We start from the raw sequence: 288,358 nt of genomic DNA, 5'->3' as shown, positions 1-288,358 counted from the left end.
GAATGTGAGCCTAAGGGTCGGCTCGGAGAGACAGGTGGATGGTGACAGATCTTGGAAACGGGGGAGAGCAGAGAAATGGCTCTCCTCGCACAGTTATTCTCCGGGATGGGAAGGAGACCCGGCAACCTAGGCCGGCGTTACGGCCTGTGGAAGTTGAGCTGAGTCCAGCCGGAGGGGGCGATAGGGAAGGGGGGGTGGGGTGAGAGGGAAATCGAGTGGAATCGCTGCGACATGGTTACTCTCAGGGCGTAACGGGGTATGGGTAGCAGAAAAGGGTTCCAAATACTAACACTCAATGTTAGAGGACTAAACACACTGGCTAAGAGACGGAAACTGGAGAACCTCCTCCAAGATACCAAGCCCGACATTATGACACTCCAGCAGATCCATATCCGTAAGCAAGACAAACACAGAATGAAGATGAGAGGGTACCCCCACGTTCTGTAGGCCAACGACCAGAGCAAGGCTTGAGGGCTCCTCATAGTGTTTAGACACCTACCTGACATCCAAATAATAGGCACACAAGCCGACAAGGAATGTAGATTCCTCTTCGTCCAGCTACAATGGAGGGGGGAACCTGACCCGGTCCCAAGGCAGGTGGAAGCAAATTGCTTGAAAAAGCCGAGGCTGGCCGAGCAGTCCAACCCTACACGGACCAAGTGCGCCAAATCGATCCCATGGAGTGCTTGGAAGAGTGCCCCCAGCAGGACAGTCTCTGCTGGAGGTGCAACGGTTTCGCCACGAAGCCCGGGTCGGGCAGCGAGAACGAAGAGGATCACAGACAGGTCCCCCTCACCCAGTCTATAGTAATCCGGAGGAAGGTGACTAACCTTTCTTGTGATCTGTGTAAACAGAGTGGGACCTCTCGGCAAAAGCATCCGGGCTCCTTATAGACCCAACTGGAGAAAAATGTTAAATTGACCCCCATCAGGACTTCCAGAGCAGCCCAGCCATCTTGCCCTTGCAGTCATTCTAATGGCCAACTACCAGATGGCCGGGCTAGGAGAGCGACCATCTGGTAGGGCAATGCATTTCAATGGCCCTGGACGAGAAGAGCCTTTGGCCCCGCCTGACAAAGGACCGGCAGGTCCCCAAGGGCATGGTCCAGCACAAATGGTCATACTCGAGCTCTGGCCAGGCCACCTTAGAGCTCCCTCCCCCCTCCACATAAGAGGTTTCTGGCCCGCCTTGGAGCTTATCCTTCCGTGGAGGGACAGTCGACCCACACATGAGACAGGTGCCCAAGGCTGGGGGGGCCTCTGCCCCGCGGACACAGCAAAACTGCTGTCAGGGGCTGTAGCACTCTGCCGGAGCAGAGAGCCGCCTGCCCCCTGGGGCCTTCCCAGCCCGTCGCGGTGCACCGACACAGAGAAAAGGCACCCTGCGGGGGCTGTGTCTGCCCAGGCCGCAGTCCCGCAAGGGCATCCACCGTTCCAGTTGACCGACCTGTCTACCGTGTTGAATCCTGCGGGTGGACTGCAAGGACCCCACCAGTTTACCCCTCAACGGTTTCACGCCCTCTTGAACTCTCTCTTCAAAGTTTTTTTCAACTTTCCCTTACAGTACTTGTTAGCCATCCGTCTCGCGCCCGTATTTAGCCTCAGATGGAGTTTACCACATGGTTTGGGATGCATTCCCAAGCAACCTGACTCCAAGAAGAGCTGATCCCGGCATGCCAGAGGCAGCTACCGGCCTAACACTGTCTGCTGGGTGAGACTATCAGAAGGACTTGAGCCCCCTGAGCGATGCCGGGGAATCGATCTTCTGTACGCAACATTTCCCACGCCTGCCGCTGAACAGGGATTCAGCGCTGGGCTCTTCCCTTTTCACTGGCCGTTACTGAGGGAATCCTAGTTAGTTTCTTTCCCTCTGCTTAGTAATATGCTTAAATTCAGTGTCTGATCTGAGGCCGTAGGGGGGGTTAGGAGGACACAAAGCTCGGGGCAGCTGGCCTTAGGCCCGTACGGGGGGCAGGGAGTTTCCCCAGCCCTGTGCCTCTGGCGCAGCAGAGGGTGCACTGTCCCGACCTGCGGCCGAATCCCACATAGCTGCAAGCCCCGCGCTCCATGGCCAATCTGCGCCAGCAGCCGTTGGACCCCACAGACAGCCACACACAGCATAGCCAGATGCCCCGGGGTAGGGTGAAGGTGCACCAGGCTTTTTTTAAGGCCCGCTGCCTCCACCACCATCAGGGCACGCCGGCCACCTGGACCTCCTAAAACCTGCATGAGGCGGGGAAACTGGGGAGGCTGAGATGTGCCAGCAATGAGCCTGCGCACCAGATACAGGGATCCTGCGATGGTGCTGATCGGGGTCTGACCTTAGGTGGTCTAAGGGAACCCCGGGGCGATTGATGTACAAGCAACCCTCAGACAGGCGTAGCCTCGGGAGGAACCCGGGGCTGCATGGTGCATTCGAAGTGTTGATCAATGTGTCCTGCAATTCACACTAATTCTCGCAAGCTGAGTGATCTACTGCCAACATTCACAGGAAACTTTTTTTTTGTTCCATACGTCAGCCTGACCCTGATGGTGCAGGAGAGGCATGGGGGAGGCAGCACCGCCTGTGGCGAGACAGCCCAGCACCCTGTCTAGCTCGGCCGAGACAATTGTGGTTCAGCATAGCGCTTCCCAGGGGGATGGAGGAAGGTTGCTCTGCCACCAGCCCACCCAGCCTGATCCACTCATCCTTCCCCGACCCTCCTCCATTCCCCTTTTGGGGGCATGGGAGGTGGGGGATGGATGGCAAGGCGGGCCAGAGACAGCACAGGCTGGGCGGGGGGGTGTCGGGTGGCACCGCTAGGGCCAAGCTCCAGGTACCTGGGCAAGAGGGAAGGTCACCCGCTACGCCAGAGGATCAGGCCATCGCTCGCCCAAAGATGTGGCCGGCTGGAACCTCGACGCCCGTCGATTAAGCCTGCTGCGCCATGGCTCAGGGCTCGCGCCTGGCATGCTGGGCCCCTGTCTGCCTGGGGAAGCACCCTTCGAGAGAAGTCAGGTTTCCCTCAGCTCCCGGCTGCCCCCATTCGGGGCTTCCCTGCTGACCGGGGTGCACCCACCAATGCCCAACCTCTGGCGGGTCAGATAGAGGTGTGCACACCCCCGGTCAGTGCAGCGGTCTGCTCAGTGAGGAGGGGCCCGTGGCTCTCCCTCCGGCTGCTCTGCTGTTCATGATCCTTCATGCCCCCACTCACAAGCAGATACCCCAGCACTACATGTCCCAATTCACACTCAAATGCCCCATTTCTCCTTCCAAACACATGTTTGAGATTCAAATGCCACCTCCCTCCTGACTCACATGCCACCATGCCTCCCTATGAACCCACAAAAAGACACCAACATCTGTCCCTCCATACCTATACCAAAAAGCTCCACCTCTCAGAGCCACACCCATATGCTTCACCTCTACCTCCAGACTCACACTCCGATGGCGCCAGCCACCCTCTCTCTATACCCACACCCGATTACTCCATCCCTTCAACACACAATGCTCCCACCCCTCCCATGACCCAACATCCTTCAATCTAGACATACATACCCCATCTCTCCATTCACACCCAGATGCCCCCTTCCTTCCCAAAAGAATGCTCCAGCCCTCGCTCAGACCCACATGCTCCTTCACTCCCTGACATGCCCCCATCATATGCTCTGTCCCTCCATTCCAGATCAACAATCCTCCTTTCGATCCAGTCTCCACCAAGATGCCCAATCCCTTCAAGACCCATACAATGATGCCCCATCGTCCCGCCACACAGCAAGATGTCCCTATCCCTCCCCTGACCAATGAGCACCCATCCCTCCCTCTAGACCCACACCACTGTGTCCCTATCCCTCCCACTAGACCTGCACCACTGTGCCCCTTCCCTCCCACCAGACCCGCACCACTGTGTCCCTATCCCTCCCTCCAGACCCACACCACTATGCCCCTTCCCTCCCTCCAAACCCACACCACTGTGTCCCTATCCCTCCCTCCAGACCCACACCAATGTGTCCCCCTACCTCCCGACCCACACCACTGTACGGCAACCCTCCCTCCAGACCCACAACACTGTGTCCCTACCCCTCCTTCCAGACCCACACCACTGTGTCCCTATCCCTCCAGACGCACACCACTGTGTCCCTATCGCTCCCTCCAGACGCACACCACTGTGTCCCTATCCCTCCCAACCCACACCACTGCACCCCAATCCTCCCTGTCCCCAGACCTGCACTACCGTGGCCCAAGCCTCTGTCCCCAGACCCCCACCACTGTGTCCTGACCCTCGCTCTCCCCAGACTCGCACCATTGTACCTCAGCCCTCCCTCCAGACCCACACCAATGTGCCCCATCCCTGTCACCAGACCCACACCACTGTGTCCCTATCCCTCCCAACCCAAACACCACTACGCCCCTAGCCTCCCTGTCCTCAGACCCGCACCACCGTGCCCTAAGCCTCCCTGTCCCCAGACCCACACCACTGTGCCCCAACCCTCCCTCTCCCCAGACTTGCACCATTGTAACTCAGCCCTCCCTCCAGACCCACACCAATGTGCCCCATCCCTGCCACCAGACCCACACCAATGTGCCCCAACCCTCCCTCCAGACCCACACCACTGTGTGCATATCCCTCCCTCCAGACCCACACCACTGTGCATAACCCTCCCTCCAGACCCACACCACTGTGCATACCCCTCCCTCCAGACCCGCACCAATGTGCCCCAACCCTCCCTCCAGAGCTGCACCACTGTGTGCCTATTCCTCCTTCCAGAGCCACACCATTGTGTGCCTATTCCTCCCTCCAGACCCACACCACTGTGTCCCTATCCCCCCTCCAGACCCACACCACTGTGTCCCTATTCCTCCCTCCAGACACACACCACTGTACCCCCAACCCTCACTCCAGACCCACACCACTGTACCCTAACCCTCCCTCCAGACCCACACCCAACCCTCCCTCCAGACCCACACCATTGTACCCTAACCCTCCCTCCAGACCCACACCAATGTGCCCCATCCCTGTCTCCATACCTGCACCACTGTGCCCCAACCCTCCCTGTCCCCAGACCCGCTCCACTGTGCCCCAACCCTCCCTGTCCCCAGACCTGCACCACTGTGCCCCAACACACCCTGTCCCCAGACCCACACCACTGTGCCCCAACACTCACTGTCCCCAGACTGTCATGATGCCTACCCCCGGGCATCCGGATCAAGTCCATCAGCCCCGGGAGCAGGCATCCAGATACTCATTAAAACCTCAACAGCCCCGGCTAGGGGCTGTTTGGATTCAGTCCTGGCACCTTAGGCGCCAGGCTCATCATAGAAATCAGTCCTGGCGCCATAGGCGCCAGGCTCATAGACTTTCCTTACCTTATGCAGACCATGCTGCAAATGAGTCCAAGCCAACGTGAGGCCTGGATGGGACTATTTTATTACAGGGACTATTTTTCACTCGGGTGTGATTCTGGGGAACTTCTTACCTGGGACTACTTTGCAGGCTATTTTAACCACGCCCGAACAGCAGCCCATGCTTTGCGTTATTCTGCATCCAGCAGCGTGACGCTCACCGTGTCTGCAAGTCAGCATCCAGTCTTCTGCCATGCCCGCCTCGAATCCGGAGCTCCTAGACAAAGGGCAAAGAAAGGAGAAGAGGTTAGATCACAGACATTATTTGATTCCTTACCCGATTCCGAACCCAGCACATCTCCGAGCCTGGAAAGGACATTATTTCAGCACGAGTCGCTTCGCCAGCAGCAGCGCCGCGTTATACTCATCAGTCCACCGCATCTTTCGACTCGGCGCTGCCTCCAGTATTTTCTTCGTTGAAACACAGCACCTGGGGAGAAAACAAAAGGAATAACAAATGTTAGGCAGAAACCTGTGCAGTTCCCTAAGGGACCACTAAAATAGATTTAAGACTACAGGTTTTTGGCAGTAAACCCACTTGGTAGCAGTCTGTACCACACAGATTCACTTGGTAGCTGTGGCTGAGCAGTCAGACTTCCCTCAAAAAGAGTTAGGCAGTATACAGAGCATACAAAATAGGTACAGTGATACAGTAGCACAAGCAAACACTGACCAGAGCTTGGGTGTAAAAGTATATAATTATTTATTTAACACACACTTATAAAACACACTAGCACTAAATTGGTATGATAAGTTCAAAACACAATCACTATTATCATATGTACATCCCGGATTACTTGTTGGACAAGTCTTAGTTAACACCACTTATTTCCAGACAGAGGTGAGCGCTTAACGTTCGATGGCACTCCAACAAGTTAAATAAAAAGGGAGGGAAAAGCAGAATTATGGAAGCCTACACACTAAACACTTTTTAAAGAATCGCAGCAAGTTAGGAAGGCACAGTCTACTGATGAGCAAGGAAGTTTAGGTGCCAGGCCCACTTTCAAGGGAGCCAGGCGGAAGATGCCCAAGATCAGACAGTTACACAGAGTCTTCGAAGTTTGTGGAGGTAGTTCAAAAAATGTTTAGTTCAGTGCAGAAAAGTTAGCTAAGGTGTGCCAGGCTAACCCAGGTTCGAGGGACGATGATTTAATACACCCCGCTCAATCGGTTGCAAGGGAAGCCAGGCGGAACACAGTACCTTAAATGGAGAGGATCCTCCAGCGGGGGCAGTTGTTCCTGGCAGCGGGTGCACGTCGCAGCGTCGTCCAGAGGAAGAGAAGATCTCGTCGTAGAGGAAAGATGAAGGTCGTTGCACTGCCAGGGAAGAAACCAGCCGCGGAGTTCTCCGGTACAAAGGTACTACCCTTTTGGTTCGCGGTAGTGGTGAAAACATGGTATCCCGGTTGCCGGGGTGCTTGGCACAGGCAAGGCGGCCACGAGATGCTCCAGGAAGGCAAAAAGAAGGTAGACTGGTTATCCCCACCAGTCGAAGGAAGAAGACTCTCCGGGCTGGAGATCTCCTCTGTCGTTGGAAAAAGTGGTGAGACGGTTCAGCAGGGCTCCACCGGTGGTGTCGTCATTGCAGGCCGGCTCAGTTTCTCCCTCCTCTGATTCTTAGGTCCTGTGGTGACTTCTGAAGTTCCAGTCCCCAAAGCCCTGCTTTTATGCAGCACACCCCCATTCACGCAGCCTAGCTGTCAATCAAACATGTTAAGTGGTGGGCCGGCCGGCTCACCACTTGGGCAAATCACACAAGAGTGCGACTTGAGTTACCAAGGTAACTCAGTCCAGGGTGCCTAAACCCCCTCCCACACCCCCTGTGGTACCCAGACAGAGTGGCACCACTTTTGGAGGCTTCTGTGGAGAAGCCCGCCAAAAAGTGGAACAAAGGGCTCGACTTGGGTTGGAGTCACAGAAGAGAACACAAACGCCATTTTAGAATCGAGTTCTGGCAAAAAATACCAACCGGCGAATTAATATTAAATAATTAAACCGGCAGTATGTTCGAGGCTATAAGAATTAAATAATTAAAGTTGGTGGCCTCGAACAATGGGAAAATCCCATAGAGATATATTTGCGGTCGAATATAAAAGTAGTATCCACTGCCACCAGCCAAAACTCGATCAGGGGGGACGGAGACGTGCCCCCTTGAACAACAGACCCCGGGGCAATCGAATTGCCTCGACCAGTACGTCCACATTATGATGGTTATTACTGGTTTCTCTTCATAATTTGGGACTAGCAAAGGCAATGGTGACTTTACATGCCCTGGGAGACAGTAGTCAGTCCCAGGGTATGGAGGCTATGTTGGGGGGTCGCTACGACACCACTGGGTTATGGCACGGAGGGTGCTGTGTAACCCACATCAAAAAAACACGAGACCCTATGGAGTAAAATACCCCATAGCCCATAAAACACATGGAAAGTTAAAGGAACACATCAAATCATGTCTAAGAGTGGGAGCAAAAGAATCTCACTCTTAGCAGGAGAGAAAAAAATAAACCCGCAAAATCCAGCAAAGCTGCTGGGGGACACACTAGGTTTGGGAAATTAGCCTTACAGAGAATTCTCCCTAACACTCGCCCCCCCCCCCAGACTAAGGGACAGGAGGATTTAATCCACTTCTGGATGAACCTCATACCTCTAGTCGATGATATGCATCCTAGAGAGTCCATCAGCATTTTGATGGTGACACCCTGACCTGTGCTCAATGGTGAAATCAAAGGATTTCCTTTGTAAGCTATATGACCTACAAACCCTTTGAGGAACATCAGTCTTTTTGAAATTATAGGGGATCTGGTTGACCAGTCCCTCCGAAGTTGCTACAACTTCTGAACCTGTGATAGGCTTTTTCAAGGGGCCCTTATAAAGGATTCCCTTAGATCTAGAGGGGCCGCCAGAGGTCCTCACCACCCCTCTGTTGGGAGAAGGTTGGGATTTTGGCTTCTGGGTTGGAGGGGATGGAGATAAGCAAGGTACATGCTTCTCCTTCCTCTTAGATCTACCTTTACCTACTTTATGAGTTTCCACCTTAAGACTAGGAATTGGGTTGGAGTCTTCTGTGGAAGGTCCAACAGTCTGAAGGTTTTTGGCCTTAGACTTTTCTTTTCTGGTTTTCCACCAGCACTGAGAATTACCAGTTCTCTTAGGCCTAGTTAGGGTTCCAGTAGGTCTATCCACCTCTTCCTCAGAAGCAGGGGGAGTCACAGACTTTATAACTGGGGGAACAATGATGGAGCTTGGTTGGGGCTCCCATTTCCCTAACATTTTAGCCTGAAATTTGCCTGGGTCGGAGGTCAACTTACCAACACCAGGGCTTGTAGTGGGGTTCTCAGTAGAGGTTCCCACAGGCTTAGAGTGGTTCCTTAAGGTGGCCTCTCTAGCCAATTTGGTTTGGTTCTGGGTCTCCATACTGGGAGGCCTGGGGGTACTGGATACTACTCCTAGAGTTCTTAGATCATTCCCCAACAGAACTCTCCCAGGCACCTCAGTCTGAACACTGACAGGAATCAACACTGTCATGTCATTACACTGAATGAGGGCTTGTAGAATTGGAACCATTTGGACAGGGCCTCCAGACATCTTAGTGGGACCTTTGGGTGCCTTAGCAAAATCCTCAGGCCTGAAAAGGCTTTCATCCACTACTGTTCTGCTGGCCCCAGAGTCTCGCCTGGCAGGAGTATCCTGACCATTGATAAGAACACTGTCCATATAATAAACTTTAGAGTTTTCTGGTATGGAGTTGTACACACTCCTATTCTGATCACTAACCAGACCCATGGACTCTACGGTTACACTTGCTTGAAGATCCAAAGGTTCTTCAGCAAAGACTTCAAAGTGAGCACTAGCCATTTGGACTTCCTCCTCAGGAGTGAAGGCTAAGGTGACTGTGCTGATCCCTGTAGGTTTACCCTTACATCTGGGATCTCCTTTGATGTGGTCAGTTGCCCCACAGAGATAGCATGTTCCAAATGCTCTCTGAAAGGGTGGCTTGGCCTGACCGCCTTCTGGTTTGTGACCAGAAGGTACACTAGCCTGTTGTGGTTTACGCTGGGGCTTACCCTGGTTATTTTGTTTTTTGGGGCCCTCTTTGGTTTGGGAGGTATTAGAAATCTCTGGGTTCCCTTTTGGTGGCTGCTTTCCCTCATCCTTTTTCTGAGTGACCCCTAAGTCCTTGTGAGTAGCCCTGTTGGCAACCCACAAGTCAGCAGCCTTAGCTAGCCTTCTAGCATCTAATTCCTTTGAATCAGCCAAGTGCTGCCTGAGCTCAGGAGAGCAGGCATCATAAATTGACTCCAACATTACAAGATTTCTCATTCCCTCATAAGTGTTCACCTTGTAACCCTTAATCCATCCCTCTAAGTTTTTCAAACACACACTCACCCAGGTAGCCCAAGGGGTACCATCATTCTTTTTGAGGGTCCTAAACCTCTTAAGGTACTGGGAAGGGGTCTTCCCTAATCTAGCTATCAAAGCTAGCTTCACACATTCATAATCCTTCCTATCCTCCTCCCCCAACTCCATTATCACATCAGTTGCAACAGGGGGGAGCCTAGAGAACAACCAGGAAAGTAACAAATTTCCTGTAATGTTCTGGAGCCAATGATTATATTCAAACAAACTCAACCAGTCCAACACATCCAACTTAGGTTCATATATACCCATCAACTCCTTATATATCCGGGGTCTTTTGGGACTGGAACTCCTAGAGGATTCGGAGAGAGAAGCACTTTCCACAGAAAATTATTTTCATTTCTAGCTCATGGTTGAGCTCCATTTCTCTGAGCCTTAGTTCTTGGTGCCGTTGTTCTGTTTGAGCATTAATTCTTTTGAATTCTAATTCAAGCTTCATTTTTCTAGTTCCATATATTGAGGATTAAGTGTGGGACCTGGTAAGGGTTCAGTAGGCACAGCTGGCAGGGCAGGTAGAGGCCCAGGGGAGACAACTCTAACCTCTTCCACCTCCTCTTCTGCTTCTGACTCCAAGTTATCAATACTAACATTCATATCAATATCATTGCTGTTATCTACAGTTGCTGGAGTGGTAGGTTCCTTTGAACCACCGTCCAGACTTTGGTTTTGCTAACAACCTTTCTATTAGCTCCATTTTCTTGCCTTTAGTCAGGAGATTCTTATGCTTACAGAGAACTCTTAAACAATCAGCAGTTTTTGTAGCAAGGGACTCTTGACTATAACTTTCCATAGTTGACAGGTTTTAGAAAATACTTCTTTTAGTGCTAAGCTTTGTGGTTAGTTGTACTAAGGTATCTTTAAGCACACTAAAATGTATACTCAATACAAATCCCACCGCTGTACACCAGTGTTAGGCAGAAACCTTGCAGTTACCTTAGGGACCACTGCAAAAGATTTAAGACTACAGGTGTTTGGCAGTAAACCCACTTGGTAGCAGTCTGTACCACACAGATTCACTTGGTAGCTGTGGCTGAGCAGTCAGACTTCCCTCAAGAAGAGTTAGGCAGTATACAGAGCATACAAAATAGGTACAGTGATACAGTAGCACAAGCAAACACTGACCAGAGCTTGGGTGTAAAAGTATATAATTATTTATTTAACACACACTTATAAAACACACTAGCACTAAATTGGTAAGATAAGTTCAAAACACAATCACTATTATCATATGTACATCCCTGATTACTTGTTGGACAAGTCTTAGTTAACACCACTTATTTCCAGACAGAGGTGAGCGCTTAACGTTCAATGGCACTCCAACAAGTTAAATAAAAAGGGAGGGAAAAGCAGAATTATGAAAGCATACACACTAAACACTTTTTAAAGAACCACAGCAAGTTAGGAAGGCACAGTCTACTGATGAGCAAGGAAGTTTAGGTGCCAGGCCCACTTTCAAGGGAGCCAGACGGAAGATGCCCAAGATCAGACAGTTACACAGTCTTCGAAGTTTGTGGAGGTAGTTCAAAAAAGGTTTAGTTCAGTGCAGAAAAGTTAGCTAAGGTGTCCCAAGCTAACCCAGGTTCGAGGGACGAGGATTTAATACACCCCGTTCAATCGGTTGCAAGGGAAGCCAGGCGGAACACGGTACCTTAAATGGAGAGGATCCTCCAGCGGGGGCAGTTGTTCCTGGCAGTGGGTGCAAGTCGCAGCGTCGTCCAGAGGAAGAGAAGATCTTGTCGTGGAGGAAAGATGAAGGTCGTTGCACTGCCAGGGAAGAAATTCTCCGGTACAAAGGTACTACCCTTTCGGTTCGCGGTAGTGGTGAAAACGTGGTATCCCGGTTGCCGGGGTGCTTGGCACAGGCAAGGCGGCTACGAGATGCTCCAGGAAGGTGAAAAGAAGGTAGACTGGTTATCCCCACCAGTCGAAGGAAGAAGACTCTTCGGGCTGGAGATCTCCTCTGTCGTTGGGAAAAGTGGTGAGACGGTTCAGCAGGGCTCCACCGGGGGTGTTGTCGTTGCAGGCTGGCTCAGCTTCTCCCTCCTTGGATTCTTAGGTCCTGTGGCGACTTCTGAAGTTCCAGTCCCCAAAGCCCTGCTTTTATGCAGCACACCCACATTCACTCAGCCTAGCTGTCAATCAAACATGCTAAGTGGTGAGCCGGCCGGCTCACCACTTGGGCCAATCACACAAGAGTGCGACTTGAGTTACCACGGTAACTCAGTCCAGGGTGCCTAAACCCCCTCCCACACCCCCTGTGGTACCCAGACAGAGTGGCACCACTTTTGGAGGCTTCTGTGGAGAAGCCCGCCAAAAAGTGGAACAAAGGGCTCGAATTGGGTTGGAGTCACAGAAGAGAACACAAATGCCATTTTAGAATCGAGTTCTGGCAAAAAATACCAACCGGCGAATTAATATTAAATAATTAAACCGGCGGTATGTTCGAGGCTATAAGAATTAAATAATTAAAGTTGGTAGCCTCGAACAATGGGAAAATCCCATAGAGATATATTTGCGGTCGAATATAAAAAGTAGTATCCACTGCCACCAGCCAAAACTCGATCAGGGGGGACGGAGACGTGCCCCCTCGAACAACAGACCCCGGGGCAATCGAATTGCCCCGACCAGTACGTCCACAATATGATGGTTTGTACTGGTTTCTGTTCATAATTTGGGACTAGCAAAGCCAATGGTGACTTTACATGCCCTGGGAGACAGTAGTCAGTCCCAGGGTATGGAGTCTATGTTGGGGGGTCGCCACGACACCCCTGGGTTACGGCACGGAGGGTGCTGTGTAACCCACATTAAAAAAACACATGAGACCCTATGGAGTAAAAGACCCCATAGCCCATAAAACACATGGAAAGTTAAAGGAACACCTCAAATCATGTCTAAGAGTGGGAGCAAAAGAATCTCACTCTTAGCAGGAGAGAAAAAAATAAACCCCAAAAATCCAGCAAAGCTGCTGGGGGACTCACTAGGTTTGGGAAATTGGCCTTACAGAGAATTCTCCCTAACAACAAGGTGAGCCGAGAAAACCAACAAGGACAATCTCTTTGCCAACATAGGCTCACCTGCTTTACCATCAGAGGTATTATTCTTTAATTCGCCGCATCTTCCTATTCCGCATCTATAAAGGGAGAGAAAACAGCAAGTTAAACTCATGCAACTTTTACCGGACAGTGTTTGGTAATACAGACTCTTACCTGAACGCCATCAGCTGCCTCCAGACAAAATTCTTTTGGACCCAGCTGCAACCTAACGAGGGAATGGAACAAGAGTGAACATCGGACATATTGAACTCTTTGAACTTTATAGACAATGGAGTCAATATTCCTCCGGAACTCCTCCAGTACCTTCAACCCAGTGAAGTAACTGGTATCTACGCGCCCCTGCATGCCATGCAGGATGGAGAGCTCATCATTTAAAAACATAAGGTGAAGTTACCAAAAGGGAATATCGGATGTGATTAGTGGGGAGAACGAGAACTGTTGGGGGGCCATCACTAAAGTCCACGGGTGGCTAAATCCCTTTCTCCACTTGCAGGAGAATACTTCTACGAGTCCAGCAGACAAGATTAGGCGGGCCAGTCCAGACTGTCATCTCTTCACTACGCATCACGTTGGTGGAGACCGCAGCTGTCCGGGTCCGATCGACGCCCCTGTGGGAACCAGGTGAGCGTAACACAGACTCGCACCACTGCCCCAACCCTCCCTCCAAACCTGCACCACTGTGTCCTTATCCCTATCCCTCCCTCCAGACCAACACCACTGTGTCCCTATCCCTCCCTCCAGACCCACACCGCTCCACCACCTGCCCACACGGCCCGATTCACTCATCCTTCCCCCACCCCTTCCACTTCCCTTTTGGGGGGGCTGGGAGACGGACAGCGAGGTGGGCCAGAGACAGCACGGACAGGGGGTCAGGTGGGACCACTAGCGTCTTCAAACCCCAGCCTGGCCGCATAGGGCCCAGCTCCAGGTACCTGGGCAAGAGGAAGGTCACCCGCTGCGCCAGCGGGCCTGGCCATCACTCACCCACAGATGTGGGCGGCTGGAACCTTGGCGCCCACATGTTGAGTAAGCCTGCTGCACCATGCCTCAGGGCTCATGCCCAGCGTGCTGGGCTCCTGTCTGCCTGGGGAGGTGCCCCTCGCGAGCACACAGCTCCCGACTGCCCCCACTCAGGGCTTCCCTGCTGACCAGGGTGTGCACACCAATGCCCACCTGCTGGCAGGTCAGAGAGGAGTGCGCGCTCCCAGCCAGCGCAGAGGCAGGCTCAGTGAGGAGGCCGCATGGGGCTCTCTTTCTGGTGTGTGGTTGGGGACATCCCCAGCAGGTTAACCCAACCCTGTTAGACATCGCCGCCCATCTGCTGGATCGTGGACCCCCTCTTGCAAGGGAATCCCCGCTCCCTGGTTGACCACACGCACCTGGGATGCAACTGAGGTCGGTCCTACGGCTCTCCCTCCCACTGCTCAGCTGTTAATGATTCTTCATACCCCCACTTACAAGCAGATACACTAGCCCAACATGTCCCAATTCACACTCTAACAGCCCATTTCTCCTTCCAAACACATGTTCCAGATTCAAATGCCACCTCCCTCCTGACCCAAATGCCACCATCCAAACCCACACAAAGACACCAACATCCGTCCCTCCATACCTATACCAAGATGCTGCACCCCTCAGAGCCACACCCATATGCTCACCTCTACCTCCAGACCCACATTCAGATGGCGCCATCTGCCCTCTCTCTATACCCACACCCGATTACCCCATCCCTTCGACACACATGCTCCCACCCCTCCAATAAACAAACATCCTTCTCTCCAGACATACATAGCCCATCCCTCCATGCACACCCAGATGCCCCCTTCTTTACCACCAGAGTGCTCCAGCCCTGACCCACATGCTCCATCATTCCCTGACACGCTCCCATCATATGCCCGGTCCCTCCAGTCCAGATCAATAATGCCCCCTCTGATCCAGACTCCACCAAGATGCCCAATCCCATCCTCAAGACCCATACCATGATGCCCCATCCTCCCTCCACACAGAAAGATGCCCCTATCCGCCCTCCGATCAATGAGCCCCCATCCCTCCCTACGACCCACACCAATGTGCCCCATCCCTCCCTCCAGACCCATACCAATGTGTCCCATGCCTCCCTTCATACACACAGCAATGTCCCCCTCCCTCCTGACCCACACCCATGTGCCCCATCCCTTCCCCTCAGACCCACACCAATATGACCCATCCCTCACTCAGACCCACACCAATATGCCCCATCCCTCCCTCTCAGAACCACACCAAGATGTCCCATCCCTCCCTCTCAGAACCACACCAAGATGTCCTGTACCTCCCTCTCAGATACACACCAAGATGCCACCATGCCTCTAGACCCACACCACAATGCCCCATCCCTCCATTCCAGAGCCCACCAAGATCCCACCAACCCTCCATGCCAGACCCCACCAAGATGCCACCAACCCCACCACCCCCGAGACCCACACCATGATGCCCCATCCTTCCTTCACACAGGAAGAAGCCCCCATCCTGCCCTCCAGACTCAACCAAGATATCCATCTCCACACACAAAAGATACCACCCTTCAGACCCAGACAAATTTGCCCCATCCGTCCCAGACCCACACCAAGATGCCTCCATCCCACTCTCCCAACCAAAACCTAGATGACCCATGCCAACCTCCTGAACAAATGCCCCAAACCTATTCGAAACCGACACTAATGTGCCCTCGTCCATTGGAGACCCTGCCCCAAGATGCCACCATCAGTTCCTCCACACATTAAGATGACCCCTATCCTGCCATCAAGACCCACACCTAGACGATCCATCCCTCCAGACTCACAACACGCCCCTATAGCACCCCCCAAACCCACACCAATGTGCCCTGCCCCACACCAAACCCACACCAATGTTCACCCATTCCCACCCTCCAGATGCACACAGATGTCCCCATCCAACCCACACCAGAATGTCCCATCCAACCCTCCAGACCAACAGATGCCCCCTACCTGTTCAGATCGACACCAATATGCCCCCATCCTGCCCTCCAAACCCACACCAAGATGAATCATCCCTCCTCCCAGACCCACGATGTGCTCCCATCCCTCCCCCAGAGACGGACCAATGTCCCCCATCAGAAAAAAGCAGGCGGCAGAGTAAGTCAATGTTTTCCACAGCGCTTGAACGAGTGATTAAGTTGTGCACTGGAGGCTGCAGGTCCCTGGGGGATGTGGGTATACTGCCTATATACTACCACTGAAATGGACAATTAGCAGCTAAAGGTCCCAGTAACACTGTGCCACATTTGTGCAATAATTGAATGCCAATTTTGTATTTATTCCGAAACGGTGAGCAGCTGGACGCGTGTTTCGAGATTTCCTAGCTCTTCTTCTGAGGCTTGTTTATGGAAAGGCTTAAGTCCAAATGATTGGCGGCAAAAGATTGCCTGTTCTGCAAACAATTTACTCTGATGATTCGCAGTTGCAGAGAAATCTGACAACAATTCAAATTAGAAAATGGATTTTCGGGAACGCTTTTGCAGAACAGGCAATCTTTTGCCTCCAATCATTTGGACTTAAGCCTTTCCATATACAAGCCTCAGAAGAACAGCTAGGAAAGCTCGAAACATGTGTCAGGCTGCTCACCATTTTGGAATAAATACAAAATTGGCATTCAATTATTGCACAAATGTGGCGCAGTGTTACTGGGACCTTTACCTGCTAATTGTCAATGTCCCCCATCCCCTCCCTCAAGACCCACACTGATGGCCCCATCCAACCCAAACCAGGATGCTCCATCCCTCCCTGCAGACCCACAGCAATAGGCTCTGTCCCTCCCCAGACCCACACCAATGTGCCTCCATCCACTCCCTCCAGAACCACACCAAGATGCCCCATCCCACCCTCCAGATGCACAGATGTCCCCATCCCACCGACAGCAGGATTCCCCATACCTGTTCCAGACCAACACCAATGTGCCACCATCCATTGCAGACCCCACTGTTAGGGAGAATTCTCTGTTTAGGCTGAATTTCCTAACCTAGTGAGTCCCCCAGCAGCTTTGCTGGATTTCTGGGGTTTATTTTTTCTCCTGCCAAGGGTGAGACTCTTTTACCCTCACTCTTGGGCATGATTTGAGTGTGTTTCTTTGAATCTAGATGTGTTTAATGGGCTATGGGGTCTTTTACCCCAGAGGGCTTTATGTGTTTTTGTGATGTGTGTTACACAGCACCCTCAGTGCAGTAACACAGGGGTATCATAGTGACCCCCCAGTATAGACTCCATACCCTGGGACTGACTACTGTCTCCCAGGGCATGTAAAGTCACCATTGACTTTACTAGTCTTAAATTCTGAACAGAACCAGTACAAACCATCATATTGTGGACATACTGGCTGGGGCAATTCAATTGCCCCGGGGTCTGTTAGTGGAGGGGGCACGTCTCCATCCCCCCTGATCGAGTTTTGGCTGGTGGCAGTGGATACTACTTTTTATATTCAACCGTGAATATTTTCCTGTGGGATCTCCCATTGTTTTAGGCTACTATCTTTATTTAATTATTTACGGTAGCCTCGAACATACTGCCGGTTTATTTAATTAATATTAATTCTCCGGTTGGTATTTTTTGCCAAAACTTGATTCTAAAATGGCGTTTGTGTTCTCTTCTGTGACTCCAACCCAAGTCGAGCCCTTTGTTCCACTTTTTGGCGGGCTTCTCCACACAAGCCCTCCAAAGTGGTGCCACTCTGTCTGGGGTACTTAGGAGGGGTGGAGGGGGATTTAGGCACCCTGGACTGAGTTGCCTAGGCAACTCAAGTCACACTTGTCCTGATTGGCCCAAGTGGTGAGCCGGCCGGCTCACCACTTAGCATGTTTGAGTGACAGCTAGGCTGAGTGAATGGGGGTTTTCTGCATAAAAGCAGGGCTTTGGGGACTGGAACTTCAGAGGTCGCCACAGGACCTAAGAATCCGACGAGGGAGAAGCTGAGCCGACCTGCCATGACGACACCACCGGTGGAGCCCTGCTGGACCGTCTCACCACTTTTCCCAACGACAGAGGAGATCTCCCGCCGGAGAGTCTTCTTCCTTTGACTGGTGGAGATAACCAGTTTCAGCGTCTTTTCGCCTTCCCGACGTACCTCGTGGCCGCCTTGCCTGTGCCAAGCACCCCGGCAACCGGGATACCACGTTTTACCACGACTGCGAAAAAAAGGTACCACCTTTAACCGGAAAACTCAGCGGCTGGTTTCTTCCCTGGCAGTGCAACGACCTTCATCTTTCCTCCAAGTCAAGATCTTCTCTTCCCCTGGACGACGACGTGACTTGCACCCACTGCCAGGAACAACTGCCACCGCTGGAGGATCCTTCCCACTTAAGGTACCGTGTCCCGCCTGGCTTCCATTGCCACCGACTGTACGGGGTAGATTTAGCCCCCGGCTTTCGAACCTGGGTTGGCCTGGGACACCCTGGCTAAACATTCCTGAGCCTCTCTAAACTCTTTTTGAACTCTCTGCAAGACTTTCTAAGACTAGTGTAACTGTGTGATCTTGGGCGCATTTGTGATCTGCTCTCTCTAAGAGTGGGCCCAGCCTTTGGACTTTGGCTCACCAGTCACTTTTGCTCTTCTGCCTTGCTAACAGTGTTCCTGAATCTTAGAGTGGTGTACCTTTCCATATTCTGTCTTTTTCCCTCCCTTTTTCATAAACTTATTGGAGTGCCATCTAGTTAAGCGCTCACCTCTGTATGAAAATAAGTGGTGTTTTATTAAGACTTATCTGATAAGGAAAAAGGGGTGTATATATTATAATAGTAACTGTGTTTAGAATATTTTACAACAAGAGTGCTGGAGTGTTTCAGCCACAGCTACCAGGTAAATCTGGGTGGTACAGACTGCTACCAAGTGGGTTTACTGCTAACACCTTTAGTCCTAAATCTTTTGCAGTGTTCCCTACGGGAACTGCACAGGTTTCTGCCTAAAACCCACCATCCCTCCATCCACACAGCAAGATGCCCCCATCGCGCCATCCAGACCCACACCTAGATTAACCATCCCTCCCTCACACACAGACCAGTGTCCCCCATCAAACCCACACCAATGTGTGCCATCCCCCCCTCTGGACCCACACTAATGTGCACCGTCCCTCCCCCCAGATCCACACCACTATGTCCCTATCCATCCCTCCAGACCCACACCAATGTGCCCCCTTCCTCGAGACCCACACCAATGTCCCCCATCCCACCAGACCCACACCACCAAGATGGCCAATGCCTCCCCTAGACCAATACCATAATGCCACATCCTCCCTCCACATAGCAAGATGCCCATGTCCCGAATCACAGGCAGATAGCCGCATCCTAATATGCCACCACCCCCCACCAATGTACCGCACCCCCTCCTTCCAGACCCACACCAATATGTCGTCATCCCTGCCCAGACAAATGTCCCTGTCCCTCCCATCAAACCCACACCAATGTGCCCCGCCCCACATCAGACCCACACCAATGTGCCCCTATCCATTGCAGACCCCACCAAGATGCCACCATCCCTGCATCTGTACAGCAAGATGCCCCATCCCGCCCTCCAGGCCCACACCTAGATGAACCATCCCTCCCTCAGACACACACCAATGTGCCCCCATGCCTCCCCCAGACACACCAATGTGCCCCATCCCCTCCCTATAGAGCCACACCAAGATGCGCCGTCCCACCCTCCCAACCCACACCTAGATGTCCCATGCCACCCTCCAGACCCACTGTGCCCCCATCTCTCCCTCTGGAAACACACCCATGTCCCCCCATCACTCCCCCAGACCCACACGAATGTACCCCAACCTTCCCCCAAACCCACACCACTGTTCCTATCCCTCCAGGCCCACACCAATGTGCGGCCATCCCGCCAGACCCACACCAGCGTGCCCCTAACCAACCATTCAGACCCCACCAAAATGCCCCATCCCTCCCTCTAGACCAATACCATAATGCCCCATCGTCCCTCCACATAGCAAGATGCCCCTTCCCCCTTGCAACAGATGCCTGTGTGCCAATCCCGAATCACACGCAGATAGCCCCAGCTGACCGCCTCTAAAACCACCCATCCTAAACACACCCTCATGAAACATTAAATTACTCGATTAGCCCCCTTTGATCAGTTAAACAGTACACCACCATACACTATCTCCCTGTCCCTTAGCCCTCCATACCTTTCATGTTGAATAGCGGAACATGATTTTTAAAGTAAATGTAATTTCCCGCTCCCATGTCTAAATCGGGTGTCTTGCAGGAACGTTCACGGTATCCCGAAGAAAATGCAAATTGTATTTGCAGCCAGCCAAGAGCACACAGATTGCTGCTGTTTCTGCAGCCCGAGCCTTGCCGCTCAGATCGAGGGTCTGTAGAAACGTTCCAGTTATTCCAAAGAAAATGCCCACCACAACCGCTGCAAGCCAAAGGCAGGCAGAGTCCGGTTGCACTTGCACCGGCAGCCACAGCCTTCCCGCTCAGTCGAGATTCCCGCTCAGTCCAGCTCAATGAAATTGCTCCGGAACGCTTGATTGCTCTGGAAATCACACGGATGACATCAGAGGTCACGTGAAGAAGATTGGGCGGGCCGTTGCTATGGTCCATTTCTCGGATGGGAACTAGTCGCTACCATCTTGGAAGTCCTCGTCCCCCCTCTCAATCCCTGCTTCCGGGAACAAACTAAGCTCTTCTTCAACACTATGTGATGCCTCTGTGACCACGAAAATCATAATGATGAAGTTGGAAGTCACGTGAAAAAGAGTAGGCGGGCCGTTGCTATGGTCCGTTTCTCAAATGGGAACTAGACACTACCATTGGTTTAAGCTATTGTTGTTTTGGTCTCGCTGTCAAGGGACACAGACGCGTACCTCTGGCTGGGAAGCATGAAGAGGGCGGATCTTGCATCTGTGATGGGCGGATCTCCTGTTATGGGTTGACTTGCCCCAGCGCCGTTTGTCCTTTCACTATGTGCCGGTGCTTGTTCCTGACCGTTAACGGAAAAGCTGAGAGGGGACCTCATTCCTCTTCACGTTGAACAGGTTTCGGTGCCTCCTCCGCAGGGGCAACTCTCCCAGGCCTCCAGATGCAACGTACCCACCGTGTCCAGAGAAGAGGAGGTGGAGGCCGCTGGCCCTGTGCGGCTCCTCTGGTGAGGCCCTTGTGTTCCATTTCCGCATAGCCCATCTTCTAGTACGTTGAGGCTCTGGAGTGTGGTACCCTCGGGGTAGTAGTTTTACTCTGATGCCGGTTGTGCCCTCATCCTTCTGGTGGTGCATTTTGAGGTGTGTGCTCGCTGTCCATCAGTGTAGTAAGACAGTGGTCTTGTTTGCACCACATGCAATGTGACCTTTGGTTCTACCTACGCGGCATAACCCCGTGTAGTGCGACGTTGGGCTGAGCCTACTGCCTAGATGAGACTTGGTTCTTCCAAATAGTGAAGGTGGCTTCTGGAGGGTTACTCCCTGTACGTTTCACCTAACAAGTGAGGCTTGGAGCCATTTGAGAGTGCTGTTCAAATGGCATTACTAGTCTTCCTTTGGGAGTTTGTGTTTTTTCTGCCTCTTTGATGAGTGGGTTTGTTTTTGTTGGCCCTTTTGGGATTCTAGGGAGAAGGTATAGGTTATAACTTGTTGGTCATCGTGCGGAGTGTAGCATTGTTTGGAGGGGTTCAAGTGGTTTACGTTTGGTAGGGGAGTTGTCATTGTTGGTTTTGGAGTTAAAGACCTTAGATAAGGGCTGCGGATCTATCTATACGTATTGTGACCACCCAAGTCAAAAAGGAAGATCTTCCTGGAATCATTCTTGAGTCATCAGGTGACTCCCTCCTAGAGTCATCCATGGCTAGTTCAGGGAGATCATCTGAAACCATCCTGAAGTATGTGTATAGGCCGAAATATTCAAATGAGATGACTCTAGAGTTATCACAGAAACTACTCCAAGAGGAGTTCTGATTACTTCCAGTGGTGAGCTTGTATTACTCCAGGATGACTTCATGACAACTTCAGGATGGGTTTGAAATTGTGAACGATTATTGCAGACAATTTCAGGAGGATGTTGCTTTCAAACCTTTTAGGAAAAGGGTTTTGATTCCTTGTATGGAAGATGGGTGGTACTACTATAGGGTTAGACTTATGAATAGTGTACTGGAAAACATGGAATTTGCAGCCTTTACTTGCCTTCTTTGCTAGAACACTCAAATGTCATTCACTAAGGTTTCCTGATTTAGTATACAAAACTACAAATCCACCCCACAATGTCACGAACCAACCTCTAAACTCCCTCATTTCATATCTCACCTCTAGCTAACATGGCATCACACCCAATAAACTCCCACAACTACAAATCACTGCACTAAAATAAACACTTTCAGTGACCTAAACAAAATCCGTTAAAGATCTACCTGCATGACAAGATTGCCGATCACTTCACACAATATCACTATGAGCAACTAGCAATTAGTTCGACCATTCACCACACCCAAGAAAACATTAGCCGACCCCCCCAACAGAAATCCAATAGCACAAAAACACGTACCATTTACAAGTTGGCACCAACCTACAAATTCACCAGATCAACTATAACAGTTCTACACACAAGAGCACTTTCATCTTCAGTTTCACAGAGCAGCATGTGCACTACAATTACATTGTAGATTAGCAGTAGGGGCTGACATAGCAACCAAACTCAGTTGTGGGGATGTTACAATTCCATAGTTTTTTTTTAAAAACGTAATCTGAAAGATTGTGCAGGTGTGTGGTAACATGTAGGTGTCACTTCATTGTCCAAACAGGCATGACTGTCCTACTGTAACTAGAACACACTGTTAAGGAGACGTGGTGATAGAGTTCAGCTTGTCAAATTAGATCTGTCCGACAAAACATTTGTAGCAGACAATTGACGGGTTACTTTATAGTCCAATATTTTGCAGTTGTTGCACAGCCACATCGCCAGGAACTGCAACATTACACAGACATTTGCATATTTAATGCTGTGTATATCAATTGTCCAGGTGAAGTAAGAGGCAGGTTCTGAGGAAGGAATGTAGGAGGAATGAAGAACATTAGCCATCCCTGCCAAAAGACTTGGTTTTACAGCTTTTGTGAACAGCCATTCATACATTTTTGAATAGTCCGTTTTCAGCCATCAGCTTTTACAATATAATTCTCTTTTTTTCACTGCATCTTCTTTTTCCAGATTCCACCAGTAGCTGCTTTTTCTCCTCTACCTTTCTTTTTAAAGACTCAATTATAGCTTTTTGTTATTTCATCAAATGTTGCCTTTGTCTTAATACTGTTTCTTGGCTGCAGGTATGAAAAAGGCAAGTTGAAACTTCATAATGTGACTACCAATACAACAAACATTTTGCCTGAGCTGTACACCGGGGTGACTCCCTTTAAGCGCAATCCTAGCCACCCCCTTGGGGTTTTGTTTATTCTTGCTCTCCTTGGCGCTTTCCCTCCCTTCCCATGCAGCTACCCACAACTCAGTGTAGCTGCACACATAAAAGTGTGTATGGGTACATACCCTTGAGAGAGTGCTGTGACCACTATAATTTATAAATAGCGGCGAACTGCGTCACCAATTCCGCATGGTCTACTTATAAAGACCTTGAATGAATAGGACAGAAAACTGATTGGTATTTGCGAATCGCGCTCTACCTCTACCTTACACATCCTTGATTGGTTCCCCAGCCTGTGGACTAAACTTTCAGGATTGCATCTAAGGTAAAAAAAAAAAACGAAATCTAAACATAGTTTAGGAATTTCGATTTGGGGAACCAATCCAGGATGTCCAAGCACCACTAAAGACTTTTAGCACAACGCGCCAGCCATTGACAGGTCTCTCGGGACTCAACCCGTGGAGCGGACTAGAGTGCGTGGAGCGGACTGGAGTGCATAGAATTGCGTGACTTACATGGAATGGTTTGGAATGCATGGAACGTTTGAAGAGCATGTAACCCACCATATCACATTACCACGCTTACTCTCTTCTTGACACCACCATTTAACTAGAACACAGAGATACTATGACACCATTCGGTATAACTGCTCTGATACCAACATCTGCCTCATACTCCCCATCACTCTAACTAAACACTGCTGGTTACACACCAGGCATTCTCCTCAGGCCTAACGCAGCCACAATCGGTCTGGATAAATCCTGCCAGAACGAACACATACTCTTGATCTCTCAACCACCACACCTACTGCTTAGAAGCAGCTATTACACGAATACCACACCAGCTGCACACATATCCGGTGCTCACACGCACCTTTGACTCTCTCTACTCTCTCTACTGACCTGAACTTCGGTTCCCAAGGGCGTTCAACCTACCAGCGCCTTCAGACCATACCAATGGTATACAAGGCGCTATATAAATGCAAAGTAACATAACATCAAGTACCATCAGAAAATTGTTTCAAGATAATTTCACAATCAACTTCCAAACCTGGTCACCATACCAAGTGTTCAATTTCAAGGCCTTGAAGACGGCTAAGGTCGAAACATGTGTCGGCTGACTTTATGGGAATAAATTCACCTACAGATGACCCGATATTGTTTTACTTTCATTCTAAAAGACTGCATACCTAACTTTAAGGAGGTAGAGTGCGATTTGCCAATACCAATCCATTCTCTGTCCTAGCTGCACACATACTCTGACCTGGACTATGGTCCCCGAGGGCATTCAACCCATAACACTCTATACTTTAGAGAGTTACTCTAGAGGAGAGAGATGCTGTAAATGAGGTGGGCATTGTGCAGCATTCATCTGTATGTGTGAAAAAAGGAAACAACTGCGATTAGGGACGTCAGATGTACCCTCCTCCCCCAAACATCAAATAGATGAACCAAAAAAAAAAAAATTGCTTACCAACTACAAAAGCATGACTGCCTTGAAATCCTTTTCTTCACGTATTTCTCTTCTACTTTCATCGATACCCACTATCAGCAAATTACAATTAACTTCACCAGGAATTGCAAAGGCTCAAATTCCCCATCCTTTCAAATGCAGAGAATTGTCAGAATCAAAAAGAGTGCCATGATTTGAGTTATTGTCTAAAAGAAGAAATAAAAAAAGTACATTTAGTATGCGCCAAGTATTTGTGAAACAGGTCTGTACCCAAAACCATTCATTTATAGTGGGCTTGCTATGGATGTTCCTGTCTGATGTGTCCAGATTTATGAGTGATTGGTGCTTGGTTAACTTCCTCCAAGACTTCCACCCATTGTGGCTTTAACTAGTTGCATGTGTTTGCAAAATTAGAGGTGGGTGTTCCGGAGAGGCAATACGTTCTTAACTGCAGAGCTCTTGTACCTAGAATGCTGCAGTCATTTTGTGTGTGTCCTTTAAAAGACAAGCACCTGTTTCAGTTTCTTAAACGTACATATCAACCATAGAGAGCCCCAGCTTGCAGACAGCAACATGTACAGGAAATAGGAGGGTATGCAGGGACGGAACCCATTACCAAAGAGATCTTTACTGGGGGGTAACAAAAAGTCAATATTACACCTTAGCAGGAAGGCCTTTGCTAATATGAGCCAGACACTATCCTCCAGAAGAGTCAGATTTCTCCTCCCATCTAAACCCCCCCATCCCCTGGGGAGGGGAACAGAAATTATTTTACTCAGGGGTCGGGGGGAGGTCAGCATAGAAAGGCTTGAAGACCACTGCCTTAAGGGAATAAAGTGACCTCCCGCTTTCAAATAGCAAAGCAATTAACAGCACTCTTTCGCGCCCAGGTCAGAAAACTCCTGCTACTGCACCAGTCCTCTGATACTCAAGACTGCTTAAAAATCCAGACAAGCATGAAAATAGCTCAACATCATCTAATGAGAATTAACTGGTCCCATCATTAGAGAAGAAGAAAAAACATAAAATGCATTCACCCCAGATCATAATAAACAATGATCAAAAAAGATATTTTCAAAATTAATTACATGGATCACTATCCCTAGCAAGCATTCAATAAAGTTTACAGGCAAACTATCTTCAATTAACTGCTGAGGTCAAGTGGTTGGAAAAAAAACAAACGGCATTGAAGGGGCAATAAAATCCCTCCGGGAACCTCATCAACCTATATAGAGAATGTGACACAAGTATAACTAGAACATGCAGTAATCCGGAGTCCCTGAAACTTACATTTGTATATATTAAATCATGTAGCGATTTCCCCAATCCCCAAAGTGTTGAACAAACTAAAAGTAGATTGAGTAGAGCAGGAGTCATCGAGCGGTGGGAGGTGGAGGGGGCAGGAATTAGAACACCATCCCCTGCACCATCTGTAAAAGTACATTAGTGTTTTGCCAAATAATGTGCAACTTCGAAGGATGCCTATGTTGCAGCATTTGCTTTCTTTGCTGGTTGGGTAAAAAATGATTGTTGCATCTGCAGGGCAGCTTTTAGTTCAGCTACTTTTTGGGATCGCAGACGGCTTCATTTGTATGCATTGTCCCAAAGAGCCTCTCGACATTACTCTTTCCCACTGCAACTTGGCACTGCAGATTAAAAACACACTTGCCTTTTACGCTTGCGAAAAGGAAATCGGTCTCCCACTCTTGATGAAAATTATACGTCTTCTGCCTTTTGTTGGATGATCCGCCTACTTCAGCATCCATGATTTCAACAAATGTTGTTTCGTTTGTATGTTTCTTTTGGGACTGCACGTGCAATGTAATCTGAGGGGGATTTCAATGTATTATGGTTTTAAAAATAATTGAGCACACAAAATTCTGCTTAGTCAAAAAATAAAAACCAATGCCATTTTAGCACATTCGCAATTCCGAAAAATATTAACTCTGTGGCATGCACCTATGCCAAGTCATTTATAAAGATGTTATATGCTTGACAAACTGCTTAATCACATATAAATGCCAGTTATTAGGAAATTAAACTGTGGGTTCATGGGTGTCAACTTTTGATATTCACTACAGGGGCAGAAATACCCCAACCTCTGCTCTGAATATAAGCCAGTGACCAGCCCAAACCATGCCCTGGCCAAACACACTTTATATCGGAATTGCAAAAGTCATACGATTAACAAGCAGTTTTTAACACCTCGGCGACAGTCTCTCAACCTGCTGAGCTACCCTGGTAACGTTCTACTGTAGAGTGTGTCTATGGATCCCTTAATGTACTCAAAATCGCTGTATTACCAACTGTATTTTGGGTGCACCCCGGCCAGGAAAGTGATTTAAAAAGGGACTGATGCAGTGTGGAGTTTGGAAAGAAGCAGCATGAAAGAAGTTGCCCCATTTTAAAGCTTCTATTTTTAACATTTCCTTTGAGTGGAGTTCAAATGCCAACTCCGCCCCCACACTGGCCCTTGTGGGATTCCCCCTTTAAATTTTCCCAATTTCCACTGCTGAGTGGAATAGTGTACCTGCACATCTCATTCACGTTCCAGTGGCCTACTGCACACCAAACGCGAGAGATTCTCTTCAGAGGTTGATCCACCAAAAGAAGATCCTGGGACCAACAAGGCTGCAGCTACTATTAGTAACGGCAGGACTCTGGCACGGAAGTCCCGAGGGGGCTTGCCCGCCAGAGCCCTCCCTTCTAAAAATAGCTTGCATGACTGAAAATGAGCCCAGGGTCGAAACGGAGGCACGCAGCGATCATGCTGAATGTCTCCGCTTCACCCTGGGCTGACTTCCAATCATGAGTTACTATTAGGAACGGCAGGGCTCTGGCAAGGAAGTCCCGAGGGGGCTTGCTCGCCAGAGCCCTGTCACCTAAAAGTAGCTCACATGATTGCAAATGGGCCCAGGGTGAAGCGGAGACATTAAGCATCACAGCTGAATGTCTCCATTTCACCCCGGCTTTGTTCTGCCGAGCTGCCCGACCCTCTGACAGCAACACGCAACAGCTGTGTGCACAGGGGCTGCAGTGGCTCGGCAGAAATTGATTAACTTCCACCGATCCACCCGACACAACTTACCTCAGCAAAACACGTTTTCATGGAATGCCACTGTCAGCTCGCTCCTGCAATCCAAGCCCCAGCCTCAGCCACCTCCAAAACATCCAAAAACGATGCGAGGCGCTATGGTGCTTTTTAAAGAAAAAAGCCCGGGCAAACTGAGTAGCACAAAGAAACCACTGTGGCCAATAGGAGCACAGCTCTCAGCAAGGAACGTGCTCTGGCCAATCACAAGGTGCAATCTATATGCTATAGAGAATTGCAGGCCTGTGATTGGTCAGAGCACTTCCTGGCATCATTCTTTTTTTTCCTGAAACTCGAGCGTGAGCTACTTCAAAGGCTCTGGCGAGCTACTCGTAGCTCGCGATCGACTGTTGGGAGACCACTGCAATAGACGCATTATCACAGGGGCTATGGGACACTGCAATGTTCTTAAGCAGACGACAGAGTCAAATCTTGAATATCGCTGGGTCCGTGCAACTCTTTCCTTCAAAGTAAAGCACTGCAATGATTTTGCTCATACCCACTGAAGGTGCGGGCATGTGTACGAGTTGTATATGCACTGTACCAGACACATAGCAACGTTGCACACAAGGGCACAGCAAGCACGTGGATAATGGACCACTTTAAAGCAACCAGGGATGTTGCAAACGTTTAATACATTAAGCTTCTGCCGTTTAAGCCCACATGTGCACTGTCCCCTAGGGACCAGGGAGGATAAGTGCTCATCCAAACTAGCAATCAAAATGTATGTTAACATATAGCGGTGCCAGCAAGATAGCAATTAGGTTTTTTGGCCTTTTTTAAAAAAAAAAACCCAAAAACCATCCTTGATAACAAGATAGTCGCTCTGCAGGCTCTACAGGCAGTGCTCTAAACCTTTTTGACCCCCGAGCCCTCCATAAGAAAAAGGTACCTGGCTTGGGCACCTCTATAAACATGGACTCCAAAATGTTAATCTGGTGTAGAATGGTGCCAAATGGAGGTGTGAGTGCCAAACATTCTTTCAAAATCATTGCTTGCAATAACTAATTAGAGGGCAAATATTTGTAAACGCAGCATTCAGAATAAAGCTACAGGCGACTTGACTAAAAGTAGTTGGATATTTATTGCATACTGTAACGTAGGACATACTCAAGTACAACAACTTCTTTACTATCAATGCAGTCACTTGCAAGTTGGACAGTGGCATACTGGAGAACTAGTGTGAAGAGTGGGCCTGCCTTTCATCAGCCAGCAATCACTATTGGGTTACATTTTTGCAATAGCCAACCACAGGTTTTCTTCCAGATTTGACCGATATTTAGTCTTTAGGGCTGCAAGTGTTGAAAATCCAATCTTGCAAAGGTACGGGGTGCTGAAAGGTAACAGTACATTAACTGTGCATTTGGATAGAGTATGAAACTGCATTTTGCCAAAATCCACCCAAGGACAATTTTCTGAATTGGCTCTCCAGTAGGCAGCACTTTGAAGTTCCATTAGTTCCTCTTGGAGGTGTATTGGGAGGTGGGTGGGCCCCTACGTTTGCTAGGAAAGGCTGAACCACGCAGTCATTGATGCTACAATTGTCCTCTGGAAAGTACTTTTGAGAGTGGTTCTGAGATGGTTTCCCATTAGTTCAGCAACACATGAAAAGATCATTCTCCGCCTCCTCAAGAGCATCTGCTAATAATGGAAACTCATGCGGAATGCAGACATTAACCCTCCTCCTCCTCAAAAGCTCAAACTTCTTCTTGAATGCTGACATTTTTGCGTTCATAGCCATTGATGTGGTTTCTTTTCTGTGCCTTGCAGGGAGTGGTTTAGAAAATGTAGCTTTTCAAAGAGGTCACCATAGTAAGCTAACAGTACAAGCCAGTGTGAATCACACAGAGGCTCTTCTTTTGTCTGGTCTAAACCCAGGAGAAAGCGTCTCACTTTGTTCCCGAGTTCCTAAACACAATTTAAAACCTTTCCCCCTGGAGAGCAACCTGACCTCTGTGTGAAACAAAGCATCTTCTGCTCCCATTTCTGCACATAATGTGGCAAACAGACAGGCTCTTGTGTGGTGCATCTTAATAAAATGCACAATCTTTACAACAGAAGTCAGCACCTCTGAGGGTCCATTCCCCATATTGCGCACAGGCAAAGCTTCCCGGGGGATCACGCAGTGTGTCCACAATATATGTGGAGCTACTACCAACACTTTTGCTTTTAACGCACTTTGCTATATTTTTTTTACCTGGAGAGTGTGTGAGCCTTTCTTCTCACTCTCATAAATTTTGATGTGTGTTTCATTCTTGTGTTCTTTGATTATGGAGCCTAAACAACTCCATAAGCATCTTCTCATTTTTTTGTCACACAGCACCCTCAGTGCAGTGACACAGGGAAGGAAGCCTTTCTGGATGTCCCAAGGTTTAAATACCTTCTCTGGGATAAACTACTGTTTCCCAGAGAAAGTAAAGTTAAATTGACTTTGCTAGTCTTTAAATTCCTAGCCCCAACACACACTACCTTCCAATAGAGTGCTGGAGGGGTTACCTAGTAATCATGTGTCTAGAAACTCATGTAGCAGTCAAATGCTACCCTTTCCTATCGAAATGGCTGGTGGCAGTGGTTTTACAATGAACTACCATGATTTTTCCCGACCACGAACACCGGCAGCTAAAAATCACAGGAGCCACGTTTTTCAAGATGGCGTCCGAGCCTCCTTTGTTTAAACAGGCCCCGGTCTTCTTTTTTCGCCGTTTCTTTTTGGACAGGTCCTTCTGGAATTTGTCTCTGCGTGCCAAACTAGTTTTGGTCCCTTTGTTCCTACGCCTTTGGCAGGCTTCAGGACTGAAGACCGCCTCTGGCGCCTGAGTGTCTGGGGTGGGCAGGAAGTGAGGGAGGTGCCCGAAACTCCCTGTGCTTAGTCTCCTAGGAGACCCAAATGCACTCCGGCGTGATAGGCTGGCTGACTGTCTGGCAGGGACAGCCAACCTGCTGGGCGAGTGACAGCTAGGCTGGAATGAACAGGAGAGAACTGAATAAAAGGAGAGTTTCTTGGCTTGGAAGGTGGAGTCGACCACTGGAACGAAAGAACCGAAGACGAGCTGGAAGAGGATGGCTGCTGCAACCCCTGGGCCGTTGGTTTGCCCGGTGAAGCCCTGCTGCAGGTCCAAAACACCCAGTTCAGCTCGACAGAGCCTTCAAGGACAACTTCTTCCTTTGAGTTGGTAGGACCAATCAATTCGTAAGCCACCTGGATATCATTCTCGGAGCTGGTTAGGATTAACCAGGGAGAAGGACACCAGCTTGTGTGCTTGAAGGAAAGCTACTGGAACTATTTGGACTACTGGATGATTTGCCAAGTCTGCCAGCTTTGTGACCAGTCGCTGTGCAGTGCACGAGTCCCCCGACATCCTCCCTCTTGTCCCCACGACTGAGGCTCAGAAACAGCAAGATCTGCAGGAAATGCCAGGAACAGAAGTCTTCAGCTGCATCTTTTTCTTCATTGTAAGGTACTGTGAAAACTCGAGAGAACTTAACTCTCACTGCAAAAGTGCGTATAACGTTGGCAACTTTCAGGCCCGATCACCTTGTGACCCAGCATACTTTCTTCCACAAACTACTTCTGAGAACTTTGGCGAAGACTTTACCGTTTAATAACCAGAACCGTTTTATCCTATACAAGACATTAGCCCATTGACTTTGGCCTAACCTATTGCATTGAATTGACTCCTCTGGTGAACTATTTGCCAGATTTTAGAATCACTGTGATATTCGTTGGATTAACCTATGCCTTTTTACTCCTACTTTACTGCTATTTTGCCCTTACTTCAGGGTAGCACAACTGCTTCAGTAATCAGTACTGTAGTATATATGTGTGATATAACTTGCCTCCTTTTAGTGAATGCTTTATAAAGGATTGTGTAATAAATTAATAAGTGTTTTACCAAGAAACGTTGAGAGGAAGTGTCTATTTGAATACTTGTGATTGTAGAGCTCTTAACAGCCCTTACAGTTCACATTCTTTTGAGATAAGCCTGACTGCTCAGTCCTGCTACCAAACACTGTAGTACAGACTTATACAAAGGTTGGTTTTGCTTACACCTGTCGTCCTAATTGTATGTGGTGGTTCCAGAGGGTGCTGCATGCAATTCTGCCTAACACTGGACTAGGCCACAGATTGGCGGCGAAAACCATACCTGGATGCACAGGGCCAATATAAACCTTCAGCACTTCTACTCAACCAATGTTACACAGGGAAAAGAAATCCTTACTTGCCTGCATGACTGGGTCAAGTGCTTCACAGGATTTTTCTTACTGGGACACATGTGGTTAGGTTGACACACCGACACTTGGAGCAATGTTGCTGCAATGAAAACAGTCAAGGATACATGTCTACCTACGACTCCAAAATGAGCAAGGGTTAATGTTAGGGAGAATTCTCCAGAATGGCTAATTTCCTTACCCGATGAGTCCCTCAGCAGCTTTGCTGGATTTCTAGGATTTATTTTTTTCACCTGGTTAAGAGTGTGAGCCTTTTTCCCCCACTCTTACATGTTTTTTTGCTGTGTGTTGTAGATTTTCTGCTCATAGACTATGGAGTCTCACCTACTCCATAGGCATCCTCTTTTTACTGTGTGTCACACAGCACCTTTAGTGCAGTGACAAAGGACTTCCCACTTTAAACTCCATTTTCTGGGACTGACTACTGTCTCCCAGAACATGTAAAGTTGCCATTGACTTTACTTGTCTTTTTAAATTTACAGACCCAGTACAACCTATCTTCCAATAGAGTACTGGAAGGGTTAATAGTTTTTTTTTTTTAAACATTTTATTGATTTTATATTTTGGAAAAACAAACAACACACAACACAATACAACTGTTAATTATTTACAGAAACACAAAAGAAAATACGAAAAAACTCCCCCCACCCCCCATCAAGCCAGAGCCGGCTCCCTTGTATCCTCAGTCGGGGCACAGTCAGGTGGAACATTGTCCGTAGGCCCATCTTCCGAATTCTCAGATTCGTCCAAACCCTGTTGTGGGTTGGTCATAGAGGCCACCAATTGTCGCAGGCCAGCAAGGGCCCTATCTCCTCCTCGCCCCCTCTAGTGACCGCTTCAAACCATACCACGGATTCAGCCTCCGCCCACCTCATAAGGTCCGCCCACCAAAGTTCCACTCTCGGCCTGCAAGCCGATTTCCAGTTCATGGCAATCCTGCGTTTGGCCAGAACATATGCCAGGTCCCTCAGCTTGCTCAGGTGCCTAAAGTGTCTGGGCCTGGGGAAGATCCCAAGCATACACGACCAGGCAGATCCCACGTCCAACACCACTCCCCCACCTGCGAGCTTCATCTTAACCTCCTCCCAAAATCTATACACTTCCGGGCAGGCCCAAAACATATGTAGCAACCCAGCGTCCACCTCCCCACACCTGGGGCATTTTTGAGTGATGGAGCCTCCGAACCGTGCGATCTTCTGGGGAGTCAGGTAGGCCCTGTGAGTAATGTAAAACTGGAGTTGTTGGAGCCGTGCATTTCGGGACACCTTTTTATGATACCCCAGGACCCTCTTCCACTGACCCTCCGTCATGAGTCCACCCATCTCCTCCTCCCATTCATGCCTCAGTTGGGGCAACTCTTTCCCAGCCTTCGTTCTGAGGAGTTCGTATATCCGTGATATTTCATGCCCGCCCTCTGAGACATCATACATAGTTTCAAGGGTGGCATCGGGATCATCTTCCAGTGCCGTCACCGGCCATCTCTCTCTTACTCGTTGCACTAGCCTGGCATAGGTGATGTACTGGCCTCTGTGCACCCCCGTCTCATCCTGCAACTTTTGGAAGTCCAACGCCTCCCCCTCCCGCCATATGTCTCCGAGCGTGGCCAGGCCCACCGGCTCCCAGTGCCTACGGACAGACTGAAACAATTGGGAGTCGTTTTCGCACAGGGCCACCAGCGGGACCTGCCAAGATAGCGGTTCTGGCTCCCCCATCAGTTTCCACGTTCTGTGCCAGACCTCCCATCCCAACCTCAATAGCCGCCCTCTTCCCGTCAGTTTATTCCTTTGTAGCCACACCACCTCTCTCAGGAAGTATGGGGCCGCATCCTCCCGCAGCAACCTAGATTCAGCCGAATCTTCATCAGACAACCACCTGGCCACATACAACAGCTGCCCCGCCAGATAATATAGTTCGAAGTTGGGCAAGCCTATACCCCCCTTCTCGTACGGGTTTTGGAGCTTCCACAGGGCCACCCTATTTCTGGAGTTACCCCACACGAAGCCCCTACACATACTATGAAGTCGTACAAATAGGCTCTTGGGGATCAAATGCGGGACGTTGACGAAGAAATGCAGGAGTCTGGGAAGGGACCACCATTTTCAGCAAAGCCGCCCTCCCCATCATGGACAGGGGCAATCTGGACCAGAATGTCATGCTATTCCTGACCCCCTCTATGGCTTTCTCTGTGTTATGCTTGTGTACCGCTTCAATCCGGTGGTAAATATTTACCCCCATGTACCTAAACGTGTCGGTCCGCCATGGTATTGGCAACACCGGCAGCTTCTCCAGCGGGACGTCCCTGTACAGAGGGAACAGGCTAGATTTCTTGGGGTTCACTGATATGCCCGAGAGGACAGCATAATGATCCAGTACTTCCAGTACGTACTGCAGGTTTTCCTCCGGGTAGCGTAAGTAAAGCAGCATATCGTCCGCATAGAGAGATATTAAGTGGCTGCTGCTGGCGGTATTAATGCCCACCTCTCCGTATTGTTGCCGCAGGCATATCGCCAGCGGCTCCAGCGCGAGTATATATAACATGGGTGACCAAGGGCATCCCTGCCTGGTCCCCCTGCTGAGTTGCCAGGCATCCGAGACTGTGGCCCCAGTCTTGACTCTTGCCACCGGGCTGCTATATAACAACTGGACCCATCTGATATACCCAGGGCCCACGCCGTATCCCTGCAGGGCTGCTTTCAGCCAAGGCCATCTCACTGAATCAAAGGGCTGGACCGCATCCAGCGACACTACCGCCATCTCGCCTGTGTCATCCTTAGTATGGTCGATAACATGGTGCAGCCTCCTATGATTATCGCTGATATTCCTGCCTGGGACATAACCCGTTTGATCCGGGTGGATCAGCTTGCCAATCACCTTCTTCAACCTGTTGGCCAGCACCGCCGTGAGTATTTTGCTGTCCTGGTTTAGCATGGACAGAGGTCTATAAGATCCACACTCCACAGCTGGCTTGCCTGGTTTCAGTAATGGGACAATCATGGCCTCACGGAGGGACAGCGGGAGTTCTCCCTGTTCGTATGCCTCGTTACACAAGGCCAGCAGTGGCTGGAGCAGCTCCTGCACGTACACCTTGTAAAACTCACTAGGCAGTCCATCCGCTCCAGGTGCCTTACACGTGGGGAGGCCCCGGATCACCACCTCCAGCTCATCCGAAGTGATAGGGGCGTCCAGTTCCTCCCGCTCCAGGTCGTCTAGGGTGGGCAAGCCAATGTCTTCCAGTGTGTTCAGGATGTCCTGGCTCCTGTCCTCCCCAGTGTCTTCATATAAACGTTTGTAGAACCTGAGGAATTCCTCGTTCACCCCATCCTGAGTGCTGCGAAGACAACCGTCTTCACCACGGATCTCATGAATAACCACTCGGGGGGACTCGCTCTTGTACAGCCAGGCCAGCAGTCTGCCTGGCTTGTCGCCCCCCGCGTGCAGCCGCTCGGTGTATTTCCCATGGTTCAATCTACATAGTCGATCCCAAAGAGCGCTGCACGCCACCTGGAGGTCCCTCATCCTAGTCTTGTCTTCCTGAGTGGCGTTCTCGAGACGGGCCAGGCTCTCCAGTTCCCTTTCGGTGTCCTGAAGCTCCCTCCCGATACCCCCTTGAAGTCCCTTGGATTTAGAGATGGCCACTCCGCGCACCACTACCTTAAAGGCCTCCCACAGAGTTCCCGCAGAGCGCACGCTACCCGTGTTTATCTCAAAATATTCCCCGATGGCAACCCTCAGGTCTTCCCGGAATCCCTCATCCTGCAGTGCCTCCGACCGGAGCCTCCATGTGGGGACCCGAGGCCTAGGGGGTTGGTGTCGCCACTCTACCACCAGGGGCGAATGGTCCGACAATACTCGGGCCTTGTATTCCGCCCCCACTATTTCGCTCGCTATCTCGGCAGTTCCAAACACATAATCCAATCTCGTGTATGAATCGTATGGCGCCGCATAGTGCGAATACTGCCTATCTGTGGGGTGGAGTTTCCTCCACACATCTACCAGTCCCAGGTCTCCCAGCAATGTCCCGAGCGCCTTGGCCGCCGGCAACATTTTCCCTTTGGTATCAGCGGACCGGTCGATTTTGGGATCTAAGACGCAATTGAAGTCCCCACCCCACACCATCGCACCCCCTGCCAAGGGGCCAAGTTTGCCATAGAGGGATCTAAAGTAGGCTGCAGTATCATGATTGGGGGCATACAGGTTGAGGAGGTGTACTTCCCTGTTCTCCAGGAGTCCTGTTATCGCCACCATTCTACCCTCCGGGTCCACTATCGAGTCATGCACCCGGAACGGCACGTGCGGCGCCACCCAGGTGATGACCCCTCTAGCATACGCCGAGTACGTGGCACCCACCACCTTGCCCTTCCACTTCCTCTTGACCACCTCCAATTTCCTTGTTCCGCTTGAGGTAACTATTGAGGCCTCGGACATTCCAGGTAACTATGCGAAGACTATCCGATGCCATCAGTTTGGTCTGTATTCAGCCCCGCCCTCCCCACAATACCCCCTTGGTCTAACACTCCGCCGGCTCTGTCTCCCCCCCCCCATTTCCCAACTACACACCACAGCAAACAACCCCTCCCATCCCAACAAAAGCCCAGCTCCATCCCTGGATCTCAGGCCCACCCGCGTCTGGTCTTATCCCGTATTCAAGGAGTAGGACGTCGCGGGGGACGTCGCGGGGCGTCGCCGATCTAACAGCGACCTAACTAACTAGATATGTTACTACTGGGGACAAAGGAAGCCTCTTGGAGCTCCCAATCAAGTAACCACGGGTAGGCACGCCCAATGGGCTAGCCAGTCAGCACCACATCATACGCATCATATACCGTATAAATGACTATATTCAAGTCCCAATGTCTCGGCCCCATTGCCCAAGGCGGCCCAGCCGTAAGCTACTTATCTTCCGTAGTCTCTGCCTGGATGCCCGGTTCTTGAGGACTGCCCAGCGCGTCGAGCCAGTCCATCGCTTCAGTCGGTGTTTCAAAAAACAGGGATCTGCTTCTGTAGAAAACTTTCAATTTGGCCGGGTAGAGTAGCATGTAGCGATGGCCAGCTTCACGAAGTCTCCTTTTCACCGCCCCGAAGTGCATCCGGCTCCGCTGTACTTGTAGCGTGTAGTCAGGGTAGGCCGTGATCTTGGCCGATCCTCTGTCAATCGTTCCCCCTTTTCGAAAGAATTCAAGAATCTTGTCGCGATCTCGGTAGTTCAGAATTTTCGCGATCACCGGCCGCGGGGGGGCCCCAGGAGGCGGCCTCCTGGTTAGGGCCCTATGCGCCCTCTCGACTGCAAACCCTTGGGTCAGCACCCCGCCGGTAATCTCCTGCAAAAACATGGATTCCACAAATTCCGTGGGGTCTGGCCCTTCCGTTCCTTCAGGTAGGCCCACGATGCGAATATTGTTGCGCCTGGCACGTCCCTCCGCCTGCTCCGCTCTGTCCTCCAGGTTGCCCACCCGTTGCACAAGGGCGTGTAGTTCCTTTTTATGAGCAGCGCAGTCTGCCGTGTTTGTGGCCGTCTCCTTCTCGATGGTCCCCGTGCGCTCCGAGATCGCCCTCACATCCAGTCTAAGCAGATTCACCTCCTCCTGGACGGCACCGATCTTAAGGTTTAAGCCTTCCTGTAGATCTTTCATGGCGAGGCCCAACTTGGTCTCCCATGACACTTTTAAGTCCGCAATCGCCGCCAGCACCTCCTGTATCGTGCCCGGTGACTCCGCGGCCGTCACGGGGGTCTCTTTGTTCTTGCCTCCTTCCGCCCCTGAGGGGGACTTGGCGTAAGCCTCCATCGTGGGCTGTTTGGCCTTGGGTTTCACACCTCTGGTGGTCATGTTGTTGTATGAGTCGGGCGGGGGCCCGTCCCGCCAGGCACCGAAGGGGAGTCACGCCACTCAATGCTCAAAGCCTGGCCCACCACACCCTGGGGCATCCAACACGCCCGGAGTACCCCAACCACCGGGCCCACAGTCTCGTCGTCACAGCTACATCCGTTCGGCCCTCCAGCGCGCTGGGCCACCGTGCGTCCTAGGCGGCGCTCACGTGTATTAGTCCTCAAGCGAAGGGACCCATGGGTCCTGCACTCGTGATCGCGACACTGACTTCACGATCCTCGGTGTTCGCAGCGTGTCGCCGCCATTTGGTCTTGTCCGTCTGCTCAGGGCTCGTCCCAGTCAAACGCATTTATTTCGGTTCCTGGGTCTCCCAGACATCACAAATTTTCACTGGGTGTAGCGGTGGCATTCCCACACCTGGACATCGATTTCCAGCGTCGGCCGGCCCCCGTGGACGTACCCCTCCATCAGGATCAAAACAGGATCAGCGGAGCTCCTCCAGAGTGCGACCCCTTACATGGCCGTCCAAGCCACGCCCCCCTGGAAGGGTTAATAGTTATGCCTTTATGTCCATTTCTCATGGAACAATATTTAGTTCGCCGTTCTCTAAGATTTGGCTGGTGGCAGTGGTATCTAACATTTTTATTCTACCGCGAGCTATGAAAATAGCCTCGGTACAGTTAGAGGCTATGGTGGTAGCCTCAAACTCTAACCCGCGGGACACCATTTATTTTTATTTGGTTCCGGTCGGGTTTATTCGCCATTTCTCTTTGTAAAGGTCTTTCTCGTGTTTTACTCTGCGTGCCAAACCAGGTTTGGTTCCTTTGTTTGCTGTCCTTCAGCTGGCTTCTACACAGAAGCCCTCCTTAGGCTCCTGAGTGTCTGGGTGGACAGGATGTGAGGGAGGGGTTTGAGGCCCCCTGCACAGGGTCTCCTTGGAGACCCAAGTCGCACTCTTGCTTGATTGGCTAGGTGACTGTCCTGCTAGGACAGCCACCCTGCTGTGTGATTGACAGCCAGGCTGTGTGAATGGGGGAAAACTGCTTAAAAGCAGGTCTATGGGACTTGGAAGGCAGAGTCGCCACTGGAACGAGAGAACCAAGGAGGAGCTGAAGGAAGATGACTGCTGCAACTACTGGACATCCCGGTGAAGCCCTGCTGGAGGTCCAAATCGGCCAAAACTCTGACGACAAAAGATCTGCAAGGAATCTTCTTTCCTTGAGCTTGGTGGGACCAACCAGCTCGCCAAACACCAAACGCTGGCCTCCCTCTCCTGGTCGAATTTGCTGCGCATCGCTGCAGGGAACGGGATAGCCAGGAGGAACGGAACCTGTTTGGGTTTTAAGGAGCGCACCTTTTATTCGACGCTTTGCTCTGCTGCTGGCTTCTTCCCTGGGCAGTGCAGGACCCTCCAGTCTTCCTCCTTGTCACCATGACAGTCGCTTCAGGAACAGTGAACCTGCAGGAAGTGCCAGGAACAACCACCTCAGCTACAGCATTCTTCTTCATTTAAGGTACTGTTCAAATCCGGTCGTTTGTTCCGACCGCAGTCGAGTGTTTGAAATCTTTCGCCTCTCCGAAGGCTTGTCCTTCTCTACTCTTTTGAATAACTTTTCCTCCGACCAACTTCGTTTTGAACTCTTGGCAAAGACTCTTGGCAAAGACTTAACCGCGAACTACTCTGAACTGTGTGATACTCAGCAAAGACTCTGAACCATTAACATTGGCCCAGGCCTATTGACTTGAACCCTAGTTGTAGTAAGCCTTTTCTAAATTGCCCTGCTTATCACGTGTTGGTGTTGTTGATTTTGAAAAACCTTGTCTTTCCTCCCCTTTCAAATTGCTGGGGTGCCATTTTGCTCACACTACATTTTTAAGCTTAACTTGTCCAGAATTGATTGGTGTTGTAGTATATTAAGATTGTGATTTTCTGCTGCTTTATAACAGTGAACTGTTTTATAACTGATGGTGTAAATCAATGTATATTCTTTTACTCAGAAACCTTGAATCAGTGGTGGTTTGAACCATAGTAATTGCTGTCCTCTGTGTAACTTCTGATACTGCTCACTTTACTCTTGAGATAAGTCTGGCTGCTACTGTGTAGTACAGGCTTGTACCAAAGGTGAAATTGTACTTACACGTAGTCTTAATTGTGTGTGGTGTTCCCAAAGGGTACTGCATATGATTCTGCCTAACACTTAAAACCAGCTCTTGGGTCTTAGGCATCAACTAGTAAGCAGGACGTAACGCTGGGAAACCAGGAGAGAGTACACAGTGCACTGTAAATGCAACTCCCACATGAAACGTGAACTTTCAGTACCGCCCCCAAACTGAACATGGGAAAGGAACAGGCTCAAAAATAGGTTTGAAATCCCCGATTGTGACTTCTACTACACCTTTAAAATTACCCCACCGGATTCAAAGATGGATGCCGGACCGTGAGGACGCCCAACTAGGGTCCTCCGTGCAGGCAACAATAAAAGGGGAAAGTTGCGGCTCTTACAAGCTCGCAGCCATGCGAAAAAGAAGCGGTTTGAAAGCACATCAAGATCCGGATCAAGTATACAAGAGGTTTTGAGATGGATGGTGCCATCCTGCGTATAGCGGAACCCTGGCTGCCCGTAGAAACCAAGCGCACATTTGACAGAGGGGGTGGACCTACCCTGCTGGAGGCCGCAGAGTGGAAGCGCGGAGCTCCGGAGCAGAAACAGCCAACAATTAGCAACACACGGTACCATCCCAGCCCCCCAGGACACGGCAACAGCGATCGGCGCGGGACCCAGGCGCCAACGGTAGAACTCGGCCGGTGGGAAAGAGGACAGCCCGTGCTTGAGGATCTCCCGCCCATCGGAGCAGCACGACAGACCAGGGGGAACCTGCGTGGACCAGGCAACAGAGGGCCGGGGCACCTGCGACGGCCGTGAACGAGGTACCTGTGGCTGCAGCAAGCGAGGCAGAGTGTCGGGGGGAGAGGGAGCCCTTAGCGACGGTCAGCTGAAGTAGAGACAACTACATTTGAAAAGACCGCACAGTTGAATAGGAGCGTCTGCACGGAGGTTGGAGGTCACAAATCTTGGAAGCAGAGTCAGGTAATACAATTCCTGACAATTGTGAACTGGGGAGAAATTTAGAGGCCTAAACCCGTCTTGGACTAGCGGGGGGCCCCTTAGGAGCCCAGGCCTCATGTACTCCCAGAATTGGGGAAGGGGAAGAGGGTGGGTGGGAAAGGGAACGAGGGATAGAAAAGTAAAGAACCCAAAAACTGCGAAGAAAATTGAGCCAACTCCACAAATGGGTAAAACAGAAACAAAAACAGAGCAGAGAAAGTCACAGCAAATAGAACATGGGGTCCAACATGCAGATAATCCTCACCTAAGGTGTAATGGAGGAAGCGAACATTGTCTCGATTGATGTCCAGGGGCTAAACTCCCCTGCTAAAAGAAAATCGATATTAGGCAGACTGGAGGCTATGCATGCGCCGATCGCGATCCTACAGGAGACACATCTTCTCCAGAAAGATGAAAAAAGGATGCAAAGCAGAACATACCCCCTTCAGTTCTTTGCCTCAAGCCAGACAAAAACAAAAGGGGTGGCAATCCTATGCAGCAGAGATTTAGACTTCCACAAACAGCAAACAATAAAGGATCAGGAGGGTAGATATTTGTGTCTAAGGGTACTATCAACGGCCAAATCTATACAATCATTGCAGTTTATGTCCCCAACGAAGATCAAGACCAGTATATCCCCAAACTACTCCAGAAGGTGGGAGGGTGGTGTGAGGGCCGGGTGATAATAGGAGGGGACTTCAACTGTGTGATGGACCTACAATTAGATAAGACACTCCCCCCGACTGCAGCAGATCAGCGAAACAGACAGGCCCTTGGAAAACTCTTTAGAGATTTGGAGGTGATCGAAACGTGGCGGTTTTTCCACCCCGAAAACCGGGAATACACACACTATTCAGCAGTGCATAGGGGATATTCTAGAATCGACATGATTTTGGTTTCCTCTACACTAGTCCCCTACGTCAAGCAAGAAAATAGAAATTGGTGTCCAATATCTCTCCGATCACGCCCCAGTTGTGATCTGCATAGAACTACAAGGGACTAAAAATAGACCCCGACCACAATGGAGGCTAAATGAGACGATCTTAAGGGATATCGCACTTAGGGCACAAATGGAAGAAGTCATTAAAAACTATTTCCTGGAAAATGATAATGCTGAGGTGGACTGGAGGGTGGTGTGGGACGCGGGGAAAGCAGTAATCAGAGGGGAATTCATAGCACAAGCAACGCAATATTACAGGGGAAAAGCCCTTTTAACGTGTAAATTAGAGGAAGAAGTAGGAAATGCTGAAAAACTCCATAAGTCCCGTCAGATGCCCAGAACCTGGCGGGATCTTAAGAAGGCCAGAGCCAAACTAGAAAATCACACTGCTGATAGAACAGCACAAGTACTGCTTAACATTAAACAATCATATTACATACACGGGGGAAAGCGAATACATTTTTAGCAGACAAACTGCGCAAACAGAAGGCGCGCAATAATATTACCCGGCTAAGAAACAGCAGTGGGGAATTACAAACATGGGACGGGGAGAAACTAGAAACAATGGTCCACTTTCACAAAAATGTGCTGACTAACGAGAACCTGAACACAGCAGAACAAATATCTTATTTGTCGGCTATAAAATTGCCACAGATCTCGGAACAACACAAACCAAAGTTAGGAGATCTAATTACAATGCAGGAAGTGAGTGATGCGATAGCAGCCCTACCCAGGGGGAAGGCACCAGGCCCAGATGGTCTAGGAAATGGGTTCTACAAAATTTTCCAGACACAGTTGGCTGCCCACCTCACCCGCCTTTTCAATTTAATCAGAGAAAGGAGAGCAGTCTCACAGGACATGGGACACTCGACCACGATATCACCCCTAAAGACAGGGAAAGACCCAGTAGAATGCACTAGCTACCGCCCCACAGCTCTCCTCAATACAGACGCAAAATTGTATGTGAAAATATTGGCGAATCGGTTGGCAACAGTACTGCCTGAGATAATACATGAAGACCAGGCAGGCTTTGTAAGGGGGAGACACACACAGGACAATGTCAGGTGAGTAATTGACATCATCGATTGGGGAGTAAGGGGAGACCAAAAATTCTCGATTGCAGCGCTAGACGCCGCGCGTGCATTTGATAGCATAGACTGGGAGTATCTAAGACTGTTACTGGAGGGCTTCGGTTGTGGGCCGACATTCACCAAGATGGTTTTAGCAAACTATCAGCATCCATCTACGCAACTCATGGTGAATGGCTACACCTCAGAAAGAATCAGCATCAGGAGAGGCACTCGACAGGGGGGCCCTCTCTCCCCGCTCATATTTGCTATGGCAATGGAACCATTTGCATGCAGAATAAGGGAAGACCCAAGTATTAAAGGGGTACGCAGTGGGGAGTTCCAAAATAAGATAGCGCTCTATATAGACAATATCATGCTCTACATGGCAGACTCCATACACACATTACCCAGAATTATTAATGAATTACAGAGGTTTGGAAAGACATCAGGGTTTACAATAAACTAATCAAAATATAAAGCGCTGAATATAACCGAAAGTAGCGGGGACATAGCAAGCCTGAAGGAACATTACCCCCTAAAGTGGGAAAAGCAGTCCCTGGAATATCTAGAGATCCATATCACGAGAACAGTAAAGAATTTGCTTAAGGCAAACATCACACCTCTATGGAAGCGCCTTCAGGAAGAATTGCAAATTCACAGGAGCTATCATGGTTCGCAAGAATAGCGGTGATAGAAATGACCTTGCTGCCCAGATTGCTGTATGTAGTAAGCTCAACCCTGGTGGAGATTCACCCAAAATAAAATTAATTCAGGAACTCCAGAGGGCAGTGTTTAAGTTCATCTGGGGAAATAAGAAACCAAGGATCCAAAGAAGGATCCTGATGCGACCCACGCTTCTTGGAGGGCTGGGCGTTCCAGATATGGGGAGATATGTTTTAGCTGCTCAGCTGACACCAGTGTTGAAATGGGCGGGCCGAGAGCCTCTTCCTGGATGAGGGAAAATAGAACAGACCGCGACAGATACCCCATTAGGTATGCTACCATTCCTAAAGCCAAGTGCTCGAGATAAGAGAGGTATCCTATTAGAGGCCACTAAGACGGCACTACACAGCTGGGATAGGGCTATCCGTGGCAGTGGGGTCAGACAAGGTCTGGGTCCGCTATCCCCAATAGTGCATAACACAGACTTCTCGCCTGGGCTTCATAAAATGTTCTGGGAAGGTTAGAAGGACGCAGATACACTGTCCCTACAAGATATGTACCAAGATGGTGCCCCACTCACCTTCGAAGCCTGTAAACAAAGATTTGGCATTAGCGCAAACCACAGATTCAAATATATACAACTGCGCCACTGGATCTCACATCCAGAGGTTAAAAAGGCCAGGTTGAGACGCCCAGTAGGCCTAGAACTAACAATACGGGGGGGACACACACAAAAGGGATTACTAGACTATACAAGCTCCTAGACAGGGCGCAAATAGAAGACACTCTCCAATACAGGAAGGATTGGGAGCGGGACATAGGGGAGGAGATCACTCAGGAAGAATGGAGTCAAATCTGGAGGAGGGCTCATAAACTATCCAAATCCACAGCAATTAAAGAATCGGCATACAAACTCTGCTATCGTTGGTATATGCCCCCAAGTAGAATACACAAAATGATCCCCACGTACCCTCCAGAATGTTGGCGACAGTGTGGGGAAAGAGGAGATATGTTATGTGGTGGTCGTGCCCAAGGATGAAAGTGTAATGGAAAGAAATACTGAGCCTTATCAGAGACATAACGGGCGCCGACCTACCATGGTCCCCAAAAGTTATTCTGCTGGGTGCAGTAGCAGAGGGGAAATATGAGGCCTCAGGGAACAGGGCGGCCCTCATAACCCATCTACTGACGGCAGCGAGGATGACAGTGGCCCAACGGTGGAAGACACTGGAAGGCCCTACAGCACCATGGTGGTGGGTGAAAGTGTGGGGAGTTATGGCAATGGAGAACATCTGCGCCACAAAATCAGGGACCTATCTGAAATTCCTGGCCATATGGGAACCCCTTCAGGATTACGTGGGAGAGAGGGAGACTCAATACTTTAAACCCTGTATCCTCAGAAATATCCACATCAGATAAAGACAGCAGAGACTATGGCTGAGGGGTTGGCTCATGGAACTGTTCGGGTTACGAACAAAGGTTTCTGCTTGGTACGAACAATAATGGGGCGGCGGGGGGCGGGTAGGGTGGGAGGGGGAAGGAGGGGATAGAAAAGTAAGAAGACAACACTGGATTTAATGCTAGAGTTCAAGTGTAATGAATATGGGGTTCATGAGGGTAACAATGTTCATAATTCATGTGGTAATTAATGACCAGTTATTGGTTTAATAAAAATAAATTTGGTTAAAAAAAATACCCCACCATCACCCACAGCAAAATACAGTCGTTTTTAAAAAAAGACATTCTTACCGTCGGCAAGTCCTAATACAGATGTCAGGATTTTTCAAGGTGCCATTGCTGCTGGGGACTTTGCTGTCCAAGATGGGATGATTGAGCCAATTTGTGTTTCTGCAATTGAAAAAGTACAATAAAAAAAATGATAGATGTACCAGATTGACCATACCAATATTTGCGCACTACACTCTGCCATTTGGCACACATCCTAGAGTGCAGGGTCCAACCGGGAAATCTCCAAAGTTTGCTATAGGCCAGTCCACCCCAGCTGGCAGAGAGAGCAGTCAGAACACATACCTGAAAACGTGACTCGTACTCAGTCACAGAGACAAAAAAATAATAGAGCGAGCAAGAGAAAGAGCATCAGCTTGTTATATTTTACCCTTAACAGTTGAGAAGTCCAGCCTGCTGGCATTCCAATCATTCATCTACATATCTTACATAGAATACGACACGGTAGTTCGGAAACATCGAGTAATAGCCATGTAGTTTATACTGCAGTTAGGTGACAGCGCTGACGTGCAGCAGACTGCCGCAGCTGCCATGCCAGACACGAGGGCCCCTGGCTTCTCCGCAACATATGGTGCCACATGCAGTCGAAGGCCTGGCACCCACAGCCGGATGATATACATGAACTCCACTTTAAATCATTTCTATGGCAGCGGTGCACCCAAAGTACTGTTGGTAATGCAGTGATTTTAGTACATCAAGGGATTCATAGACTTGCTCTATAGTAGATGGCTCCTGGGGTAGCTCAGCAGGTTGACAGACCATTGTGGAGACTGTGTTTAAGGTTGAATTTAACCAAAACAATAAAAACAAAACAAAATATGCAAAACTTGTTAATCAAATGACTTTTCGCAATTACTTATAAAAAAGGAAGTGCTATAAAATGTGTTTGGCCAAGGGATGGGTTGGGGTATTTCTGCCTCCGTTTGGCACTAGGGGTGTCACGGTATTAGTTTTATGACGGTACGATAACCTTCTTGCCAAATGACGGTATATCATGGTTATCGCGGTATAGCAGGTGGAGTTAAATAATCTTAACAAATATTTTCTAAAAGGTCATAAATTGACAGATTTAGCATCACAAACAAAACCAGGCACCCAGGGCCAGAATTGGGCTTTTCAACATACTTTCCACTGAAATGCCTTGCTTCCACCAAACACAAACACACGTGTGGAGAGGAAGGGGGGGGGGCTGCTGCAACTGACAAAGCAAACTGAATAGCTTTCCTTAAGTGGTCATTTAGGCTTTATGCTCCCCCACTGGCTACTGGTGAAGATGAACATGTTGCCATCTTGATAACCTGCATGCCACCGATCAACGGAGGCTGATGGTAGTATATGCTTGTGCGCATATACACACACAGACAGACACACACACACACACACACAGACGCACTCTCTTTACGTTACAGCCTTTAGTTTATTTATTTATTTATTAAATTTATTTATTTATTAAATTTATATAGCGCGCAGGCAGCCCAGAGGCATTGTGGCACTGTTACTTGCAAGGAAGACTTAGTTACAATGTGAGCAGGTTGTGCCTTGGGTTACAGTAAGGCAGTGACCCGTGATCAGATATATCACATAATACATCATACAATACAATTATGAGGGCTAGGCCATGTAATTGTTAGATGAACAGGGTCGTTTTCAGGGTTTTCCGAAAGGCGGTCAGTGAGGGTTCAGAGCGCAGGGAGCTAGGGAGGGTGTTCCAGTGTACGGCAGCGAGGTACGGGAAACTGGAGCCCCCTGCTCTGGTCCTTTTTACCCTGGGTACTGAGAGCATGCTGGCATAGGGTGATCTAGTGGGTCTTGTGGAGGAGACCAGGTGGATCCTCTGCGAAAGGTACATTGGGGCGGCAAGATGGACACATTTGTGGGTGATGCTTAGAGCCTTGAATAGGATCCTCTCCTTTATGGGGAGCCAGTGGGAAGCTTTTCTGGCAGTGGTGATGTGCTCTCTCTTGGCAATGCCTTGTGCAGCGCGTAGGGCACTGTTCTGTATTACTTGGAGCTTCTCAAGATTTTTGTTGGAGGTCCCAAGGAAAAGAATATTGCAGTAATCAAGTCGCGAGCCGGTTATGGCCCTGGCTATGTTAGTGCAGGTGTCTTTTGACAGATAAGGTCTGATTGCGTTAAGGAGTTTTGCATGGTAAGCGGCCGAGGAGGCAATGGCGTTTACTTGTCTGGTCATGGATAGATTGGAGTCTAAGTAGACGCCTAGTGTTTTTACCGTGTCAAGTACTGGGATCGTGATTGAGTCAATGGTGAAATGGCTGAACTGAGCGTCAAGTTTCTTGATGGTGTCAGGGGAGCCTACGAGTAGGAGCTCAGTTTTGTCGGAGTTAAGGCAGAGGCCGTTGATAGCCATCCACATTTGAATTGTGTTGTAGATGTTGTTGAGGGTAGCAGAGTCCGTGTCATAGTCGCCTGTCAGAGTGAGAAGGATCTGTGTGTCGTCGGCGTAGTTGGTGTAAGAGATGCCCATGGCGTCAAGGATGAGGAAGAGGGGGCGGGTGAAGATGTTGTAGAGGGTGGGGGCGAGGCAGGAGCCTTGGGGCACCCCACATAGCATGATAGAGGGTGATGCAGTGGCTAGGTCAGAGAAGACCTGCATGGTCCTGCCTTGGAGGAAGGAGGTGATCCATGTAATGGCTTCTTGAGAGAAGTTGGCTGTGGAGGAGAGGTGGTGGCAGAGGATGTCGTGGTCTACAAGATCAAAAGCTGCCGACAGATCCAGGAGAAGGAGCAAGACAGGTTTGCCTTGGTCCCTTGCGTCGTCCATTTGGTTTTTTAGGTCGAGTAGGGCGGTCTCTGTCCCATGCCTAGGGCGAAAGCCGGATTGTCTCAGTCCAAGGAGGTTCTGTTCTTCGAGGAAATGCTGGACCTGCAGGTAGGCTGCTTTGTCTAGAATCTTGAGGAGGAAAGGGACAGTGGTGATGGGGCGGTAGTTATTAGGGGAGTTGGGGTCAAGTATGGGTTTCTTTATGAGGGGTCGGACCCATGCTTCCTTTAGGCAGGCGGCGACTCTCCCAGTGGTGAAGGAGGCGTTGACGAAGGCTGTTAGAAAAGGGGCCAAGGTGTCTGCGCAGTCTTTGATGATGGAGGCAGGACAGGGGTCGCCTTTGCAATTGGAGGGTTTTATGTTTTTCATAATGTTGATCATGTCGTTTTCTTGGACGGTTTTAAACAAGAAGGTGAGTGGGGCTTCAGTGGGTGATGGGGGCAGTGGTGGTGGGGAGGGTGTAGTGTGGGTGGAGAGTGTTAGTTTGGTGTTCATGATTTTGGCTTGGAGAGAGCTGATCTTATTGCGCATGGCTGTTTGGATGTTGTCACACCATTCTTTGTCCTTAGTGAAGTTTTGGGGGGTGGGTGTGGGGTTCTCAAGTTCCCTGAAAATGGCGAACATTTCCTTGGTGTTCGACTTGGCCTCAGCAATTCTCTCTTCGAAGGATTTAGCTTTGGCTTTAATGATGGCTTTCTTGTAATTAATTGCAAGGGATTTGAAGTTGAGTTTGTCTTTCTCATCCCGTGATGTTTGCCAAAGAGCTAATGCTGCCCGTTTGTCGGAGCGTAGTTTTAGAAGGTCTTGGGTGAACCACGCATTAGCGTGTCTAGTGGGTTTGGTTTTCCGAAGTTTAAGTGGGGCGATGGTATTGATTGCTGCTGTGATGGCCGTATCATAATTTTTTGCCAGAGTTTCCGGGTCGTTGGAGAATGGGGCTGTGAAGGCAGGTCCCTGTAAGAAGGGTAGGAGTCTTTCTTTGGTCAGTTGACGGGCACTCCTTGTAAGGGCAGGAGGCAAGGGAGGAGGGGGGTGGGATGTGGTTGTAGTGGTGGGGATGTTAAAGGTGATGGTGTGGTGGTCGGACCATGGGGTGGGGGTGTTGCCCGTGACTGTGATGGGGCAATTGTGGTGGGCGATCCAGTCTAGTGATCTGCCTAGGGCGTGTGTGGGGTTGTTGATGGTGTTGACGAATCCTAGGGTGGCTAGAGCTGTGTCAAGTGCTTTGGCTGTAGGGTCTTTGGCGTCATTCAGGCCAAGGTTGATGTCTCCAAGGAGAATGGCTTTGGATGACTTTTTGAGGTTGTCCGCCAGGAGGTGGGTGATGGAGGCCTGGAAGTCTCCTAGGGGGCCTGGTGGTCGATAGATGAGGTGTAGGGTGATGGTGCATTGGTGCGAGATGGTGAGTTTTAATTGAAGGTAGTCGCTGTTATTGTTGATAGTTTTGTCAGCCCTTCTGATGGTGATTGAGTCTTTGGCTATGAGTGCGACACCGCCTCCAGTGGTCATGCGATCTTGTCTCGTGATGGCATAGCCAGGTGGGAGAGCGAGGGATAGGGCGGGGCCTGAGGCTTCATGTAGCCAAGTTTCGGTGACCATTAGAAGATCTAGATCTAGGGTGGTAATAAGGTCGTGGATGTCTAGTGCATGCGCATTGATGGAGCGGGCGTTGATGAGGGCACATTTGAGGTGCGGTTCAGGGGTGACATTGATGGTCGGGGGTGGCCTATCCGAACCGGTGGGAGGCATGTTTCCTGGGGTCATAGACACAGATAAAGTGGCATTTGCATCATTAGGTAGCAAGGCAGTGGTAGAAGAATTGCAAATAGCGGTAATTTCATTCAAACCAGTGGGGGGCATGTTTTCTGGGGTCATAGACACAGATAAAGTGGCATTTGCATCATTAGGTAGCAAGGCAGTGGTAGAAGAATTGCAAATAGCGGTAATTTCATTCAAACCAGTGGGGGGCATGTTTTCTGGGGTCATAGACACAGATAAAGTGGCATTTGCATCATTAGGTAGCAAGGCAGTGGTAGAAGAATTGCAAATAGCGGTAATTTCATTCAAACCAGTGGGGGGCATGTTTTCTGGGGTCATAGACACATATAAAGTGGCATTTGCATCATTAGGTAGCAAGGCAGTGGTAGAAGAATTGCAAATAGCGGTAATTTCATTCATACGTGTGAGTGACACATTAACAAGAGTCTTAGACATTGTATCCAATGCAAATGGCTCACGGTGGTGCTTGATAAGTGGGGTCAGCTTCGTTGTGTGGATTAGTTTGTGGTATAGATGCAGTACTGGGGAGGTGGCCTTTTGGTTAGTTGTAGGTAAGGTTCTCGACTGTAGTCGTGCATTGCGTGCACTTGTGGGGATGGGCAGAGTGACCAATACGCTAGGTAGAGTACGTGTGCGTAGACGGTCTCGCCTTTTTGCGAGTGTGTGGGGTAGTTCCGGAGTGCGGGACTCCTTACCTTGTGATTCCAGCAAGAGTCCGTGGTAAACGGCAGACTTCGAGCAGCGAAGAGCTGCAAAGAGGAGTGCAGGCCTTGTCCTCTGGCCTTCTCCTTGCGGCTTCGCCTGGCGGTGAGCCCCGTCTCTCTTTATGGTGGGGGGGTGGAGCCGGCAGGGCGGGAAGCCGTATGAGGCTGCGGGCTGCGGGCGGGAAGCGGCGTCGTTTCGCCGCCAAATTCAAAAGATGCTTTGTCGGTGCCCATGCCTTCCAAGGCGGGGGCCTTCGCGATGTGCGCGAGATCAGCTGGCGCTCCGAAAAGCAGATGGAATTCTGCTGCCAGCTGATCGAGCACAGCTGCTGGAGGCACTCGCAGCGGAGCTGCAAAGAGGAGTGCAGGCCTTGTCCTCTGGCCTTCACCTTGCGGCTTCGCCTGGCGGTGAGCCCCGTCTCTCTTTATGGTGGGGGGGGTGGAGCCGGCAGGGCGGGAAGCCGTATGAGGCTGCGGGCGGGAAGCGGCGTCGTTTCGGCGCCAAATTCAAAAGATGCTTTGTCGGTGCCCATGCCTTCCAAGGCGGGGGCCTTCGCGATGTGCACGAGATCAGCTGGCGCTCCGAAAAGCAGATGGAATTCTGCTGCCAGCTGATCGAGCACAGCTGATGGAGGCACTCACAGCGGAGCTGCAAAGAGGAGTGCAGGCCTTGTCCTCTGGCCTTCTCCTTGCGGCTTCGCCTGGCGGTGAGCCCCGTCTCTCTTTATGGTGGGGGGGGTGGAGCCGGCAGGGCGGGAAGCCGTATGAGGCAGCGGGCTGCGGGCGGGAAGCGGCGTCGTTTCGGCGCCAAATTCAAAAGATGCTTTGTCGGTGCCCATGCCTTCCAAGGCGGGGGCCTTCGCGATGTGCGCGAGATCAGCTGGCGCTCCGAAAAGCAGATGGAATTCTGCTGCCAGCTGATCGAGCACAGCTGATGGAGGCACTCGCAGCGGAGCTGCAAAGAGGAGTGCAGGCCTTGTCCTCTGGCCTTCTCCTTGCGGCTTCGCCTGGCGGTGAGCCCCGTCTCTCTTTTTGGTGGGGGGGGTGGAGCCGGCAGGGCGGGAAGCCGTATGAGGCTGCGGGCGGGAAGCGGCGTTGTTTCGGCGCCAAATTCAAAAGATGCTTTGTCGGTGCCCATGCCTTCCAAGGCGGGGGCCTTCGCGATGTGCGCGAGATCAGCTGGCGCTCCGAAAAGCAGATGGAATTCTGCTGCCAGCTGATCGAGCACAGCTGATGGAGGCACTCGCAGCGGAGCTGCAAAGAGGAGTGCAGGCCTTGTCCTCTGGCCTTCTCCTTGCGGCTTCGCTTGGCGGTGAGCCCCGTCTCTCTTTATGGTGGGGGGGTGGAGCCGGCAGGGCGGGAAGCCGTATGAGGCTGCGGGCGGGAAGCGGCGTCGTTTCGGCGCCAAATTCAAAAGATGCTTTGTCGGTGCCCATGCCTTCCAAGGTGGGGGCCTTCGCGATGTGCGCGAGATCAGCTGGCGCTCCGAAAAGCAGATGGAATTCTGCTGCCAGCTGATCGAGCACAGCTGATGGAGGCACTCGCAGCGGAGCTGCAAAGAGGAGTGCAGGCCTTGTCCTCTGGCCTTCTCCTTGCGGCTTCGCCTGGCGGTGAGCCCCGTCTCTCTTTATGGTGGGGGGGTGGAGCCGGCAGGGCGGGAAGCCGTATGAGGCTGCGGGCGGGAAGCGGCGTCGTTTCGGCGCCAAATTCAAAAGATGCTTTGTCGGTGCCCATGCCTTCCAAGGCAGGGGCCTTCGCGATGTGCGCGAGATCAGCTGGCGCTCCGAAAAGCAGATGGAATTCTGCTGCCAGCTGATCGAGCACAGCTGATGGAGGCACTCGCAGCGGAGCTGCAAAGAGGAGTGCAGGCCTTGTCCTCTGGCCTTCTCCTTGCGGCTTCGCCTGGCGGTGAGCCCCGTCTCTCTTTATGGTGGGGGGGGGGTGGAGCCGGCAGGGCGGGAAGCCGTATGAGGCTGCGGGCTGCGGGCGGGAAGCGGCGTCGTTTCGGCGCCAAATTCAAAAGATGCTTTGTCGGTGCCCATGCCTTCCAAGGCGGGGGCCTTCGCGATGTGCGCGAGATCAGCTGGCGCTCCGAAAAGCAGATGGAATTCTGCTGCCAGCTGATCGAGCACAGCTGATGGAGGCACTTGCAGCGGAGCTGCAAAGAGGAGTGCAGGCCTTGTCCTCTGGCCTTCTCCTACTTGCGGGCCAAAAGGTGTTCAGTAATCACTGACATGTTACCCTTTGGTATGGCAGCAGGGAATACCCACAGAGATGAGTGAATTTCACAGTATGACTTATTATATGTAAATTCAATGATAGAACCAGGTAAATCCCCCATTGCCATATGTTTAGAGAGCATTATCCATTATAAATACATAAACCCCAAAGCCGCCAACCCAAAGTAAACCCTTTTCCTTCTTGGCACTGTATCTATTCTTCCTATTGCTAACATATTGATTTTGTGTCAGGCATGTGTGGTTTATGGAATGGCATTAAAAACTGCTCCAACTGAAACTACTTGGCAGACGGCACATCCAACAGTGCAAGACCAAGACTGGGCAGCACTTGCTTACTGCAGCCTTTCCAAATCAGATTGAAAAGCACACTTTACAGTATGAACGGTATAACGGTACAAAACAATGTGACGGTTATTATTGTTCAATTAAGTGGTTCACGGTATCTTTAACGGTATACCGTTATACCGTTACATCCCTATTTGGCACCCATGAACCCAGTTTAATTTCCTAATAACTGCTGTCAGCACAACGTAAGCATTTATTTGTAAACATAACACCTTTATAAATATAACCTGTGATAAAACACAAAGCAAGGGGCACACAAATGTATTGGTGTGGTGCTCAAAATTAAAAACATTTAAAAAACACACACACACACATCTCAAAGAAAACTAGTGAACGCAAGTTTCAGCAGCGTTTGAGGTTGGAAATTACTTTTTTCCCCTTTGAATGTGTAAAACGCACATTTGAACAATAATGTGTCCAGCATGTAGAATGCCTGCTTTCAACATTGACCGGCCCCCTCCCCGCCACCAGTGATGTTCATGGCCCATCGATTTCCGTGGTGTCCCTTTCAGGACAGAAAAAACAAACGGGATGAGCAAACCGAGGCAGGAAATGCGTGAGTGACGTCTGGGAAAGGAGCACTGTTTAGATTAGGTCACCGTGCCCCCAGCTTCCCTCTGCAAAGCTGGGGGCTTGGCAAAGCCTGGTCATGGCTGAGGTAGGCCGGGTCCCGAGATCTGGCCAGACATCTGATGCCGGATCTCGGACCCGGCCAGCGCCGTCCCATGGACCAGAGGGATGACGAGGCAGAGGGACAGCCAAAGCAGGAGGACCGGTGTTGTATGATATCTGGCTCCCCCACAGCAGATTGCTGGAGAGCCCAGCAATCTGCTGTGGGTGAGCTGGATATCTTACAACACTGGAAATGCATGGGTCCAAAGGAAGAGAGGGAAGCAGAGGGACCGACAAAGGCCTGAAACGCTTGCTTCCCGGCACTCCCTCCAACTGTGGTGCGGCGGTCTGAGCTGAGAAGCGGCATCCCTTACCAGGCAAGAAGACGCTGGCGGCACCAGCAGGAAGCAACAACGCAGCGTGGTCATGCGATCCAAATGCAGGAAAGCGCACATCCAGGCTGCCTTTATTCCCCCGATCCCCCATCACATTGCACTGACTGAGCATGTATTTTCTCTTTTCTCGCTGTCCTGGATCACACGCCCCACAGATAGAAGACCTCTGCCTACAGTATGGCTATTTTTTTAGGGTTAAATACGGATTGTTATATTGCTCGCAAGACTACATAGGCGTTTGCATTTTCACTGTATAGTAGCAAACGGGCAGGCACCTAGTCAGTGAGACAACGCAGGTAAATCAAGGAAGTCGGTACTATACAGAGAGAAAGACATATTTGGGGGGTGGTCAATGCACTGCTTGGCAGCACTGAGCGGTAAAGTCAGGCACATCTCCCTGCAATGTTCAGAACCCCTCAACTCGTAAAGGTAGTAAAGTTACAGAAATCATACCAAGGAAACTGCATGCCGTCGTAGTGTGCCCATTGCTGTTTTAACAGTGAAAGCCATGTTGCGCAGATAACGGCAGCGCTGGTCATTGGGCCGGCTCTTGCCGGATCCGAGATCCCGCACCAGGTGTGTAGCCGGATCCAGCCAGAGTCAGCCGCCGCAAACCCCAAAACCATGCTCTGCACTGGGTTACTTTGAAAAAAAAAAAGAAAGAAAAGAAAGGAGGCGGCACAGAGTAGGGGGCGGAGCAGCTCATTGCCGCCATGAGCACTCTGATGGCTCCGCCCCCTAAGTATACACAGCAGGACTTTGATACAGGTCACAGCTGCAGGAAAAGCAAACTGTAACTTCCTCTGGTGACCCTGTGCAGGATGCACAGGGTCACCAGAGGAAGTTAAAGTCCTCTGCCACGACCCGGTTTATTTATGCAATGTTTCTCGGATAGATGGACCCGGATTGTTCATTTATTCATGCAATGTTTGTCGGATACGTGTATCCGACAAACATTGCATGAATAAATACCCCCATTATCATTTAAACCATCCCACACGATGCAGCCACCCAACTGCTTTCAGAGGTGAGCTGCAGGAGTTGTGCCGGATGTGGTTCAAGTAAACATTGCTTATGGCGTAGTGTGGATGTTGAGTGGGACGCAGTCTGTTGCAGTCAGACGTTCCCTCTAGTTTGCAGTCTTTCTACATGCTTCATACATCCAGAGGAAGCGCATTAAACAGTGTTGTGGACGCTGAGACGGATGCGCCTATCGGGGCGCCAATGGACGAAAACAGAAGTCTGCGCAGCGGGCGACATAGGAGTATGGAGGAAGAATCGTGCCCCGCCAACTTCAAGCAGCAAACGGCAACTCCTATCAGGAAGGGGGGCAGCGAGAAGATTGAAGTTAAGAGCTGCGTCTCCCGGGAGAACCTAGTGTGTCACACACTGAGGGGGGGGCGATAAACAAAAACAGACCGCTGAGGCAACGCAGCCAGCGTGCCCACATGAATACAAAGAAAGCAACTCGAAGACTATCTGAAGCTGGAGATAGGTAAGCCCACGGCCGATGCTCCAAGGTCAGGAGGCAGCTCTCCCCCAGCCCCTCCAACCTGCTGCTCGCTTGCGGTTAAGGAAACGAACATGAAAGTAAATATTGAAGTCCACGATATTGTGGTCAGAGAGGATTTAACAACTCCTCTAGATACGCTGAAAAGGAATAATGCATGGGGTGTTGTGCGGATAACGTGGAAGAAGGAAACTCATTAGCCCAATTAACATCTGAAGACAAAGGACCACACAATCCCGGGAAGTAGGCTTGGAGATCTCGCGAACGCCTAAGAAGGCAAAAAGCCCAAAAATGTAAGATCTATGCAACCCACTACCTCAATCCTCCCTACCGAAGATGCTTGCCGAGAGAAGACGGCCCCTGAGGGATAAAGCCCGCCCGGCCAAAGTGCTGAAAACAAAAAAAAAAAACAGCCAGGGTTGGGGAGAGGGCAAATTCTTACAGTGGGCTACAAGGGCTACAAATCAGAAGAAAAGACTTAGAGACCCAGAGTACACACGTGTTTGCGCCGAAAAGCGTTAAAAACGAAGCCTCGTCTTCTCTCTCTACAGCAAAAATTTGTGCTAACTAACACATTGAAACATTTTTTTGCAACAAAAATCAATGGTGGAGCGGCCTCCTGTTGAACTGACAGACGCCAAAATGCTGGCTGGGTCGGAAGCCTGTCACGTCAGCAGGCGTCAGTGCCCGGGCTATATTACAAGTAAGCTCAGCAGACAAGCTTCCCCTACAGGCCCGTTGTAACAACAGAAAACAAGCGCTAAGGGCCGGGGAGGACCTACCCAAAACGCCAACATTGATAAAACGGCATTATATCAGGCAAGAAAAAGGACGGTCCGATGGCCAATTAAGTGAGGACATTCTACAGAACCGTATTCCAGAGATGACAAACGAAACGGCCGCAACAACGGATCCCCCATCGTCAAAATAAACGGCCGCCTGTCTAAGGCCTAAAAATCTGGCCCAGCGGACCGAGGTTGGCTTAGAGAAAAGTCAACCAGACAATACCTGCATCGTCTAACGAAAGTAGCCTTCCAAGGCAAGAGCTTGGAATGACACTGATAAATGAGGGGACTCAAAACAGGATGGCATCTCCACACGTGGCTGAAAAAGAAGAATCACAGAAAGCTAGATCCCCATTAAAAAAAAAAATGAAGAAAAAAACTTGAATTAACCCTTCAGCATGGGTTGACCTTGGAGATGACTCCCCCGAGGAGACGGCTCAGCGAAATTTCAACTCCAGTTTCACGAGATACCCCTTCCAAAAAAGTCGACTTGATGTCCATTATGTCAACGGTCACAATTGCGCTAGCCCCTTTTTGTAAACTATACGAGACTATGAATGAAGCCCTTAAAGTCAACTCAGCAACAATGTCATCCATGCATTCAAAACTAACCCATCTGGAGGGTTATATTGAAGCCAAAAATCAGGAGAACACCAGACACTCAGAACTAGTTACAGCAACAAGTTCAACTCAAACACCAGTACGAGATTCCTCTGAAAAGAGTTCTGAAGTGGCCACATCAGCCGGCACCCAAAAGGAAGTACTGGCACTAACCCAAGCCAAGGGTAGAGCAGCTTACATATCGGAAGGCATTATCTGTAACGCTCACCTGGCTCCCACGGAGGCGCTGGTCTGGTCTGGGTTGCTGCGGCCTCTTCAAGCGTGATGCGCAGAATTCGGACCACCGATTGAACAGGATCCCCAAATCTTGCTTGTCTGGCCCATAGGAATATCCTTCTGCAGATGAGAAAGGGGATTAACTGTCTGCTGAATAGTGTGCTTGCTCCCCCCTTTCCCCGTTCGTTCTTCTCTGACTTCCTCCAAAACCCCCGGTTTAAGCTCACCTTATGGTTTGGAAGGATGAACTCTCCATCCTGCTTCTGGTGCAGGGGCGCGCGTTCGTCCAGTTACTTCACTGGTTTTCAGAATGGCGCTGGCAAATCCACTTGACATTTCTGAGCGATACGCCGTAAGTATAAAGATGCAAAAATTCAAGTGTGAGCCTCCTTTTATGTTGTTTTTTCTGTCCTTTATTTCAGGTGCAGAACGAAGGCGATGCATTGAGGGGTTAAATTGCCGGTGGTAAAATCAGGTGAGTTAGTGATGAGGGCGACCCCTTTAAATGTCTTTATAATTCCCCAGTAATGTCTTTTGTCCTTTCCCCTTAGGGGCCGGGGTGCGGTACCTGCCAAAGATGCGGCGCCGACCCGAGATGTGGAATGGTTCACCAAGAAAAGCCGGTAAGTAATATGGCTGAAAATTCGGCTTTCCTCTTGTGTTCCCTTGCTCACCTTTTGTCTCTTCTTCTCTCCCCTAGGTGCAGAGATGTGGCGACCGGTGCTGAGAGCAGCGATGGAGCCGGGCGGCGTCTCGGGAACAGGTGAGTGAAGCGCGGCGCTGCAGCGAGCAACGCGGTGCTTTTAAATGGAAGTCTTCCTTCAGGAATGCTGGCGTGAAGATTCCGGATGCAGGTAAGAAGGTTGAATAAGTTCTTGGTTTTCACCTTTCTCTTCTCTTATTCCCTTACAGGTGTTCCAGGTTCGAGGCGGGCGTGGCTGGAGTCCAGGTGCAGGAGCAGACACGGTGAGCGTTCAGCTGCTGGGATGCAGAACAACGCGAAGCACGTGTGGCTGTCCGGGCGTGGCTTAAATAGCCTTGGAAGAAGTTCCAGGTGAGTATTCTTCCACAGCCCCACCCAAGTAACAAAATAGTTCCTTCAGAAAAATAGTCCCTCCTAAGCCTCATTTGGCTTGGTTCTTCATGCAGCATGGTCTGCATCAGGTGAGTGTGCAGCATGGTCTGGTTCAGTTAAGTGCACCAAAAACTTCCCCTTATGAGCCTGGCGCCTATGGCGCCAGGACTGATGTCCACCATGAGCCTGGCGCCAACGGCGCCAGGACAGAGTCCAAAGAGCCCCTATAAAGGGCCGCTGGACTTTTACCCGGGGGCGTGATGCCTGCTCCCGGGGGTGCTGGGCCTGGCCTGGTGCTCCGGGGGTAGGCATCATGACATTATCCCAGATCTGAAGTCACAAGAGATGGAACCTGCACAAAAAAAACCAAGGGAGAATGGGGCCATTGCAAGAGATCTAGGGCTTTGAGCCATTACCCCGGCAAAATCCTTTGCGAAAACCATTGCAGGATTCAAACGTAGGGCCTAAGGAATCCTACGGGATCTTTGGACAAAATGGTCTAGGAATAGCGAAGGATATGATGGTATTTAGAGAGAATAAAGAAAGCACAAAGGGAACAGGTTATGGGGTAGTGCATCAGGATGCTGCGAAAACCAAAGCCGACCCTCAAAAAAGAGTGTCTCTAGACTTGAATGGATCTCCAACAGAACAAATAATGTAGTACTCAACCGAAGGAAGGTTATACAACTTTGCGAACAAACTGCAAGCCTGAAAAGACCACTCAGGAGACATCCTGATTGTTGAACCAAGGGAGGAAGATCATAAAGAGTGTTCCTATCTCCATATTGAAGCAACTAACGTAAGGAGCCTCTTCAGAAACTCTATAGGGGACTTCAAAAAGGATGGGTTATGAAATTAAGGAGATTCAGGAACCATAGAGACAAAAGTTTAATATGAATCAAGAGAGAGAAAGATACATGGACAGAAAAGCTCACCAAGAAAGCCCAAGTAATACAAAACTGAAGGACATAGACTATAGATGCACAAGAACCTACATAAGGATGCCTAACCACAGCCGGAGGGGGTATCTTCGAAATTGTGAACGCCGTCCATCATATGAACGGATGAATCTTCGCCAACAAGGCGAGACAGCAGATTCTCTGAAAAAGCTAAAAAGTGATTCCCACGAGGCCCTGCCTTCGGGAGAAACAAAGACAAGAAAGTGGCAAACAAAGAGCATGAGATTCCGAGAAACCCCTAGCACAGGCGTAGAGAGGAAAATGAGCAACAACCGCCCCCAAAGCAGAGCATTTGGACATCAAAAGTCCAGAAAAACTATAAATTCTTCTAGCCACTAACATCGAAATGCAGGGAGGTTTCGGGGCTTGACCTAGGGGAAGTCAGAAGAAGAGTTGCACCAAGGAAAAACTCAATGTGCTCATGGAATACCCGAGGTTTCGGACATTTAACTACAATCTCGGATGTTAACCTGGGCGACTGATATTGTCTGTCTCCAAGAGACATGGTTAACTACAAAGCCTTACCTCAATGGATATGACCTGGAACTCTCACCAGCAATTAAGGGGGAGGCTGGTAGGCCCATTTCCAGGCGCCTAACCGCAATAAGAGCAGGAAGCGGGTTAACGCTAGATTCTACCCTTCAAGCCACAGAACTAATTCAAGCAGTCTTAGTTTTGTGGAATAGACAAGAGCCCCAAGAAGATCCAACTAAATTTGAAAAGATTCTCCTAATCAACACTTACTGGAACCCGGCCAGAACTGATGCCAACAAATACTTACACGCCATAGAAGACGCCCTTGAAGAAGCCAACGCCACCCACAAAAATCGATCACACAATAATTTTGGGTGACTTAAATGCAGTGTGCGTAACAGAGGGGGCAAAGGAGGCACATCTTCATTCGAGAGTGCATTTATATTTTAGGGCAGAAAATGGAATCTGCTAATGGATGCATACGATCTGCATAACCTCCACAAAATAAAAAACAACCAAATACCATCAGTACCGACATGGGAAGTAAAAGGAGTGGGTCTCATGATAGATCACACATGTGTCGCAAGAAAATTGCTCGAGCAAATTGAAGACTTTGAAGTCATGAGAACCTTAAACAGCGACCATAACCTAGCAACCCACTGGAAAGTCACACACCTGAACAGGGAAAAGTATGTTTAATAACCTGGAACCTTGTAAGGCGAATACACACCTTAGACTAAAAGAAAAAGAATTTGTCTCCTTGACATCAGACTATCGCCAAGCAAAGGAACAGTGGGGAAAAAGAGGCATAAAGTTCTTGGCCATCAGCCCTTCCTCAAAGTACACAAAGTTATCAAACTGCAGAGCTCTGACACCTTAAAACCAAAGCTCCACATGTACAACAAACTGTTAGTACCTAAAAGGCGAATGGTAAAACAAAGCAAACGCTTGGTGAAAAAAAAACAGAAAATCCATTATTAATAACTAAAGCAAAAGAGGAGGAAAAAAAAACTACAAAGCCTGGATACGGCAGCAAAGAGTACATTTATACCAAGCAGACTCGGAAGCAATGCTGCGCATTTTGAGTGGCAAACACTCCAGGGTCTTCTGGACCCTGATTGAGCCAGGCGCAAATGAATCAACAACACTTGATAACAACGTGGCTGAACAAGCTTGGATTTCACACAAGGAATTATATAAATCATTGGGAAACAAATGCCCCCTTGACATGCCATCTGTTAAAGTGCACTGGAACATCGCCAGTGACAAGAAGACAAGATCAGAAAATTATCTTGAGTACTGGGCCCAGATGGGTTAACTAATTATAACCTGAAACAGCACCCGGAAGCCTGGGCATCCCTGATAAGCGAGATATTCCAGCACTGCGTAGACTGCAGTGCAATTCCCTCAACATGGAAAAATGCCATTGTAGTGCCAATCTTTAAAAGAAAAAAAGGAGACAAGAATGATCCAAGGCAATATCGCCCAATCGCTCTACTGGATACCTTCGGCAAAATGTTTGGTTCCTTAGCTCTGGAGGGCTTCCAAGAGTGGACCTTTGCCTCCGGTAGTTATGATTCACTAGAGGCGGGCTTCGTTCGTGGACTGGGAACTTCAGCAAATATTCTTCTAAGTGTTCTGAAGACAAAAGCACTTCAAGCCAAAACACGATTAGGTCTAATCTTCGTGGACTTGGTGCAAGCTTTCGACAGGGTGATTAGAGAAATCTTGTGGCAAAAACGGATCCATCGAAGGTGCCCGAGCTCAATTTTACAGCCTATCCAGGCTTGTACTCACAGACCTCAATGAGAGTATTGCTAAACAAAGCTGGCCTGTTATTAGATAAGATCGTAACAGCGCGTGGGGTGAAGCAAGGATGCCCTCTAGCGACAGCTTTATGCAACTCTTACATCGCTGACTATAGGGACTCCCAGGAATTAATTTGAGCCTTCCCTCCGTCATTGGGAAATACAAAAATCCCAAGAATCATCTATGCGGACGACATAATACTGCTTGACCAAACCCCTGTCGGGTTACAAAGACAGATGGATAACTTGAAGGTCTACCTGAGAAACAACAACTTGGAACTCAATGAAACAAAAAAAGAAGGTAATGTTTACGAAAAACACACAAAGAAAAAAAACACACCACAGTCTCACGGGGGCTAACATGCTGGAAAATTTCACCAGTTTCAAATACTTGGGGATAATACTGAACAACAGTAGAGCTGAAACACCAATGCAAGACCATCTACGAGCAAAGATGAGAACCTTAATAGTCCAAACAAAAATCATGATCAGAAAGTTTGGACGTTTCTCATTAATGCCAATCCTGAAATTCTTTAGATCAAAGGTGATCCCAACTATAGTTTTTGGAGCTGAAGCAATGCCATCACTTCCAGACTCCATATGAATTAAGCTGGAGGAACTCTTTTGGCGCCAAGTGCTGTGATTGCCACAGTCGACTCCTATGGTGTTGATTCGACATGAACTGAGTTTGCCCTCCATGAAAGCACCGTCGAAAGAAGGGGTCTGATGCTATACAGGAAGATCATTCAACTGGCTGCGAAATCAATTCTGGAGATAATGAACAGAGCAATGATGAACGATGAAAACCAAATGCTCGCAAAATGGAGATCAAAGAACAGGAGCTTATTGGAAAAATAAATAAATAAATAAATAAATTTAAAAAAAAGAGGGACCTCCTCGCCAATCCAGGGAAAGTCAATAAAAAGATCCTAGAAATTGATTGGATAGAGACTCTGAATGCAGCCTGATAAAGGATCTGCCATATTATCCAAAAAAAGTGAACAAGATTATACCATACCTCGTGAAAATCCCAGACAAAGCTCTAGGAGCAAGTTTCATGAGAATTCACCTGAACTTAATCAGCACAAATGAGATCTTAGCGAGCAGGCGACAGGTGGACTCAAACAAATACCGCTTCTGCAACCAAGATAATCAAATCGAGACAAGAAGGCATCTCCTATCCTGTACAGGCCTCTCAAAAGAAAGATCCACATGGCTAGGCCACCTGCTTAAAAAAGTATATGTTTATGATGAACAGGAATGGTGGGCCCGCTTAATAAGCGGTGAAAAGACGAACTGGGTAATCGCAGTGGTGGGTTTCTTCAAAATTATTGGCCTGGTCGCATAAGTGACAAAAAGGATCTGACCGATAAAGAAATATTCACTTGTTCGTCTAAGCTGATGAGAGAGTAAAGACGCGACTACATAGCTAATGAACTTCATAACAAAGCAAATGTACTGGAGAACTTGAATTGCTTCTTTTTGTAAAAAAAATTGTTCACACAATTAAATCAAATAAAAAAATAAAACATGGTTTCCCCACAGACTATCTGCTCTTTCACCATTAGCTAGAGTAATTGCTCTTAACGATTCTTTCAAAAGTGGCCCACAGTTGTAAATGGCAATTCATTCCTTTTCTAACCCTGTTTGAATAGTACCCAAGGATGGGGGGAAGGTTTATAAAATGTGATGCAAATTGTGCATTTTAAAGAATATTTACTCAGCAACACTGGTCAAAACTATTATTAACATAGTGAAGTAACATCACCAGTGCTATGGAAGTGGAATTGATATATAGTTTGGAAAAGAAGCAGCATGAAAAAAATTGCGCCGTTTAAAAATATTATTTTAGACATTTCCTTTGATCGGAGGTCAACTGCCAGCTCCGCCCCAAACCTCGCCTCTTTGAGCAACGCCCCCTTCACCTCTGCCCTCACTCCGGCCCTTGTGGGAACCCCCCCCCCAAACAAATTGTTCTCATTTCCACCACTGGATAAGGTGGTAGATGGCGGCAGCCGAATCTGCCATGAAATTCCCTCGGCGTGTGCGGCACGGCCATAAACCACTTCTGTTTGGGGGTGGGTGGAGCCGGGGATGAGGATACCAGCCAAGAAGTGTTATGCCCTGTCCCGGTGCTGCGGCGGCTGAGGGACAGGGAGTGTGAGGCCGCAGAGGTAGGCCTCAGTCGCGCAGTTCCAGTGGGAGCTAATAACGCATGCACACACGTCGTTGGTTCCTCTGCCCCGGAACTGTCTCCTCTCCGCGGCGGCGGGGCTTTTATTTAGACGCCTTGCGTCACCGCGTAGCGGGATGCAAGGCGGATACAACATTCCTCCTTTATTTTAACTTAAATCAAATTAACAAAACATGTCACATACATTTGCAAATACTTGAACTACACACAGGGAGCCTCCCCTTATTAAAAGTCCTTGTGGGGCTGATTACCAGACATAGTCTTTGAGCCGAGCTGGCGGCTTGGTGGCGCTTCTCAAACCATATCCCCCACCCCTGGAACTGGGCCCCACTGTCTCTTTGGGTGTCTCACCTTGAGTGTCCGGCTCACCCATTTCTGGTTCATTCCACAGCTCCCACGTTCTGTCATTTGCTTCATCTCTGCCAGGCAGGTGCTCAGGTTCTCCCTCACTCGGCAGGTGGTCGTCGTCTTCTTGGGGACAGTCCCCGTCGGTCCATAGGTTTCTTGGCACGGCCTTGAACCACGACGCATTACGTGCCACTTGTTGGTGACCTCTTTGTACGGTTATCATGGTTCTTTGTCTCTTACTGATGGTCCATGGGGAGGCTTCATAGCGAGAGTCCAACTTGGATTTTGTCGGGTTCCGATGCATGATCACCTGGTCACCCACCCGGTGGTTGGATTGTTTCGCTCTTCTCTTGGCACTCATGTGAGCATTGGCTCCCGTTCTCCTTTCTTCTGTTCGCTCATTGTCAATCCTGTCCGGGCTTCTGCTGGGGTGGTGCTGTATGGACGACATTATGACTGTGCCAAACCGTAGGTCTGCCGGCGGGATGCCAGTCGTGGTATGAGGTGTAACCCTATAGTTTCGTAAGAATCGATATAGGTCAACTTGCCAAGGACTGGCATTTGCTCTTGATAACAAGGTCCTGAGGCTGAGTGTCCTCATAAATCGTTCCACGTCCCCATTTGCCTGTGGCCGCCTTGGCATAATGTGGTGGTAACGTATGTTTAGTTCTTGTAGGTATTGCTTGAACTCCTCCCCTTGGAATGGTGAGCCATTATCACTCTTGATTCTTGTGGGCAGTCCATGTGTCGCAAACATTTTTTCAATGTCAGGGATAACTACCTCCGCTGCCGTGGAGTTCACAATCTCGACTTCGGAGTATCGGGAGTGGTCGTCAATAGCCACTAAGAGGTAGAGGCCTTCTGTCAGCTTGCAAAAATCGATGCTTATTGCGTCCCATCTGCCAAGTCCTCGCACCGCCGATTGAATCGGCTCTGGGTCAGGTGGAGCTCCGGTTATTTGGCATGGTAGACAGGTGTTGATCAGTCTCTCGACTTTATCGTCTATCTGCAGGAACCACACTCGATGCTGGATGCAAGCTTTTGTCCTTGCCATGCCTTAGTGGCCCTCATGTGCTAATACCACTATTCTGTTTTGGAGGCTTGGTGGGATGATGATTCGATTTCCCCTGAGTAATAGCCCCTGTTCCGTGATGGACGAACATCCCTGTGAGGAACGCCTTTGCTTCTGTTGTCCTGTTGTGGGTGTTCTTCATGAATGACTTCCAGTCCCCTGAAATAATGGTGTCCTTTGTCAGGTTGCAGCACGGGTCATTTTGTGTTTCTTCTGCAATCTCTTCGATGCTAGCAGCCTTTGGTCTCATGGTGTGCACCACCTGGCAGATATGTTCCTCTGTCTCTTCCGCTACCTGAATTTCTTGTTGAGTCGCCGCTCGAGGGTGCCTTGAGAGAAAATCTGCAGGGTTTCCGCTTCCTGGCCGATAGGCCAAATCAAAGTTGTATTGTTGGAGGTGTAATAACCATTTAGCAATTCTGGCCGGCGGGTGGAAGGATGTGCCCATGAATATGGGCAGTAGCGGATGGAAATGGCGACACCCCCATAGTACGGCTATCGCCTCCTTCTCAATGTGGGAATACCATTGCTCTGCCAGCGTGAGACCTCTGGACGCATATGCAATTGGCCTTTGCTCCCCCTCTTTTGTCACCTGCGCAAGGATCACCCCTAGGCCTACGGGGCTGGCGTCCACATATAGGGCCTCATTACACGGTAGGCGGTAACCATGGTGCTATTAGCGCCATGGTTTCCGCCGGTATTTTACCGTGTCCGCCTTGGTGGATGGCGGAATTACCGCCCTACTCCAAGGTGAGCGGGGCGGTAATTCCCCATTCACCAAGGCACTTCCCCATTCCCATTTTGGCCCCCATAGAGCATAATGGGAATGGGGAAGGCGCTAATTACGGTACCGCAATTTGCGGTACCGTAATTAGCACCAAGGTCCCTTTGCGGCACCCTACTTTAACGGCTGGTAAAACCAGTCGTTAAGGTCGGGTCCCGCAAAGGGAACTCGTAGTAAGGCGGTAAGGGTTTACAGGTACCGGTGCCCTTACCGGTACCGGTAAACCGTTACCGCCTACCGTGTAATGAGGCCCATAGTTCCGTTGGGAGCATGGTATCATAGTAAGCCATTGTGGTGTCTGTTGACAGTGACTCTTTGATGTTTTCAAAAGCTTCCTGGCAAACCTGCCCCCATTCCCACTTTGTGTTAACCTTGGTAAGTTCTCGAAGGGGTTCCGACAGTGTGGCCAAATTTCGGATGAATCTCCCACAGTACGTGGCCATCCCCAAGAAACTGCGCACTTCGGTCGGCGGGGTGGGTGGGCTAGCGGCTTGGATGTCTGCGACCTTCTGAGGGTCCGGTGAAATGCCGGTACTGCTGAATGTGTAACCAAAAAACGCTTTCTCGGGTTTTGAGGAATTCGCATTTCTCTTTGTGAATGGTTAATCCTGCCCCTTCTAGTCTGCCAAGGAGCATGTGAAGCCTCTTCATGTGTTCTTCTCTGTCGTTGGCATGAATCAGGATGTCGTCACTCACGTTTAGGACACCTGGTATGCGCCAGATGACCTTTTGAATCGTCTGTTGAAACCCCTCAGCAGCTGAGGAGATCCCAAAACTCAGGCGCTTGTATCTTCTCAAGCCAATGTGTGTCAAAAAAGTGGTTATGCACCGGGATTCCCTGTGTAACTTCAGCTGATGATAGCCTGTCTTTAGGTCCACTTTAGAAAATATCTTCGACCCGTGAGGTCGGCCACAATTTCATCTAGTGTCGGCGTAATATGGCGTTCCCGCTTGATGGCGGAGTTAGGTAGACGCATGTCTATGCAGATTTGAACTTTGCCAGGCTATTTTGGTTTTTTTGTGACAACCATTGGTGTGGGTCCTGTTACTTATAATATTATACCAGTCTTCTCCAGTGCTCTGAGCTCTTTTTCCACCTGTTCTCGCATGTGGAATAGGGTCCTCCTGTGTCTTACGGCTTTTGGCTGGACCGACTCGTCAATGTGGAGTCTGATCGACTTTCCTTTTAAACATCCTATCCCTTTCAGTAGGTTGGTATAATTTCCTAGGAGCCTCTCAACTTCTTGTGAGTCCTTTACTTCGCAGATGAAGTTCACCAGCCCCAAGTCTTCTGCCGCATCCCCACTTAGGAGGCATTCGATGCCCGCGTTTACCACATAAATCTTTGACAGTAAACTGGTTTCGCTGTGGCTGAGGGTGGTGCGGAACCTGCCGACCACAGGTAAGTGTTTCTTGAACCCATATGCAAACAGTAAAGTGTCCGTTTCATTCAGGTTCGGTTGTGGCTGCAACATCTGGAATGTGCTTATGGGCATGACATTCACGGATGCCCCCGTGTCTATGGTCATCCAAATTTCCTGGTTCTGGATTGTGACCTGGCATTTGCGTCTCCTGAGACCTTTCCTTGGCGTGGCATGTCCATGATTAAGGGCTGACACCAGGTAGACTTTTCTCCCTCTTTTCCACTGTTCCTTGACAGACTCCTGTGGGGCTCCGGTCGGGTCATCCCCTTCTTCCTCAGTTGATGAATTTGTTGTCTCCACTCGTCGGGCACTAGCCTGCTTCTTTTTCTTGCCCCAACTCTTCTCTTGGGCAGTTTGTGGTGTTTGTTGATGGGCACCTGACGACCGGCACACTTTGGCATAGTGGTCCTTCCTGCCACATGCGCCGCATGTAGTCCCTTGTGCCGGGCAGTTCCGCCGTCCATGTCGCGGTCCACCACACCATCCACATTCCATGGGCCCCGGGATGCGTGGCTGCCATCTTGCATGCGTGTAGTTTCCGGCCGTATCATCCCTCGTTGATTGTCGATTTGTGACTTGGGCTACCATGGCTGTCGTGAGGGCAGGTTGTAGTTTCTGGAGTGTAGTGCCCATGTGAGCTGCCCTGGCGTGTGCTAGCTCTCTCTGCCGACCCAATTCAAGAATGCGTGTTAATGAAATACCCTTTTCACTCAGTACCATCCTTCTCAGTTTCTCTGATAGAATGCTATTGATGAGCTGTCTCCGAATTTCTTTCTCAGTGTCCGTGAACTCGCAAGATATTGCCAGTTTTCTGAGTCGGGTGTGGTATGCATCCAAGGTCTCCTCTTCTGCTTGAATGGTGGTACAGAATATAAATGTTTCGTAATCAGGATTTAGTTGTGGGAGAAAATGGGCCGTCAAAGCATCCTTTGCTTGTTGGTAGATGTCCGGGCCATCATCGATGGTTAGCGAGTTGAAAATGCATAGCACTTCATCCCCAACATTTAGCAACAGGTGCGATCTCATTTTCCTGGCGGTAGTGATATCCTTACATTCCATTGCCATTTCAAATTTTTGGATCCAAAGTTGCCAACGGGGGCCAACTGATGATAGATCAGTGAATGGGTCAAATGGCTGTATCATTATGGAGGAGCTACCTTGTGGGCGGGCTTGCGGTGTGGATACCGATAAATTTGCAGCAAGTCTGGCTGGCGTGCCGGGCCTGGGGGTGGATGTGCCGGTTGCCATGGCAGGGCCTTACTTTCCCCTTGGAGGGTCCTCTGTCTCGCCTTGAAGCGTAGCTGCAGGGGTCTGTCGTCTTCTTTGCATGTAAATTCAATGTGCCAGGCGTGGATGAGTCTGCCTCCCTTTCACAGGTGCTTGAAAATGCCTGGTTGATACAATCATCCGTACTTGCCACGTGTGGGGCCTTCCAGCGTCGTGCCGCGTGTTTCTCCTGACCCTTCAGGCGTCAGTGGTCAAATTTGTGGTTCCCTATGGCCATGAAGTGGAGGTGGCACCTTCGCTCAGCGAAACGAGCGCATGGAAAAATTAAAGGAAAAAAAAATGTTTTTTTTTGGGTGGGGTTTTGTGTGCCCCCCCACCAGGTTTCCAAAAATGATGGGTGTCGCTACTGCAGCAAAGCAGCTGACGGTGCATCGTGCACGTGCCTCGGGTCTCGCGTCCTCGTCGCCAGTGTTATGCCCTGTCCCGGCGCTGCGGCGGCCGGGGGACAGGGAGTGTGAGGCCGCGGAGGTAGGCCTCAGTGGCGCAGCTCCAGCGGGAGCTAATAACACATGCACACACGTCGTTGGTTTCTCTGCCCTGGAACTGCGTCCTCTCCGCGAGGGCGGGGCTTTTATTTAGACACCTTTCATCACCGCGTAGCGGGACGCAAGGCGGATACAACAAGAAGACACACAAAGATCTGCCGTTGTTGCAACTAAAATCAAAATAGGAAAAACAAACCCATCAGTGTTTTGTTCTCCCTGTTCCCCTCCCTTGCTGCGCTCTGAAACACATGTGTATGAGCTCGATGTAAATAAAAATATCAAATATACCAGGCGCTTTGCCGAGATGAATAAGCGCATTATAAATGCTCAATAAAAAATAAATACCTGCCCGTGCACGGCGTGGACCACTCCTTCCTCCGTAATCCTCTTCCTAAGCACATAGACGTCCCACATGAAAAACGTCACAACGACCTAACAAACAAGTCGTTATGCCTTAAAGGCATTTCAGAAACTATCGGCAAACTTTAAAACAAACAATGCTAGCGGGTCTCATAGGGACAGTGGAAGTCCCATTGTGACGGGAGGAACGCACTGTGCCCAGGCCCACTCCATAAAACACATCTCCCACGAGCAAATCACATCTGCATGAGAAAAGCCCAAATGAACTGAATCCACCTGTACTTTAAGTAAATCTCAACCGATGCACATTACAAACCCCCAAAAATGCAGAAATACCCCCTCCCCAATATTGCCTCACCCCTTTGATTCACATTACATATCCTCAAAAAACACTGAAATAACGAAAAAAACAAAACTGAATCCGCCTGTACTTTAAGTAAACCTCACCCGATGCACATTACAAACCACCAAAATACACAGAAATACCCCTTCCCAATATTGCTGCTCTGCATTAAAGTAACAATCAACAAGAGATAACTTTAAGACTTACCAGAAACCAAATAACCAACTATACGAAGGGTTCTTTGCAACAAAGGAATCGCTCCACAACGCCTTGCCTTCTGGTAGCAACTAGTTCCCATTCCGAGAAAAGGACCATAGCAACAGCCCGCCCCCTCTTCCTCACGTGACCTCTGATGTCATTAGTGTGATTCCGGCCGGATCAGTGAAGCGGTTCCGGCATCCGGAGCACGTTCAGTGAGCGGGGCCGGGGCTGAGCGGCATTTCTGAACGCTCTGGCTGCCGCCGGTGCAAGTGCAACCGGACCCTGCCAGCCTTTGGCTTGCAGCGTTTGGGGTGGGCATTTCAACACCGGGAACGTTTCTAGGAGGCCCTGGAGCGTCCTGAGCAGCAGGAACAGCAGCAACCCGTGTGCTCTTGGCTGGCTGTAAATACAATTGGAATTTTCTTCCGGATACCCTGAATGTTCCTGCAAGACACCCGATTTAGACGGGGGAGCAGGAAATTACATTTACTTTAAAAATCATGCTCAGCTATTCAACATGAAAGGTATGGAGGACTAAGAAAAGGAACAGGGAGACAGTGTATGGTTGTGTTTAACTGATCAACGGGGGCTAATAGAGTGATTTAATGTTTTATGAGGGTGTGATTATTAGGATGCGTGGTTTTAGAGGGGGTTGGCTGGGGCTATCTGCGTGTGATTCGGGATGGCACACATGCATCTGTTGCAAGGGGGAAGGGGCATCTTGCTATTTGGAGGAAGGATCAGGCATTAAGGTATTGGACTAGAGGGAGGGATTGGGCATCTTGCTGGGGTCTGAATGGTTGGATAGGGGCATGCTGGTGTAGGTCTGGTGGGATGGGGCACATTTGTGTGGCTCTGGAGAAAGGGGGCATATTGGTGTGGGTCTGGAGGGATGGATAGGAAATAGTGGTGTGGGTCTGGGTGAGGGATAGGGACAGTGGTGTGGGTTGGGGTGCATTGGTGTGGGTCTGGGGAGGGATGGAGGACATGTTTGTGTTTCTGGAGGGAGAGATGTGGCACAGTGGGTCTGGAGGGTGGCATGGATCATCTAGGTGTGGGTTGGGAAGTGGAACGGGGCATCTTGGTGTGGCTCTGGAGGAAGGTGGTGGGGGCACATTGGTGTGGCTCTGGAGGGAGGTGGTGGGGGCACATTGGTGTGGCTCTGGAGGGAGGTGGTGGGGTGCATTGATGTGTCTCTGGAGGGAGGTGGATGGGGCACAGTGGGTCTGGAGGGTGGCATGGGTCATCTAGGTGTGGGTTGGGAAGTTGGACAGGTCATCTTGGTGTGGCTCTGTAGGGAGGTGGTGGGGGCACATTGGTGTGGATCTGGGGGGAGGGATGGTGCACATGGGTGTGTTTCTCGAGGGAGAGATGGGGCACAGTGTGTTTGGAGGGTGGCATGGGTCATCTAGGTGTGTGTTGGGAAGTGGGACGGGGCATTTTGGTGTGGCTCTCGAGGGAGGTGGTGGGGACACATTGGTGTGGCTCTGGCAGGAGGTGGTGGGGCAGATTGTGTCTGGTGGGTAGCAAGGGTCATCTAGGTATGGGTTAGGAAGTGGGACGGGGCATTTTGGTGTGGCTCTGGAGGGAGGTGGTGGGGGCACATTGGTGTGGCTCTGGCAGGAGGTGGTGGGGCATATTGGTGTGGATCTTGGCGGTGGGATGGTGCACATGGGTGTGTTTCTGGAGGGAGAGATGGGGCACGGTGGGTCTGGAGGGTAGCAAGGGTCATCTAGGTATGGGTTAGGAAGTGGGATGGGGCATTTTGGTGTGGCTCTGGAGGGAGGTGGTGGGGGCACATTGGTGTGGCTCTGGCAGGAGGTGGTGGGGCATATTGGTGTGGATCTTGGTGGAGGGATGGTGCACATGGGTGTGTTTCTGGAGGGAGAGATGGGGCACAGTGGGTCTGGTGGGTAGCATGGGTCATCTAGGTGTGGGTTAGGAAGTTGCACAGGGCATCTTGGTGTGGCTCTGGAGGGAGGTGGTGGGGCACATTGGTGTGGCTCTGGAGGGAGGTGGATGGGGCACATGGGCGTGTTTCTGGAGGGAGAAATGGGGCACAGTGGGTCTGGAGAGTGGCATGGGTCATCTAGGTGTGGGTTGGGAAGTTGGACAGGGCATCTTGGTGTGGCTCTGGAGGGACGTGGTGGGGGCACATTGGTGTGGATCTGGGTGGCGGGATGGTGCACATGGTTGTGTTTCTGGAGGGAGAGATGGGGCACAGTGTGTCTGGAGGGTGGAATGGTTCATCTAGGTGTGGGTTGGGAAGTGGAACAGGGCATTTTGGTGTGGCTCTGGAGGGAGGTGGTGGGGGCACATTGCTGTGGCTCTGGAGGGAGGTGGTGGGGGCACATGGGCATGTTTCCGGAGGGAGAAATGGGGCACAGTGGGTCTGGAGGGTGGCATGGGTCATCTAGGTGTGGGTTGGGAAGTTGGACAGGGCATCTTGGTGTGGCTCTGGAGGGAGGTGGTGGGGGCACATTGGTGTGGATCTGGGTGGAGGGATGGTGCACATGGGTGTGTTTCTGGAGGGAGAGATGGGGCACAGTGGGTCTGGAGGCTGGAATGGTTCATCTAGGTGTGGGTTGGGAAGTGGAACGGGGCATTTTAGTGTGGCTCTGGAGGGAGGTGGTGGGGGCACATTGCTGTGGCTCTGGAGGGAGGTGGTGGGGGCACATTGGTGTGGATCTAGGAGGAGGGATGGTGCACATGGTTGCGTTTCGGGAGGGAGAGATAGGGCACAGTGGGTCTGGAGGGTGGCATGGGTCATCTTGGAGTAAGCTGGTGGGGCACATTGGTGTGGGTCTGGAGGGAGCTGGTGGGGGCACATGGGTGTGTTTCTGGAGGGAGAGATGTGACACAGCAGGTCTGGAGGGTGGCATGGGTCATCTAGGTGTGGGTTGCAAAGTTGGACGGGGCACATTGGTGTGGCTCTGGAGGGAGGTGGTGGGGGCACATTGGTGTGGATCTAGGCGGAGGGATGGTGCACATGGGTGTGTTTCTGGAGGGAAAGATGGGGCACGGTGGGTCTGGAGGGTAGCATAGGTCATCTAGGTGTGGGTTGGGAAGTTGGACGGGCATCTTGGTGTGGCTCTGGAGGGAGGTGGTGGGGGTACATTGGTGTGGATTTGGGTGTAGGGATGGTGCACATGGGTGTGTTTCTGGAGGGAGAGATGGGGCACAGTGGTTCTGGAGGGTGGCATGGGTATCTAGGTGTGGGTTGGGGAGTTGGACTGGGCATCTTGGTGTGGCACTGTAGGGAGGTGTTTGGGGCACATTGGTGTGGGTTTGATGGGAGGGATGGGGACATTGGTCTGGGGAGGGAAGGCCGCATATTGGTGTGGGTCTGCAAGGAGGGGATGGGGCACATTGGTGTGGGTCTGGGCGGATGGGGGCATACTAGGATGGGTGGTTTTAGAGGGGGTTGGCTGGGGCTATCTGCATGTGATTCAGGATCGACACATGGGCATCTGATGCAAGGGGAAGGGGCATCTTGCTATGTGGAGGGAGGATGGGGCATTATGGCATTGGTCTTGAGGGAGGGATGGGGCATCTTGGTGTGGTTCTGAGAGGAAGGGATGGTGCACATGGGTGTGGGTCTGTAGGGAGGGATGGGGACATTGCTGTGGGTATGAAGGGAGGCATAGGTCACATTGCTGTGCATCTGGAGGGAGGGATGGGGCACATTGGTGTGGGTCTGGCGGGAGGGATTGGGGCTCATTGGTCGGAGGACGGATAGGGGCATCATGGTATGGGTCTTGAGGAAGGGATTGGGCATCTTGGAGTCTGGATCGGAGGGGGTATTGTTGATCTAGAATGGAGGGACAGGCATATGATGGGGGCATGTCAGGGAATGGTGGAGCATGTGGGTCAGGGCTGGAGCGCTCTGGTGGGAAGGGAGGGGGCATCTGGGTGTGAATGGAGGGATGGGGTATTTTTGTCTGGAGAGAAGGATGTTGGTTAATTGGAGTGGTGGGAGCATGTGTGTGTCGAAGGGATGGGGTAATAGGATGTGGGTATAGAGAGAGCGCGAATGGCGCCATCTGAGTGTGGAGGTAGAGATGAAGCATATGGGTGTGGCTCTGAGGGGTGGAGCATCTTGGTGTAGGTATGGAGGGACAGATGTTGGTGTCTTTGTGTGGGTTCGGATGGAGGGATGGTGGCATGTAGGTCAGGAGGCAGGTGGCATTTGAATCTGGAACATGTTTGGAAGGAGAAATGGGGCATTTGAGTGTGAATGGTTTCTGCTTGTGGGTGGGGGCATGAAGGATCATTAACAGCGGAGCAGCAGGAGGGAGAGCCGTGGGCCCGACCTCGGTTGCATCCCAGACCTGCACACCCAAAGCCCGGGGCACCTCTCACAGAGCAGTCTGGTGCACCTGGTCAACTAGCCCCCTCTCCTCACTGAGCCTGCATCTGCGCTGGCCGGGGGCGCACACTCCTCTCTCTGACCTGCCAGCGGCTGGGCATTGGTGGGCACACCCTGGTCAGCAGGGAAGCCCCAAGTGGGGGAAGCCGGGAGCCGAGGGAAACCTGACTGCTCTCGAGGGGTGCCTCCCCAGGCAGACAGTTGGCCCGGCACGCCAGGCATGAGCCCTGAGCCATAGTGCAGCTGGCTCACTTGTCGGTGGGTGCCAAGGTTCCAGCCGCCCACATGTGTAGGTGAGCAATGGCCAGGCCTGCTGGCACAGTGGGTGACCTTCCCTCTTGCCCAGGTACCTGGAGCTGGGACCTATGCGGCCGGGCTGGGGTTTGAAGACTCTAGTGGTCCCACCCGACCCCCTGTCTGTGCTGTCAAAAGGGAAGCAGAAGGGGTCGGGGAAGAATGAGTGGATCGGGCCATGTGGGCAGGTGGCGGAGCGGCCTACCTCCATCCCCCTGGGAAGCGCTGTACTGCTGCAGCTGGTGGTCAGGCTGAGCACCTGGATTATTATGATTTTTTTTTTTAAACCACAATGGTTTCGGCCGAGCTAGACAGGGAGCTGGGCTGTCCTGCCACAGCCAGCGCTGCCTCCCCCGACCTCTCCTGCACCGGCAGGGTCAGGCCGACGTCTAGAACAAAAAAAAGTTGCCTGTGGCTCTTCACGGTGGATCACTCGACTCGTGCATCGATGAAGAACGCAGCTAGCTGCGAGAATTAGTGTGAATTGCAGGACACATTGATCAACACGTCGAACGCACCGTGTGGCCCTGGGTTTTTCCTGGGACTACGCCTGTCTGAGGGTCGCTTGTACATCAATCGCCCCCGGGTTCACTCCCAGGGGCGTGACTGGGGCTGTCGCAGGGAACCCATTCCATTCATCCCTCTAAGGTCAGACTCCGATCAGCACCGTCGCTGGATCTGTGGATCTGGCGCGCAAGCTCATTGCCGACGCGTCCTGGCTTCCCCAGTTTCCCCACCTCATGCTGGTTTTGGGAGGGCCGGGTGGCTGATGCGCCCCGGTCGAGGTGGGGGCGGCAGCAGGCTTTAAAAAAGCCTGGCGCACCTTCACCCTACCCCGGGGCACCTGGCCGTGCTGTGTGTGGCTGTCTTTGGTGTCCCACGGCTGCCGGCGCAGGATGACCATGAAGCGTACACCTCGTGAACATGTGGGCTTCGGTCACAGATTGGGACAGAATACACTCGCCTGCCCCAAGGGCTGGGGCAACCCCCGTACGGGCCCGAGGCCAGCTGCCCTGAGCTTTGTGCTCCCCGACCACAGCCTCAGATCAGACGTGGTGACCTGCTGAATTTAAGCATATTACTAAGCAGAGGAAAAGGAACTAACCAAGATTCCCTCAGTAATGGCCAGTGAAAAGGGAAGAGCCCAGCGCCGAATCTCCATTCAGCAGCAGGCGTGGGAAATGTGGCGTACAGAAGACCGACTCCCCGGCATCGCTCAGGGGGCTCAAGTCCTTCTGATCGAGTCTCACCACACGGATGGTGTTAGGCCGATAGCGGCCTCTTGCACGCCGGGATCAGGTCTTCTTGGAGTCGGGTTGCTTGGGAATGCAGCCCAAAGCGTGTGGTAAACTCTGTCTAAGGCTAAATATGGGCGCGAGACTGGTGGCCAACAAGTACCGTAAGGGAAAGTTGAAGAGAGTTCAAGAAGGTGTGAAACGGTTGAGCGGTAAACTGGTGGGGTCTGTGCAGTCCACCCACAGGATTCAACACGGCAGGCAGGTTGGTCACCTGGAATGGTGGAGGCCCTTGCGGGTCTGCGGCCCGGGCACATCCAGCCCCAGCAGGGCGCATTTCCTCTGTATCAGTGCACCACGACCGGCTGGGAAGGCCCCAGGGGGCAGTGTTACGCTCACCTGATTCCCATGGGGACGTCGATCTGGACTGGCCCGCTGTTGCTTCCACCAGAGTAACACGTAGAGCCGAGATGACAGACTGGACAGACCCACTTAGCTTTGTTTGTTGGACTCGTACGAATATCTTTCTGCAATGGAGAAGGGGAATTAACCTCCCGTAATCTGAGCGTTAACCCGCCTTCCCACTCTCCTTGTCTGCCCACAGAACACTCGTGAAGTCCCCTCTTAATCTCACCTGATGATTTGGAAAGATGAGCTCTCCATCCTGCGTCGAGCGCAGGGGCGCGTAGACGACCAGTTACTTCACTGGCGTAGAGGAATTGGCGAGTTCCAGTATTGACTCTAAAGTCCAATCGTTCGTAAGAGTTCAAAAGTCTGATCTTCACTCTGCCAGATTCCTTGCAGGTTGCAGATTTAAACCACTAGAAGAGTTCCAAGTGGCAATTGGTAAGATCCTGGTAAGTCTATTGTGGTTCTCCCCTTTGGGGCCAGGGCACAGCGATGATGCAGAATTAACTGCGCCGACCCGAAATGAGGTGATTACCCCCCTGTGGTAAATCAGGTAAGTCTTTGGGGTTAGGTTGTATTGTCCTTGTTTTCCCCTTAGGGGCCGGGGTGCGGCGGTGATGCAGAATTGACTGCGCCGACCCGAGATGAGGTGAGTACCCCGCTGTGGTAATCAGGTAAGTCTTTTGGGGTAGGTTGTATTGTCCTTGTTTTCCCCTTAGGGGCCGGGGTGCGGCGGTGATGCAGGATTGACTGCGCCGAACCGAGATGAGGTGAGTACCCCCCTGTGGTAATCAGGTAAGTCTTTGGGGGTGGTTTGTATTGCCCTTGCTCACCTATTTGTTCTTGTCTCCCCCAGGTGTTGAAGAATGGCCTGGAGATGCTGGGTTTGCGATGGAGTAAAGGAATGCAGCCCCGGATGGTGAGTTCAGCGCGGCGCTGCGAGGCACTGTGAAGGCTTCTCTCTTCCAGATCGACGATGTGCTGGATCAAGGATTCAGGTAAGGGTTTTGTTCTGATCTCTTCTCCTTCTCCTTTTCTTGTTCCAGGTGTTTCAGGGCTGAAGCGGGCGTGGCTGAAGACTGGAGCTGCTGAAGACACGGTGAGCGTTACGCTGCAGCACGCAGAATAACGCGAAGCACGTGTGGCTGTCCGGGTGTGGCTTAAATAGCCTTGGAAGAAGTTCCAGGTAAGTATTCTTCCACAGCCCCACCCGAGAGGAAGGGAGTCCCTGAGGTGTCCCTCTAAGCCTCATTTGGCTTGTGGCTTCGTGCAGCATGGTCTGCATCAGGTAGGTATGCAGCGTGGTCTGCATCAGGTAAGTTTTCTGTAATGAGCCTGGCGCCCATGGCGCCAGGACTGACTTTATTCTTATGAGCCCGGCGCCATAGGCGCCAGGACTGTAGCCAAATAGCCCCTAACTGGGGTTTTTAGGCATGCTTCAAGTGGCATGATACCTGCTTCTGGGGTTGCTGGGCCTGGTCTGGCTTTCCGGGGGCAGGCATTGTGACAGCACTCCCCCTCAAGGCCCCTCCTAAAGCTGTTCTCCCTCTCGGCCTAGGTTTGTCTGGAAATTCTTGGTGGAACCTTTTCATTAATTGAGGTGCATGCACATGGTCACTAGGCTCCCAAGATCTTTCTTGTGGACCATAACCTTTCCAATCAATGAGATAGAAGAGTTTTGATCTCACCCTTTTAGAGTCCAAGATATTCTTGACTTCGAATTCGGGTTCTCCGTCTATGAGGATAGGTTCAGGTGGGGTGGTTAGCCTAGTTCCTGGTTGCACAGGCTTCAAAAGAGACACGTGAAAAACAGGATGAACACGAATATGACCAGGCAGGTCCAACTTGACGGCCACTGGGTTAATTATAGCCTTAATAGAATAAGGTCCCAAATACCTGGGGTTAAAAGTCCGTGTTCCCTTGAGTGGTAAGTACTTGGTGGCTAACCATACTTGGTCCCCTACTTGGTATTGCGGTGCTTCACTCCTGTGTTGATCAGCATCCTTCTTGTATTTATCCTTAGCCTTTTGTAAATGTGCAGTCGCCTCTTTAAAGGCTTGTGTAATAACAGCATGGAGATGGTCCACCGCGGGCATCTCTAAATGCTGGGGAGAATCTAAATCTGAGGTTCGAGGATGGTGACCATATATGGTAAAAAAAAGGGCTTTGTTTAGTTCCTGAGTGTACAGAATTATTGTATGCATACTCGGCGATCCAAAGAATGTCTTTCCAATCCCCCTCAGATTGATGTAGCATACAACGTAGGTATTGCTCAAGAGTCTCGTTGGTTCTCTCTGTTTGACTGTCGGTCTGGGGATGGTGGCTGGTTGAAAGCCTAACATCAATTTGTGCCAGCTGGCAGCACTTCCTCCTAAAATGTGAAATAAATTGACTTCCCCGGTCCGAAATTAACACGGAAGGAAAGCCATGTAGGCAGACAACATTTTCAAGGAACTCCTTGGCCAGGATTGAAGCTGAAGGTATTTCTTTTAAAGGAATGAAATGGGCCATTTTAGAAAAAAGATCTACAATAACTAGAATGGTGTTATAACCGTTGCACGGGGGTAAATCCGTGATAAAGTCTAATGACAAGGTATGCCAAGGAGTAGGTGGTATATCTAATGGTTGTAATAATCCAGCAGGTTTTTTCTTTTCCCCTTTATTTTGAGCGCAAATGCCACAAGACATGACAAACAACTTGACATCTTTTCGCCAAGTGGGCCACCAAAACTGTTTCTTGATTTTGGCTTCAGTTTTTGCAATGCCAGGATGCCCTTCCATCAAGGTGTCGTGGTAATGAGAAATGACAAGTTTCTGTAGTTCCTCTAGTGGCAGAAATAGCCGACCTTGGTAATAAGGTAGATTGTTGGTGACAGAATACCCTGGACCTTTCCTTGCCCAGCCCTGTAAGGCATCGGAATCAAAGAGTTGATGGACCCTTTCTTGAATGTCCTCCAGAGAGTGTATGGAGGTCAGACAAAGGATCCTCTGTTCGGGAATTATGGGTACAGGTTCTAAAGCTCTTTCTGTTTCTCCCTTTCCAATTCGGGACAGGGCGTCAGCTTTTCCATTTTTACAACCTGGTCGATAGGTTATTACAAAATCAAACTCGGCGAAGAACAATGCCCAACGGAGTTGGCGTGAAGATTGGGCCTTGGCTACCTTTAGGTATCGTAAGTTGCGGTGATCAGTGATGACCGTAATGGTATGTCTGGCGCCCAGCAGATAGTGCCGCCAAGCCTTGAAGGCGGACTTGATGGCCAACAGCTCCTTGTCGGTTATGGCATAATTTAATTCGGGAGCCGAAAACTTTCTTGACCAAAACGCCACTGGGTGCAGCCGGTTAGTTTCGGGATCCTTTTGGGAGAGCACTGCTCCCATAGCTGAACTGGATGCATCTGTTTCCACTATGTAGGGAAGCTCTGGGCGCGGGTGTCTTAATACAGGAGCGGACGTGAATTTCTTTTTGAACTCTTGGAAGGCTTTCTCGACTTCTTCTGTCCATGCAAAGCGTTTATTCTTTCGCAATAGTGTTGTAATGGGATGTACAATGTGTGAGAAGTCCGGGATGAACCTGCGGTAGAAATTGGCAAAGCCGAGCATGCTTTGAACTCCTTTGACTGAGCTTGGCGAAGGCCAATTAAGAATTGCGTCCACCTTACGTGTATCCATCTGGATTTCTTTCGGGGTCAGAATAAATCCAAGGAACTCTACTTCCGTAGTGTGAAAGATGCACTTTTCCAGTTTAGCATATAACTTATACTGGCGTAACTTCTCTAGGACTGCTCGGACGTGCTTTACATGATCGGATTCTGATAGGGAGTATACTAAGATATCGTCGATGTAAACGACTACACAAACATCGATGAGCTCTCGGAAGACATCGTTCATGAAGAACTGGAAGGCCGCTGGTGCGTTACACAGTCCGAAAGGCATCACCTGGTACTCAAATAATCCGTACTTGGTGCGAAAAGCAGTCTTCCATTCGTCACCCTCTTTGACGCGTACCAGATGATATGCCCCCAGAAAGTCTAGTTTTGTGTATATGCAAGCGTTTTTTACCTGGTCTAGTAGTTCAGGGATCAAAGGCAATGGGTATCGATTCTTGATAGTTATCTGATTCAGCGCGCGGTAGTCAATGCATGTTCTAAGGTCGCCTTCCTTTTTAGGCACGAAGAACAAAGCGGAAGATGCAGGGGACTTGGACGGGCGGATGAAGCCATTAGCAAGATACTGGTCTAGGTACTGGCGCAAGTGGAGATTTTCAGGTTCCTTGAGGGCATACATTCTGCTGCAAGGTGGTTGTGCTCCTGGTATGAGATCTATTTGACAATCATACGATCTGTGCGGTGGTAAGGTGTTTGTCTGCTCCTTTTGAAAGACATCCTGAAAGTCTTGATATTCAGCAGGTAATTGTATGGCAGCTGGGATTATTGGGGCCAGTACTGAATTTAAAGTTCTCTTTGGGTAACAGGTGTTAGCACATTCTGGGAAGGTTAGTCTCTTCTCTCGCCAATCAATACAGGGATTGTGTTTTTCCAACCAAGGGATTCCCAGTATCAGTTGAAACTGTGGAGCCTTGATTAAATCAAACACCATAACCTCTCGGTGTCCATCCTGACCCAGCAATGTCATCTCTGCAGTGGAATAAGTTACGGGACCAGAGGCAATTTCAGTTCCATCAACAGTGGTGACAACATCGGCAGTGGTCTTTCGGGTGAGAGATAGATTCATCCTGGAGGCCAATCCGCAGTCCAAATAGTTTCCTATGGCTCCACTATCTACGTACGCCTTTACCGCGTGCATGCGTGATGGCTGCTCTGGATCTATAAGGACCATGGGTATGGTGAAATGCGAGGTCAGAGTGTCCTTCTTTAAGCTCGGCAAGCTGACCTCTATGCTTGCCAGGCGTGGTCGTTTCCCGAGTCAGGTTTCAAGTGGTTTTCGTCTTCCGCTCCTATAGTTTTCTTGGGTGATTTTACAGGGCAGTTCCGAAGGAAATGACCAGTAGCCCAGCAATATAGACATAATTGCTGTTGCCGTCTTCTTTCTCTTTCCTTTTGGGTTAAGGGTCCTCTAACCCCCCCGATTTGCATGGGTTCTGAGGCATCTACCCCCTTAGAGCTTACGTAGGTTTTAACCAAGACCCTGTTTTCAAACTTGGTTCGATCAGCCTTTCTGGTTTGAAGTCTGTGATCTAACTGGACCACAAAATCTATATATTCAGCACAGTCTAGAGGCGGGTTCACGACTTGGGCTAAAACATCCTTGAGTTCTCCCCGAAGCCCTCGATGGAATAATGTAATTCGCTTGGCTTCAGGCCATTCGGTTTCCACAACTAATCTATTGAAAGTTGCAATGTAAGATAAAAGATCCTGATTACCTTGCCGTAAGGATAAAAGTTCGTTATCCAAAGCCTGTCCTTGGGAATGTCGGCCGAACAGTCTTTCCATGCTTGTTCGAAAACCTTGGAAATCTCGAAGAATCGGGTCATCCTGATTTAATAGCGGAATGGACCAGTCCGCTGCACTGCCGCTGAGATATGACAGTACAAAAGCTACCTTGGCTTGATCGTTTGGGAAAGCTCCAGGTCTACATAAAAAGTGTAAGCGACATTGATTCATGAATATAGCAAACCTTTTTGGGTCTCCGGCAAAGCGTTCAGGCGGAGCCAAGGGAACGGCTCCAGGAAGGTTTATCTGTACCGGGTTACTCGGTGGCACCGGAGCTGGGCTGGCCCCGAGTCCAGGTAGAGGTGTTTGTCCAGCCTGGCTTTGTAATAGCTGTCTGGCCAAATCATCTGTTCGTTCTTTTGATACTATCAATTCCCTCCTGAGGGCATTGGTTTCCTGGCGGGCGGAATGCACTTCGGCCCTTAGTTCCCCTAATAATTGGGCCAACTGATCAGTTTCCGAGGTCTCCATGACACCCAGGTGGGTATTTGTGGGTAGGCTTTGCGTTCTGTTACGCTCACCTGATTCCCACGGGGGCGTCGATCTGAACTGGCCCGCTGTTGCTTCCACCAGAGTAACACGTAGAGCCGAGATGACAGACTGGACAGACCCACTTAGCTTCGTTTGTTGGACTCGTACGAATATCTTTCTGCAATGGAGAAGGGAAATTAACCTCCCATAATCTGAGCGTTAACCCGCCTTCCCACTCCCCTTGTCTGCCCACAGAACACTCCTGAAGTCCACTCTTAATCTCACCTGATGATTTGGAAAGATGAGCTCTCCATCCTGCGTCGAGCGCAGGGGCGCGTAGACGACCAGTTACTTCACTGGCGTGGAGGAATTGGCGAGTTCCAGTATTGACTCTAAAGTCCAATCGTTCGTAAGAGTTCAAAAGTCTGATCTTCACTCTGCCAGATTCCTTGCAGGTTTCAGATTTAAACCACAAGAGGAGTTCCAAGTGGCAATTGGTAAGATCCTGGTAAGTCTATTGTGGTTCTCCCCTTTGGGGCCGGGGTACAGCGATGATGCAGAATTAACTGCGCCGACCCGAAATGAGGTGAGTACCCCCCTGTGGTAAATCAGGTAAGTCTTTGGGGTTAGGTTGTATTGTCCTTGTTTTCCCCTTAGGGGCCGGGGTGCGGCGGTGATGCAGAATTGACTGCGCCGACCCGAGATGAGGTGAGTACCCCCCTGTGGTAATCAGGTAAGTCTTTGGGGGTAGGTTGTATTGTCCTTGTTTTCCCCTTAGGGGCTGGGGTGCGGCGGTGATGCAGGATTGACTGCGCCGACCCGAGATGAGGTGAGTACCCCCCTGTGGTAATCAGGTAAGTCTTTTGGGGTGGTTTGTATTGCCCTTGCTCACCTATTTGTTCTTGTCTCCCCCAGGTGTTGAAGAATGGCCTGGAGATGCTGGGTTCGCGATGGAGTAAAGGAATGCAGCCCCGGATGGTGAGTTCAGCGCGGCGCTGCGAGGCACTGTGAAGGCTTCTCTCTTCCAGATCGACGATGTGCTGGATCAAGGATTCAGGTAAGGGTTTTGTTCTGATCTCTTCTCCTTCTACTTTTCTTGTTCCAGGTGTTCCAGGGCTGAAGCGGGCGTGGCTGAAGACTGGAGCTGCTGAAGACACGGTGAGCGTTACGCTGCAGCACGCAGAATAACGCGAAGCACGTGTGGCTGTCCGGGTGTGGCTTAAATAGCCTTGGAAGAAGTTCCAGGTAAGTATTCTTCCACAGCCCCACCCGAGAGGAAAGGAGTCCCTGAGGTAAAATAGTCCCTCTAAGCCTCATTTGGCTTGTGGCTTCGGCCAGCATGGTCTGCATCAAGTAGGTATGCAGCATGGTCTGCATCAGGTAAGTTTTCTGTAATGAGCCTGGCGCCCATGGCGCCAGGACTGACTTTATTCTTATGAGCCTGGCGCCATAGGCGCCAGGACTGTAGCCAAATAGCCCCTAACTGGGGTTTTTGGGCATGCTTCAAGTGGCATGATGCCTGCTTCCGGGGTTGCTGGACCTGGTCTGGCTTTCCGGGGGCAGGCATTGTGACAGGCAGGTGGCTCTCTGCTCCAGCAGAGTGTTACAGCCCCCCGACAGCAGTTTTGCTGTGTCCACGGGGCTGAGGGAGATAGACTGCCACCGGGCCCTTATCCGGCAACTGTCCTGGCCCCTCTTGGGGGTCGCTAAAGTGGCCACGGGAGACGTGGCTCCCGATGTGACTGTGGTGGACTGCCCTCAATACGCCCCAACCACGTCATGCTTTCGGGCGGGGAGGCCCACAAAGGGCGCCAGGGACTGAGGTGATGTCAGTTAACCACCCGACTTGTCTGGAAACACTGACTAAGGAGTATAACGCCTGCCTGAGTCAGAGGGATGAATCAAACCCTGTGATGTAATGATGTTGAGGGCCGGTGCTCGGCGAATGCAGTGGCATCCTGTCGCGGTGGGCCCTCCACCAACCCGTCTCGCCCGCTCTGTCAGAGAGACTATGCATGAGCGTGTGTGATAGGACCCGAAAGATGGTGACTCGGTTTGGTGGAGGTCCGTAGCGGTCCAGATGTGTAAATCGGTCATCCAACCTGGGTATAGGGGCAAAAGACTAATCGAAATGATATAGTAGCTGGTTCTCTCCGAAGTTTCCCTCGGGATAGCTGGCGCACAGAAACCCCAGTTTTATCTAGCAAAGCGAATGATTAGAGGTCTTTGGGCCAAAATTATCTCAACCTACTCTCAAACTTTAAATGGGTATGAAGCCTGGCTTGCTGGCGTGGAGCCGGGTATTGTATGAAAGTGCTCAGTGGGCAACTTTTGGTAAGCAGAACAGGCGCTGCGGGATGAACCGCACCCGGGGTTAAGGCGCATGATGCAGATGCTCATCAGTCCCCAGAAACGGTGTTGGTTGATATAGACAGCAGGATGGTGGCCATGGTAGTCAGAATCCGCTAAGGAGTGTGTAACAACTCACCTGTTGAATCAACTAGCCCTGAAAATGGATGGCGCTGGAGCATCAGGCCCATACCAGGCCGGCGCTGAGAGCCGCGGGGGCTAAGTAAGGCGAGTAGGAGGGCTGCTGCGGTACGCACAGAAGCCCGGGGCGAGGGCCCGGATGGAGCCGCCGCAGGTGCAGATCTTGGTTGTAGTAGCAAATATTAAAACGAGAACTTTGAAGGATGAAGTGGAGAAGGGTTCCATGTGAACAGAAGTTGAACATGGGTCCGTCAGTCCTAAGAGATGGGTGAGTGCCATTCGAAAGGAATGGGCTATGGTCTCCATTGCCCTCAGCCGATCAACAGGAAGTCGGGTTCAGATCCCCGAACCCAGAGTGGCAGGGACGGGCGCCCTTGGGCGTCCAGTGCGGTAACGCAAATGATCCCAGAGAAGCCGGCAGGAGCCGCACAGAGAGTTCTTTTCTTTTCTTTGTGAAGGGCAGGGCACCCTGGAATGGGTTTGCCCTGAGAAAGGGGCCCGAGCTTTGGAAAGCGTCGCTGTTCTGGCAGCGTCCAGTGAGCTCTCGCTGGTCCTTGAAAATCTGGGTGCGATTTTGTAAATCTCGCGCCAGGCCGTACCCATATCCGCAGCATGTCTCCAAGGCGGACAACCTCTGGCATGTCAGAACAATGTCGGTACGGGAAGTCAGCAAGTTATATCTGTAACTTCGGGATAAGGATTGGCTCTAAGGGCTGGGTCGGTCGGGCTGGGGCACGAAGCAGGGCTGGGTGCGCACCATGGCTGGATGAGGCGTCTTCGCCCCCCCCGGTCCCTGGGGCGGCTCTGCCTCTGGATGCGAGCCGGGCCCTTCCTGGGGATCACCCCAGCTGCAGTGTTCGCCAATCTCGTTCCCCCTCTGGGGGTTCAGGGCCGGCATTCTGCCTCGGCCGGCACCTGGCAGCTGACTTGGAACTGGTGCGGACCAGGGGAATCTGACTGTTTAATTAAAACAAAGCATTGCGAAGGCCCGTGGAGGGTGTTGACGCAATGTGATTTCTGCCAAGTGCTCTGAATGTCAAAGTGAAGAAATTCAATGAAGCGTGGGTAAACGGCTGGGGTAACTATGACCTTTAAGGTAGCCACATGCCCCGTCAACTAATTAGTGATGTGCATGAATGGATGAATGAGATTCCCACTGTCCCTACCTACTATCTAGCGAAACCACAGCCAAGGTAACAAGCTTGGCAGAGTCGCCGGGGAAAGAAGACCCGGTTGAGTTTGACTCTAGTCTGGCACTGTGAAGAGACATGAAAGGTAGGATAAGTGGGAGGCCCTCGGGCCGCTGGTGAAATACCACTACTCTTATTGTTTTTCCGCTTACCCGGTGTGGCGGGGGGCGAGCCCCGTGGGGCCCTTGCTTCTGGCTCCAAGCACCCTCAACCTGCCGGGCACCACCCGCTCTGGGGACAGTGGCAGGTGGGGAGTTTGACTGGGGTGGTACACCCTGTCAAAGGATAACACAGGTGTCCTAAGGCGAACTCAAGGAGGACAGAAACCTCCCGCGGAGCAGAAGGGCAAAATCTAGCTTGATCTCGATTTTTCAGTATGAATACAGACCGTGAAAGCGGGGCTTCACGATCCTGCTGACTTTTTGGGTTTCAAGCAGGAGGTATCGGAAAAGTTACCACAAGGATAACTGGCTTGCGGCGGCCAAGCCTTCATAGCGACGCCGCTTTTTGATCCTTCGATGTTGACTCTTCCTATCATTGTGAAACAGAATTCACCAAGCATCGGATTGTTCACCCACTAATAGGGAACGTGAGGTGGATTTAGACCGTCGTGAGACAGGTTAGTTTTACCCTACTGATGATGTGTTGTTGCAATAGTAATCCTGTTCAGTAAAAGAGGAACTGCAGTTCAGACATTTGGTGTGCATTCTTGGCTGAGGAGCCAATGGGGTGAAGCTACCATCTGTGGGATTATGACTGAACGCCTCTACGTCCGAAATCCCCCCCAAAATCCCAGACCGTGATACTGCAGCGCTGTCGAGCATCGGTTAGCTTAGGATAGCCGGCCTCGGGGCCAGTGTGTAGAGTCGCTTGCCTCAGGACTTGAGTGTGGACAGAAGGGGGCCACCTCTGTCACCCGTAGTGCACCGCATGTGTGTGGGGAATCTGGTGCTAAATCATTCATAGACAACCTGATTCTGGGTCAGGGTTTCGTAAGTAGCAGAGCAGCTACCTCGCTGCGATCTATTGGAAGTCATCCTCTGAGCCAAGCTTTTGTTGCAAGGCGGCAACGCCGCCAAGGTTCTCCATCCTTCCTCCTGCGGCCTGAGGGGCGCACAGGAAAATACCACCCACCCTAGGGGCGCACCCGCGGGGTGTGCGGGCTAGGCGGGAGCACTCCTCACCTTTCCTGGTCAGCCTGACAGACCAGATGGCCTTGGGCCCGGGCCTTCGAGGTGGTGCCTTAAGCCCCCGGACAGGGCAGAGGAAGAGAGGGTGCAGCCACCCCAGGGCGCAGGGGTTGTACCTAAAGCCTGTGCCCCTGGACAGTGGGGTTGAGGCAGGCTCGGCTGGCCACTGGGCCACCTAGCCTGGTAGTATGCCCAGATGGTCCAAGTTGTGGCTGGTGGACCAGATGGCCCGAGTTGCGGCTGACTCCTGCATTTGTCTCCGGTCGGGTTCCGTAAGCTTAATAGTCGGTGTGGAAGTGTCTCCCCGGCCCGAGTGCGCTGGGGTGGTGCCTTAAGCCCAGGGCGGGGAAGAGAGGCAGCAGCTTAAGCACCCACCCCAGAGCACGGGGGGTGGTACCTTAAGCCTGTGCCTCTGGGCGGTGGGGGCAAGTACGGCCGCCGGGCCATCTGGCCCGGGAAGTAGGCCCAGATGGCCCGAGTTGTGGTTGCCACGGCTGACTCCTGCATTTTTCTACGGTTGGCATGGAAGTGCCACCTTGCGGCCTCCAGGGCGGCTGTGGCGCAATTACGACTTTAGTTCAATGGCGTTCGTGGGTTGCTACCGGTCCTCTGGCAAGTATCAACCAACTGTGGTCAGGTCCAAGACGAGGTGCGTGTGTCAAGGGGCACCCTGAGTGGGTCCCTTTCCTCCACGTGGGGGTAAATGCGCTCGCAGTGGCCGGCCCTGTGTTCCACAGTGTTTGTGAGTTAGTCCTGGAGGGAAAGGCTCTAATGTTGTAGGAGCAGCTCAGGCCAGAGCTCCAGGGCGAAAGCCCCCAGACCCAGTGGTAGTCGCATCTCTCCCCACAGGGAAAAGCTCTAAAGGGGCCCTTCTAAAGCTCCAGGGTGGCTGGCGGTGGGGGTGTCCTGGCCTTGGGTGCCTGTCTCACATCTGGGTTGACTGTCCACAAGCCTGTTGGTGATCATGGGGAGCCCTGTCCCTCTCTGGAGGGTAAAGCTCTAATGTGGCGGGAGAAGCTCTAAGGTGGCCCGGGCCAGAGCTCCAGGGTGGCTGGGGCTGCTGCCCCCACTGGCCTTGGGTGCCAGCCTTGTGCGTGTGGATGGAGTCCCCAAGCCTTGCAGCAGTTGCGGGGACCCCTGGAAGGAGAAGCTCTAAATGGGCCCTGCTAAAGTTCCAGGATGGCCTTGGGTACCTGTCTCACATGTGGGGCGACTGTCCCTCCCCAGAGGGATAGGCTCCAGGGTGGATCAAAAATCTCTTACGTGGAGGGGGGGGGGGACTCTAAGGTGGCCTTACCAGAGCTCGAGGATGACGATTGGTGCTGGCCCATGCCTTTGGGCACCTGCCGGTGCCCTGTCCTTTGTCAGGTGGGGGGCCAAAGGCCCTCCCCATCCAGGCCCATTGGAATGCTTTGACCTACCAGATGGCCGCTCTCCGAGCCCTGCCATCTGGTTATTGGCCAGAGGAATATCTGCAAGGACCAGGCGGCTTGGCTGCTCTGGAAGTTCTGATGGGCGTCAGTTTAAAATGTTTCTCCAGATGGGTCTATAAGGAGCCCAACGCTTTTTCCGAGAGGTCCCACTCTTGTCACTCTGGGTGCACAGATGACAAAACTTAGTCTCCTTCCTCCGGATTACTATAGACTGGGTGAGAGGGACCTGTCTGCGCTCCTCTTGGTTCTCGCTGCCCAACCCAGGCTCTATGGTGAAAACCCGGGCCGGCTGGGGGGCGTGCCCCACGCAATGCCCCAGCAGAGACTGGCCTGCTGGGGGTGCTCTTCCGAGCACTCAATGGGATCGATTTGGTGCACTTGGTCTGTCTAGGGTTGGACTGCTTGGCCAGCCTCGGCTGTTTAAAGCAATTTGCTTCCACCTGCCTTGGGACCGTGTCAAGGGTGTGCTTCCCTCGGGGAGGGCCCCCTCGTGTGGGCAGCTCTAGAGCGAAGGCTGAGCAGCCCGGCAACTCCCCAGTGGTCAGATCAGATGGGATCCCCTCGCAAGCAACGACGCGGCCCCTCCTCCACCAAGCACGTTTCTCCAGCAGTTCGGAATGCACGTTGGCTGCTGACCCCCTCTGTCGCCATACCAGTGGCAGCGTGCTGGCAAACCCCCTTACCGGTTCAAGTTGTGCCTGGCCTCTCCCTCCCACCCACCCTGTGGCATGGCTGAGAAGGCCCAGCCGCCGGCGCCCGCGTGACCAACCTGTCCACCCGACCCGCACACATGGTTGCCTTAAAGGCGTCCCATACTACATGTTCCCGCACCTCTGGGGTCTTATTTTCCCCAAACAAGTTGAGGATGGACTTGTGTATCTCGTCGCAAATTACTGCATCTCTCAGCAGATGTCAAGGGAACCGCCACTTCCAGAGGTCCCTCCCTCCCCTTGGATTTGTAGCTGCAGGGGAGTGTGGTCGGGCAGGGCTATGGTTTCCCTTTCTATGATCCGTACTTGGCAAAGCATTGTCTCCGAAACCAATATGTAATCAATCCTTAAGAATGTTCGGTGCACATGTGAGGAGTAAGTATACCCCTTGGTGTCCCCTTTTAGTTCATAACATGTATCTGCTAATGCCATTCTGTTATGCTAGCCTGTAGTTTACTAGATGGGCCTTTAGATGTGGGTGTCCTGTCTGCGCTTCTGTCCGTGGATGGGCACCACGCCAAGTTAAAATCCCATCAGTATTGGCTGGCTCTTTGTTAACTGGTTTAGCTTCTCCAAAACCCCCTGCAAGTATTCGTCCTGCCTTGAGTTGGGGGCGTACACTGTGGCGATTGTGAGAGGCCACCCCCCATTGTAGCTGGACGAAGAGGAATCTACCTTCCTTGTCGGCTTTTGTGCCTATTATTTCAACGTCAGGTAGGTGTCTAAACGCTATGAGGACCCCTCAAGCTTTGCTCTTGTCGTTGGCCTGCAGAACCTGGGGTTATCCTCAACTTCATTCTGTATCTGTCTTGCTTACGGATATCGGTCCCCTGGAGCGTCACAATGTCGGGCTTGGTATCCTGGAGGAGGTTCTCCAATTTCTGTCTCTTTAGTCGGTGTGTTTAGTCCTCTAACATTGCGTTTTAGTATTTGGATCCCTACCCATACCCCGTTACGTCCTGAGAGTAACCATGTCGAAACGATCCCCCTCCGGCTGGACTCGGCTCAACTTCCCCAGGCCGTAACATTGCCCCCTCCAGCTGGACTCGGCTCGACTTCCCCAAGCCGTACCGTCGTCCTAGGTTGCTGGATCTCGTTCCCATCCCAGAGAATAACTGTGTGGGGAGAGCCATTCCTCTGCTCTCCCCTGTTTCCAAGATCCGTCACCCCAACCCCCATCTCCCGGAGCCGACCTTTAGGCTGACATTCCCTGTGTAACCCCACCGGGTCTTAACCCTTGTCTCGTGATCCCACCCCCCTGCTGCTGTTAAGTGGACAGCCTATTCAGCCTGGGGCTTCGGTTGCTATCCCCCCAGACCTCGCAATTGTTTGTGTCTTGTCTCTGACCTCTCTACTCTTCTCCACTCCCATGGCTTCTCTTGGTGGCTTTCATGTCTAAAGTCCTGAATCCAGTCGTTTATCGCCTGGACATCCCTTCCTCTTGGCGGTTACACCCGGTGTTCCACACCTTACTCAAGCCGTGCCCTGGCCCTACCCGCCTTGTCTCCCCTCCTGCTCCCGTCTCTGTGGTTTCCCCTGATGAGTTTGAGGTTAGTGCCATTCTGGGTTTCCGTCTGTTTAGGGGACGTTTACAGTATTTAGTGGACTGGGTGGGTTACGGTCCTGAGGATCGGTCATGGGTCCTCTCTTCTGATGTTTTTCTCAAACGGCAAAAAACATGTTTTAATGGATCAAATTACACTCTTTACCACATGGATAAACCTAATAGTATATATAACAAAAAAAGGGTGTAAACACCGTACAATATACCACAGAGGTGACAAACGCCAGGGATCGTATATTCCCGAATATACTTGTTCATACATTAATTTATTAATTATAACTCTCTTAAAATGATCACATTACATAAAATTCATAGTTAAACACATAATATATAAAACATCAAAAGACTGTACTTCACAAAACACATACAAATCCCGAATATGGGTTGATTCTGCTGGTCTGTAAATTGACTCCGTGTGGAACTCCACACTGGAGAAATTTCTCTTTTAACTAGGTTTTATTGGTCCTTGCTCAGTAACCCAATTTGTACAAGTTTCTGTCCTAGAAACACAGATTAATGTGGGACATTCATCAGGGGTAAAGTGATATGTGTTTTTTTCTCTCAAAGGTGATGATGATTCCTCCTACCACTTTCTTGCAGCCATAGAATTTCTAAAATTGACTCCCTTATCAATTGTGGTAATAACTTCCACGACAACGCCAAATTTATGGTATTGATAAACGGTCAGCAGGATGGGAGGGTCGACCCTCCCACTAAGGCCTCCCAACAAGTCTTCCTGTCCTGAGCCTGTCCAGAGACGTTCAGAGGCCAGGGCCAAGACCCCTACTCGTTTGCTGCCTTATCTACCTATCCTGCTGACCGTTGATGCCTTTAACCAGTCATACTGGAAGTTTCTTCCGTCCATTTAATCAACATCCTTCAAGATGGAGGCTAATTCTTATCCTAAAGCACCGATCTAATTAAAGGATCGAACTTCAGATGAAGTTTTTGGCGCGACCTTCTCTAAACCATTTGGAAGTCGCTTTTATCAATACCATAAATTTGGCGTTGTCGTGGAAGTCAATTTACAGACCAGCAGAATCAACCCATATTCGGGATTTGTATGTGTTTTGTGAAGTACAGTCTTTTGATGTTTTATATATTATGTGTTTAACTATGAATTTTATGTAATGTGATCATTTTAAGAGAGTTATAATTAATAAATTAATGTATGAACAAGTATATTCGGGAATATACGATCCCTGGCGTTTGTCACCTCTGTGGTATATTGTACGGTGCTTACACCCTTTTTTTTGTTATATATACTATCCTCTCTTCTGATGTCCATACCCCGAAATTGGTTGCTCAGTTTCACCGGGAACACCCTTCCAGCTCACAGGGTCGTGGGCCTTTAGGGGGGGGGGCTCTGTCACGTCCCCGGTCACGTCCCCGGTCGGCTGCCCCCACTCGAGGCTTTCCTGCTGACCGGGGTGTGCCCACCAATGCCCAGCCGCTGGCAGGTCAGAGAGAGGAGTGTGCGCCCCCGGCCAGCACAGATGCAGGCTCAGTGAGGAGAGGGGGCTGGTTGACCACGCGCACCGGAACGCTCTGCGAGAGGTGCCCCGGGCTGTGGGTGTGCACGCCTGGGATGCAACCGAGGTCGGGCCCACGGCTCTCCCTCCCGCTGCTCCGCTGTTAATGATCCTTCATGCCCCCACCCACAAGCAGAAACCATTCACACTCAAATGCCCCATTTCTCCTTCCAAACACGTTCCAGATTCAAATGCCACCTCCCTCCTGACCTACATGCCACCATCCCTCCATCCGAACCCACACAAAGACACCAACATCCGTCCTTCCATACCTAGGACAAGATGCTCCACCCCTCAGAGCCACACCCATATGCTTCATCTCTACCTCCACACTCAGATGGCGCCATTCGTCCTCTCTCTATACCCACACCCGATTACCCCATCCCTTTGACACACACATGCTCCCACCACTCCAATAAACCAACATCCTTCTCTCTAGACAAACATACCCCATCCCTCCATTCACACCCAGATGCCCCCTTCCTTCCCTCCAGCCCTGACCCACATGCTCCACCATTCCCTGACATGCCTCCATCATATACCCTGTCCTTCCATTCCAGATCAACAATGCCCCCTCCGATCCAGACTCCAAGATGCCGAATCCCTTCCTCAAGACCCATACCATGATCAAAGATGCCCCTATCCGTCCTCCGACCAATGAGCCCCAATCCTTCCCTCCAGACCCACACTAATGTGCCCCCATCACCTCCCTCCAGAGCCACACCAAAAAACCCCGTCCCACTTCCCAACCCATACCTAGATGACCCATGCCAGCCTCCAGACACACTGTGCCCCATCTCTCCTTTCAGAAACACACCCATGTGCACCATCCCTCCACCCAGATCCACACCAATGTGCCCCCACCACCTCCCTCCCGAGCCATACCAAGATGCCCCGTCCACCTTCCTAACCCACACCTAGATGACCCATGCTACCCACCAGACCCATTGTGCCCTATCTCTCCCTCCAGAAACACACTCATGTGCACCATCCCTCCGCAAAGATCCACACCAATGTGCCCCACCACCTCCTTCCAGAGCCACACCAATGTGCCCCCACCACCTCCCTCCAGAGCCACACCAAAATGCTCCGTCCCACTTCCCAAACCACACCTAGATGACCCATGCCACCCTCCAGACACACTGTGCCCCATCTCTCCCTCCAGAAACACACCCATGTGCACCATCCCTCCACCCAGATCCACACCAATGTGCCCCACCACCTCCCTCCAGAGCCACACCAAGATGCCTCGTTCCACTTCCGAACCCACACCTAGATGACCCATGCCACCCTCCAGACCCACTGTGCCCCATCTCTCCTTCCAGAAACACACCCATGTGCTCCATCCCTCCCCAGACCCACATCAATGTACCCCAACCCACACCACTGCCCCTATCCCTCACCCAGACCCACACCACTATGTCCTATCCATCCCTCCAGACCCACACCAATGTGCCCCCTTTCTCCAGAGCCACACAAAAGTGCCCCATCCCACCAGACCTACACCAGCATGCCCCTATCCAACCATTCAGACCCCAGCAAGATGCCCAATCCCTCCCTCTAGTCCAATACCATAATGCCTGATCCTTCTTCCAAATAGCAAGATGCCCCTTCCCCCTTGCAACAGATGCCTGTGTGCCATCCCGAATCACACGCAGATAGCCCAAGCCCACCCCTCTAAAACCATGCATCCTAATAATCACACCCTCATAAAACATTAAATCACTCTCAGGGCCGGCCTTAAGGGCAGCAGCGCCCTGGGCGAATTGGTGCCCCCCTCTCCCTTTGCGCGCCCCTGGTTAGCAGGGCGCGGGGCCACTTTTTTTTCTTTTCTTTTTTTTTCCTTTAACCGCCTCGCTCCGGCGAGGAGGCAATGGTGTGAAGAGGGCGCATTAGCACCCCGTTGTCATTGAATGAGCCCGCCGCCGCAGGTTCATTCAATGACAATGAGGCGCCTGCCACGCCTTCTGCAACCATGCCGGCTCGGAGGAGCCTTTGAAAGACTCCCCCGAGTTGGCGTGGTGGGGGGACAATGGTGCCTTTTTGCTGTTAAAGGCACCCGCGGTGGCGGGCACTTTCAACAGCAAAATGCTGCCTGCCGCGCCTTCTCCCACAACGCCAGCTCGGGGGAGCCCTTGAAAGACTCCCTCGAGCTGGCGTGGTGGGGGCTTATGGCGCCCTGGGGTGCGTGGCGCCCCAGGCGGTCGCCCGGCGCCCCAGGCGGTCGCCCGGCTCGCACCCCTAAGGCCAGCTCTGATCACTCTATTAGCCCCTGTTGATCAGTTAAACACAACCATACACTGTCTCCCTGTTGCTTTTCTTAGCCCTCCATACCTTTCATGTTGAATAGCTGATCATGATTTTTAAAGTAAATGTAATATTCTGCTCCTCCGTCTAAATCGGGTGTCTTGCAGGAACGTTCACGGTATCACAATTGTATTTACAGCCAGCCAAGAGCACACGGGTTGCTGCTGTGTCTGCAATCTGGCAGCCAGAGCCTTGCCTCTCAGGACGCTCCAGGGCCTCCTAGAAACGTTCGGGGTGTTGAAATGCCCACCCCAAACGCTGCAAGCCATAGGCTGGCAGGGTCCGGTTGCACATGCACGGCTGCAGCCACAGCGTTCAAAATTCCCGCTCAGCCCCAGCCCCTCACTGAACGTGCTCCGGAACCACTTCTCTGCTCCGGAAAGCACACGGATGACATCAGAGGTCACGTGACGACGAGGGGGCGGGCCGTTGCTATGGTCCTTTTCTCGGATGGGAACTAGTCGCTACCCTTTAGGTAAGTCTGTTTAGTTACGCCATTTAAAAAAATGCTTGTTTTTTCTTCTTGATTAATGTCCTTATTTCCGTCTTATTCGCATTACTTTATGGCTGCATGTTATCCTTTCAATGTTACACATATGCGATGTCTGCCGCGTCACACATCTAATCACCATACTGTCTGCAATGCCCTTTCCACGCAGCATTTGTCGTTGCTAATGTACTTTAACATCTAAACTTTGTGTGTCCAAAGCAATATCACTTTTCATCTTGTCGCCAATCACACAGTATGCTACGCAGCGCTTCTTACCGATTATATCTTTGTATCTCTGTTTATGTCTTTCTGTCACTTCCACTCACACTCGCATCCGGGCTGCAGTTGCTCTCTATTTGCTTCGGTTCATTTTTTTTTACTTTAGTTATCAGTCCGGGGTCTCCTTTTGATTCTTTATTCTCTTGTTTTTTTTTCTTCAGTTTTCTTGTTGTGACCTCCTATCTTTTTGCACTGTTCCAGATTCTCCTGTTCCTTTCTTTTCCGACCAGTCCTCTCTTCCTAGTCTCTTCACACGCATGGATTAGTATCCAATCCTCGTCGCCAATGTTATATCTCTTCATATAAATATCTTGAATAATGCGGACAGACCAGTTACACATTTATGCTCCTTTATTGTTCCATATTAACCGCCTGTTCCTCACTCTCTTTCCTTCATACCTATTCTAATTCTATTCTTTCTTCATTCCATATTCTACAAGACACAAAATCTCGGCAGGGCCAACTCTCCCAGGCCTCAGGATGCAGCGCCCCCATTGGCTCCAGAGAAGAGGAGCGCCCCCCCCCCCCCCCCCCCCCCCCCCCCGGCGCTGTGCTGCTCCTCTGCCTGCTGCTCTGGTGAGGAACGTGTGACCCCCTCCCCCTTTCCGCATAGCCCATCTTCTAGTGCGTTGAGGTTCTGGAGTCTGGTACCCTCAGGGTATTTATACTCTGATGGCTGTGCCCCCATGCTCCTGGTGTAGATGCATTTTGAGTCCGGTGTCTGATCACGGACCTACAGTGTAGTAAGACTGTGGTCTTGCACCCCCAACAACTGACGTTTGGTTGAATCTTTTCTGCACAACCCCATGTAGTGAGACTTTGGGGTGAGCCTACTGCCCAACTTGGTTGTTCCACATAGTGAAGATGGATTCTGGAGTTGTATTCCTCCTTGTACGCTTAGAGCCATTTGAGAATGATGTTCAAATGGTACTGTAATTTGTAAGTCTTCCTGTTTTTGTTTTTCAGCCTCTTTGATGTGGGATTTTTTGTTGGCCCTTATGGGATTCTAGACAAAAGGTATTTAGGTTATAGCTTGTTGGTCATCGTGGGGCAATGTAGGTTTGTTTGGAGGCTATCAGGTAATTTCCGTTTGGTAGGGGAGTTGTCATTAGTGTTTGGACTAAAAGGCAATAGATCAAGACTGCAGATCTGTTTATAGGTATTGTGACCAGACCTGAAGGTATTGTGTGAGATGATGAGCAGGGGTAAAGAAATTGTGAGGTTGGTTGTTGGACAGCGTTGATATTGTTGGATCAATAGGTACTAGATGGAAAGTTAATGGTCGAAGGCAACATGTGAAGTGTGCAAATGGTTAGAGCATTTGGATTAATGTTCACCCGGTAGGGGGCTTGGGTATGGTTTGATGTTTTGTGATTATAGTTGGTGCGAAGTGTTTGTGTATGTGTGTTAGTGCAGTTTTTGAAGTGATGATTAGAGCGTGTATCGTCGGACTCTAGGAAAAATTGTTTTCCACTCTATACAGGTCAAATTCTCCCATGCTGTGTGAGGGGGTGCTGCCGGGGCTCCTTCTGTCACTCCTAAGCAGCCCCAGTGATTTCTCCAGTGTAACGGTCTTGTGGTGCGCTTCAGGAGACTTGTGGTAAGCAATGAGTACTGGGTGATTTGCTTTACAAGTTCTGCAAAACTTTTAGGGCAATGAAAGTTTTACGCTCAAGCAGGACAGACCAAGCCTCACATCCGTAAATTTAGACTGCCCTAATGAGTATATACGGCTAGGGATTTCCAGACATGTTGCTGTGTGGACTAGTGTTGTCACAAATGAAATGAGCAGACACCCCACTGTTGATTACTTGTTCCAAAAGCTTTTATGCTTGAATCACTGTTGCATATGTATTTCAAATATATAATTCTGTGGTAATTCTTTTGTTTTCCGAAAATGCCATTTGCTTTTATGCAAATCGCCAGGAAACCAAATTGGTGCTGTCTGTCCCACTTCCTTTCTTCATGTGATTTGGTTTGCTCACCAATTGCATTGTTTATATACTAGGTGAGGGGGATTCATTTACAAACCCCAGAGATATTGATTTACAGTATGCATACTGAATGCAAATATCACCTGGGAGCATGCTGAGGGACACTCAATTGTCACTCCATGACCTGGCACGGGAGGAATTGGGCCGGAACAAGACGGAGCTGTGCTCCGGCAAAAACTGTCTTGCTATAGCGCTGGTCTGTGTAGACACGTGGTGTCATTCTTAGTTTCCGAAAATGCACTTTATTTTTATGCAAAGCAGCCAGCATCCTATATTTAGGGCATGCACATCACTCAGCTCTGGCACCGGTTTCCACCCACCCCACTGACAATCTGGCCCCAATCCACTCCCCACACAAGGGAGTTGAGGAGGAGACATTTTTGTCAATTTCCAGCATTGTGACTCGGTCCCTCCTGCAGGTGCCCAAGCTGCTCTTGATTCAGTTCAGTCCCTTGAGTAGGTCAGCCACTGCCTGGGCTGGGGATGCATGCCTCACCCTCAATACCCTGGCCACTTCCACTTCACAGGAAGTGTAAACACCCCCCACTCCCCAGGCCCTCCGAGTACAGTTTGTCCATTTCCAGCACTCACAAGTACTGATTCAGTAGTAGATGTTGAATACCCTGTGATGGGTTCTCTTGCATTCCTAGAAGGATGGGCTGGTTAATTTCCCTTGCTATCAGCAGTCTGGTGAATTCTTAAGAGACTGTGCTGCAACCTACAGCAGAAGGCAGTGCATCAGATCGCTTGCTAACATGAAATGTGGTTTGAGAAATAATGAGTGGCCTAGTGGGTGAGGGTTCATGTCAAGTGGAGTTAAATTCATAGACAGATGGGTACTTCTGACCAGCACCAAACTGGTAAGTGGCTTTATGTAATCGTTTTAAATGATCCCAGGGCTGTGGAGCAGTGGGGCAAATAGCGTGGTTGTGAATGCTTAGCATGGCGTAGCCATGATTGGATTGTCCAACAAGTGGGGCCGTAAGCTAATGTAGTTGGGCCCACCACAGTGACATTAACATCTGTAAATGACCACACTGCGCTGCTGAGTGGGCATTTACACATTTTTGGTGGGCCTTTTCTACTCTGGCCCTGCCCACGCCTCTGCACAGAGGAGAAGATAAAGTGGCGCTTAAACACTGATAACATGCCATCTGTGATATTTTTGATGTCCTGGCTTCCCATTCCCCTGATGGGAATCGACTGAGTGGCAAAACTCCTGAAGGATGGCTGACATCAGTATGAACAGAGCCAGAAGGCAGTGTCCCTCATTTCCCATCCTCCCTATATATTTACTTCACATGCCAATAGTTTCGACTTTATATTTAGCTCTTGCAGTGCCACCTAACAGCCCAAACTAAAAAGGGTAGTTTTCCAAGCCTACACGAAGACTACTGTGCAGAAGGATAAGGGATGTCGAAAATCAATAATCTAAGTATTGTGGTATAGAAGTTTTAGTGGAAAAAGAATTTTGAATATCTGATCTGAATTTTGAATATCTGATCTGAAACTATTTGCTTGGTCGATGGTTTACACATTATACTTTTTAACTTTCGCAATAGGATATATTAATGTAGTTTAATATGGTTGTGGCAGCTTTTTTGACATTCCCTCTGGAATATTTGACTCCACTTTCCACGGCTGCAATGTGTATACAAGTTTAACTTGTTCTCTTTGGCAAGACGTGGATTTTTGGAGATAAGTCCACATTGACTTTCCACTTTGTTTCTTTGTTTATTGAATAGTTTATACATATTTGCTCTTCACGGTGTAACTTTGCTCGTGATGGGCGTTCTTTTTACTGACGAGGAAAGTAACGAAACGGAGGCTTGGGGTGGGGGTGCGTGTTTATAGCAAAAACTAGATCGAACAAACCTTACTTCTGGTGTGGGTTTTCATTGTATTTACAAATTTAAACATGTAGAATGTAAACGTAAATTGCCCTTTTTCTTCTTGTGTGAATGTTTTCGATTTCACAGTGTGTTTATGCACCACCAGTTTGAGTACATTGGTTTTAATATTTGGCTCCCATTTTCTTGAATGGTTTTGAAAGTAAGACCACCATGCTCACCTCACGTGTAGGTAACGCACTGTTAAAAGGGCTGCAATAGGCAGTTTCAGCACTTTAAATGTGTATCTTAAGTGAAAACGTGCATGCGTAAGGGCTGCCTGTTTGTGCCATCATCCCTTGATACATAATTACAAGTGACAGGGTGTGCGCATGTAACGTCTCGGTGACTGCTCTATTTTCTGCTCCGAACAGTGTTAATGTTTTAACCAATCCAGTTCCCTGGTTTGGGGGCGGAGTACGGCGATTCGTTAACGAAACCTGTTGCCACCGTTTTGAGGTTTTTTTTCCACTGAAAGAGTTTCTCTAGCTCAATTTTCCAAAACGTTTTCATGCGAATAAGGTTCGAGATGGTTTTGTGATTTATCTTGTATAAAGCTCATCTAAACATTTGAAGTACTGTAACGCATTTTTTAATTTTTATTATCAAGGTCTGGTATGTTTTGATGAAGAGGTAGGTGCTTTTGCGGACTAGAATATCTTTATCCCCTGTTGTCCTAAGTGCCAACTGCTTCGATGTTTTTCCCGTGGCTGTTTGCAACTCCGAATGAAGAAGGTTTGTGATTTATGAACGTGTTACAGGAAATAGAGCTTACATCTATCCTTTTAGTTACCACCTTTTCTTGCTACACCCTGTTCTTTTATACTGGCTGGATGGCTCTTTTCTACATGTTTGACTGTAGCATTCGCAGGATCCAACCCAACGCACCCCTGGGTTTTCCGCCACTTTGACACAACAGGATTGAGTATCAAAATTGCAGCGATGCGCTATAATAGACCAGTTTCCATTACAAAATCCCTGTGGCTGCTTCCTATTGGGCGGAGTGACTTGCTTTGAACAAAGCAGGTCATTTCTGCATTTTCCTGTCTCGTCCCAGTACTTTTGATGGTCCATCCTCCATTACATACACCCTTTTAATTGTCTTTTTGTGCCCGTCCCTTCCTCAGCAGGTAAAAACAACCCATGTATCACACAGTTCAAAATGATCCTGCCTTGCAGTTTGATTGTACTGTGTAGCTGAGCTGCATGCTGCAATGATTCACTTCTTGATTATGTAGTCGCTGCTGGGCTTTGAGACACCTTTAAATTACTTACTTTCCTTGATAAACCTGCACTGCTGGGCAAGCGGGTGTGTGACCCCCCTGGGGCCCTTGCTGGATGAGGGGGAAAAAGTTCACCCGGCAGTCCCGAGGTTAAAGTAGGCACTGTGGATGGCATGGTGGCTACAAGCCCTGGTCAGAGAATCTCGCTACACCTGGGCTCAGATAAGAGAATATGTGATGTGGGAGTTGGTACTGCACAGTATTCGGTTTGTTGACATAACATACATTTTTACATCATGTAAAGCTATGTAAGGCAAATTATCAATTTTATATGTTGCTACTCCAGGCATCCTGGTGATGGTGTATACACTACAGGACAATTTATTTCCCCATATTAATTGCCCCTTCTTAATAAGCAGATCGCTCTGGGACCTGCAGTTGTGTCGTGTGGCATCGTTTTTGGTGGATGATCTGCAGTAACCATAAATGGGGCAGTTAAGTGACCAATAAACAAATCTTGACTTGGGAAGGCAGCAATCATCAGTGTCACTGCTCGTTGTGAGCATGAGGGGATGAAAGCTGGGGTGCTTGGATACCATATTTCATTCCTGGCAAACCCAGTAAACTGAGGTGTACTGTCGGCTGTCCCATACTTATTTATGAACCCCATATTGCAGCACGTGACTCTTGACTCCTAGAATTGTGGAACTCTGTGGTGAGTGTTGTTGGAACATGTTTATGATTGGATATTTTCTAATCGGTATGAAGGCTTCTTTTTTCCCCACCCATGCTTTAATTTCCCCGTTCAATGGTGTCCTACGAAGTGACCCTTTCCTAGAACATGGAGGTTGACTTTTGTCGCCGACCTGCCATTAAGAAGGGTTGCCTGTTCTGCCAAGCGGGCTGTCTGCTGTGTTGAGGCACATCATATAGGGGATGATTACTGCAGGATCGAGGTGTAAGGGTTTTTCGAACTTTGGAACTTGGGGCCGCTAGTTCTTTAACGCTCTTTTTCTAGCATTGGCTTACATACAGGCCTCCAAGGTCAGGCCATGTGATGTAAGACAGTGTGGGTGATGTTACCAGAAGAATGCGAAGTGTTCCTGTTGCATTGTTGCCCTGCTCAATCAGGTTGCATTCCTCTGGTTAAGCAAGGTACATTATCGGAAGAGGCATTACTTCCCCCTTTTTTGTAATGTGTATTTTATTTGAACACGTTAGCAGGACCTCCACATGTGATCAAGTACAGTTAGGCCATGATGCTGTTATGAAGTTCGGTACTATTAGACTTATTACATCTTAGTCTACAAGCTAAGGAGATCCATACAATTATTGGCATATACAGTTCAAAGATAAAGATTTGAAAGCAGCACTCGATTCCAGAGCCTAAATTACCTATAGACCTGGTAAAAGTATTGTGATCTGGTTACGCGCAGTCATTTTGAGACCATGAAACAGCTCAATTGGCTCCAGCAGCAGAACGTTTTCTTTCCTTGTGGTTCATGTAGTATTTGTCCACAGGTTAAGAGCAGTCACTGCAAGGTCATTGGTATCAACTGGATACATCCAATTCATCGATTGAGTGCAACTCAGACTTTGTGATGTATGAAATGATCTGCCCCCTGTGAGAAATGATATGTTGGAAGCACCAAAAGAAAATTCAAAATACGTACCTTGAACATCTACAAGCCATTCAGTCAAAAGACGAGAAAAACCCAGTGGCTATGCATTTTGCAGAATTTCACAATCAAGATAGATCCCTGTTAAAATGGATTGGATTTGCTCAAGTGAAACCTCATCCTCGCAAAGTTAACAGCAAGCTTGTTCTTCGCAGAATAGAGGCCAGATTGAATACATGGTTGAATTGCAAAATCCCTATTGTCCTCAATACGAGCGAAGGCAGTCATGTATTCTTATAGCCACTTCAGTACTTTGGGTTTCTCACTATGTGGCATGAAAGATTCATATAAAGTGCTCCCTGCAGAGATTGATAACGATCTTCAGTGTACAATGAGGGGGCTTTCTGTTTGTGATATATCCACCTACTATGCGTGTTTGTCAGGTCTACTTTGCACTCGTTTTTGAAGGTGTATTTTGGTGCGTTCAGCCATTTTGAAATGAATTTGTCTTTCGGACAATTTCATAATTTTTATTGTTATTGACCAATTCGCTAAGCCTATGTAGTATATGGTATTCTGCTTTTTTGTTTTTTTAGGGTCACTTTGTTTTTTCATGTGTGAATTTTAACAATGTTATTCTGTATATGTAGTGTTTATCCCACAGAGTTTGCCTACCCTCTTCCGAGTTACTGTACTTTATTTAAAATTCCATCTAATCTGGGCTACTAAATGTACCCATTAGTTTGGACGGCTAATTGGACTTACTTCTTTGGTTCAAATCTTTGTAAGTTATTGTCTCTAAATGGCACTATGCACTTTATCTGCATGCCAAAGCATTATACATCTTACTGGTATGTAGAGGCACTATGCCCTTTACTGGTATATAGAGGCACTCTGCACATTACTGGCATATGCTATTTATTTATATATTGGATGATTTTTAATTGGTACAAATTAACTCACTTGATATATTAAAAATGTGATGTGACGCATCACTCTTAAAATCAGTTTGTGAAGCATTTTGTTGGCATGTGGTATCTTGCCTTGTTTTTTAGGGTCATTTTGCACTTTTATGCGCGATCACATTGTTATTGTTTGTATGTAGTGTTTATCCTACCGGGTTTGTGATGATCACCAGCTTGCGAGTTACAGTACCCATCCAACATTCCATTATTTATTTATTTTAAAAAAAATGTATTTATTGAGTTCAATTTTTACAAACCTTTTCATTTTGATAATCTTCACGAAAGGAAAAGAGCAAAAATCCATGAAAAAATTGCGAGAGGCAATAGATAAGCATGCAAGCCAGGCAATAATATCAAAGAACTCTGACTGTTCTGTACTAGCCCCTGCATTTCGAAAGTTCAATCCAGAACTGCAGTTCTGCAAACAATTAGTTTTTTTTTTTTCTTTGCCCAACAGTGTGGAATTCCGTTGCTCGTCAGAGGTGAGCACGGTACTGATTCGAGATAGATGCTCAGTGGATTTGTGTTTTATTTCAGTCGGGGCTTCACATTTCATCATCACCTGGTGTGTAGTGGTTCAACCTGTTGATTGCTATGGCAGAAACGACAGGTGTTTGGTAAGCCTCCCCGTTGTTTCATTTGGCCCAAAACGTCGCGTGTAGGGAGTAAGTTGAGCCTTAGTCGTAGGAACAAATCACGTAGCTTTACAGAGGGGAAAAGGTAAAGGTATGGAGGAAGTTGATTCCATTTTCGGGCTTCAACCGGGCAATTGATGGAAGTGATTTTTCTGGTTCTGAGTCTGTATCCAATCTTCATTTTGGATTTCTTTCTTTACTACAAGTGGGTTTTGGTACAGTGGGTTTTGGTTCAGTGTATCAAATCATGTCTCCAATTAATGAATCCATCCTGTACATATGGTCTTCCATTTGTTCAGCATAAAATTATTTGAGGTAGGTAGATGTGTCCTCAAAATATTGATAGCAGGAAAATCATCATCCACTGTTTTCCGGTACAAGTCCAATGATTTCCATAAAACTTGTGACTGTATGGATTGTAGACCTATTTCGAAACGTATCCTAAGTATTGGAAACAAGCTTGGTAGAACTAGCACCAGCACCTTTGTCCAAAATAGGCCTTCCAATCTATCCCATATGTGATAAGGTAGATTTAGAATGGTCTCTGCTCCATAGAATAGTATGGGAATCACTTTCTGTCTGTAAAAGGTTTGTAATGCTCAAATGGAGAATTGGCTGTATTTTTGTGTGTAATATCAATCGTTGACGAGCTAGCGATAGTGTTTTAGCTCGGAGGATCTTCTCCCAGTCTCGTTCACAGATGCTAGAGTGGAGATTAATTCCTAGATATTCATATGTCTGGACCTGGCTGAGAATGATTGTAGGTTCACTGAAAGCTTTTTCCGTTTCCAGCCGTGCATAGCAGAGAAGGTCATAACCTGTGATTTGTCGGTGTTAATCGTCAGATTGTTGGATTCCACGTAGTCCGCAAATCCATCTAGCCGTCTCTGTAGACCGATCTAGGTTTTGTCCAGCAGAACCAAATCGTCTGCATAGATCAGCCATGGAACAGGGATGCCATTCAAGATGGTCGGGAATCTTCTTGTGATGTTGCAATGTCTGATATAGAGGGTGAAATGTGTTGCTGCACAAGGACAGCCTTGATTCAGGCCTCTTGCTGTGTCTATTTTCTTTGTTACTAGCCCTTTCGCCGACGTGTTGTAATAAAGTGTTTTGAAGGCTGACAATGTATCTTCGGGGCAATCCCATTGTTGTAATTTATCCCATGGGATATCTCGGTCCACAGAGTCAAAGGCCTGTTTTAGGTCTATGAAATTCAGATGGAGATTGGTCCGTGTCTTAATGGCCTCAAGCTTGAGAAGATTCAAGATGAATAGATTAACGTTGGTGCCCACCCCCTTGACAAATCCTGTTTGTTTGGGGTCTCCTCCCTGCAACAGTCCTGCAAAAAGCTTCCCCAGCTGATCTAATAGGTTGATGGGCCTATAGTTTGAAGGTAGGGATCTATCCCCTTGTTTGTAAATGGGGATTAGGATCGCCGTTTTCCATGTATCTGGCACTTGTTTTTGGTCACAGATCACTTTTAAGATAGCATGACAGCACTAGCCCCATGCTTCTGGGTTGGTTTTGAGGTGATGGTTGGATAGGCCGTCGGGGCCAGGGGTACGGGAGGCATTCAGATGTTTAATTTGCGTGGCAATCGTCTCTCTATCCCACGTAAAATAAATTTCATCTTTGAGTAGGCAACTGTACCTTAGAAGATTTAATAGGTGCCTGAAAATTCGAATTTTTGCCTTGTTTTTCTTGGGTCAGGCTTTGGTGAAGACTAGTGAGAAATGGTTCTCCCGCGTTGTTTCAGGGACTTCAGAGATTAGATACATTGCTTGGTTGGATTTCCCGTTCAGCGAAGTCCATAATGCATACGATGTACGATTTTTCCAGAGCTAAAAGCATACATTCTGCATCAAGGTGGTAGCGGGCAGCTTTAGACATCCATAACCAGTTTCTATAGCTGTGCTTAATTTTCTTCTGCTCATTGCAGAGATCGCTCGCTGATCTAGGGGTAGAATTAGTGTTTTCCTGAGGTCTTTGTGTTTCTGTTCCTTTTTTTTCAACCAGATCACAGTGGTATGCGTGATCATAGTTGACATCCATAATTGGAGAGATCTTCTTTGCCCGTCTAAAAGGAGTGAGAATCCAATCATAGTTCAATTGTTCTTGGCCAGATTCTGCACTCTTAAGAAAAGTAGATGATATAGATTGGGCATCTCGGGAGTCTATTCGTAGTCTAGTGAGACCATTGTTTAATCGCAATGTAGGGAGGTTTATCAAAGGACTTCTCTCTTGAGGTAGTTTCCAGGAAAGAGATGATATCCTATGATCACTTTTTGTACTATTGTTAATTTGCAGTGTGTCCAAGTCTGGTAATAAGCCTGCCGACGAAGATGTAGTCCAAGAACGCTTGTGTCTTGCCACCATGCCAGGTCGGAATAAGGGGTATATCACCTTTTATCTGTCCGTTCATTAGGAAGATGGAACGCGCCTTCAGCTCTCTTTGCAATGCATCGCCTTCTGATGAAGATCTCTGTCCACAATTGGGACTCCTGGCATTTTGAACAGATGTAAATTCAGGTCCCCACATATAATGAAGTTGATTGTGCGGTAGCAATCATTTAAGTCATCAATGGTTTGGATGATGGTATCAATAAAGATGCTATCGTTCACCGCCAGGGGGTTCCAATATATATTACAGATTGCTATGTATTCTGTGGCTGAAACATGGTACCGTAGGGTGTTAATCACAGTGATCTGAATAAAGGGATTCTGTATGATATTTTCTTCAACCTTGATATCCCTCCCTATTTTTATTAGGGTCAAGAGCCCTGCTGAGGGGCGACCTACTGTGCGGGCTATGGCTGGATTTAAGATGACAGTGTAGCCATCACAGAGAGGTTGTGAGCCTAGCCACGTCTCTTGAAGGCAGATTATATCGTGGGTACAGAGTGCTGAGTTGTCTTCATCAAAATGATGTGCAAATCCTATTGTATTCCACGAACAGTTTCCATGCCACTAAAGCACTTGTTGATATTTGCTAATGACGTCGCTGTACTCACAGTCGAGACATCGTGGGACTAGTTGTAGATCGATTGTTTGATCTTTCCAGGTTTCGGTGGTTTAATACTCCTCTTCTTTCCGTCTCGAGTGTCAAGGTTAATTATCATGTCTTTAAAGTGACCATGATTTGCCTCTTTTTTTGCTCTCATTTGGGGCAGACATAGCTATATGTCGAATCCAAGAGGCAAGAATGTATCGCAATGTTCTATGATTTTAGAGAGGATTTCCTCTGATAACTGACCCTATTGTTCGTTCATGTTAAAGAATTGCACCATCTTGATGTCTTTAGAGCCGATCGATTGAAGCATACGGACGGCATGCAGAAGTTTCATATTTGTTCAATTTAAAATCAGCCCATCTGCTGCTTTAGAGATCCTTTCTATCGTTACTGTGTTTTGGCGTGAGACACACGTGAAGTACTCAAATTCCGGCATCTTATATCGAGTTCCAGGTTCTAGAACATCATGCTCGGTTCTCTACACCCTACTATCAGTGGGAATTAATGAATGAGCTTGTTTCTGTGTCACTGTTGAAAAATGTTTGCCTCGAGATGCAGCTAGGATATCATAAGATGGAGGATTTCATTCTAAAGGTTCTGTCTCATGGATAGATGTTTCAAAATCTGTATCAGAGATGTCTTCACATAAGTCATCGTGATTAGAAGTATCCTGGTTATTAAACGTTGCCTCATCTATCATATAGATGGATACTTCCATTAAGGTCTTGGTGGTATTAACCTCTTCTTCCGGTTCAATCTCCGTAGCAGAGCAATCCAATTCCATCTGATCGATAGATGCCACTTCGGACGATGGTCTAGGCTTGCGGTCATGCAGTGACTTTTACGGTGTGGGTGCCGGAAGTTTCAAGTTTCTAAGGAGGGCTCTGGATCCATTTGATCTTGATTTAGTGATCTTTGTTAGGTTTTTCATTTTCTTCAAATTTTTCACTATAGAGGCAGCAGCCGTGATATTCTGTAAACTGTTGCTTGTGGAATATTGAAAACTATTCCTTTGTTGTAGGATCCACGGATTGTAGAATCCGCTGATTGTAGGATCCGCTGATTGTATCGCTCTACATGCACTAGGGGTGGATTTGCCACTTTCGTCTAGAACAGGCGGCCTAACATTGTTTATCTGTTCACTTATTCAAGATTGCTGAAGCCCACGGGCCTGGTGTATTTTTATTCTGTCTTGGAAGTGAGGTTATTGTTTGAGGTGTAGTGTCAAAAGGTCAAACAATTTAATCTCAAGATGCAGAACTTGTAACTTGTATAAGATTGTGCCTGTTACTAGGGCCAGAAGACCTCGGGCAGTTAGGGGCTATCAACTGTACTCAATTGTTGGTTTGGTTGGCTGTGAGGCGTCAATATCTGCGTTTGTTTGATATTCGTCTCTGTTCAGGTGTTTTGACGAGCTTTTATGGATATCACTCTGTTCATATCAAACGTGGCTGTATTAGGAATCCTCTGAGGTCTCATAGCAGATTGATCTTGTCTCAGGGCTTTCATGGTTTCCAAGAGGGCCATCATCAAGTTGGATTTATCTGTTTGTTCACCTCTGGCTAGGTAAAAAATCAGTGATTGCCAAATCCCAGACTGCCCTGCTTCTTAATCCACTCGGGATTGGACTTTAGATATGAACGCTGAGAGGATCGTATCAGAGTCTGCCAGTTTAAAGAGTTGCTCTTGAGGAGTCAAGGTCAGTGGTGTCGTCAGTATCAATGATTTTTTGTTGAGCTCTTCCGAACACGACTGCCAAATACTGACTTTCTTTTTCCATATTGTTCATCAGCGCTTTAATCTCAATTATCTCTAATGAGAGTCGAGCCGCTTGCTGACTTAATTTATTCATGCCTCCAGAGAATTGTTGTCTTGGCCATAGTTCATCCATATTCAATGTAGGTGGTGAACACAGCGGTGGCAGAGGGGCTGGAGTCAGCAAAAATTGTCCATATTCGCCCTGAATGTTTGTCGGAAAGGCTACCATCTCAACATGTGTTAAAGATGAATTCTCACAGGGTATGATATCAGGATGAGTATGTGCAGGGACTGCATTTTTATCCCTCTCTTTTATTTACAGACGTGGGGATGGAATGTTCCGGTTCGTCTTCTACAGGAAGTGGTCGATAGTAAGAATTATCTACACCAAAGCTATCCGAGCAACAAAGACTAATTGGTGATTCGGGGTCCTGCAGTATGTTCAAACTGGAGCCCCATGACTCATCATTCAGTATAGTTGTATCATGAGGTATGGGGTAGGTGGTAGAGAAGGGCAATGCGGAGGGCATAGGTGGAAGCACACTCGCTCTCGCCTGTGGATTGAGCACCGTCTCTCCTTCGCTGACACCATCAGTGGTTCTTCCGACTTTCTCCAGTCGAGTTGCGGATTCAGATAGCTGGTCAGCAGTGGTGTCTTCAGAAAGGATCCGCTTCCTTTGCTGGTTTCGCATCCTGGGTCCAGAGGTGGATATTACACCGACACCTCCTTCACATCTCCTCCCAACTCCTAACTCCAGCGCCTAACTGTCGCGCTGGCACTTTGCGCCCAGCGTGAGTTTTGTTGAAAGGCGGTGAGGAGTTCAATTAAAGGGACACAGGCCAACAAGCGGATAGCAGAAACACAGCACAGTCTTGTTCCAGTACTCCTAACTCCAGCACCTAACTCTAAAATAAAATTCCATCTAATCTGGACTATTAAATAGACCCACTAGTTCGGGGTGCTAATTGGACACATTTTTTTGGTATGCCGTTGCATTACACACCTGCATTACACACCTCACCGGTATGTAGAAGGCACTATGCACTTTATTGGTGTATGAGGCATTTATGAACTTCTTTGGAATATATTTATTTTGGACTCTGATGGTCCATGAGAGATTCTCTTCACAGAGAGGATTGCGGGCAGTGCTTTAAGTGGGGTAAGAAATTGAGGGGGGCCTCTTGAGGGGTGTGGCTTGCATGATGGGCGTGGTCTAATACTTGATGGGTGTGGCCTCACATGTAAAAATGGTCTGGCCTATATAAGTAAGTGCATATTGCAACACAGTCTGCTTGGTACAAACTAAATGGATAAATCGGCCTGTGCACCCGGCACACAATGCATAAATAAACCGGGTTGTGTATGCAGTTGAGGCCTTGTGACCCAGGAACTGTTCCAGCTCAGCGCGTTGTGACCGAAGAACTGTTGCTGCTCAGCGCACAACCAGGTTTATTTATTCATGCATTGTTTGTCGGATACACCTGCAAATGCCTCCAAACATTCTTTGAAGTAGTTGTTCAGGTAGCCCAGCAAGAGCAACCATGTAGAACCTTGGAAGTGGGCCTCACTTACTCTATCAAAGGACCACCGTGGAGGTAAACTGGAGCTAGAGGCCATTGTGGTGGCAGCATGGGCTTGATGACCGAGGATGGCTATGCTGTTTAACACAACTCTCAATGTGTTGCTAGCAAACCCCCTGCCTGGGAGTGGCCCTGTGTCATGAATGTTGTGCGGCTCTGTGTCATGAATGCTGTGCGCATCCGAAGAGGAATGAACAGATGGTACTTTTTGAGATGATGGCTGTAGAGGAAATGTGTGGGACCACACACTTCAGCCTATCATGATACTTACAAGGTTGCAGGGACAATCAAGATTCAAGGAAAACCAAAAAGAAACCGGCATGTCGTTGTTTGAGTGCCTGTGCGATGAGTCTGTCTGTGTGTATGAGGTGAGACTGCTGTTAGGTCAATTTACATTATTTCAAGAAGTGTTTTTATCAGTTAACTCTTCTCCAGGCTCCCTATCATCCCTTTCTTCTTGCCTTTCCTCTTTCCTTGCTCTCATCGCTTCACACCTCTGCTCCATTCTCATCCTGTCTTTTCTTTCCTCTTTTCAATCCTTTGCCCCTCTTCACCCATCTCACCCCTTATTTCCTCTTCTTCATCTCTCCTCCTTCTCTTCCATTCCGTCACCCCTCTTCAGCTTTCTCACCCTTGTCTTTCCTCTCCTTCTATGGCTCTTCTCTACCTTCTCTCATTCTTACCCCTGTCTTTCCTTTCCTCTCCTGTGTCAATCCTTCAACCCTCTTCACCAGTCTCTCCCTTATATTTCCCGTCCTTCCATCTCTCCTTTCCTTCTTCTCTTCCCCATCTTCTCTATTCACACCAATTTTTTTCTTTCCTCTCCTCCTCTGCTCTCATTCCTTTGCCCCTCCTCCATTCTAACCTTTGACTTTCCTATCTTCCTTTTCTCTTACCTAATTTCTCTCATTCTTTCTTACATAACATAGATTTCTGTCACTTTCTTGTGTTTCTTTCCCCCTTTTCATTCTCTTTCCATAATTTGCTCCCTAATTGTATGCACCCCTCGACTCGTCTGTGTCCTTCTTTCCTCCCCTTATTTTCTTTCTCACATTTCCTTTTCTCTATTTCATTTGAATATGTCTCTCCTATTTTTTTTTTCTCTTCTTACCACATCCCATCGCCTAGCTCTTTTCTCCTTACTTTGCTTCTCCCCTTTTCGCTCTAACGTTTCATCATTAATCTGCTCTTCTACTTCGTTGGTAATTCCTGTGCCCTTTTCTCTCAAATATTTTACATGCTCAAACTTTCTCTTCCCCTTAGTTCCTCTCGTTCTTTTTCCTCCCTTTGGTCCTTCATTTTTTTCCATTCCTTCATTCCCCTTGCTTCTCGCCTTTCTTCCTAACAATCTTTTCTGTTTTTCTTAGGCTTTTCTGGTTCTCCTCCCTATTTTGTCTTTGCATACCACAGCTTTTCCCTATTTATCTCTTTTTCATCAATCTGCTATTTTCTTTACTTCCCAGTTTCCTTTCCTCTTTTATATCCCTCTCGCCGTTCACTTCTTTGCATCGCTTCTTTTCTGAACATTTCTTACTCACTCTCTTGTCCTCTCCTACTTTTCCCTCTGTTCTTCATTCTCACTTGTTACTCTTCTTTTCCCGCCCACCCCCTCACCTTACTTCACTGCTGGACCCTTGTTCCTTTCTCTGTTCTCGCACCTTTTGGTTTAACTCCTTGAAGAGACCTGGTTTGTCAGATACATGTATCCAACAAGCAATGCATAAATAAATTAACCACACTGTGCACAGAGCGGGAACAGACTGCGACCCGGTTTATTTATTTATGCATTGTTTGTCGGATCCATGTATCCGACAAACAATGCATTAATAAACCGGGTCGGTTCAATTGTGGGCTCGGTGATGGAATCTACAGCGCACAGCCCCCAGGTTTGCTGAGGGTCAAAGATGCCTCAGTGACAGGGGAGATGGTGCTGGCATGATTCTGCCCACAGGCAACAAAGGGACTGTAACTTCGTCTCCTGGCCCCTCTTGGGTTGTCAGGAGAGGAAGTTACAGTTTGGAGACGCTGAAGTGTGTTTCCTGCAGGCAGCTGTGACTGGCAGAAGTGCCAGCGAGCCACAACGTCGCTCAGTTTGGCCGACGCTGTAGCTGGCTGGCACCTCTGCCAGTCACAGCTGCCTGACTCCATCATGGTGGCGTGCTCATCTCCTGTTGCGGCAGCGGCCATGGAGGGATAATGACCCGCCTCAGTGTGGTGAGATCGGGGGGCTGCGGCAGGAACCTGGCTCAGCCTCACTTTTTGGAGACTGCCGAGGCTCAGCCCCGGATGACACCGGCCCACTTAAAGCACTGATTACGGGGCAGCCAATTCTAACGTTCTTACAACAAAAGGGTATACAGACTGAAATGCACCCTTAGTCTGCTGGTTCCAGCAAGCTTGGGCAGTACGATCCAGTAGCATTGACCCAACGTATTTGGGTCCTTAAACAAAGAGGATGGGAACAGCAATACCCAGTGAAGGGTACACTTCGGGTGTATAGTGAGATGTGTCGGGGAGGTCATCCCTTCTGTTATGTCTTACATTGATGAAGATGGGAAGACTTGGATCCTTCTCATAGGGGTGCCTGACAATTTGATTAGGAGCCATCTTGCATTTTCTATCATTTGGAGAGGTGTGTGTCTGAGAAATTATTCAGATTCTATGTCGTGGGTCTTTTTTCTTGGGGTCCCATACTCTTCTACATATTCTGCTCAAATGTCTTTTTACCGGGTATATTGGGATATATAGGCCAGAAAGAACCCTAGTTTATACAGAGTCTGTGTGAATTCTTTGCTCCATCTGTGTTTCTGATGTGATCTTCGTGTCCCGCTCTGGAGGTCTTATTTCTTTATCAGAGAAGAAAAAGATATGTTTTCCACTGAGAAGCCATTGGCATGGTACTGTCTTGGACAGCCATTGGGGGACTAGAGAACACATGTCATCCTACATGGGACGACGGGGAGTCGGATTAAGGAGTGCATACACTAAGAGTTGTTACCCTGGTGGGAGCAAGCTATCCAGCAATCTCTGGAGAGGACTAAACCAATGTGGGGTACTAGTTGGTGGTTCATTCTGCACACTGTCCAGTTTGGTAGGTTGACCTTGAAGGATGGGCCAAATCTGCAGGTTTGTGGGATCGATGCTATGTGGTTAGTGCACCCTGGGAGAGAGAGTTTGGACAGTGAACTACAGAGGGCTCAGTTCATAAGGCCTTAACTGTCGAAACCTCTGGAGAAGGCCATCGATTCTTATAGTCCTTCGACTGCCTTAGGTTGAACCGGTGGAATTGTTTTGTTCTTTTTTTGATTTGTATGTTCCGTTCTCCCTGTCTCATTTTATTTAAAAAAAGAAAAAATAATCTGGATGTTGTGCGGCTGTTTTCAGTCATCTTATTCATTAGCTGTTGTAGCACAATGGGTGTGCATGCCAATATCAGTTGCAAGCATGTAAATGCTCCGTCACTTCTGGTAGGAACTGAAGAACCTGATCTTCAGGAAGTACCTAATGCTCACTTATACCCCTCGGCTCCTATGTATATACAACCCCTGTAGTATGGAATGACCAAACTATTATTACCGGTACCCCTTCCACCACCCTCTAATTCCAAATTACTTTTACAGCACTAAGCTAAGTTCACAATGTATAGACCCAAACACAAATAACCACAGCAGTGGTCTTCTGTCACCGATGCCAGGGTCTTTGGGACTGACCTCTGCATCCACTGCAGCCTCGGATGTAGAGCATCGCAGCTCGAAACACGTGTCAGGCTGTTCTTCATACGAATTAAAATCAAGCTTAACCTTGCACTTAGAATTATGTTTTTGTGCGCAAACAAGGAAGCAAACCACCCCTCATTATAGTCTTCTCTCGTAGGCAACTTTGTCAGGTTGTCTACAACTTGCTCCCATCTGCAGCCCATCAACAAAAATATCTTCAGTCAGGGTGCTGATTCCCAATCTGTGCCCCTCTGCCAAACACTCTTTTACCAGATTTAGCATGCTCCATTTTAAGTTTTGGATTCAGATGCCCGCATCTATGTTCAGACGAGTGGGCTTTAGTAAAGTGGGCATAGGCTTCTTTGTGTTTGCCGAGACCTCTGTTAACATTTTGGGCAAGGTTTTTAGGGAGCTAGCTTGATCTATCGTCCGGTAGATCAAGGGAGGAATGGATGCAGGGTTGTCCTCAAGGTTTTTAAATGATACCTCTTTATTAAAGGGCACCCAAATATACTTACTTGAATTAGTGATTGAACCGCTATATCGTTAAACCAATATGTTTTATTGGTCTCTGTACCTTAGTCTTAACCTTCATAGCAATATTGGAACACATTTAATGTTTTCAATGCATAGACTGTAGATTTCTAAAATGCCAATCTACATAAAGGTAAACGTCACAGCTTGCTATTCTTTCATGATTCTATTATAGGTAACATAGTTGCGTTTTGTTACACCTGGTATATTGGTATATTCATACATTCTATTTGTCTTCACTGTTTCGGCTTGTTTTGCAAATTTATCATGTTTTCGTTTAGCATGAGTCATTAATATTCTCATTAATTGCTGTCTGTGTGCAATGACCTGAAATGTATTGATTCATAACGCTTGCATGCCCTCAAGGTTCTCCTTCAATGGCATGGAATGCATATACAGTGGTATGTACTCATTCTTGTAGGAACCAGAACAGATCCTCCACATGCAGGGGTAGAATATATTTTATTCCTGAAGCTTTGATTCCCCTTCCAACCATAACCGTTCTTGGGGTGTTGGGCAGGGGCTCCATCAGCAGGACGAAGAGGAATCGGGACTGTGGGCGTCTGTTCTATATCAATTTGCACCACCTACCTATGGAAATGTTACCTCCTTTCTTATTCCAGGCATCGAAGAAATGTACAGCAGCCGAAACCGGTATTTCAAAATGTCGGTCCACATTTCATTGCTAGAAGTATACTACATAACAACCTCCACCCAACATAACAACCTCCACCCAACAGAATCAAACTCTTTTTCAGGGTCAAAGGAGGAAAAAGCGTGATCCTGTGGTGACTCCTCCAATGCTCATATATAACTCTTTGCAAATTGTGCACATTAGTTTGGCCTACGTTAAATCCTGTGTGCTCTGTGTATGCCAATGTGGTTATGTGGGGATAAAGCCTCTAGGCCAAACTTCAGTAACGACAGCAGTCTACAGCCTGTATAACCTTGTGGATCCTTCAGTGGCGTCAACCTTGTGGATAGGGTAACCCCTCACATTGCATACATCAACAACCTGACCTGTAAGGCCTCCTGAAATACCATGGCTTCCATTGGTATTCATATTGGGCATCAAACTAAACATCTAGGCAGTCATGGGCCAACACTTTACTACCTACCATTGGAGTGATCTACTCTTCCTTCCACCTCTAAGAAGGGCAACTCTAAATCATTTGTCATTTAATTTGCTCCTTTGTAGCTTTCCTACGTGTATGCATCATCTTTGCATTGCATTCACGGGTTGACCTGATAGCCTGTCCCTCTGCCTGGCAGTGCACCAGCAAGGCAAGTAGAGCATCTGATATATCTCCAAACTGGTGTTGCTTGATCTTCCAAGACTGATAATGAACTTGGTTTCAGCATCGCCACATGCTGTATGTACCCTTATCTCTGTTTATTCCGTGTTCTTAGCTGGAGCTATTGTCACGACCCTCAGCCCTGATCCCCACTGGCGAGCCCATTGGCCAGGTAGAATCAGGACTCGGATCTCTTATTTTTTTTATTTTTAAATGTTTTTATTAGCATTTATGTATGCATGTACAGTGAAGCATCAAGAACATGGTGAGGGTGAGTCACCTAAAGTGTAACATATATGCAGTTTGAGCTTGGTAAGGGTGGGCAACTTAACTTAACAAATAACAAAAGTAACACTAACTGTTCGCATGTCCTCCGGGATGTTGGGCTCATCGCTTTGTTGTCGGACCCTCGTCTCAGGTCGGTGAGGGCTGGCCAATCATACTAGAGCGTATTGTGGAGGGGAGTGTGGGTTTGATGTTCCAGTATCTCGGTCGAACTTACTCGATGGTCCAGGGGGGGTAGATTCAAGGGGGCTTGAGGCTCGTTGAGGAAATCAAGTCTCTCAGGAGGGACTTCCAGGCCTCCAGCGCGGTGCTTGGATCTTCTCCGCCTCGGTTTATCCCTTCCTCCCACGCCCTGGTTTCGGCTGCCGTCCATCTTAGCATCTCCTTAGTCCAGGGTTCGTGTCTGGGGCCAGTCGGGGATTTCCAAGCCATGGCAATTGTTCTTTTCGTGAGTGCGCATGCAATGTCCATAAACTTCACCAGGTGTTTGATTTTACTCAACCTGGGGTAGGTACCCAGGAGGCATTCCTTGGGTGTCCATTCGTATGTCTCCAACCCAGCTCTCCTACAGGTCTGTTCGGCGGCGGACCAGAGTTTCTGTGTTTTAGGGCAGGTCCAGAACATGTGGATCATGTCGGCGTGGTCGGCAGTGCACCATGGGCAGGTCGGAGCCACCTTGTCGGAGAATGTGGCTATCCTATGCGGAGTCATGTAGGTCCTGTAGAGGATATTGAGCTGAATCAACCTGAACCTCGCATTCCGGGATATCTCCTTCGGGTATGATAGGGCCCTCGACCATTCTCCTTCTGTGATTTCGGTCCCTAAGTCAGACTCCCATTTCTCTTTCAGGCGTGCGCTTCTTGGGTTGGTCCTGTCGTTTATCTGGATGTACAATCTTGACGTCGGTTTCCAGCCGTCGCCGACACCATACAATTCCCGCACAAGTGGGCGTGTGTCCGGCTCCTCAGGCCATTCAGTCCATTTCTCTTTGGCAACCTGTCTCACCTTCTGGTACCATAGGAATTGTCCTGGGGGGAGTCCATCTGTCTGTTGCAGTGATTCAAAGTCTCTAAACAGCCCATCGCTGAACATGTCTCCCCATGAGTAAAGGCCGTGGTGCTCCCATCTCCTCATCGCCGATAAGTCGCTGTTGGTTTTGCACACGTCTGCCATGATGGGAATCTCTGGTGCGTTCGGGTGCCGTAGCCCCAGCATAGCGGTGACCTTTGTCCACACCTGTCGCCCCAGCTGTGCTATCATAGGTGGGTCACGAGGCCCCACTTGCTTGTTCCATATTAGCTCCTTGGGGTGCATGGGGGATGTTAGTTGGTGCAGGAGATTCGTCTCTGCCGAGGGGTCGTCACATAGCCATTTTGCGATATGGGTCAGTTGTGCCGCCAGATAATACCTCTGAAAGTCGGGAAGCTGAACGCCGCCCTCAGCGTAGGGGAGCATAAGGATGTTCAGTGCAAGCTTGTGTCTGGCTCGGCCCCAAAGAAAGTCTCTTAATAGGGATTCTAGCTTCCTGAAGAAGGGTGGTGGAATGTAGTATGTTATGTTTGTGAAGTAGTAAAGAAATCTGGGCAATATTATCATTTTGGATATTGCCACTCTACCCATCATTGAGAGCGGCAGTTTCGACCAGAATTTGATAGATCTGCGTACTCCGGACATGGCCACCTCCGTGTTGCAGTCATGAGTAGAGGCGTGTGCTTGATGGTGAGGCCCAGGTAGCGGAACGCCTCCACCTGCCATTGAATCCCAAGCGTAGGGAGTTCGTCAGAGCTCTTGCCTCTGAGTCCAGCCAAGGGGAAGGAGCATGATTTCTGGCGGCTAAATTTTATCCCAGAGTATTTCGCGAAGTTGTCTAGGATATCCAGGGCTATAGGGGCGTTTATCTGGGGGTCTCGTAGGTATAGGAGGACGTCGTCGGCATACAGGGAGATGATATTGTCTGTTCCGCCCAAGCTGATGCCGGCATCAAAGAGCTGATTCCTGAAATAGATCGCCACCGGTTCAAGGCCCAGAATGTATAGCATTGGGGAGAGGGGACATCCCTGCCTGGTTCCCCTCTGGATGGGCCACGCCTTCGATATCATGCTACCAGTCTTCACTCTCGCAACTGGGTTGTTGTAAAGCACCTCGACCCAGCGAACAAATTGATCGCCAAGCCCAAATTCCCTCAGGGTCTCAATCAGCCACTCCCAGAAGATCGAGTCGAAAGCCTTGATGGCATCCAGCGACAACACAGCCAGGTCTTCGGTGGATTCGGCCGTGTGTGCTATCACATGCTGGAGTCTACGCAGGTTGGCCGTGGTGTTGCGTCCCGGAACGAAGCCAGTTTGGTCTTCGTGTACCAGGGTTCCTATTACTTTCGAGAGCCTCTTTGCCAGAATAGTTGTTAGTATTTTGCTGTCGTAGTTCAGGAGCGCTATTGGGCGGTATGAGTCACAGTTTTCAGGTGGTTTGCCAGGCTTAAGCAGTGGGACTATAAGGGTCTCCCTCATGCTACTAGGTAACCCTCCAGTTTCGAATGCCTCCGCGTAGACTTCTTGTAGTATGGGGGATAGGAGCTCCTCGTACGCCTTGTAGAACTCCGGTGTAAGGCCGTCTGTTCCGGGGGTTTTGTTCGTGGAAAGGGATCTGATCGCCTCGGAAATGTCCTCGGGCGTGATGGGCTCCCCCAGCATGTCTCTCTGCTCCTGATTCAGTCTGGGTAGATCGACTTCCTCCAAGGTGTCTTTGATGTCAGCCTTGGGTATGCGATTGGTATGGGCGTATAGTTCGGCATAGTAGTCAGAGAAGGTGTCATTTATAGCTTGCTGTGCCTGTGGGGTGTACCCCCGCTGTCCTTAATCAAATTTAGTGCCGACCTTGGGTGTTCTTTACTGCATAACCAGGCAAGTATCCTACCTGGTTTGTCCGCTTCGCTGTGTGCCTTCGCAGACCGAGTGGAATAGTCGAACTTCGAGAGTCTCTCCCATGCGGTTTTGAAGTCTTCTCTAGCCTCCTTCAGCCTGGCTTCCGTCTCTATCGTTGGGGGGAGTGTACTCTCAAGGTGCTTGATCTCTTCCTCCTCGGACTCTAGTACTTGTCTCAATTGCCTCCTAATCCCGCCTGCTTCGGCAATTACCTCTCCCCTCGTCACCACCTTCATTGCTTCCCAAAGTGTACTCCATTTGTCGACTGAGCCCTTATTGAGGTCTATATATTCCTCAAGCTTCTCAGCTAGGGTTTCCTTGAATGCGGGATCGGTCAAGGCCTCTGTTGGCATGCGCCACATCGGGATAGGGGGTCTAGGGCCTCTCAGACAGAGTTGCAGTACTAGCGGAGAGTGGTCCGATATCGATCTGCCCAGGTAGGACGCAGATTCAGCTTGTGAAGTCAGCTCGTGGTTTATGAAGAGATAGTCTATCCTGGTGTGGAGGTTGTGGGGGGCCGAATAGAACGAGTAGGATCTATCAACTGGGTGCAAGTCCCGCCAAATGTCGGTCATGTGTAACTCCTCCATTGCTCTGCGAAGGGCTTCGGAGGAAAGATTGTTGGGTGCGCGTGGTGTGATAGACCTGTCCATTTCAGCGTCCATGACACAGTTGAAATCCCCTCCCCATATTAGAGTGTGGTCCCTATGGAGCATGATTCTGGCGCACAGCTTCCCGAGGTGAGAGGGAATGCCGTGTTGGGGGAAATATGAGTTCACTATGCATAGCCGAGTGTTCTCCAGCATGCCCCACATTATCAGGTATCTTCCTTCGTTGTCTCTTTCTACGCCCAGTTGTTGGAAAGGGGTGCCTGGGCTTACCCATGTGTACACTCCCCGTGCATATCTCGAGTAGGATGAGCCATGCCCCTGGCCACCCCAGTATTTCAATAGTTTGTCCGCGGAGTCTGTGGAGAGGTGCGTTTCCTGTAGTAGAGCGAAGGATATCTTCTTCCTCTTCAGATAGGAGTGTATCCGGTTTCTACGAAGGTAGGACCCCATTCCCCTGACGTTCCACGTGATCACCTTAGGTTTTGATGCCATTGTGCGTCGACTTCAGATGTCAGCAGAGATACCCCCACTTTTCCAAGGGTTGATCGTATGTTGTCTCGGGCCATGACCTGTCCAAACCGTGAGGGGCGATCCGTTTCAATGTTTAATTTTGAGTTCGTTCTGGAGCCGGTAAGAGTTCTCGGAGGCGGGAGAGTTAGAACAACAACAACTTGAAAAACACAACTGTAACTGGTGCACCCAGCTCCTGTCACAACGGTGCAGTGCTCGGGTGCTCTCTTACTGTCTGTCCCCATCCGGGTGTCTAGCGCGAGTAAGTATGTGCTGGCAACTGGCCTGCACTGGTCTCTCGCGGGAACGGGGTCCATGTACGCGCATGGGGAGTCCGGCGGGCCGCGCACTCGTTTAGCGAACTCTTTTTGTAGTTTTGCTTCAGGTGGGTCGGGACTCTTTTACCATTTCTGGTGTGTTGGGGGGGCATCTGCGTCATCCCTGGCTATCTTCATTATGTTGTCCGAGAGAAGCATCCGCAGGGACCTCGGCCAGGCCGTTATGTTCCATCCACATAGTGGCTGCCGCTGGAGTTTCCAGGAACACTGCCCTTCCCTTAAAAAGCACTTTCAGTCTGGAGGGGTAAAGCAGCATATATTTCAGATTCAGTTTCCTCAGTCTAGCCTTGATTGGTACGAACGAGTTCCTGGCTCTCTGAACCGACTGGGTGTAATCGGGATATATAGTGATTTTAGAGTTGCCCCGTTGTATTTCTCCGCCTTCTCGCGAGAATTTCAGGATTACCTCCCGGTCCCGGAAGTTGAGTACCTTCGCAATGATGGGGCGAGGGTAGGAGCCTGGGGGGGGTTTCTTTTGGAGGGATCGGTGAGCCCTCTCTATGGCGAAGCCCTGGGAGAGATTTGCCACCCCGATCTCCTGTTGGATTAAGGATTCCACAAAGGCTGTCGGGTCCATAGCCTCTGTCCCCTCCGGCACCCCCAGTATCCTGATGTTGTTGCGCCTGGCGCGGCCCTCCGCCTCTTCGGACCTCTCCTCCAGAAGGGACACCTTGTTTTTGAGAGTTGCAACCTCCGACTTTAGGACCGCCGTGTCGTCGGACCTGTCCTTCTGGGAAGATTCAATAGCGGTGACACGTTCCGTCAGGTTGCGGGCATCCTGTCTTATCAGTTGGATGTCAGCTTTGACTTCGCCTATCTTCGATTCTATGGATGATCTTAGGGCGGCGATCGCATCCAGTACCTGATTGTGCCTGGTGTCGTCCTCCGAGCTGGCTCGCGGTGCTGGGCCTGTCGGGGTGGTCTGGGAGGCTGGCTGAGACTTAGATGTAACGAAAGGGTCCATGGTGGCATTTCTGGCCTTATTTCTTGCGGCCGCCATAGTGGAGTTTCTTGGCTTCGATGAGTGAGGCAAGGGGTTCAATGTCTTCCCGCAGAGTGGGTTAGCATGCGACTTCAGGCAGCCCACCACTGCGTGTCCGTTAGGTGCGTCGTGTCGCCAATCCTAGTGCACTCCCTGTGACAGGTGTGCAGCTGCCCCGTGGTAGGGGCGTGCAAGTCGTTGCGGCCCGAGGATGAAGTGGTGGCGGGAGCCGGTCAAAGCTGGTTGCTGCGGGGCAGGGGGGTGCTGGTTGGGGGAGGTGGGAAGGCTCCCGTCGTCTGGCTGGTGGACTGCCGGTCTGAGGCCCGCGAGAGATGTTGGGGTTGGCCTTTAGATGGGGCGAGGGGCTCCCGTAGTGAGTATGGTATACGCCCCAGGTGCGGCGTCCTTGTGTCGGTTTCAGTTGGAGGCCGCCGAACGCGGCCGCGGTGTGGAAGTCCGCCCAAGTGAGCCGGCAATGTCTGATCCGCGGGGGCGCTGATTCCGGGCGGGAGGCGGAGGGCCCCCGCAATGCTGTCCCTTGATCCCGGTTGAAGTCTGTGGGGCCTCGTTCCGAGGTGTGGCACGGGCCCCTGGGTGACAGCGGTCCGCAGGGGGAACGAGTGATCAGCCCGGCAGGTGACCCAATCTCCGCGGGCTCTCCGGTGCCCCGGAGTCAACGGCGTGATGCAGTTGGAATGGTGGCGGGAGCCGGTCAAAGCTGGTTGCTGCGGGGCAGGAGGGTGCCAGTTGGGGGAGGTGAGAAGGCCCCCGTCGTCTGGCCGGTGGACTGCTGGTCTGAGGCTCGCAGGAAGATGGTGGGGTCGGCCTTTAGATGGGGCGGGGGGGCTCCCACTGCAAGTGCGGCCCACGCCCCAGGTGAGGCGTCCTTGTGCCAATCCCAGTTGGAGGCCAGACGCGGCCCCGGTGTGGAAGTCCGCCCGAGTGTGCGGCCAGGGCCCCCGGTTGGCGGCGAGTGTGTCAGGCGCCCCACAGGCCGGGGCTCAGAGTCCGCGGAGCCGGAGGTGTATGATCGGCGGTGGCGCCGGTTCTGGGCGCGAAGTGGGGGGCCCCCGCGATGCCGCCGTCCGATCTTGGTAGAGGTCTGTGGGGCCTCGGTTCGAGGGGTGGCTCGGGCCCCTGGATGGCAGCTGTTATCCGAAGGAGCGAGTGATCAGCCTGGCGGGCGTCCCGATCTCCGCGGGTGCTCCGGAGCCCCGGAGTCAACGACGTAATGCGGCCGCCATCTTGGAGACTTCCCTCGGGAGGTAGGGGGGAGCCGGGCTGGGTCGATTCCACGGGTGCCCAGGCTCCGATTTTCTTCGGGAAGAGGTGCCACACACGGGCGATCGCCTTATGAGCAGCTGTACCGGTGAGTAGACGGCACAGCTGCGCTCGTAATGCCCGAAGAAGGATCCGACTGCGCGGCCCAGCCGGAGCTCAAGGAAGCGCCGTCCTCACTCCATGCGCGTCAGGCCACGCCCCTCCTCGGATCTCTTATAAGGCGTGGCATCAACTTCTCAGGCCCAAAGGCGCCATGCTCATAATCAAAGATAGACATCTGCTTGTGAAACTACTTTTAGGGCTTTCAGTCAACATGGAGGCATCCACATAGCTTGATTCCTAGAATCAAGCTATGCGGTATAGTGTTTTGGGTGTGGTGGCCTAGGGACTACTTTACCTGTACTACTTTGCAGTGGCTATTTAAACCACATCCGAACAAGACAACACGCTTTGCGTTACTTTGCTTCTAGCAACGTGACGCTCACCGTCTCCAGCTTTCTCACGAGCCTGACGAATTCCGGACCTGCAGAAAAAAACAAAGAACATCGTTAGCAGCAGAATCTTACCTGTAATCTCCATCCTTCACTGCTCGCAGCTCCTAGGCAGCTCCGTTTGAAGAGTTTGCAGCCCGGATCGAATGACCTGAAAAAAGGAGAAAGACATTACAACCACGAAGCGCTTAGAGACTTACCTGGCTGGCTGATTTTCGACCGGCAGAGCTCCGGAAGTCCATCCGCGCTGGCAGCACACCGCTACCTACGAAAAGAGAAAAACACAGGTCAGTGAAGACAAGACATTGCTGTGCTGCGCAAAGCGCTTCCTTACCGCATCATAGCGCTTTGGTGCGCCATCGTTTACCGGCAAGAACCAGCCTACCCAGTTCTCCAAGCGGACATTCTGTGCACCTAAGAGAGATAAAAAGGCATGCAAGAATAACAACTTCATAAACTCGCAATAAGACCTACCTGAAAGACATTACGAGGGCCGCAGTCAGTGAAGTAACTGGACAGCACGCGCCCACCATAGACAACGTGCCCCTGCCCAGAGAGCAGGATGGAGAGCCCACCAATTCCAACAACCAGGTGAGAAGAGAACCCAGAGGGGCAGCAATATCAAAGGAGGTGGGAAAAACATACCTTGGTTGTCCAGTCCTAACGTAGTCTTCATTTCCAGGCGGAATCCCATCGACACCGAGAACCACACCAGGGAACCTTTGAGAAGGGCATCGGCGACCAACTGGCTGAGTGGCATCCCCGTGGATACCAGGTGAGCGTAACAGCTATAGGAATACATTTCTCAAACCTTTTCTTGCATTTTCTGTAATTTCATATTCAATACCGTTATCCCACTATTATGGGCTACACCATATTGTTACTTTAGACTTGGAACCTAGTTGCTGTTTAACTCCTGTCTTATTTCTGTGCTAAGGAGGGTATTTTCTAGGATCCTCTCTGGACTTTCAGTCGTAATTTCTTTTTTTGTTTTGTTATAGCAGAACTTTGACTTATCTTGGGTCGGTTGATGCAGAACTTATCATTGCTAGAATTTTTTCACATTCCCATGGAGGAATTTCTTTGGCAAACCTCAGTTGTGTTTTGTATGATGCATCCCACTTTTATCCTTGGGTCTACATTCTTAAGCGTTGTCTTGATACCAAGGCATGCAGCATTCCATATGGTACAGTAGACCATTATAACGTCTGCATTAGTGATGGAGGGAAACCAGCTCTGCTGGTTAGTTATTGGATGGTAGGCATCTATGGTGGTACAAGTTCAGCAACCTTCTGTAATTATTTACTTTATGTTTAGAGCAGCAGTGAAAGGGCTAACAATTGTATTGGCAACGCTGGACAGTCAGTTCCTTTTGGTAAAACCTAAGCTCTTGTTCACGGGTGAAGAGGCGTGGGTTGGTGCCTTGCTTCCAGACAGTGATTTTCAAAACTTTTTTACTGAAGTTATTCGGTAATACGAGTTTAGTTTCCAGGATGCTTTTTATTATATGGAGATAATGTAACCACCTGCATTTGTAAGAATGGGATAGCAGAACGGTCTTTGCAAACAATTACTGGTGTCTATACCAAGGGCGTTGTGCACTCTCACGTCCCTAGTTCTAGTTTAGCAGACTTGTTTTAACCTTTTCTCTAGTGCCCTATTTTCTATGTTGCCTGCCCACATGTGTGGTCTCCTGCTCCTTTTTATAATCTTATTTCGCCATCACTGAACTCACTCCCTCCTGACAAAAAAAGAGGGCTACTATCTAAGATGCCCTTCAACTCCATCTTCTGTCTCGGGAAGGGTACATTGCCCTTATCTGGGAATCTAACCCACTGTACATATAAAGGGTTTCCAACCCTTCAACTATGTGTTTATTTTAAATCTCTTCTGCGCTGTTTTCTTTGTTTAATGCGTCTGTCAGTGCTGTCCCCTGTTACTGCTCACCCCAAGATCGCCTACCTAGATCTGTACTTGCATAATCCTCACCATGACCATTTGCGAGGGTCCCTGCAGAAGGATTGCTCCATCCACTGTTCACAACCTCATGCGCAGTGTTTAAGCATGTACTCTCCCTTCGCTCCATCAGTACAATAAAATCCACTGCACACACAAACTTCTGCTGTATTATGTCTATAATAGCATAAGTAAATCTTGGTGAATAAAGTGCGTGAAAGAAAGAACAGTCCTGTAGACCTTTTCCTTAGCTGGAAAAACTTAAATGAAAACCATATGCTCTGCCCCAAGTAGCTAAGCAGTGATTAGGGAGCAGCAGAGAGCTAGTGTTTGTGGTCCTTTTGCTCTTCGAAAGGTCTCCTTTAGCTTTAGCTTAGTTCAGATCAGCAGTCTCTCTGAGGCTGTATTTCAAACACGGGATGATCCCGTCATTTGCACACAAACTGCTCTGAAACCTGTGTTTTTCAAAAGGATTTTGGAACAATATTTGCTATTCGTGCAGATCTAACAATATAAATGTAAATACAGGACCAAATTGGCACCGTGCAGTGCTACCACCGATTGATGGATGATTTGTTTTAGAAATTAATTGGTATCACCAAAACCGCTCATTTGCTTACTACAGGGGGACTAAACATTGAAGTTGCAAATTACTAGCTAGGCATAAATCACATTTGCTCCGCCATTCTATACTACACAGCACACCATTTCTCACTAACCAATGGCTAGCGGCGAGCGCACATTTTCGACCCTGTCTTAAAGCATTAATGGATTTGCTATAGACTCGAGGACTGGGTGCTCATTGGTGAAGCACAAGGTCTGGTTGGATTTGAAATGGTACCGTGGGGGGGGGCGCTGTTGCGCTTGGGAAAGATGGCCGCCTGAGTTCCAGCTCCGTCCCGTGAGGCATACGATCTCCTGAATTCTCCGGTTGCCTCCGACATCACATACTGCGGACCCGCTGCTCGGACGGCGGACGGGACCGGGCGCCTGTGGGTCGAGTGCCGCCTTCCGGGCCGCCCCAGTGGCCAAGTTGCATCCCGCTGAGAGTGAGGCGGGAGCGGGTGCCAGTCCGACCCGGCTCCAGGCGATCTTGCCTGAGCCCCGCGGCTCGTGGCCTACTATGGGGGAGGGGCGTCCTGCCCTGCAGGCGCGGCGGCATTCGCCTGCGCCGTGTTGGAGACCCTGCCCGTATTACTCCTGCTCACTCCTCCTTGTCATCACAGGAGCCCGGGATCCTAGAGCGGACTGCTCCGCTGTCCCGTCCTGGGCGGTGTGCTGTTCGCGCCGACCCGACGCCGCGCGGTGAGCTTTTTGGAACCGCCTCACCCCGGCGGACTCTGGGGTGGGTCGGCCCTGGCCCCCAGTCTCCTTTTCCTCCGCTACAAGGGACTCCAGAGCGACCTGCTCCGCTGCCCCGTCCTGGGCGGTGTGCTGACCACTCTCTAGTGGATACCTACCCGGCCCCAGATGGCGGGCGGCCCTGGCTCAGTTACCCTCTGCGCCGCCCTCTTCCTGCGCCACAGGGGCCGGAATCGGCGCTGGACCCCAGAGCGCCAGGCTCCGCTTCCCCATCCTGGGCGGTGTGCTGACCACATGGAGGGAAGCGTCGCCCGACTCCCGCGTGGTGAGTGATCCTGACCCCGACCACCTTCACGTCCGCCCCTCGGTGGCGGACCCTGTCCATCAACTACCGGACTCCTCCACCCTTACGAGAGAGTGGCTTTAGGACACACGGTGGAGCCTGGGGGTGCTCCGCTCTCTGCATTAATCCTCTGCCCCCCTGGATGGCTGGGGGCACCGCGTGTGGATCTATCGGGTCCTGGTAATCCTGCTGCCCCTCCATTGGGGACGGCTGACACTGGGCTCTCTTCTCAGGCCGTGGCGCCCACCATCTATACTTTGAGCTCAACAGGGAACCCTACCTAGATCCTACGATCAGCTCCTTCATGGACATAACTGCGGAGAGCGATACAGCGACCCTACTACCATGATGACGAGCATGGGGGCAACCTAAACTGCCTACTCCTTCTGGACCACCCGTATTCCTGATCCTTGGCCGGTCTTGCTCCGGGGCTTCGCTTCCCTCCACCTCCTCCAACGTCCCCCGCCATTCGGATCAAGTGTTTCTCACTTCACTCCCGATATTGGGTTGCCCCCCCCTTAATAGGGAGTCTTGGGACCGATTACTGCTCACTGGTCCCTGCATACATTGCCTGGCCGGCGTCGCCCCTCTCTGTGCCCTCCCGCTTGGAACGGAATCGTCGTGTGCTCTTCTGGCGCGCGGCTTGATCTTCGCCTGCGAGCCTCGGTGGATCCTGGTGCCTTCCCTTCTGACTTCACCCAATTCCTTGGTGGATCCGTTGATCTTAAGTTCACCCTTCCATCGAAATCATGTCGACACGCACTGGCAAGAAACAATCCTCCATCAATATCTTCACCAAGCCCTCGGGAAGCAGTGGACCGGAGACGTCCACGCAGGAGCCTTCTGCCCCAGTGGCGCTGGAACCGTTCGACCCTCAGAAAATGATGGAGTTCATCCGGGATGGATTCACCACAATTCATTGTAAATTGGACGACATGAATGATATGATATGATATGGTATTTGTAACGCGCCTATACACATGTGTTTCAAGGCGCGAATATCCTCCATCAAGGCGCATATGGAGAGAACGGATGGCCGTGTGGCTGAGATTGAGACGCGTGTGAGCACCACTGAGGACGGCCTGAGCTCCCTCCGGGCGGAGGTCTCTACACTATCCGCCCGCGTCACTGAGGTGGAGAAGAAAAACGAGGACCTTGAGTCTCGCTCGAGGCGGAATAATCTCTGCATTATTGGGGTACCGGAGGATGGGATACACGAGCCTATGGAGGAATACGTCGAGGGCCTACTGAACCAAATCCTGGATTCCCCTAAACTCTCACCTCAGTTCGCGATTGAAAGGGCCCACCGTGCGCTCACGGCGAAGCCCAAACCCGGGGCACCCCCACGTCCCATTATAGCAAGGGTCTTAAATTTTTGCGACCGAGATGCCCTCCTCAGGGCGGCGAGACTCAAGGGGGACCTTCTCCTGGGCGCAGCTAGGATCCACCTATATCCGGACTTCTCGGTGGCGGTACAACGGGATCGCAAGACCTTTCTGGCGGTCAAGAGAAGACTACGTGACCATCAGGTCAAATATGCCATGCTATACCCCGCCAAACTTCGGATTGAACATGCAAACCTAGTCTACTTTTTCACGCTGCCTGAGGAGGCCTCCAGGTTCATAGATGAACACTTTCCCGGCTGAACTGTACCTTCATCAGGCACCGCTGTGGGCTCCCCCCGCCGGCGCGTCGGAGCAGGTGATGTGTCACTGGCTAGCCAAGGCATTGACAGTTCATTGAAATGGATACCGTTGTGTCCCATTGTGATTTCCCGGCGCTGGAGGGGGCCCCCTTTTATTGAAGGCGACCAGGCCATACTGATGACAGATTGTGTGATTGTCCCTATCGTCCCTCATGATTGCTATGTTCGGGGACCCACTGATATGGCAGGAATTGAATGGGTCTTTGGGCAGGCTATGCTGTGGTCTGCTCCCCACCATTGCACCCCAGAGGCTTGCCACACATATTCTTTGCTTTCTTGGTCGCCCGGGAGTCCTGGGATAACCCCCTGGACTCCACCACGACATGTTGGTATTGGACAGCACTACTCTGCATGCTAACTGTCCTCCATTGTTGGTTTGTTCAAGATATGGGCCTGCATGCGATCATTCTTGTCTGGGGGATCCTTCTGGTCAGCTAGACCCCGTTAACTGATTGAACACTATTGTTGCCCCTTCGGGCGTCTATGATGTACACTTGTCAGACCCCTGTTGGGCGGTTGGGTCACGCTTCCTCCTTCTCGCGCCCTCTTGGGCTCACGTCCCGGTTCCCCCCGTCACTGTGACACCCCCAGCGCATCAGTGGCCGGGTGCGTACACCACCCCGGTCCGGCTGATCGGGAATTCACGTCTTTGCAGCCTTCGTTCATTGGTTCATTATCTACTGACCATGCCCGCCTTTTCCCTTCCCCTCCACGGGCCCTCCCCTGGACGGGAAACGACATTAATGTCGGGCATCATGTTTTATCCTAAAATTGCCTCACGGTTCGGAGCATTGCCGCCCGGCCAACTCGCAGACCCCCCAGGCGTCGATGCCACTGTTCTGGTTCTGGTTGTTTGGTTATAGGGTCTTCATCCCTCTGGTTGGGGGAGGCATGTGGGAGGGGGAGGGGGGAAAGGGGTTAAATGTTAAAAAAGGCTTGGAGACGACAGGAGGGGTAGAGTTCGGAACACTATGGCCCCAGGGGCATCGTGGACCTGACCATATTGGTCAACATCCATGGGGAGCACACTTCCATCCACCCGTATTCCTCTATGGCCAACTCTGAAGTACGGGGTAAGGAGGCATTGACATTCATGAGTTGGAATGTGCGAGGTCTGGGTAATCACAAAAAAATGAGACTGTTACAGCTTCAGGCCGAGAGACATGGGACTAAAATCCTATTTCTTCAGGAGACACATGCATGTTCCGAGTATTGTGAAAAATTTGCGAAATCATGGGGCCCTCAAAGGTACTTCACCACCTACTCCACCCAGAGCCGCGGAGTTATGACCCTGATCCACAGAACCCTCAAATTCAACCCCATCGCTACGTTAATTGATCCCCTGGGCAGATATGTTCTACTTCATGGCGTCCTGCAGAATAGGGAGGTGGTCCTCCTAAACATTTATGGCCCCAACATCGATGATCCCGAATTCTATCTACAACTGGTGACCATCTTGGAGGGCTTCCCGCTGATACCGATTCTCTGGGGAGGCGATTTTAATACGATATTCGACGTGAACCTAGATAGATCTGGATCCAGACCCCGTCAGCTCTCCAGAGCGGCATATGCTGCACTGTCCTCCCTTCCTCGATTAGCCCTATATGACGCATGGAGGTTTCTTTACCCTGACTCCCGATCTTACTCCTTCTATTCCTCGGTTCACAATTCCTTCTCTCGTATAGACAGGTGGCTGGTATCTGGTGTGCTGATGAGGAGCGTGTCTGGACTGACCATCCTCCCCAGGACCCTTTCCGATCATTCCCCGGTGACAATCACCCTACTCTGGGGCCCGGACGGCGGCCGAACCAGGCACTGGAGGATGAAACCACTCTCTCTCCTCGACCCGGTCTTCAGCTCGGAGTTGGAGTCGGCCATCGAGGAGTTCTTTGAAATTAACACCAACTCCGTTTCCTCCCAAGCCACCCTCTGGGAGTCCTTTAAGGTCTACATCAGAGGCATCGCCCTCTCCAAGGAAAATGGTATCCTTAAAACTATTCAGAGGGAGATTGCAGCGAGCAAAGCCAAATTATCGGCGTTGGAGACCCAATACACGTTAGACCAAACCCCAGAAACCCTTGCGTTAATTAGCTCGGAGCTGGATACATTCCGCTCGCTCGCGGACCGTGAGCTGAAGTTTCTGGATAACCCTGGACATGCGAGGAGATATGGGGAGGGTGAACGCCCAGGCCGCCTGCTGGCTAGACTTCTCCGCTGTGAGTTTGGTGCCCCACCCATTCCTGGAATCGAGAGACCTGATGGCTCCCTGGCCACTTCGCCTGGAGATGTCAATTCTGAATTCCTCTCCTTCTATCAATCTCTATATACACAATCAGATAAAGCCACTGAGGCAGAAATCGATGCCTATCTCGATAATCTTCCCCTCTCGGCTCTCTCTCCTGAGACCGCCGGATCTCTTGAGAACCCATTCACCCCTGAAGAGTTCTCGGAGGCTATAGACTCCCTCTCTTCAGGCAAATCCCCGGGATCAGACGGTATACCTGTGGAGTTCTATAAACTCTTCAAATCACTCCTACTGCCTCGTCTAATTGCGCTATGGGACGAATCGGTGGAACTAGGCCAATTTCCCCCCTCGTTGCGCGAAGCCACCATAACAGTCCTACTAAAACCCAATAAACCTCCTACTCAATGCGGTTCGTACCGTCCACTCTCTCTGATCAATTGCGATGCCAAGATCTACGCCAAAACACTTGCTCTTCGACTTGTCCCTTTCATGCCACATATTATTCACCCAGACCAAGCTGGGTTCATCCCAGGCTGCTCCACATCCTTGAATTTGAGACGTCTATTCAACAAGGGTGAGCCCGAGTGTACATGCAGTGGCCGCAACACTTGACATGCAAAAGGCATTTGATTCGGTGTCGTGGAGATATCTCTGGCGGGTACTTGACAAATGTAAATTCGGTCCCACCTTTGCCTCCTGGGTCAGACTACTTTATTCTAACCCTGTTGCCAGAGTCCGCACAGAGGACCGTTGCTCCCCTCTTTTCCATATAGCCAGGGGCACTAGACAGGGATGCCCCTTCTCTCCCTTAATATTTGCTGTAGCACTGGAGCCATTTGCGGACATGCTTCGTCAAAACCATGCGCATAGGGGTCTACGTACTTCCGGTATCTCGGGCATAGTCTCCCTGTACGCTGATGATGCTCTTCTTTTCATCCGTTCCCCCGAGACCAACCTGGCCCCAATACTGAAGGATATTGCCTTCTTCGGGCACATCTCCGGTCTCACGGTAAACTGCTCTAAATCAACCCTCTTTCCGCTCACTCCCAGCACACTCCCCCCCCCCCCCCCCCGATACCATGGGGTTCGCTTGGGCCCAATTTAAAATTACTTACCTAGGTATAGTGGTGGCTCGTCACACCGAACGGGTCCGCGAGGAGAATTATCAGACATACCTTACAAACCTCATCACAAAACTACAGGGCTGGGCCAAGTTGCCGATTTCGCTGGCGGGCAGGATAGGGGTACTGAAGATGGTGGTACTTCCCCAACTCCTGTATAGATTTGCGAATGTCCCGCTATGGCCGGGAACCGAATTCTTTCAATCATTGACACGTATCCTCAACTCCTTCCTGTGGCACTCAGGTGCGGTCCGTCTAAAGCTCAAGACCCTTGCCACCCCCATGGAGGCTGGAGGATTTGGAGCTCGGGACTTCCTTAATTATTGGCTGGCGGCACAACTCCAACACACTGCACACTGGTTCAATGTATCGGACCCCCCCCCCCCACTCAGATTGGAAAGGTTATCGGTCAGTGACCGTGATATCCGATCTCTAGTGGTCACGCCCATGCCGGTGGTGTCGGACTCGCTGGATCCTACGGCTTGCACATCCCTAGCCTTACATAAATCTTGGCAAATACTGGGTACCATTCATCCCTTTCACGGCAACTTTCCGATTTGGAACTTCCTCCCGGAAGTCCCACATGTCCCTCCCTCGGTGGTCCGCACATGGGCTGAGGCGGGATACGAACTACTACGCGACATATTCAAACAGGGAAACTTTATAGAATGGCCCGACCTCCCGGCCTCCCTTAGGCAGAGACCCTCCGTTTGGCTCCAATACTCATCTCTCCGGGGGGTACTCAAGCGCAAATACATAAGTTTTCCGGCACTGCCACCAGATGAACCTGCAATTACCGAACTATCCTCGCCTTCTCCTACGAGGGGAAAAACCTCCAGGCTATACACCCTGCTTCAAACCAGATCACCCCCTGCATTCTCCAAACTGAGGCACGCCTGGGAGTCAGATCTCTGCTCCGAAATATCTGACGAGCTGTGGACCCATATGTGTGCACGCACCCAGTTGATCTCCTTTAACTCCCGATTCAAATTAATTCAATTTAAGGTGCTCCACAGATATCATTATACCCCGGCTAGGTTACACCGTATGTCAAGTGACTCCTCCCCTAGGTGCCCTAGATGTGGCGGTGAAGAAGCGGGGTATATACACATGATCTGGTCTTGCCCCCGACTCACCCAATTTTGGACCTCAGTATGCTCCACTATCTCATCTATTCTCGAGTGCCCCATCTCCCCATCCCCAATGCAGTGTCTATTTCATGATTTCCCTGAACTTCACCGTGATTCCTAGAAACTGGCTAGCCTCTGTATGCTACTAGCTGTGCGTACAATCCTACTCTGCTGGCTTCCGCCGAACGCCCCTACTCACGCACAGTGGCTCAGGGCAGCCACGTGGGCCTCTGACACCGAGGAGTCCTGGACGATGCAACAGTCCGCCCACTCCAGACCTAGGAATATATTGCAAAAAGTCCGCTCATACATGTCCTCCACCGTCACCGACTCTGACCCTGCATCCCCGGACCCTTCTCTTGCCTCAGCTCCAGATGACTCTTGATTCTCTCCCAACTGTCTTTGTTCTGTCCTCGCATGTGCCCCCCATGGGTGTACGTTGTTCCCTGTATTGCCTTATGTGATTTCTTCAATTGTACCATATTGATCTGTGATGAACACGATCCCCTTTGCATTTCTGTTGATTTTACATGCTTTACTGTAACTTGCCTGTGCCTGTTGTACCAAGCTGAATAAACAAAAGTTAAAAAAAAAAAGAAATGGTACCGTGGGTGTCCACTCTGTCCATTATGAAATGAAGCCAGCGAATGATGTGATCCACCAGTAGATTTTTATCGCAAGCCAGACATAACAACTGCTTGTTTTTCTGGTCCGCTGCACATGCTGATTCGCCCTGCCCCCTGCTTATTCGCTACCATTCTGCTTCACTTTCAAGCCTTTACTGTTGACCGGCCGCGTGTCAGGTGGCATCTCGTCAGATGGTGGCTGTTGTAGTCTTTACATGGCATGGCCTTCCTGCTCCAGTAATTAAACTAGATAAAAACAAGCCGTTCGCATCCACTGCTTTTTCCGGTTTTGTTTCAGGATTATCTTTTGAATAAATACCGTTCGGTATGCAGCAGTTTTATTCGACCGGGATATTGATGAATACATCATTCCAAGTTAAATGCTTTTTCACTGTGTGCACTGAAATTGGAGGTAATTGTAAAAGCATTATTGGGGTACATGAAATTATAGAGCTAAAATAAATGCATATTTTTGCAGCAGTACATTTTGCTTTTGGATTCAAGTGTTTCGTTTTAGAGGCTTTATGAACTTTTTCTAATGGTACACACGTTTAATTAGTGTCTCCCTTTTTGCTTCCATCTCCAAAAGATGACCGTGCAAGGGCAACCAAAAATGATTTCTGCTTCTGCTAAACTACATGGGTGTGGAAAATTAAAACTTTTCAGTAATTTTGATGTATTTGTGCTACATTTATTTCCCAACTTTCCACACAATGTAAAACAACACGGTACTTAAAACAAACCTACTCCTACATCGACAAACAATATACCGAAAAATAAAATTCTTAAACAGATTGTAACAATGTTTTAATGTGATGCCACAAGTGTATGGTTGCAATAATCAATGAATGTGTTCTACCCGATAAAATGCGATTCCAGAACATGTCATTATGGAGAGCTCTGAATTCAGTGAGGAAAGTGGTATAAGCAGCAAGCTTCCCAAGGCATGATACATCCTGTTGGTATTCGACTGCACTTTCCAGGTGGTCATTATCTTTACACAATCTGCATGTCCAAACCTCCCAGGGATGCTTAACCTTGCACCAAGCTTCAACAACATAGGCAATACGTTGAAACGTAATTGCATGAATAATCTATGTGAATTAGGGGAAAGACACAGAATCGCATATTTGTGTGGGTTATTAAGATTTTTGTTTATACACGTATTCTATGTTGGTCCTGCAATATCATGATTGTGCTTGTTTTTTGATTTGCTGAATAGGAGTGGTAATTGGCAAGCTCCAATCATTTTCTGTAGGAATTAATTGCAAGCTTCAATGTAAGCAGCTATTATTATAGGGTCAGTGGTACTACGAAAGGCACACCAGCAAGGTGTGATCCTCTGCTACATATATGTTTGTGAATATGGTACTACACTTGAGTTTGGTTATTGTAACTATTGATAGAAGTCCCAATTCCACTCTTATGTGTTCATTTGGATAGCAATTTGGGAGATAAACTAAAAAGCGCCATAATCTGCCCTTAATTTCTTTTTAAATAAATGATGTGTTTAAGTCTTGAAATTAAACTTTAAAGGCAGTATAATGCAGAAGAATGATACTCTAAACTGACAACAGTCTTTAGTAAATCTGCGCATGTTATGTATAAATTGCGAGTGACCTTTCCAGTTCTATTGGTGGTGGCCGAGTTTGCTGAGGCTCGCTGGGTTTCTCCACTGCACTGCAAAGCACCGTGGACGCACGAGCGCCGTGCAGAATGGGGAGCTGAGTGGTCTGTGGTGGTCGGTGGCGGGTACAGAGGGATACTCCCTGGACTTCAGTGTGTTGCAATGGCCTGCTGTCTGGTTGACTTCCCCTTCCTGCTGCAGCCCCAAACTTCCCCGCTAGCATGTAAGGTTTCCTTCTAGTTCTTAACCACTTGAATGATATCTCCACTTTACACATTGTGGTCAAACATGCCTGTGAAAATGCAGCTTTTAACTTCCCGATCAAGAGGGTCCTCCATACCAGTTGGGCGACTAAAAGACATTAAGGACGACCTGAACACTAGGAATGAATCTGTCCCGACCACCGAAGATCAAAGCCAAGACGTAACAGAGCGAGCTGTGATTGTATCTCTTCCTTCTGTTCATACAGTCTGTCCTGAAGCTGAATTGATATCATGTTCTGACATTCCAGATTCGGCTATGATGGAAGTACAGATTAACCCTGAGGTACTGGGCTCCCATTTCTCACCCCGGTGTGTGAGAACCACAACAAAAAAAACAGAGGAGATCATGATGAAGGGGGGCTCTTTGTGAACAAAGACTGCGTTCTCCTGATTTGACTGATTCACGGAGCTCTTCGCTTCCCTCCACTAGGATAGTCCAGCTCCATTCACCAGCGGAACATGCCTTGCTTCACTCCCAACTCGTAATTACTCAGGGGCACCTACAAGCGGACCTGCACAGAGAACTAAGAGCCCAAATTATTTCCCCTGATCCCTGTCCGGCAAGCCTCCCGGAAGGCAGCAAACTGCTTTGTGATCGGGACAGTGTGCCTACATTTGACCAGACGGACGGGACTCGGGAGGTAGCACTGCTGCCTGCCCAGGATGATAACTTATCAAGGTCACTGGCTTTATACATGCATTTGCTAAACTCCTCAGAATTAACTACAGCTTCTTCCCTTTCATTTGCCCAACCTACTCCTAGGCGCTCCTCCGTACTTCTGTGCAGCCCCCTTTTGGAGTTAACGTTTGCGGCAATAACCAATTCTCTTAGCTCATTGCTAAAACTTTGACTTGGTCCAAGACAATTTACTCTCTGCTCTGATGGTAAAAGTAACTATGATGGAGGAGTTACCAAAACACATTGCCGAGGCTCTTTGATCCTTCAACTCTACTATAGATTTAGTAAAAAAATCTACATTTTTCCTCACAGCGACCTGACGACCTTGCTTCCAGGAGCAGCTGTAGGGGATTTTGAATAATCCCGACTATCTCCCATGGTCTCCACGCACCGGGTACCCCTACCCAGGCCTGTACCATTGAGAGGGAAGACCTGCCGTCAACAACTGAGGATGCTCCACCAGTGCTTTTTGACATATTTCAAAAGGGAAAGCTTAACCATGGAACCCAAAAATGGAGGAAAAAATCTAGACGGTAACACGGTCAAATAAAGTCTCCAAAGTAGGCTCAAGGAAATATTTGCGCTCCCTGGGACCCTCTCTGGAAGCCCCAACCAGGCCCCCCTTGAAATAGAAGATGTTCAGGGGAAGAAAGGACAAAGCCTCACTCAAACCGCTACCGGGAGGGATGGAGCTTGTATTAGGTGAGGACTCTATAGTTTCCCTCTGGGATACATCTAGTACGAACCTGGAAAGGGAGCTGCTGGATCTTTCTACCCACTCAGTCGACGATGAGTCCTTGTGTCTTAACCACTGTTTGCCTGACCCATGCGTGCTGGATACCTTGCAGTTGGAGGAACCAGCTGTTATTGCTTTTGCCACCTCGGAAGAAAAGGGACTGTGATTAATTTAAAAGGGCCCACGGCTCTGTTAGCGACTAATGAGGGTGTGCGCCTATGGGTTCTGGTGGCCGGGGGGAACCCTGATGTTACAGGGCTGGGGCGTGGGGGATCGGAAAGGTCAGTTGCGTGAACACACACACAGGGGTGCTTAGCAAGAGAGGTGAACCCGGGGCTTAAGGGAGTGTATAGAGCCTCTGACGGAGAATAACCTGCCATTTGCTGGAACCTCTAAGTCAGCCGGTGATCTTAAACAGATGTAATGTTTTGAGATTGTTTCACTCATTCTCTACCCTAAATGTGATCAAAACGAGCGATCTCCACCAAATGGAATTTGTATCTGACCGTGAGGTGGACTGGGTCTTTTTACATATCCTCTCAGACATAGTAAGGCAGATGGTAACAAAAGAAAGTTTTTAAAATCTCGCACTTTGGGCTATATGTTACTTGAGATCTCGGACTGGGAAAGGCAGCAGGTAAAATTCCCCCCTGCCCCCCGGGCCATCACGGAGAGGGTGGTTGGTGTACAAATTATGCCCCACTTCAGATTACTTGCCCCATGGGATCGCATCAACAACCAAGATGTGTATCAGTAACCCACCCACATCAACAAGATGGTAGGGTGATGGGGGAGGATTGGTCTTTGCTCCCAGGGATTCTGGGGACACGGGTGAGAGGAAACTTGCTAAAAAACAACGGCTTGCCTAGGTACATTTACATCGGTAGCTGGAATACCAGGAGCCATAAGCAACTCGCACAACATCATGAAAACCCTCTAATTTCTCTAGACATTTTATGCCTTCAGGAGACGTGATTGCTTGTCTTCCCCTCTTGACAGCTGCACATGTCTTCACCTGCCGGCCTTTAAAGATATAAAGGGCCGTCCCATGGTGGGATTGGTGACCGCATATAAAAATGGCCTTGGACTTGAACTGACTGCTTGGCGATGTCTTGGCAGTTCAGCTGTCCAGGCTTTCATGGACCTCCAGTAAGGGACAATTTGTGTGGCAGTTTAAGTCTCTTAAACATTTATTGGAACCCGATGACGATAACGACTTCAGAATTTCAGAGGCGGGTAACTTCTCTCCTCGACACATGCGAGCTGGATAGGGCACTGGTGGGAGTGATCATCATGGTGAATCGGAACATTCATTGTTTCGGACCACCTGATGGTAGCTCCTCTGCTAGGAGCAAGTCATGTATAGAACTGATGGATGCCAGGGGTTTCCTTTTGGTAAATGGTACTTTAACGGGAGATGGACCAGCTACGATAACATGGTCTAGAGGATCCCAGCATGCCACCTGTGATCTCTTGTTTTTGTCACAAGAGAGATATATTGGTGGGGGAAGGATTTGCTGGTGTGTCCCCGGGTAAATGGTGACCATCATCTGGTGACTACTGCCTGGTCTCTCCTGATATCTTGGAAAAATGGGGAGCAATATGACGTGCCTGTAGAGGTATCCACGAGTAGTAATAATCTGGTCTGTTCAACTCTTCACTACTACGCATTAATGATTTGGCGAATAACCCTCACTTTTGAGGGAAATATTCCTTGGCCACCAAGACTCTGTGTTAAACCTTTTGGTCTATGGCATTAAAAGCTCCCTGCCCCACATTATTGGCTGAATGGAGGATTAAATGTTTGGGTTGGTTGGACGAAGTGGGTTCATCATGGGAAGCAATGTCAAAGCTGAAGATCTGGAACTCTGACTGGTGCAAAACAATAGAGGAGTGCAAGTTACAAAAACTTTGGAAACTATCAATTCAACCTCTATCAATTCGACCTTAGAGCTTGGAATGTACTTCCGAAGTATTTGAATTAATTCCCAAGTGAAACCTGTGGGGCACAAGGGAAGTTCTGGCATGTCAAAGCAGAGAGAGCTCAGCCTCTCTTCTGTGGGCTTGAAATTGGGTCTCTGAGACATTTATTCATAGGATGTGGTCAGTTGAAGAATTCAAGAAATATATTTCTGAAAAACATTTGAGTGAATTTATTGATCTCTCAGACAACATATGGGCGATGATTTTTAGGGGGGTATCACGCGGTCTTGATTTTAGATACTAAGATTTTTACATTTTATAGGTATAGATTAGTGAGAAATATCTTGGCTATCGATTTTTGCTGACTCACACTATTTTTTTCTTCCTTTCTTCTTTCCTTTTTTAAAATATTTATTATTAAGGATGCTGTTTTTCTTTCATTCTGTAATGTAATGATTGGTGTAAAGGTTTATATGTAACCATGCGCACAATAAAACAAAATGGCCTACTTTTTTCCTTTCCCCTCAATTACGATGTTGTTGCTATGCCTGCTGCTTATGCATACTCAAAATACACACACTATTTATTGGTATGTATAGGTTGTAAGCCTAAATATCATGATTTCATGTTTTTGAGAAATAGATTTTAAAGAAATGTGCAGATATTGTTCTTTTGAGGCCAACTGGCGTTTGATCCATAATCAGTAAATCATCCGCATACCCTAACTATAGGACGCGCATAGCCCCTAATTTGGGGAGAAGGGGCTAATTGACTGACTCTAGAGCCAGGTGCATGTTTGCTAAATATAAATTAAAACCCATGGGAAGAAGTGTGCATTCCGACTTCAAGCCTACAGATGTTTTTTGTGTACTAATGATTAACCAAGACTTCTCAGACCGATTCTCATCATAATATTGGTGTAGAGCTGCTTTATCAAATTCAAGAGGCATTTTGGTATTCCCCAGTTATTGTTTTTGCCAATGTAGCACTCTGATGACACTGTTGAAAGCTGACCTACCTCTGCCACTTGCACAACTCCGGATTGGCTGGGGCAGGACAGGGAGTCATTTTCTGGTGGCGCATGTCCTGATTCTGGGCATGGATTGAAACGAAGCAGCAGTGACTTGGGACCAGTTTGCTACAGGTAGCCCAGTACATTTCTCCCCAGGTAGAACAATGCATCACCATATGGTGCTGCACTACCCCTACCCCAGTCTTTGTCTCTATTCCCAGTTTCATGTTCCTCACCCCTTCTGTGCCACCATTTGAACAATGGACCCATCTCTGCTTTATCATCACAAGGCTGAGGTGCTTCCCTAAGCCTTGTGGCATTTATCCGATCACTCTGGCCGCCATCCTAGTCCCCCGCCCCCTGTTGCTTCCTGCAGAACTCCCCTCCCTACCGAACCACCACCATTGGAACATTCTGATTCTGGCTCTGGTCGGTAACTGCTTCCATGCCACCCTGGCATCCTTTGTCAAATCCACCACCCATCTGCTTCAGAATACATATCCTTCGTCACAATAACGGTCCCCTACATCAAGCCCAACACATGCAAAGCAATCGTGGGGAAACCCAAGCAATATTACTCCAGCAGAAACTTTGATGAAGTGATGCTCAAGAAGTTACATGAGTAGGCCAAGAGTCAAATAACTTGGCAGTAAGCAATATAAGAATTGTCACTATTCTGTATAGTTGGCAAAAAAATTCATTATGACTACATGGTCAGATTGTGGACAGCAGAGCAACCTCCTCCCTCCCCCAAATCGCACGTCCTGCACTGTACATATTTTGCCCTATTGTGTTTAACATCTAGGGCGCCCTAAGACACCCACGAACAACCTCATATTTTCACCACCTTGGCACGCTGCATACTGACTAAACATACCAATACAAATGGCTAGAGAAAGCCCTCTCCCTTGGTCCAAACAATTAAAAACTCTACCCTGATTCATGGAGCAGTGCAAGGTGTATTCTTGCAGTACAAAGTGACTTTGCACTGCAAAACCACACTTTGAATGGATTGTGTCCTCCCACGTATTCATCATCTTTGCTATTCGTATCTTGCCAGCTTTGCTGATTCGGAAAAAAAAATTCTCAGCAGAGGGTGCTGTGCACGATGTCGTGGCGTCAATGTCCCTCGAGGGCCGCCGTGAAGCGTCAACATCATTAGTATAAATAGCTTGTGCTGCACTTGTTGGCTTCAGTTCCGTTTTTTCCGAAAGCTTTAGCTTCGAGCACTAATGGTGCGCTCCGTTTTTCTGTTGAAAAATGTCAACACCTTCGACCCTAAAGTCGCGATTAAAACAAAATGTCACAACTGCAGTGAAAAAATGTCAATAACCGACCCTAACGACGTCTTCCTTTGGTGTCTGGACTCTTGGCACCGTACCGATGTCTGCGGATCCTGTCGGTCCATGGCGGAAAAAGCTCTGCTGGAATGCAGCGGTAAACTGGCGGTGGCGAAGGAAGCTTTGAAATCTTCTTTGAAGAGGGAAAAGAAATCTGGGGAATCTGGAGATTCCACTCGGCACAAACGGTCGAAGAGGTCTCGGTCGGGAAGCCGATCGAGGCAATCTTCTTCTAAAAGGGCGACAAAGAGACTTCATAGGTCTCCCTCTTCTTCCTCAGACTCCTCTACAGAGGTTAACCGGTGCCCGGTTAGCTTCTAGTACATGGGATGCTTTCAGAGTGGAAATGATGCACAACTTTGAGAATGCAGCCTCGACCCCCTCCCACCCCCCCCAAAAGAATCACACAAGAGCCATGCCCCGGTCGCTCCTTGGGACGACTCGGGGAAGCCAAAGCCTACTTCGGCAAAGCCAAGTAAGCCGGCTATTCGTCAAGAAACTCCACCCGACGAAAAAGTGTTGAAGGTATCGACTCAGGAATCGAGTCCTTCCCCAATACCATCGAAAAAGTTTAAATCGTTGAGACCTTCGACGATTGTGTCATGGCCGAGTGCTTCGACGCCAAAGTCGAGGGCGATTCCTGGCAAATCAACCCATTTTTCAAAGCTGTCTTCGACAGTCGACGGAATCTTCGATTTCATCGAAGCCCACACTGGTTCAGGAAAAAAATCTTTAAGCCTGTACCAAAAAAATACTTTTCCATGTCAATGTCCTCCATATGTGAGGAAGAAAGTGCTTCTGATGAGGAGACTTCGTTATTTGGGGTGCAGTTTGGCACAAATAATTTACATGAAGAGCTCATTGATCCAGCATCAAGGATGAAATATCTCTGACTCCCTGCAGTCTGCTAGCGGACTTGATACTTCTCCAGAATTGGAGTTTGGCAGGCATGACCCGTCGGAGCATGCCGGCTCAGGCTACAGAAACCTGATGAACAGAGTCACGGAGTATATGGGGTGGAGTAGAGCTTCCCCGGCATATGAGCAGGATGACGTGACGGACATCCTGGATCAGGGACCATTGAAGGACCTGATCTTACCCTTCCACAAGGCCCTTCAGAGGATGGTTGTGGCCAATTGTGAAGCTCCAGAATCTGGACCTGCTGTGAACAGGAACTTCTCTAGGAAGTATAGACCCTCTAGCAGCGATCCAGACTATCCCCAAACACCCTAAGCCGGAGAGTTTAGTAGTACAGGCTGCTACTTCAACTAAGCAGTCTGCCTATCCCTCTATTCCCCCCCCCCCTACTCCCCTGGGGTAGAGACGACAAAGTTGATGCATGGGCTCGCAAGGTCTTCACATCAGGCAGCAGGGTTTTGAAGTCTACTAACGTTACATGTACCTTAGCTAGATTTTCTTAAACCATGTGGGACTGTTGCCATGGTGGCTGATCACATTTCGGAAGGCGAGGAAAGGGATGGCTTCCTGAATTTAGTTAAGGATGGTAAGGTGGTGATGGGAGAATGTTTCCAATCTGGGTTGGTTACTTACGGCTGACCGCATCAGCAGATCCATGGCTGCAAGCACCGTACTGCGCAGGTTTTCGTGGTTGAGAAAGTCTGGGTGTGCACCGGATGTGCAGGCCAGACTGCTCAACATGCCCTTAGACGGCTCGATGTTGTTCGGCAGCAAGGCGGATGAGAGTCTGGAGAAGCTGCAGACCTCCAAGGGGGCGGGCTAAGTCCCTTAGTGCCTCCATTCGACAGCCTCAACACCCCTACTCGGGCTCCTCTTCCTGGAGGGGTTGTTATTGTCGCTTCTATTCAGTTGCTAGAGTAAGCGGACAGGCGGGGCATTACTTCAGATGCTTGGGCACTGGAAGCAGTAGTCCAAGGTTACTGCCTTCCCTTTTCAAAAAAGGCCTCCAGATCATCCACCGGGAACCAACTCTGTCAAAATTCCAGAACCGCTCCTTGTGCAGGAAATGTTAACCCTGCTAGAGAAAGGTGCAATAGAACATGTAGCGGAGAGGAACAAGGGTTGGTAACCCCCCCCCCCCCCCCCACACCCCTACTTTCTCATTCGCAAGAAGGACTGAGGATTGAGACCCATCTTGGACTTAAGAAACTTGAACATGTTCCTCAGGAAGGACAAGTTCAAGATGGTTACCCTTTCTCAGATCCTTCAGGCTCTCCTACTCCAAGACTGGTTGGTATCATTGGACCTTCAGGATGCTTCTTTTCATGTGCCAATACATCTCGAGCACAGAAAGTATCGGAGGTTCACAGTTGGCGGTTCTCATTATCAGTTTCGGGTTCTACCAATCCGGTCTGGCCTCCGCCCCCAAGGGTTTTCACCAAGTTAATGGCGGTAGTGGCAGCGAGTCTCAGTAGAGGGGGGGGGTTGATGTTTACCCTTACCTGGACGATTGGCTGATCAGGGCTCGTTCTCCTGAACAAACCCAGGAACATCTCAGTATCACCAGCCACTTCCTCCACAGACTGGGCTTCTCCATCAATTACAAGAAGTCCCATATGATACCAGTCCAAATTCTCCAATTCGTCAGAGCAGTCTTGGATGCTTCCTCAGGGAAAGCCTCACCTCCAGAGGTGAGAGCTCAACACATTCAGCAGATGGTAGCAAAATTCCAGAATGCCCAACATCTGCCGGCCTTCGATTTTCTGATGTTGCTCGGCTTTATGGCATCCTGCATTTTTCTGCTGCCAGAGGCCAGATTGAGGATGAGATCCCTTTCAATGGGCTCTCAGGACTCGGTGGTCCCAATTCTCAGGGAATATGTCAGACCAACTGCATGTTCCGAGCAGGGTTGTTCAAGACCTTCTTTGGTGGGCTTGCAAGGACAACATTCTCAAAGGGAGAATCTTTTTGGCAACCATGGCCGGAGATAACAGTAGTGACGGACGCCTCACTTCTGGGGGTGGGGGAAGCCCACAGCAACAAACTGACAATCAGCGGTCGTTGGTCTCCATCGGAGTGCAAACTACACATCAACCTTTTGGAGCTGAGGGCAATTAGACTAGCGCTGAAGGCCTTTCTGCCCTCTGTTTGGGGAAAGAATGTCCTGATAATGACGGACAATACTGTGGCCCTGTAATACCTCAACAAGAGAGGAGGTGTAGGGTCACTACTACTTTGCAGAGAGGCAATGCAGCTCTGGTTCTGGGCAATACAAGAAGAAATCTGTCGGCAGTTCACGTAGCCCGAGAGCAGAACACGGCGGGGGACGCTCTGAGCAGGCAGAGCAGTCTCCCACAAGTGGGAACTAGCTCAGGAAGTCCTTCAAGAGATCTTCCCCCCCCCATTTGGAAACCCCTCAAGTGGATCTGTTCACGACCGGCACCAACCAGAAGTGCGACCAGTACTGCTCAAGGGAATTTCCTCCAAGAGGAGCTCTAGGGGAAGCGTTCATAGTGGACTGGGAATTTCCACTCCTGTATGCGTTTCCTCCAGTCCCTGTGATTCTTCACGTAATCAGGAGGTTTAGAAAGTTTGGGAAAACCATGATCCTAATTTCCCCAGATTGGGCCAGGAGGACGTGGTACCCGGACCTTCTGGACATGTCCATGTGCCCTCCAATATGTCTTCCAGAAAGGGAGGATCTTCTCTCGCAAGAGGAAGGTCAGGGTCTCCATCCAGAGCTCAAGACACTCAGCCCTCGCGCATGGTTTCTAAGAGGCTGAGATACAAAGATTGGGACCTCCCGGATGACGTAATGGAGACTTTGCTTTCGGCCAGAAGGCCAGCAACCAAATCCTTGTACCAGTGTTGTTGGAATAAATTCAGTAACTGGTGCAAGGACAAGAATGTGGACCCTTTTCAATGTGGCACTCCTATGGTGCTTTCTTTCCTGTAACATCTGGCTAATCTGGGGCTCCAGATTGGAACTATAAAAGGATACCTGGCGGCGCTTTCCATTTTTAAGCGCTCCTCTGAAGAGGTCTCCTATTTCAAGATACCTTTTTAATTGTTCAATATCTGAAGGGACTCACTAATGTGTGTCCTCCAGTCCCATTTAATGTCCCTGCTTGGGATTTAAATCTTGTGTTAAAGTTTCTAACTTGCTCCCCCTTTGAGCCTTTACATTCCTGCCTTTAAAGGCTCTTAACTCTGAAAACTGCACTACTTGTGGCATTAACATCAGTCCGCAGGGTAAGTGAGTTGCAGGCCCTTTCATGCAAGCCGCCTCATACGACAGTAGTTCTCTGGGTAAAACCATAATTCCTGCCGAAAGTGGTCTCCGACTTCCAACTGTCGCAGAAGATAACACTTCATCGTTCTATCCTCCCACCTCATTTAGGTAAGGAGGAGAAAAGGCTGCATAGGCTGGATCCAAAAAGGGCTCTAAGCTTTTATATTGCAAGAATGGCAGAATTTTGCCATTTGTGGGGATACTCCAGGCCTAAATTGGGGCTTGCAGTAACTAAACAAACCATATCACGGTGGATTGCACTGGCTATTGGCGAATGCTACAGGTTAGCGGACAAAGACCAGCTTGAAGGGCTTCGAGCTTATTCCACGAGGGACATGGCAACTTCCGCAGCCCTTCAAAGGGGTGTCCCAATAATTGATATCTGCTCTGCGGCGACCTGGTCGTCCGTACATACATTTGTTAAGCATTATTGCTTGGACTCCTCTTCCAATCAAGGAGGTCTTTTTGCTAAGGCAGTCCTTCATTCCATTCATGATCAATTTAAATAGTACTCCCTCCTCCAAATTGTAACTGCTTTGGAATACTATCAAAGATGAGGAATACGTGGGAGTACACAATCCATTCGAAGAACAAGTTACTTGCCTCTGGTAACGTTCTTTCGACTGGATGTTCCTCCCATGTATTCCTCATCGCCTCTCCCAACCTACCCCACCGTAGAATTTACAGGTATTCCACTCTGCATTACCTGAGAGCTTGTGGTCTGGGGTACGTCTGATTAGTTCCTCGATTTAGGGAACGAAAAAAACAGAACTGAAGCCAATGGACGCGGCACAAGCTTTTTATACTAATGATGACGTTGACGCTCCACGGCGGCCCTCTAGGGGCATCGACACCAGAACATCGTACACAGCGCCCTCTGCCGAGAAATTCGTTTTTCCGAAGCAGCAAAGCTGGCGAGATCCGAATATCAAAGATGAGGAATTGCTAGGCCCTGAAGACCCTCGGCATATGGAAACTAAGGCACAATCACCATTTATTTTATTTTAGTATTTGTAGAGCGCACTACAGGCAACGAGGCGCTTTAGGAAATTTTAAGCAGGCTTGCTTGCGGGTTACAATAAGCGGCCCAAGAAGGTATGCTTGATTACATTCACATAGATGCATTTGCTTGGTTCCAGATGATACACATTGATCGTACTCATACTCTTGTAAGACAAATAATATCATATACATGGTGATCCAATAATAGTGCAGACCTTGTGGGAAGTGCTCTTTAGACGAAGATCTGGGTTTTTAAGGCCTTGCGGAAGGCTGTGTGTGAGTCGATTGATCTAATCAGAGCTGGGAGATTGTTCCATAAGGTTGCCGCCATAGTGGGGAAGCTGGTACCTCCTGCACGCACTCTGCGCGTGTGCGGGACAGGGATGCGGTTAGCATAGGCTGCCCTTGTGGGTCTGGCGACTGTTTGGTGATCCTTTGTGTCAGAAAGGGAGGGGCCTGATCGTGAAGACATTTACGTGTGAGGGCCAAAGTTTTGAAGACCACCCTTTCCTTGATGGGGAGCCAATGTACCTGCCTTCTGATCCCTGAGATGTGTTTCTTGCGCGAGGTGGCTGTAGCCGCCTTAAGGCATTATTTTGGGCAATCTGGAGTTTGGCAAGGTTTTTTTGGGAAGTTCCAATGAACGGGGCATTGCAATAGTCCAGTCTGGACCGGATGATGGCTCTGGCTATTGAGATGCAGTTTTGCCGTGATAGGAAGGGCCTGATGGCATTGATGAGTTTGGAGTGGTAAGCTGTGGAGGAGGCGATGGCATTGACCTGTCTGTCCATGGTGAGGCTGGGTTCGAAGTACACACCCAGTGTTTTCATCGTTTGAGAGACTCTGATGGGAATATTATCTATGGTGAATGATTGGTACTTTTTATAAAGTTTGCCCAATGTTGATGGGGAGCCGACAAGCAGGAGTTCGGTCTTATCACTATTTAGGCAGAGCCAATTCTCAGCCATCCAAGATTGAATGGTGGCGTAGATGCTGTTAAGTGTGTCCAGGTCCGTAGTGTAATCACCCGACAGGGGTATGAGAACCTGTGTATCATCTGCATAATTTGTATATGAGATGCCCAGAGAGTCTAGTATCCTGAAAAGAGGTCCCGTAAAGAGGTTGTATAGTATGGGGGCTATGCAGGAGCCCTGTGGGACTCTGCATTTGATAGGGCTGGGTGTGGTGTTCGCGGAGTCTTAGAAGACCTTCATTACCCTCTCCTGAAAGAATGAGGAGATCCAGTCACAAGCTTTGGTTGAGAAGTGGGCTGAGGCGGTGAGGTGGTGGCATAGCGTTTTATGCTCCACCAAATCGAAGGCCGCCGAGCGGTCTAGAAGCAGGAGGAGAGCTGGTTTGCCTGCGTCTCTTAGGTCATCTATTTGATTTTTTAGGTCAAGTAGTGTTGTCTCTGTACCATGTCGTGGGCGGAAGGCAGACTGGCGTAGCCCAAGGAGGTGGTTGTCTTCAATGCATTTTTGAACCTGCAGCTAGGCTGCTTTGTCCAGAATCTTTAACAGAAAGGAGACGGTTGTGATGGGACAGTAGTTCCCTGTGATAGATGGGGTCGAGTGACTTTTAGGAGAGGTCCGACCCAAGCTTCTATTAGGGACGTCAGTACATGCGACGATTGAAATGATGAGTTGATGAAGGCCGTAATGATGGGAGGTGCGCAGTCTCTGATAATGTGGGAAGGGCAGGTATCTCCCTTGTAGTTGGATGGCTTAATGGATTTTATGAGTGCAATGACTTCAGATTCAGTCATGTTAGAGAATTCAAATTTTGGTATTTGACTGGGAGCGTCTGGAGTTGGGGCTGGAGGTGCTGCTGTGCAATCTAGAAGAGCAGATGGGGCTTTTTGGTGGGCTAAGATTTTAGAGTGTAAGGTGTCTAGTTTATGTAGCATGGCTGCTTGAATTTGGTTGCACAAGGTCTCATCCTTGGTAAGGGTGGATGGTGGATCGGAGGGTGACTCCAGTTCCCTGAATATGGCGAAGATTTCCTTGGTACCTGAGGTAGGAGTCTGCCTTAGCCTGTGTGGTGGCTGTTTTATAGTCTCTGGATATGGACTTGAAGGCCATTTTGTTGGACTCGGTGGGGTGCTTTTTCCATGTGGCCAGTAGCGCTCTCTTTTTAGCACGGAGATCAGCAAGTTCTTGTGAAAACCAGGCATTGGAATGCTTAGTTTTTTTTTCGGTGAGGGGTGCGATGGCATTTACCACAGTGGTGATCACTTGACTAAATGTGTTAGCTATGAGGGTGGGATCATTGGGGAATGGGGGTTGCAATGCTGGGATGAGCAAATGCGGGAGGAGAGTGTCCTTTGTTAGTTTTTTGGAGCTCCTTGAGAGCCCTGCAGGAAGAAGGATGGAGGGTCTAGCAGGTCCTGGTGAGGTGTCGATGTGAAAGTTGATGCAGAAATGGTCTGACCAGGGGATGGGAGATATGGCGTGCAGGTAAATGGGGCAGTTATGTTGTGTCACCCAATCTAAGGTGCGTCCTTTGTGTGTAGGCTTGGTGATAGCTTGGTCAAATCCTACTGTAGCTAGCGCCTTTTGTAGGGATTGGGCTTTGTGGTCCTCAGCGTCGTTGAACCCTAGGTTCATGTCACTCAGCAGTACTACTTTGGATGTTTTTTTCAGATTGTCTGAGATCAAGTGGATGAGGGCTTCCTGGAAGTCGTTTGAGGGTCCTGGGGGGCGATACACTAGATGGAATGCAATGGTAGTATTGTGGGAGATTTTGAGTTTGATTCGTAGGTAGTCTGAGTTGAGGCCTATTTCTGCCTGGGTTCTTCTAATGTCAAGAGAGTCTTTGGCTATAATGGCCACACCTCCGCCCCTCTGTCCTGTCCTATCCTGTCTGTAGATGGTATAACCGTCAGGGATGGCCAGTGAGAGGGCAAGTCCAGAGGTGTCTTGTAACCATGTTTTGCATAGAAAGAGCAGGTCAAGCGTGTCCCTAGTGATAAGGTCATGCACATCGAGCGTGTGTGCAGGGATAGGGCGTGCATTAACTAGGGCACAGTTAAGACTAGTCAAGGGGAGGCTGGTGGGCCGTGTGGTAGAAGTGGCAGCAAGGCCTAACCTATTGTCAGCACCAACAATGGGCAATGCACTTGTGGCAACAAGGGCATCAGTGCCCAGCATAATACGTCTCAACATCAATGGGCAGTGCATTTGGGGCAACAGGGGGCATCAGGGCCCAGCATAATACCAGCATCAACATCAATGGGCAGTGCATTTGGGGCAACAGGGGGCATCAGGGCCCAGCATAATAGATGTCTCAACATCAATGGGCAGTGCAATTGGGGCAACCGGGGCATCAGGACCCAACATAATGTCGACAGCAGCAATGGGTAACAGGCAGCGTTGTTGTCATGATCTCTGCTTCCAAAAGGTCAGGGTTTTCCCAACTCCCTTGGAAGCAGATCCATAACCCAGGTTCCGAGTGCCAACCAGTCCCAATTGGGACCTTTTGGACCCAGTCCTGGCGCCAGTGGCACCAGGCTCATAAATATGCCCAGTCCCAGCGCTGGAAGCGCCGGGCTCATAATGCTTGGGTGGACTTACCTTCAGCAGACCATGCTGCTTACTTGCCTGCCAGTTGAGCCTCTGATCCTCTTCTGTTTGGAACTACTTTTCCTGTTGGGTGGGGCTGGAGCCACTCCCTAGATTCAGAACACTGGAACTCTTCTGGAAGGCAGGAACTCTTTTCTTACCAGGAACTCTTTTCTTACTTAGGCGTGGCTGTGGAAGGAGACACCTAAGCACTACAGGAGGCTATTTAAACCACACCCGGTGGATGAATCTTGCTTTGCGTTATTCTGCAACCTCTGCAGCAAAACGCTCATCGTGTCTTCTGCATCCGGTCCTGGGCCTAAGGAAAAAGGCTTACCATCCTGAATCCAGTCTTCAGCAACACCTATAAAGACAAGAAAGAACAGGTTAGCATTCCGGCATCTGAAAGGCAAAGGCTTACCTACTCTTCGTGCGCTCCGGAGGTCTTCACACTGCATTTTCCGGCATCTGAAAGACAAAAGTTTACCAACTCTTCGCACGCTCCGGAGGCCTTCGGCGCTGCATCCCGCATCTGAAAGACAAAACAAGGTGCGTTTAAAGACATTGGGGAACTTTAATACTCACGTGCCATTACTCCTTTCCACATCTAATCCAGTGGGTATTCCGGCACCCTGCAGCCGCTCCGAACTCGTACCTGCAAAATAAAAAGACAGTTAGAGCGCATAGTGAAGCAGGCAACAAGCGCTTACTTACGTGCTTCCAGGCGCTTCTATTCATCACACGGGCTCCATCTTCAACTCACTTCAGCCCGTCATCCGCCATCGCCGGAACCCTGCAAAACAAGAGACATCATTACTAAAGACTTTAAAGACATTTGAATGACTCGAAACTTACCGTTCGTGCAGTAAACGACGGACAGCAGTCCTCTGAAGTCAAGAGGCCTGCGCTACCTATCCAGTGAAGAAACTGGTTACAGCACCCTGCCCCGAGGCAGATGGAGAGCTCGGCATTCACTTACCTAAGGTGAGAGCGTTAACCTTTGGGGGTCTACAGGAGAGGAGAAGAGGAAAGAGATAGGGACACCCCAATAACCCCAGTTCATTAACCCCATATTTTCTATCTGCAGACATCTTACTCTACACGTCAGGCATACAGTGCACAGAGGTCCAGCCCAAAGAGCCAACCGGGTGCTACACATCACCTTTGAAGATACGGTAGTCGCCCAGTCAAGACCGGCGCCTCTGCGAGAATCAGGTGAGCGTTACAGTTGTGTACTTTTGAGTGAGAGGGCAATGTTTGCTCCTAGGGCCTTGGCCTGAGGAGGCATGGTAGAGTTATGGGCCGGCACGTGCGAATGGAAGTGGCGCTGGTGCGCATATCTTGTGCCGATACGTGCATTCCGTGCGGCAAGGCTGGGCGGGTAGGTGCGGGGAGAGTGAATCTTGTGCATGTTGGTGCGGTAGCATAGCAAAACATTACAGCAGGTGACGTCATGAGTGCAGGCATTGGGGATTAGGTAGGTGAGAGAGGCAATGGGTGCCTTACCTTCCGCCTTGTGTTGGTTTCCTCTGGACGGCAGCGGAGAGCTGCAGAGAGGGAGCTCAGCCTTTGCTGACTGCCTTCGCTGTGCGCTTTGCCTGCTGGTACACCTCCCCTCCATTTAAAGCAGGAGGGGAGGGCCGGACAGGCTGCAGGGGCCAATGAGGGCTATGTTTGTAGGTCGTTGCCGGGGAAATGATGGCGGCGGCCATCTTGGTCCTCCTCCGATCCTCGTGGCGCAGATGGCGCGGCCTTCCTTTGATGTAGCACTCCGGTGCTGTGGGCCCCATCAGGGGTGCTCCAGTGGACAGCTGATCCTCCCCTCGCAGCTGAGCTGCAGAGAGGGAGCTCAGCCTTTACCGACTGCCTTCGCTGTGCGGCTTCGCCTGCCGGTTCACCTCCCCTCTATTTAAAGCAGGAGGAGAGGGCCGGACAGGCTGCAGGGGCCAATGAGGGCTATGTTTGTAGGTCGTTGCCTAGTGATGCGACTGACACGAGGTATCGAATTTCCAAGTACTATGGTTTATAGCAAAATATGCTCAGTCGGCCGACTGGGTCGAACGTCTCGCAACGTGTGTCACCCAGACCTCGTGAGACGTAAGAGAGCGAACATCATTCAAACAGTTACATGTATACAAAAACCAAGCCTTCAAGGCACATCAGAACCGCCCATAATGTATCTTCTTCGGCTAGGGTTCGGTGATTGACAATTATGACAAATATGACACATTATGACAAGTTTCTTACTCAATCTATTATACGTAGCAACAGTTGCAGACATAGTTCTTTGTTATACAGAACATAAAGCACTTGTTCAGCAAGGATATCGTGTTCGCGAGAGAGACACATTCCAAAGCACGTTATCTACTAGTTTCTATTCGTGAACTAGGGTAAACCTGTTCTAAGGAAGATCCGCGAAGGAGGACCGCTAGAAGAGTATAATTCATGCTATAACTGCCTGTTTCTACAGCTTTAGTGAGACAGGCCGGCACCTGGGCCGCTGATTAAATGCCGTTCCTGCTTGCTTTTATTGAGGGAGGAAAACAATGTATTTCTGTACTGTTTGAGGGAGGAAAACAATGTATTTCTGTACTGTTTGGCATTCCTGTCTGGGCTGATCTTTCAACATGCAAGCTGTGGCCTCGTACCGTGTATGAGCTTCAGAATATAATACGTTTTGCAAATCATTTTGACAGAAACGAAAAAAGCAAATGGCGGATGTTACACAAGATGGACGCCCTGTGGATTTACTGGGTTTTCGGCCAACATAATATACCTTCTATAGTTGATTAGGGTCGTTTCTAGATTTAGAAACCCTCCTTTTGGCCGTAAGCCAAGAGCATCATCCATACATCTCATCTTCATCTGACCAGGTATCTAATTCTGAACTATGCATGCTACTGTAATCGTCATATTCAACATTAATTGACATGAATTCCTTCATTGTTTCCATTTCGTGATTTACACCCTTATTCAACATGGGAGTTTGTTTTTCCGTCATCGCATATACACATTCATTTGTAATTTCCGAGCAAAAGATTGGCAGGCAGTGTATGCAACAACAGCAGAACATGAGGATTCCAAGTAATGTTACACAGATTGCAATTAGTTTCCATCCCCATGAACGCAGCAGTTCCCAAAACCATGAACTTGTATTCAGATCCCAACCACCTGTCGGGGTATGAATGTCGGAACTCGGGATGTGCAATTTCTTGATTGCTTCAAAAATCGTAGGGGAGGAGTCACTTACAAATACACAGAACGCTGACCCCACAATTTTGCACACACCTCCACGATCAGCCAAAATTATATCTAGAGCCATTCTATTCTGAAGTGTCATTAATCTAACTGCCTTCTCTTCTAATGTCATGTTGTATAATATATCGGTTGTTCCATTTATTGTTTTTTCTAACACCCTGGACAGTTTTCTTATATTCCATGAATGTATTGCTTGCCCCCAGAATGGAATAAATGATTTTGCTATGTCCTCTACAATTAGTCCTGTATCATCCTGCCGTGGCCTAGATCTGGATAGTTTGGATATGTCTGAAGTTTTGGAAAGGAATACACCAGGGAAAAGGATTCCTAAGTAACAGGTCCCTCCCCAATTCCTAGGTAACCAGGGATAACCCTGTTCCCCACATATAAAATAAACGGGATCACCTACATATATTGGTTCTTCTTCTTTCTCAAGCACTGCAATATTCATACATCTAGTAAATGTTCCTACCGCATAGGAACCCCTGTTCCGTAAGCAAAATGGGACAGTACATGGACTGTAATTGATAGTATAGGAGGGAGGCACTACATCCTTATTCCCTACTGGATTCATGTGGAAAGTGATTACAGATGATTTATGAGGCACAAAGAGTCTATCTATTGGTTTTACAATCGGTTTTATTATTCTCGCCCTATGGAACAACCCACTGGTTCCATTTACCACTTTTTCGAACTCATCTATGTTTGTTCCATCCAATTGACCAGTATCATTCTTATTCCATTTCCCATAAAATAGTGCACTCAAGGATGCATAACATGCCATACTAAGCGGTGATGGCTGCACATACCAACCCATTCCTTTTCCGCCATGCTGGGGTAAAAGGGAGCAGACCCAACAATTCGTCCTATTCAGGATGGTGTGAGTCGTATTCATAATCAAAAGCAATGTGTTCTTATCATACCCTCTTCTGTGTCTTACTTCTAATGAGGGGAGAGTATAAGAGAGCACATGTACCGGACTTCTTGTGGCAGGAGCATTGGTAGCAGGCAAGAACGAGCTTAAAGGATGCACCGTTTCCAAATACCAAAATATTGGGACCAGTGTAATCAAGATGCAAAGTAGTGTCAAAGTTATTAACATATGTTTCCTACAGCAAATTCTTCTAGGCATTTGTTTAGTCTCTATCTCTATATCATCATCAGCGTTGGTGCAGGAGGGAGTGGGAGTAAGTATAGGCATTGTCTGCAATGTTTATCTCAGCAATGTTCGTCACGAGAATTTCTTCACAGCAGCACACGTTAAACAGCAAAGCGTTCAAATGGCAGCAAAGCGTTCAGTCCAGTTCTGGTTAGCCTGCTTGATTAATGAGTAGCAGGCTTATGTGATTCTGCACAGTGCTCCAAAAACGTCAGAGCAAGCATCAGTTGTGTTGGTACCATATGCGCCCCGCTTGTTCCCACGGGGTGATCACATTGGTCCTTCGTTTTTTTTTTTTTAAAGGTAGCACCGGGAAGCAGCGTTTCAGAGCTCTCAATTTGATGTAGATTGATACAGCTCATACGCTCCACTTCCCTAGGCCTCCGATTCCCAATTCATCCTTGTTGGGAACAGAGGCAAAACAAACACATAGGTCAGATCACTTCCGGTTTTGAGAACGCAGGTTGTACCTTATCGCTACTAGGTACTGTGTGATCAATGAGTAATGCATTTTCATTTCCAGAGGCAGGCTCAGTGTCAGCCTGTGATGCAATGAGTGCTGATGCGGCTGCAGTGAGGTACCTTTGGCCCTTTGATCTTTGTTCCAATCTCCCCAGGCCCTTTCTCGGGCTTAGGAAGCACTTCTGGCAGAGAACTGGCGATGGTGTCTTTGCGATCGAGTGCAGCTGTTTCTCTTTCGGCGTTCGGATCAGGCAGCTCTTTCAAGGGGAATGGAATTCTTTTCGTATGCGTAACATGGATCCATGCCTTTCAACCATCCACTCGGACTGCAGTCTGTGTTGCCAGGAGAACCTGGTAAGGGCCCTTCCACCTCGGTGCAAGTGAGGATTTCCGCTCGAAATATTTCGTTGGCACCCAATCTCCTGGCTGCAGACAATGCCCTGGGCCGGTATATCTGACAGGAATAGCCTCCTGCACCTGCTGATGAATCAAACACAAGTTCTGAGTTAACAGTTTACAATAAGAGCGGAGCAAAGGGTATTCGATCTCACTTAAACGCTTAGGCTGTGGGGTCCTCCAAACATTTGCGGGTCTCCCCATTACGATCTCGTATGACGAGAGTCCAGTCCTTGCCTGCACAGATGTTCTCATAGATAATAAAGCTAATGGCAACGCATCAGGCCACTTCACTCCCTGAGCATATTTTGCTAAGTTTATTCTTCAAAATACCGTTCTGGCGTTCCACAAGACCGGCACTCATCTGGTGTCTGGCCGAGTGGACTTTTATCAATCTGGAGGCCTGCACAAATTTGTAGTATCACGGCTGCAATAAAATGCGGGCCGTTATCTGACCATATGACACGTGGCAAGCCAAAACTAGTACTCTTTTAGCATCACTTTCGCTGTGCTCATTGCTGTGCAATCTTTAAGCGGCTAGGCCTCCACCCATTTGCTAAATGCACAGACCACTACAAGGACGTACTTGAAATTCTGACACCTTTCCATTTCTATGAAATCAAAATGGATCACTTCAAATGGCATAGGGGGGGGCAAACTACCTACGGGAGTCGTGGTTCCTTTTCCAATGTTGCAAACAGGTCATGCAGTTTTGGACTAGTCTGTCGGCAGTTTTTGAAATGTGCGGATTCTGCCATTCTGTGTCCAGATGCTGAATCATTTTCTTAGCGCATGTGTGTGGGGCTATGGGCCATAGTGACCATCACTGTTACATAGGCATTGGGCAACATCCATTTATTTACTCGTTTGGTCCACCCAGCAACCCTCCATGTCTCATTCTGCTGTACCCTCAGACCAAGCTTATATTTCGTCTGCAATTGCTTCTGTTTGCATCTCTAACTGTGGCAATTCCATTTTCTACCATGCAGGGTGCCTCTTTTGACCTCTCAATACACATTTTCGTATGTAAATCAGTGGCAGTTTGTTTCGCAATTTTGACTGCAAATGCGTTTCCTTTTCCAACGTTATATGTAACTTTTTTATGTGCTTCGCATTTCATTATTGCTAATCGTTTAGGAAGTGCAAGAGCAGACAACAATCTTACTATCAAAGTGCCATGTTTGATCTTGGTTCCTTGTGATTTCAGAAAACCCCTCTCAGCCCATAGTCGACCAAAATTGTGTACCACCCCAAATGCGTACTGACTGTCAGTATTTATGTTTACCTTTTAGGTTTTCAGAAATTTCACATGCTCTGGTTAACGCTATTATCTCTGCAGCCTGTGCTGAATTGTATGGGATTCTTTTGCTCTCTACGATACTTTTAGTGTCGTGATGGCATATGCAGCAGTTGATGTACCATTGGGTAATTTGAAACAAGAACCGTCACAAAACAGTTCTCCATCTGGCTCTTTCCGTGGGGTATCTGTTAGATCAATTCTTCCTTTTGTTTCTTGTTCAGTAACCATTAAACAATCATGGGGGAATTCTTTTCCACCCGTTTTTTCATTGGGAGGAGGCATTAACTCAGCCGGATTCAAAGCGCAATACCTCATAATTTCGATATGCGGTGCAAATAGAACTATTTCATATCTCGTCAGCCTGGCTGATGTAAGCTGTTGCGTCTGCGTTCTATTTACAAGAATGTCTACTGCGTAAGGGACCATTCTGGTTAAAGCGTGACCCAAAACCATCCCCTCGGTTTGTTCTACTGACGCGGCAGCCGCAGCAACAGCTCACAAACAGCGCTGCAAAGCGCATGCACAGGATCCAGCGCGGAAGAAAAATAACCGCATGGTCTATTTCTCCCTCCTTGTTCCTGGGTCAAGACAGCCAAAGCACAACCATTGTTCTCATGCACAAATAACTTAAACATCTTGCCATAATTTGGTGTGCCCAAAACTGGAGCTGAACACAATGCAGCTTTGAGCAGATCAAATGCTCCTTGACATTCCATGCTCCATGGCAAAGGCAGGACAACATCCTTCTTTGTCAATGCCACCATTGGTTTCACAATCATGGCGAAATTTGCGATCCACTGCCTACAATATGAAGCCATGCCTATTATAGCTCTGACTTCCTTCTGTGTTTTTGGAATAGGCGTACCAGAGATGCTTTCTATCCTTTCTGGTGTCAGTCTACTTCCTTTCGACAATACTGGAATTTTTTTTATGAAGCTTTGTGCCCATGCGCTGCTAAATGTGTCAACAGCGTAACTGTACACTCTTTGCAAATGTCGTCTTTGTCTGCAGCAATTAGTAAGTCATCAATGTACTGTAACAATACACAACCTGTTGGTAGTTAATGCTCTACTATAAATACTCAGGCTTTCAGTGTAGCCTTGTGGAATTCGTCTGAATGTAAATGAACGTCCTCCTAGAGTAAAAGCAAATAAATATCTGCTATCTGGATGTACTGGAATGCTGGAAAACGCATTCTTCAAATCTACAACACTAAAATGCGATGCGGATGTTGGAATCATAGTTAAAATGGTAGTCACATCTGGGATTAATGGAAATTGGGGATCAACTACTTTATTCAATCCTCGCAGATCAATTATGAAACGATACAGTATATCATTACCTCCTTTCTTATATACTGGAAGAATTGGACTATTGCAAGTGCTACCTGAAATCTCTTCAATTATGTTTCGTTTAATCAAATCAGAAACCATGCATTTAAATGCTTTTTCCCCTTCCACTCCTCTTATATTGTGGAATGCGTGGTAATGTAATTCCTTCTTTCAAAACAATTTTTACTGGCTCCACCTTTAAACAGCCAACATCGTTCTCATTCACTGCCCATATACAAGTTGGTACTCTACTCAATTCAGTCGGTAATGGTTTAGACAAAAATTATGATACTGGAGCTTTTTGTGGTGATATTGTCAAATACACTCCATCAGGAGACCAATGAATAACTGCATTCAATTTCTTCAACAAATTTACACCCAAAACATTTTCGCCGCAATTTTGTGTCAAAAGAAATGGGCATGACTCAGTGAATGGACCTAGTGTTATAGGTACTGACTGTGACTCTGGACTAATTACTGGTGTACCTGCGAACCCTACTGAGATGTTATTTTGCCCTGGCAGTGGTATATCTGGAACCAAGTGATGGTCAATTGAACATTTCTGTGCACCTGTGTCCACTAGAAAAGTGTGCTCCCTATTCCCAACCTTCATTTCTACGTAGGGCCCTTTCTGGTCTACGGGAATAGATAATGGTTCCAACCCCTGTCTTGGGCTGTCCTAGTAAAACAATACATCATCAGATGTAAAGTCGCCAGAGTAGTATGCATTAGCCTGATTATCGAAAACATTTCCATCCCCCGTATTATTCTGCTGTTGTTGGTTTTGGTTCTGATTATGATCGTGATTTCCCTAGCTGTTTTAAACCTGTGGCGCTCTTGGGTTTCTATTCTGTCCTTGTGTTCCCGGACAACCTCTATTCTGTCTTCTCTGGAAATTCCCATTCCGATTCTGTATCTGCGGGCACTGTGCTCGCTAATGGACTTCTTGTCTACAATAGGTACATTGATTAAGTCCAATTGGACCACCGTGCATGTTGGAAAAATTAGATCTGGTTTGTGCGTTCCCGCCACCTCTGTTATTGTTTGCTACTTGCTGCATCAGTACCCTTGTTTTCAAATTCCCTTTGTCCCTTATTTCTTTCTCCTTCTCTGCATTTACCCTATTCTCATAATATTGGGCCATGTGTAATACTTCACTCTGTGATTTTGCTTGCCATGCACTTTCAGATGTCATTATTAAATTTTGAATTTTCGGTAACAACCCTCGTACATACTTATCAACAAACAACCTCTTCCCGGGTTCAGTACTCCAATCTTGGCCACTGAAATCTGCAAATACTTCTTCAAAACGATTAAAATAATCTGTTGCAACTTCATCTTTACCCTGTACGCAAGCCGTTAATTTGTCCCAAACAATTCTTTTCTCGGGTATTAAAATTTTCAATTTCTGTACTATTCGCGCTGGTAAAGCCAACATGACCGGCGGCGGTTTCTCGCCAGCTTTTCTGTCTGCATCAATTCTAATCAAATTTTGCCATGTATCACCCAAAATATCAATGTCATCTATATTCCTAATCTGTTTCCATATGTCTACAGGAAGAATCGCGGGAAATAATAGATCAATATCACTCATTGTAAAAACAGTCGAATTTAAAACACTCAATTTCCTTATAGAATCCCGCCAGATTTTTTCGATCTGGGATCGTTTGCTTAGTATTATTTACCTCCTGTCTAGAAAAAGGGAAATGCACGAACTGTGCAGTATAATGGGCTTCTATTACACGCGCTGGATTTCCACCAGCGGCAGCAATCTCTACTTTCGGGGAAAAAACGTAGGGGCCACTTCTCTCATAGGCAATTGTAAACTAGGTATTTCCTCATCTGTTCGCTTGCTAAGCAATAAAGCTAAATCGAGAGAGAGGGCAGCCTTTCCAGTTTCAGGCATAAATGCTCTTTTTTTATATTGTCATTAAATCAGGGGGGGCAACATATTTTTTTTCAAACACTCATCTTGCAAATACTCAACCATTACCTGCAATATGTTCCTCTGACTGTATACTGACTAAACGTATCATGCACTTCTATTGGGGTAATGGTGACATCCGTAATCCATCTAAGTGCCTCTCGCATACACATTTTCATCTCTTCACTAATAGGTTTTAACGGTGGCAAAAATCGCTGCTGGACATATGGCACTACCTGTTGTTTCCCTCTTCATCTCTTCAGTCAATTGATCAAGCTCACTTTTAAACACAAATAGCTGGCTTACATGTTCTTGTATTTCCGACGCACTATCCCGCATACGAGAAACATTTAGATCCCGCAACTCCTGCGGTGCCAGTCAATTGTTTCCATTCCTCTACAAGATACTCCCCCCACCCCCCATGCATTCTAAGAATACCTGTTGTTCGCCAAGCCTCTTATAGTCATACATGGAACTCTGCACGGATCCCCTGTCGTTGCCTTCAATGTACGTTTCTGCCCATTCTTTCAGCTGCTCTTTTCTCTCTTTACTAACCGTACTACGAGTTACTCTAGTGCTTCCCTTTAGCGCAGGCCCCACCTCTGTAGAACTGCCTCCTGCGGCGGCTGCTAATTCACGCTCTGTAGGCAGTGGAGGAAATGGTGTCACGTGCACAGGGGGAGATGGTGCAGATGGAACAACGGGAGTGGGGGGTGGCAACTGAGGTGGAGGAGCAATGGGTAGAGGTGCAATAGGGTCAATACTACTTTGAGGACGTTATTTTCTTTGTTCATTCAGACGTTTGTTTATTAGCTTATCTGATGTATGCAAATCTTGTTGTGCATATATTTTTTGTACGCCTAATTGAAAGGCCCTGTCCATTCTTCTTAGATCCTCTGTCACTTTAAGCTCATCAAGTTCTAGCGCTTTCTCAGTGTTTGATTTGTGTCTACGTGCGTGTTTCTCCCTACTTCTCAGATGGAGATTAGCTTCCTTCCTCCAGTCTCTCACGACATCGAATGCCACTGGGCGTGCTTTCTTGCATAGCAATACTGATTCTAAGTGTTCTCTACGTGCCAATTCAAAAGTCCCATCGTTTGGCTACTGCAAATCTGATACAGGTCTGGTCTGCTTATGCCAAATTGCGTTAAACATTATTGCCCCTATTCCATACTTCACATACATTTCAAACGCTGGCGACACTACGGGTGGCGCGACCTGGCCAGTTTCCAAAGATTGTCTACCGCAGTGGAAAAATCCCACTAGGCATGAAGACAATTTCCCAGGCATAATTGATCTTTACTCGTACCTTACCCTGGGCGTTTGATCTTGCAAGAGCAACACTCAGTCAATATCAGGGCGATTAAGAATTGGGGCACGACTCACCTGATCAATCAGTTCGTCACTCAAGACGCAATTCGTCCGTATACAGACGCAACCAAGAATCGTCATGACTGCGAATCTGGCTCAATCTGCCTCGTTTCGGGACCCTCGCCTCGATGCTCTCTGGACGCTGCTCGTTGATCAGGGACCGACTCTGTACAGATCTGCAAAGGAGTCTCATCACTTTTACAGGGGCGCCCCGAACACCTTTCGATCCCGGCTCGATGGCCTTGTCCTCGATTCGTTTTTGCCTTCTTCAAACTTAACGTATACGATGGAGCAAAAGGGCGAGGGTCCTTATTCGGGCTCCATTTTTTGCTAAGCCCTGAAGACCCTCTGCATATGCAAACTAAGGCACAATTACCATATACTAGTGTTACGACGGACACGAGGTTCGATTTTCCAAGTACTATGGTTTATTGCAAAATATGCTCAGTCGGCCGACCGGGTCTAACGTCTCGAAACGTGTGTCACCCAGACCTTGTGAGACGCAAGAGAGCGAACATCATTCAAACAGTTACATATATACAAAAACCAAGCATTCAAGGCACATCAGAACCGCCCATAATGTATCTTCTTCAGCTAGGGTTCGGTGATTGACAAATATGACACATTATGACAAGTTTCTTACTCAATCTATTATACTTAGCAACAGTTGCAGACATAGTTCTTTGTTATACAGAACATAAAGCACTTGTTCAGCAAGGATATTGTGTTCGCGAGAGAGAAACATTCCAAAGCACTTTATCTGCCAGTGTCTATTCGTGAACTAGGGGTCAGCCTGTTCTAAGGAAGATCCGCGAAGGAGGACCGCTAGAAGAGTATAATTCATGCTATAACTGCCTGTTTCTACAGCTTTAGTGAGACAGGCCGGCACCTGGGCCGCTGATTAAATGCCGTTTCTGCTTGCTTTCAAGGACTCAGTACAGAAATACATTGTTTTCCTCCCTCACTGTTTGGCATCCCTGTCTGGGCTGATCTTTCAACATGCAAGCTTTGGCCTCGTACCGTGTATGAGCTTCAGAATATAATACGTTTTGCAAATCATTTTGACAGAAAAGAAAAAAGCAAATGGCGGATGTTACACAAGATGGACGGCCTGTGGTTTTACTGACGATTCTATGTTCGCGGTGTTGGTCATGTGATGCGATTGGTTTTCGGCCAACATAATATACCTTCTATACTTGGTTAGGGTCGTTTCTAGATTTACAGAATAAGTGGGAGGAACATCCAGTTGAAAGAACGTTACAAGGGGTAAGTAACTTGATCTTTGCACTGCTCCATGAATCAGGGTGTTTGTTAGCCTTGCAAAGTCACTTTTTGCACCATGCACAAAATTCCATGAATCAAGCCCTACATCTCTCGATTCAACATGCAAAGCCCGCCAACTGACCAAACGTTTGTGGCCTCTCATATGGAAACAAAATTCCTCTAGTGTACAAATCCATACTCACCCGCACAGACCCCAGTTTCTACAAGCACCAACAGTAAATCGCAACTCGTGGTCTTTCCCCTCTCTCACTGACCAACCCCCCCCCCCCCCATCCACTTTCCCCTCGCAGACTCACAAGAGCGCCTGGCGACCATGCAAATGGCAGCGATGTGTGGTATAAATCCCAATGGCATAACATAATTTTGTCAAATTGTAGGCACCAGAACTATCCCCCTAAATTGGATGTCCTGCACTGTGCATAGTCAGTCCTTCGACAACAGAAAAATTCCCCTTTTTTTTTTTTATTTATATTCCCATACTATGTCCCCCCCATATTAGATGGCCTGCATCATACATGGTCTAGCCATAGACAGTAAGGCTATCCCCCCTAAATTTCACTCCTTGCACCATGCATGGTCAGCTCTTAGACAACAGAACTATCCCCCAAAGGTGCATGTACTGTATATTACAGGCTAAGAGTTAGACTGCAGATATATCCCCCTAAATCACATGTTCTGCACTATACATGGTCTGGCTATAGTCTGCCAAGCTACCCCCAATTGCCATACACTGTAGATTACATGCTCAAGCTGTCGACACTGGAGCTGTTCCTCTAAATGAAGAGCCCATGCGCCACAAGAAAATAAAAAATCATCGGTCAGCCCCGCATGGCCAAAACGTGGGCCTTTTTTGTCGCTTTTGGAATCGGTTCAGAACTATGCAAACACAATTCTCTGACTTTCTTGTCAAAAAGTTGTAAATGCAAGAGCACAATTCAGTCAACACCCCCGCTTACTCCAGAAAGGCAGGCTCTCTACCTCTTTCCTCTTTTGTGCTGTACATTTCTGTCCATGGGTCCAGTACCATCTTGGCTCGCGTAGACCCCCTTGTGGGAACAGCTCACACCTTTTCCATATGCTAATCGCTCACCGTCCCTGCCTATCTTGGAAGCAAATAACTTAAAATCTGGATGACTAAAGAATGGCTGTTTTTGCCCTGTTGCATCATTTGGCTGTGGCACATTGCTTTTTAATAAATAGTCCAGATTCGATTACATAGCAAGCAGCCATAGAGACTGCAAACTTGAGATTGTAGTTTTATTGGAAAGTCCTTCCTATTCCCCTGACCCTCAAGCGCTTTGTCACTCTCAGCATACTGCTCTTACCACCTTGTGGCAGCTGCACTGCTTTTTTTGTAGGCCTAGGTGCTGCACTTTTGAGGACTCCACATTCTGTATTTATTGTCTGCTTCTTGTTTTATCGTGGAGATCGTCTCGGATCAGTTGTGCAGTGCTTGTGCGATTGGCCTGCTCGATATCTATTCCTGTTGCTCTTGGGGCAAGGTTTCCCTAACCAAAAGCTCATGGTAGAATCATGAAAAAGCCTTGCGTTTACCCTCCTTGGTATGCTGAAGAGAACCCCCTGCATCTCTAACACATGTAACGTAATTCCAGAATTTCAGCAAATAAAGCTTGTAGGTCAGCAATGTGTTGGTTTCACCACCATGTAAATAATAGTATTGTTTAGTGTGGTGCAAAGCAGTAGCCGTAAGCGCTTCTGGGTTGGACCTGGCCAATCTCACTTCGTTATACACTTTCTTGGAATTTGATAATGAATGTATAAGCTGCTTTACCTGAATCGTGGTTTCCAGGCACTGCTGAGCCCTCCTCTTAGCAGTAAGGTAGCCCGGAGAGCAGCTGATAAACTCACCCCTAACCACATATTTTAGACCATCCCAAATCCACCACAGAGAGGAACCACATTTGCCATTTTCCTGTAAATAATTCTCAATCAAGTTATCCATTTCATTTCGAAATGCAAGGTCTTGGAGAAGGGGATCGTACAGTCTCCATTCGTGAGCGGGAGAGTCGCCCTGCTAATTCTAATTGAAGCAGTAACCAAGGCATGGTCCGAAAACAATTTGGGGCCCAATGGTAAAGCTCTCCACAAAAGGGACCAGCAAGGATGAGAACGTAAGATCTTCATAGGAGGAATCCTCATGTACATGAAAAGTGTGTATAGTCCCTTATCGCTTTGTGCAAATCTCCGGGCTTTGATCAAGCTCAACTTGCGCAATACTTTCGCCAGGGTATGGCCTTTTAAAAATCGAATGCAGAGGGGGCAGTGTCGTTTCTGCTGCAAGGTCATGTGCGAGATTAAAATCGCCTCCCATGAGGACCTTACGCTCCATAGAGGAGGCTAGGGATGGGAGCCAGGAGAGCACAAAATCGCACTGTCCCTCATTTGGGAGGTACACCGATACTAGTGTCACTGGGTGGCCAAATAAGTGCCCTTTCACCAGGATTTAGGATCCCTCTGTACCACATATGTTATGAAGGGAGTTTGGTAGAGGGCAGGATCTCCACGCCTCTTTTAGAAGAAGAGGAGGCAAAGAATTTTGGGAAAATACTTTCTATGAAGCCTCTTCTAATCTTTTAAGTAAATGGGTCTCCTGATGCAATATTATATTGGCCTCCTTTATAAATAAAACCAGCAAACTAGGGTGTCCTTTTTCAAGCGCAACAGTGATTGATCAAAATAAAGATTTGATGAACTGGAACTAAGAGTCTCCTGGGTCTCTGCACCATCCATCAAGCAAGAGCTACCTATGTGGGAGGAGAAGTTAGTTTTTTTTTTGCAGGCTGCCTACTATCTCTCATATGAGACGCAGACTAAAACTTTGTTCAATTTATTAGTTGACGATTTATGCTTTAATAGCTTCCTGAAATGCTATAATACTTCTTTATTTGCATTCCTCTGCACGTATTATGCTTGCATGGACCGGTTTTCCCTGGGAGTCAAAAGTAGTTCCTGGAAGCTGTTAATCTAACTAGAATTGTTTAGGCTACAAGCAGGAGCTTAACGGCTCCCTCCGTTTTTTTTATCCCTGCATATGCCCCTGGAAGGTACCTCTAATATCATTCGTATGATGACTGCTCTTTAACGTGCACATGCACCTCTAGAAGAGATTTGCTCCTGAAGAGCCGGTTTAGCCTAACACGGGCTATATTTGAGGTACGTTTGACGCCAAGGCAACTGGTGGCATACATATGTAGGCCTGTTTTATTACACATGCGTTCACCATTTGACATTTCCATAAATACGCATCTTTAACATTTTTCTGTAAGTGCAAAATTATGTTGCATCACGAAAGTCACCTTGCGCAATTTTGGAATTTACAATAACTGGCAGGTGTTGGTCATAGGCATGATGCTAACTAGATACCCATTTTATTCACTTGGTTTTTACTCTGCATAATACTTGAATGACTTGGAATATAACGTTTTCCCACGATCTTTTTATTTCAGTTTTGATTTCAGTTCCTCAAAAATATACCCAGACATAGTGTGACAATAACTTTGTTAAACTTGAAAATGCGATTCTTGCTTGAATCTTATGTTGTATGCTGCTAGCGTGCTGACAACCAATAGTAGATTCTGTTCAGTGGAAGATAAACTCTTTATTTCAAACCCTAACCTACTGTTTCTATGTCTAGTTGCAGTGGATTGGGCTGGCACCGACACCTACTTGGGTTTGAAATGTGAGTATGACGCGATCTACCAACTCCTTGTTCGTCCCAAAAATAAATGTAATCCCCAAGAGAACACACAGCCAGTTAAACGTGTTCCCCAGGAAACTATCTATTGACCAACTCAACCATATAATTGAACTAACCAGATTGGTCATCACGGCACCTACACTTTTGCAACCAATTTTGTGGCCTCTGCATGAAATAAAGTAGCAAGCTACCAAAACCGGACGTCTTTATTTTCATCGTTAGTCTGCCAAACAGGAAGGACCATGCCAGATTACCAACCCCTCTCCTCAGGAACATCTGAGGTGGGACACAAAAAGCGCTTTAAAGTACATGTACAGTCAGCATCTCATACCTGCAATGGGCAGAATAGGTTGGAGGAATAGTCGTCCGTCTAACATCTTACTAATGTTGAGGATTTGCTCACTGCGTCCCACTTGGGGTAGTTTACTTTGTGTTCCTCTCTCTGCATGTACGCTAAGGCTCAAATTCTCAGATCCTGTGTAAGGGCGGAACAATCATGCTTTTTGAAGTTGGTTGCACCTGCCTATTAAAATTGACATCATTAAAATTCTACCTTGCCCCTCTTTGTACCAACACTTTTGTTGTGTGTATCATGCAGGCATACTGTTCTGCCTTTTATATATTTAAATAATGTAACCAAACTGGGAGAAGGGTTTAGTTTTTTTTAAAAAATAATAATTTTTTAACAGAATAAAAACCACAACACTGTGTACTTGGCTTACATTGGCATGCAATATCTGCTGTTTGTTGACTTGTGGTAGTTTGGGTATCTCATGAGTATTACCAAGATACATTTCTCAAATCAAAGAATAAATAATTATTTCTTGCAGACAGGTGGGTACACTGGAGAAGACTGATAATGATGCAATCAAAATGAGACCCTTTTTATTTCGGCCATGTATGTGTACATACGAAGGGCACTCAAGTAGATTAAGGGCCTAATTCACAGAAGTGTTTTAAAATGGCGCACCCCCATTGGAAAATGCTCTGTGAATCTGGCCCTAAGTTTATTAAAGGAACCCAGATATCTTCCAGAAGGCAGTCCGAGTTCATGCGACTTGAAGCATCCCAAGCACAGCGGCAGTCCCAAGGAGCCCCGACTTTACCCAGAGGGAGAAGCTGTAATGCAGGGCAGCCATAGCTCCAGGATAGTTGGGGGTAATGTCCCTGGCCTTGGGCAACCGTATCCCATATGGAGCAACCATCCCCAAGTGCAGCGGCTGTCCCAGGAAGCCATCGGCAGGGTCCCCATCCCTTCTCCAAGGGAAATTCTGTAACGCAGCCAGCCAACACTCCAGAATGGTCTGGGTGATGTCCCTGGCCTTGGGTGGCTGGTTCCCATGTGCGTTGACTGTCCCGCAGCCCAGGAGCGGTTCCAGGAAGCTCCGGCAGGGTCCCACTTCCTCGGGGATGAGGACCCTGCCGGTGCTTCCAGGGACAGCCACTGCACTTGGAGATGGTCGCCCCATATGGGAGACAACTGCCCAAGGCCAGGAACATTACCCCCAACTATTCTGGAGCTCTTACAGCTTCTCCCTCCGGGAAAGGTCGGGGACCCTGCCGGGGCTCCTTGGGAGTGATGCTGCACCTGGGGATGGATGGTGGACCCACATGGTAGTCACCTCCGACCATCCTGGAACTCTGGCTAGGCAGCATTACAGAATTTCCCCCAGGGAACAGATGGGGACCCTGCCAGGGCTCCTTGGGACTGCCGTTGGACATGGGGACGGTCAACACTTTTTCTTTTTCACCCAGGTAGGGGCACCCACACGAGGTACTGTTTTCATTCGGACACCTGTGGGAATGTGGGAAGGTAGGACATGTGTTGTTGGCAGTATGTTTCAGTAGTTTCCAGGTGGGAAATGTCTGAAAATTGTGTTCCCCCCCTAAATTTCAGACTTTGCCAGGCTTTCCGGAAATAAATTCAAGGGCGATTCGCGCAAGTCAGACCTCTGTGGGTTCCCATGGGAGTCTGCTCTCCCGAAAACACTTGGGTTACCAGTGATTTAGCCTTTTCCCTTTGCGCCAAGGTAGGTGCACCCACACGAGGTACCGTTTTCATTGGGACACCTGTGGTAAGGTAGGACATTGGGTTTCTTTGTTTTCATACATTTGCTACTGCACTTTGTTACACAACCCTTTCATTTCCCAAATGTGACCTGCCTGTAGTTGCTGATTTTAGGTTATGTATGCTTTTGTAACCTGCACAAGGAACTTACCCTTCAAAAGGTCTGCCTGTGCTCTTTCAAAAATGGTATGATTGCCATTCCTCACATTTATTTTCCTTATTTACACATGCTAATTACGTCTGTTTAGGCCGTCAGCATAAAAACCCTGTGTACCATGGCTCCGTTTTTGGCTTGTAGTATTTCTTGTTTTGTGAAACAATACAAAAAATGTGTGATTTCCTAACTGAAAGAGTTGGGGGAATGTAGCGGGGCATTGCTTTTCTCAATATTCACAGAAGCCATTACCTTACAGGTCCAACCATGTCCAGCACATACCTTTCTTATCTGTCATTTTTCCAAATTTTCCCTACGTAGATGTTGCCTGACCTGCGCACATCACCCTTTCCAAAACTTGGAATTTTGTCTACTTTTCAGAACTGTATGTCTTTCTGTCTTCACATTCAGCATCCTACCTTCCTCTTCCATTCCGTCCACGCATGGACTATTGGGGGGAAAAAAGGGTAAAAATCGCCTACCTCTCAAAAAATTGATGGTAACCTTATAAAAATGTTTTTTTTGTTTTCACTCAACCCGTTCTTGAAAGCATGGAAAATGGCGAATTCAGCACAACAAACCATTTCTTCCTAGCTCTCGCAACAGGCTTCTTGTACATCATTTCATTGGTATTTTCTGAAAAAAACACAAAATGTGCTCCTGTTTGGTTATTTTCTCTCACCCCCATACAGCAAACTAGAATTGCCTACATGTGGGACGAAAGGGGGCTGAATTTGGCCAAGATATCACATGTAAAAAAGTTACAAGGGATTGAATGGCAACATACCGAAACCACCAAAAAAGGGCTTGGTGAGGGGGTAACCATTAGCAGTTATGGGGTTAAAAACATAACACATGAGCTTAAAGAAATAGACAATTGGGTAATGGAAGTGTTTTTATTATGACAAGCGCTTACGCTCTAAAGCAACAAATAGTACATATACATGTGTAGACTGGATACATACTATACATTACACAGTATATTTGGTAATTGCCTTTTTAAAACAAAAGATCGAATTGGTTGAGCCTATGGCGTGAACCTGCTTTACCTCGGGGGATTGGAAGAAAAAGAAGCTGAATAGTGAAACATTTGTGCAAAAACAGTTTTCATAACTGCACATGAAAAGCTGTAAGAATTTGTTAACTGGAAAAGTAAACTTTATTATTGCAAATGTTCACAATCTTTTGTCACAATATTTCCTGTAAGGGCTCAACAGATATCACACCTTCAGCAGGGGCACGCCGAAATACATTGCCAGAGGTTTGTGACGCAATTATCAACTTATAAATTATTTGCTTTACATAATGGTGCTGTTGTGTGAACAAGTATGGGTAAACTATAGACAACTAAAGTTCTCAGAAAATTTCCAAGCTAAAAATGTCACTCAAAATATGGATTTGGACAGTAAGTTAAAATAACATGAAAAGCAACACACACTGCCTAAAATTAAAAATGTGATTAGAGTGGAAGGAACTCAATACACATGACACTTTTCTGTAGCAAACCTGCCACTTTTTGAATCCATTATACTCTTTGCACTTTAGTCTGGCATTTCCAATATTCACAATTTGCCTTGGTGAAGTAATATGGTTCTGCATTTACTTTGACATTTTTTGCACTCAGCACTTTTATATGGATGTATAATGGATTTGTATGTACACGACAGTTTTGTCAGTATTTAACGTCAGGCATTCGCCAAGCAGAATGGCAGAGCATACATGTACAGACAGAATTTGGCCTGCAGCTATTTTGCCCCAGTTCCATTAAAAACAGGATGAAATAGACATTAGCTCCTGACCTGAATGGCCCTGGCCATGGGTAGCCAATGAAGATGGTGCACAACTAGGTGTGTAAGTGGCTACTCTGGCTGCAGAGTTTTGCAGGACATGAAGATGCCATAAGAGGTAGGCAGGTTATGCCAGAAATAGGGTGTTGCAGTGGTCCATGGAAGACATAACAAGTGAGGACACCATAGGGGCACGTAACTCAGAAAGGAGTAAAAGAGCCTTACTAAGGGTTTTCAGTTGAAGATAGATAGCCCCTTTGACATACTGGACGTATCCGAAAAGCTAATATATTTACCCCTAAAGAGGAGGTCCAAAAACAGTAGAGTAAGGAGGGCCCACCACCAGCACCTCCAATTTTTCCCCGTTCACCATTTACACATCCATGCACCCACAGCTTCGAGGCAGGCCCTAAATCTGGTCGCTGTCTCGACAAGAGAGAGATCTAAACAGACCAGGATCTGTGTCATCTGTTAAGAATAACATTGGAAGCCGTGAGAGCCGATAAGCTTGGTAAGAGGTTGCATGTACATGTTAAAAAGATGGAGGAAACCTGAGGGACTCCACATTTCAAGGCAGTGGGCACATAGTAGTGAAAAGGGGTGTGGGAAATTGACTGTTCGGTCAGAGAGAAACAAAGAAAACCAGGAAAGAACGGCACCAGAAAGGCCGGCCCGGATAAAGCACGACGGCATGGTCAATGGTATCAAAGGCAGCAGATAATTCAAGTAACAAAGCACCAATGCTGCCCGAGCCTCTGCAGCCAAACCACATTTTCAACGTTGAAGACCAGCACCCCCTCTGTGCCACGTCCTGGACGAAAACCGGATTGGGAAGTGTGGAAGAAGAAAGATTACTCAAGAAAGGGCAGACGAAGGCTTCAAATAGCTTCCTAACAAGATTCCAAGATGGCCACTGTGACCACTCCACTGTGAGGAGCGTGCTGCTCCCCGGCGACCCGAAAAAGGAGCAATAAGCAGCGTTAGAAACAAGTCCCCCATGGCAGCAAAATCAAAGAGGACGACCCGAGAACCGAGTGGTCCCCAAGAAAACTCCAACCAGAGCTTTTGAAGTCATAGAGGGACAGAGTGGACCTGAGACCGCTAGCAGCGATGCATGCGTGGGGACTGGCAGCCGAGCCGGAGAAGATCAGAGAGAACCCCCATGGGTGGTGCAGAAGAAGCGGAGGGGGGGGGGTGCCCATTCAGCCACGGCATCATAGGTGAGACTGGGGAGTGGACCACCCCAGATCCCAGGCGGCGAGGCTGCCGGACCAGTGCGCGCGCTGGCGCACGCACTGCAGCACTGCAATTCAGCAGAGCTGGCACGTACCGGACACCCAGCTACAAAAGTAAGGAGAGGGAGCGGGTAGTATTCACCTGAAATCCTGCGTCTGCCTCGGTCCCATACAGCAAGCCTGGCTCCCTGCGGCGCAGGACCTCGACGAACCACGTGGCACAGGGCCCCCATGAGCTGTGATACGCCCCAGCTGGCGGAGGGTAAGCAGCCATAATTAAGGGAGTCGGCAGACACAAAGCAGACGCACCCAATCCGCTCCCCTCCCAAACAACAGACATGGAGGTTTATGAAAGCATCTGCCCCAATGCACCACACCCTACATTTGGAAGGGGACCCCCCTACGTCGCAGAGACCCGCAGCATAACCGGACCAAGGCAAAGGCCCAAACCCATACAATTCAACAACCGAGGCAAACTGCAGTAATAGAAGGGCGACGGCACTAAGTCTCCTGCAGCATCCCCCCGGCCAACAGCCAGGGAAGGAACCCGGGGGCACAGCGCATGCCCCCAGCATTGGACTCCGCAGGAGAGCACTGCTCGGCTTTACCGCCCACCCTCATGAAAACTGACCCGGCCATGCAAGAATAACCTAGAAGGATCCTCCAGGGGGGCAAGAGCATACTTAGAGACCCAGGAGCGATGGCAGCATGGGGGGGCAACCCGGGAAGAAATTCAAGAAGCTCCTGGGCACTGGGCCAGTGTGATACCACAACCTTAGCCACTTTAAGGTCACCTTTGAGGGAATCGTACCAAAATGTCGCCCTCACAATTAAGACGGCCGAAAATGCAGACTTTTCTTTTTACCCACCCTTACACTATATAGATATATGTCTGTATATGTATGTGTGTGTATATGTGTATATATATATATATTTCTGAGGCTTGTGGAATCTGCTTAGATCACATGCTGTGCATAGGCCGACATCTAGTGGAAGCTGCGGAGTATTACAGTTTGTTTTTCGAAACTCGAAAATGGGCGTCGACACAGGCGTGCCAGTAATACTATCCCTAGTGTGACGTCCACTGTACCCAAGATCCCTCACGCGTCTAGGATCCTCAGATTGTTTTTTTCCGCCATACTGGTCGGAAGCATCTTGCGGAGTCCCCTGGCCTTAGCCATACTTTTGCTAATTATTGAAGTTTAAAATTATTTATTGACATCCTTCCCCACCCCAACGTCGACCCTCGACACTCGACGACGGCTGGAGAAGACATCGACCGTCGGCTGCCGCACGACGGATCTGGGCCTCGGAAGGCCGCTGGCCTCGGCCCGGGCCTAGTAGGCCGCTGGCCTCGGCCCTGCAAGTAGGGAGAGTGGGGGGTGGTACATACTCTACACTCTTGGTATATAGGTACACCTTATATATTGGTATATAGGTACACCTTATATATATTTCCTACACTTACCAGCCCGCTGCCTCAAGGTGCGTATGGAGGGTACCCCTTTCCAATTCTGCCCCAAGTGCAACCGCAAATACCCTTGGGTCGACAGGCACGCCACGTGCAATCTCTGCTTGCCGAGGGACCACCCCGAAGCGAACTGCAGAGCGTGTAGTAGGTTTAAGCCTAAGACACTTAAGGGCCGTTCGACAAAGCGTTGGGCCCACCACGCCAGGCAGGCGGCCATGGCAGCGGAGGGCGCCTTCAGCGATGGCAGCGACGCCGTACTTTCGGACGGCGAGGGCATTACGGCGTCGAAAGACTGCCGAGCGCAGGTCCCCGACCTCGGAAGGTTGTCCGGCAGGGCGGCTATGGGGAAGACCCCCGGCGACGCAAGCGCTACACACCCTACACACACTAAGCACACTAAGTTCAACCGAACCTCGACGACGTCGACTTCTCGGAAAGAGGCACAAATAGAACGGTCCGACTCGGTGTCCTCTGGGCGCTCTCGATCGAGATCGCCGCATGACGCAAGGCAATCATCCACTCTTGCCAAGAGTGCCTCGCTCCCTAGATTAACGGAAGTTCGATCGTCGGAAGTCGAAGACGACTTCCACCCCCAGGCCGCGCTCCAGGAGACCGAGGCCGCAGTTAACACCAGCGAGGCCCCACGCTCAAAACAAGGTACCTCTCCCGACCCTCGACGCCAGGCGTCGAAAGTCTCTGGGGCCTCCAAGGGGCAGGGAAAACATTTTTCCACGCACGGGGAGGGGGGGAAACAGCGGAAAGCACAGCCTTCCACTCCTGTAAGACCATCCTTCCACCCTAAGCAGACAGTCAAACATAAATCTACTGGGACATCAACATCCAGCAAGGCTACCCTTGATAAGTCCTCTAAGTTGCCTACTAAAGCCATACCCTGTTCCAAGGAATGGTCCAGTGAAGACATAGACAGGGTCATGTCAAGGATGTCTTCCTTAGCTGATTTTTATGACAAGAACCCAGAACATTTCCTTTCGTATGACCCTCAAGGGGCCACACCCTCAGGCTCCTCTGATCCTATCCCCCTAAGTAAAAAGGCCCGGTTCGAAAGACCTGAACCCTTCGAGGTGCAGCCTTACTCTACTCCATACTCTACTCCACACCCCAGATACCAAGGACAGCCTTTCCCTGAAGGGGACCAGGAGTTTACAATTATGGAGGAACAAACCGGGACTGAATACTATGCGGATGATGAGGACCTGGAGGAGGTAGAAGACGAGCAGGAAATTTACAGAGTAGATTCCCCGGTAGAAAGCGAAGCCCCAGTTACCGACTCGCCAGTTGATAACCAGCCCCTCCTTAATGAAGTTCTCGCTCGCGCGGCAGAACATTTTCACATCGACACCCACGGTGTACAGGAGGAAAGGGACTTCGCAGAAGAGTTGGTGGGAGAAAGGAGGCCGGTCGCTCAAACCATCCCTATCCTTAAATCCATCCAACGTAGAATAGATCCATCCCTGGTGAATCCAAACCTCACCAGAGCCGTCAACCCCAGAGTCGAAAAACTTTTTCGGGCAGCCCAGTCTGACCCTCTTTATATAAGAGGACAGCTTAAACCAGACTCCCTAGTGGTTACCAACACTCGGAAGAGGGCTGGGACACCCTTATCGTCATCAGAAGCTCCTCCCGACAAGGAGAGCAAAAGACTATACGGGTTTGGCAGGAAGGTAGCCTCAACGTCCGCCTACCAAGCAAGGATTGCAAACTCCACCACCCTGTTGGCAAGTTACAACTGCCATCAATGGGAAGAGGTCGCGGCGCTCATAGCCTCTGCTCCTGAACCGTTAAAGGGCCAGTTGGCTCGGATCTCGGCAGAAGGGAGAGCCGTGTCTGGTTGCATATTAAAAGCAACTTTCGACGCCGCGGACAACGCAGGAAGATTGATAGCAGAAGGTACTGTTATCAAGAGACATGCGTGGTTACGGCAGTCGGGGTTCAAAACAGAAACACAGGCTTCATTAATAGACAAGCCGGTGGAACCCGATCTATTGTTTGGGAAAGCGGTCGAAGACGCACTTAAGAATGCCAAGGACGAGTACGAGACTCTCAAATCCCTTGGCCAGCTTACCAACAAACCCCCTAATCAGAGGGGGAACAGTAATTTTCGTCGCCCACGTGGCCAAAATTCACAAAGAGGCAACTATGCCCAAGGACAGGGTACACAATGGAACAACAACCAGCAGTCTACCCAGAGTTACAGCAAAGGTAACAAAAGAGGTCGTGGAAGAGGCAGAGGCAGCCCCAACAAGGGAGGTGGCACGCCTCCACCAAAGCAGTGACGCTCAGTTCAAGGTCCCTTCTCACGCAACCCCAGTAGGGGGACGCATTTCCAACTTCACCCAGGCTTGGGAAGGGATCACCTCAGACAGATGGGTGCTGTCAACAGTGTCCACAGGATATTGTATAGAATTAATGCAGCGTCCCCGGAACCACCCTCCACGACAAAGAGTACACTCCTTAGAACATCAGAAGATCCTTCTCGAGGAGATCGCCATTCTGCTAGAAAAGGACGCGATAGAACTCGTCCCAGGACACCAGGTAAACAAGGGTATCTATTCAACTTACTTCCTTGTGCCAAAGAAAGATTTAACAATGCGCCCAGTATTGGACTTACGGCCTGCCAACAAGTATGTCAAGCCCAAAAAATTCCGTATGACCACGCTACAAGAGGTAATCCCCCTCCTAAAAAAAGGGGGATTACATGGCAACCTTGGATATGAAAGATGCTTATTTTCATATTTCCATGCTCCCAGCCCACAGAAAATACTTGCGCTTCAAGGTGGACAGTCGCCACTACCAATTCAAGGTACTGCCCTTCGGGATAGCTTCAGCACCAAGGGTGTTCACCAAGGTACTGGCGGTGGCGGCTGCACACCTACGCAGGGAGGCAATCCCAGTGTACCCTTATCTGGACGACTGGCTCATAACGGGGGAAACCCCAGGAAATTGCAGGTCACACATTCAGAGGACTATCGACCTCCTCCACAAATTAGGCTTCTCTATCAACGAGAAGAAGTCAAGTCTGGTGCCCAGCACCTCAAAACAGTTCCTAGGAGCTATCCTAGATTCTCAAAAAGGGTTGACCTTCCCTTCGGAAGAGAGAATTCGGAATATTCTACTGCAAATTCCACATTATCATGCAGGAATGGTTGGCGAAACAGTGGTCTCAGGCAAGTGGTCAGTGGGACGATCTAGTGGTCGTTTCGCCAACACTCGTACAGAGCTTACACTGGTGGACAAGAGAGAATCTCGCAAGGGGAAAACCCTTTTACGATCCCGAAGTACAGGCAGTGGTGACTACAGATGCATGCCTGACTGGGTGGGGAGCTCACCATCTCCACCACACAGCTCAGGGTCTCTGGTCTCACTCAGTAGCCAAGAACCACATCAACCTGCTAGAGCTTCTGGCAGTATTCCGGGCGTTCGAGCCCCATCTGCTAAACTTGTCGGTGCAGATCCGGACGGACAGCACGACAGCCATGTTCTATTTGAACAAACAAGGAGGGACTCGTTCGCCAAATCTGTCCAAGCTTGCCCAGAAAATCTAGATATGGGCACTCAGACGGAACATCTTCCTGTCATCACAACATGTTCCAGGGGAGCTCAATTTCCTAGCGGATGCCCTAAGCAGAGACTCCCTCCCAGAGGAACACGAATGGGTCCTTCACAGAGATATCGTAGAAGATCTCTTCTCTCAGTGGGGTTTCCCCACTATAGACCTATTCGCCACAAGCGAAAACAAACAATGCCCAGGATTTGCATCCAGGTTCCCCCAGCCAGACTCCCAAGGGAACGCCCTGTGGATGAACTGGTCAGGGATGTTTGCGTACGCTTTTCCACCAACTCCTCTCATCAGGAAGGTGGTGTACAAGATGAACAAGGAATCGATGACGCTCATCCTAGTTGCTCCCATGTGGGCGAGACAACCATGGTTTCCACACCTACGCAGGATGGCGGTGTGCGAGCCCATCAAACTCCCAGCCTGGTACAACCTACTGTCCCGGCAACAAGGTCAAACAGTGCACCAGGAACCCAACTCTATGAACCTGGCAGCATGGCTCCTGAGGTCATAGAGTTTGGCCATCTCAATTTACCACAAAGGTGTATGGACATCCTAAAAGAATCCAGGAAACCAAACACAAGGCACTGTTATTTTGACAAGTGGAAGAGATTTGTTATTTGGTGCCAGAATAAACAAATCAACCCAGTTGATTGCACTCCTTCCAACGTTGTGACATACATGCTCCACCTGCTAGATGCAGGATTGGTTTTTAACTCGCTGAAAGTACACCTGGCAGCCCTCTCGGCTTACACCACATCCCATAACAAGGTGTCGTGGTGGAAAGTACCAGTAGTTAAAGCCTTCATGGAATGAGTAAAGAGACTTCACCCTCCTATTTCGAACCCACCGCCAGGATGGGACCTTAATGTGGTGCTAGCTAAGCTCATGGGCCCCCCTTTCGAACCCATGCATAAAAGTAGTCTCAAACACCTGACTTATAAAACAGCCTTCTTAGTAGCCATTACCTCTATAAGAAGGGTCATTGAAATTCAGGCTCTGTCAGTGCAGGATCCTTTCTTTACTATCCACAAGGACAAACTGGTTTTACGCACACACCCTAGGTTCTCACCTAAATTTATATCAAAGTTCCATGTAAACCAGTCCATCGAGCTTCCGGCTTTCTTCCAGAACCCGCAAAGCTCGGCTGAGGAACTACACACCCTAGATGTGCGTAGGGCGGTCCTCTACTATGTAAACAAAACCAGACCGCTAAGGAAAACAGATCAACTGTTTGTCTCCTTAGCTACAGGCAGAGAGGGAGATCGCGTCTCTAAAGGCGCTATCTCGAAGTGGATTATCAACTGTATACAGCTGTGTTACTCTCTTTCTGAAAAAACTCTGCCTTTTACGCCAAGGGCCCACTCTACTAGAGGCATTGGGGCCACTCTGGCTTTCATTGCAAATGTTCCCCTCGACACCATTTGCAAAGCAGCTACTTGGAGCTCTATTCACACTTTTACTCAGCATTACTGCATTGACACTCATTCCAAGACAGATACACAAGTGGGACAAGCGGTTCTAAGACACCTGTTTGCTCATGACCCTTCTCACATCCCACCTCCTTCTTCTGGTACTGCTCGCTAATCTATGCACAGCATGTGATCTAAGCAGATTCCACAAGCCTCAGAAGGGATACATTACTCACCGTAATCGTATTTCTGATGCTTGTATCTGCTTAGATTCACATGCGACCCACCCTTCCTCCCCTCCGAGAGAAGGCGCATGATTGCTTGTAGTCTTACCTTTCTGTCTATCTGCTTGGATTATCTGTACTCACGCTACTCCTCATGCTTCCTCATGTCAGAAAAAATACAATCTGAGGATCCTAGACGCGTGAGGGATCTTGGGTACAGTGGACGTCACACTAGGGATAGTATTACTGGCACGCCTGTGTCGACGCCCATTTTCGAGTTTCGAAAAACAAACTGTAATACTCCGCAGCTTCCACTAGATGTCGGCCTATGCACAGCATATGAATCTAAGCAGATACAAGCATCAGAAATACGATTACGGTGAGTAATGTATCCCATATATGTATATATAATATGCTGTAAAAGGGTTTTAAAAAATAAAGTGCATTTTCATCCGTCGCAATAATCGCATAGATCCCCTTTGAGCATACTGGCCCCACAGCCACCAGGGGGCAACCAACCAAGGCTCTAAAAGGGACCTAGACTCCTGCGGCACACAGGAAGGAGAGAGGGGCATCCCCTTCTTACAGAACAACTGGCCAATACCCTGGGGTCAAGAGGAACCTCAGAGGCCTGGGGAGAAGCCACCCACAGTAAGGTGCAGGCAGGCACTCGCCATCACCCGGCAATGTTGCGCAACAAGCCATAGAAGGCCCCCCAGGGGCTAAGATCTCAAAAAAACAGGAAGGGACCCTCCTAAAGCTATGGAGAAAGGAGGGGGAAGCCCCGGAGGAAGTCGATCCAGCAGTGACAGGGCGCCAACACCGCATCACCATGTTGGATGAGGGACTCAAGATCCTGAATATTGAAGAAGGGGAGGACATAATAGGAGGCCAGAACATGAAAGCCACCAAGAGAAGTCATGGGAGTGGAGAAAAGTAGAGGGGTCAAAGACAAGACGCAAACAATTGCGGTGCCCAGGGGGGCCGCAACCGAAGCCCCCAGGCTGAATAGGCCATCTACTTAACAGCAGTGGTGGGAACCACGAGACAAGAGTTAAGACCCGGGTTGGGTTACAAGAAGAATGTGAGCCTAAGGGTTGGCTCGGAGAGACAGTGGCGATGGTGACAGATCTTGACAGGGGAGAGCAGAGAAATGGCTCTCCTCGCACAGTTATTCTCCGGGATGGGAAGGAGACCCGGCAACCTAGGACGGCATTACGGCCTGGGGAAGTTGAGCCGAGTCCAGCCGGAGGGGGCGAGAGGGAAGGAGGGTGAGAGGGAAATCGAGGGGAATCACTGCGACATGGTTACTCTCAGGGCGTAATGGGGTATGGGTAGCAGAAAAGGGATCCAAATACTAACACTCCATGTAAGAGGACTAAACGCCGGCTAAGAGACAGAAACTGGAGAACCTCCTCCAAGATACCAAGCCCGACATTTTGACACTCCAGCAGATCCATATCCGTAAGCAAGACAAACACAGAATGAAGTTGAGAGAGTACCCCCACGTTCTGCAGGCCAACGACCAGAGCAAGGCTTGAGGGCTCCTCATAGCGTTTAGACACCTACCTGACGTCCAAATAATAGGCACAAAAGCCGACAAGGAATGTAGATTCCTCTTCGTCCAGCTACAATGGAGTGGGGAACCTGACCCGGTCCCAAGGCAGGTGGAAGCGAATTGCTTGAAAAAGCCGAGGCTGGCCAAGCAGTCCAACCCTACACGGACCAAGTGTGCCAAATCGATCCCATGGAGTGCTCGGAAGAGCGCCCCCAGCAGGACAGTCTTTGCTGGAGTTGCAGTGGTTTCGCCACGGAGTCCGGGTCGGTTAGCGAGAACGAAGAGGATCACAGACAGGTCCCCCTCACCCAGTCTATAGTAATCCCGAGGAAGGTGACTAAGCTTTCTTGTAATCTGTGTACACAGAGTGGGACCTCTCGGCAAAAGCGTCCGGGCTCCTTATAGACCCAACTGGAGAAAATTGTTAAATTGACCCCCATCAGGACTTCCAGAGCAGCCCAGCCATCTTGCCCTTGCAGTCATTCTAATGGCCAACGACCAGATGGCCGGGCTAGGAGAGCGACCATCTGGTAGGGCAATGCATTTCAATGGCCCTGGACGGGAAGGGCCTTTGGCCCCCCACCTGACAAAGGACCGGCAGGTCCCCAAGGGCATGGTCCAGCACCAATGGTCATACTCGAGCTCTGGCCAGGCCACCTTAGAGCTTTCTCCCCCCCCCCCTCCACATAAGAGGTTTCTGGCCCACCTTGGAGCTTATCCTTCCGGGGGGGGACAGTCGACCCACACGTGAGACAGGTGCCCAAGGCTGGGGGGCCTCCGCCCCGCGGACACATCAAAACTGCTGTCAGGGGCTGTAGCACTCTCTGCCGGAGCAGAGAGCCACCTGCCCCCCGGGGCCTTCCCAGCCCGTCGCGGTGCACTGACACAGAGGAAAGGTGCCCTTGGGGGCCGTGTCTGCCCGGGCCGCAGTCCCGCAAGGGCATCTACCGTTGCAGGTGACCGACCTGCCTACCGTGTTGAATCCTGCGGGTGGACTGCACGGACCCCACCAGTTTACCCCTTAACGGTTTCATGCCTTCTTGAACTCTCTCTTCAAAGTTCTTTTCAACTTTCCCTTACGTTACTTGTTAGCCATCCATCTCGCGCCCGTATTTAGCCTTAGATGGAGTTTACTACATGGTTTGGGATGCATTCCCAAGCAACCTGACTCCAAGAAGACCTGATCCCGGCGTGCCAGAGGCTGCTACCGGCCTAACACCGTCTGCGGGGTGAGACTATCAGAAGGACTTGAGCCCCCTGAGCGATGCCGGGGAGTCAATCTTCTGTACGCCACATTTCCCACGCCTGCCGCTGAACAGAGATTCTGCGCTGGGCTCTTCCCTTTTCACTGGCCGTTACGGAGGGAATCCTAGTTAGTTTCTTTCCCTCCGCTTCGTAATATGCTTAAATTTAGTGTCTGATCTGAGGCCGTAGTCAGGTGGGGTGCAGGGGGACACAAAGCTCAGGGCAGCTGGCCTCAGGCCCGTACGGGTGGCAGGGAGTTTCCCCAGCCCTGTGCCTCTGGCGCAGCAGAGGGTGCGCTGTCCCGACCTGCCGCCGAAGCCCACATGGCCGCAAGGCCCGCGCTCCATGGCCATCCGGGACCCCACAGACAGCCACACACAGCATGGCCAGGTGTCCGGGGTAGGGTGAAGGTGCACCAGGCTTTTTTTAAGGCCCGCTGCCTCCACCACCATCAGGGCACGCCGGCCACCCGGACCTCCAAAAACCTGCATGAGGCGGGGAAACTGGGGAGGCCGGGACGCGCCAGCAGTGAGCCTGCGCACCAGATACAGCGATCCTGCGATGGTGCTGATCGGGGTCTGACCTTAGGTGGACTAAGGGAACCCCGGGGCGATTGATGCACAAGCAACCCTCAGAAAGGCGTAGCCCCAAGAGGAACCCGGGGCTGCATGATACGTTCGAAATGTTGATCAATGTGTCCTGCAATTCACACTAATTCTCGCAAGCCGAGTGATCCACTGCCAACAGTCACAGGAAACTTTTTTTTTTCCAGACGTCAGCCTGACCCTGATGGTGCAGGAGAGGCATGGGGAGGCAGCGCCGCCTGTGGCGAGACAGCCCAGCGCCCGGTCTAGCTTGGCTGAGACCATTGTGGTTCAGCATAGCACTTCCCAGGGGGATGGAGGAAAATCGCTCTGCCACCAGCCCACCCAGCCTGATCCACTCATCCTTCCCTGACCCCCCCCCCCCCTCCGCTCCTCTTTTGGGGGTGTGGGGGACAGATGGCAAGCCGGGGGGGGGTGTCGGTGTCGGTTTGGGACCGCTAGAGTCTTCAAAGCCCAGTCTGGCCGCACAGGGCCAAGCTCCAGGTACCTGGGCAAGAGGGAAGGTCACCCGCTGCGCCAGAAGATCTGGCTATCACTCGCCCACAGATGTGGGCGGCTGAAACCGCGACGCCCGTCGATTTAAGCCTGCTGCGCCATGTCTCAGGGCTCGCGCCTGGCATGCTGGGCCCCTGTCTGCCTGGGGAAGTACCCTTCGAGAGAAGTCAGGTTTCCTTCGGCTCCCGGCTGCCCCCACTCGGGGCTTCCCTGCTGACCGGGGTGCACCCACCAATGCCCTCCCTATGGCGGGTCAGGTGGAGGTGTGCACACCCCCGGCCAGCGCAGCGGTCTGCTCAGTGAGGAGGGGGACGCACTGGGCTACCTTTCCGGTGCATGGTTGAGGACATCCCCAGTAGGTTAACCCAATCCTGCCAAGCGTCCCTGTGCTGGGTCGCTGACCCTCCTATGGTGGAAGGGAATCCCCGCTCCCTGGCGCCTGGTTGCCCACGCACCCTGGACCTCTCTCCCGGGCTGTGGGAGTGCACGTCTGGGATGCAACCGAGGTCAGGCCCGTGGCTCTCCCTCCGGCTGCTCTGCTGTTCATGATCCTTCATGCCCCCGCTCACAAGCAGATATCCCAGCCCTAGATGTCCCAATTCACACTCAAATGCCCCATTTCTCCTTCCAAACACATGTTTGAGATTCAAATGCCACCTCCCTCCTGACTCGCATGCCACCATGCCTCCCACAAACCCACACAGACACCAACATCCATCCCTCCATACCTATACCAAAAAGCTCCACCTCTCGGAGCCACACCCATATGCTTCACCTCTACCTTCAGACTCACACTCCGATGGCTTATACTACAAAAAAGGGCCCCTATACCGTGGCAGTGGTCTGCCCCTAGGGTGGCGTACCAGTTGGGGGCAAGAGTAACTAATGTTAACAAAAAAGAAGAGTACTGGTGCGTCAAGGATTGGCCCTTGTAAGGTGTGAACAAATTAGAACAATTTACCTGGTCCAACCCTGTGTAACCGCATAGGTTATAACTTCTACATATAGTTGTATATTGCAAAACAATACACCAAAGGAAACATTTCAGCTTGTTGAGATTGAAAGAACACTTTATATATTATAAAAAAGAACAAGAAATTGTACATGTAGTGGAGCCCAACATGTAGGGGCATATACAATCAACAAAACAATTTACAAATTCTCAAGTGGATATAAAATCCCTCAAAATGAAATGAAAAGGAACAAAAAAAACATAAAAGAGACAGAGCAGAACTGAACATATTTGTCACTTCAGTACTCAGTAAGTCCTATTCGGGCAAAATCAATGCAATATTTCTGACTGAATTGTTACCTCACAACAAAGTAGAAAACAGAAACATGAAAACAACTTTTTTCTAGTGGATGCTCATATTGATTTAAAATGAAATCCCAAAGTGGAGATTGTTATAAACTGGGATTGGCTCTGCCAACGCACAAAGGGGAAACCAGGAGGAGCTTCTTAAAGAAATGTTCCTTTCAACTGGTGGACTGTAAAATATTTGAGGTCCACACTGGATGTGATACTCTGTAGAGAACCTCCAATCCCCTCTTAACAGCAATGCGTTTCAGCGGTAAGGGATGAATGAAAAAATACTCATCAAAGCTGAAGAAAATACTCCGCCTTCATCAGGGCAGTAGGTAGTCGGACCCTGTTTTATGAAAAAGGAGGAAGAAAAATTTTTTGGGGGAAAATAGGAAGGTATGAAGAAGAAAGCAGTAAAATAAAAGATGGAATGTCAGGTTTACGTGGTGTAAAGAATGGTATATACAGGTTTTAAAATTGTAGAAAGGTGCAATCGTCTAGTTGCAGATCTAAAAACATGGTCATGTCTGCAATTAAACTGTGTGCTATGTCTAAGTTCCTAAGTACGAGGGATTGTCTGGCAAGGTACAGATGGGTCCCCTGGGGAAATGTAGACAAATGGCATGAGTTGCCCTTCAAAAATAAACCCCATGGGTCCCTGGACATCCCCCACGCGTCCACCATCCCCAGCCGGAAAAGGGAGGCGGAGGAAACAGAAGGGAATGCAGGGCACAGGAGCCTAAAATATGGGAGAGTGGCTGTAGCATAGTAAGCTATAAACCACTCGCCTACAGCAGTAATGAAAAACAGAACCGCTTTCGAATGTGCAGTTCCTGGTGCATGTACTGGATACACTCTTCTCATGCGGTGGAAACGGAGGAGGCCGCAGTGGTCGGACATCATGAGAACCAACATCTACATTGGAAATGCCTAGACCCTAGGAAAAAATTGGTATATTCTTTAATTTGTTTAAAGAAATCAAAAATGTACCGGTGAATAAAAACAGCATTCATAGTATTACATGTGATCCGGCCGTATGCGACTTCGTCGGTAAAATTACTAAATGGAGCATGGCAAATGAGCAAAATTACCTATGCTGCGCCCTCTGCGAGTAAACTTGAAATGAAAGCAAAATGGACAGAGGTAGAAATCCTGTGTCCTGTTCAGGGTGAAGACTGGGGTGGAACGATCATTCGGGTCGTCCCCACTGTGGCGTTCTTCAGTGTCTCTGTAGGTGAAAGAACAGAGAAAATGGAGGGGGGGGGAGAAAGGGGGGAGAACGGGATGAGAATGGAGGTGGATACACTCGTGTCGAGGCCTGTCGGCATGTAAGAGAGGCCGTAAAAGGGGCGTCATATTAAATGCTGAATGTACCTGGTGGTCCGGAGAATGAAGCTTCATTTCATTCGGGCAAGGGAGAAGATGATCAGCTGTTGGCTGTTTCTGAGACGCAACTTGAAACTCTGCTGCAAACTGCAAACATGCGGAAGATGGGTGTCGGTTACCGCAGTAACGACGTAACGCGCAGGGGCTGGGTACATAGAATGGTGCCTGATAGGTGTAAGACAACCAATGGGATTTGGCTGGTCTGGCATTGACGTGGAGGGGTGTCTCCCGAAGAGCCAATAGTGACCTGGTAGAACGGGGATCAGAAGTCCCGTGTCGTAAGAGCGAAAATGGGAAGTGAAAATGGTTAACTGGCCAACTGGCTGGGGCGCCGGATGGTGAGGGACATGACCAGAAAAACTAACGAGTAAATGTGGAAGAATGCTGTCTGTATCCAAGGTAACAACGATGTGTATAGAGGCTGGGTGTGAATCGTAATGCCTGATTGGTGTGGGAAAACCAATAGGTTGCCTCGGGGCTGACAGTGACGTGGAGAAGGAAACTCCATTGGGCTCCGTGGTGGGTAATCCATGATGAGGTACGGCTGATGTTGTTAGCTGCCTTCTGAGATGTCTTCCAACCGTGTGGTATGTGAAGATCCATGTGTAAAGTAAGTGTGCGGTTGCATTCCATACTGGGACAGCCTTAAATGGTTACAAGTAAGAAGTGAAAAGTAAACAAAGGGCGGCTGTGCAGTATCCTCCGGGGGAGCAGGGAGTTGTCTATGGTGCAAAAATGCAAAGAAGATATGATAGTTGGGAAGACAAAGGCAAATGGGTGCAGAGTCCATAGTGTGTGGATGATCAGTACCCCCATGTGTGATAAAGTGCTGGAGTATGTACGGATCAGAGGACTCTGCTCAGGTTGGGTGGGCCTGGTCCAACAGTAGGAGCCGAATTCAAGAGGGAGACTGCTGGTTGAGACCATTTTCCAGAGAGTCAAGTCTGTAAACCCACCTCTTTTCTAGTTCAAGGAGTCTGTTTTGTATGTTCTGACCTGTTTGGATCTTGTCAAGGACCCACCAGAGAATATCATCCGGAGTATGGTGATTAGTCAGGAAGTGTGAGACCAAGGGAGAGGTAATGTTCTTGCAACGGATCCTGGACCGATGTTCTGAGATCCGAGTACCTACACTGCGCATGGTTTGTCCCACGTATCGGAGACCGCATGGGCATTCAATGCAGTATATAACTTGACTGCTCTTGCAGTTGGATTGGTTGTTAAGGACCCATTGCCCATCACCAATGTTAAACGTTTGCATTTTCTTGGTGAATTTACATACCGAACACGACCCGCAAGGGTAGTGGCCGGTAACTTTCCGTAAATCGCAAAGACCTGTGCGTGGTGGAACCCGGGTGAATGAGGAGTTAACCAAATGTTCCTTAATATTCCTGGCTCTTTTGAAGGCGAACCAAGGTATAGGTTCGTCTGTGAGTTGTAGTCTAACTATGGGCCAGTATTTACGAATCACTTTTTTGAAATCAAAGGTATTGGGACCATGTGTAATCACACAAGTTAGTCTTTCTTCTTGGTGTTTGTCCGATTCTATCCTTGGTATTAAAAGTCACTCCCTGTTGGTAAATCTGGCCCTCTTTGTCGCATTGGTCACCAGTCTTTTAGGGTATCCACGTGTACGCAGTCGCGTACCCAGTGCCTTGGCATTCTCGTAAAAATCATTCAAAGAGGTACAGTTCCTTCTAATCCTCAGAAGTTGGCCATACGGAAGATTCTGTTTGATGTGTTGAGGGTGGTCACTTTGATAATGTAAAAGTGTGTTTTGATCCGTAGTTTTCCTAAACAAGTTACATGCGAGTTTGTTGTCAAGACATGAAATTTCCAGGTCCAAGAAATGTATCTGTACACTACTATATTCCATTGTGAATTGAATATTGTTGTTACATGTATTCAGCCATTCCAAAAACTGTTGGAGGGATATATCATCTCCTGTCCAGATAAAGATAATATCGTCAATGTAACGATGCCAGTGGAGGATTTTGGAATTCCACTGGTTAATTTGATTGTAAACATACTGATCCTCAAATGAGGCCATAAACAGGATAGCTAGGCTCGGCGCGAACGTCGCACCCATTGCCGTGCCCTTGACCTGTAGATAGAACTGGTTGTCAAATGTGAAAAAATTCTTGCATAGAGCAAAAGTAGCCAATTCGATAATAAATTCTGGTGGGACCCGGTATGAACCGGGTTGGGCATATTCTCGAGTCAAGTGCTCATATATACAAACTATCGCTGCATCCTGTGGGATAGATGTATATAGTGCCTTAATATCCATTGTTACTAGGAGTTGCTGTGTGCAATCAAAGGGCAGATTCTCAAACACCTGAATGGTGTGCATCATGTCCCGAAGATACGATTTTGTTTTGCTGCTTAAAGGTTTAAGGAAATGGTCAATGAAACGGCCAATTGGTTCTAAAATTGAACCGCACCCACAGACAATTGGTCTCAGCGGTGGATCCTGTGTTTTTTTATGGATCTTGGGGAGTGCATATAAACAGGGTGTGCGAGAGGTGCCCCCGGGCTGTGGGAGTGCACGTCTGGGATGCAACCGAGGTCAGGCCCGTGGCTCTCCCTCCGGCTGCTCTGCTGTTCATGATCCTTCATGCCCCCGCTCACAAGCAGATACCCCAGCCCTACATGTCCCAATTCACACTCAAATGCCCCATTTCTCCTTCCAAACACATGCCACCTCCCTCCTGGCTCGCATGCAACCTCCATACCTATACCAAAAAGCTCCACCTTTCAGAGCCACACCCATATGCTTCACCTCTACCTCCAGACTCACACTCCTATGGCGCCAGTCACCCTCTCTATACCCATACCCGATTACCCCATCCCTTTAACACACAATGCTCCCACCCCATGACCCAACGTCCTTCAATCTAGACATGCATACCCCATCTCTCCATTCACACCCAGATGCCCCTTCCTTCCAAAAAGAGTGCTCCAGCCCTCACTCAGACCCACATGCTCCTTCATTCCCTGACATGTCCCCATCATATGCCCTGTCCCTCCATTCCAGATCAACAATCCCCCTTCCGATCCAGTCTCCACCAAGATGCCCAATCCCTTCAAGACCCATACAATGATGCCCCATCGTCCCGCCACACAGCAAGATGTCCCTATCCCTCCCCTGACCAATGAGCACCCATCCCTCCCTCTAGACACACACCACTGTGTCTCTATCCCTCCCACCAGACCTGCACCACTGTGCCCCTTCCCTCCCTCCAGACCCGCACCACTATGCCCCTTCCCTCCCTCCAAACCCGCACCACTGTGTCCCTATTCCTCCCTCCAGACCCACACCAATGTGTCCCCCTCCCTCATGACCCACACCACGGTACGCCAACCCTCCCTCCAGACCCACACCACTGTCCCTACCCCTCCTTCCAGACCCACACCACTTTGTCCCTACCCCTCCCTCCAGACGCACACCACTGTCCCTATCCCTCCCTCCAGATGCACACCACTGTGTCCCTATCCCTCCCACACCACTGCGCCCCAAACCTCCCTGTCCCCAGACCTGCACCACCGTGCCCCAAGCCTCCCTGTCCCCAGACCACACCACTGTGCCCCAACCCTCCCTCTCCCCAGACTCGCATCATTGTTCCTCAGTCCTCCCTCCAGACCCACACCAATGTGCCCCATCCCTGTCACCAGACCCACACCATTGTGTCCCTATCCCTCCCAACGCAAACACCACTGCGCCCCTAGCCTCCCTGTCCCCAGACCTGCACCACCGTGCCCCAAGCCTCCCTGTCCCCAGACCCACACCACTGTGCCCCAACCCTCCCTCTCCCCAGACTCGCACCATTGTAACTCAGCCCTCCCTCCAAGCCCACACCAATGTGCCCCATCCCTGTCACCAGACCCACACCAATGTGCCCCAACCCTCTCTCCAGACCCAAACCACTGTGTGCATATCCCTCCCTCCAGACACACACCACTGTGTGCATATCCCTCCCTCCAGACCCACACCACTACATCCCTATCCCTCGCTCCAGACCCGCACCAATGTGCCCCAACCCTCCCTCCAGACCGCACCAATGTGCCCCAACCCTCCCTCCAGACCCACACCAATGTGCCCCATCCCTGTCTCCAGACCCGCACCACTGTGCCCCAACCCTCCCTGTCCCCAGACCCGCACCACTGTGCCCCAACCCTCCCTGTCCCCAGACCAGCACCACTGTGCCCCAACACTCCCTGTCCAGACCCGCACCACTGTGCCCCAACACTCCGGCCCCAGACTTGCACCACTGTGCCCCAACCCTTCCTCCAGACCCCCACCACTGTGTCCTTATCCCTATCCCTCCCTCCAGACCCACACCACTGTGTCCCTATCCCTACCTCCAGACCCACACCGCTCCACCACCTGCCCACCCGGCCCGATCTACTCATCCTTCCCCCACCGCTTCCGTTTTGGGGGGGCTGGGAGACGGACTGCGAGGCGGGCCAGAAGCAGCACGGACAGGGGGTCGGGTGGGACCACTAGAGTCTTCAAACCCCAGCCTGGCCGCATAGGGCCCAGCTCCAGGTACCTGGGCAAGAGGGAAGGTCACCCGCTGCGCCAGCGGGCCTGGCCATCGCTCACCCACAGATGGGTTGACCACACGCACCGGACCGCTCTGCAAGAGGTGCACCGTGCTGTGGGTGCACGTGTATGGGATGCAACTGAGGTCGGTCCCGCGGCTCTCCCGCCCTCTACTCAGCTGTTAATGATTCTTCATGCCACCACTCACAAGCAGATACACTAGCCCAACATGTCCCAATTCACACTATTAACGCCCCATTTCTCCTTCCAAAGAAATGTTCCAGATTCAAATACCACCTCCCTCCTGACCCACATGCCACCATCCAAACCCACACAGACACCAACATCCGTCACTCCATACCTACACCAAGATGCTGCACCCCTCAGAGCCACACCCATATGCTCACCTCTACCTCCAGACTCCCATTCAGATGGCGCCATCCGCCCTCTCTATACCCACACCCGATTACCCCATCCCTTCGACACACATGCTCCCACCCCTCCAATAAACCAACATCCTTCTCTCCAGACATACATACCCCATCCCTCCATTCACATCCAGATGCTCCCTTCCTTCACTCCAGAATGCTCCAGCCCTGACCCACATGCTCCATCATTCCCTGACACGCTCCCATCATATGCCCGTTTCCTCCAGTCCAGATCAACAATGCCCCCTTCCGATCCAGACTCCACCAAGATGCCCAATCCCATCCTCAAGACCCATACCATGATGCCCCATCCTCCCTCCACACAGAAAGATGCCCTATCCCTCCTCCGATCAATGAGCCCCATCCCTCCCTCCAGACCCATACCAATGTGTCCTATGCCTCCCTTCATACACACAGCAATGTCCCCCTCCCTCCAGACCCCCTCCCATGTGCCCCATCCCTTCCCCTCAGACCCACACCAATATGCTCCATCCTTCACTCAGACCCACACCAATATGCTCCATCCTTCACTCAGACCCACACCAATATGCCCCATCCCTCACTCAGAACCACACCAATATGCCCCATCCCTCCCTCTCAGAACCACACCAAGATGTCCCATCCCTCCCTCTCAGAACCACACCAAGATGTCCTGTACCTCCCTCTCAGACACACACCAAGATGCCACCATGCCTCTAGACCCACACCACAATGTCACATCCCTCCATTCCAGAGCCCACCAAGATGCCACCAACCCTCCATGCCATACCCCATCAAGATGCCACCAACTCTACCACCCCCATGCCCCATCCTTCTTCACACAGGAAGAAGCCCCCATCCTGCCCTGCAGACTCAAACCAAGCTATCCATCTCCACACACAAGATACCACCCTTCAGACCCAGACAAATTTGCCTCATCCGTCCCAGACCCACACCAAGATGCCTCCATCCCACTCTCCCAACCAACACCTAGATGACCCATGCCAACCTCCTGAACAAATGCCCCATACTTATTCCAAACCGACACTAATGTGCCTTCGTCCACTGCAGACCCCGCCCCAAGATGCCACCATCAGTCCCTCCACACAGCAAGATGACCCCTATCCTGCCCTCCAGACCCACACCTAGACGATCCATCCCTCCAGACTCACACCATGCCCCTATAGCTCCCCCCAGACCCACACCAATGTGCCCCGCCCCCACCTCAAACCCACACCAATGTTCACCCATTCCAACCCTCCAGATGCACACAGATGTCCCCATCCCACCCACACCGGGATGCCCCATCCCACCCTCCAGACCAACAGATGCCCCCTACCTGTTCAGACCGATACCAATATGCCCCCATCCTGCCCTCCAAACCCACACCAAGATGAATCATCCCTCCTCCCAGACCCACAATGTGCTCCCATCCCTCCCCCAGACACAGTCCAATGTCCCCCATCAGAAAAAAGCAGGCGGCAGAGTAAATCAATGTTTTCCGCAGCGCTTGCACGAGTGATTAAATTGTGCACTGGAGGCTGCAGGTCCCTGGAGGATGTGGGTATACTGCCTATATAATACCACAGAAATTGACAATTAGCAGCTAAAGGTCCCAGTAACACTGCGCCACATTTGTGCAATAATTGAATGCCAATTTTGTATTTATTCCGAAACAGTGAGCAGCCGGACGCGTGTTTCGAGCTTTCATAGCTCTTCTTCTGAGGCTTGTATATGGAAAGGCTTAAGTCCAAATGATTGGCGGCAAAAGATTGCCTGTTCTGCAAACAATTTCCCCTGATGATTCGCAGTTGCAGAGAAATCTGACAATTCAAATTAGAAAATGGATTTTCGGGAACGCGTTTGCGTGCCTCTGGCTGGGAAGCAAGAAGAGGGCGGATCTGTTATATTTTCAGGTCAATGAACATTCACACAGTTCGTATATAGTTGATGTGGTTTATTCATTAAGAAAGTCCCCCACAGCCAACCTTGCGCAATGGCTGTCTTCTTCCTGTGTGGTTCTGATACTAGGTTCTAGAACCACACAGAAAGAACACTGATGGCTGGAACTAAACACATTGAGGTAACATTCTACATTATAACATCTCCTCCTCCACATTGTTTATAAAGGTGTGGCTGCAGAACTATGTACATTAATAAATATAACACTTAACTTTTCACTATGAACAAATAATTATTTGAACAAATAATTATTAAAAGGATACATGCTGAGGTTCTCCCAAGAAGGTTGGAAAAAGGGTGGTTCACAGACACGTTTAATCTCAATAATAAATGAAATCTTTTTTTTTATTCTGTACAATCCTTCTGGGTCTCATGGAAGACGCGTCATTTTCAGGAACTCCTCCATGTATCCTCTGCCTAATATGTTTCCATACCGGCTCAGTCACTTGTAGACATGTTATCATTCATGTCTCTTGACGGAAAGTACACATTCTTCCATGTTCCTTGAGAAGAGTATTCATTGGTGCTGTCTTCATTTCGGTCCTTCTCTCTTGCTAATATAACATAGTTACATGACCACTTGTTGCCATCTTCTAACATCACTGACTTCTTTAAACAGTTTCTGTGGAGAACGAAATTTGGACTCTCCCCTCAACTCTCTTGGGTTCCTTTACTCTGACCCAGTCTCCAATTTCAATTTTACTCTTTTGCATGTTTCGGTCTGTCATAGTATTTTTTATACTCTTCTTGTTTTCTCTTTACCCTTCTTACAATATCTTCCATATCAATGTTTTTACTTTTCTTTAGGGTCAACCAAGCAGGTCTAAGTCTGTTGGTGGCAATTCTTCCTCTCATCAGGGTAAAAGGTTCCACCTCAGTGACTGAATGTGGAGTGACTTTGTATGTATTAAGCGCCTCCTTGAGTGTGTCTTTCCACGTCAAACTATTTACAAATGCCAATTGAATGACATCCTTTATAAAACGATTCATTCTCTCCACGAGACCATTACTCATGGGGTGGTATAAAGCCGTCGTGTTGGGTTTGATGGCTCATTCTTTCAGAAAACATTGAACTTCTTGCAACATAAATTGGGCACCATTGTCTGATATTAACTTAAAATGTCTTTACCTTCATAGCAGAAACAGACTCCTCAATAATACCACACTCCACCCATTTGGATGTATAGTCAACCAATACAATGAAATAAATCTTTTGTGGTTCTAATATCTCATATGGGCCAGCAATGTCGATAGCCAATTTTGTCCAAACTGAATCTGGTAAAGTTATTGGTTGCAGTGGTGTGACTCTGGTAATTTTTCCCTTGTCACTCACTGCGCACCCAGAACATTCTTTGACCATTGTTTCCAAATCACCCCACATATTGGGCCACCAATACGCCTCTCACTCTTCTCTTTGTGAGGCTTCTTCCTATATGCCCCTCATGTGCAATTTCCATAATCCTCTCCCTCAAAGTTACAGGTGGAACAATGCGATCTCCCCAGTAGATGCATACATCATCACATGATATTTCATTTGTTATCTTCTCCCAAGATCCCACATCTCAAATAACGTCTTTCCAACCACTCTCCACTGCTCTCCTCAATTGTCCTTGTTCTAGATCTAGCTTTGTAGCTTTAATCCATTCTTCTTTAGTAAAACTTGGATGTATGTGTGCTATGACGCAATCGGTATCTTGATCCACCATCATCTCATCATTTCCGCTAAGATCTTCTTCTTCAGAAGAGCATGGCAAGCGGGAGAAACAATCTGCAACAATATTCGTTCTTCCCGGGGTATATTTGATGACCACATTATATTGCATGATAACCAATATCCACCTTCTGATATCTGGGGATGTCAAATGCGGATTCTTTGGATTTAAAACATGTATGAGTGGTTTGTGGTCCGTTTTGAGTTCAATGGAAATTCCCCATATAAGTCCTTTTGAAATGTTCTACTATCCACTTGACAGCTAGGGCTTCCTTCTCGATAGTTGAATAGTTCCTTTCCGCTCCTTCCAATGTCCTGGAAGTGAAAGCAATTGGGACCGCATTTCTATTTTGTACTTGCTCCAAAACACCTCCCAGTCCCATGTTGCTGGCATCTACGGATACCATAGTTTTCGCACTGCAATCAAACATTTTAAGGGCAGGTGCTTTGTTAATTAACATTTTGATTGTCTCTAGTTCATTTTGCATCCTTCAGACCACTCAAATTTTGTACCTTTTAATCATCAAACCTCTCATCTGATTTGTTCTATCGGCATAATGGTCTACACATTTTGAATAATATTCTGTGAGGCCCAACAAACTCCTAAATTGATCCTTGTTGGTGGGATCAGGAAGCTTGAGGATGGTATTCACCAAATTATCTTTAGGTTTAATCCCTTCAGCATTGATACTATGTCCTAGGTATGCCACCTCTTTCCTTTTTATTTTGCATTTCTCAATCTTAAGGGTTAAGCATTTTTGCTGTATAACTTGCAACACTCCTAATAATTTGGCGTCATGATCCTCCTCAGACACCAAAATGTCATCCTGAAAATAATGTACACCTCGTAGACCATCAAAAAGATGTTGCATCAGTCTTTGAAAGACGGCGGCTGCTGACGCTAAGCCAAACGGCATTCTTTTATATCTAAATGCACCTAGAGGCGTTATAAATGATGTAAGGTACCTAGACTCTTCATCTAAAACCATCTGATGGTATGCGGAGGACAAGTCCAATGTAGTGAAAAATTTTGCAGGTTCCATGGTAGTGAGCATTTCTCCAATATTGGGTAGTGGATGGGGATCTACCCATATGCTGTTATTAAGATCCCTCAGGTCAACGCACATCCTGATTGACCCATCTGGTTTCCTTACAATCACAATTGGAGAAAGCCATTCAGAGCTCTCTATAGGTTCAATGATGTCCTGTGAACACAATTTCTCTAATTCCTTTTTTAGTGCTTCTCGAGGGCCAATCGGAATGTTCCTTACTTTGTGCACTACTGGCTTTGCCCCTCCTCTGAGCATTATACAATGTTTAAAACCTTTAAGGACACCAATGTTGTCATTAAAAACTTTAGGAAAACTTTTGGCCAAATTCACAGCAGAATCACAACTGTTGTCCATTACACTCAAAATGGGTACATTCTCGCCTGGGTGTATTTTGATTGTCAACGATTCTTGTTCCCAACAACCAACTATTGAAAATCCATCTTGAGCTACATATAACCTGCAATGTCTTTCTCCCTTCAAAGTCCAAATGTACCCAAGTATAGCCCACAATATGAATTGGAGACTTACCATAGCCAGTCGCTCTAACCTTAGTCATGTGTAAATCCTCCATCCTTTTCTTTAATACATTCAAGATACGTCTCCATATCCATCATTGTATATGGAGACCCGGTATCAACCGTGACTTGTAGAGTAATGCCATTGATAGCCATAGGCACCCACGGGCCAACAGCGACTTCCATTGATGTGAGAGCCAATATTTGTACTTCCTCTTCAAATCCACTGGTGATCGCTACCAAATCTCATGAACCACTAGCTTCTTCAATAGCTCTTATGCCAGTTCAAGTACCTCTTCCAACCTGAGCATAGTTCCTTGTTGGGTTATAGCGTGCATTAAATCTGCCTCTTCCTCTGGCATTGCGGCAGACCTTGCCAAAATGGCCTACTTGTCCACATTTATAACATTCGGCCAACATTGCCGGACAATCTTTTTCTGGATTCACATGTCTGTACCATCCACATTTATAGCATCTGTTTTGTGATCTGTGGAACGTTTCCCTGTTTTGTCTGGAGTTCATGCCAAATTCAGATTTAACAATTCTTTTCACCATAGCAACCAAGGCTTCTTCATCCTTGCCAAATCCTCCATCATTCGCATCTTGAACTGATTTAATGTCAATACATTCTGGTTTACTTTGGACTTCCCTCATACATTTTTCTCCCAGTTCAATTGATCTGGCTATCCCTAGTGCTTGTTCCAATGTCGGAACAGACCAAAAACTCAATTATATACTTCTCTTTATATCAGGTTGTTGCTGTGTTAGAATGTGTGATTTTTTTTAATTTTTATAACAGTGAGTATTTCTCATATATCCATTCGTACTGGAAATTCTCCGCACAAAGTCGGCCCTTTTCACATTTAAAATGTTCAAATTGACAGAAAACAGTATGCTGTGCCTTTAAATGGTCCTCCATTTGGTTCCAGATACTACCAACTGCGTTGTCACTTTTCCTTTTATTTACTTGAGCCTTTAATTGTGATGCACAATGTCCATTGTTGGCCTTTACTGCTCAGTTGCAAATGGCCGTGTATGTCATGCGAGATCGGACGCTTCATTCATCTGCGTGATTGAGCGTAAACAGAAGTGTCATTGTTCATCAGTGATACAACACGTATGCCTTTTTCGTTACGCGTAGTCCGTAACGTATTTGTTTACTCGTAGTTATGGCAACTCACATTCAGTCAAGATGGCAGCACGCAATGCATGTCGTTGGGTGCTTTACTCAATCCAATTCTGCAGCACTATCATCACATCGTCATCGACGTGCCCACATACCGGGTGCTTTACTTGTAGATTCCTGTTGTTGGTCTTGGAAGCTCGCGCAGCATTCAAATGATGCGAGTTCACCAGGCGTCGTATCACGGTGGGCCTTTTTATATATTTCATGCAGCAAGATTCATATTAACGTGTTACAAACAGCTAGCTCAGCTCCTTTCTTACTTCGATGGGTTCCAAGCTGTGTCTATGCGGTTTCTCTAAGTCTTCCAAGCCGACCTCCCGTTATGGGTTGACTTGCTCCAGCGCCATTTGTCCTTTTACTATGTCGCCGGTGCTTGTTCCTGACTGTAATCGGAAAAGCTGAGAGGGGACCTCCTTCATCCTCAAGTTGAACAGGTTTCGGTGCCTCCTCGGCAGGGCCAACTTTCCCAGGCCTCAGGTTGCAGCGTCCCCGCCGTTTCCAGAGAAGAGGAGGCCCCCTGGCGCTGTGCTGCTCCTCTGGTGAGGCCCTTGTGTGTGCTCGCTGACCATCAGTGTAGTAAGACAGTAGTCTTGTTTGCACCACATACGATGTGACGTTTGGTTCTATCTACGCGGCATAACCCCGTGTAGTGCGACGTTGGGTTTTACTGCCCAGATGAGACTTGGTTCTTCCAAATAGTGAAGGTGGCTTCTGGAGGGTTACTCCCTGTACGTTTCACCTAACAAGTGAGGCTTGGAGCCATTTGAGTGCTTTTCAAATGGCATTACTAGTCTTCCTTTGGGTTTTTTTTTTTCTGCTTCTTTGATGAGTGTGTTTGTTTTTGTTGGTCCTTTTGGGATTCTAGGGAGAAGGTATAGGTTATAACTTGTTGGTCGTCGTGGGGAGTGTAGCATTGTTTGGATGGGTTCAAGTGGTTTACGTTTGGTAGGGGAGTTGTCATTGTTGGTTTTGGAGTTAAAGACCTTAGATAAGGGCTGCAGATCTATCTATACGTATTGTGACCAGTCATGAATGTATTGTGTGAGATGATGGACATGGGTTAAGAAGTTGTGAGTATGGTTTAGTTTTAAAGTGGATCAATAGATACTATATAGGAAGTTGGTGGTCGTAGGCAACATGTAATGTGTCGGTGGTTAAAGCATTGGGCATAATGGTCATCGGGTAGGGGGTTTAGGTATGGTTTGATGTTTTGTTATTATAGTCTGGTGTGTGTTGGTGCAGTTTTTGGAGTGATAATTAGAACGTGTATAGTCTGGCTTCGGCAACATTTGTCTTGACGCTGTGCATGTTGTGTGAGGGGGTGCTGCGTAATATATTTGTGATGTTTGTTAATCTGCTTAGAATCGCATGCTGTGCATAGTCCGACATCCAGTGGTCACTGCGGAGTATTGCATTTTGTTTTTCGTAGTCGAAAAGGGGACGTCGACAAGGCGTGTCTGTAACACTATCCCTATAGTGACGTGCAGTGTACCCACAACCCCTCACGCGTCGAGGTCCCTCAGATTGTTTTTTTCCGCCCAGTTACTGGTCGCCTTTATGCGGAGCTCCTCGAGAGACATTGCAAAATCATTTCCTCGACCCTTTGTCGTTTATTATTATTAACTATCACATAGATCCCTCCCTAGACGTAGCTGCCAAGCTGTTCTCCGCCGAGCAAGATCTTCAACGGAGGGACGAGCGGAGGAGATCCTTCAGCGCTGCCGACCACCGGGCCGTGCCTCGCCGGCCTAACACAGTAGGGAGAGTGGGGTTGTTGGTCATTTCTTTGTTAACACTCTGAGAATGCCTTTCTCTTTCCCCTCACTCTCTTTCAAGGTCGTAATCACATTTCATGCCCTCAGCTATGGAGAGGACGCCCTTTAGGTTTTGCCCGCGTTGCAAGGGCAAGTTTACCTGGAAGGACAAGCACAAACGGTATAACCGTTGCTTGCCCCTCGATCACAAAGAGGACGGCTGTGCGGCCTGTAAGTTACTTAAACCCAAAACTTTAAAGGACCGCAAGGTCAAAAGGTGGGCAGCCTATGCGATGTCTAGGTCTGACTCCTCGCCAACTGCCGCCGCAGCCGAATGTGACGAGGACAGTGATTACACGGCCTCCGCAACGGAGGTTGTAGACCTCTCGAAGGAGCGTTCCCGCTCCTCGTCGTACGTCCCCGGCCCCGACAAGCCCGGCTCTCGCCCCGCTTTTGGGGATGAACACCCCAGTGACAAGGACGAACACAGAAAAACACATAAGCACATACCCCACGGCACGCATTCGTCGAAGACGAAAGGCAGCCATAGCGTCAACAGATGCGTCGGGTCCACCGGCGTCTTCCGCCGACCGTAAGGGTCGCAAGCCCTCCCCGCCACCGCTTCCGCGACCGGCGACTAGGCTTTCTGTAAATAAGGGCGCTGACCCCAAATCCTCAGGCGACGCGCCTCGCAAGAGTGCGTACGTTGCCAGTAAAGACACAGCATTGTCTAGCGCGACGGTGGGCGATCCCTCGACAGAGAAGCTGTTCGCCGAAAGCCTCGCGAGTATAGCTTCTAAAGACAGCCAGAGACGGACGCCAGGTGACACGTCGAAAACCGCTCACAAGGCCAAAGAAACGCTGAGGACGCCGGAGGGTAGGCTGGGACAGCTCCCACCGTCGACAGAAGACCCTAGCCAGCGAGAAGGTTTCTCAGAAGGCGAAGGGACTCTATCTTCGACGCTATGGGACAGAAGTAAGCAACTACAGGGAGAGGGAACTCCCTTTTCACTCCCAGACCACTCTGGCCTACCTTACTGGACTGTAGAGAGGTTCCAGTCATGTATGGACAAGCTAGACAGGTTCATGGCCATCCCAGAAAATGGGACACCCAAGAGGCCAAGGGAGGTACTCCAGGAGGGGCCATGGGCTAAATACCCGAAGCTCTTTAACCCCCTACAGGAAGACATGAACTCTTACGACTTCACTGAAGAGGACTCTCACTTCCAGGAAGAGGATGAGTTTGTGAATAATGAAGACCAACAAGAGGGAGAAGGTTTTCATGATGACACTAACATAGGTGAGGAGGGCTACGAGGAGGACCCAGGTGAAGGTGGCTTACAGCCCTGGCAGTCGCCATCAGGGTCTACAGACCCTGACATTATAGACATTTCTTCTCCTCAGAGCACACCGGTCAGGAACCCATCTCCAGTAGACGATCAGCCCACCTTCAATGCGCTACTGAGGAAGGCAGCAGCGCATTTTGAAGTTGAAACTGGGGAGGTCACCCCAGATACTGATTTCGTCGAAAGGATTATTAAAGAAAAACCTCCCACTAGTCAAACTATTCCTATCCTCGCCTCGGTTAAGAGACGACTCACCCCATTGCTGTCCACCCCCGCGCTGGTAAGAGGGGTCAATCCAAGAATCGAGAAATTGTTCTCACCCTCTCAGTCAGACCCATTATATATCAGGGGTCACTCAGTCCCGGACTCCCTAGTGGTGACTAACACAAGGAAGAGGGCTGGGGTTCCACTGTCAACCAGCGAGGCACCCCCAGATAAAGAAGGGAAAAAGCTTTATGCCTTGGGCAAAAGAATTTCCGCCTCGGCAGCGTTTTCAATTAGGATTGCCAATAATAATATATTGTTGGCAAGCTATGCTGATGCTCAATGGGGAACGCTTAAGCAGGACATCGAAGAAGCCCCTGAACCTCTAAGAACTCGCTTATTGGCTACAGTTACAGAAGGAGCTCTGGTCAACCAGAGCATCATTAAGAACACTCTTGATGCGGCAGAAACTGCTGGCCGTTCTTTGGTGCAGGGAATTCTGCTGAAGCGTCATGTCTGGCTTCGCAATTCCGGTTTCAAGGCAGAATCGCAGGCGTCACTCATTAATAAGCCAATTGAAGAGTCAAATCTCTTTGGAAGGGCAGTGGACGATGGACTGGAAAATGCGAAGAAAGAATTCGACACCATAAAGACCTTAGACCAAATCTCAAAGCCTCCAAACAGGCGGGGATTTGGGAACAAGCGCTTTTTTCGTGGCCAACGCCAACAGCAACAGCTGCAACGGCATTACACTGCGGGCAACTGGCCCTCTAATCAGGGTACCAGTAACCAGTATAACCAAAGAGGACAATACCGTGGCAAGGGCAGAGGCCGAGGCTCCAGCCCCAGAGGCACCCCGGCAAGTAACACTAAATGACCCGAAGGTTCGGGTCCCCTCCCATGCGTCTCCGGTTGGGGGCCGGATAACATCGTTCGTTTCAGCATGGGAGGGAATAACATCAGACCGGTGGGTATTGTCAACCGTAGCCCACGGATACTGCATAGAGTTCAATCGGTCCCCCACCTACAGACCTCCAAGGGAACGACGCCTGTCACCAGAACACCTCGTCATCTTCCTGCAAGAAGTAGAACAGCTGCTACAGAAAGGAGCAATAGAGGTCGTGCCCCTATCTCAGGTAATGGAAGGTATTTATTCAGTGTACTTCCTTGTACCCAAAAAAGACCTAACCATGCGCCCTGTACTAGATCTGCGCCCAACGAACAAATTTGTAAAACCACAAAAATTTCGTATGGTAACATTACAGGAGGTAATTCCCCTGCTATCTCAGGGGGACTACATGACAACACTAGACATGAAAGATGCATACTTTCATATTTTGATGTTGCCAGCGCACAGAAAATACCTCCGGTTCATGATAGAGGGCAAACACTACCAGTTCAGAGTGCTACCCTTCGGCATAGCGTCTGCACCGAGGGTATTCACAAAGTTAGTGGCAGCGGCCCACCTGCGCAGGTTGTCCATACGGGTATACCCTTACCTCGACGATTGGCTCATAACAGGGGAGTCCTACGAGACATGCTTCTCAAACACCCAGAAGACAGTAGACCTTTTGTTTCAACTGGGCTTCTCCATCAACGAGAAGAAGTCCAGCTTAGACCCCAGCCAAATCAAACAATTCCTAGGGGCTCTAATTCGAACAAAGGACAGCCTTGTCTTCCCCTCCAACGATAGGGTCCAAAATATGCTGTATCAGATCCCTCAATATGTGGCCGGTCGAGAGGTGACGTACGCAAAGCAATGCGCTTGCTAGGAATGATGGCGTCATGTATTTATTTGGTACCTCACACGCGCCTGCTCATGCGCCCAATGCAAGAGTGGCTCAACAGCCAGTGGTTTTAGGCCAGCGGACAATGGGACGATCTAGTGGTGGTCTTGCAGGCCTTGGTTCTCTCGCTACGGTGGTGGTCGAAGGAAAACCTGGTAATGGGGAAACCATTTGCTACCCCCGCAGTGGAAGCCCTCTAACCACAGACGCATCCCTCACAGGATGGGGGGCTCACCTATCCCATCAGACTGCTCACGGAGTCTGGACTCCGAGCGTAGCTTCCAAGCACATAAACTTATTAGAGCTACTTGCAGTGTTCAAGGCACTAAAAGCCTTCCAGACACACCTACAAGGGAAGACCGTGATGGTCCTCACGGACAGCACCACAGCCCTGTACTACCTCAACAAGCAAGGGGGCACTCACTCTCCAGGACTGTCCAAGCTGTCCCAGAACATCTGGAAGTGGGCTCTCAGACACAACATGTTCCTATTGTCACAACATGTACCAGGGGAACTCAATCTGCTAGCAGACGAACTCAGCAGAGACTTCCCTCTGCCCTCAGAGTACGAATGGCGGTTACACAAAGACATCGTCTTCGATGTCTTCACACAATGGGGCTTCCCAGAAATAGACCTGTTCGCAACTCTGGAGAACTCACAATGCCTAAATTACGCCTCCAGATACCCACAGAACCACTCCAAGGGGAACGGTCTCTGCATACCATGGTCAGGGAAATTTGTTTACGCTTTTCCCCAACTCCTCTGCTGAACAAGATAGTGCACAAGATGCACCAGGAACCAGTCACCATGATACTGATAGCCCCGATGTGGGCCCGCCAACCATGGTTTGCGCACCTGATGGAGATGTCCCTGAACTGCCCTGCCCGTACAACTTTCTGTCACAGGACAAGGGCAAGACACTACACCCATGCCCGCAGAACATGAATTTAGCAGCCTGGCTCCTCAGGTCATAGAATTTGGCCATTTACAACTTCCTCAGAGATGCATGGACATTCTCAAAGAAGCTAGAAAACCCAACACTCGCCACTGCTGTTCTAGCAAGTGGAAGAGATTTGTCATCTGGTGTAGAGGTAAAAGCATCAACCCAGTCCACTGCTCTCCCACACAAATTGTCCTTTACCTGACCCATTTCCTGGACTCCGGTCTAGTGTTCAATTCTATTAAAGTCCATCTAGCGGCACTTTCTGCATGCACCACCTCTCAACTTAAGGTGTTGTGGTGGAAAGTCCCAGTTATCAAAGCCTTCATGGAGGGGGTAAAGAGAATACACCCTCCGATAGCAAACCCAGCTCCCGGCTGGGACCTTAATGTGGTACTTACCAGGCTCATGGGCTCACCCTTTGAACCCATGCACAAGGCAACTCTTAAGGACCTCACCCTTAAGACTGCTTTCCTAATAGCTATCACCTCCATTAGGAGAGTAAGTGAACTACAGGCTCTTTCTATTCTAGACCCCTTCGTAACAGTTCACAAAGATAAGGTGGTTCTACGCACACACCCAAGGTTTGCACCGAAATTCATATCGAAATTCCATGTCAACCAGTCAATAGAACTACCAACATTCTTTCAAAACCCTTCCAATTTGGGAGAAAAAAGCATGCATACACTCGATGTGCACGGAGCTGTCATGTTTTATATGGAAAGAACTAGGACACTGAGAAAGACTAATCAGTTCTTTGTCTTGGTGGCAGCAGGAAGAGAAGGAGATGCAGTCTCAAAGTCCACTATATCTAGATGGATTGTTCAATGCATCACTCTCTGTTACACTCTTGCTAAGAGAGAACTACCCTTCAAGCCAAGAGCACACTCTACGCGAGGCACTGGGGCATCCATAGCATTTATTGCAAACGTTTCCCTTGAGTCCATTTGCAAAGCGGCAACCTGGAGTTCTGTACACACCTTTACAAAACACTACTGTCTGGATGCTCACTCTAGATCTGATTCCCAGGTGGGACAAGCAGAATTAAGACATATTTTCTCTACTGTTCCTTCTCACAACCCACCTCCAACTCTGGGAACTGCTCGCTAATCTATGCACGGCATGTGATTCTAAGCAGATTAACAAACATCAGAAGACAATGCATTACTTACCGTAAAAGCATTTCTGATGGTTGTATCTGCTTAGATTCACATGCGCCCACCCTTCCTCCCCGCTCGGATGGAAGGAACATAGACATCTTTCTACATCTCTCTCTCTTTTCTGTACTCACTCACGTATAGAAGGCTCCCTCAGGGCAGAAAAAATACAAACGGAGGGACCTCCACACGTGAGGGGTTGTGGGTACACTGCACGTCACTATAGGGATAGTGTTACAGACACGCCTTGTCGACGTCCCCTTTTCGACTACGAAAAACAAAATGCAATACTCCGCAGTGACCACTGGATGTCGGACTATGCACAGCATGTGAATCTAAGCAGATACAACCATCAGAAATGCTTTTACGGTAAGTAATGCATTGTCATATATATATATGTTAGAGCTAGGAGTTTACAAACATTTTGCTGTGTTGGCCAATGTTGTCATAAATGAAATGAGCAGAAACCCCTACTAGTTCCAAAAACGTTCATGCTTGATTCACTATCGCATATGTATTTCAAATATATCATTCTGTGGTCGTTTTTTTTGTTCTGAAAAGGTATTTGCTTTTATGCAAATCGCCAGGAAACCACATTGGTGCTGTCTGCCCCTCTCAATTCTTTACAGAATGAGGGTGCTTTACTCCCTAATTGCATTAATATACTAGGTGAGAGTGATTCATTTACAAACCCCAGAGACATTAATTTACAGTATGCATACTGAAGGCAAACATAACTCCATGGGAGCATGATTGTCACTCATAACTCGGTCCCTCCTGCAGGTGCCCAAGCTGCTCTTGATTCAGTTCCTTGAGTAGATCATGCACTGCCTGGCGTGGGATGTGGCTCCATACGTCAGCCTTGCCCACATTGCTCTGACCACTTCCACTTCACAGGAAGAGGGTGTGAACCACCACCTCCGGCCCTCCGAATACATTTTGTCCATCGCAGAGGTTGAATCCCTTGTGATTGGTTCTCTTGTATTCGTATGGATGGACCGGTTCATTTCCCCAGCTCATTTCCCCTGCTATCAGCAGTCTGGTGAAGTCTTAAGAGACCACGCTGCAACCTACAGCAGAAGGCAGTGCTTCGGATGGCTTGCTAACATGAAGTGATGACGAAGAAAAGGGCAATTCCAGTATGGACCTGTTCAGACCAGGGGGACGCAAGGCCTGAACCCCTGCTCAGACAGCAGGTAAGCATGCACCAACATGTGTTTTCTCCCACAGGCGATCCCCGCCATCATCGGGCAACGCCAACTGTTCCAGTGCTGGGGTGAGGACAGATGCTCCGTGGCACAGTAAGTTGTGCATTTGTAAAAGTTTTATTCTCGCAGCGCGTGTGCCCGCTCCCCCTCCCTTGGTCCCTGTTGCTTCTTTGTTGGTGGCCCTCCCTATGTGCTCCCATTGGTTGGCGGGCCCTTTAAATTGGCCACCCTACGCACCCCCTGCCGTGGCAACGCCCTAGGCTAAGGACATATCCAGTGGTGTCTGCCGGTGTCCGCTGTGGTAGCATGTAGCCTGCAGCCGACGACCTCCTGCAACTGATCAAATAAGTAGAATCTGGGTGTGTTGTATTTTGCTGCGCTCAAAAACATAGCCTCCCACCCTCCCCTTTTGGGGAAAGTCAAATCTGGGTGTGTTGTATTGTGCTGTACTCAAAAACATGACCTTTTCACCCCCTCTTGGAAAGTCGAATCTGGGCGTTTTTACCCCCTCGGCTACAAAGCCCTCACAGGACAAGGCCGCAGTTTTCAGTAACGCAGGTGTTTGCCGGCGATGGGATATCGGCGCAGACTGTGGGTGCAGCGACCTCACCCTCCTGTCTGCGGCCAGAAGGTATGAAGGTTCGGGGAGTGTTAGCTTTACGTCACTCCATGCAGCCCCCTAACTTTGCACTCCTTCCCCCTCTTGCATACGCGTTGCTCCACCTGAAACAGATTCTCCCACCCCCACATGCATGCGTCTCCCCTCTTCGTGAGCTCCCTTCAACTCAGGCTGTTTGCGTTCCCCCGCAACCCAGACCACATGCGCTTCCTCGTATCGTAGGTATCCTCATCCTGTTCGCGTGTGTAACTTAGCTGCGTGCGGTCCCTTGCTTCCCTAGCTGCGTGTGCTCCCTCGCATCGTAGATCCCCCTCATGTTCGCGTACGTGCGCTCTCTCGCACCTTGTCCGCGTGCGCTCCCTTCGTATTTCAGGTCCCCGCATCCTGTTGCGTTTCCCTTCCTTCCTCTGCATCTCAGCCCTTCCCTCTTCGATCTATTGTGTACTATTGACACTGTCTCATGCGCCACTGTTTTTCTGGCATTACTTTGATTGCCTACATTCTTCTAGGTTCCTGTTTTGTTCTATGCCTTGTTGACTGTATTGACTCTGTGTTTGCTCTCTACGGTTCTTGATATTGTGTTGCTATCCACGGTCTGCGGCATCACATTGCAATTGCCTACATTCTTCACTTCTAGGTTCCCTGTTGACCTCTGTGTTGTGCTTTTCGTCCTGTATTGCATCTGCATTCTCTACTTCCAGGTTCCCTGTTGTGCTTTGCCTTGGTTCTGTACTACATCTGCATTCTCTACTTCTAGGTTCCCTGTTGTGCTCTTTTCTTTGCTGATGGTTCTGTACTGCATCTGATTTGTAGGTCTGTTTGTTGTGCCTCCCTTCTGTCTACACCCCCTCCCCGCACCCCCGTTGGTGCTCTCTGTCTTGCCTCTCTTTTATAACTGCTTTTCTATCGACTATCCTGTCCCTCTCACGAAGTCTGGCAGGATGAAGCTCAAAAGGGACGCCCTGGTCTCCAACCCAGGCCTCCCTATCGCTGATACCTATCCCAGTGCTTCCTCAAGACAGACCCTTACCGACATACTCTTTGTCGTTCCATCTCCTATGGACCCCCCATGTGGTCTCTGTTCTCTCTCTCCTTTTTCCTCTTCTCCCATTAATGGGGGCTCCCGGTGGGAGGCCCTCCTTGTCCCCTTCCACTCCTCTAAAACCATCCTTTTTATGTCTACCTAAATGGCACCGTTTTGGTCCAGGGCCCTCAGGCCAATCGCCTCCCTTTGATAGACGCCTACCGTGCATTATCAGCTTCCTTTCCTCTCCTGCAATCTCTTCTTACCCCGCTCTGTCTCCTCTCCTTACTCTACCACCTTTTCGGCACCCCCGGCTGCTTTCTGGCCACCCTGTTGCCTCCCTCCTCTGCCACCCCTTAGCACTCTCTTCTCCCTCTCGGACTACCCTGCCTTCTTCTCTTCCTTACTCCTCGGGCACCTCCAACACTTCCGCAGGGTGTACCTCTGGCCTGTACCGCTCCCTGGAAGTTCTTCAAATGTGGCAACCTGCTCCACATCGCTACTCTCAACTTTCGTTCAGTGGCAAACACTCCTCTGACTTCTACCGTCTCCCAGAAGAGCTTGATTTGAATGTACTGTCTCACCGAGACTTGGTTCACGGCCAGCTCTGTCTCGAGTTTCGACACTCCTTCCCGATGGCTACAAGATCCTCTCCGAACGCAGAACCAACGGTCCCGGTGGGGGTATACCCTTGATTTTCCTGGAGTGGATCCCTGCTTCTATCATTCCAGTGCAGCACTGCTGCCCCTTTGAATGCCTAGTCTGCAGGCTCTATAGCTCTCCAACAAATTTAAACACCTTTTCTGTAAAATGGTGCATGTCATCATACACCCAATTTATGATTGACACACTGCTGCCACCCACAGGCATGCAATGCACAGTGAACATTTATTAGACATTTACTGCAAACAAAGTAAATGTGAAATAAAAGTTATAAATATCCCCAGCAAATGATGCTCGCCTTGACTATGCAAATGGGGGAGTAGACTTTGCGAGCCCTGGATGAGTGCCTGTAAAATATAAAAGGTTAGCTGCATGAATGGACACAAATAAATAGATCTGATAAAGGCTCTGTAAACAGTTTAGAAACCTCTCTCCTGCATGTCCAGTTGCCCTTGCACTGCCCCCTGCCTCCCCAGCACTTAAGGGTCTGTATCTGCAACCCTACAGTCCCTTCTCTCTGCACGTATGAGCCACCCGCTGGCTGCACTTGTGAGTTAAAGGAGTGTTCCGGGACTTTTTTTTTATTGTTCCTACGGTTCGGCCATGTGTTTTTAAGCATAAATCGGTAGATCGTAGAAAACTTTCCTATGGACCTTACCCGACTTTTCGTCCATTAACGCACTCGAAAACAGCCGCCATTTTATGATAATCCTATCATTTCCCCCCATCGCCCTGGCTCACCTGCTTTTGCGGCACTAAATCAAATCCCCCGCCCCTGAAACAGACTTGATCAAAACATTCATATTCCCCGCCTCTATCCGTGACGTGACTGTGCTGCGTAGGCAAACGCGCCCAGGCGTCTTCTACGCGACTCCACACAGAACCAGGAAATCAACACAGATGAGCTCACACAACACAGCGCGCCACAATTGGGAATATGAAACTGTACTTTTAAATTAAACCGCAAGATTGTAAATTTGGTAAAGTACATTTATTTGACATCAAATGTTTTGAGAATATTCAGCGATTTGCATTTTTATTTGCTCACGTTCCAAAAAGTTCGTTTCGAGGCACACGATGTTCCTTTGCTGTACACAGGGTCTTAGATCATCTCGCAATACAGCGCCACAATTCGGAGTATGAAACTGTGGTTTAAAAGCAAACGGCAAGATTGTACATTTGGCAAAGTACATTTATTGGACATCAAAGGTTTAGAGAATATTCAGCGATTTGCATTTTTATTTGCTCTCGATCCAAAATAGTTCGTCTTGAGGCAAGCGATGTTCGTGTGCAGAACACAGGGTGTTGGTTTACGATAAAATAAGCTCTTCGGTCGCACTGATAATCGCATGGCTGTTCCAACAACGAGGCACTAGGCCACCACAACGGTCTGTATGTTGCATCTAGCCGTTAGTACCGCGTAAGGGCATACTTGTACTTGGCGATCGTCCCATAAAATGGTCAGGGTGGTAACGTTGTTCACGCGGAGAAGCAGCTGGCGGTTAAAAAAGCCATCCGCCGGTGTCTGGTACTCGTGACACAGACAATAATGGATGATGTACCTGTTTGAAAAACATAAAAAATGAAATTAGTCTCACCATCAGATCTTTATTAAAATTATTCATTTTATATATTAGGTTGGGAAATTATTTCATAGCTAGGACAGTGCAACTGGGTATTATACGTCAAGGGGGGGCTGTAGGATACTGAGACAGTCCCCCAGTGCAGGGGTTCACAGGGAGGCAGTGCAGGTGGAGAGTGGAAGGGCCCAGGACCGAGGTCGCAGACAGTGGACCAGATGTAGCAGGGGAGATGGAGAGAGAAAGCAGAAGCAAAGAGGAAGGTTTTGAGGTGCTTCCGTAAAAGGAGATGGTTCTCCCCAAGATAGTGCGCGGTACAAAACAATATGCCACATAGAACGAACAAGTACAACTTAACCCGTCTTTAAAGCTACTGTATAGTAATTAAATTGCGGTATAAACTCATCTAAAGAGTTACTTACATTATATTTGCATTTTCCATTGTGTCTGTGCGTAGGGCAGCCCCGAAATACCACTCCTTCTATGCCGACGTTATTTCTTCTAATGAACGAACATGAAATGGCTTTCGTTTCTGAAATTATATTCATTATCGTTTCTTACGTTATTGCCCCACACCCCCAAAAAGAAGTCTTTCGGGATGGTCCCGGCCTGTCAAGGTCAAATAACAATAGAACCTTATACTGAGTCGTGGGCCATTCCGGCACCCGAGCAAAAAATCAAAGCAGCTGACCTTCACTTTGAACGAGCACACATTCCTAGTTAGCTACATTCAGTGTAAGGCCATCTCACAGGACTTGAAATTTACACTCCATCTTTGCATTTTGTCTGCGTGCTTTGCAGCCCCAGAGAACCATAAATACGGAGACATTCTATATTTTTTGAAAAATTATTTATAATACTGTTTGGTTTAATTTAATGCGCAAATGAACAAGGTTGGATAGACACATTGCATGTACACTGAGCAATCACTTTTATTTACACATTACATAGATACACATATTCAATGGGCCTGCGACATGAGGAGACTCGAGAGAACAGACAATCAAATTACAATCATTTAAACCGTGATGTGTATTTCTCAATGAGCTCTTCTTTAGGTGGACATGGAACAGAGGCAATGTTGGGTGGCAATGCAGTTGTCCCCTGCACAGGTTCGTTCACAACTCCATTTATGTGCCTATCTAGGACGTCAACAATAAGTCTCTCAATAAACTCATATTGCATATCCTCAAACACTGGTTTGATCACCCATTGTTTACTTCTTTTAGTGAAGGCCTTATTGTAGCGAAGCGTCCCTAAAGTTCCGGTCGTCCTACTTTGTTGACGGCCAACATTATGGTTATGTGCCAAGACCGCTAGAAGAGTCCGATTTATCATGCCCTCCATGCCAAAATGCAATCGTTTTGGCCTGTACTTTAGGCACATATTGTGGAACACCTCCAAATCTCCTGTGTGGCAGAATTCCGTGAGTCCCCTCAAATCTCTTGTTATAGTTTTATCAAATACAATCTTTTCAATGGCTTTGTGAGTGGGTGATGAAGGAATCAACCACTTCTTCTTCCGTGCCTCCTCTGTGGACAAATGGCCATGTTCACAATTGTGGAAATGTTGGTTTGTGTTCCAACGGTGAACGTTGGTACAGTGTAGCATTACTGACCGCCATTTTTCCAGTAAAATTTCCAACGACCCTCCACATGTTTTTGAGCTCCACCAAAGATGGTTGCTGATTGACTTGGACCACTGTGAAATACCTTGCATTTCTTTTTTTTTACCTGCAGCCGACATTTTTTTATTGATTGTTTTTGCAAGATGCCAAACGTCAAATTGGTGATTTATATTTTTGTACTCTTCTCTCATTGTCTTGGCAATTGAAACGTGTCTGTCCGTGGCTATCAGGTCGATCACCATTCCCCGCGATTGTAGTTCTTGCAATGATGCTACAAAGCCAACTTTCTCCATGGCCACTGAGGATGTACTTTGTGACACCTGCACGACCACCGAACTCACAATTTTCTTACTTTCCATGTCCTGAAAGTGGTAGGTGCAGTACTTGGCTGAAAATCCTGGACTGTCGCACTGTCCATCACCGGCTAGCCTGAACCGTTTGCCCGCGAATGTACTATCAATAGACATTTTTTCCATTCTCCAAGCTTCGCTAATGGCTGGAAATAGATAATCGGTTTGGTATTTGTAGAACTGAGTTTTCGCAATGAAATGGATTCCCACAAACTGAAAGAAAGACTCTATAACTTTTTAAAACTTGAACCACTAAAAAGTGCAGCCGCTGCACAAAGTAGATTGCCTGCTGGCAGTTGCCCCAGCATGGGTTGTGCAGACCATGAGAAAGGATGATATTTTGTACAGGTGGCATGTATTTTAAGGTTAGTGCCTCGAATTGCACGAGTCACATTAATCAATGGCTCCCCACATACTTCCCCACCTACCGAATGCCCACATTTCAACCGAATAATAATATCAATCAAACAACTATCGAATACAATGAATTTGGCCTCTTTCCTTATACTGTCACTCTGCATCCCAGCTGGTTCAGCCTGTAACGTTGAGGACATGTCACTCACATGAAAGGTAGAATCTCTGATATCGTCTTCCGCTATGTTCAGTGATATTGATGGTGTTTCATTGTAATCCACTTCATTCCCTTCCATTGCAACATGTGTTCCTTCTCCGGCGATGGGTGAATAAGACAATTTCTTCAACTTTCTCGCGGTCTTAGCTTTTGCGGGTGTGGATTCTGTGAATTGATCTCCGACTGCATCCGAACTACCAGGAGGACATTCACTATGAATGGCTGGTGGTGGTATAGCTCCGTTGTCAATCACTTCATATTCTTCCCATTGGCACGATGCATCTCCAGTCTCAAGTCCCTGCCAAAATGTTTGACGAGCAACATCTCTCGTTCGCTTCACTGTCTGTGTAGATCTAGTTCGAACACCCACTCGCAACTAGAGGACAGATTGGAAAAGGGATGTTCAGTTTAAACACAATTTACAGTATTGAACTATTAACAGTGAAAAACAACATAATATAGTGACCAGGACACTAACCTTCTTTTGCTTTCTTTTCTTTGAAACTTTCTTGCCTCGAACTTCAACATCAGGACGCTGTTGCTCCGACTCGTGTGTGCATGTCTCCACTTCCTCTTGCGCTGCAACGACTATATTTTCATGATAAGCACATCCGTCACGCACTGACGCTCCATCAACTCCCTGAAACATAGAACTTTCATTAGTATGTATAATAATATCGAAAACACAAAATGTACTTGGGGACCAATACCCACATACATCTCAATAGCAAAACACAAATGAACGCTTTGTGTAGAACATTCAAACGACAATTATTCACGCATAGTTGATCTAGTTAGATGGAACTGTCAAGATCCATACCTCGGGCTCCTCATAGACTTCCATTGATGATATTATTGAAGATGATGCTTCAGTAACTCCCTGAAACACAGTAGTTGCATTAGTATGGTTTTCTATTTTGATAAAAAGAACAGAAACTTTGTGCAGGCGTCAACGGCTCATCTAAATAGACCTGCACAAATGATCAGTTGTCTAAAATAAATACCTCACCCTCCCAGGAGAATATATGGGTGCAGTTCACCCTGGAGACCCTGGATGCCTAGGCAGTTAGTCAGCAGCAGGCTGGCCTGTGGTGGCAAGGCGGCACGGGCCAGAGGGGGTCATCTCTGTACCCGGTGCCCAAAAGGATGATTTATTGGGCGGCCTGCGTGAGGGAGGATGCTGGCCGGAGACATGTGGTGTGACAAGACAAGGCACAGGAAGACTATTCAATGGAGACACACTAGATTCATTTAAAAAATCAAAACAACCATTGTTAAAATATATGTTGGGTTTTATTTTAGATCTTAATTTCAATTGAACATAAATAATAAACATTACACATTGTAAAGTTCCGGTTGCAGCACATCCAGGGAAAATCCGCGGTATTGTCCACTGTCGCTGGGGAAATGTTGTCTAATGGCAAGTACCGCACAGGCAGGTATTACTCTCCGAACGCGGTGTCCGAGCCTCCCGTGAAGCCACCAAGTGAAGCAACGATAGGCCACCAGCCTGTACCACCTGTGAAAATGAAAGATGCAAACTGTATTAAAATGACAAAACTTTCTTATCACTGTCGATTCAGGTAAAAAATGTCATTCTGCTTTGAAAAAAATTCTATCTAGAAAATGCACAATATGGAACCAATTTACATGCATTCGAATGATATGTAGATGTAATTTTATATGTGGGAGACGACCATGACATAGTAGTGGCATCACTGACATCACAACCAGAGTATACTTACTCGTTACTCGGATTACGCGGACGAACAGTGCCGCGAAGTTCGTGCATAAGCACCATCATCATCCTCAACACGGTCCGTGAGAGGCAGGCTTCCCTGAACTCTGGCAGCTCGGTGATGCATTGCGGACTTGGCTCGCCTTCCGAAATGTAGGCCAAGCACCCGGAATTTTCACGGCAGCAGCAGTTCTCCTCAGTTGGCATTAGCTCGCACCGATTGCACGTGCACCAGGTGGAGACGCCGTCCATGCGTCATGGTCCAGGCTCTTCATTCCTTGACTGGTCCTCCCAACTGCCGTCCGAATCCCCATCGTTTTCGCGTGCTTGCCTTTCCAGTAGTTCTTCCTCGTTGTACTCGGGCTCGTACATATACGGCATTATTGTAGCCATTGTGTGGTAAAGAAAGTAAAATAATTTACAGAGATGGTACAGGTGTTCACAAGGCCTAGAAGCGGCGAAGGTAGCTGACCAGAGCAAAGAAACGAGTCACAGAATACTCAAAGTAACACAGAGAGAGGAATGGAATCGAAAATCTGCTGCTGTGTGTTGTGAAACGGTGTGTTTATACTTATAGAGGAAAGAGGCGTCCTGCCATTTCCATGGCGACACTTCATTAGCTGAGGCGCAGCGATTGTTGACACGAAACGTGCTTTGGCGTTGGGAAATGGGCGGTACGCGTCTGCTGATGTCCGGCTCAGAGGCGGGGGATTTGATTTAGTGCCGCAAAAGCAGGTGAGCCAGGGCGATGGGGGGAAATGATAGGATTATCATAAAATGGCGGCTGTTTTCGAGTGCGTTAATGGACGAAAAGTCGGGTAAGGTCCATAGGAAAGTTTTCTACGATCTACCGATTTATGCTTAAAAACACATGGCCGAACCATAGGAACAATAAAAAAAAAGTCCCGGAACTATCCTTTAACTGCACTTCCCGCTCCCCCCTGGCACTTCTCTCCTTCCCTCTTCTCTGCACTTGCGCGATCTGAATGACACAAGGCCTAGTAAAATCTTTATTTTGTCTTCCCTTTGTTACCCCCTCCTTGTCTTGTCACGCCTAGAAACACTTGTGTACAGGTGCTTTCTAAATGCCATATCCTATCAAATGTGGTTTGAAAAAAATGAGTGGCCTAGAGGAAAAGGGTTCATGTCAATTTGTACCTGGCAAGGGTCAATCAGATTTTACCCATCATCAGATTGTAACAATCAATATGATTGGCACTCGCCGGGTCGTTAGGCCAGGAAAGACATACCTGCTGCTCTGTTGGGAGCACGAGTCCTGCTGAGTTCTTTTCTTATCTTACTTGGATGCCATGGAAAGGGAGTAGGGACTACATGTGGACCCTTCTCCTCGATCCCTGGCATTCGTTTTTTTTCTTTTTTTCTCTGTTTCCGCGCCGATTAATGCTATGCTATTAGTACCCCGAAGCGAAATGCTGGGGTACTAAAAGCAAGAGAATCCTCGGAGGGGCACCTTTACCGGTTGGTTAATGCCCCCGGGGCTCTGCTAAACAAGATGGTCACTTGATCAGCACCAAACTGGCGAGTGACTCGTGTGTAATCGTTTTCGACATCCCAGGCTTGTAGAGCAGTGGGGCAAATACAGTGGATGTGAAAGCTTAGCACGGCATATGGCATTTCACAGATAAGACACAAATGGCACTCAAACACTGAATTCCATCGTGGATATTCTTGGTGTCATCGGTTCCCGATCCCCGGATGGGAATGAGTGGCAAAACTCCTGAAGGATGGCTGACGGAAGTATGAACTGTGCCAACAGACTGTTTCCCTATTTGTATCCCATCCTCCCGATATATTTGCTCCCTATGCCAATAGTTCGACTTTATATTTAGCCCTTGCATTGCCACCTGATAGCCACAACTAAAAAGGGTAGTATTCCAGGCCTACATAAGACTACTGCACAGAAGGATAAGAGATGTCTAAAATCTGTTGTACAGAGGTTTTAGCGGAATTTTTTGGTAATCTGAGAAACAGTTTGCTTGGTTGATGGTTTACACATTCTACTTTTTTACTTTCGCTATAGGCTATATTAATATAGTTTAATGTGGTTGTGGCAGCTTTTTGATATTCCCTCTTTAGAATGTTTGACTCCACTTTCCATTTTGAAGGGTTGCTTTTTGTATACAAGGTTAACTTGTTCTCTTTGGCAAGATGTTGGATTTTGTAGGTAATATTAAATTTGGCGTGGAGAAATAATTCTACTCATAACGTTTCTGTACTATTGGAGGGGCAATCGGATTGTAAAAATCTATCCGATTGTCCATAGGCAGGTCGTAACCCGCCCAGGAAAGACTTTGCTCTGCCAGCGATGCGCGCAGCGTCCCTTGCTGTTCCTTTCTCTGTCTGGCTGTCATGGAAAGGGAAGGGACCATGTCTTTTTGGCAGAAATGGAAAGAAAAGGTGAGAGGAGGATTAAGGGAATGAGACAAGAACAGAGGCTGATTTGGTGTTCAAAAAGAGCAGGAAACAGTGGAATAGTAGAGAGGAAATGGTTAGTAAGGAAAAAAGGAGGGCAAAAGACTGCTGTATGTGAGAAAATGGAAGCAGGAGTAAAAGGGGAGCACATTTGTGATGCGAGGTGGGCAGGTGCCTGCTATAGTTGCCCATCTACACGTGGTCACAGCTGCAATAGATGAATGAGCAGGTAAATAAATAAAATGTAGCCACTAAGATAAGAATACATGCTCCACCAGCAACCTCAGTTCCAGCTTTGTGTTAACCTAATTTCAATAAACCGATTAGCGGTTGATGATCCAGACACAGCTGTGTAAAATAACGGCTCAAGCAGATTACCTGATATTGAATTCTCCTAAACTGTGAATACTTTTTTTTTTAAACCAAATGATATTATTTATAGGTCCACATTCCATTGCAGGCTGCTACTGCAATTGTGCATTCAAGGTGGTGGAAAAAATGCTATACGGGTCTTTTTGCTTGACTTCTTTTTTATAACAATGTATGTTTTGGTTTCTTATGTGATTTGTGTACTTTTCAAGGCATTCATAGAAAAACGAATTATTTTGAAAACGCAAAAAGTAAAAAATATTTGTGACCCATCACTGGGAAGATATGTGGTCAAGTGCTTGCATCACAGCCTAGGTCCAAATACTGATTTCACCACTTTAATGAAATGTGTGATCTTGGACAATGATTTAATCTAGCTTTGTTGGATCTGCTGATATTGGATGTCGCTAGAAGTGATTTAGTTTGCAACTTTTTGCTATGAAGAAAACTTAAACGTGATAACTTCTTTTAATGTCTTTAGCAAAGGTATCCTAGAGTATTCACGACTGTCACTGCTTGTAATGTTATTTACTGTGATGTCGCTACTGATCATGTCAATCCATATTGTGCAAATTAGGGTTCTGCATATCTTGTGCTGGACAGGTTCGGAAGACAAATTAGGACACATAAGTGCCTTGTATGCCTAGCAATCCCCAGGTGTTGTGAATTTGTTGTGCTGTGTATGTATTCAAGAACATAGCTGCCATTATTTTGTCTGTCTTGGTACCCAGCAACACATTGCTTTCATGGCATTAAATGTGCACTTTGCCTTTTGTTACAGGCTGCCCTTTTCTGGCTGGTGTCACCTTAACTCGGTGGTATTCAAACTTTTTCATACTGTAAAAAATAATTTCTGGCCCCCTCTGCACCTCTCCTACCTAGGCTGGTGTCCTGCATATGGGGCCAAAGGATGCCCAGCGAGGGCCCATGCGCTTTAAAATATAAGCAGATTTTCTACTGCTTTTATTTTCTATAAAAAGCAGTCGCCTTAATCCTTTTTATACTAAAAACGTCACTTTAATCTTATTTTAAAGAGCCTGGAGACCCCCCCCATTGACATCCTTCGGGCCCCCTACTTTGAAGACAACTGCTTTATCTGGAGACTTTAAATGTGTGCTTGACAGCAGGTTACATATTGCCTTTGATAGCGTCCAGCAGTGTTTACATCTCTTTGCCTTTTACTCGGTTTCAGATAGCATTAGCACCTTGCTGACAGAGCAATTACTAACTATTCAGTGGCAGTTTAGTGTTTCAGCTCGCCACTGACTGCCTGCCCCGTGAGATGAAAGGGCATTTCTTTGTATCCATTTGTATTTAAGCAACCCTAGGGTGCCACAGACCATGGCCACTCCTCTTAACTGTAGGCAAGGTTTGGGGCCCAATCATATTGAAATTGGCTCCCACGAGCCTTGACACATTTTTAGCCGGGCCCCATGAGCGAGCGCTAAGGATGCTCTTTGGTAACAACGCGCCTGACTGCCAGCAAGGTGGGAGGAGGGCCTGTGTTTTGTGGCTGGTGTGATGAGCTGCGAAGGTGTCGGACCAGAAAACTACAGGGCCCGGTTGCCTTTTGTCTGTCAGCCGAGTGCCAAGTCTGCCTGTCTACGTCTCAGTAAATGCTCTCTGCTGCAAACAGTTTTTTAATGTTTTAACCACTCCTGTTCCTAAATTTGGGGGCGGAGTACAGGGTTGCATTAACAAAACCTGTTGCCACCGTTTTAGGTGTAGTTATTTTTTTTTTTCCATTGAAAGAGCTTCTTCATCTCAATTTTCAAGTGTTCATGTGAAGGAGGTACGAGATGGTTTGTGATGGAAAAACTCAATGTAACATTTGCATCTTTGGATATTGCTCCACTTTGGCGCAACAGGTTTGAGAACCAAAATGGCAGAGAGGCGCTATACTAGACCACTTTACATCACAAAATACCTATGGCTGCTTCCTATTGGGCAGAGTGACTTTTTTTGAACAAAGCAGATCATTTTGTCATTTTCCTTTCTCGCCCAAATACTTTTGATGGTATATTTCATTTTGTGTCTGTCCCTTCCTCAGATGGTAAAAAGCAACCCATGTAGCCCATAGTTCAAAATGTTCCTGCCTTGCGGTTAAGGACTGTAATGTGTAGCTGGGCTGTGGGCTGCAATGATTAGCCTCTCAATTATGAAATTGCTTCTGGGTTTTGAGAGTTAACTTTAAATTATATACTCCCCTTGATAATCCTGCACTGCTGGGCAAGTGTGTGCGTGAGAGGGTGGGACCCCTGTTTATATGAGGGGGTTTCTGTTTTAGGAGGAAGAAGTTAATCTGGCAGTCCTGAGGTTAAAGTAGGCACTGCGGATGGTATTGTGGCTACATGCCCATGTTGGAGAATCGCACCACACCTGGGCTCAGGTAAGAGAATATGTGATGTCGGAGTTGCTGCTGCATAGGACTCCGTTTGAAGACTGAGCATTTTTACATTGTGTAAAGCTATGCAAGCCCAATCGACTTCATTACTGTTGCATGTTTGGGACCCAGACTTGTGATTTCAGGAAGATTTTGTCCGTCTTATCCCCTGGTGTCCTTTGTGGGCTATTCAGAGCGCTTGTTCCTCCAGGCTTGCTGGTATCCGGTGTCCCTTGAGGATCGCCTCTTTCGGTGATACGGATAGTTCACGTCAAACTCTAAACAAGCCTTCTCACGCCTCCTGTACTGTTGCTGTGTGGTTCGTGACCGCTGTGAGGATGCTCTTCCAGTCACTGGTCATTACTGAGTCCTTGGTTAGCTGTAAGCATGGGTCGTGGGCTGTTTCCTTGACTATTTTGTGTAGTTTAATCGCTCTTGGTCTGGCGAAGACTATCGCATGGCACATGTGCTCGTTGATTTCTCACGCAGCTTCTTGTTCTGACCCGGTTACTGGTCAAGGGTGCCTTGACAGGTAGTCTGATGGGTTATCAGCTCCTGCTTTGTATAGCACCTCACTTTCATATGGCTGTAGCTGCAGTATCAATCTTTCCAGCGTGGCTGTGAGATGAGGCGCTGACCCTTTGAAGATGTAAATGAGCGTCCTGATCCATGTACACTTTGATGGGCCTATCGGGTACATTTGAAACTGCCGGCAGCACCACAGGAGGATTCTCTCTCAATGTGTGCATGGTTTTTGTCAGGGCCCTGCTAGCAAACGCGATTGGGTTGGTGACGCCTTCTTGATTTGTTCGAGTAAGAACCTGCCCAAGACCTACAGAGCTAGCGTCTACGAGAAGTTCAGTTTCCCATGCTGTGTTGAAGAACGCCATTGTCGTTCCTGTTGTTGGTGAATCTTTGGTCTGGAATGCTTTCATCTGTTCCGCCTCCCAGGCCCAGTGGGGTGGCCACAGTGGCTACGTATGGGATGAACCAGCCACAGCACATGGCATTCCAAGAAAGCTCTGCACTTCGGACACGTTAGCTGGCGGTTTGGTGTTCTTTACGCTACCTTGTTTCGGTCTGATGATACTGCACTTTCGTTAAAAATATACTCGAAGAATGCTAATTCACTCTTCCCAAATGTGCACTTCTCGGCGTGTAGGGTTAATCTGGGTTCTTCGAGTCATTGCAGCACTGCGGCTAGCAGTTTGTGGTGTTCCTTCTCTGTCGTGCCATATACCAGGTTGTCATCACTGACTTTTGTGGTGCCTGGTAGGTCTCAGCACCTTCATGTTGATTTTTGGAACACTTCAGCCGCCAAAGAAATCCTAAAATGTAGTCGTCAGTACCTTCTCAGTGCGAGGAAATTGTACTGCTATAACGTGACTCTTCTCCCAGTTTGATCTGGTGGTCCAGCTTTCTGAAAACAGTGGCTGCTGTCAGGTTCATCTATCGTTGTATAATGTGCTGTTCTCTGCCAATCACCACGTTTGGTAAGCACATGTCTATGCATATGTGTACTGCGTTTTTGTTGGTGATTTTTGGTCACCGCCATCAGGGATACCTACGTGCCGTGGGTCCTGCCAACTTTTCTATGTGTTCATCTTCCAGTTTCTTCAGTTCTTCTATAGCTTCCCGCATTTGGAATGGGACACGTCTGTGTCAGACCCTTTTCGTTTCCACTGTCGGGTCTGTGTGAAGTGTTACTGTGCGTTTATTTTCCGACAGCCGATCCCCATGAATAGTTTTGCGTGTTTCTGTAGTAGCTTGTCAATCTCGGGATCTGGATGCTGAATGTGAAGTGAATCCGCTTCATTTTCTCTGTTTTGTGGCTAAGAAGTGTTCAATTCCCACATCCACAACATGGATGCGGATACGGCATGTTCCGTCATTGTATGTTTCCTCTCCTGAACCTCTCGCAGGTAGGGGCTTCTTGCAACCATATAGCCATATGCATATAGTTGGAAGGCCTTTCGTTTTAGGTGGTGGCCTACGGTCAATTTTTCAAATGTTACGAGGGGCATGACGTTGACGGTGGCCCCTGTATCGATCATCATACGTGTTGGTGTCCCGTCTACTACACACATTGGCTGTGATCTGCGTTTCTTGGTCTTCTTGCGGGCTTCCCCAAGGAAATATGTGTAATCGCTCACGGCGTGTCTTGCCGTGTCTCGGATGCCGGCCGCTTTAGTGATGATTCAACTTCTGTCTGGTCCTCGTCATCCCTTTCTCTGTCATTCTGGTACCGCTCCTGTGTCACGGCTCTGGCCTTTCCTCCGTTATTCTTCTGGAAGCTTTTCGTGTTGTGGTTTGTCATGTTCTCTTAGCCCCCTGGAGCTGAGGCAGACTGATGCAAAGTTAAGAAGTTTGCCACATGGCTCCTCTTGTCTGTCATGCTCCTTCCTACACACCACTTGCATTTTTCCTGTGTTTGCTGCAGTTGTAGCGGCTGGTCGGGCTTCTCTTGCGGCATGTTACAGTTACCTGTCCATGTAGGTTGCAAAATTCTCTTCTGGCTTCTCCTCATCAATAGGTAGGTGTCTCATGGCTGCTTCCATGGCTGCTGCTTGAGTCTGTTCTCTCTCCCTTTGCCGACCCATAGCCAGGATTTGAGCTAGGGTCCTGTTCTGTTCAGATAGAATTTCTCTGCGCTGTTTATCTGATGAAATTCCATGGATTACTTATTGTCGAACAGCAAACTCTTCATCGGGGATTCCTACTGCCATCTCTCGTATTCTGACATGGAAGTCGTCCATCTTTTCCCCTGGCCTTTCCCTAGCAAGCCTTAGTTGGAAGCGTTTGTAATCCAGGTTAAGGTAAGGATAGAACTTACTGTTGATGGACATCTTTGCTGCTTCGTAGTTGTTCTCCTGTCCTCTGTTGTGTAAGGCATTGAACAGACGCTGCAATAATGTTCCTAAATTCAGCATTAGGAAGGTTTGCTTGTCATTGGCTATCATGATTTTCCTAGATTTTGTATGGTGCTCAAACTGCTGTTGCCACCGCTTCCAACGGAGGGCGGCACCTTCTACATAAGGGTCAAATGGTTTCATGAATGTCTCTTGTGACGAGCCCAGCAACATGGTTGCATCAGGATCTCGGTTTTGGCTGCCTAGTTTGAGACCCCAGAAGGTGTCTCACCCACTAGTCCCTGGGAATTTTTCATCCAGGTGGCCAGGACACGGCCATCACTTTGGGATCCAGTTCCTGGGGGCAGACTTGTGCGGGAGGATCAACTGGGTGAGGGGTCTTTGGGGGGGAGGGGTGTGGGGACACCAGATGGTGAGACGCAGTATTCCCTTCCCTGTAACAACTTTACCCCACCCTACCCGGTAGGATATTTAGCAGCTTTACCTCCCCCCCCCCCCACCTTCCCTTTTTACAGCACAAACACTTTTCTCACTGAAAGCTTGCTCTAAGGGAAAACAGACTAACACCTGAGCCGTGTAACTGACATGTCCCAATACTATGGTTAGGCAATTATCGACAATCACTCACACATGACTTCCATTACACTTCCCCACATGGATAAAAGGCAGAGCACATAGCACATTAGGCCGCTCTGAGCGAGGCAAAGCACATGAGGAAACAGCAGTTCCAAGATGGCAGTGTAACGAAAGGAGAAAGATGGCAAAACAGAAGGGGGTCGCAAGGAGGGAAGTTCCCTTGACCCTTTCGATAAGGAACCGTTATTCCCGCGAAATACCGAGAGAAAGCGTAAGACCAGGAAACCAGGCTGAAGAATCCATCATTGTGTGTCGGAGGTACCCGGGGCCCTCCCGTATCACTAATCCAGGTGGGGAGAATCCCCAGCCACTGTGGTACTGTCCTTGGCTCCAAGAATAAAGCTGCTTCAGTGAAAGCAACACAGCCTGTGAGTTGGGAAGACAGATACACAATCAGTCTGTGATAAAACCAAGGTTGCAAGCAGCAACATTGTATGGCGAGTGCTGGAACGAACACTGTTAAAACGGTGTGATAAGAGACGCGAATGAAGTTAAACTGCGATGAGTGAGCAAACTTTAAAGCAAGCTACAATGCCTTTATCGCAGGCCTCTGTAAGGTACCCGTCTGAGAAGTGATAAAACTAGATGGATTTGGTCCGAGCCCGACAGAGGGCGATACATTGAAAGCTTTGTGTTAAAGTGGGCCTGAGCCCGGCAGAGGGGGGGCCCGGGTGAATACAAAATTACCCAATAATTTGCACATGAGAATCCCGAAGGTACTTTTGAGTGTTTGTTTGTCGCATCAGGCCCTATGAAGTAAGACTTTGAATGGCAAAGAGACTTTGACGTGGAAGGCCCTGATACTGAGATTTGAACGACATCCTTGTGCTGGAGAAGCCAGAGACTGTGCTAAGCTTGAGTGTGCAGCCTTGTCCTGTGCTGAAAACATGGGGAAGGGAGGCCAACGGCTTGAATATCCTGACATTATTTCTTGAACACTTTTCTTTTGCATAACACTGTTTCCCACACTATTTGTATTTCGAAGTAAGGATTGGCAAAGGGTTAATTAGTATAGGCCCTTTTATTTGACAAGACCCCATCACTTTGCTGGTGTCACTTAGGGCTGATTAACTATGATCTTGTCAGCCTGCTGGATTGTCTCCATCTGTGGCGTGGACCGCTTGCCCTGATGTGTGCGAGTTGTAAAACAAGTCTGGTATATGGCACTTTGGCGTGCCGTTCCAACTCACTGATGCGTGCTGGTGCGGTAATGTTCTGTTGTTTCTCACGTCTGCTTCCCGTGTTTCATTATTAAAGCCCATTGTTGTGGTTATTTGTTGTTTGTTTTCGTTCTTTATTAATGTATTTGCATGTTTATTTTTCCCCCTCTGCCTCCTCGGGCTTGTGGTCGCACCCACTTCTTGTCCTGCCGGTTTCCGGAACCGCCTGGAAGCCGTGTATGCCGGCAGCTCGGAGGGCCTGCACGCTGTTGACACTTTGCCCACTGGTGGTCCTATGGGGTGGGGGGAGTGATCGGAGCGCTCACTTTGATCTCTCTCCATGTCCTTGCTGGGGAGAGCATCCACATCGGGCGTGTGAGGCCATTCACCTTCTCTTCGCCATTGTCATGTGTGCACAGTTGGGGGTGGCCAGCTAAACCCAACACATCAATCACTGACTCACACACCGGGTGTTGTTATTCTGCAATGATCCAATGTAAGGGGCTCTGTGCCTCTTTTTCTTCTTTGCTCTCCCATTCACATCATGCCACTCTTCGGCCTTTTCCTCTATACCACAATAATGACCCTTTGACATGCTAGAAAGATGCGTAAACGACTAGAGCAACCTGTTGCATCCCCGATAGACCTTCTGCACACTAAATTAGCTGTGTCCTAGATTAATCTTCTTGCCCTAAGTAGGGCTTTTACATACTACACAGACCTGTTCTGCTCACAATAGATCAGAATTAATTAGATAGACCTGAAATTTACAAGCTGTAACTTTTTGGTGCTAGCTAGAGAACCTGCATATTAAATCCTTTGTGCATTATTTAGGCAACTTAGCTTTTATATGCCAAGCAGGCAGTTTGTGCACTAGATGGAGATGCTTTATTGGTTGCATAGACATTTGCCAAAAAGAGGTTATATGCTGGATAGACTTGTATATTAAATGGAAGATTCTTGCACAACTTTTAAGGATTCAGATGCCCTCAAATCGTTCTGCAGTTGATATTATTTTACATTGCACAACCCTTAAGAAGAACAAAATATCCCTTTAAAAATGATAGTTGTATGCGTAAAAAAAAAAACTCTTCAAATCACTCCACATCTAAGTGAAGTTACGAAAATGATCTCAAAACTCAGTGTCATAATAATATTCAAGAGACTTGCAACCGAGTGTGGTAGGGGTGGGGATATGGATTTGATCAGACTGATTGCAGTAGTTAAGACCTTGCTCTTACCTAGTAGCAATGGCAGACAGTGTCATGCCCTGCAGATGGTTTCCCGAGGGGATCCGCATTGGCAGAAAAGACTGTTCAAGTAGTTAAAGATCTGCCACCTTCTATATCTGTGCCTTCTCATGCTATATATCATGCATATATACAATTTGTTGATGGTAATATTTATATAAAACGTGAATTATTTCCCTCTTTTGTGTAATGCTGTGTTTTAGGGATTGTATTTTGGAAACTCTTGACAACTGTACTGTTTTTTTTTTTGCAGATGTGCAGCCATGAAAGCAGGTGTAAAGTGGAGCCACTGTGGAAGGCAGGCGTTTTTTCCCCATCTTCAGATGCTTGATTATGAAGCCTGACAACAATTTGAAGGACTGGACGTCACCCGCCTTGTGTCTTTGTAACCCTCAATCTCTTTGTCACCTACCCTCTCCCTAGATATTGTATGAGGGCATGGGGATCTCCCTGGAGGAGAGACACGGGCAGGCGGAGATGGACAGCCCAAGGGAGGCTGCTGCAGTTGGCTGGCGGAAGGTTTTGTATGAACGTCAGTCATTCCCAGATAACTACGTTGATCAGCGTTTCCTGGAGGACTTGAGGAAGAACATCTATGTCCGGCGGTACAGCTACTGGTCCGTGGTGCTGGAGTCGGCTGTTGTAATCCAGCAACTTTGCAGTGTTGTGGTGTTTGCCGTAATATGGTGGTACATGGACCAAAGCTTGCTTGCCCCACAATCTCTCTTTGGAGCTGGCCTGGCCTTCTCCCTGATCGGTTACATACTCTTCGATGCAGTTGATGGTGGGACAGGCCGACAGGAGAATGGATGCACCCGCTGGGCTGACCTAAAGAACTCTTTGGTCTTCTTGGCTTTCACATATGGCTTCTCCCCTGTGCTGAAGACGCTGACCGAATCTGTCAGCACAGACACCATCTATGCCATGTCTGTGCTTATGCTGCTTGGGCACCTCATTTTCTTTGACTATGGGGCAAACGCTGCCATTGTATCCAGTACTCTTTCCCTGAACATGGCCATCTTTGCATCCGTGTGCCTGGCATCCCGGCTGCCCAAGTCTTTGCACAGCTTCGTCATGGTAACCTTTGCCATTCAGATCTTCGCCCTATGGCCCGCGCTCCAAAAGAAACTGAAGGCACACACGCCACTCTGCTACTTTGGCATCACCTTGCTCTTTGCCCTTTCGGCTGGGTTGGGGATGCTGACCATTTCAGCTGTTGGTGCTCTGTTGTTTGTCCTTCTGCTGGTGTCCATCTCCTTCCTGTGCCCATATTACCTCATCTGTTTACAACCCTTCAAAGACAACATCCACGGGCCTTGGGACGAAGCAGAGATCACAGAAGACCTTTCCAGATTCCTGATGTAGCAGGGGCGCCCTCCACATGGGTGAGAGGCTAGGGTTCACTGGTATCAGGAACAGAGATCCTCAGTGGCAGTGGAGTGCAAAGCGGGTAGGTGAGGTAATCCCACATAGCTAAATGTAGGCCAAGCACACACATCCATATTCCTCGGGTGGCTTGTTTCAGGCAAAGTGTTACATTAGGGAGATGCAGAGTGATCAAGAAGGCTTCGGCAGGTTCCTCGTTAATCTGCGATACAGTATGGAGATCTCCAGAAACAGTGAATGCTTATAAAACCATATCAATTTCCATGCAATGTTAGGAAATGGTGTTTGCATTCTGGCTAGGTGGAGGACAGTGCAATCTCACCAGGTCCTAACATAGCTTGCCTCAGGGCTCAGTGGTAGGAAGACTAGCATGACTCCTAATCCCTACAGAACTGTAATTGGGTGAGGTGGTAAGCAGGGAAACCTCCCCATGGCTTCATGTGAGAACCTCCTGTTGCTCTCAACTCTGGCATTTGCTCTGTGATCGGAGGGGATCTGGAGGCCAAAGACTGTCAGGTTTTCAGGGTTAACAGCTCATATTTCTCTTTGTTCCTAATTTCCTGGCACCTGGTTAAGTCAAGCTTGTTGGAAAGGACGTCCTTTCCAGGGTCTTGATGTATCTTGTGGACATCGAAACGTGGGCATAAGAGCACTGACTACATACATGGTGGACATGTAGAACATTTTAAATGCACACTCTATCCTTGGTACTCTTAAGAAATGCAAAATATCTGTATTCGTTTAATGTTAATAGGAATTGTTGGATTGTTTTATTTCTTCCTCCGACTCCCAATTTGTCACCCTCTAGTTGGCCATCCATAGTTTCCCCTGCAAGACCTCTGATGTTAATGAAAGAAATAAAATTCTGGATGCTACCTGCAAATTTCAATTCAAAGCGCTTGTTTTATGGTAGACAAATTAATCCGGCAAGGAGATATCGGTTTGCTTAACATTCTGTGGGATGATGCACAGCAGCGTTGCAACCCTATATGCTATGCAATTTTAATAAAGTGTTTAATGTTTGTGGTACTGTTGCGTGGCATTACCCGACGACTGGTGGATTTTAGAAGGCAGTTATCCCCAGTGGTACAACTGTTCTCCTTGGTGCTACACGCATCAATCACTAGAACCTTTAGAATGCATCACTTCAAAGTTTTTCCTCTCCCATGATGTCATTGATTGTCTCAAACAGCTTTGGTGTTGCATTAAGCGTGAGCACCTGCACATATGCCTTCATCTTTGCATAGGAACAAACTATATCTCCACTCTATATCTATTTATGGCTAGCATCTGCCAGAGTTCTGCACTTGGCTCTGGTCTAATTTTCTGAAACTGATCTCTTCTAGGTGAGTCCTTGATTATCCACTGGAGGCCATTGGACAGTTTGCCTGGTCCTCATAGAGGAGCATGAACCTGGAGCCCTACTGGGTTCCATTTTTTTATGAATGTTGTGGCCAAGTCTGGCATCTCAGGTGACTCTTTTCTGGCAGGTCAAGTTGATAGTTCCCAATTTTTATGAAAACATGATTATACTATGGGGCTTGGTAGATGAGCCTTTTAACAGAAGGTGGTGATATAACCTATGATTGCAGGGAATAAGGAAAAGAAGAACAATGCGTGTCCCAAGAGCCAACCCAGGTTAGTCCATGTATATCGTTGTATCATCTTCGTCTGCTTGTGTCGTTGCTGCTGAGGGGATAGTGCTCGAGGGTTGCTTAAATGGCAGGTAAGGAGTTTGGTGCCCTTAGGCTAAGGGGCAAGTGTACCATTATTAAGAGCATAGGGAACAGAATCTAAAAAATGTGCAATTAAGTTTGGGGCACTGAGGTGGTGTGTACGAACAGTTGGGGAGGTTGGGGGACACGGTAAACCAGCAGATGGTTTGAACTTTGCTGGTGGGGCTGTTGTGTGGGCTTATTTGAAAACAAGTTTTAGCAATTCACACAGGACTCTATTTTTCATGAAGAACCAGTCATCCTGGTGTTTGAAGTGGGGTGCAATGAAAAATGTCAGCTTTTAGCAGAGTCCTGTTGGCTAACATAAGGAATTATTCTATGGGTAACAAGGTTTAGTGTGGAATACTGATGTTACGATTGTATAGCTTTAGGATGCTTGTCGGGGTTTAGGCAGACTATTAAGGTGGAGACATGCATCTGACAGCCAAAGTGAACCACAGAATAGCTTGCCCATTCAGTGTGGAATAGCGTTGTTGCAGTTGATCACTTGCTGGTGCTAGGGCTGGACGACATTGGGCTGAATGGCGATATATATATATATATATATATATATATATATATATATATAATATCCAAAATAAGGGGGAAAGGCGAGCCGCACTCCCGCAGGCACAGCAGCAATTGCAGCAAACTCCAAAACACTGACAAAAAGCAAGGAAACACTGTATTGAAAAACGGATGTATTTTAATTTTTCCATAAAGGTAAAACAATTGTACAGAAAAACAATAGTACAATCAGCAACCACACAAAGACACACATAGGCAGGATGCCATGGTACACGACCTGTACACACGCGTTTCGCGCTCCACTGAGCTATATATATATATATATATATATTTCTGAGGCTTGTGGAATCTGCTTAGATCACATGCTGTGCATAGGCCGACATCTAGTGGAAGCTGCGGAGTATTACAGTTTGTTTTTCGAAACTCGAAAATGGGCGTCGACACAGGCGTGCCAGTAATACTATCCCTAGTGTGACGTCCACTGTACCCAAGATCCCTCACGCGTCTAGGATCCTCAGATTGTTTTTTTCCGCCATACTGGTCGGAAGCATCTTGCGGAGTCCCCTGGCCTTAGCCATACTTTTGCTAATTATTGAAGTAAAATTATTTATTGACATCCTTCCCCACCCCAACGTCGACCCTCGACGACGGTTGGAGAAGACATCGACCGTCGGCTGCTGCACGACGGATCTGGGCCTCGGAAGGCCGCTGGCCTCGGCCCGGGCCTAGTAGGCCGCTGGCCTCGGCCCTGCAAGTAGGGAGAGTGGGGGGTGGTACATACTCTTCACTCTTAGTATATAGGTACACCTTATATATTTCCTACACTTACCAGCCCGCTGCCTCAAGGTGCGTATGGAGGGTACCCCTTTCCAATTCTGCCCCAAGTGCAACCGCAAATACCCTTGGGTCGACAGGCACGCCACGTGCAATCTCTGCTTGCCGAGGGACCACCCCGAAGCGAACTGCAGAGCGTGTAGTAGGTTTAAGCCTAAGACACTTAAGGACCGTTCGACAAAGCGTTGGGCCCACCACGCCAGGCAGGCGGCCATGGCAGCGGAGGGCGCCTTCAGCGATGGCAGCGACGCCGTACTTTCGGACGGCGAGGGCATTACGGCGTTGAAAGACTGCCGAGCGCAGGTCCCCGACCTCGGAAGGTTGTCCGGCAGGGCGGCTATGGGGAAGACCCCCGGCGACGCAAGCGCTACACACCCTACACACACTAAGCACACTAAGTCCAACCGAACCTCGACAACGTCGACTTCTCGGAAAGAGGCACAGATAGAACGGTCCGACTCGGTGTCCTCTGGGCGCTCTCGATCGAGATCGCCGCATGACGCAAGGCAATCATCCACTCTTGCCAAGAGTGCCTCGCTCCCTAGATTAACGGAAGTTCGATCGTCGGAAGACGAAGACGACTTCCACCCCCAGGCCGCGCTCCAGGAGACCGAGGCCGCAGTTAACACCAGCGAGGCCCCACGCTCAAAACAAGGTACCTCTAAGACCATCCTTCCACCCTAAGCAGACAGTCAAACATAAATCTACTGGGACATCAACATCCAGCAAGGCTACCCTTGATAAGTCCTCTAAGTTGCCTACTAAAGCCATACCCTGTTCCAAGGAATGGTCCAGTGAAGACATAGACAGGGTCATGTCAAGGATGTCTTCCTTAGCTGATTTTTATGACAAGAACCCAGAACATTTCCTTTCGTATGACCCTCAAGGGGCCACACCCTCAGGCTCCTCTGATCCTATCCCCCTAAGTAAAAAGGCCCGGTTCGAAAGACCTGAACCCTTCGAGGTGCAGCCTTACTCTACTCCATACTCTACTCCACACCCCAGATACCAAGGACAGCCTTTCCCTGAAGGGGACCAGGAGTTTACAATTATGGAGGAACAAACCGGGACTGAATACTATGCGGATGATGAGGACCTGGAGGAGGTAGAAGACGAGCAGGAAATTTACAGAGTAGATTCCCCGGTAGAAAGCGAAGCCCCAGTTACCGACTCGCCAGTTGATAACCAGCCCCTCCTTAATGAAGTTCTCGCTGGCGCGGCAGAACATTTTCACATCGACACCCACGGTGTACAGGAGGAAAGGGACTTCGCAGAAGAGTTGGTGGGAGAAAGGAGGCCGGTCGCTCAAACCATCCCTATCCTTAAATCCATCCAACGTAGAATATATCCATCCCTGGTGAATCCAAACCTCACCAGAGCCGTCAACCCCAGAGTCGAAAAACTTTTTCGGGCAGCCCAGTCTGACCCTCTTTATATAAGAGGACAGCTTAAACCAGACTCCCTAGTGGTTACCAACACTCGGAAGAGGGCTGGGACACCCTTATCGTCATCAGAAGCTCCTCCCGACAAGGAGAGCAAAAGACTATACGGGTTTGGCAGGAAGGTAGCCTCAACGTCCGCCTACCAAGCAAGGATTGCAAACTCCACCACCCTGTTGGCAAGTTACCACTGCCATCAATGGGAAGAGGTCGCAGCGCTCATAGCCTCTGCTCCTGAACCGGTAAAGGGCCAGTTGGCTCGGATCTCGGCAGAAGAGAGAGCCGTGTCTGGTTGCATATTAAAAGCAACTTTCGACGCCGCGGACAACGCAGGAAGATTGATAGCAGAAGGTACTGTTATCAAGAGACATGCGTGGTTACGGCAGTCGGGGTTCAAAACAGAAACACAGGCTTCATTAATAGACAAGCCGGTGGAACCCGATCTATTGTTTGGGAAAGCGGTCGAAGACGCACTTAAGAATGCCAAGGACGAGTACGAGACTCTCAAATCCCTTGGCCAGCTTACCAACAAACCCCCTAATCAGAGGGGGAACAGTAATTTTCGTCGCCCACGCGGCCAAAATTCACAAAGAGGCAACTATGCCCAAGGACAGGGTACACAATGGAACAACAACCAGCAGTCTACCCAGAGTTACAGCAAAGGTAACAAAAGAGGTCGTGGAAGAGGCAGAGGCAGCCCCAACAAGGGAGGTGGCATGCCTCCACCAAAGCAGTGACGCTCAGTTCAAGGTCCCTTCTCACGCAACCCCAGTAGGGGGACGCATTTCCAACTTCACCCAGGCTTGGGAAGGGATCACCTCAGACAGATGGGTGCTGTCAACAGTGTCCACAGGATATTGTATAGAATTAATGCAGCGTCCCCGGAACCACCCTCCACGACAAAGAGTACACTCCTTAGAACATCAGAAGATCCTTCTCGAGGAGATCGCCATTCTGCTAGAAAAGGACGTGATAGAACTCGTCCCAGGACACCAGGTAAACAAGGGTATCTATTCAACTTACTTCCTTGTGCCAAAGAAAGATTTAACAATGCGCCCAGTATTGGACTTACGGCCTGCCAACAAGTATGTCAAGCCCCAAAAATTCCGTATGACCACGCTACAAGAGGTAATCCCCCTCCTAAAAAAGAGGGATTACATGACAACCTTGGATATGAAAGATGCTTATTTTCATATTTCCATGCTCCCAGCCCACAGAAAATACTTGCGCTTCAAGGTGGACAGTCGCCACTACCAATTCAAGGTACTGCCCTTCGGGATAGCTTCAGCACCAAGGGTGTTCACCAAGGTACTGGCGGTGGCAGCTGCACACCTACGCAGGGAGGCAATCCCAGTGTACCCTTATCTGGACGACTGGCTCATAACGGGGGAAACCCCAGGAATTTGCAGGTCAAACATTCAGAGGACTATCGACCTCCTCCACAAATTAGGCTTCTCTATCAACGAGAAGAAGTCAAGTCTGGTGCCCAGCACCTCAAAACAGTTCCTAGGAGCTATCCTAGATTCTCAAAAAGGGTTGACCTTTCCCTCGGAAGAGAGAATTCGGAATATTCTACTGCAAATTCCACATTATCAGTCAGGTCAACAAATAACGGTACGCAAAGCAATGCGGTTACTGGGCATGATGGCGTCATGCATTTACCTGGTCCCCCACGCGCGTCTGCGCATGCGTCCCATGCAGGAATGGTTGGCGAAACAGTGGTCTCAGGCAAGTGGTCAGTGGGACGATCTAGTGGTCGTTTCGCCAACACTCGTACAGAGCTTACACTGGTGGACAAGAGAGAATCTCGCAAGGGGAAAACCCTTTTACGATCCCGAAGTACAGGCAGTGGTGACTACAGATGCATGCCTGACTGGGTGGGGAGCTCACCATCTCCACCACACAGCTCAGGGTCTCTGGTCTCACTCAGTAGCCAAGAACCACATCAACCTGCTAGAGCTTCTGGCAGTATTCCGAGCGCTTCGGGCGTTCGAGCCCCATCTGCTAAACTTGTCGGTGCAGATCCGGACGGACAGCACGACAGCCATGTTCTATTTGAACAAACAAGGAGGGACTCGTTCGCCAAATCTGTCCAAGCTTGCCCAGAAAATCTGGATATGGGCACTCAGACGGAACATCTTCCTGTCATCACAACATGTTCCAGGGGAGCTCAATTCCCTAGCGGATGCCCTAAGCAGAGACTCCCTCCCAGAGGAACACGAATGGGTCCTTCACAGAGATATCGTAGAAGATCTCTTCTCTCAGTGGGGTTTCCCCACTATAGACCTATTCGCCACAAGCGAAAACAAACAATGCCCAGGATTTGCATCCAGGTTCCCCCAGCCAGACTCCCAAGGGAACGCCCTGTGGATGAACTGGTCAGGGATGTTTGCGTACGCTTTTCCACCAACTCCTCTCATCAGGAAGGTGGTGTACAAGATGAACAAGGAATCGATGACGCTCATCCTAGTTGCTCCCATGTGGGCGAGACAACCATGGTTTCCACACCTACGCAGGATGGCGGTGTGCGAGCCCATCAAACTCCCAGCCTGGTACAACCTACTGTCCCAGCAACAAGGTCAAACAGTGCACCAGGAACCCAACTCAATGAACCTGGCAGCATGGCTCCTGAGGTCATAGAGTTTGGCCATCTCAATTTACCACAAAGGTGTATGGACATCCTAAAAGAATCCAGGAAACCAAACACAAGGCACTGTTATTTTGACAAGTGGAAGAGATTCGTTATTTGGTGCCAGAATAAACAAATCAACCCAGTTGATTGCACTCCTTCCAACGTTGTGACATACATGCTCCACCTGCTAGATGCAGGATTGGTTTTTAACTCGCTGAAAGTACACCTGGCAGCCCTCTCGGCTTACACCACATCCCATAACAAGGTGTCGTGGTGGAAAGTACCAGTAGTTAAAGCCTTCATGGAAGGAGTAAAGAGACTTCACCCTCCTATTTCGAACCCACCGCCAGGATGGGACCTTAATGTGGTGCTAGCTAAGCTCATGGGCCCCCCTTTCGAACCCATGCATAAAAGTAGTCTCAAACACCTGACTTATAAAACGGCCTTCTTAGTAGCCATTACCTCTATAAGAAGGGTCAGTGAAATTCAGGCTCTGTCAGTGCAGGATCCTTTCTTTACTATCCACAAGGACAAACTGGTTTTACGCACACACCCTAGGTTCTCACCTAAATTTATATCAAAGTTCCATGTAAACCAGTCCATCGAGCTTCCGGCTTTCTTCCAGAACCCGCAAAGCTCGGCTGAGGTGAAACTACACACCCTAGATGTGTGTAGGGCGGTCCTCTACTATGTAAACAAAACCAGATCGCTAAGGAAAACAGATCAACTGTTTGTCTCCGTAGCTACAGGCAGAGAGGGAGATCGCGTCTCTAAAGGCGCTATCTCGAAGTGGATTATCAACTGTATACAGCTGTGTTACTCTCTTTCTGAAAAAACTCTGCCTTTTACGCCAAGGGCCCACTCTACTAGAGGCATTGGGGCCACTCTGGCTTTCATTGCAAATGTTCCCCTCGACACCATTTGCAAAGCAGCTACTTGGAGCTCTATTCACACTTTTACTCAGCATTACTGCATTGACACTCATTCCAAGACAGATACACAAGTGGGACAAGCGGTTCTAAGACACCGGTTTGCTCATGACCCTTCTCACATCCCACCTCCTTCTTCTGGTACTGCTCGCTAATCTATGCACAGCATGTGATCTAAGCAGATTCCACAAGCCTCAGAAGGGATACATTACTCACTGTAATCGTATTTCTGATGCTTGTATCTGCTTAGATTTACATGCGACCCACCCTTCCTCCCCTCCGAGAGAAGGCGCATGATTGCTTGTAGTCTTACCTTTCTGTCTATCTGCTTGGATTATCTGTACTCACGCTACTCCTCATGCTTCCTCATGTCAGAAAAAATACAATCTGAGGATCCTAGACGCGTGAGGGATCTTGGGTACAGTGGACGTCACACTAGGGATAGTATTACTGGCACGCCTGTGTCGACGCCCATTTTCGAGTTTCGAAAAACAAACTGTAATACTCCGCAGCTTCCACTAGATGTCGGCCTATGCACAGCATGTGAATCTAAGCAGATACAAGCATCAGAAATACGATTACGGTGAGTAATGTATCCCATATATATTCAGTAAAAAAACGTTAACGGGACGTTATGGTTAAGTTGCACAACTAAAAACCTATGAAATTCAGTGAAAAAACTTTGTTAAAGGGACGTTATGGTTCCAAGTAAAACCGAAAAACCCCTGAAATTCGCCAGTTATGGTAAGCTAAGCACCCATAACTCGCGCCACCACCGTGCACTGCTAAGCCTAACACCCAGGACATCAAAGATGACATCACAAATGTCATTGATGACACCACTGATGACATCACATGTGCATTTACCTTTCATGAAAAGTCTGTACAAGGGTTTCTTAGTGTTAAAAAGTGTCAAAGATTATTGGAATACATATCAAGTGCTAATCAGTGCATTAAGCTATGCATTGATATAAATGGCATTCTATTATTAACTTCAATCCAGTATACTAAGGTACTCATGTAGAAACATAGGCATTGCGTGCAGCATACATGATGGAGGTGCAATATTCATAAGCTTGCCATGTTGAATAGTGAAATGATAACTGTTTTCATATTAGAGTTTTGCGTACAGTGAAACTTGTGATAAGTAGGTAATAAAACCCACTTACTACATAATTGCATTATTATAGACAAATCACAAAGAGACAACACCACATACAAATATGAATATATACAAGGGAATTGAAGTAAGAAAAAAAACAGCAATAGAAGCAGAAAGTGTTCATAACCTAACTGATTACCTTTATGCAGAGAAATGATTGCTCTGTTTCAAAGCTGTTACTTACCCTATCTATATATATCACATGATGTGTCTGGACCCTAAGGAAAATAGTGTGAGTACAACATATAAAAAATATGAGCATATACAGCGAAAGTACAGTAATAAAAAAACATCAACAGTATCAGAAAGTGCTGTTAAATCTACTGATAACTTTAATGCACAAAAAGGATTGCTGTCTTTCAAGGTTGTGTCTTCCCCTATGTATATGTTCCATATGATATGACTGATGTCCTGACGTCTTAAAAAGCCTTATACATCGGGAATCAAGATGGATACACCGATTAGATACATACCACCATGGACTGAATGAGTCCTTCCAACCCAGCCTTTTTTGATCCTGGCATATATAGACGCAGATACCCTACTCATGATCAGAGTGAAAAACCTACTGGCGGTCGCCGACCCTCCCAGACTGAGGCAGGGAATGGCTCACGCAACATGATGCAGCTTTACACACTCCATTCCCCTGTCCTTAGATTTAATGTCCCCCACCACAGGACCATGACGGCCTTGCATGTCACTTATCCTACATGTATTCAAGCTTCTGCCTCAGTGCCAGAGCCTATGGCTTTGTTCGAACCGCCACACACAGCGAGCCCCGTAACCCAGGCATCGCTCGTTGTCGTGACAACATAGGACAGCGTATCAGGAAGCACGCTGCACAACGAGCCCCATTACGCATTATGCCACACCAATCCACGCATAGTTTGCCTTAGCGGTTGCCATAACTACCTGCTGGCGTCCGCTTCAGCAAGGCTGAGGAGAGACACTTGGAAGCAGACACCGGAGCTGCGCACACGGACCACGAGAGGGACGCAGAGAAGCCCTCTGACCCAGGTGAGAGTCGGACACACAGTGTTATCGTCCTCACCACATGCACGAGATCAAGGGTGAAAGGCACACGCAGCGCCAGGATCTTGCCTCACACACTCCAGCCCTCGTGGCACAGTCCTATTTTAATATAGTAGATTTCTCGCATTCAAAGCACCCTTCCACCCCGGACACGGGACTAAGTGAGGGAGGCATGCCTCGCGACACTGCACTGCTCCCCTGGAGCCAGACCCGCGCCACTAGAGCGGGCTACTTTCAGTACAAAACAAATTCCCGTTCCACTAACGTGCCCCTTCTTCTTTTTCCTTTCCCCCTTCTCCCCATTCCCTACCCTCCCTCTCCCCCCCTTTTTTCTTTCCCTTTCCCTCTCTACAGAGGTACTTCCGACAACACACGGAAGCCCTCCACTGTCTGCACCAGAAGCTGCCTGCCCACGGTCCTCTGTGAGTGCCCCTTCCAACCCGGACCCTCCAAGAAACTTGGGATTTTGTTACCGGCATAGCTTCAAGTACAGCTGGTAACCAGAGCTACTCTGTTAAATCACTAAATATAAGGCTGCACTTACAGCTTCATAAACCTGAGAACTTCACACATCTCTCTTTGCTATCTGGTCTTTACACAGGATCTACCCACTGGACGCCCTGAAGAAGGTGCCATATACTTTCGAAGTATACAAGAAGCACCGAAACGTGTACACACTAAACAGCATATTGAAGAAGATTCAGGACAGAATAGACCACCATTCTTCTCGCACTTAGTGTGTCTAACAAATGTTTTGTGAACACGTTGGCTAGAATTTAAGATATCTTTTAAGTCCAAAGACTTGGACTTCTTTTCAGCAAATAATTACTCTGAGCATTTGAAATGAGAGACCTGTCAATAGAATGACTAATCGTAAAGGAAACTGTTCCTCATAGCACTTACAACTTCCCGGATATGCTTTAATTGTTAAGTGCAATTGTATGTCACGAGGAATATGTCTTTCTACTAAGAATCACTAAAGCTAAATGTATGCTTCTCTCTATGTTGTACACCAAATCCTTGTCATTGAATATGTAAAGTGTAACATGATCATATTTGATTTTTGTTTAGAACACTGTATTTATGTATCACTGTGAATGTGTCAGTATTTTACCACACACTTGTTCCATATAAATTATTATTTTTTCAATACACTTGGTTATATATGGTCATTTGTCTTCTAGTTTGGTACGTACAGGGCCTCAATCAATAGGGGCGTAGTACTAACTGCAGATACAGACATGGACCGAGACCAACCCACAGGAATGTTGCCCCTGTCCCCACGCCGCTCCTGCCGCAAATTTGGTGTAAATCCATCCAGCGGTTTGGGCTGTAGGTGTGCGCAAAGTTTTGGGACCCCCCCCCCCTATAACTTTGCCCCCCCTGGACCAAACCTCTCCAAACTTTGCAAATAAATTCAGAGTGGGCCATATACTTTTTTGCAAAGTTTGGTGAGGATTCGTCCAGAGGGAGTGAAGTTATAAGCCACCCAAAAAATGCTCTTCCTATGGAAACACCAACTTAACCATAACTTCATGGACGCTGTATTGTTTATGTGGGTTAAATGCTTAGTTGTAAGCTGCCAACTACATGTGAGATGTCACAAACCCCTTTTTTTAAGACATTGATCAAAATAAAGTGCAAATACAAGGCTCCTCTTCCTGTTTGAGAATACACACAGCTGTGTAAATATCAAAATGTAAATAAATATCTTGTTAATTATATTGTCTCATCCTATATCATTTTTGAAAATATATTGCTATATCTCTGAAACTCGATATATTGCCCAGCCCTAGCTGTTTTCCGACATGTGGGGAGGAAGAGAAGGGAAGGGAAGAGAATTATCGGTTCTGGGTGAGAATTAGAGGGACAGAAAGAATAATGGTTGGGGAGTATGATAATATAGCTGTTGAGGCCATTCGGAATAGTCTGTACAGTGAAGAGTAATGAGGTGTGAACTGACAACCAATTGTGGGTAGTTAAGACATTAATGCTAGAGGAGATCTAGGGTACGGAATGGGGATGGTTGGAGGAGTAAAGATGTGGAGGAAGTAAGAATGTGTCAGGTTGAGTGTAGGTATTAAGGAGGGGGTGAGGTTTAGGAGTGCCAGAGAATGTGAGCTGGATATAAGTGAGGCAGGAGGGGAATCTGGAAACATAGCATTTGAGCACAGGCAAGGGCACATCCTTTTCCCTGCCTAATCTTGACGAAGACCTCTGTGATCTCTTGGTGTATCCTTGTTTTGTTGTTCCCATGGTCACCTAGGGCTTTCATTAATGTACTGTTTAGGTAAAATAGTTTTTTTTTTCTGAGAGGTTGCTCCATGAATTCACTACAATTTTGGTGAAGCTATATTTTTGTATGGTACTTCTAGTGCAGTATGAATGCCTCAAATACTTGTTGCAGCCTCTTAAGTTTTAAAGATGTCTAACCACCTGAGCGAACCATTCATATGAAAATCATCCCATCCATCCATATTCCTGCTCCCTTGTGTGAGGCCGCTTGTTCCACGGTTGTTGTGCTTTTACAAGGGTATGCAAAGCCTCTTTTTCTCTCCACCTCAATTGACCCCTGCCCTCGACTCCTACCGCAAAGTATGAGCCTCAAAGCTTGTCTTTGCATAATCACTTGGATGCCATGGTGTGTTATTGAGCATATTTTTTCATCTTTCAGTGCCTCAGATCCCATATTTGATTAAATGGTGAGCCGACGAAAGACTAGAGAAAGACTGTTATATCCAAGTAGTTGGTTATAAGAATTACTCACCTGAAGTAATAGCAGAGAGCAGGAAGGATCACTTCGGCCTGTACGACCTGGGGTGGCAGGTGGGCATCAGTAATTGGGCTGAACCTGTATACTGGAATATCTGAGTTACTACAGGTAAATAACCTTACTTATACTTCTATATGATTCTGTTCCCCTGACTGGTGCAGATTACCAAGAAGACAGTGGTGGGAGAATAGAATGGTGACTGCTTAGGTGAGTAAAGGTTCATCTTTCATGGGCCTAAATGAACATAGCCTATGGAGCTTATGTTCACGCAGTAGGGCTTACATAATGCTTGTGGGGTACTAAGTAGCCCCTGACAGATCATAGAAGTAGGGGCAACATACTAATTGCTGGGTTGGAATAGGCATGTACTTCCTCAGTGAATGGGGGGTCCCTTGGAGGTTGCCCATTGGAGCTGCAAGAAACCAGGAAGTTAAGCCTTTTTAAGAATCGCACTAAAGCAGGATGATTCATATTTATATTCACACACTGTGTATACAAATTTTCTCTTAATGCAGGTACTCCACTACCTGCATTTTCTGAGCGGAAGTGGCCGAGCAGGGCTGAGATTTTGAGACCACACTATGAATAAAGAAAGTGTGGCAAGTGAGGAACAAGGCCTCTGGGATAACTGCTAAATGGGCGGGGGGGCGATGTCTCACAGGAAAGCTCAGAGATCTTACTTGGTTGCCTTGCTGAAGTGATGGCCACTATAAAGACTATTTTAAGCGTTCGATATTTCAGATGGACGTCTTCCAGGGGCTTGAAGGGAGGAGATTGAAATGCTTTGAGAGACGAGATGCCAGGGTGGTAGTCCTGAAATAGCAACGTGTCTGGAAAGTGAGCGGTTCTGCAGGAGTCTGCCTGCAAAATCCTACAGATTGGAATCCTTATCCCCACAGGAACCTGAAGGAGCGATGGCAAGGATCTTGCCCCTGGGCCTGCTTAAAGGGGGGGCGGAGGGGGAGCCCCTTAAGCCTAAACCAGGATTTTCAGTTCCTCTAGTCCCTCTCATAGATCTTCAGAGCGGTTAAGTTGCAACACTACTCTTCATAGAAGATGGTGCCATGTGTGCAGCTACGGTAGTTCACTTAGGGAGTTCCTCTCATGAACAGAGTCCTTGTTCCCAATTGCCCCAGATTGGGCCGGGAGGACATGGTACCTGGACCTTTATAGACCTGTTCATCTGTCCTCCAATACGTCTTCCACAGAGAGGATCGTCTCTCATGAGAGGAGGGTCAGGTTCTCCATCCAGAGGTTAGCATTATCAACCGTCACGCTCGGTTTCTGAAAAGTTGAGATATAAGGCTTGGGACCTCCCAGATGAAGTTATGGAGGTGTTGCTTTCGGCTAGAAGACCAGCAACAAAATCCTTGTACTGTTGCCGTTGAAAAAAGTTTTGCAACTGGTGCAAGGAAAAGAATATGGATCCTTTTCTGTGTAAAAAGCCGGACATATTGTCCTTTCTAACTTTAGCCAATATGGGACTCCAGATTGGTACTATTAAAGGCTATCTAGCTGCGCTGTCCATTTTTAAGCGCTCATCAGAGGAATGCTCTTATTTCAAAATACCACTGGTAATTCAATTCCTGAAAGGACTCACTAATGTGTATCCTCCATCTTCTTTCCATGTTCCAGTTGGGACCTAAATCTGGTCTTAAAGTTCCTAATGTGTGCACCCTTTGAACCCCTGCACACGTCTCCTCTAAGGTTGTTAACCTTAAAAATCATATTATTGATTGCTCTGACATCATCCCGCAGAGAGAGCGAGTTGTAGGCACTGTCAGTGAAGCCACCCTTTACAGTCTTCTACAAGGACAAAGTTGTCTTGAAGGTCAAACCTTCATTTTTACCGAACTTTTTTTCAAATTTTCATTTGAACCAGAAAATTGTCCTTCCCTCCTCCCTGGTAAGGAGGAAGAAAGACTTCATAGGTTGGATCCTAGAAGAGCTCTAAGCTTTTGCATTTCGAGAACATACAAATTACGGTTTAATGATCAACTATTCATAGGGTATACAGGACACAAACTAGGTCAAGCTGGTACCAAGCAAACCTTATCTAGGTGGATTATTTTGGCTATTTCTGAGGGTTACAGTCTGGCAGGGCAAGACCCTCCTGAAGGTTTGCGGGCTCATTCCACCAGGGGCATGGTCACATCTACAGCCCTTCAAAGTGGAGTTACCTATAAAAAATATCTGTGATGCTGCAACGTGGTCATCAATACACACATTTACAAAGCATTATACTCTGGATGCTTCCCATTTTCAACATCTTGCTTTTGGCAAGGCAGTACTTTCTTCTGCCCTGGAAAATGTTTAATATATATAAATTCTACACCCTCCTCCAAATTCTAATACTGCCTTGGGAGTCTGTCAAAGATGAGAAATACGTTGGAGGACACAATCCATTCGGTAACGTTCTTTCGACTGGATGGTCCTCCAAAGTATTCCTCATCGCACTCCCATCCTACCCCTCTGTAGACTTTGCCATCGTCTTACAGCTTCTGCCCCACTAAGGTTGAGTACTGTCATGCCTCTATTTATGGGCATCTCTGCTGCATGAGGAGGAGGAAAAACAGGACTGAGGCCAAAGGGTGCCGCACGTGCTATATATGTTATCCGATGACGTCACCCTCGATGAAGGCCTTCGAGGGACATCAACTTGACGCCATTGACGCAGAGTGCCCTCTGCTGAAAGTTTTTATCCGAAGCAGCTGAAGCTGGACATTAACATGTCAAAGATGAGGAATACGTTGGAGGAACATCCAGTCGAAAGAACGTTACCAGAGGTAACTTGTTCTTTAGAAGAGAAAGTTGGAGGTAGAGCAGTCCAGAAAGCCTTGTGGACGATGCAGACCGTCTTGATCCTTGCACCCATGGGGAGCCATTGAAGAGATGTCAGTGCTGGAGAGGTCCGATCCCTGGCTTGAGGCCAAGGACCAGTCTTGCAGCCCTGTTCTAGATAAGTTGTAAAGGTCGAATAGTAGAGGCAGGCATATTTAGAAAGAGGCTGTTGCAGTAGTCCAGCCTAGAGAGGACCAGAGTTCTGGAGACAGTGCGCTTCTGGAGGAAAGTGAGAAACTGAAGAATACTGCTGAGGAGGTGCAGCTGATAGTTTGACTTCTTAAGAGACGTTCGAAATGTAAGGAGAGGGTGGAGTTGAATATGACACCAAGTTTCTTAGCCTCACAGGAAGCAGCAGGAAGAGGGCCCAGGGTTGGGCGGCCATAGAAATAGGAATGGAGTGAGCGGGTGTCCCAATGAGGAGGATCTCTCGCATTAAGGCAGAGATCGTTGGTGGCACACCATTTTTAAATTGCAGCCAGACAGTCTGATATGAGAGAAGGAGCAGAGGTGGCTGAGGGGAGCCAGAAAGAGAGCTGGGTGTCATCCGCCTAACACTGAAATTTGGAGCAGAAAGTAGCGATGCAGTGGGGAAGAGGTGCCAGTTATTTGTAAAACAGCCAGGGGGGGAGGTTAGACCCGTGGGGAACCCCACGAGTAGAGAGCGAGAAAGAAGAGAGGAAAGACACCAGTTGGACCTGAGAGGGTCAGTCTGTGAGAAAGGCGGTCAACCAGGACCGGGCCTGATCAGTGATACCCAGGTTGTCATGGAGGCGTTTGAGCAGGAAGGCGTGGTTCACTGTGTCAAAAGCAGAGGATAGATCGAGGAGAATGAAGACCGAAGGGAGATTAGAGTCCAGATTGGAGAGCAGGGCTTCATGGGTGTTCAGGAGAGCAGTTTCCATGCTTCTGGCACCTCTGAAGCCAGACTGGTGGTCATGGAGGCAACCAACAGATTCAGTATGCAGATTAAGCTGGGAGATGTCCAGCTTTTCCAAGAGTTTTCCCAGGAAAGGAGTGATGGAGATAGGGTGATAGATAGCCAGAGAGGAAGGATCGGCTGAGGGGCTTCTTTAGAAGAGGGTGCACAAGGGAGTGCTTAAGGGAGGAGGGGGCAAGTTCCAATGGCAAAGGAGTGATTGCAGAAATCAGCCAAGGCTGGTGCAAGGGTGTCAATGTGGTCCTTGATGGTTGTGGATGAGCAGGGGAGATCCTGTTTTGACAAGAATAGATCGAACTTTTCTATAGCCATCGTCCTGGTTGAACAGGAGAAAGGAGGTGACGTCCTCAGATGGGGTTGTGGTGGTGGTGGCTGGGGGTGTCAGTATGGTGTGGCAGTGGAGAGGGTGGTGGTGGAGGAGGAGGAGGATGAGGTGTCCTGAGTTTTCGTGGTGAAATGTGAAGCCAAGGCAGTGCAGACGGCCTCAGAGGGAACAGGAGAGGTAGAGACTGCAGCAGGATTGGCCAGCTCCTTGCAGATTTTGAAAAGTTCGGCTGAATTGTTAGATGCTGCCAAGACGCTGGCTTGGATGTAGGCTCTCTTTTTAGAGAGCAAAGAGAGTCGGTACTGCTTTACGAGCAGGCAGCAGGCCAGTTTGTCAGGGGATGTGCCTGATGCACTCCACTTCCTCTCCGCCTACTCTTGCGTTTAAGGGTGGCAAGGTTGGAATCGTACCAAGAGTTGCACTTGGATTTGGGCTTTGTTAGAGAGGGATGTATCAGGGTGTGTGTCAGCCAAAGGTGAAGGAGGAGGAGAGGAAGTAGCAGCAAAAGCCTCAACTGACACACTTCATGGGTAGAATGACCAAGAAGGTAGCTGGCCGTGCTGGAGTCTGCTTGGCCTGAGGGGTGTAGAGAGAGAGGTTGGAGGAAAGGAGCAAGTGGTCACTCCAAGAGGCAGGAGTGATTAGAGAGGAGGAGGTCTTAGGAGATCAGAACATCCAGGGTGTGCCCTGCAGAGTGAGTCAGGCCAGAAGAAAGAATGGCGAGAGAGCCGTACCTCGGTTCTTATACGCATGGTAGCGTGGACGTAGCGAAGCATGCTAGGTATACCTGGGTGGCGTCTCCTGCGCATTGCTTCGCTCAACACCGCGGCTTTGTCCTGCGAGGGCTTATACATATTGGAAGTTTTGTATAGAATTCTTTCGTCTTTGTGCTGATGTTCATGCCGAATAAAGCAATATGACTGACTGTTATGCGACCTGTGATGTGAAGGAACTAATGACCAGCTTTCACCAATGAATTTCAAGAAGTGCTTGCATGCATCGCACAAGTATTCAGCAAGAAAGCGAATATTGCCACGGAAAGGCAAAGATACTACACTTGCCTACAGGCTGCTCAAGATCCCACAGATTACTTTCTAACAGTAATAATGGAACTGACAGGCATGTGTTCTTTGGGCATTGTTGCAGATCTGCCCATATGGCCCAATGGATAGTTCTGTCATCATCCCAAGTTCTTTTTCATTGCATGAGTGGCGATCTCTCACTGGAAGAATCCATCAAGTTTGCCAAGGTGGTTGAGACAAGTCCCAAAGCCAATTGTGATGTATTTTCCATTTATAAAGCGCCTTTTGCCTTTATTATGCCTTTTACTGTTATTATAGTGTCAATGCACTGGTGGTGGGAATGCCTTTGGGGACCGAAGCCTAGAGTGTTGGAGGTCACGGAGTTGGATTAGAATGCGTGTGTGAATGTTGAATTGCATGATTTGACAAGGTCCTGTGATGGAAGGGACAGGAATAATAATAATGCTTGATTCAAACTAGAGATGCCATGCAGACAGAAAGTACCCAGGTGATCCTGGGGATGCAGGCTCTGATGTTACAGGTGTGGCAGCCAAGAACACGTAGCCAACCACCGCACAGACTCTACTCTAAAAAAGGAATGTTAGGATACAGCAAAGTAGTTGATTTTAGCAATATGTATAATGCCAAACTGTTAAACATTTCTGCACTTTCCACCAAGGATGACTCGCAACCAATTGAAGATGACAGGGCAAATATGGTCCTCTGTTTATTTGATGCTGGCCAGCTAGTCAAGGCTAAGAGATGATACTGTGTAGGGGAGTACGAAAATATGAGAGAGTATATCCAACGTCCTAAACATACACGGAAATACAGCCTGTGAACGTCACTATGCAAAGGCACAATGCAAAGAAGTGAGCAGCCCATTTAACAAAAGCTTCCTGCATATGCCCAACAATACACCAGTAGCCATGCTTTTATTGGGCCATAACGCAACTCTTGTAGATGAACATAACCATGTATTCTTGACCAGATCTGCAGTATCTAAGTTAGAGAAATATAGAAGAAGTGTTTATATTGATGATTAAATGGTTGCCATTGTTCTACATTAGCTTTACACGACACGATTAAATGGTTGCCATTGTTCTACATTAGCTTTACACGACACATGTAGGCCTCAAGATTTGTTAGCTTTTCCTGAAGCATGAAAAACTTCCCATCACCCCACAGCAGAGAACATTAGACAGACGCTAGCAGAAAGGCACTCCTATTTCAAATTAGGACATTCACACAGCCAAAGACTGCGCAATGATTGGTGAAAGCAAGAGGGGTGTGAATGCCTTGTCAGGGTTTAGTTTGCGGTAGAGCAGTCATGAAGGAGCAACAGAAAAGATACCAGACCCTGGAGTTTAAGGACAAGACCCTGTGCGCTGATTGGTCAAAGCACATCCTGAGTTCCCACAGCCATGTGACAGAGAGAGTTAGAACGATGTATGTCCCTAGGCAGAACAACCAAATGTAACTTAATGAAGGTAACAAGTTGGCAGGAGTTGAGCATCAAGACCTGAATAAGCATGGATGTAGAGATAGAATGGTTGCAGCACAACACTGCCCCCTGGAGGGTAAATGGCAATTACAGAATGTCCCCTGTTAGTGAAGAAATCATGTAGAGCACCATTGCGCATACAATATAACTAATTTGGATCCAATGATCAGTACAGCAGTTCACATTGTATGAATATAATAGTAACTAAAGACAATTTCTTTTTGCCACAGCACATTGTGCGAACACACACATATATACACATTTGTGCCATTGTGAAAGAATAAAGTTTGCATGCAGCTAAGCCCCAGCATATAAGGTCAGAAACAGGACAGATTAACACGTGAGAATAGGAAAGTGTCACACCACTTACCGGAGCAAGGGGGTGGTGTCACCGGGTACAGCAGACACTGACACGAGGATCTACTCCTGGTGGTGTCTCTCTGGGCTCCTTGTCTCCTGGTGTCTGGCTCCCTGGGCACTGCCATGTTTACTAATCTGCGCATGTCCGTGTTCAACGCTCCAAACATGCTCCTCGCCCTGCTGCAGCATCCCCTTGCACCCCAGGCCTCCTTTCCACCCTGGCAGTATATCTGGGATCCATGGATATCGGTGCACCACGTCTCAACGCTTGGTACTCGTTTCCAGTACCTGATTCTTTGTCTCTGTGTGAGGCCTCCTTTCCTTCTTCCTCGTTGCTGCTGCCTTGAGCTTTGTTCCCTTTTCCTTCTTGGAATCCCCTGGCCTGCTAAATCCTGACCTCTGCTTGTTCTGGCTTGGGGCTCCTTCTACCTGGTCCTTGCTTCTCTTGCCCTGGCAATTCACTGTCTAGTTTCCTCTTCTTGTCATTGGCCCTGCCTTGTACCTCTGCTTGGTTCCTTGAATCTTGGAATATCTCTTTTCCATAACATTGGTTGGATCCCCGTGCTCAGCAACTTCTGCTACTACTACTGGGCATTCAACAGGCCTTCCGTATCAGTGCTTGCACTGTTTTGCCGCATGTAAATCAGGGATGTGCTGTCCCTTGGCATTGGGATCTGGTCCAGCACCGCCTGTTCCTACCTGAAAAGTGTTGGGTTGGTACCCCGTGCTACACGTCTACCTCTTATACGCTGGATGACAGACTAGCTTTTGCTGCACAACAATCGCCAAGAAGAACAGGTGCACAGCGCCCGCATGGCACTTTGTATAACAGAAGGACACAAGTAATTTTTCCAACAATGGAGTTGCAAAATGAACTGATGGTAAGCAGTTCACAATGATGAGAGCAGTACGATGGTGCCAACTGCTGAGGTAAATAGGAAAAGATTTAAGTTATATTTTATGTATTACACTGTTGCCTTTCACATGATTGGTCGAGACTTCTGTAATCATTCACACCACATCTACACCTCTTGAAGCAACCAATAGTATGAAAATGCTTGAGAATGGAAATGAATTCACTGCAAATGAGCTAACTAGTAAGCATGTCACCTTTACCACGTTGTCAGAATAGGCCAATGAAGTTTGAAAATGTATGGAAGCACCTATATTATAGATCATACCAGCCAATGAACAGTGACGTATTGAAAGAATTGTAGTCTTTTTCCTTTCTGCAATTGTTATGTAACCAGCCATTTTCACTAATGGAATTGGAATGTCTGTTCGATGTGTCCCTGCCCTGGCAGTTGGAATACAGTTTTGTTTTCCTCATATCTTGTGCATCACATTTTTGCCTCTTTGGATTCATTTTATTGGTTCAAGAGGGACTCCCCTTTCAACTGTATATTGATGGCCTGTTCTAGCCCTATTTGTGGACTCGAGATGCATAATAATTCCTTGAGAAACTTACTTTAGTACATTCCCCTAGTGGCTCAAATCACTAGACATTGAGGTAGGAGACTATGAAGGACACAAAATACAACTCCTATGGTACAGATGTTGCAAAATGTAATTCATGGGTCATAACACAACTGACAAAGTACATGTCTCATGCAAAAGTCTGGCAAACCTAGAATGAGACAACCAACTGGTGAAACTCTAATTAAACCCTTGTGCTGTTGAGTCTGTGCTTTATAGGTACCTCAAAAATGTGCTGTTTTACTTCTAAACTATGCCTCAGCCTTCTGTAGCAAACTAGTGATGTGGAGTACGTGCACAAGATTCAAGCACAGGGCTTGTTCTGTCCCACCTGTAAGCTCAAAAAGATTGTGTTCCTCTTCTCAGAGATCGCATAGAGGAATGAATCATTTTACTCGATCGGTTGATTCTGGTTGTACTCGCATGGAATGCAGAGGCAAGGGCCTTCGTTTGTGTGTGGACCATAGAAGTGGAGTCTCATCATCATTGTCACAGACTCCAAGTCCCCTCAAACATGGATGTAATGCATTTCACCAAATTGGACTTGATCTATGCTTCCATGCACCACTACCCAATGTATGGCCTGAAGTTGATCTCATAGTTAAACAACTGCCCTCTACAGTATGAATGTGGCCTCATCTGCACCTTCTTGGGAAGGGGATACAACCTTTCTGCACCCTTAAGCGCTTCAGAATAAGGCAAAGGTCACCACAGGTACTGTAAGAGACCAGGGGGAAAGGGGTTGCCCCCTGAAGGCTTTTGCACGATTACATTATTACATGCTTCATAGATGTAGTGCACATGCTGATATAGTAGCCATCTTAGATATAAGCAGCCATACTGTGGCAGAAAGCTTAAATGTAGCACGACAGCTTGCGCCCCAGACCTAAGCAGCGAACATGAGCAAAGGATTAGATTGTATCCCAGGCACTAAAGGCCAGAGCTACACAGATCCATAAGCCCTTCGTTGTCCTCAAAATGTTGCGAATCTTTGAGCCCTGGTAAGAATATGCCCTGCAAGGCCATGGGAGGAGGGTCGAGTGTCTGTGAACACTATGATCCCATGAGAAGGAGGGCACAGGCCTTCAACCCCCTCCAGTCCCAATTCTAAGTTATGGCACCCAAATACCCTAGTTTTAGGACCCCTGAATTCAAAGGTGCTGGCCAGCCCCAGATCACTGATCCTAACCCTGTTAGACCAAAAAGATCACAAAGCAGGGCTTTCCTGCCTTCACTACTAGGTCACGTGATTTGTGCTACGAGGTGTAGGGAGGGATGAAATTAAAGCCCAGAACAAGGTTAGAAGACCTTGGAGAGGTGCTGGCCTGTCTGCGAGCGAGCGAGTGAAGTGAGTGAGGATGACCTCGGCTTACCCCCAGGTCCCCCGTCTACTTGTACTAGGTGCACTGCTTTATAGATCGAGAAGTGTTGTTTACTTTGCAAAATAATTGCCTATTATTCGGCTTGTGACCGATGATGGATGCAGCATCCCCCATGTGGAACAAGATGGAAGGACGGGGCTGGGGCCAATCGCCTGGCATCCCCTATGGAGCAGGTGACCTATGTGTAGGGCTGTACCAACCAGACGTGTGGGTTTCTACTGTATGTAATGATGCTACTGATGACTCTGTGTACCTTCCTAATGTGCAGCTCATGGAGACTTTGCTAGAACGTTCCGCGGCAGCAGTTCTTTGGCGCTTTTTCCTTTTGTATGGAAATAAACTTAGTTATCTTTGCAAGTGGTGTATTGGCCCTTTTTCCCCTAGTGGGTTGCATTTATTTCTGGTGCGAGTGTCTATGGGCTTTCCTACAACCACCTCTCTTAGAGGGCATCATTGTGATACGTTAGTGAGAAGGACGGAGTGGTTTCAGTTCGAAATACAACACTTTCACATCTGCATGTTTCCATAATCGATAGGATGCCACGTTGCACGTTGTTACTGCAATGGTGAAAGGACAGATTGGTGTCTGCTGATCATCCCAGATTTTTGTAATTAACGATGCATTGTTCACTAGTATTGTCCAATTTCTATTGAAGCCGTCTACTGGAAGCATCACTCAATGACAAGCACACATTGGTACAATGTAACTGTAAAATTGAGAATAAAAAACATATTTAAGTACAAACTGTTTAATATAATGTACACACTAAATCGATTATAATCACTATAATTCCAAGTTATAATTAGCACGTATGATGTCGATTCTTTGCGTCTACTTGACCATTCATACGTTGCATCATTAATCATATAGCATACAGCACATTTGCCATCCTCACTTGCATAAATATTAATTCAGAGATGATTCTGCTTACATTGTGCATTGCGTGTCCATTCTCTGTGGCACGGAGACCAACTGTTTCAGACAAATTTCAGTAACTTTGCTGTGTCTGCTTTCAATATATTGAATCTCATCAATTCTTCGTGGATATTTGCAACATTGTGTCCTTCAAGTTGATAGTGTGGTGGATTGAAGGCCAAATTACAATGGGACCCTTTATCTGATGTTCACAGTGCATTTAGTTTCTGAGGGTGTGCATCCCACAAAAATGAACAATATTTATGGGAAGCTGTGCAGTAGAACACAAATTATTGAAAGTATTCCATATAGGAAAATATTTACTCCCATTCTAACGGCAACAAGGCGGCTAGTGATATAACATTTACGGATCCTTTCACTGATGCGCCCAGTGCAGCTGTAGACGGGCTCCTGTATGGCAATAGGCAAAGGTTGAAGAAAAAAAAAATAATATAGTGGGGCATTTTTCTGTGTGAAAGTGGAAACATTTTATGGCAAAAAACAGAATTTACACCGCTATAGTTAACGCATTTCTATTGTGGGTTTGGTTTTGAAAGGCTTACTTTTTCTTTTTTTTATAAACACTATTGATTTTCAAACATTAACAAACTAACATTAACAACAATAACGAACCCTACACTACAACTGTCGCTTTGTGTTGGGAACCGCACTCTATCCTCCGTCTTGTGGCGCGTCGGCTTGGCTCCCTCCATGTCTTTCCACCATGCTCAGCGTAGGCCATCCCCGGTTCCCGCATTTGCCCCTTAGCAGCATGACCACAGCCCCCTCCAAGTTACTTCGCTCTCCTTGTCTCTGGGAGTTCAATCCTCCTCCAGCCTGTTAGGGCCTGTCGTGTCTGGTCCTTCCGTGCTGTGAAACAGGTCCTGTATGAGAGAGTTCCACGCAAGTAGTTTGGCCCCACTCTCCTCTCTGCCCACCACCAGTCTCCTGATGGCCCTGTGCTCGAATTCCATGCCATCGCTATGCAGCCTTTTGCCAGAATACACATCAGGTCTTTCATTTTTGCTTTGTTGTTTGCCGCCCCTCGGGAACAACCCCAGGAGGTAAGATTCTGGTGCCAAGCTTGCATTTGAATCCCTCCTACCTCCGCCCTCGTTTTCACTGTGTCCCTAATTTGAGCATCACCGGGCATGACCAGAACATATGGACCATGTCCGCCTGTTTTGCCGCACAGCACGGACAGGTGCGGGTTTGTTTATGTCCCATGTTCGACATTTTCTTGGGTGTGAGGTACGCCCTGTGCATGAGGTATAGCTGCATTTGCTTGAATCTCGCATTTCTGGAGACTTTATTTGCGTACTGAAGTATCCTGCTCCACTCCCCATCAGTGAGGGTCTTGTGGCGTTCCTCCTCCCATCTGGCTCTTGCTGGCAATGCCCTTTCGTTATTGCTATGCAGGAGCTGTTCGTAGAGTCTGGATATCGTGTGTCCTCCCAACACATTGTACCACGCGTCCAGCATTCCCTCACTATCTCCCTCCCCTGGCAGTGACCTGCACCTCTTCTTGATCCTCTGTACCATACCATTGTATGCTAGGAATTGTCCACTGTGCACACCCTGCTCGTGCATCAAGGTTTGAAAATCCACCCACTGCACTCTTTCCATAAATTTACAGTCTGTGCCACTCCCTTGTCTTCCCATTGCATGCGGTAGGTGGTCAAGGAAGCTGTGTGGGTGTTGACTAGCCACGCAAGGGGGATTTGCCTTGAGTAGGGGTCTCGCTCTCCTTGTATCTTCCACGCTCTCCTCCACAGAGTCAAGCGCAGCTGGCCATGGTAGGGAGTGATTTGGTTAGGGCCTTGTCCAGCCATGGGAGCTCCCTCCAGTAATAATGGTGTATTGCTGGCTGAAAGAGTAGTGTCTATAGATGTCTCACCCCCAGCCATTTCACAACGAACTAGAGTTGTCCCGCCAGGTAGTAGCATTCGAAGGCTGGTAGCTTGATTTCCCCCCCCCATTCATAATCTCTCTGTAGTGTGTTTAGCGCAATCCTGTTCCTCCCTCCGCCCCATAGGAACTCTCTCGCCAGTGTATGTAACCATCTGAAAAAGGGCCTGGGAATATTGTATGGAATGTTAGTAAAGTAATACAGTAGGCGGGGTAGGACTGTCATCTTTAGTAGGGCTGCTCTCCCTATCATCTCCAATGGGAGTGTTTTCCAGAACTTCATGGCTTTTTTATATTTTGACTAGGGCCGCCTGTGTATTGGCCGTGTGCGTTGCTATGAGGCAGCAATGTATAATCTCTCTCAAGTAGCGGAAAGTGGTTGGTGTCCATGTGACTCCTAGGCTCGGTAACTGGTCGGGGGCTACCTCCTTCATGCCTGCCTAGGGGAAGAGCGAGGATTTTTCCTTGTTAATCGTGATACCTGGCAGTCTGGTGAATGCCCCCAGTGCTTCTAGCAGGTCTGGCATGCTTTCTCTTGGGTTCCCAACATAGAGGAGCATATCGTCTGCGTATATCGAAATCAAGTGTACCACCCCATCTATTTCTATTCCCACGTTCCCGTACTCTGCCCTAAGGAAGACGGCGAACGGCTCCAAGGCCAGTATATATAGCATGGGGATAGTGGACACCCCTGCTTCGTGCCACTGACAATCCTCTCCCGATATGTGCCTACCCGTTTTCACTCTAGCTCTGGGGTCACTTTCGAGAAGCCGGATCCAGCGAAGGAACCCCTCCCCTATCCCAAAATGGCTGAGAGCCCTCAGGAGCCAGTCCCAATTCACTGAATCAAATGCTTTAATGATGTCTAGCGACGCCACCACACTTTCCCCCTGTTCTCGGTTCGTTCTTTCGATGACGTGGTGGAGTCTACGCAGATTCCATGTCGTGTTCCTCCCTGGTATGTATTCCGGGTGGACCAACGTGGATATGACCCGCTTGAGCCGGTTCGCTAGGGCTGCGGTCAGGATTTTGGAGTCCTGATTTAATAGGGAGATTGGTCTATAGGATCCGCACTCGAGAGGCGGCTTCCCTGGTTTCAATATGGGTATAATGACTCAGTCCGATAGGCTCTGTGGTAACCTACTCTCCCCATATGCCACCTGAAACATCTCTAGCAACCTTGGGGCTAAGGTGTCCTTGTATTTCTTATAGAATTCCCCGGGCAGCCCATCTGGTCCCAGGGATTTGCCTGTTGGGAGGTTAGCTCGTCAAGCGTAAGGGGCGCATCCAATATCTGCGCTTGCTCCTCCGATAGCCTGGGGAGAGGATTTTCCCCAAGAGCATCCATTCTATCTTCCGCCCCAGATTCCTGCTTCCTATAGTACAGTTCTTCATAGGACCGCAAGAACACCCCATTAATCCCATCTTGGGTCCACACTTCCTCACCTCTATCGTCCCCGATTGTGGTTATTGGTTCATGCCTGTTCTCTTGTTTGGTGAGCCAGACTAGGAGCCTGCCAGGCTTGTCCCCTTCAGCGTGTAGTCTCTGTACATTTTTCCCATAGTTTTATCTGCGCTTGCTCCTCCGATAGCCTGGGGAGAGGATTTTCCCCAAGAGCATCCATTCTATCTTCCGCCCCAGATTCCTGCTTCCTATAGTACAGTTCTTCATAGGACCGCAAGAACACCCCATTAATCCCATCTTGGGTCCACACTTCCTAACCTCTCTCGTCCCCGATTGTGGTTATTGGTTCATGCCTGTTCTCTTGTTTGGTGAGCCAGACTAGGAGCCTGCCAGGCTTGTCCCCTTCAGCGTGTAGTCTCTGTACATTTTTCCCATAGTTTAATCTGCCCAGCTTCTCCCAAATTGCACCGCACTGCAAACGCCGCCTCATAAGCTCCTCTGGTGCTTCCACCATCTCCCCTGCCCTTGCTTCTGCCTGTTCTATTTCCCCTAGTTCAGCCATGATGGATCCCCTGAGTCCGCCCATCTTCCCTATCGCCGCTCTTCTTACCACCACCTTAAAGGCTTCCCAGACCATGCTGGTGCTATCCATGCTCCTCACATTGTGGTCAAAATAATCCTCTATCGTCTCTAATATGTTCTTGGAAGGTCTCATCTATCAGTGCCTCCGCCCTCAGTCTCCATGTATATGTCCATGTTGCTACTATCTGGGCGTGATCGGATAGCGCTCTTGCCTTAATATGTATTCCCGTGAATTCCCCAAGGGACTCCCCACCTGTAAATAAATAGTCTATGCGGGTGTGTGTGCCGTGTGGGGCGCTGTAGTGTGTGTATCCCCTGGTATTAACGTGTACCTTCCTCCATACGTCTTCCAATTCAAGCTGGTCTAGAGTCTTCTGTAGCGCCCTGACCAGCAGTGCCGGATTCTTCTGCTTGTCATCGGATCTGTCCACCTGCGGGTTCAGCATACAGTTTAAGTCTCCTGCCCATGTAAATGACGCTCCCCTGTAGGGGGCCAGCCGGGGTGTAATCGTCTTAAAGAACTCTGTCGCTTTGTGGTTACGGGCATACATGTTTATCAGGCACACTTCTTTGCTCTCCAACATTCCGTGTACGATCACTATTCTGCCTTCTATGTCTCTCTTTTCTTATTAATTTGAAGTGAACTCCCGGGACTATCCATGTCGGGGCTCCCCTGCATAATTCGAGTATGTTGAGCCGTACATTTGACCTCCCCATTCCTCAGGTGTCTTCGTTTGCTTTTCCGCCGTTAAGTGTGTTTCTTGCAGCATAGCAATTTGCACTGTTGTTTAGACAGGCATAGACCCTCAGTCTCTTGACGTAGGCGTTTAACCCCCTGACATTTCATGTGGCTATAACTGCTTTCTCCTGACCCATTTGGTTGCCTTGTCTCTTGGCCCCGCTGTTACCATGGACCAGCATCGGCTTGTGTCTGCTGGTGGGCATTTTTTTTAATGTTTGCTGATTTCTCCCTTGCAGGGTGGGTCTGACCATTCCCTCTCTTGCTGTGTGTCCCACGTTTGGATTCGTTGCAAGTATGCTGCCTTGTCATGCCTCTCCGGCAGCCATCATCAGGGTATAAATCTACTTGCCTGCCTTTTGTGCTTTGTTCTCGTTGCTTCCTCCCCCACTTGTGCCTTTCCTCCCTCCTAACTAACCTCACACGAACTATAACCATTAACCAAACGCCCAGCCTCCCTCCTCTTGCTCGGGCTCCGCTGCTTCTCTTGCTTCAGCCACCGAGGTGGGGCCGGCCCGCGGCAGTGTGATGCCTTAAAACTGGCATCCTAACTAACAAAAGTCTTTGGGTTGCGTGTCCCGTCGCCATCTGCGGCAGTGCTGTCACTCGTTGCTCCTTTAATTATATTCCATCTGGCTTACGTGGTGTTCTTGGTGTCAGAGCCATCTTTCCATGGTGATCTCACTCCTGCTGCTCTCTGGGTAAATTTTCATCACTGTTAGCGTTCCTGGGTCTCCCTAGCGGGATACCCTGCTGGTCCATCCATGCTTGGGCCTCTTCAGTGGTCTCGAAGAAATGCGACCTGCCGTCCTGTATCACCTTCAATTTCGCTGGGTACAACAGCATGTACCGTATTCCAGCTGCTTTGAGGCGTTCCTTGGTGGGGCTGTAGCGTGCTCGCTGTCTTTGCACCAGGTTTGTGTAGTCCGGGTAGATCGTTACTCTGGAGGAGTTTCTGGTTATTGTCCCCCCTTCTCTGGAAAACGTCTATTTTGTCACGATCCTTGAAGTTTATGATCTGTGCAATCAACGACCTCAGGGGTCAGGGGGGGGGTGTTGCTCCTGGTTGGGGTCGTCTGGTCTGGGCCCTGTGGGCTCTCTCCACTGCAAATCCTTGTGATAGTACCCCTGCCCCAATCTCCTGGATCAGGAGATTATCGACTTAATTCGTAGGGTCCTGACCCTCTTCTCCCTCTGGTAGCCCCACAATCCGGATGTTATTCCTTCGAGCCCTCCCTTCCGCGTCCTCCGCCCTCTGTTCCAGGATCTTGACCCTTCGGAGCACATCTGACCTACAAGCCTGAGTTGTTGCAGCATCTGTGGTGCTCTGCTGCACTTGCTTGTCCGCCGTGCCCACTCGGTCTGCCAGGGTCCGCATGTCTTGTCGGAGGAGGCTCACGTCCACCATCACTGCGTCCATTTGGTTTGCTAGGGACATCTTTAGGGCCGCTATGGCTGTGTCCACCTTGTTCTCCAGGGAAGCCCTCCGGGCCATTATAGCTTCCATTATCAGGCCCTCGCCTTCCTCGTGCTGGATGAGGCCATGGTTGCCTCCGATGGAGGGGGTGGACCTTTGTGTGACTTCCTGGCAAAAGGCTTGATACTAGTTTGTTTGACTGTGCGCTTTTGATTTGCCTGGCATTCCTTCCTTAACCTGGTCGTGCGTGTCCCCCGGTCTGGTGGTCTTCCAGTCGGTATTCTACCCTGGGTAGCTTCATGTGGCGTGCATCCTCTTCACTCTCTGCAACGCGGCTCTGCTCTCAACCTGGGCTACTCTCCCCTCCCTCTGTTCCGTGCCTCCTGTTCCTCTGGATTGTCCAGTGAGCGGGTTGTGCCCTCCCACGTCTTCTTGTTACTGTCTACTGTTACTTGTATCCCTCTAGCTCTCGCCACACGAGTGGGTTTTGTTCTCCCACATCCAATGGCCACTGTTTTGCTGCACTCAGCGTGTGGGAGCCTAGCATGTACACAGCAGGTGTAAATGCCCCCCCATTCTTCCTGCGATGATCGTCCATTGCCCAGCTGGTGTGTTATGCTCTGGCGTACCACAGTCTTCTGCAAACAGTCGGCTCTGCTGGCCATGGCGACCCGTTCTCCGTTTCATCTCTCTTGCTTTAGGCCTTCCATCTCTCGGCAATGCGCCCTTGGGGTCACTTATTATTGTGGAGTTGTTCCTGGCAAGGAGTCCGATGTGTGCTGCTCTGAGTCTCCAGTGGCTCTGCCCTTATCTCACTGCCATGTCAATCCGAATAAGTTTAATGCCTCAGCTTGTTTAAGGCTATGTGCCTTTCATGTGACAGAGCCCTCCCTTCTCTTAGGAATACTTGGCCTAGTACCCTCTCTTCCTCTTACGTGCTTTGGCGCTGCACGGGTGGGTTTTATTCTCCCACGCCTCTTTGCACCTCCTATCTTCCGTTGTTCCCGCTCAGCAGTAAGATGTCCGCTCAAGTGAGCGTTCCTTCTTTATGCGCGTTTTGTTCTGCTACGCGCGTGTTCTCTGCCACACGTTAATGCCCTTTCAATACAGCCCACGGCTGACTATGTTGTGGGTCCTACGGCCCCCTGTCAAACTGCGGGCTTTGTTCCCATCAATCCCTCGCCTCTGCGCTTTGACTGTCCCAGATCGGGGAGTGCAGGGGGGGCCCCCTCTGCTGTTCTTCCCTGTGGGTGTGAGCCTGAGCCCTCGCCTTCTTCCCGCTCTCCTCTTTGCGTCTTGTCTGCTTTTCCCCCGATGCTGGCCTGCAAATGCCCTGGTGCGAGCGCCCTGGTCTTCCTCCTTGAGGCCTTCAGGTCGTCCACGCCTCGCTGCGGACGTGGACCGCTCCTCAGCTCTTGTGCCTCAGAGCTGCCACTGGTGCCCACGCTCTGGGTCTCCCACGCTGTGTGGGCCACCGACGGGGTGCTGCGAGCCCTCTCCTTCTGGGGCCGGGTGCTGCGCTCCCTCTGCTGCTCCTCTGGGGACAGGCTTCTCTCCCGAGGGGGTGCCGCTGCTTCTCGCGCATTCTGTTGTTGTCCTCCTCTGTGTAGCCTCCTGCAGCCCCGGTGTGGGCCGACCTCGGCTTCCTTCCCCACTGTGTCTCCTCTTGTGTGGTGCTCCGCTCCGGTGGCCCAGCCCCACCACATGGCTGCGTCTGTTTGTTCCGGTCCCAGTGCGTCATCTGTGGCTCCCGGAGTGCTCTCAGAGCCCTATCGCTCCTCGTCTTCCGTGTGGGTCACAAATGTCCCCGTGAGCCTCTGTGCGTCTCAGCGACCCCGGCCAGGTCCTGATATGCACCAGTCATGCTAGGAGCGTCCGCCTTTTTGGCTGTTGCGGGCGGTCTGCTTTCGGCGAATTATGTTCAGATTCCTGCTCCGATTGTCTGCAGTGGGGCTCCCCAGCTGTTCTGCGCGCATTCTGACACCAGTAGTATTGCTTCTTGTTGTGTTTCCTCGAAAATTAAGCCAGTTTGGCCTGAGCTGTTTTAGGATCTTGCTGGAGCTTGGAAGTAGCGTTCACTACCGCATGGCCACCAAGCCATGCCCCCCCAACCCCCATTCAAAGGCTTACTTGACCTATGTGTACATCTATTACAGTAATCCTCTTCAAAGATAACCAGTTTTATTTCCATGCAAATTTAAAACAGTACTAACAAAGAACACTGCTGCGCGAAACGTTGAGGGAACATCGGCATGTGCAGTACATCGTCACCCTACACATAACAGCACAAAACATGTGACGTAGGCGTGAAGGCAGAAGGGTCCTGCTTTCTGATCGTTTGATCAACTGTAGGTCCAGCAGGTTTTAAGGTCGGGGGTTATCTGGTACACTGGAATTGAGGAGTCCTGGAACCATATCATTTAGGATTAGGGTGGTTGGAGGCCTGTGCCCGCCTTCTCATGGAATCGCACTGTTCACAGCTACCCAGCCCTCCTCCCCTGGCCTTGCAAGGCACATTCTTCCCAGGGTGCAAAGGGTGACACTATTTTAGAATAATTCATGGTTTTGTGGATCTGTGTAGCTCTGTGGTTTCTCATCTGTGTTTGGGAAACAACCTATTCCTGCGCTCATGTTCGTGGCCTAGGCCTGGGGTGCTGTCTGCCACACCATGTTTAAGCTGTGGGCTACAATATGGTTGCTAATATTTAAGTTGGCTGCTATTCCCGCATGCATGCTACACCTACAAAATGCACAATAATGTAATTGTAGGAACGCTGATAAGGGCATCCCACTGGTCTCACATTACTGATAATGGCCTCTACCTTATTCTAAAGCGCTTAAGGGGTATGGGAGAAATATGTCCCCTTCCCAACATTATAAAATTGCGGTCCTACTATTTATTGATTTATTGGGAATTTGTAAAACACTTACAAAGCTTGAGTAGTGTTTTAATGAGCCACAATTCAAGAAGGCAAGGGAACAATCAGGACAATGAAGGAAAATGACAATACATAAAGAAGACAACAGTGGTCCTGCTAGTCCTTGTGACATTCGGAATGTACAAGTGCAGAGAGGGAGGAAAAAGAAAAGAGGGGGGTGGGAATTGTCTACGGGACCCCATGGGTGGGGAAGTGTGAGGGAGCCTGTTTGGGAGACACCAGGTAAGTGCCAAGGCTGTGACAGCCCAGGGAGGGAATGCCAGCAGCCAGAGCAGTAAGTGCAAACCAGAATTGATGCAGCTACATGGGCAGGAGAGGGCCCGAAGGCAAGTGCAGGGGTGTCAGATGCTGGAGGTGATTGGGCAGAAGCCCACAACCTTGTAGGACTCCTGAGGTACCTGGCTACCAATCTCAGCGACTGAGAGCAGATGGTATGTAAGGGAGAGAGGGAAGGAAGAGGAGAGTCTTGAGAAGCTTGCCAAATTTGAGTAGATCCAGTTGAAGATGGAGAGGGAGGCTGTTTCAAAGGTGGGAGACAGCCGAGGAAAGAGATCTGACTCCAGCTCTCTGCTTGGAGAAGAGTTTGACCGGCAGAGAGTTAGAGCTGGATGATCAAAGGGTTTTTAGAAGGAGAGTATTTAGTAAGAGTGAGTTGATCCTTGCAGCAACCGTAAGCCAGTGGAGAGGGCTGCAGAGATATGGTGCCTATACTTGAGGCCAAGGATAAGTTGCACAGCCCTATTCTGGATTAGTTTGAGGGGGCGTACAGAGGAAGGGGGTAGATTAAGGGAGAGGCTGTTGCAGTAGTCCAGCCTTGAGAGGACTATAGTTCTAGAGACATTGAGCTTTTGGGGGAAGGTGAGGAAAGGGAGAATCCCATAAGGAAGGTAAAAGTGGGCCTTCTTGGCAAGGTCCAAGATGTGAGGAGTGAAGGAAAGAGAAGAGTCGACAACACCCCAAAATGTCTGGCATCAGAGAAAGGAGAAGGAGAATAACCCATTTAGAGTAGCCTGAGCTCAGGGCGGATTCAGGGAACCAGAGTCCCAGTAGGAATGATATCAGTCTTGCTAGCATTGATACATAGATCATTGGAGGTGCACCATCACTGGATCTTGTATCCGGATGTGCATGTGCAATTCGGAGTAGTGCAGGGTATGGGAATGGAAGGAGGACCAGAGTAGTCGACCAGTGCTGGAGGAGGGGCTGGGAGTGACGTTCTAATGGGAGCCAAGTTGGAGAACCTCAGGCTAAGTGCAAGTATAGTCGACTCACAAGGGTGATATGTGGAGCCATCAAGCAAGGGCCCGCAGGGAAGTGCAGCTGGGATGCGGGGTGTACTTGAATTGACTGGGAAGGTTATCCCTACATATTATCCCCACCAAAAATATTGCTGTATATATGGTCGTCTGGAACGCCATAGGTGATATTTTTGGGGGGGATAATTTGTGGGAGCGGGAGTTGTAGGGGTGTCCCCCGCACATTTAAAAATAATGCGTGGGTTGCGGGGGGTGTCCCCCGCAGGGTCCATGCCTCAATATCACTGCATAATTATGGCAATATTTTTGTATCGCGATATCTTTGCGGGGATATTAACACATGGAACCCTGGGAAGAAGGGACTGTGATCATGTAATATTCCCTAGGGTGAGGCCATCAGTCACAGCAGCAGTGTGGTGCTTAGCAGGGAAGTGAAAGAGGTGGCGAAGAGCAGACCTTTGACCGGTGTCTGGAATTTCATGATGTGGAGCTCAAGTCTGAGAATGGCAGGGAGGCTATTCCAAAGGGAGGCACCGGCCGAGGAGAGAGACCTGCACCACAAACTTTGTACAATTAAAAGCAATTGTTACGCTCACCTGGTATCCACGGGACGCCACCCAGCCCTGGTTGGATGATTTGCACTCTCAAACCCTCTCCCGGTCCCTTGGTAAGGCCTCTGATTAAAGATGGATCTGCAATATAGGAGAGCTGGATTCAATACCAGATTGTCTTTGTTTTCCCACCTCCCTTGGCCTCCACTCCTTCCTCCCCCTTGGGCCTTCTCCTCACCTTAATATTGTAACAGGTGGATTCTCCGTCCTCCTCCTCGTGGCAGGGGCGCATAGATGTGGGGGGGGGGGGGCGAACAGAGACCAAGTTACTTCACTGGTGCAAGCCCTCCCTGTGGGAATCCAGGCCTGCTGTGACTCCATAGGTTTGCTGCTTTACAGTCTTTATATGCAGTTCTTATGTTCCTCTATGTGAGTGGAACTGAAGTCGGCGATGGATTGAAGACAGGATACTGTTCCAGGTAAGTTTCGTAGTGTTCTTTCTCTCTCTGCAGGTCCTTGGTTTCAGGTAAGCTGGCATCAAACAACTGGACACAGTGAGTGTTACGCTGCCCACAGCAGAATAACGCAAAGCATGTTCTGCTGTTTGGGTGTGGTTTAAATAGTCTCAGGTAAAGTAGTCCAGGTAAAATAGTCCCAGGCCTGCCACATCCAAAAGACTACAAATTCGAAATCCATCGGCTGGAAAGATTGGCTTTGTGACCCACTGTTTGCTTCTTCTGGTAACCTCCTTGTTGTAACGGAGATTACCGAATGTTCTGGCAGTTTTTGATTGTTCCCTGCCAATGTTCTCGTTATGTGCAAGTACAGGCAATCTTGTTCTGGCTTCCATACCGTCTATTGAAAAATGCAACCTTTTAGGCCCATATTATGGAACACCTCCAAATCTCTACTGTGGCAGAATTCGGTGAGTCTTCTCATGTCTCATGAAAGCATTTTGGCATTCACATTCTTCTCGAGTGCTGTGTTAGCAGGGGAGCCTTGCATCCAACCACCTTTTCTTACGGTCATGCTCCATGGTCCATTCGTACATTTGTGGAAATGTTCGTTTTCTACCCAGCAGTGTTTAAACAATGGTGCATCAATGAACACCGTTTTTTTGAACAGCATATCTACAGATCCATCACAAGTTTTTGAGCTCTGTCAAAGATGGTTGCTGATAGAATGTGACCAACTTAAAATGTTTTCTGTAGCCTTTTTTTTCCAGCTGCTGTAACTTTTTCAGGAATTGATTTTGCAACATGCATTATGTGATAATGATGCTCTGTGTGGGGACTGCTGCCGCATGACCTTGGCTATTGACATGTGCCTGTCGGTGGCTATGAGACCAATTTGCTTTCCTCTGTTTCAATGTATTTAATAAACCCGTATTTTTCCATTGCACCCGAAGATGTACGTTCAGACACTTGCACGACAACTAATTCACTATTTATTTGGTTTCCATGTCTTGGAAGTGGTAACTGCAGTATTTAGCTGAAAAACCAGGACTGTCACACTCTCCATCACCCGCAAGCCTGAGCCTTTTTTTCCATGTAAAGCATTGTCCAAAGATATACCTGTGTTCATGCCTGGCAAATCCACAGGTACAAGGTTTTCTTCTGATTGCTGTAGTATTGTTTTTCTTTAAGGAACTCGAGTCGCACACATTTTTGAAACGTTGATCTGCTAAACAGCAAAGCAGCTGAGCAAACTACATTTCCAGCAGGCTTTTTTCCTAGTATACGTTGCACAGACCATGCAAACGTGTTCTGGTTGTGTACACAGCTTCCCTTGATCTTTAGGTTTGTGCCTTTAACTACACGAATAAAGTGCACCAATGGCTTCCCCACAAACTCTCCTATGTAATTTTTCATCACATCTTATCATTTTCATAATCTCAATCTGGCAGCAGTTGAATACAATGTATTTTGGCTCCCATAGCAGCCAATCCTCCTGCAGTTCTGTGGTTTGTGATTCCATGGTGGTGGGTAAGCCATCAACACTCGGAAGAGTGAAGTCCAGATCAAGAGCACATTCGTCAACCGCTTGTTGCTTGACTTATTTCAGTTTGTGACGTTTCTGGATTTTCCAAATGTATTGTGGACAGAGTGAAAATTTTCTCTTTCTTAGATTGTATTTCTTTTAGTGGGTGTGGATCGTGTGAGCGGTTCTGCAAGCAATTTAGCTAATCGTCTGTTATTTCTGTATCTTCATGGATTTTTTTTTCTTTCTGTAGCAATGATGATCCACTGTTACTTTACATGGGTCACTGGTGACATTCTGTTCAAACGCTGGACACTGGACATCTGCATTACGGCTCAGAATCTTGATTGCACCATGCTGAGCTTCAAAAAGTAGCTGCTCCTAATTGACATTCGTTTGGCAAGCCACTTCATTAATTTGTGTTGTTATCTGCATCTTCATGCGCCTCGTCTTCCTAGGTTTCTGATGGATGAAAAGAAACATGCTTTATTTTTTGTACAAACACATTATATAGGAATTACACCCTCAAAATGTAAAATCAAAGCATTTCTTCATAAACAACTGATTAAATTTAAAAATGCTTTACACTTTTTTCTATGTTTTCGATTTTGATGTGCCGACTAGAAGACCAAGCTGAAAAAAAGCACTTTGACATTGTATCAACCATGCATCAACTGCCACATTGATATACACAAATCTAAAAATAACCAATTTCACTCTCCTAAACATTCAAAAATGTAAATATATTACATGAATGTTATAAATGATGATGACTTGAAATGTATAAATATCGTATGTATACCTCAGGGCAATGGGTATCTTCAATTTCAACCACTTCAGTTGTACATTACTTAAAAATAAATTCAACAAAAATGACTAGATTGTCAAACAATTTAATATTAAAATCATTGATCTCAAAAACTAAATCTTGAGACAGTTCTTCGAATGATTGTCTGCCTTACAATATCACTTCAAATGTATAAAAAGATACATTTTTGCATTATTGTGGACATATATTCTAACACTGTGTATATGTAACATTTTAAAAGGACAGATTTGAGAGTGTACCTAATCAACTTCAGTGATGTCGCCAGGAGTTTGGTGTGTGATCATCCGGCAAAACATTATCATGAAATGATGTGTTGACATTTTTTTTAATAGCTATTACATTTTTATACAAGCACATAATGTTTATGAACACAAACATACTCCTTTCATATAGTTAGTGTCTATAATTCTGTAACAAATTATGTTTTTATGATGTTTTTTCTTAAATTGTGACATTAGTTTGTGAGGAATACGTAAAGGTTCTTGAGATTATGCTTAGCAGTTTGCAAACTGGATTGATAATTCCTAACAAAAAAGTTCAATGTAGTCATCACTTGTCATACCTCATCTGCCGGAATGGTTGCAGTACAAGAATAGTTTGTTGCTGAAGTTCCAGCCCCCTATATCAAATTAATAGAAATCATAAAGATGTAAACAGAAAATCGAAAAAATATTACACTTAAAATAATGTTGGACAATATTTGCATAAAAGCCTACATGCCACTTATACAGATTTCATGATTGCTATGCACTGAAACAAATAAATATTTTGTATAGTCACATCTGAAGGATAGTTATCAAAAAAATACGGGAATGGTTAGTGCGTTTGCTGTTGACTCCGGCAATAGTGCTAGAAGCAGTCTATCGCCTTTAATTGTAACATATATTAACACCATTGTTAAATAGTCAACGTACATTTGTATTGTCCATTATACCACATCAAAAGAATGTAAGTTTATGTACAAGTCACTCAGCCTCACCATGTGGATGTTGGAAGTGTCCGATTCCCTCCATGGTAACGGTCACCTACGTAAAAACAGACATGCTAACATATGTCAAAATGACCTATTTGTAAAAGACCCAATATCACTTTTTCAAGGAGGCTCACATTTCACCAAAATATCACTGTATCCCTGAGCTCAGTACAGACTAAGTAATCTACAGTTATAAGTATATACACTTTCACTGTGACATTTGTTTCAGTGAGAAATACACAGAAATACACACAGGTTGTTGAGCTAATGCTTTGCAATTTGCAGATAGTATTGCAAATGAAAAAAAGACATAATTTAATAATTTATCACTTGCAACAATAGTACATTGTTGAAGTTCCAGCCTCCCCCTATAGCAAAGTAATTTTAATGTTAAAGATGTGAAAGTAAAATCAGAAAAAAATATTACATGCAAAAGATGGATGATATTTACATGCCACTAAGACAGATTCCTGGGCTATGCACTTCAAGAAATAAATGACTTGTATAGTCTAATAATGAAGAAATAGTTATCAAAGAATTAACAGTGATTGCGGTTGACTCCAGAATAGTGATAGATGTACAATATATCTCCTTTAATTGATACACATATATTCACACCATTGTTAGTCAATGTACATTAGTAGTGTTATACATTATATGACATGAAAAGCGATAAAGTAAGGTTATGTTGCAGTAACTCGGCATCACCATTTGGATGTTTGACGTGTCTGGTTTGCTCCATGGTAACGGTCTGTACTTTCATCACTGTGGTCTACATAAAGACATAGATGCTAATCAACACATTGAACCAATTGACCTATTTGTAAAAGAAGCAATGTACGTTTTTCGAGAAGGCTCACATTGCTCTGAAATTTTACTGTATCCATAAACATGGGATACAAAAAGTAATCTACATTTATAAATGTTAAAACCACAGAACATTGTGCAATGAAGTAAACTTGTGTAGTAAAATTTAAATTGAAGTATTCCACAAAAAATCCCAAACTTCATTATGTTGCATGGTCACAGACTTGTTCAATGTATTGAATGATCATTTGAAAAACATACTATATAGAAAGAATTGACAAAATAGTGCAACACATAAAGCAAATCTGCCCCACCTGGTTCAGAGTGTGCTGAAATTCAGTTGGAACTGCATTGGGAAGGAATTTGCAATGGAGTCTCGGGTGACACGTCGGCTAAGACATTGTTGGCTCGTCTTTCAATCTCGGACATTGGAAACCCACAGTTGGACAGCCATTTCTTTACTAAATTGATGTCCTTCGGAAAGACATGCAGGACTGTACTTTCAATTTTGCAATGGCTGACATTGGGGCAACCGAAAATGATACATGAAGGCATTTTTGGATTGTACGTATGATCTGTTAAAATATAGATTTTAATGTCAAAATAATGTGACACTGAGTAGTATGGCAAACATGCATTGAAAACATGGACTAGGAAATAATACATTTGGAAGCAATACTTACTAATGTTATGTGATAGGAGAATATGATATGTCAAATATAACAGGATTATATACAAGTGTATCTAGGAGCCACAATACAAGGGAGAGAAAATTGAGGGAAGACAAAAAAAAACGATTCAACTAGCCCTTATGTCACTTGAATTGTGCAAGTGCGACAATGCAAAGTGAAGGTGGAAGGGAGAGGGGGAATTGCATCGGGGTCAGGGGGTGTTATCAGGGCTGCATGACTCTGGGTAAGTGCATAGAGGCAGGGGGCTGTAGGGTTTACAGTTACAGCCCATAAGTGTGCGGTTGGCCCGGTGGTAGGGCAAGGAATACTGGTGATGGAGGAGCCTGGTACCCAGTGAGACTCTGAGGGTAGCCAAGCAGCCAGTTGGTGCAGCAGACTGGTAAGTTAGAATGGAAGCGAGAGAGATAAGTCCCCAGGAAAGATTGTGGATGATGAAGAGGGTCTTCAACTTAATTATTGCAGTCAGCGGAAACCAGTTCATAAAATTAAGCGATGGTGAGATACAGTGCCTGGATTTGAGGCCAAGAATAAGTCTAGCAGCTCTGTTCTGGATTAGTTGCAGAGGGTGAAGAGTAGAGGTCAAAAGATTGAGAAAGAGGCAGTTGCAGTAATCCACCCTGGAGAGAACCAGGGCACTAACATTACTTCTCTGTAGCCTGCTGGCCCAGTGACTGCTCCATACCGGTGTACTTGTCTACACTTCCCGCTGCCCCTTTCACTCACCCATGGTGCTTTCTGTTTCTCCTCTCTACTCCAACTGCTTCTCTATCAACTATCCTTCCCTTCTCACTAAGTCTGGTAGGAAGAAGTTTAAAAGGGATATCTTGGCCGCCAACCCTGGTCTCCCCATCGCTGATAGATACCTATTCCAGCGCTTCCTCCAGGCAGACCCTCACTGGCATCTTCTTTGTCATTGCTTCGCCAGATCTATGGACTCTTCATATGATTTATGTGTTCTGTCTTGCCTCCTCCTCGCCCTTTAATGGTGGCACACGCTGGGAAGTCCTTATGGCCCCCTTCGACTCCTCAGGCCGATCCCCTCCTCTTTGATAGGCGCTTCCCTCGCCTGATCAATTTCCTTTCCTCTCCTGCTGTCCCATCCCCCATTGGCTTCCTTGCCCTCTCCTTCCTCCTCTTATGCCCCACCCCAGGCTGCTTCCTCACCTCTGCAGGGCGTACCTCTGATTTGTACCCCTCCCCAGAAGGCCTTTAAGGCTGGCAATCTTCTTCATGTTGCCATCCTCAACTCTCGCTCTGCTGTCAAACACGCCTGCCTCTGACATCTGCCACCTCCTGAAAGAACTTGATCTCCTTGGTCTGACGGAGACATGGTTCACGGCCAGCTCTGTCATTAGCTTTGACACTCTTCTCCCTGACGGCTACAAGATCCTCTATGCACCCAGACCCACACCTCTCGGAGGGGGTGTAGCCCTGATCTTTCCTGAGTGGATTCCTGCCTCTATCATTCTCATGCAGACATACTCCTCTTTTGAATTCCTTGTCTGCAGGCTCTCTCTCCCCTAGCCACTCTCTTGCTGTTGCTACACTCTACCCACCCCATGGTCAGATCACCTCATTTCTCTCTGAGTGGGTAGACCTCTTCTCCCTCTTGGCCTCAACCACTCAACTCCTCCTTCTTGGAGACCTCAATATCCGCCTTGATTCTCCTTGTTCCTCCTCTGTACTCTTCCATGACCTCTGTGATTCCCCCTCCCTTTCTATCCTCCTCTCTGGCCCGACTCACTCTGCAAGGCACACAGTTGACGTCTTGATCTCCTCTGACCTCCCCCTCTCCATCCCTCTGACCACACCTCTCTTCTGGAGTGATCACTTCCTCCTCTCCTCCCATCTCTAACTCTCTATCCCCCAGGCCAAGCCAACCCCTACACTGCCACCTACCTTCTCAGATATCCATCCCATGAAGTGTGTGTCAGTTGAGGCTTTCGCTGCCACCTTCTCCCCCCCTCCGCCTCTGGCTGACTCACATCTTGACACAGCCCTGTTTATGCTCTACTCATCTATTTATGATACTCGATGTTCTTGCCCCTGTCATGAGGATCTGCTTGAAGCCCAAAGCTAAGTGCAATTCTTGGTATGACTCTGACATAGCCACACTTAAAAGCCACACTTAAACATAAATGTAGGGTGGCTAAGAGGAAATGGAGGGCTTCTTGTTCATCTTCTGACAGACTGGCCTGTTGACTGCTCCAAAGGCAATACCAACTCTGTCCACACTAAAAAGAGAGCCCACATCCAAGCCTGTGTCTCTGCGGTATCTAACAACTCAGCCGAACTCTTTAAAATCTGCAAGGAACTGGCTAACCCTGCTGCAGTCTCTACTTTTCCTGTCGCTTCCCAAGCCCTTTGCACATCCCTTGCCTCTCACTTCATCTCTAAAACCCAGGATATCCTGTTCACCCTCTCGTCCCCTCCCCCTCTCCTTCTTTTAACTCAGGCCCTCCTACAGCCACCCCCCACCCTCTTTCTCTTCCTTTCCTCTTTTCTCCCCTGACAAGGTCTCTAGACAAGTCTGATCTATGAAAGTCTCGTCAAAACAGGTTCATCCCAGTTCTTCCAAAACCATCAAGGACCACATTGATGCCCTTGCTCCTGCCCTGGCTGATTTCTGCAACCTCTCCTTCGCCTCAGGAGCCTTCCCCTCCCCTCTGAAGCACTCTTTTGTTCACCCTCTTCTCCAGAAACCCATAGCTGACCCTTCCAGCCCGGCTATCGCCCAATCTCCATCACTCCCTTTCTGGGCAAACACCTGGAAAGGCTGGCCATCTCGCAGCTTAACCTTCACTCTGAATCTGTTGGTTGTCTCCACGACCATCAATCTGGCTTTAGAGCTGCCAGAAGTACGGAAACTGCTCTACTGAACATCTGTGAAGATCTGCTCTGCAACCTTGACTCTAACATTCCCTCTGGCCTCATCCTACTCAATCTCTCTACTGCCTTTGACATGGTCAACCATACCATCCTGCTCAACCATCTCTGTGACAAAGTGGGCATCACCGATCAGGCTCTAGCCCGGCTGATGTCTTTCCTCTCTGATCGACCCTCCCAGGTCCAACTTGGGTCCTTCCTTTCATCTATCTCCCTTTCTACCTGCAGTGTTCCCCAGGGGTCTAACCTCTCACCCTGGCTCTTCAACCAGCACCTGGCAACTCTCGCTCACTGCATTGTCATTTTCTGCTCCAACTTCCAGTGGTATGCTGATGACACTCCACTCATATTCAGGCTCCCTCTCGGCCACCTCCTCTCCTTCTCTCCTCTCTGACTGCCTATCTGCCATTCAGGATTGGTGTGCTGCTAACGATTTCTGTCTGAATGCCAGCAAGACGGAGCTCCTCCTCATCAGCACACCTTCACCCTCCTTTGCTGTCACTCTCTGGCCGGCCTTCCTTGGCCCTCCTACGCCCACTGGTGAGGCTAAAAACCTCAGGGTCATCTTTGATTCCATGCTCTCCTTCTCTGCCCACATCTCTGTTGTCTCAAAAAGTCAAACTTCCTACTGCACCTCCTCAGAGGTATTCTGCCTTTTTTCTCCTTCCACCAGAATCTCACTGTCTCTCGAGCCCTGGTTGTCTCTAGGCTGGATTATTACAACAGCCTCTTTTTAAATCTGCCTGCTTCTACTGTTTGCCCTTTGCAACTTATCCAGAACAGGGCTGCAAGACCTTGTCCTTGGCCTCAAGCCCTGGGATCGTATCTCTCCAGCCCTGAAATCTTTCCATTGGCTCCCAGTGGCTGCAAGGATTAAATTCAAAATCCTTTGTCTCATCCACAAGGCTTTCTGGGGCCTGGGTCCAAAATACCTTCAGCTTTCCCTCCTTAAATACCTTCCCTCCTGAGTCCTTCGCTCCTCTACCTCCAACTCCCTCAAGTTCAGTCGCTTCTGAAGAAACGAGCTGGGGGTAGATCTCTGTCTTCGTCTGGGGCCTACCTCTGGAACAGCCTCCCTGCCACTCTGAAACTTGAGGAGAACCGTCTCTGGTTCCGGAAGCACCTCAAGACCTTCCTCTTTGCTTCTGCCTTCGCTCCTCCTCTCCCCTGCTGATCTGCTCTGTTCTTGGCATCGTGCACCTGGCTTACCCGTTGACACTCGGGCCCAGGTACCTGGTCACCCTGCCACCCACCCACACTGCCTCCTGCGATCCCTTGCACTGGGGTCTGTATCTGTAACCATACAGTCCCCCCCCTTCTTTTTTACACTTATCAGACACAACCTGTGTGTTGCCTTATACTTAACACTTGCCATTTTGCTGGCTGCACTACCTCTGTTTGTTGCTTTTTACTGTTTATTTATTATTTATCTGTCTTATTTATCTGTATTCCTTTGCTCAGCATTTTCCACTTCTCCCCCCTCCCTTGCACTTTTCCACTTTCCCTCTCCCATGCACTTGCGCGTTCTCAATGTCACTGGGCCTAGTAAGATCGTTATTTTGTTATTCCTTGTTCCCCTCCCTTGCTTCGTTGTGCTCTGAAACACTTTTGTACGAGCGCGATACAAATAAAATATATCATATCATATAGGAGAAATAAAAGGTCTACTGGCAGCTATTCTTGGGAGAGGGCTGACGACATTTGGAGACGAGCGGGATATGTGAGTGTGACAGCACAAAACACAGCGCATGATGGAGCGCCATTTAATAATTGCCGGACATATGTTTGTAGGGTACAGTATCCCAATACATCAGATGTGGGCGCAATTATGACACGTAAACTGAAAGAAGACGAGTACCCTATTGCTTATATTCAGGATATTCAAGAGAGATGGCAGCTTGAGACGTGTGAACCGTGGGAAAAAAAAAACAGTGGCACTATTTTATCATGTTTTGTGTCGGGGGGGTTGCCAGAACAAGTACTGAGACAAATGAAAAAACAAGTAAGAATAGAAGCGAAGCCTTGGCCTGAGATACAATGAACTATTGTGCATCATTGTCGGTTATTACAAAAGAAGAACCAAAAGAAAGATGAGAACAGAAAAATTGAGGAAGCTAAGTTCAGTCAAAATTTGCCATAGAAGGGGCAGTATTGACAATTGGAGAAGGAGTAGGAATGCAAGAAATAACGGGTGAATAATATACACACCATGGTTCAAAATGGGTATGGGTTTTGGCCACGAGGTAGAGGTGGAGGATTTCAGAACACCCAAGGTGGATTTCAGAACATGCAGGGTGGGAATTGGAATACTCCGGAAGGATAAAATGGTGGGTTTGCCAGAGGGCCACCCCCAGTGTGTTGGAATTGTGGGATGACCGGGCATATTGTGTGCGTATGTAGAAACCGAGGAAACGCGTAACAAAATGGACAACCTTCAAGAGGGGGGCCAGCTTATCCACCGCCATACAGTACATAAACATGAGAGGGCTTTGCCCAGGATCACACATCCTATCAGACACAGGCACAGCAATCCCAGCAGGCGCAGCAGCAGGGGTCAGTGCAAATGCACCCACCACAATGCTAATCATAACAAGCACCTATGCAAACACAACAGAAAGCGAACACAGGACAAATACTGACACCTAGGATATGGGGTGTCACTGTGGCAGGAGGGAATCCTTTTACTGGAACAGGGATAAATCTGTACCCGCAATGGGACAGCGCACAGAGTGACTTGATGTGTTCCGTACTATCAGTAACACCAGACCCCCAAGAGGAACCAAGGGTCGATGTGTTGATAGGCGGCAAATCCTTTTCTTGTGGACACAGGGGTGACTCGCTCTTGTATACAGGAGGAAAAATATCCAATGTCAGGTATTGACATGAATGTTCAAGGGTTCTCTGGAGCTATGAATTTAGTTCCTTTTACTGATAACTACCTGTTTCTATGGAGAATGTGACATGTCGTCCCCTTGTTATATTCACAACAAAAGCCAGTTAACATTGTGGGTAGAGACTTGATGACGAAACTTAACATGACAATTTCATTCACTGATCAAGGAATAGTGTGCTCCACTCCAGGAATACACTATTTAAACGTGGGAGAGTTTATACTGGCATTCACAGGGCAAGTAGCTCTACGAGGGGTCCTGGTAGATCCGGAGGTCTTCATGTATGGAGTGAGCATTTTATCAACATGGCTACCTGGATTAGTGGGGGAAATTGTGAGGATACCTGATGAATTCTTGTTCGGACCACAAGCACCTATGGATGAGGAAGAAGGGCAGACTATTCCTATAGAACTGGAAGCAGCTATAGTACGAGGGGAAATAGCAATGCTTGAAGGAGTAGATGACGAAGGTAGAGCATGGAGAACAGTAATAGCTCTTGAGGAGGGATACAGATTGACTGACCTAACAGATGAAGATATGTTCAGAGATGAACGTATAGATGATGAGGTAGTATTTTTTTTATAAGCATTACATATTGGATAAAAATTGAGAAAAAGGAAGTCCCACAGCGAATGGCGCTAGTGCGGCAACAGCCAGTGTTCTTTCAGGAGGACCTAGAAAAGGTGGCAAGTGTCCTTTGGACTACGGGCCCATTTGATGTAGGCCTATAGGAGAGGTTAAAATAAAGCTCAAACCAGGAGCAATTTTACCCCAAGCAAAATAATTTCCTATGGTTCGTGAAGCTGATGAAGGTATATTTAAAACTATTTTAGCATTAATGAATCAGGGAATCCTAGTGCCATCGGAAACCCTGTGCAATACTGCGGTGTATCTGATTAAAAAATCTAAAGGGGGTTTGTGGAAATTTATCCAGGGCTTGCGCCCTCTTAATTTGATTGTAGAAGCAGAGTTTCCATTAGTTCTGAATCCTGAAACAATATTGTGTATCATCCCAGTTGAATCTAAGTATTTCATGGTGATCGATTTGAGGAATGCGTTTTTCTCGATCACGTTGCACAAGGATTCACAAGACCTTACTTCGTTTACCATCAGACAAAAGAGAATAAATCATGCTTGTTTACCTGAAGGGTACTGTAAGTCCCTGTTCATCTTTAACAGGGTCCTAAAGATGGATTTAGGCAACATTGAACTCAAGAGTGCAGTAATTCAGTACGTAGATGACATATTAATCTGCAGTGGAACAGAAAATTAATGTAGGTAGGACTCTGTTCAGTTGATGACTATATTCGCAGACAAGGGATACAAGGTTGACGAGGAGAAATCACAGTATTGCCAGGAAAAGGTGTTGTACATAGGGCAGTTAATTTCACATGAAGGAAAGAAAATGACACCTGTAAACAGCTGAGGCTATAATGAAAACACCAAGGCCAAATACAGTGAGGCAAATGCAGAAATTTCTGGGCTTATGCAATTATTTCAGGGCCTGGGTGTTCGATTACAGTACGTACAAAAAAATACTTTTGCAAGCACTTAAGAATGCTTAAGAAAAGATAGAGTGGACTGAAGAAATGGAGGCAGGATTTAAAGAATTAAAAAGAGCAATCTGTACAGCGCCAGTTTTAAGGATTCCCAACTATAGCGAGGAATTATATTGGTTTTCACTCACCAATGGGTCAGTAATGATAGCAGTACTCACACAAAGAACAACCCTAGGGTATAAACCTTTGGCATATTACAGTGGGATTTTAGACCCAGTTATGAGAGGACATTTTTCATGCAAACAATCTTTGGCTGCAGCTGCATTTGAGATTTTGAAGTCAACAAGTATTACCATGGCCTGTTCCATGACTCTTTACGTGGAGCATGCCTTATTTGCTATTTTAGAGAAACACAAAGGTACATTAACATCACAAAGAGCATCTGCATATGAGGTGATGATCTCTAATCCAGCGATCAAAATACTGAGGTGTAAAATAGTGAACCCAGCCACGTTTGTAGCTAATCCTGTAGAAGCAGGTGATCATGTGCATGACTGCTCAAATGATGTCGGATTTTATGATGATATATCCTGTGTGAAAGAAAATGCTCTAGTGGGTGGGGAGATTCACTTTATTGATGGTTCTTTGAAAATTGACCAAACTAGTGGGGAGAGGCATTCAGAATCCTTAGTGTAAAACACAGATTAAATGGTGAATTTGAGGTAGTGGCAAGTGCAGCAAGACCACCGTCCCATTTTTCAGCACAAGCAGCAAAATTGGTAGTGCTTATTTTTGCGCTCCAGAAACACGAAGGTCAGGAAGTGACGGTGTACAGTGTCTTGCCTATTTGACGTCAACCGTACATGCAGGGCTCTCACACTGGAAAAGAAGGGGTTATCTACACGCAGACTGCACTCCAGTGCAACATGCGTCTTTATTGGACAGGCTTATTAAGGCACTACAGCTCCCAGTACCCACAGCGGTCATAAAATGTGCAGCACCTCTTCCTGGCAATAATGTAATTTCTCCTTGTATACCTTGTATCCCTTGTCTGCCAATATAGTCATCAATTTAGCTTCAAATGGGATGCTACACAATATTGTTGCAGGATTCGGAACTAATCGGAACTAATTCAGGATTCGGAACTAATGGAAACTCTGCTTCTCTGCTTCTCCAATCTGATTAAGGGGGGTAAGTCCTGGATAAATCTCCACGACCCCCCCTTTACATTTTTTTATTGGATATACTGCAGTATTGCACAGGGATTCCGATGGCACTAGGATTCCCTGATTCATCACTGCTGAAATAGTTTTAAATATGCCTTCATCAGCTTCACGAGACATATACTGTTTTGCTCTGGGAAAAATTGCTTCTGGCTTGAGTTTTAAAAATATAAAATATGCAGAACCATTTTGTAAAGAGGTTCAATGTTACTCACCGCAGTGTGCGTTGTCTGCCCTCCATAGCAGGATACCCCATCATGGCAATTGACTGAAATCTCCAAAAACAAAAGGTGATTTAACAGCTTTGGATTACCTTTTTTATGATGTATGGAACTACTGTTTATTGGTATAAGTCAACAGCACAATGACATTTTTGTTCCCTTCTCTTCTTTTGAAACACAGTTTGGATTTCTGCACATAAAGAACCCCTGAGGAAGAGCGGCTTCGCTTGAAACGCGTTGAGTACCACATTAAAAGAAAAAACATTTTTCAAGGAATATTGCTTCTGACTGTTTGAATTTACTAGTGGAGTTGTTCTAACGCTCACCTGGTATCCACGGGGACGCCACTCAGCCTGGCTGGACCCTTCGCTCCCTCTCGAACCTCTTCCCTTGGTAATGCTTCAAAGAGCTGGGCCTGCAATACAGGAGTGCTGGGTTCAAACTTAATTGTTCCATGCTGCTTAACCCCCCTGCCTCCCTTGAAAACCAGACATTCCCTCAGACCTGTCCTTACCTTGATTTTTTTGTACGATGCGCTCTCCGTCCTGCTTCTCAATGCAGGGGCGCATAGATGGAGCGGGCGTGTTGCGACCAAGTTACTTCACTGGTGCGAGCCCTGTTCGAGTCCAGTCCTGCTGTGACTTCAACTCTGTTAAGGTAGGTTGCTTTTTCACAGTTTTGATTTTTTCAGTCTTTCTTCTTTCTTTCTTCCTCCTTTTTTTTTTTTTAAACATTTTTTAATTTTATTTTTTAAAAACCAAACAAAACACAGCACAATACAACTGTTTCCGCATGTAGAAGCATCATCATCAAACCATCATATTACATAACATAATTCCCCAACTCCCCCCTCACCCCTTCAAACTAGAGCCGGCTCTTCTGTGTCATCTGCTGGAGCACTATCGGGTGGCACAGCGCTTATGCGCTCATCGTCCGAGTCCTCAGATTCATTATGACCCTGGTGTGGATTAGCCATAGAGGCCACCAGTTGCCGCCAGGCCAGCAGGGGCCCTATTTCCTCCTCACCCCCTCTAGTGACCGCTTCAAACCATACTACGGATTCCGCTTCCGCCCACCTCAAGAGGTCCGCCCACCATAGCTCCACCCTGGGCCTGTGGGCCGCCTTCCAGCTCATAGCAATCCTGCGCTTGGCCAGAACATAAGCCAAATCCTTCATCTTGCTTGCGTGCCTTAGGTCCCGGGGTCTGGGAAAGATCCCAAGCATACATGACCAAGCTGATCCTACGTCCAACACCACTCCCCCACCAGCCAGTTTCATTTTAACCTCCTCCCAAAATCTGCACACTTCCGGGCAGGCCCAAAACATGTGTAGTAGCCCCGATTCCACCTCCCCACACCTGGGGCATTTCTGCGTAACCGAGCCTCCAAACCTTGCAATCTTCTGGGGAGTCAGATAAGCCCTCTGAGTAACATACAGCTGGAGTTGTTGGAGTCTCGCGTTTCGGGACACCTTTTTATGATACTTCTGGACTCTCTCCCACTGCCCGTCCGTCATGGGTCCACCCACCTCCTCCTCCCAATCCTGTCTCAATTGGAGCAACTCCTTCCCAGCCTTCGCTCTCAGGAGCTCGTATATGCTCGATATTTCGTGCCCGCCCTCTGAAACATCATACATGGTTTCCAGGGAGGCATCAGGGTCATCTGCCAATGCTGTCTCAGGCCATCTCTCTCTTACCCGTTTCACAAGCCTAGCGTAGGTTATGTATTGGCCTCTGTGCACCCCTGTCTCGACTTGCAGCCTCTGGAAGTCCAATGCCTCCCCTTCTTGCCATATGTCCCCAAGCGTGGCCAGGCCCACTGATTCCCAATATCTACAGACTGACTCAAATAATTGAGAGTCGTTACCGCACAACGCCACCAGTGGGGCCTGCTGGGAGAGCGGCTCCGACTCACCCATCATTTTCCATGTTCTGTGCCAGACCTTCCATCCCAGCCTCAATAGCAGCCCCCTTCCCATCAGTTTATCCTTTTGTAGCCACACCACTTCCCTCAGGAAGTATGGGGCCGTGTCTTCCCGCAGCAGCCTAGATTCCGCCGAATCTTCATCTGACAGCCACCTGGCCACATTCAGCAGCTGCCCCGCCAGATAATAAAGTTCAAAGTTTGGCAAGCCTATGCCCCCCTTATCGCACGGGTTCTGAATTTTCCACAAAGCCACCCTGTTTCTGGAGTTACCCCACACGAAGCCCCTGCACATGCTGTGGAGTCGCACAAATAGGCTCCTGGGAATCAAAAACGGGACGTTCGCAAAGAAATGCAAGAGTCTGGGCTGGACCACCATTTTAAGCAAGGCCGCCCTCCCCATCATGGACAGGGGCAATCTAGACCAAAATACCATGCTGTTCCTGACCCCTTCTACAGCTCTCTCTGTATTATGTTTGTGCTCCGCCTCAATCTTGTGGTAGATACTTACTCCCAAATACCTTAATGTCTCGGTCTGCCATGGTATTGGCAGGATAGGCAGCCTTTCCAACGGGACATTCTTATATCTGCCCAGGGGGAACAGACTAGACTTTCTAGGGTTCACTGATATGCCTGAGAGAGTGGCGTAGCGGTCCAGCACCTCCAGTACATACTGTAGGTTCTCCTCCGGATAACGCAAATAAAGGAGCATATCATGTGCATACAGTGATATCAGGTGTCTACCGCTCACTGTGCTAATACCTACCTCTCCGTACTGTTGCCGCAGGCATATCGCCAACGGCTCTAGTGCAAGTATGTATAACATGGGTGACCAGGGGCATCCCTGCCTGGTCCCCCTGCTGAGTTGCCAGACATCTGAGACTATGGCTCCTGTTTTGACTCTCGCCATCGGGGTGCTATACAACAACTGGACCCACCTGATATACCCAGGTCCCATACCGTATCCCTTTAGGGCCGCTTTGAGCCAAGGCCATCGCACCGAATCAAAGGCTTTGACAGCGTCTAACGACACGATAGCCAGCTCGCCCGTGTCTTCCTCAGTTTGGTCAATAATGTGGTGCAGCCTCCTATGGTTATCAGTAATGTTTCTACCTGGGACATAGCCCGTCTGATCTGGGTGTATCAGCTTACCGATCACCTTCTTCAACCTATTAGCCAGCACTGCCGTGAGTATTTTACTGTCCTGGTTGAGCATGGACAAAGGTCTATAGGACCCGCACTCCGCGGCCTGAAACTCCAGGTTTCAGTAGTGGGATAATCACGGCCTCGCGAAGGGACAATGGAAGTTCTCCCTGCTCATAGGCCTCATTAAACATGGCAAGCAGTGGCTGAAGCAGCTCCTGCTTGTATGTCTTGTAAAACTCACTGGCCAGCCCATCCGACCCAGGCGCTTTACACGTGGGGAGGTTCCGAATCACCACCTCCAGCTCGTCCGAGGTGACAGGGGCGTCCAACTCCTCACGTTCTAGGTCATCCAGGGTGGGCAGCTCAATATCCTCTAGTGTGTTCAGTATATCTTGGCACATATCCTCCCCAGTGTCCTCATACAAGTGTTTGTAAAACTTGAGGAACTCCTCGTTCACCCCTTCCTGGGTATTGCAGATGCGACCTCCCTCACCGCTAATCTCATTGATCACTGACCGGGGGGTCTCACTCTTGTACAGCCAGGCCAGCAATCTGCCTGGCTTGTCGCCCCCAGTGTGTAACCGCTCCGTATATTTCTTGTAGTTTAATCTACACAGTCGATCCCAGAGTGCGCTACAGGCTAACTGAAGGTCTCTTACCTTTGCTCTATCATCATGGGCGGCGTTCTCGCGTCGTGCGAGGCTCTCCAGCTCCCTTTCAGTGTCCTGGAGTTCCCTTTCGATACCCCCTTGGAGCCCTTTAGATTTGGAAATGGCTACTCCTCGCACCACCACCTTAAAGGCCTCCCACAGCGTCCCCACAGAGCGCACGCTGCCTGTGTTTATCTCAAAGTATTCCTCGATGGCATCCCTCAAATCCTCCCGGAACCTCTCATCCTGCAGTGCCTCTGTCCTAAGTCTCCATGTTGGGATCCGAGGCCTGGGGGGTTGGTGTCGCCATTCCACCACCAGAGGCGAATGGTCTGATAATACCCGGGCTTTGTATTCCGCTCCCACCATTTCTCCCGCTATCTCAGCTGCCACAAACACATAATCTAGCCTCGTGTACGAGTCATGTGGCGCTGCGTAGTGCGAGTACTGCCTATCCGTGGGGTGGAGTCTTCTCCACACATCTTCCAGGCCAAGGTCTCCCAACAATGTCCCAAGCGCTTTGGCCGCCGGTGACATTTTCCCGGTCCTATCAACGGACCTGTCCATTCTGGGATTCAGGGTGCAATTGAAGTCCCCACCCCACACCATCGCTCCCCCAGCCAGGGGGCCAAGTTTACCATAAAGGGACCTAAAATAAGCTGCAGTATCGTGGTTGGGGGCGTACAGATTTAAGATGTGCACTTCCCTGTTTTCCAGGAGCCCTGTTACCGTCACCATTCTGCCTTCCGGGTCTACCGTTGAGCTAAGCACCTGAAACGGCACATGCGGCGCCACCCAGGTGATAACCCCTCTAGCGTACGCTGAGTACGTAGCACCCACCACATTACCCCTCCATTTCTTCTTGACCACCTCCAACTTCTCCCTGGTGAGATGAGTCTCCTGTAGCAGGGCTATGTCTACGTGCATCCTTTTTAAATACAGCATTACTTTATTCCGTTTCAGATAACTATTGAGGCCCCGTACATTCCAGGTCACTATACGGAGATTACCCGATGCCATCTATTCGGTCTGTTCCCAACCCCCCCTCCCCTTAATGCTCCCTTTAACGATCCTCTCACCGGCTCTCTTCTTTCCCCATCCCAACACTGCCCCCCTCCCTGTTTCTCAACTACACACCACAGCACACAACCCAACCCCTCCCAACAAAAGCCCAGCTCCATCCCTGGATCTCAGGCCCACCCGCGTCTGGTCTTATCCCGTATACGAGGAATAGGACCCTGCGGGGCGTCACCGATCTAACAGTGACCTAACTAAGTATATTACTATTGGGTTCAAGGGAAGCCTCTCAGGAGCTCCTAGTCGTGTAATCAGGGATTAGTGCGCCAGATGGGTCCAGCCTGTCAGTACTACAACACACGCCCCATAGGCCAAGTACCCCTCTATATTCAAGTCCCAATGTCGTGGCCCTGTCACCCTAGGTGCCATAGCCACGAGCTACTTATCTCCCGCAGCTTCCGCCTGGATATCCGGTTCTTGAGGTCTGCCCTGCATGTCCAGCCAGTCCATCGCTTCAGTCGGTGTTTCAAAAAACAAGGATCTGTTCTTGTAAAACACTTTCAGCTTGGCCGGGTAGAGCAGAATATAGCGATGGCCTGCCTCTCTTAGTCTCCTTTTCACCGACCCAAAGTTCATCCTGCTTCGCTGTACATGTAGCGTGTAGTCTGGGTACGCCGTAATCCTTGCTATCCTTTATCAATCGTTCCTCCCTTCCGAAAAAATTCAAGTATCTTTTCTCGATCTCGGTAGTTCAGGATTTTTGCGATCACCGGCCGGGGGGGGGGGCCCCTGGAGGCGGTCTCCTGGTCAAGGCCCTATGCGCCCTCTCAACTGCGAACCCCTGGGTCAGCACCCCGCCAGTTATCTCTTGCAAGAACATGGTTTCCACAAATTCTATGGGGTCTGACCCTTCCGTTCCTTCTGGCAGGCCCACTATACGGATGTTATTGCGTCTGGCGCATCCCTCTGCCTGCTCGGCTCTGTCCTCCAGATTACCCACCCGTTGCACGAGGGCGTGGAGCTCCTTCTCATGTGCGGCGCACCCCGCCGTGTTTGTGGCCGTCTCCTTCTCCAAGGTCCCCGTGCGCTCCGAAATCAACCTCACGTCCTGTCTCAGCAGGTTCACTTCCTCCTGGACCGCTCCGATCTTGAGGTCCAGGCCTTCCTGCAACTCTTTCATAGCCAGGCCCAGCTTGGTCTCCCAAGCCACTTTTAAGTCTGCTATCGCCGCCAACACCTCCTGGATCGTACCCGGCGACTCTGCCACTGCCACGGGAGTCTCCTTGTTCTTGCCCCCTTCTGCCCCTGGGGGGGACTTGGCATAGGCCTCTATCGTGGGCTGTTTGGTCCTGGGTCTCACCACTTTCGAGGACATTCTGTTATGTTGGCTGGGCGGAAGCTTGTCTCGCCTCCTGCCACTTGGGAGATCACGTGGCCGCAAACCCCACTCGGCAGTCCAAGTGCGTATTCCCCTTTCCCCTCGCACTCAGGGTGGGCTGTGTCCTCTCCCGTATTCGTGGCCTCACGATATTATGATCAGTCGTGTTCTCCTTATGGCCAGCTTACACCACTCCGCCACACTCCTTCCATTTCCCAGCCTCCGCGGACACGAGGCCACCCAACCACCAGAGCCGATTCAGATGTGCACACACGTGCCCGGGTCAAGGGGGGGTCGTTTTAAATGACAAGGGATCCGCAATTGTCACGTGTAGGCCCGTGCCTGTTGTAACAAGGGCCCTCCGTGGTCAGGCCCAGGTGTTCCAACCCAATGTACTGGGTCTCTGTCGGGCCTCACGATGCTCTGCACCCCGTCGCACCAGGGGAGGGTCCTGCGCTCCTTACAATGCCCACGGCCGCCCTCCCGTCATGCGGCCCGGCTCGGGAGAGATTTAGTGTAAGAGCGTTCCTTACAGGCTGCCAACAGTCAGTACGGGAGTCCTCCCCACTCCTTGCGAGTGCAGAATCCGGTTCTCCACACCGCGGAGCGCCCCACTCCCCAGCACACGCCAGCATCCAGGCCCATAATTACTTTGTTGCTGGTCCGTCAGAAGGAGGCACGCTCCAAGTTCAGCTTGCGCACCCTCCTCCTTGAAGTACGCTGCCACAACGTATCCTCATCATCCACATGTATTCGGGCGACAGCCCGGGCCCAGCGCCAGCCGCGAGCTCACTCAACGTGTTCCAGCAGCAATTAGATGACTATAACAGCTGCGAGCGGGCGCGCAAACTCTCGGATGTGCGCTGCATCCGTTTGGTCCTCCAGCCCGCAAGGCAGCAGCGCGTCTCGGGCAGACAAGTGCTCCTCTCTCGCTCGGCTCCGCGGTTTGCCTCCGTGCCCAGGTCCAGGCACCCAGTGCAGGGGGCCCAGCAGGTCCTGCGTGTGTCGCCGCCATTTTGTCTTTGTTCGCCGGTTCGGGGCTTGTGACGGTCAAAAGCGTATATTTCGGCATCCGAGCCTCCCAGACACAGCAAACCTTCAGCGAGTGTGGTAGTGGCACTCGCACGCAGGGACATCGATTTCCAGCGTCGGCTGGCCCCCGCAGATGCACCTCTCCTCCAGGATCAGTGCAGGATCGACGGAGCTCCACAGGAGCGCGACCCCTTACATGGCCGTCCAAGCCACGCCCCCTTCTTTCTTCCTCCTTATTCATTTGCTAATGTCTCTGTTTTCTTTCCTCTAGGTGTGGAAAGCGATCTTGTCGTTGCCAAACGGATCAGCGTGGAGCAGGAATTGGTGAGCGAATGCGCGTTGCGCAGCATTATTCCAAAAGTACTGTGTGGTATGCAGCGTTAATTTGCCTTTCTTATGCTAACCTGTGTCTCGTCTTGTTTGCAGGTCGCTATGATGTGCCAGAACGGATGCCGGCCACAAGATGTTCGAATCAGGTAAGAGTATTGTACTTCCATAACAAGAATGATTAGGTGCTCACTAATGCTCTTCTTTCTCTCTCTCCTTTCCAGGTTGCTGTGGTCCGGAGGAGGATGCAGCGCCTAGATGCTGGTGTTCCGGAGAAGGATGCGGCGCCTAGATGCTGGTGTTCTCTGGACCGGATAAGAGATGGACCGATGACAGGATGCTACTCACAGGTAAGTGCTGTAGTAATGATGTTCTTGTTCTTTCAGGGTGCACAATGCCAGTATTCAGCAGGTAAGGAATTCAGGAGGCAGAGCCGGACACGGTGAGCGTCACGCTGTGAACCGCAGAGTAACACGAAGCGTGTTCCTCTGTTTGGGCGTGGCTTATATAGCCCCAGGTATTCCAAGGCCCCACCACACCCAAAACACTAGACCGCATGGCTCAGTTCTTGGAACTGAGCTATGTGGGAGCCTCCATGTTTGACCCAGCCCATTACGAAGTCCAGGCCCCCATATTACCTCCACATTAAGCATGAGCCTGGCGACAGAGGCGCCAGGACTGACGCCAGGAGAGTCTTTGACAAGGCGGCAAGGCCTTTGAGGCCATAATAGGAGACCCTAACTTGGCTCCAAGGAGAAATCTGACTTGCCTATGAGGGTTGGGGGGTAGGGATCATGACAGCCTCCCCACCCCCACCCCCCCCCACAAGGCCCATCTCACGGTAGTCCTTCTGCCTGGTCCTGGTTTGGTTGGGTGATTTTGGTGGAACCGTTTTACCAAGCGTGGAGCATGGATGTATACAAAAGGTTCCCACGTTCTGTCCTGCGGGCCATATCCTTTCCAATCTACTAGATAATATAGCTTAGATCTGGTGTATTCCGAATCCAGGATGTCCTTAACTTCAAACTCCAGTTCTCAATAGACTATTACTGGTTTTGGTGGTGTTGTAACATGGGTTCCAGGTTGAACAGGTTTCAGAAGAGATACATGAACACAGGATGAATCTGCATATTTGATGGTAAGGCTAGTTTAACAGCTGCTAGATTTATTACTGATTCAATGGTGAATGATCCTAGGTATCCTGGGCGAAAGGTTTGGGTTCCTTTTATGGGTACATGTTTTGATGCTAACCAGACTTCGTCCCCAACTTGATAATCAGGAGCCTTCCTACGATGCTGGTCGGAGAATTTCTTTTGGTTGGTCTTAGCTTGGAGTAAATGTTCAGCTGCCTTTTTGAAGGCTTGAGAGATGGTTGTGTGTAGGGTTTTTATTGCTGGCATTTCCAAAGTGGTTGGGACGTCTAGTTCAGAAGTGCATGGATGTCTACCATATATGATATAAAAAGGAGTCTGCCCAGTGCTGGTGTGTAGAGAGTTATTATAGGCATATTCCGCTATCCATAACAAGTCTTTCCAATTGCCTTCCGCTTGATGGAGCATACAGTGTAGGCATTGCTCGAGTGTTTGGTTCGTTCTCTCCGTTTGGCCATCCGTTTGGGGATGCTGACTTGTGGATAGTATAATATCAATTTGGGCCATTGAACAGCACTTCCTCCAGAAGTGAGACACAAATTGACTACATCTGTCGGAGATCAGGACCGAAGGAAAACCATGTAGTCGTGGGATATTTTCAAGAAATACCTTTGCCAGGCTAGATGCATTTGGGAGACCTTTCAGAGGATTGAAATGTGCCATCTTCGAAAACAAGTCTACAACCACTAGAATGGTGTTGAATCCCTGACTGAGAGGTAAGTCTGTGATAAAATCGAGAGACTGCGTATGCCAGGGTGCATGCAGAATCTCCAATGGCTGAAGAAGACCAGCTGGTTTCTGCTTCTGTGATTTATTTTGGTCTCACACACCGCAGGACTGGATAAATTGAATAATGTCTTTGCGGCAAGTGGGCCACCAGTAATTTCTTTTTACCTTAGCTAATGTTCCAGTGATTCCCGGATGACCCTCAATTAAGGAGTCATGATAGCCAGAGATGACTTCTTCCTGTAATTCTTTATTTGGCAAGTAAAACGGTTCTTCAAATATGGTAGTTGATCTTTAATTATGTGATGTTCCCCTTGTTTACTCCATTCTTGTAATAGTTTAGGACTCATCAAGAGTTGAATCTTGTTCTGGAGTTCACTTTGAGTCAATGTTGTTGTAAACCCTGGAGGTTTGTCACTTGGGATGATGGCCACCTGGTCTGGGGTCTGTGATAAAGTCTTGGTTAATAGCTTTTAAATAATCATAAATGTGGACACGAATGCTTTGATTCCCTGATATGCTTATATATTACAATATGAGAAGCACTTCAGGAGGTGCTTTTTTCTAATATGACAGATGCTTTGTTTTGGTTGCCAGATGACCAACGAGGAGCAGAGCGAGTCGGAGAGTGACAGTTACGTGTGGGCGTACAAAAATATATGAGGAGAGTTTATGTTTTGGCGTTGCTGTTCGTTGCGCCGTTGTGCTGTGAAAACCCTTGGTTCATGTTCCTGAGAAGAAGGCGCCGTTGCGCTGAAGAAAGCTAGGATTCATATTGAAAGGCCGACCATTCGTCGGCAAATGATGTTTTAATAAAAGAGCCCAGTGGCTGGAGAAGTACGGGCCGCTGAGAGGGCATCCGGAGACGGAGGTGTGTCTCCCTTCCCTTCATCTCAGGGAGGTGGTTGTCTCTGCAATCAGCTGGCTGCCAGCTGGAGCCTTTCTGACGCGGATCGCGTACGACAGGAGGAGGAGGAGGGGCGAAAAGAGGCTGACTCCGCGATTCGCTGACTCAAAGAAAACTGCTACCCTGAGGGAGAAGAAGAGAGCGCACCAAGCATCTGCAGAGCTCCGAAGCAGGTTAGCTGGCAGGAGGCTTCACTAGTAAGGTACGTGGGGCCATAACGCTGAAGTGAAAGATAGTCCCTTATTTGGCTGCAACCAGCAGGAAGAGGCAAACTTGAAGAGCAATAGAGTTTTTTTTTCTTTGTTCTACAAACTGGCCACTTGAACAGAGGTATCAAATGATGTTTATGAGGGGAAACTGTGATTACCATATTACCCATATCAGGTGGCACTGTGAAATCACACGCAACCGTTCGTAGCAGAGTGTCCAGTCATCAGTTGAAAGGAAAAGACCGACAATGACTGAGTAAAAGGGAAGTGCTGTAAAGAGACAGGAAAACAGGGAAGAGAAAAGAGAAAGAGCAAAGATTCACAAAAAGGGCAGTGTTGTAACGAAAGAAAAGAAAATAAAGACAGAAAACCTGTAAAAGAGACTAATACAGAAGGTGGAAAGTATGAGGGAAAAGACAGTGAGATACTTCATGTCCCCTTACCTGTACAGGCTCTCTGCCAAAGAAGTCACGGATAAAGAAGCTTTCTGAAGGATTTGCAACCAAGACGTATCCTTTTTCCCTAAAAGAAAGAAAGAAAACTTCATGTTAATAAAGAAAACTGCTAGGTAGAAAAATCCCATGAAAACTACTCTCTGGCTTCGTGTCCTTACTATTTCATAGAAGTTACTCTCTTACACTTTTGGTGGCAGCGGTGGGATCCAGAGTACGCCATGGAAGAACTTATTAAAACTCAAAGTGAGGGTCAACAACTCCTGCAGCAAGCTCTACAACTCCAGAGCCAACAGGCTCAAGCTGATAGGTTGGCTTTTCAACAAGCCTTACAGGTACAACAAGCTCAACTGCTAGAAGTCGCGAATCTAAGAAATCATCCCCAAGTACCAACCTCAATATTACAGAAATATACAGCCGGGGAGGATCCTGCACATTTCTTCGTGAATTTTGAGCGAGTGGCCAGGAATGCCCAATGGCCAACAGAAAGATGGTGCCACTATATCGCCCCATTGATGACCGGCGAAATGCAACGCACTTATCAAGCAGCAAACCCAACGGTGACACAAACTACGGTGATATGAAGAAGGTTGTTTTAGAGAGACTAGGGCAAGATGAAGAGACTTATAGAATCAAGTTCTGAAAGGTGAAGCTGACGGTGAAGAAACTCCCAGACAACTGTTCTATAGGGTGAAGGAGCTTGCCGAAAAATGGTTGCAATCTGCCACCTCCTCTCCTCAAGAAATAACATAGAAGATAGTCTTGGAACAATTTGTTGAAGCGCTTCCCGAACCCGTGCAACGATGGGTCAAACAACATCATTGACCCTTGTTAGCTGAGGCTGTGGACATCACCTCAGCTTATCAGAAAGCCTTGCAGGGCAAGATGCTAACCTATTTGAATCACCATAGACCCAATGTCGGCTTGAACAAACCTTTGCCTCAGACCAGGTGGCCGAACTCCATGTTTAGAAAATCAGAATCTGAAAATATACGTTCCAGATCTAGTAGTGAAGGCCTAATTAACTACAGACAAGCCCCAACTGCAACCAGAGGTCCTCAGTGTTTCGACTGCGGAGAATGGGGACACTTAGCCAGATTTTGCCCAAAGAAAGTGAAGTCTGAGCCGATGGATGTGGGAGTTTTTGAGTCACTGAAAGACAGTGAACACCCAGAACAACCTGGGGGAAGTCAACCACAATATATATATATACTTGAGATGCAGAAGTAGATGGGAAACCAACCCGGGCCTTAATAGATTCAGGGAGTCTTCAAACAGCTGTAACCTCGGAGCTGGTAGGTGAAGGTTATTATTCTTTAGGGAACATACAATTAGATGTGTACATGGGGACATAAAGTCATACCCTTCGAAAGATATACAGATTAAGTTGGCTGGGAAGACCATGGGGGTAAGAGCGGCGGTATTACCCAAGTTACCCAAACCTTTACTGGTAGGATCCGATGTACCTAATTTTTCAAAATTAGTCAATGAAATAGAGAAGAGCTGGTTAGAAACGGCCCTGTTTCACGACCAAGAAATCATTAGTCCCTCTACAAAAACACTGAAGAGTAAAACGCTTAGGAGATTCCTTAAACGAGAGTGGAAAGCAAAGAATGTTCTCCCTGTCACTGTGGATTGGAGACTAGAGGAGGAAGGAGACAGTTTTCGTTCAGCCCAGGAGTTGGATCGTCTTCTGCAATTTGCCAGGGAACGAGCCTTGGAAAACCATGCTGGACAAGGTCCTCATTTCATCAAACGGAATGGACTCTATTATCGTCTGAGCAAGTCACGAGTTAATGAAGAACTGAAACAACTGTTGGTTCCGAGTAAATATTGCAAAACAGTACTGGAGGTCGCTCATCTACAAGTTGGGGAGGGTAATTTGGAAACCGAAAAAACATCTCAGAAAATGTTGTCAAGATTCTATTGGCCAGCAGTCTACAGTCAGATTGTTAAATGTTGTCAATCCTGTGAAGAGTCTCAAAAAAAGAACCGAGCTAATGTGAAGAAAGCTCCCTTACAGACAATGCCGTTGGTGTTGGAACCTTTTAGTAGGATAGGCATGGATATTGTAGGACCTTTGGAACCATCTAGAAGAGGACACAAATATATTCTTGTAATCATAGATTATTCAACACGTTATCCTGAAGCTTTTCCTTTAAAAGCAACCAACACACAACAGATTTGTGATGCCCTGATTCCGTTCATGGGTCGAGTCGGGATACCTAAGGAGATCCTAACAGACCGTGGATCAAACTTCATGTCCAATGTCCTTAAACAAGTATGCAAAACTCTAAAAATTTACCATCTTAAAACTGCTGTGTACCACCCTCAAACAGATGGTTTAGTGAAAAGGTATAACCAGACCATTAAACAAATGCTGAGGAAGACTACTACACCTGAGAATAGAGACTGGGACAGAGTACTCCCCTGGATACTTATGACGTTACGGAACACCCCTCAAATGTCGACAGGTTTTTCACCTTTTGAGCTTCTTTTTGGAAGACCGGTACAGTCTTTGTTAGATATTTTAAAGGAGAACTGGGAAGAACAGCCGTCAAGGGAGTTATCACTTACTGAGTATGCCTCCCAGTTACAAGAAAGGATAGAGAAGCTACAGACCATCGCCAGGGATAACCTACTTCAAGCAAAGGAGAAACAAGAGAAATACTATAATCAAAACACTTGTCTCAGAAATTTTAAAGTGGGTGACCAAGTCTTGGTATTGTTACCCACGTCTGAAAATAAAATGTTGGCCGCATGGAGGGCACCATACAAAATCGAGGAAGTATTGGGTCCTCTGACGTATAAAGTGAGACAACCTGACAGCAGAGTTTCTCTTCAGACATACCATGTAAATCTCCTTAAAAGATGGGTACCTCCGATTCAGACGGTGGCGATAAGTCATTAAGAGTTGCAGGAAGAACCTTTTCCCCAAACAGAGGAGAACGTGGGAATAGAAAGTCTGAACATTAATCAGGAATGATGTTCAGACCGGAAAGCTGATCTTTCATTGCTGTTGAGTACCTTCGCCGAAGTGTTTTCCTCCGTACCCGGAAGAACTAACCTGACCTGTCACTATATCACCACAAAACCTGGATCTACAGTAAGGCTAAGGCTGTACAGAATCCCAGAAACAAAAATCAAAGCCATTAATCAAGAGGTTCAGGAGATGTTGGACTTAGGCATAATTAGTGATTGGTGTTCCCCTGTGGTTTTGGTGCCAACACCAGACGGTAGTGTCAGATTCTGTATGGATTTCTGGAAGTTGAACGAGATATCCAAATTTGATGCGTATCCAATGCCGAGAATTGAGGATCTTCTAAATAATCTAGGAAAGGCGAGGTTTCTAACAACAATAGACCTGACAAAAGGGTACTGGCAAATACCCTTGTTTCCTCCCGATAAGGAAAAAACTGCTTTTGCCACTCTGACAGGACTTTATCAGTTCACAGTGTTACCATTCGGACTGCATGGAGCCCCAGCTACTTTCCAAAGGTTGACGAACTATATTATTAAAGGTCACGAACAGTATGTTGGGGCATACTTGGACGACATCATAGTTTTCAGTCAGTCCTGGCCGGAACACCTGTCTCACTTAGAGGCTATATTTAAAACTCTACGGGAAGCAGGGCTACATGTGAATCCCCAAAAAACGCATATTGCGAACTTC

General features: G+C 48.6%; 2 protein-coding genes and 1 non-coding gene across 6 annotated transcripts; all 3 read left to right on the top strand.

Annotated features, from left to right (window-relative positions):
- The first annotated feature begins 75,245 nt into the window (after positions 1–75,245).
- LOC138565039 (5.8S ribosomal RNA) lies at positions 75,246–75,396 on the top strand. The gene has a single exon (XR_011300960.1). It is a non-coding gene; the product is annotated as a 5.8S ribosomal RNA (ribosomal RNA).
- A 19,693-nt stretch (positions 75,397–95,089) lies between these two features.
- On the top strand, positions 95,090–237,152 carry PIGC (phosphatidylinositol glycan anchor biosynthesis class C). Of its 4 annotated transcripts, none has more exons than XM_069641202.1 (4): positions 95,203–95,290; positions 166,146–166,190; positions 224,027–225,158; positions 235,785–237,152. In XM_069641202.1, exon 3 carries the CDS (start codon positions 224,212–224,214, stop codon positions 225,136–225,138), a length of 927 nt encoding a protein of 308 aa, XP_069497303.1. In that variant the 5' UTR covers positions 95,203–95,290; positions 166,146–166,190; positions 224,027–224,211; the 3' UTR covers positions 225,139–225,158; positions 235,785–237,152. The 4 variants fall into 4 exon arrangements, 3 of the variants coding, with proteins under 3 accessions (XP_069497305.1, XP_069497304.1, XP_069497303.1); XR_011284874.1 differs by having other exon boundaries at positions 95,204–95,290; positions 224,027–225,223; XM_069641203.1 differs by lacking the exon at positions 235,785–237,152 and having other exon boundaries at positions 95,165–95,290; positions 224,027–226,048.
- Positions 232,223–237,152, top strand: LOC138534157 (uncharacterized). Its single transcript, XM_069641201.1, has 2 exons — positions 232,223–235,926; positions 236,032–237,152. Exon 1 carries the CDS (start codon positions 232,297–232,299, stop codon positions 233,389–233,391), a length of 1,095 nt encoding a protein of 364 aa, XP_069497302.1. The 5' UTR covers positions 232,223–232,296; the 3' UTR covers positions 233,392–235,926; positions 236,032–237,152.
- Positions 237,153–288,358: the final 51,206 nt, after the last annotated feature.

The sequence above is a fragment of the Ambystoma mexicanum genome, chromosome 1q (genome assembly GCF_040938575.1).
Source record: "Ambystoma mexicanum isolate Mex_15411 chromosome 1q, UKY_AmexF1_1, whole genome shotgun sequence".
Taxonomy (NCBI): Eukaryota; Metazoa; Chordata; class Amphibia; order Caudata; family Ambystomatidae; genus Ambystoma; species Ambystoma mexicanum.
This window is presented reverse-complemented; position numbering and strand designations above follow the sequence as displayed.

Bases quoted from the DNA above. Each gene is read 5' to 3' on its own strand.
- PIGC (XM_069641202.1), top strand. From the start codon at position 224,212: ATGGGGATCTCCCTGGAGGAGAGACACGGGCAGGCGGAGATGGACAGC.
- LOC138534157 (XM_069641201.1), top strand. From the start codon at position 232,297: ATGGCTCCTGAGGTCATAGAGTTTGGCCATCTCAATTTACCACAAAGG.